At 47.4% G+C, this 283,023-nt stretch overlaps 10 protein-coding genes across 18 annotated transcripts; 4 read left to right on the top strand and 6 right to left on the bottom strand.

The window, feature by feature from the left end:
- Positions 1 to 58,171: 58,171 nt before the first annotated feature.
- Positions 58,172 to 66,702, bottom strand: LOC116667820 (basic salivary proline-rich protein 3-like). The gene is given in 5 exon segments (XM_032493863.1): positions 58,172 to 61,369; positions 62,258 to 62,272; positions 64,832 to 64,929; positions 64,932 to 65,417; positions 66,684 to 66,702. Coding segments are annotated over 5 exon segments (1,059 nt in total). The 3' UTR covers positions 58,172 to 60,928.
- Positions 64,172 to 150,373, top strand: TCF20 (transcription factor 20). 3 transcript variants are annotated; one of them, XM_032492341.1, is made up of 6 exons: positions 64,172 to 64,470; positions 101,573 to 107,302; positions 135,759 to 135,852; positions 143,125 to 143,174; positions 144,177 to 144,304; positions 150,205 to 150,373. In XM_032492341.1, exons 2-5 carry the CDS (start codon positions 101,609 to 101,611, stop codon positions 144,258 to 144,260), a joined length of 5,922 nt encoding a protein of 1,973 aa, XP_032348232.1. In that variant the 5' UTR covers positions 64,172 to 64,470; positions 101,573 to 101,608; the 3' UTR covers positions 144,261 to 144,304; positions 150,205 to 150,373. The 3 variants fall into 3 exon arrangements, with proteins under 3 accessions (XP_032348232.1, XP_032348230.1, XP_032348231.1); XM_032492339.1 differs by lacking the exon at positions 64,172 to 64,470 and having other exon boundaries at positions 144,210 to 144,304; XM_032492340.1 differs by lacking the exons at positions 64,172 to 64,470; positions 144,177 to 144,304.
- Positions 150,374 to 156,678: 6,305 nt separating this feature from the next.
- LOC102510557 (cytochrome P450 2D14) lies at positions 156,679 to 161,180 on the top strand. Its single transcript, XM_006174686.3, has 9 exons — positions 156,679 to 156,970; positions 157,626 to 157,797; positions 158,438 to 158,590; positions 158,690 to 158,850; positions 159,273 to 159,449; positions 159,653 to 159,794; positions 160,027 to 160,214; positions 160,686 to 160,827; positions 160,928 to 161,180. Exons 1-9 carry the CDS (start codon positions 156,782 to 156,784, stop codon positions 161,104 to 161,106), a joined length of 1,503 nt encoding a protein of 500 aa, XP_006174748.1. The 5' UTR covers positions 156,679 to 156,781; the 3' UTR covers positions 161,107 to 161,180.
- LOC102520392 lies at positions 159,956 to 191,051 on the bottom strand. Of its 3 annotated transcripts, XM_032492346.1 has the most exons (11): positions 190,986 to 191,051; positions 189,097 to 189,209; positions 168,288 to 168,326; positions 167,512 to 167,555; positions 166,922 to 166,998; positions 163,600 to 163,665; positions 163,422 to 163,460; positions 162,989 to 163,165; positions 162,634 to 162,676; positions 162,134 to 162,293; positions 159,956 to 161,874 (listed from the first exon to the last, which is right to left on the bottom strand). In XM_032492346.1, the coding sequence occupies exons 1-10, from the start codon at positions 191,034 to 191,036 to the stop codon at positions 162,172 to 162,174; spliced, it is 771 nt and encodes a 256-aa protein (XP_032348237.1). In that variant the 5' UTR covers positions 191,037 to 191,051; the 3' UTR covers positions 159,956 to 161,874; positions 162,134 to 162,171. The 3 variants fall into 3 exon arrangements, with proteins under 3 accessions (XP_032348237.1, XP_032348238.1, XP_032348240.1); XM_032492347.1 differs by lacking the exons at positions 159,956 to 161,874; positions 189,097 to 189,209; positions 190,986 to 191,051 and adding an exon at positions 188,176 to 188,307 and having other exon boundaries at positions 162,139 to 162,293; XM_032492349.1 differs by lacking the exons at positions 159,956 to 161,874; positions 189,097 to 189,209; positions 190,986 to 191,051 and adding an exon at positions 170,044 to 170,232 and having other exon boundaries at positions 162,139 to 162,293.
- On the top strand, positions 188,764 to 195,219 carry NDUFA6 (NADH:ubiquinone oxidoreductase subunit A6). The gene is made up of 3 exons (XM_006174688.3): positions 188,764 to 188,935; positions 194,114 to 194,229; positions 194,979 to 195,219. The coding sequence occupies exons 1-3, from the start codon at positions 188,797 to 188,799 to the stop codon at positions 195,108 to 195,110; spliced, it is 387 nt and encodes a 128-aa protein (XP_006174750.1). The 5' UTR covers positions 188,764 to 188,796; the 3' UTR covers positions 195,111 to 195,219.
- Positions 195,220 to 196,273: 1,054 nt separating this feature from the next.
- On the bottom strand, positions 196,274 to 199,450 carry SMDT1 (single-pass membrane protein with aspartate rich tail 1). The gene is made up of 3 exons (XM_014568025.2): positions 199,184 to 199,450; positions 197,619 to 197,759; positions 196,274 to 196,501 (listed from the first exon to the last, which is right to left on the bottom strand). The coding sequence occupies exons 1-2, from the start codon at positions 199,367 to 199,369 to the stop codon at positions 197,622 to 197,624; spliced, it is 324 nt and encodes a 107-aa protein (XP_014423511.1). The 5' UTR covers positions 199,370 to 199,450; the 3' UTR covers positions 196,274 to 196,501; positions 197,619 to 197,621.
- Positions 199,451 to 199,933: 483 nt separating this feature from the next.
- Positions 199,934 to 203,547, bottom strand: PHETA2 (PH domain containing endocytic trafficking adaptor 2). The gene is made up of 3 exons (XM_032492345.1): positions 203,051 to 203,547; positions 201,928 to 202,011; positions 199,934 to 201,122 (listed from the first exon to the last, which is right to left on the bottom strand). Exon 3 carries the CDS (start codon positions 201,113 to 201,115, stop codon positions 200,333 to 200,335), a length of 783 nt encoding a protein of 260 aa, XP_032348236.1. The 5' UTR covers positions 201,116 to 201,122; positions 201,928 to 202,011; positions 203,051 to 203,547; the 3' UTR covers positions 199,934 to 200,332.
- Positions 203,548 to 203,571: 24 nt separating this feature from the next.
- NAGA (alpha-N-acetylgalactosaminidase) lies at positions 203,572 to 215,355 on the top strand. Of its 4 annotated transcripts, XM_006174691.3 has the most exons (11): positions 203,572 to 203,877; positions 205,493 to 205,573; positions 206,012 to 206,103; positions 206,926 to 207,061; positions 207,580 to 207,751; positions 208,206 to 208,383; positions 208,712 to 208,806; positions 209,508 to 209,669; positions 210,952 to 211,149; positions 212,226 to 212,369; positions 212,818 to 215,355. In XM_006174691.3, the coding sequence occupies exons 3-11, from the start codon at positions 206,088 to 206,090 to the stop codon at positions 212,950 to 212,952; spliced, it is 1,236 nt and encodes a 411-aa protein (XP_006174753.1). In that variant the 5' UTR covers positions 203,572 to 203,877; positions 205,493 to 205,573; positions 206,012 to 206,087; the 3' UTR covers positions 212,953 to 215,355. The 4 variants fall into 4 exon arrangements, with proteins under 4 accessions (XP_006174753.1, XP_032348234.1, XP_032348235.1 ...); XM_032492343.1 differs by lacking the exon at positions 206,012 to 206,103; XM_032492344.1 differs by lacking the exon at positions 212,818 to 215,355 and having other exon boundaries at positions 209,508 to 209,763.
- An 8,458-nt stretch (positions 215,356 to 223,813) lies between these two features.
- Positions 223,814 to 255,880, bottom strand: WBP2NL (WBP2 N-terminal like). The gene is made up of 8 exons (XM_006174726.2): positions 255,819 to 255,880; positions 254,993 to 255,022; positions 245,062 to 245,170; positions 244,660 to 244,801; positions 244,374 to 244,466; positions 240,118 to 240,228; positions 229,647 to 230,110; positions 223,814 to 223,878 (listed from the first exon to the last, which is right to left on the bottom strand). The coding sequence occupies exons 1-7, from the start codon at positions 255,878 to 255,880 to the stop codon at positions 229,809 to 229,811; spliced, it is 849 nt and encodes a 282-aa protein (XP_006174788.2). The 3' UTR covers positions 223,814 to 223,878; positions 229,647 to 229,808.
- A 1,865-nt stretch (positions 255,881 to 257,745) lies between these two features.
- SEPTIN3 (septin 3) lies at positions 257,746 to 276,698 on the bottom strand. 2 transcript variants are annotated; one of them, XM_006174693.2, is made up of 11 exons: positions 276,483 to 276,698; positions 271,927 to 272,118; positions 269,252 to 269,380; positions 268,724 to 268,805; positions 266,942 to 267,079; positions 265,515 to 265,632; positions 264,522 to 264,617; positions 262,837 to 262,933; positions 261,552 to 261,603; positions 261,203 to 261,296; positions 257,746 to 259,052 (listed from the first exon to the last, which is right to left on the bottom strand). In XM_006174693.2, the coding sequence occupies exons 1-11, from the start codon at positions 276,490 to 276,492 to the stop codon at positions 258,987 to 258,989; spliced, it is 1,074 nt and encodes a 357-aa protein (XP_006174755.1). In that variant the 5' UTR covers positions 276,493 to 276,698; the 3' UTR covers positions 257,746 to 258,986. The 2 variants fall into 2 exon arrangements, with proteins under 2 accessions (XP_006174755.1, XP_006174754.1); XM_006174692.3 differs by having other exon boundaries at positions 262,837 to 262,936; positions 276,483 to 276,697.
- Between the last annotated feature and the right edge of the window lie 6,325 nt (positions 276,699 to 283,023).

The raw sequence follows: 283,023 nt of genomic DNA, 5'->3' as shown, positions 1-283,023 counted from the left end.
GAGTCAGGAAACCCAGCTCTGAGTCTTTGCTCTGTAGCCAACCAGCTGTGTGGACTTGGGCACATCACTTAACCTCTCTGTGCCTTTGTTTTCTCATCTGGAGCTAAAATGAAATGTTGTAAACTGAAAACCACAGTGCAGATTGCACTGATCCTTAAGCGCCCACCTAGTGTGGAGGATGGAGCATTGGACCCAGAGTCAGCCCTGGATGCTGCTCTTGCCCCCTTGGCCTTGTGTTGTGACTTTGAGCAAGATTCTTTGGACACATGTGTTAAAGGAGGTCGTGGCGTCTGCCTGCCTCACGGAGCTCTTCTGAGAATGAAAAGATGTGTGTGGTGGGGGCAGGGGGCTGCTCATGGGAGGACTCCAGGGCTGGATGCTTTCTTGGAACAACCCTGTTTTCCCAGAGGTGGGTGATTTTCTAGGGCTTTTTTCCTGTCTGGAAAATGGGACCAGACACCCTGCTCACCCTGGTCCTTAGATCTCTCCGCATTTAATCAGAATTTTAGCCCTTCTGTTCATAATGCATGTGAATGGACTCCAGCCGGATTTAATATGAGATGTGTTAAAATATACTGTTATCCAGACTTCAGTGTATTAAGATTGCCCTTTGAAAGTCACGTGTTGAGAGGCAGATGATGAAGAGGTGCCTATTGTTGCCGCCTCGCGCCGTGCCCAGCCCGTCCCGCCTGGCAGACTCAGTCGCAGGAGCTGGCAACATGGCTGTCTGCCTCCGCCTTCCCGAGCAGGCAGGAATCACTAACACGTTAGCAGTTTCATTAAGCCTCTCGCCAGCCTCCCCGCCTCCCTCCCGGGCCTCCTCGGTAATTATTTTCCCAGCCCTTGCACTCGCAGCCCCTTAGCGAGCTCTTCGGGATTGGCCGAGTGGCCCCCGCAGGCCAGGCCGGGCTGCTGGGACTGGGCTCTGCAGGGCCCCCGGGACACCCCCCTTCAGACTTTCTCCATTGCCATTTAAGCTTTGTGTCCCCCTGAGGCCTCCGTGAAAATGCAGATCTGCTGCCTGCCAGGGGTGATGGTTAACCCGTTATTACACACCCAGCACGTGTAGTCTCTGCACAGCCGACCTTCATTCAATCAGGCAAAGTTTCTCAGGCTGCCTTCTGGGGCTTTCACCGAGTAGGCACCGGGAACCAGCTGTGAGGGAGATGGAATTCTTTGTCCTGTGAAGCTGGGAACATCCAGGGCCTCAGCAGGTTAGACAGAACCCACAGCATGAAGATGAGTGGGGATGAGGGGGAGGTGTGTTCAGAGTGGGACCAGGACCCGAGGGGGTTGTCTTCCTGGTACCCAGAGGTCCTAGGGGCCCACAGTCTTCCACTGCCCAGGCTGAGTCCAAACATCCCATCCTACTGGTCACAATGATTGGTTGAGAAATGGGCACATGGCCCATCTGAGCCTATCAGTGTGTTCCTTGAAACTTTGACTTCAAGCCTGTGGGGGAGACTGACTTGGCTGTTGCTAAGCCCAGAGGGTATGCATATGGGACTGCTGGCTGTCCTCTTTCATGACCATGCTTAGGGTGGGGAATCTCCAATAAGGTCATCACATGGAGGGAGGGAGAGCTGAAATGGAAGTATATATTACTTTATTTGGGCCTCTGGATCCAGCTATGCCTGAAACCACCCCTGGAGTTTTTAGTTACATAAACAAACATGTTCCAATTTTTTGCTTAAGCTGTCTTGAGTTGATTTCTTTCTCTTGCAACCAAGAGTCCTGATGGATGGGAAAAACCAGGTAGGGTTTTACGAGAAGTGACATTTTGAGTTGGGTCTTGAAAGATGAATAGGAGTTTGTGCAGTAGAGACAAGGAGGAAAAGCACTGAGGCAGAGGGAACAGCAGGGGTCAAAGGCATGGAGACGTGAAAGTGCAGGACATAGGGGGACAACAAGTACTGCCTGTGGCACCAGGGCTTGTCAGCACAAGTGACAGGAAAGGAGGTGGGGGATGGAAGCTGATGCCAGACTCTGAATGCCAGATTGAGCTGGGGTATAGACTGAAGGTGCTGAGGACTGTGGGAGAGACAGGCAGGAGCCGGAGGCATGGGCTTGGGCAGGTCAGAGAAGGTGTGGTGGAGAGGATAAGTAGGACTTTGCTGGCAAAGAAGGAACAGGGAGTGCATCCCAGCACAGTGTGAGTCTGGCAATCAGAGTGAGAAGAGGAGCCTCAGAGTCAAGTCTGGGGAAGTAGGCAAAGGCCAGATCACAGGGGCCTTGAATACAAGACTGCGGCATCCACAGGGTCCCAGGAGACTGGCAGTTCGTGCAGTCATTTATTGTCGAGATTTATGGAGCACCTACTATGTGCCAGGCTCTGAAGACACAGCAAGTGACCACTTACACATGGCCATGGAGTCAAGCAGCTCCCAGGCTGGTGGAGAGACATACAATGAGCAAGAAAGCAGATACATGAGAATGTGAAAGTCAAGTGATGGTGACTGGAGTCGGGTGGGCATGTGGGTACCACTAGGTGGGGGTGCTCTGGGGGAGGCCTCTCTAAGAAGAGACGTTTGAACTGAGACCTGAAGGATGAGGGCGAGCCATGGGAGGTCAGGGGGAGGAGCACCCCAGGCAGAGGCAGGTGCAAAGACCCTGTGGCAGGTCTGAGTTTGGCCTTTCAAGGGGCAGAAAGGAAGGGACTTGGGCTTTATTATCCCTGTGATGGGGAATCTTTAGAGGGTCTCAGTAGCAGATCTGGAGGCAGAAATCAGGGAAGGAGGGAGATGGCAGTGGGGCTGGAGCTGAGAAAGTCCGTGTACTCTGGGGAGGTGGGATAGAGGAGGCCAGGATTGGGTGCCAGTTTCTGGACTGAATGCCTTGGGAGATGGAATTGCCATTTGGGGAGGTGGGATGCCTGGAGCAGGCCTGAGCTGGGGGACATCTGGGTGAAGGGGTCCATGGGTCCAGCTGAAGTGGTTCAAGGGGAGGGGAAGCAGGAGCCAAGGCCTGGCCTGGGTCTGGAGAGAGGGAAGTTGTCTGGAGTGGTTTTTCCCACCTGACCACCCCAGCTGTGCCAGGGCGTACCAGGTGGTGCTGGTATGGGATGTGAGAGCTGTTTGCTGCCTTGAATACAGGCCAATTCCTGCCGCCAGCCACCACCTGCCCACCCCATGGCCGGGGCACATAAGTGACATAGCCTGCTATCCATGTCACCCTCTGCAGTGACAAGCTCATCCCAGCTGCTCTGTCCCTTGGAGCCAACTGGTTTGCTCTGCTGGAAGAGGCCGTGGTAATGGGGCCAAGGTCACAGGCTGTAGCCTGCATGGGTGGTGGGCTGGCTCCCTGGCCTGTGGGTGGGCACCCAAGATTGTGCTCCTGGTGCCTGTGGGCTGGGGTGTCAAGCTGATCCAGGCAGGGCTGGGAGGTGATCTGGATGCTGGGAGACCCCTGCCCCAGAGCTGGAGCCCCCTGTCCCCCTCTCTGGGGTTCTGCTGGCCTTCCTGTCTCACACTCTGGGTTCCTCTCATGCTCAGCAACTGCACTTACAGGTCCCCAGAGCCCAGGTCTTGCCACGAGGCCCTTGAGGCCCTTGCCTCTGTTGTGCCTTCTGCCTGGAACACTTCCTGCTTCCCCCCACTCAGATCAGGGGTAGCACATGTCCCTGCTGTGTTCTCACAACCCCTGGGCTTTTCCCTCTGCAGCATTTATTCAGCAGACTTATTCACTTAATAAGGATATTGAAGACCTACTACGCATCAGATATTGTGCTGGGGGTGATGGAGGAGTGAGGCAGTTGTGAATAAAACAGACCAGGTCCCAGCCCTCACAGTATGGCGGGAAAGACAGCCATGCAGTAAACAAGCAGAAACGTATCTAGTGCCAGACTGTGGACAGGGCTGTGTAGGAAAGCTGAAGGAGGCTGGTCAGAGGGTGTGGGGGCCACTAATGGAGGCAGAGTGATCAGGGAAGCTTTTATCTGAGACCCAAGGGAAGAGAAGTTGCCAGCCATGGAAAGCGTGGGGGAGAGCATTCCATGTGGTGCTGTCTGCTTTCTTGTGTGTCTCCCTTACTCCACGTGCTTCATGGGAGCCAGCACAGAGCCGGGGTCTTCACTGGGGCTGAGCTGATTTGAGTAGGGTCCTCAGGGGCAGGGATGGTGGCCCTGTGGAGCTCAGATCCCAGAAACATAGGCAGAGGCTAAAGTCAAGTTCAATTATGAGCCCGGGAGCATGCAGCTGGGGTCTGTACCCAGCCGGGGCCTGAGCCAGAGACATAGGATGAGTCCTGTGGGGTGATGCAGGTGAAGGGCTGACACCCACTCGGCAGATGGGAACGAGGAGCCTGCAAGCCTGGGGTGAGATCCTGCTCCCCTTAAAGGCTGTGAGCCCAGCCTCAGACGTTCACTGAATTTCAGCCTTTGTGCCCTCATCTGTAAAATGGGCATGGCAAGCCTCCTAATGAGGCTGCTCAGAGATTAAACTGGGTAATAGTGCAGCCCCTGGCACAGGAGTGGCACTGGGTGGGCTGTTGTTGGTTTGGAATCTGTGTCCCGGCAGCTTTGTTCAGTGTTCTACCTTCAGCTCCTAGAACAGTGCCTATGACATTTGGTGGGTGCTGTGTTGGTGTTTGTTGACTGACTCGCTGAGTGAGTGAACTGGCTGTGAATGAGCTGTCCCCCGGTGGTGGGGAAGACAGGAGACAAGCCACACTGGCTTCCCCCTCTGGGAGGTTAGGCTGTGCCTGGCGCAGTGACCATGGGGGTCCCAGCCATCCGGGGTACTCCTGGGATACGACATTTCTCCAAGCCCCAGTTTTCTCCTCTGTAAAATGGAGCCTGATGGTGATCCTGAACCCCAAGACCCATCCTCAGGTCATTGGCAGACTAATGAGAAAATGATATTAAAAAGGCCCTGAGGATAGCGGAGCCCAGAGGGAAGTTGGCAATGACACCATCTGATATCCCAACACTGCCCAAAGTCTCTAGGGGCTAGTGAGATGTTCAGGCCCCGGACAAGGAATCAGGCCTCTGCCTACCTCCAGTGTCCCCTGTGATGTCAAGGGTGATGTTACATTGTCCGCGGCTCATTCATGGCCTCACAGAACCTGTTCCCACAGGAATCTGTCCTAAGCTCCAGCTCCCCCGCCCCTCAGCCTGGGTTCCCACTGCCCCCGTCCTGGTTGTCCAGAATCCCGGTGGACCCTGGAGGAGCCATCATGGTGGGCTGGCATTCCTCCTAGAGGGGAGGCCCTGGGCTGGGCCTGGCACATAGTAGGTGTGCAGAAAGGGCCTACCACGTACCCACAAGGATGGGCACCTAGAGGCTTAGGCTTGTCCTTGGTCCTACTGACCCCTGTGTACGGCTTTGGGCACTGGGTGGCTGGTTCAGTACCTACTGTGTGCAGAGCTGGGAGAGGCACATGAGAACCATGGGGGCCACACTCTAATTATTCCCAAGTTTGTGGCTAGGAGCAGGGGCTTCACAGAGGCTTAGATAGGAGAGGTGTTACCTCTTTTTCTCTGCTGCCCCGAGCCAAGTGGAGACTACTGGCCCCTTGCAGATGAGGAAACTGAGGCCCACAGAGGGCTAAGGTGTGAGGGAGACCAGGTGCATTTCTGCTTTGGCGTGCCCTGCACTCTTGGTTCACTGGCTGTTGGCCAGGCTTGTGCACAGCCTGGGTACACACCATCCTCTTGAACCCTTTGCGCAGCAAGGCAAGTCCTGTCACTGCCCTTGTTTCGCAGAAGCAGAAGCAGACTGAGAGAGGCAGGGTGGCAGAGCTAGGATTTTGTAATTTAGTGTTTTTGGAGGTATAACTTAGTACAGAAAAGTGCACAAATCCTAGTGCACAGCTGCATAGATTTTCACATACATGTGTAGCCTTGTAACCCCCATCCACGTCCAGATCTAGAACTTTCCCAGCACCCCAGGAGGCTCCCTCACACCCCTTCTGGTTTTCACCCACCTGCTACTGACATCCGTCCACCTGGCATCTAACAGTGGAGGCTGGCTTTGTCCGTCTCTGCTCTTCATGTGAACGAAATTGCACAGTATGCCTGCTTTCACGTCTGCCGCTCTTGCTCAGCACGTCTGGGTGGGTTGTCTGTGCTGTTGATCTAGCAAAAGTTGGCAGAACTGGAATTTGAACCCTCCTGCTGAGTCTGCCCACAACCCTCCAGTGGCTCCCGTTGCATTTGGAAGAAATACTCAAATCCCCCCGGCAACCCAGGCCTTGCTGTGTTAGCTCCTGCCCGCCTCCCTGCCCTCCAGCCGCACAGATGAATGCGCCTTTCATCCTCAAGAGCCCTAATACTCCTCCCTATCTCAGGGCCTTTTCACATGCTGTTCCTTCCTCCTGTCTGCCTCCAGCTTCCTTTCAGTGCCCACCTGAAGTGTCACCTCCTTCAACCTGGCTGTCTGGACTTCCCCCGACCAGGCTGGGCCCCACTGCTGGATGTCATGAGGCTGGTTCATGCTTTTTCTTCTCTGCCCGTGTCATTTGTAATTAACTGTCTGTTAAGCATCTGCTTCTCCCACTAGACAGTAAACTCTGGGAGGCAGGGATGGTCTCTGCTGGCTTCATGGCTGTGTCCCCAGCGCGTTCATTGATTCACTCACCCATCCTTCTAGTCATCTGTTCATTCAGCAGATATGGAGTGCCTGCCATGCTGAATGAAGCCTCCTAGTATTTGTTGAATGAGTGAATGGATGGATGAATGAGTGAATGACTGTATGTCCATCTGCCTCTAAAGTTCATACTCTTTCCACTACATTCCATCATCTCTGTTATTACTTCTCTGGGCCTCGGTTTCCCCAGTTGTCAAACGAAGGCACCAGACCTACCTCTTCCAGCCAAGTTCTGATTTCGAGGCTGTGGGACAGATGGACTGGCTTTGGTCGGCAGATGCCTCGGGGCAGCCCAGCTGAGCAGGGAGGTAACCTCAGGCTACAGGAGAGATTCTGTCCCAGAAAGCAATGCCTGCTCGAGTGCTCGTCCCAGTGCTTGGCAGGGTGCTTTGCACACCTGCGTTACCAGAGCCCCTGATGTCCTTGTTGGGGCACAGGGCTCAAGGCCCAAGTCTATCAAAGGTCTTGGCAAGGCCACGCAGCGACCCAGCCTCTGAGCTCCAGGCTTGGCCTGCTAGGCTGGGAAGGAAAGGAAAAAGTAGGGTTGCCCTGGTGTGGAAGGCAGTGGGAACAAGAGTGGAGGGGCTTGGGTTTGAGCCTGGATTCATCCTCTTACACCTGTGTAGTCCTGGTCAAATCACTTCCCTGCAGCTGTAAAAAATATGAGTGACAGTCACAGTCATCCTACTCTGATGGGGCCTCTGAGGTTCACATGATCTTGGGCAGGGTAGGGTGGGTCTCTGTGAGCCCGCCTTCTCCAGGGCCCAGCTGGACCGGGCCTCTGCTGGCAGCCGTGCAGGAGATGTGCAGCGCTAGGTGGCTCAGCAGCTTAGTGGCTTGTCAGCCAGGCAGGCGGGTGTCCTGGGGCCGGGTTTGATTAGTTCAGGTTGACAGTTGCGCTCCGCGGCGCTGCCGGGAGGGGAGCCCGTGATTACCCTAATGAAGCTTGAATGCAGTTTGTCATCCAAACAGCTGGTTTGGAGCTGCGCTACTGCCAGCTGCCCAACTCAGCCGTGCAAGCGCATGCCCAGCACCACCAAGCCCCAAGTAGCCCTGCTACCAGGGTGGCCTGGAGAGGAGACCGCCCTGGGTGGGCTGTGGGGCAGTCCCAGGGGAGTGGGATGGCCACCCGGGGCTAAGGGACTGGCAGAACCTTGGACAGTGGAGCGGAGCAGCTTCTCAGGTTACTTATAGGGCAGCCCCCAACTCTAGACCTCAGCTTCCCCATCTGTAAAGTGAGTATTCTTTGTATCTTTAAGTCTCAGACTTCAGGCCAATGAGTCACCTTCTCTGGGAATCCTTCTTAGAGTCTGCAGGCTGAGTCAGAGGCCTCGACAGGCACCCACAGCCCTCAAGACAGGCCCCATCACCCAATGGCCCTGTGTTGTCACTGAAGGTCTGCATGATTGTCATTGTATCTCATTCATTCAGTAAATATTTATAAGAAGACACAGCAGTGGGCAAGCCAGTCACCATCCTGTCTTCATGAAGTTTGCATTATAGTGAGAGAGACTCATGGAACCTAGACCTCATCTGGGGAGCCAGGGAGGACTTCCTGGAGGAGGTGGCAACTGAGTCCAGAACAACCAGAGGAGAGAGAGACACAGGGAAGAGTGTTCCAGGCAGGAGGAACAGCATGTGCAAAGGCCCTGAGGTAGAAGGGAGAGTGTGGTGCTAGGGAGGAATGTGAGTCATCTGGTTACATGCTGAAGGTGTCAGTGCCTCCCGGGGGAGGGTCTTAGTTCATGCCCTGTGCTGGGCAAGTTCACTGTGTGACCTTTCATTTAACCTTTCTGACAACCTGGAAGAAAGGATCATTGCTCCATGCTGCAGATGGGGAAACTGAGGCCCACATCATGGGAAAGTGGTAACCTGTAGGCCTCAGGTCTACTTGTGGGCCCTCTGAGAGGCCTCAGGTCTACTTGTGGGCCCTCTGAGAGGCCCCGGACCAGGAGCTGTCAGCTCAGTGTGTTAGAGTCCACAGGGCACTCAGATGAGGAGGGGGCTGAGCTGGGGCCTGGGATGCTGTCCAGGGCTTAAGCCGTTACATAGTGGAGGAGGGTGGGGGAGGGGGGCCAGCAGGCAGCCTGGGGCCTCTAAACAGTGAGTAGGTCTCCTGTTACTCTGGGGCAGGACCTGTATAGAAGCTAGGAGCTCGTAGCTCCTGAGCCTACACTTTCTCTGCCACCCACTGAGACATTTCCAACCAGTTTGTGGCTACCCTTTTCTGAGGGCTGGGCTTGGATCAGGGAATGGTAGGGGGAGGTGAAGGGAGGGGACACAGGAGGGTGAGTGTGGGAGGGTACTGGCCTCCCCCATGGACAGCCCTTGGCTGCTTTCCAGTTTTCTCTGCCACCACCTAAAGCTGGGTCCCGTCTCTACCCCGTTGCATCCCTGCCCTGGCCTCCTGGGGAGCTTTCCCCGTGTATCTATTGTGGCCATCCTGTTCCCAGTTTTTGTCTCCATACTCCCTCCTCCCTATACCGTCCATGGCCCCCTGCTGCCACAGCACGAAGCCACATTCTGGCCCAGCATTCTGGCCCATCCCTCCCAGCCTCATCCCCCACTCCCCTCCTCACTTTGTCCCCCTTCTCTCCTTACTCTGCCCTGAATAACCACAGCTTCTTCGTCCTGGGGGGAGTGTGGGGCCCTGGGTCTTGCACGGCCATCTGTCCCGTGGCCACTCTGAAGCAGGTGTGTGCCAGACTCAACAGGCGCTCATCCCCGCTGCTGGGCAGACGGGAGCAGCCCTCGGCAGCCTGAGAGCTGGGATGAGGGACGGGTTTATGGCCTCACTGCAGGGAGGGAGGAATTCCCACTGCTCTGCTCCCTCCTTAGCACTGCTGCGTGGTGTGACTGCTGCTGTCGCTGTTGCCACTGCCGTCTGCCTGGGGAAGCAGTGGCTCTGGAAAAGAACTAGTTTATCAGATTCGCCTGCCTCTTGCCTGCCTCTGGGAGGCCCCACCAGATCTCTGCCCTGCTCAGAGTGAGATGGAGGGAGGTGAGGCTGCCAAAGGAGGGATGTGGAGTGAGCCCGAGGTTAGGGGGGTGTCTGGTGGGACGCAGGTGTGGGCAGAGTGGGCCCAGCTTGCCCCAGGCCGGCAGTCAAGTACTCCAGGCATCTCAGGCCCCACGAATGGTGGGCAGGGAGGCATGGGCTAGACTCCATCCTTGGTGAGGATGGGCAAAGAGCACTGGAAAACTCATGGTTCCTCCTCCCCCAGCCTGTGCTCATGTTCTTTCTCCCACCTGGTATGCCCTTCCCTGGCTGAGGCCTGCATCACAGGCCTCCTCTGGGCTCTGGAACAGGCCACAGTGAATGAATTCAGTGAGAGTGAACAGAGATGCTCCTGGAGGCATGTCAGACCTTTGCCACGTGCTGGGCCCAGGCTAAGCATTTCACATATATCATCACCTTGGCCCCAACCCACAACCCAACTATGGTCCCTCTCCCCATTTTATACATGAAGAAACTAAGACCCAGAAAGGTTAAGTGACTTGCCCAGGGTCACACAGCCAGGAAGTGAGTGAGCTGGGTTTGATCCTGGACAGTCTAAAGTTAAGGACTGGACTTGTAACCAAGAGACAGGAATTACGAAAGGGGGCCAGACAGGTGACCAGACCAGTTTCAGGGTGGGTTGTGGAGTGGCCTCAAGAATGTGGGTTGAGTGCTGCTGGTGTCCTGGGGCCGAGTTGCCTTAACACACACCCTTGGTGAGGACTGGACCTTAGGGCCATCAGGTACCTGGATCCTGAAGGCACCTGCCCTGTCCTGCCTTAAGGAAGCCCTCCCAGACACCCCTCAAGGAGGCCAGGGCTCTGGACCATCTGCCTTCCCAGGATACCCTGGTCATTTGCTGAGAAACAGCTTCTGGAGAGCTGGGCTCTGCAGGGGTGTTGTTCAGCCTGGCTGAAGGGAACATGTGGGCAGAGCAAGCAGAGAGGTGCAGAGGTGCAGGCTTTCTGCAGAGAGAGCAGCTCACAACCTCTCCAGGCCAGGCCTGGGAGTGTGAGTGGAAAAGATGCATTCGTTCACCTAAGAGAAGACAGGGCCTGCCCCAACAACAGTAATGGCAAATTAGATGCTCACAGATATTAAAATAACACTGCAGCAGAGACAAGGCTGCAAAGACTAGGGAGATCAGGGAGGTGTCCTAGAGGAGGAAGCCCAGAGTTATGATGGGAGAGAGAGGAATCAAATGGGTCGAAGCAGAGAACAGAGTGTCAAGCCTAGGGAAAGCGTGTGCAAAGGCCCTATGGTAGAGTGCCTATATCTGAGTAAGTGAAAGGTGGAATGTGTGGTTGGAGCAAGAAGATATGCAGGCAGAGATATGGTACCTGATGAGGCAGGACTTCCAGGGAGTTGGCTTAAGCTGGGGAGTGGTCACATCAGTTGTACTTCTGGATTCTGTGAATCTGGGAAGTCCTCATAGCCCCAAGCCTGGAAATCTCAGGGTTCATGGCCCTACCCCTTCCTCTGTGTGTTCTCTTGGGTAGGGAAGGTACCTCTGTTTCCCCATCTATAAAATGGGCTCACTCCCTGCATCAAAGCCTGAATATGTGGACTCAGTGTGAAAATGTGTGTGAAATGCCTGTGTGAGGTCCCCATCTCCCAGCCATGGCCCTGAAGGTCCCACTCAGGAAATTCGTGAGCCTTCCTCCCTCTCCCATTTCCCAGGATTCTCACTCACCCTCTGTAGGTGCGTGGGGAGGCCTGTGCCCCCCACCTTTGGCTTCCATCTGATTGACAGGTCAGGGAAAGGTGAATTCATAGCCAAGGAGAGAGGTGCCCTCAAGGTCTTCTGAGGGCCATGGCAGGTGCCCACCACTCCCTCTTCTGTTCCTTCAGCACAAGGCCTCTCCCCACCTGGAGACGTCAGGAGAGGTTGCATCCAGCAGCAGTGTTCTCAGACACTGTGCCTAGGACTTCCCTGCAGCCCCACCGCAGCGGCGCCGACCTCGGAGTCAGATGCAGAGTGAAGCCCAGCCTGGCTCTGTGACAGCTCTCTGCCTCCGCCCCTTCCCTCTAAGCTGAGATAGTGCCACTTGCCTCATGCGACTGTCAAGAGGGTTAGAGTCCCTTGGGGACATACCTGGCATATAGCAGGCATTTCATACACATTCATTCCTTTCTCTCTCCTCATCTGATGCCACAGGGATTCATTTCAGGCTGTGGAGAAAGGGCTGCACTTTCCTCACCAGGAAGGACACTTGGTAAGTGCTTGTTAAAGGACTGACTGAAGGGCTGAGTGGCTCTAGCACAGCAGGGCGGGCTGCTGCCCACAGTGGCAGTTCTGGGGTCACCCAGCTGTGTGACGTTGGGCAGATCATGTGCCTTCTCTGGGTTCCTCTGTGGAAGCTGAGCAGGCCACCTTGGAGAGTGAATGTGGTAGCTCTTTGCCAGCTTAAAAGCTTGGACCAACCCACAGCTGTGGTCTCATAGGTGAGGAAACTGAGGCCCAGAGGGGTGAAGTTCTGGCCTGGGGCAGCCCAGCTGGGGATGCTGCCATGAGGCTCTGAATCCAGTGCTCCTTCCCCGGATGGTGCTGGAGGTGCATTCGGTGATGTCCCCTGTCCTCGCCCTGAACCTGGCATCGGCCAGCAGGGCACCAGCACACACCTCAACTTAGAGCAGCGTGTTTGATGCACGTCACGATGTCTGCTGGAGGTGAGGCTGCAGAATCGCATAAGGCAAAGGTGAACGTTTCACATCTTCTGGGGATTTGCTACATGGCCTCGGGCCCCAGCTGAGATGGGAGGGTATGTTGTCATAGTTTGGCTTCACCAGAAACAGACTCTAAAGTGTCTGTGCGGGAAGCTTACTGGGGGAGCACTCTTGGAACAATGCTTGTCCAGGACACAGGATGAGATCAGGCTGCGATGCAGTCACAACCGAGGCCTTAGGACCCCGTGTGCACTCCAGAGCTGGGGTGGGCCTGCTGCTCAGCTGTCCCAGACTGAACCCTGCATTGACTGATCACTGGTACAGCTATCCTGTGGGAGGGCAGGCCTCGAAGCAGGGCTCCTTTCTGCCAAGGAACATGGCTGTGAGCCCCCAGCCACCATCACCCTGGCAGCTGGGGAACCTACATGGTGGCCCTGAAGGGAGTCTGGATGGTGCACCATGACAGGCATCTTAATGGCATCAAAAGTTAGGCGCCAAGGGCTTAATCTTATTAAGGATGGGAGGAACAGCGGCCTTGGCCCTTCTGTGCCTCTGACGCCCACAGCAACCCTGGTAGGACTCCCAGTCACCACTTTCAGCCTGAGAGATGGAGGCTCATGAGGTGCACAGGCCTGCAGGCGGTAAGTGGCAGAACTGGGGCTCTGAGCATGGCACCTTGCATACCACAGCCTCCATGCCCAAGCACCCCATGCATCTTCAGACCCCGGGCCTGCAGGCCCTTCTGCCGGGAGTGCCCTCTTCTCTGTTCAAGGCCATCTTGGCTCTACCACAGCTTCTCGAAGCCCTGGTGGGCGAATGTTCTCTGTCCTTCTAGCTTCAAGGCTCTTTCCTCAGGTGCAAGCCATTGCCGTGGTCACTGGTGCCCAGCTTTGACCCTGGTCTGGAGTGTGAGCTCCCTGAGGGCAAGGCCATGGTGTTCTGCCCACCTGAAACCTACACGACGCCTGAGCCTGTGACGCTGCACAGACACCAGCAGGACTGGATGAAATCTGCCCTTTTTGCCCCTCCTCGGCCCCAGCCAGTGTGACCCGCCACTGTGTACAGTTAGGGCTGGTGCCAGCCCCCGTCTCTCAGTGATGCCCATGGAGGGGAAATCAGAGTTTGCTGGACGAGAAACGGTGTTGCGGGGCCAGTCAGGTGGGCCTGGCCCCAGATGCCCCGCGTGGTGAGGTGAGGAGGAGGAGGCCGACAAGGGGACACCGTGGAGGTCCTTTTCCTGGAGGTTCTCCGTCTCAAGGCCGGCCTGGGGGTGGCTGCTGCTCTCCTGGGCTCCTGGGGGAGGAACATTCCTTTGCCTGGGGAGCCCGGAGACTGATAACTACTGTCCCTGGGATCTTCCAGTGGCTTCATTGAGTGTCCATGTGCCCAGTGGGGAGGAGAAGCAGGGGTGTGGTCAGGGAGGGCCGGCTGAGGGGCCTGAAAGCTGGGGGAAGTGCCTCAAACTGGGGCTGCCAGTGTGAGATCTGGCCCATGTTTGCTTGACATTTGCTCATTCATTCGTTTATTCAGCAGTTGTTCCTGAGCCCAGCCCTGTGCGGAGCACAGGACAAAGGACCAGGCTAGGGACCAGGAGAGGACCAGGCTAGGGACCAGGAAAGAACCAGGCTGGGGTTCTTCTGGTCTTTCTTCATCCGCAGGCACGTGGGGCCAATCTTGTGGCCCCTCTAGGCCTTGGTGTCCTCACCTGAAAAGTAGGGATAATAATACTGTCCAGGTGGCCCAGAGATCACCTGAGACAGTGGCTGTGGAAGGTCATTAGCAAACTGCACGATTCAGAACAAATGGTGATTATTTTCTCAATTGTAGGTTATTTGTGTTATCACTACTGTTTGTTTCCCAGCTTCAATTTCTCTCAACACCTTATCAGGCCTGGTGAAATTAATTAATGTTTACTTGTTATCGTTGCTGGCTAATTTGTCCTCCTCCCTCCCACGTCCTCGTTTCCCTTGGTCTCTGCCCCTTCCCATAATAATAATAACAGTAATAATAACAGTGCCCCCCCCCCGCACTGCCTTCTCCGGTGCACGTTGACTTGTTTACCCCCACATCAACCTCCTGAATTTGGTCCAGTTGTCTTCCCCATTTTACAGATGAGGAAACTGAGGCTCAGAGCTGGATTTAAGCCCGGATCTCTGGCTCTGGGGTCTGTGCTTTGAACCACGGTGCCCCCTGCTTCTCTGCTTTTCCCGTTTCTGCCTCAGTGAAGAAAACGTGGCTGCACGTGGCCCATCTGCCAGGGTCAGGAGACCTGGTTCTGGTCTTGCCCTGCTCACCTTGCTTGGTGCTCATCTCCCCTGTGTCTCCTGTTCCTCCATCAGGTCAGGTTTGTTCCTGCCTCCGAGCCTTTGCGTTTGCAGAATCCCCTGCCTGGAAGCCTCTCATTCCAGGGCTGTGCATGGTTCAGCTCCACTGTTACCTCCTCAGGGAGGTCACCCCTGACTGACCAAGGGTGACACCCCCACCTTTCTCACTGTCGTTCTGTCCCCTCACCTGAACACACACTCCCCCTGTGGTGCCAGTAGCTTGAGCTGGATGACCTCTGGCGACCTCTCAGCTCCAGCATCCTCAGAACACAGCTGCTCTTGTCTGAGTGGCCCCCCTGTGCTGGCTCTGTCCTCTTCTGGCTGTGAGAGAGGCTGCCGCCCAAGCCTTCATGAGGCTCCTGGACTTGGGTCCTGGAGCTCAGACGTCCTTGGTTGGGTTGTCCAGTAGGGGAATAAAACTGAGCAGGGTAAGTGATCTGAATCTGGATTCCAGAGTGCACCTGCATTCTCTCATTCATTCACCTCTTCATTTATTCACTCACTCACTCATTCACTCAACACTAACACGTGCTGCTTACATGCTCGGTGCTGAATGAATGCTTCCCCGGTGAAGGAATGAACGTCTGTCCTTACCTCTCCCCAGCCTGTCCCAGCCCAGTTCAGGCCCCGTCTCTCCCATGGGAAGTCCCTCCCTGCGTCCTCCCCAGAGAGCCCCTGGACCCTCCTTGCTGAGGTTTGATGTCATGATCAAGCAAAGGGCTGGCTGTTGCTCTGACATCTTCCAGCCAACCCCCACCCTCACCCCTGCGTGTGTGACGGCTGCTGGGACGCCCCAAGCCAGATTTGCAGCCAGCCTTTAAGAGGATCTTAGGGTGTGTATTGGGACTCACTTACCCCAGAGTCATCTTGTGTATCTTCTGAGTGTTCACAGCTGCCCCTCAGGGCCCAGAATGCGGCCTGACACACACTAAGCTCTCAAGCAGCCTTTACTAAGTGGATGAATGAATTCTTCACTCCACTTCCCTCACTTAAAGTGCCACAGTCTGTGTTTTGTGCTTCCTTGGATTCTTTTTGAATTGGAAGGAAAACTAACAATAGCAATAATAAATGCTTCTGTTTACCGAGCACTTGCTACATGCAGGCTTTGTCCTAAATATTTCACCTGTATGAACTCATCCAGGTGTCCCAGTCCTGTGAAGGACCAGTGCCCCCATGTGCTTGAGGAAACGGGCATATTGAGCCAGCCACTTGCCCAAGGTCTCAGTTCTCCTAGGGAGGGGGTTTGGATGTAAACCCAGCAGGGCCCCAGAGCCAGTTTTCTGGCATCAGTCATCATAGACAAGAATCTGTTTCACTGAAGAGGGGACAGGAGCCCTGGAAAGCTGCCCTATGGGACGTGCCTCTGCAGAGAGGACGGGGGTGTCACTGCATGTGAGTCCTGAGTCCTTAGAGGGAGCTGGCCTTAGAAGCTGGGGTGGGGGTGCGAGTGCACCCAGAGCTCGGGGAGACAGGGACCTAGCTCATAGTGCTGTGGGGCAGGGGTCCTCCTTTCAGCTCTGGCTGGTGCCTCCCTTATGTCCTCAAAGGGGCCGTATCCATGAGCCACGTGGCCTGAGTTGTGTGTCCCTGGTGCCCTGTGCTTCCTTGTGCTCCGAAGGAGTCTGTCTGAAGCCTCTGTCCATCACCGACAGGTCAGGGTGCCGCAGCCCCCAGGTCTGCGTCTGAACGAGAAGGCCTTAAATCCCATCCTAGCCCTCGCTCCTGAATTGCTTGTGCGGTTTTTACAGTTGCTTGGGGAACTGTAAGTCTGCGTTGCCTGACTCCTGTGTATTTAAATTCTCAGCCATAATGTTATATTAACTCATTTTTTGCAGTTTCCTGGGAGGCTGTGTGTACATTGCCGGGGCGGTGGGGGAGTAGGGATGGCCATGCACATGGACAGACACAGCTGTGAGTGTGCCTGGTCCTGGGGGCTGGCCGGGTCAGGGGGAGCCTCCGGTGAGCCCTTACAAGAGGCATTTTCTGCAAGCCAGGTGTTCACACTGCCAGAGTCACCCTGAAGCTGCAGATGCCACTGTGTGGCTGGTGAACTCAGGATCCAGGTTGGGGATGGCTCCAAGGGTCAGGTGTCCATTGTTCTTTATGTCCAGTTGTGTCCGCCACCTCATGCATCCACAGACACATGCTGAACACCTTCTGTGCACCCAGCCTGGAGACCCAGCAGGAGCACAACTGACTGTCCTGCCTTCTCGAGAGAGTGTGCTGTGGGGGACGGATGTTGACCTGACAGACAGGTGGTGGTGCCAGGGCCAGGGCGGCTTTGAGGGGAATGGAGAGCTGGGTAGGGGGATAGGAGTAGGGCCTTAGATGGGGGGTGGTCAGCCATGGGGGCTGGGGAAAAGGGCAGAGACCTGAAGGAGGTAGGGAGCCAGCTGCGTGGCTCTGTGATGGTCATGGTAGCACTAACTGACCATGACTGACCAAGGCCTTGATCTGCACATGTTAACTCATCTAACCTGCACAACAAGGCCATGCAATCATCATGCCCATTTTGCAGATGGTGTCCAAGGCCAACAGCTGCTAAGTGGCAAGGCTGGCATCAGACTTAGGCCTTCTGGCTCCATCATCCATATTCTCACCACTCTGTTCCATGGCTCTCTGAGGAAAAAAGGCATTTCAGATGGGTGACAGTGCATGCGAAGCCCCGAGGGCCAGAACGTGGTTGATGAGTCTGAGGAAAAGGCCAGTGTGGCTGGAACAGAGTGACTGGGGGTAAGAGTGGAAGAGAGGAGGGTGGAGAAGTTGAGGGGCTTGATCGTGAGGAATTGAGGGCTCACTGCTCACTGTGCCTTCGGGGGAGAGTGGGGGGTGGTAAGCAGGGGAGGGGAGAAACCTGCATTTGGGCAGGATCTAGGAGTTCCTGGCGTTGGGGCAGAATGAGCGGGAGGGAGAGTGAGGCTTCCCGGGAAGGGCCAGGCCAGGGGAGCCCAGTTGCTCAGCCTCACCCATGGCCCTCCTCTGGGGACCAGAAAACCAGGACTTGTCAGGTGGCTTCCTTGCCTGCCCACCAGGGAGCATTCGTCTAGGCCTCTGCCTGGTGTGAGGAAGGGGCTCAAAGCTCAGCCCTGATGCTTTATTCAGTTGTCCACTCCCTGCCTCAGTTTCTTCATCCAGACAGTGGGAATCCTGATACTTATAAGAATGAGATATAATGTCCTGGCACTGGCAGAAAGTTAAAACCTGCTTATTGACCACCTGTTCTCTCATTTGATTCTCTGGGCTCAAATAATATCCCCATTTTTTGTGTGTGTGAGTCTGTTTCTTTTTTGTTATACCCACTAGTTTATTTTTTAAATTCCTCACTTAAGTGATACCATACAGTATTTGTCTTTCTCTGACGAATACCCTCTAATACCCTCCAGGTCCATCCATGTTGTTGCAAATAGCAAAATTTCATCCTTTTTATGGCTGAGTAGTAGTCCCTCGTGTATGTATACATCTATAGATACACATACACAAATACATATACTCCACATCATCTTTATCAACTCGCCTGTCGATGAACACTTAGGTTACATCTTTATCTTGGCTGTTGGATATAATGCTGCTGCGAACATTGGGGTGCATGTAAATGTCCCCATTTTATGGGGAGGGAACTGAAGTTCAGAAAGGAAAGAGACTTGCTCATAGTCCATCTGGATCCCAATGTGGCCAGGCCCAGAGGGCTGTGGAGTGCAGGAGAGAGACAGACCTGGAATTAAATCCCTGTCCCCCTCCAGATGCTGCACAGTGAGGCCCCCATTGCCTTCTGTGGCTGCCCAGGCAGGAGCTGGCTGGGATCGCTGGAGCTTGGAGCACTGGCAGGTGGGCCTGAGCCCTCAGGTCTCCCTGCCTGTGGGGCACAAGGGTAGGGCCAGAGGAACACCCATGCTGGCCTTCATTTATGCTGTGCTAGCTCCCTGGAATGCCCTACCCCCTAGCCAAGTCCTCACCCTTTAAGTCTCAGCTCAGGCCAGCATCTCCTCCAGGAAGACTTCTCTGACTTTGTTCCTAAAGATCACACACCAGTTTGGTTCCCTCATAGCCTTTTGCTCATGTCACTCAGCGTGGACCTTGTTGGCGCCCTGATCTGTCCTCCTCCACCCAGCCCGGGGGTTCCCTGCTGGTGGGGCTGTGTTCCAGCCCTCCTGCACCCCCAGCGCCCCTCCCAGGGCATGATGTGAAGCTGGTGTCAGTGAATGCCTAGAACAGAGCTGGATCAGTCTCAGGCCAGGGGAATGTCAGGGCCTGAACCTTGTTGGGCAGGTGGCACCCCTGACTGACTGTATGGCCCCAGGTCCCAGCTGGCCATGCAGGGCATCAGGGGTATCCTTTACACACAGGCCTGGAGGTGGCCAGTGTCCCTTTCTTGGGGCAGCTTCTGAACTGGAGGTTCTGTGACATTTGCAATAGAGTGCCCTCCCAAGCCCTGGGGTCTCATAGAGTGAAGCTGGTCACCCGCAGCCTGGTGGCTCATCCTGGACTCATTCCTCAACTGAAGCCCTAGATGAAGGCTTGGCCAGGCAGTGCTGGGAGTCACTGGGCAGAGGGCCCTGTCCTGCCCCCTTCACCAGGCTTGAGCCCACTCTCTGGAGTCGTCCCCAAGTGCCAGCCTGTTTTTCCTGTTAATGAGGAGAGCTCTTCTCTTCTCCCCGCTGTCCCCCCTTCTTCCAAAACGGATTTACGATTCCACTGTACCACATTCCCCCGCTTCTCCCCTCTCCTCTCACAGGCTGAGGGAGGTGGAGGGTATTATTGTATATTTTAGCCAATTGTTCCCCATTCGCCCCAGTCTCTTTGGGGTGGGGCTGGGGGATGGGGGAGTAAGTAAATTATATATTGAACTCCTAACTGGAGCTGAGGCCTTGTGGTTTCCATGGCAACCAGGCTGGAAATAGCTCGGCGTGACATCAGCACGGTACAGGTATAGCCGGATCCAGCCGTTCCCCAAACAAGCTGGCAAGGGGAGCAAGGGATGTGCAGCTAATTAGCATATGCAAATCAGGCCTAGTGAGCAGGGTCTGGGATGCCCCAGCAGGGCCTGTGGCCATGGCCCCGGCCTCTGGCAGGTAAGCAGGCTGAGGGTGGTGGTGGGGTCAGGGCCCAAGCCTCCCGGCACATGCTCTGTGCTGGGGCTGGTAGGGGCCTCTACACTGGGGCCCAGGCTGCCCAGGCCTGTCTGCCCCATGGGGTTCTGGGAGCATGGCCAACAGGGCTGCCAAGGGATGGGAGGCATGCATGGCATGGAGCTGGGATGGTTCCCTGCCCGGTAGCTCGAGTGGGATCTGGCTCCTCTTGGCTTATGGATGCCTTTGAAGCTAGATACCTAATTGGGCCCTGCAGGCTTGCTGCCATTTTTCTCTTCAGGTCTGTGAAGGAGGGGTCACCCTGTGCCCACCTTGGCTCCTCCTTCCTCCTCTAGGCCTTAGGAATGGCCCACAGATCCCCCCCAACCAGATGCCCCACTGCTGCCCGGACCCAACAGGGAGGAAAGAGCAGAGCCCTTCATTTGTGGCTTGACAGTATCCACTGGTCTTTTGGCCTCTCTGAGCCTCAGTTTCCACCTCAGTGAAATGGGGGTGGTTTTTCCCTGCCTACCTACCTCGCAGGGTGGTGAGGTGCTAATGAGGTGACAGTCGGGAGGGGCCTGGGTGAGGCCTGATACATTTTGAGGAGATTTTCTGCCCTCTCTGTTTAAACTGAAGCTTTGTCACCCAGAACCACTCCCCCCCCCCACCGCCCCAACACAAACACACACACTCTGGTGAGACTTGAGAACTTGCAGTAAATTCCTGGGCGACGTGAAATACTGCCACCTTCATTGTGGTGATTTTCACATGAGGGCTCTTGGCTGAACTGCTGACATTCGAGCTGGGCGTGCTCTGTGGCTAAATGGGATAATTCATTCATTTCAGCAAAATGTTGAGGGTGGGTGGGGAAGGGTGGGTGAGTTGGGTAGGGCCGAGAATGATGAGCGCTCAGTGGGCTGGAGGAGCAAGGAGATGGTGCAGCCACTGCTCCTGGGGATTGGGGGTGTCTGGGAGGATTGTTCAGGGCGTGAGACCGTTGATGCCTTAAGGCTGGTTCACAGCCCACTTGGCAGGGAAGGGGGCAGGAAGGGACATTCCAGGGAGAGAAGAGGTTGGGCACAGGGACTCAGAAGTGGGAAGGGACACCTGTCCTTTGGGGGAAAGGTGATATTTGGCTATGCCTGGAGTAAAGTGATGGGGGTGATACCAGAAAGTTCCACAAGTGCCAGTCCCAGAGGGATTGGAAGCTAAGGAGTTTGGATGTGGTCCAGGAGGCAGTGGGAGCCATCGATGGCACTCTAGCAGGGGACTGATGTGATCAGATCCTGGTTTCAGAAAGAAAAGATGGGCTGGAGAGGGCTGGGTGTGAGGTGGAAATAATCAGAGATGGTTCCAGTCCCTCTGGGAGCCCCTCGTAGTCAAGAGTTGCTCTTCCCTTGGGCAGAGGATCAGGAAAGATGATGTCTTTGGGCCTTGCTTTCCTCATCTGCCAAATGGAGCAATTAATAATAGGTTGATGTGAGCATTTGTTCTCTTGGGCTCCAGGAGCAGTGGGGAGCTGTGGGAGGTAAAAGCTATTGCCTTACATATTTTGGAAGGAGGTGAGCAGGGGTGAGCAGGGGTGCTGATTTTTGGCTGGGACTGAGGTTTTCACTGGTTGTGTTCTGGCCTTGGCACAGGTGTGGCTTTGTGTATTCGGAGGGAGGGAGTTCTGCCTGGGCTGCCCCTGCGGCTCCTGGCAGCCAGCATGGAGGATTCCTGGCCAAGGGAGTCTGTGTTCTCATCACCTCTCCTTTCCTCTCCACAAACCGCATTTCTTCTTGGCCCATAGTTTTGGGGCCCCTGCTTGGTATCAGGGCTGGACAGGGCCCTCGGCACCTGTGATGGCCAGATGTGGCCCTGCCCTTGAGGGGCTCACCAGCAGCACGGGAGTGTATGTGTGAGTAATGTCCCCACCCAGGGGCTCAGTGCTGGGGTGGGTCAGTACCCAGCCCTGCGGTCAATGGAGGCTTCCTGGGAACGGGGCTGTTTGGGCTGTCTTGAGAGGAGAGTTGGCCAGACAGGAAGAGATGGCCTTTAGGTCAGAGGGCACCGTTCAGGATGGGCACCGAGGGGGAAGCAGGCGTGGTTTGGATGGGCCAGGGCACACACAGGTGGGGAGCCTCTGACCACCTCACCCTTCCAAGCTTTCCTGACCCTCCTGGCGCTGACAGGTTAATGTGTAGGTCACTCTGTATTTATTGAGTGGCTACAGTGTACCCTGGCTGGAAAGGGGCCCTGGGGGTGGGTGAAATGAAGGACCCAAGAACCCAGAGGTCAGAGCTGAGGTGAGACCCCCACACACAAGCACTATGGACATCACATTTTCACAGGGTCAGCGTTTGGAAACCTCCTCTGGGCATCTCCTCATCACTACCCTGACCCCAGAAGCCTGCATGGCACTTTGCAGCCCTGTCCTGTTGGTACTCGCTGACCTTCCTGGCATGCATATGTGGCCTGGTCACTCCTATTCCAGAACCTGCCCAGGGACACCTGATGTTCAGGACAAAGGTTCAGCCCCTCCCCTTGTGCGACATCTTGTCTTTGTATCTTTGCATGCTTCCCTCTGCCTGGACACCCTCTCTCCTCCACCTGGCTGCCTCTGGTGTGAGCTGGACTGTGCCAGGGGGTTCTGGTCCAGGGTGGGCCGTGATGGGGGTCTTATTCTGCCGTTTCCCACCCTCCCTCCCTCACTGGGTAGATACATGGGTGGGTGGGCACTGGGTGGGCGCTGGGTGGCCAGCTTCCCATGCCCTCTGTCCTTTTTGTCCACTCGGCAGATCCCTTCTCCAGATGCTGGTCTAGTATCCTCTGAAGCTTTCTAGAATTGTCATCTATTTGCTCATTAATTCCACATTCACTGGGTACTTATGCTGTGCCAGGCTCTGCACTGGGCTTGGATGTACAGAAAAGAGTAAGAAGGATACAGGAAGGAAGCCCCACTCTCATCTGGGGGGAGGCAGGGCTCCCTGCTGCCCCACCGCCCCTGGGTGCGGGCCTCCCGGGTTTGGGCCCTGCTGGCTCCTCTTCTCGCCTGAGGATTGCAGGCTCCTTGGCCCTGGGAAACAGCTGGGCCAGGTGCGGGCCGCCTGTCTGGCTGCCTGCCTGGCTGCCCGCCCACCCGCCCCAGGAGGCATCGCTGCCTGGGATTTGAGCTCCTCCGAGGGCTTGCGTTGGGCCATGGGGAAATCATTTTCTGACAACGGTCATCAATTTTGCTGAGAGCCCATCGGCGCTCCAGCAGCCTGTCCCTCAGCAGCAGCAGCTGGTCTGTGTCAAGCCCCTCCGTGTCCTGATGACAGAAACGATTCACATTAGGCGTCTGCCCCGGAGCACACATCCAGAAAAGATGGGTTCCCGGCCAGTTCCAGCTACGCACCACGTTGCCTCCGTGTCTGTCTTTAGGTCCTTGGGTTAGTGGAGATGTCTCCTGCCCATATTGGGGAGACCCTGCAGGACCCTTGGTGGGGCAGCCCCAGTAGGAACCTGGAGCCCCTCAGGAATGCGGCGACCCTGCTGCCCCGTATCCACTATATAGCGCTGAACACAACAGACAGAGCCCCTGCCATTCCCTGAGAGGGTGACATTTTAGCTGAGAGGGAGAAGTCAGGAAGGAGACTGCCATGCATAGGTCTTGGGGAAGAGCATTTTAGGAAGAAGGAACAGCACGTGAAGAGATCCTGATTTGAGACTAAGGTCGCTGTGTTCACAGAACAGAATGCTATATAGGCTGCTGTGAATCTCAGGTGCCCAGGAGTTATCCAAGGTTAAAGTCAGGGCCCTGACAGAGCCCTGGAGGGGTCCAGAGGAAGCAAGAAGAATTCCGACAAATGATCAAGGAAACCTCTAGAGGAGGTGGTGGTGTGTATAAGGCAAGAAGTGTAGCAGGATTTTGCCTGATGGAGTTAGATATGAGGGGGGACCTTCTAGGAGGCAGGAGCAGTGTGAATGAGGCCTAGAGGGGTGAGAAGGAGAGTGCATGCTGGGCAGGGCTCCATGTGCAGCTGTGACGTCCTCTCCAACAAGGGGAGAGAATGCCGTATTGCGCTGGGTGATTCCAGGCCACCTTGGGCTTTCGGAAGCCTTTGGTAACTTACCTGGTGTGCCATCGGCCCCAGGGAGTCAGCAGCATTGAGACTGAAGTCCTGCCGTGCACCTGGGGGTCACCTCATGCCCCAGGAGCCATCTCCACTCAGCATAGACCTGTTAAGCACGGTGCACCAAGGATGTGCTGGACACTACCCATAGGAGGGCATTGTCACCTGCACACCCAGGTGGGGAAGCCGAGGCTCAGAGATGCTAAGAGGCCTGTCCAGGGGCCTCTTATTTGGTGGTGGTGGTGTGAGTCAGGCAGGGAGGCCTGAGCTGGGAAGTTTGCAAGAACCTGGTTGTCTTGAACATTTGTGGACAGGGAATGATGATCCACCCCTGATACCCATCTCCACATCCAGCTGTCCTCTGGGCACCTTTCCTCTGAGCAATGTGGACTGGCATTAAGATGTCGGTGTGGGTAGGTTTGAGGCCAGGAGCTGGGCACCCCATGCCCTCACCAGCTGCTTAGACCCTGGGAGGAGAAGGAGGGACTCTATGAGCTTCCAGGGGTCTGTAGCCTCGTGGCTTTTCATGGCCTGGATGACCATTTATGCCTTTCAGATGAGGGGCTTGAGGCTCAGAGCAGGAGCGGGAGGAGTGGGACTTCACAGCAGTGATGGCTGAACCAGGGCGGCCATGGGCTGTCTGTCCCCATGGGCGTACCATACACCGGGGAATGGCAGTAAGGATGGTGGTGGCCGTGAATAAGACCGTCATCTTGGGCTTTGGTCCCGACAGTTGTTTTGCCAGGGCAGGGAGAGTGGATTCCAGAATTGAAGCACCCCCAAACCTTGGTCCCCTGTACTCACCTTCACAGTTTCTTTCATGGATTCTTCTAGGGCCTGGGACCCCACCTGGCCTGGCTTTGTCAGACCCCCATTAGGAAGGTCAAGTCCATCCAAGGAACCCATCTCTTCTGCTGTGCCATTAGGATGCCATTCCTAGCAGAGTCTGGCCAGACCAGGCAGGGCCATGGCTGTGTGTGCTGTCCTGGTACCAGGCAGGCAACCTACTGACCAGCAGGAGGCAGCCAGTGGTGGGGTCCTTGGTGCTTTAACCTCCAATCACTTGTTCATTTATTCATGATGGACACCTCCTAGGCATTGGAGAGTCTCCATTTTCTCTATGGCCCCAGTGCCTGGTATCTTGCCAGCCACATAGTACGTACCCTATAAATACTGCCCATCTCTGCAAGGTGACTTCAAAGTCCTAGGAAAGACCTTCCTCAACCCTCAGTGTCTTCCTTCCTTGTCTGTGCCTGTTGGCAGAAATTTTACCATTAAGGATACATTCCTTTGGTATAACCATTGCCCTGTCCAAGTTCCCCTTCTAAAACGCAAAGCCCTAGAGTCTCAGTACCCACTTCAGGAAGGAGAACCTTCTGAGTCCTAGTTTCTGGGTAACCATGTGCCTAGAAGGCTAGGTCTGTCTTGAATGTACAGGGTTGTGCCTTGGGGTTACAGGAGAAAGAGGGAAAAGAGGCAGAGTCAGGAGGACAAGTGGCAGGTTCTGTGCCCTGCAGGGTGCCTGGGATTACACATTCTTGCACTTGCCGGACGCCACAGCCCTGGGCTGAGGATGTTTTTATTCTCGTTTTGTGGGGGAGGAGACTGAGGCACCCAGCAGGTTCCTTAGCTGTACTCGGGTCTGGCTGAGCTTGCTGCACCCACGCCTGCCCAAGACGTGGTCGTGTGACACTGGGAGGGGCACCAAGGGCACCCCCTGGGCTCACAGCGGCTGAAGGAGAGCTCGATCTTCAGGGCCTTTTGAAAGGCAGTCACGCTAGAATCTGGTTTGAGCCTAGCAACCTCCCTCTGAGGCAGGATGTTCCCGTTTTTCTGATAAGGAAACAGGCATGGAGAGGCCAAGGGCCCCTCCCCATGGCCTTCCAGTGATGGGGTGTGAGCCAGTGCACCCATTCTTATGACACACCACCCAGTGCCTCCCCTCGCCCCTGCATGGGGGCATGAGGGTCTCGGGCCTTGTCTTGGTGCTAAGAGATGAAGCATTCAGGCAGTCCTCTCTGTTTCCCTGACTGCAGGTCAGTTGCTGGCCCTGCTGGGCCTCCTGCCTGGAGCCCACTGTGGTGAGCTGGCGTGCGGGTCCTGGACCAGCAGCCCAGTGACCTGGCCACCTCTCCCCGCTTCCCGCACTCACGTGTCCATGGACCCCGCTCTGGCCAGCCCTGGGTAGCTCCTAATTGGCCCACCCTCCAGGCTGTATTTTTCAAGTATTGATGAGCCACTGTCACCCAAGACGCAGCCAGAAGCTGAGCTAAACTCAAGACTGATCGAGTCTCTGCCTCATCAATCTGCCTGTGGCCGCTCTGCCGGGGAGGAGAGAGGGCGGGCGTGCGGGCTGGGCTGGGGCGGGGGTCCCGGCCTCTCCTGAGCTCTCAGTGTGGTCTTCCTAAACCACAAATCTACCTATTGGGGCTGATTCATTTCTCCCTGTCCAAGAATTTGCAGGGTGACCAGGACCTGGCAATCTTCCGTTCTCAGGCTCCTGGCGTGGCTGCCCGTTGCCTGGGAGATAAAACCCAAACTGCTCCCCTCAGCCCACAGGCCCTGCCGCTCTGGGTCCATTGCCACCTGGTGCTCCATCATCGTATTCCAGCCACACCGGCTGCCACTTCCTCCCACGGGCCACACTCCTTCTCACCTCAGGGGTGTTGCCTGTGCTACTCACACTGCCTGGAATGTTCTCTTCATGCTCTGTCCCCTCCTCTGTCTGCTAATGCCCTGTCGTTAAGGTCTGGCTGAAGCCCCACTTCCTCAGAGCTCCCACCCACACCAGGCTGAATTCCTGTCATTGTCAGTGGTCTCACAGCACCCCTTCTCCCCAGCTGAACCCTCTAGACAGCTGGAATCAATGAATTATTTATGAGATTCTCTGTTACTGTCTTGTCTTCCCCCGCTGGAACATCAGTTCTATGGCCCCAAGACCACAATCATCTTGTTTCAAAATGCATCCCCAGTACCTGGTACATAGTAGGCCCTCAGCAAATCTTTGGTGAATGAGTATCATGTGACTGTCATAGCCCTAATTTAAAAATTTGCTTCCCACTGCCCCTAGGATGAAGTCCACATTCAGTGTAGCATTCAAGGCCTGTTGGGTCTAAATGAAACAATTCTCTCTGCCTGGAGTTTCCTCCTTGTTGGTGCCCTTTACTTGGTGAACTCCTATGCTTCCTTCAAAACGTCAGTGGATACCACTTTTTCTACAAAGCCTTTCTGGCTGATCCAGGTGGAGTTGATTGTTCTGCCCTTTGATCCAGCAGCTGCTGGGCATCAGGCCCTGTTCAGGGCACTGGGGAGACAGGACTGGGAGGGATGGAGGCTAGGATCAGTGAGGAGTTAGCCCTATGGACAGCAACTTTAGAGCATCCTGATAGTGAAGATGGTGATAAAAGCCAGGCACTATTCCAAGCAATTTTCTTAAAATTTTCTTATTTCATCTGTATCACCACACTTTGAGGTGCCAGTATTACCCCATTTTACAGATAAGAACAACAAGGCTCAGAGAGGTGGCATAACTTACAACTAGTTCATGAAAAGTGAGACTTGAACTCAAAGCTGCATTCCTTGTCACTTGCTGCTCTGTTTCCATCGAGGGGAGTGTGAAGGAGAATGTAGAGGACCCACCCCCATGTTTGTGGCCCAGGGCTGGGGTCACACAGAAGGTTTCACAGAGGAAAAAACGTCTGAAGTGAGACTGGAAGGAGGGCAAAGAGGGAACCAGAAGGGCACTGCTGGCTCTGCGAGCTGTGCAGACAAAGGTCTGGAGGGGTAGAGGGTGGGGTCGGGGTGGGCAGGGCAGGTAGGGGTGGGAACTCCTGAACTGGGGAGTGGGGAGGCTCAGAAGCCTGGGAGCTGCCAGGGACAGGAGGGAAGGGAACGGTAAGGAAGGAGGCTGGGGAAGTGAGCCAGGACATGGGTGGCTGCGGAGGACCTGGGTGATGGATTGAAGCTCCTGGCATGTGGTCTGTTGCTGTGGTCCTGGCATGTGGCCACTGTGGGCTCTGGTTTCTGGCAGCTTCCAGGCTTCGCAGTCCCTTGTTTCTGTTCGTCCAGTCTCCACCCTGTTCCTTCCAGGCTGACAGGGCAGATGGGGGACCTGGGGATTGTTTGCTGTCTATATATCCTTGGGGAAGAACTGAGAAGGAGCCCAGTGACTGCTACGCAGCATTTGCTGGGTCCCTCTTTGGCGGTCTTCTCAGTTACAGAATGTGCTACCTGCCCCTCCCAGGCCAGCCTTGGCCACATCTCTGAGGCCCACGGTCCATGGTTCCTACATGGCCTCCCAAGCCAGCGGTCTGGGCCAGCTGGCCTCTCTGGTGTGCCCTGTCAGCCCTCTACACCAGGCTGCAAGCACCAGTGTCCACCCTGGGTGCACAGTGGGCTGTCCCAGCCTATTTCATCCTCACCTCTGCCTAGCAAGGCAGGTATTACTGCCCATTTTCAGAGGTTGAAACAGAGGCTCAGAGAGGTTAAGTCACAGTGTGTGATCTCCCAGCCAGTGAGGTGGAGCCAGGATTTGGACCCCGATCTGACTGGCTCCACAGTCTTGCTTCCACCCCAGCCGCCCTCCCTCAGCCCTGCCTCATCTCTGCTCACCAAAATCCAACCATCCTTCAAGGCCCTGCCTGAAAGTACCAAACTCAGTTCTGGCACATGGCTGAGGCTCAGTGTTCATTCCTCCATTCCCTCCTTCATTCATTCCCAGAGACTATATGCCTGCCCTCCACCTTCTAGGCACTGGAGATCCTACATAGAGGTCCAAGCCGACTCTGTGATTACATTTCATGGCTTTGCCCTTACCAGCTTTGGGACTTCTGATAAGTCACCTCTCTGAGCCTAAATTTCTTCATCAGTGAAATGGGGGTGACATTAGTGCCCACCCCATGTGTTGTTGGTAGGACTGAGTTCCTCTGTGTGAAGTGCTAAGAACAGTACTCTGCACATAGTAGGCTCTCTGTCCATGCCACATGTTACTATGTCCAATCCCAGTTTCATGGGCTCCCTCCTCCAGGAAGCACCCCCAGTCCTCCAGTCTGGTGAGCATCTCCCTCCTTTAAGCTCTGGTTCACTCATTTCATGCCCCACTGGTGAGATCTGAGGGTCAGGTGGGCCCCCTGCCTGACTGTAGGCACCTTGGGGGCTGGGGCTGCCCCCACCATAGCCCACTCACCCAACCCCAGCTACCAGATCAGGGCTCTGCACATAATAGACACTTAATACATGTTTATGGAATTGAATTAACGATAAAACGAGATAATGGCTTGGAAGGAGCCTGAGTTGTTAGGAGGGAATGCACAGCGTAAAAACCAGGCATATTTTTTTAAGCAGATTAATCTGGTCTTAACTCATTCTAATAGCCTGTGCCCCTATTGGCCAAGGCCATTATAATAATATACGACCAGGGCCGTGGAGCTGGGAGATAGCGGTGCCTCAGAGTTTGCCTTCCAAAGGGTACCATGGCAGACTGCCTCCCAGCTCTCCCAGCTGGAGCCCAGGGAGGCTGAGGGACTTGCCTGGGGTCACCCAGTTAGGAGGGGAGAGTGAGAGGAGACTGAGGCTCAGAGAGGTCATGAGGCTTACCCTAAGATGCACAGCCAAAGAGAATGAGCTGGCACAGGAGGCCTGGTCTTCCTCTGAGTTGGCTCCATTCTTTGGTGGTTGATGCTTGGTGCCAGGGCTGGAGCTTCCAGATGCTCATCCAAGGGGGTTCTTCACCCCTGTAAATCACCATCCTCACAGTTAGGAAGTCAAGTTTAGTGCCTCAGAATATGTAAATCCTAGCAGAGGGGAGATGAAGCTGGTGTCAGTCATTCACACCTTAGTCTGAATTCATATCCTGGTGAGGGCTGAAATCTGAGGGAGCTAGAGATCTGTGCGCTATTGGAAGGGAGAAATGGTCTGGCTCCTGTCAGATTAGATGGGGCAGTGGGACCCAGAGCAGTGGCTCTGGAGTTATCCTTCTGAGCTGTCTACTCCCCTAGCCCTGGATGTAGAAAGCAGGCCAGGAATCTGGGAACTTGGCTTGATTATGGAAGGAAAGGCTTGGGATGGTGACCAGGCCGGGAGGCTGTGATTTGACAGTTCCATGCCACTGGCCAGATGCAAGCTGTGGCTACTGCAGTGGATGTCCTGTCCAAGTGTCCTCCCTTGGCTCATCTCAGGGGCTGCCCTCTGCTGTCAACGGAGTCCTACTACTGCCACCAAATGGCTTGGGTTGGCCCCTGGCTCTCTCTCATCATCAGCTTTGGACAAGTGTTGCTCTCTGAGCCTCCATTTCCTGGTCTGTGAAATGGCTACAATGGCTCCATCCCAGTGGCATTGTAGACTCACTGGGTGAAGGTACCCAGCACAACCCCAGGCATGGGTGAAGCTCCACCAGTGCCATTTCCTTCATTTTCCCACTAACCTACAAGGAACCCAGCACCTGGGGGTGGTGGTGGGGTACTTTTAGTTCATGGGGCTCTGTGGCTCACAAGAGAAGCCCACTGACAGCCTGCTGATAGAAGGGGCACAGAAGTTTCAGCTGGAGGTTTCCCCAGTTTGGAGGTTCTGGTGGGGGCTGTCTAAGCCCAGGGTCCCCTAGTGGTCCCCCCACAGTTGCTTCCCACCTGTCTCCTAACAGGCAGACAAGGTTCTCAGCTGCTGGCCCAGCCTGGCAGGGCGGCTGCTGCTTTAATCAGCCATCGCACCACTTTCCTTGGAAGGAGAAATTGCAGGTGGCAACTCGTAATTTCCCAGGCTTCTCCCTTTCATTAATTTCTCGCTGCAAAATGGAGGCTTTCTGCTGAGCTGGGGAATTGGCAGCCGTGCGCGGCATCTCCTGGCCAGCCGCGCTGTCTGCTCAGGGTGGAGGGTGGCTGTGGGGGCTGCAGCAGCCACTGTGCTCACTCTGTTTGCCGTGCCCCCTCGCAGAGGCCAGAGGTTTATTCTATGTTCAAATTGGCTTGCTGAGCCCCACTAGGTCTGGAAAATTGCTTGGTTCGCCCTGTGCTTGCTGCTCCATCACCAGTGGGGAAGGGAAGTAAGGTAGGGATCTGCGAGGGTCAGCCTTCAGTGGACCATGAGGAGACAGAGGTCTCTGAGCCCCCAGGGGCACCCCGCCTCTGCATTTGATTCCTGATGGAATGAATGTGGGGCTACCAGTGCCTCAAACATCCCTCCTGAGAAGCTTTTCCTCCTTCCAGCACTTGAAGGCTAGGCCCCCTGTGGGGATGAACATAGGGAGGTAGATGGAGATCAGACACCATCCGGTCCTCACAGCTCCCAGCCATAGGGAAGCAGATGACACACCAGTGACGACGCCTGGCCAAGGGTCACCATCAGACAGGCCAAAGGGATGGAGACCAGAGAGTGGGCAGCCTGGGGAGGCCAGAGTCTGGAATGATAGCTGGGGAGATAGGACAGAGATTCCCGAATTCTGGAACAACTTGCCAAGGAACAGGACTTCACCCCTCCCTTCATCCGATAGATGTCAGTTAAGCAGCTGCTGGGGAAATAATTTGACATGGAGTTAAGGACAAACCGGGTGTCCATCCAGGGCAAGGAGTTTGGTGCCCCCTTCCCCACTGGGAGCTGAGAGAGGCTTGGTTTGACGTGCAATCTAAAGACTAATGGGGCAGCCAGTGTGGCGAGTGTTTGGGAGAAGGACATAGGAAGACCAAGAAGAACGCTGTGGGTGAGGAGGTGGGGTGGCCCCTGGTTTCTGGCCCCAGGTAGATGAAAATGCCATTTCTTGAGAAGAGGGCAGGGAGATACAGGATGATGGGCAGTTTGGGGGGAGGATGGATACAGTTCTCATCAAGAGGAAGAAGTCAGTCACTACCTAGTATGAATTAGGGAATTGGTCCAGCTCATTAATTAATTCTCACTTGCGGCCTTAGGGTCGAGAAGACAGTGCTGGGGAGCAGGGCTGACATTTGCTCCAGTCATGTTTTAGTGCTTGTGGGACTGCATTGGTGGGGGCGGGGAGGAGGGTATGCAGTTAAGTGACCAGGGAGACGGTTTATTGTATACCCAGAGCTCCCCATGGGCTGTGCATTTTCTATGGGTCTCTGAGCCTCTCTGAATTTATTTCCTTGGTTTGGAGGGGCATAAGCTATTGAGACAAACCCCAGGGCATGGTGCTGCTGGAAGAACCTAGGGCCAGGTAAGCTAGATACTCCAGGGACAAAAACCCTCAGTCTAAAAGAGGGTCCAGTGGTGCCCCCACTGCATAGGCTGTGGCTGTCAGCTTCCCTGGGTTCACATCCCACCACGGCCACCCTGATGTGACAGAGTTCCCCAGTGGAAGTTGTATCCTTCAATTTGGAGCAGTGGACATTGGGCAGCCCAAACCTTCAGCTGCTTGCCACCCTGGGCAAGTCACCTAAGTTCTGTGCCTCAGTTTCCCCAGCTATAAAAGGAGATGGATGATTCTGCCCACCTCACAGCATTGCTGTGAAACTTACATGTTCATCGGAGTGCCTACCTGGCACAGGCCTGGCCCAAAGCATGCCCACAGCATTGTGTGCGGATTCCAGTAGATACAGATAGACCTGTAGCTGTCACTCACCCCAAGGGCTTGCAGTGGGGCCAAGGAAGATCTCAAAGGGCATCACGGACGTAAAGGCAACAGGCTTTGTGAGCCAAGGGGACAGTGAGTTGGGAGGGCTTGGCGGGGCGGTGCCAGGCAGATGTGACGCCCACCCTAAGTCCCCACCAAGCTCCTAAGCCAGCCACCCCAGCACCCACCTAGAAGCCTGATCCCCACCCCCCACACCTGCCCAGCCTCCCTACTTTCTGGAGTCACCACTGCACTGGGCTCTACCTGCCTGTCCCCCAGTCTGTGTTCTGGTTTCGGAATTTCTGGGCGGGAATCTAGCACAGCTTTGATCTTTTCCCAGGGAGGGAGGAATGGGCAGCTGAGGCCGGCGGGAGCTGACTGTGTATTTTCTCCTGTAATGGGGTATTAAGTAGACAACCCAGATGGGGATCTCGGGCAGGAGCGGGTGGGTGCAGCCTGCTTTGTATCAGCCTGAAATATGGCCCCATCTCTGCCAGACCTCATTGGACGCTACCTAGGGACTGGCTGGGAACCAGCTTTGATGTTCCAGCAGGAGGGGGACCGGGCAGATATCCCCTGGCACAGAGGAGGCTGGGGCTTTGGCCCCAGCTGGACCGGAATGTGGCCTGCCAGGCTCTTGGGGGAGAGGAGCCCCCTCGTCACTTTCTTCTCCCTTCCCTCCCACCCCTTCTACTTCCACTTTGTCTTTTTCCCCTCCTCCGTCACCCGTCTTCCCTTCTCTTTCCTCTCCCTCTCTCCTTCCCCCTACTCCCCCCTTCCCCTCCTTTTCCTCTTTGACCTGAGTCCCTTCTGAGCTGTGCACACTTCCCATCTGTGGCCAACCCCTTGGCGTCCACGAGGGTCTCCTCAGTCAATGCGCGGAAAGAACACAGGGCATAGAGAACAGATGGGGCCCAAGCCCCGCTTCCTCCCTCACCAGGAGGCTGTTTAAAGGGATTGTAGGGGAAGGTGTTTAGAGGTGTGGCCTGGGTCCAGACAGCCTGGGACTGAATCCCAGTTCCTGTGATTATCGGGCAAGTTACCTAAATTCTCTGTGCATCCAGGTCCTTCTCTGGAAAATGGGGGCACAGTAATAGCTGCCTAAGAGCTTGTGGCAAAGGTGACATGAGTAAATACGCAGGGTGGTTGGATCTCTGCCCTCCAAGGAGCAAATGCCCTGTGAGTGTTTGCTGGAGTCCCCTGTTTCTCTGTGACTGAGGGGAGAGGCTGGAGCTCTCGTCTGAGCCTCAGTTTCCTCCTCTGTACAGTGGTATGAATAACACACTCCCCACTTACCCCCTCATAGGATGAGGTAGTGAGGATCAAACAGATCGTTATAGGACTTGGCACATGGTGGTTTCCATGAATAATTCACCCCAGTGTTTACTAACGCACTGCTGTGAGCAGGGCTGGAGGCTGGGGTTGAGCCAGGTGGCCCCCCCCCCACCTCCCCAGAGGAGCACCCAGTGAAGAAGTCTTTGCAAAGCTGCGGGGCAGGAGGGTGCTCTGTGCTCTGTGGGTTAAGGATGGTAGAAGTGTCCTGGGAGAGCCTGTCTGGGGCAGGGCCACCAGCAGTGCCAGTTTCTTTCCTTCCTTTTTCCTTTCCTGCTTCCCGCCCCCACCCCCGACGTGAGACATCCAGGAATCCCACTAATGCAGGACCAGGGAGCAGAGGGCTGGCGCCTGGCTCTGCCTCCCACTGGCTGGTGACCTCGGCAAGGCATCCTCTCCTAGCTTTGGTTTCTTAATCTGTAAAAGGAGGATTGTTGGCGGCTGGCAGATGTGGTGGGAGCTCTTTGAGGTTGATCTCCATGCCCCACCTCCCCTACACCTGCTCCAGGCTGGGTGCAGGATGGATGAATGGAGGTGCCAGCGAAGGAGGCAGGCTGCATGGGTGGTTTTCCCCTCTACACCCTCAGCCCCCTTAGCTGTCGGTGGACTGTCCAGGGTTGAGAGAGAAGGCTGTCCCTTCTTCGGACCCTCTGCCCAGAGATCTTAGGCTTTGTCCCAGAGCAGCCCCTCTGCTGGGGTCTGTCTGCCCTGTCCTTGTCCCTTTCAGAGACCCTGACTGGTCTCTGCCAGCCTCAGTGCCAGTCCTGACTCTGCTGTGGGAACCCCGCCTCAGTTTCCCCATTTGGAGAATGGAGCTCATAACACCTTGTAGTGTTGTTATTGGTGGCATCCAGTCTCCTGCTTAGTGAGGAGTACCCACCAATTCTCCCAAGCCTGGCCCCTTTCCCCATTGTCCCCTTAGCTGCCCTTCTGATGCTGGTTCCAGGGTGAGAGGTGAGGGGTCAGCAGCATGCTAGGTCCTTTGTAGGGGTTCCCTCAAGTCCTCACAGCTCCCCTCCAAGGGCGCTTCCTCCAGGGGGCCCAGGTTGAGGGACTTGCCGGGGGTCGTCCAGCAATCTGGGCCCGGCCTTCGGGCCTTCAGGTCCGAGTCTTGCCCACACCAGCCCCTGTGACTGCCCAGCCAAAGGGCTGTGTGCGCTGGGAAGTTCTTCCCTGACTGGAACTGAAGTCTGTCCACAGGAACTGCTGCCCATCTTCTCAGGTTCTGCAGATGGAAGGAGAGTCCTCCCTCCAATCCCATCGGAGAACCGAGGCATGCAGCCTGTCCCCCGCCCCGCAAACATCAGTTGTCATGTTCCCTCCCTCCCTGTCCCCGCTGCCCGTAGGATAAAGCCAGGAAGCTCTGTCACCTTTGGCCTGGCTCCTGCCCACACCTTGGCCTGCTGAGCCCCTTGTGCTAGTTAGAAGAGCCCCTCCTCTCCTCACCTCTGGGCTGTGCACCTGCTGCTCCCTCTGCCGCCCTCTGGTCCTACTTGGAGGGACCAGGCAGCTCAGTCTAAGTCACCTGCCCACCCAGTCTGGGCCCCATCACAGCCCCCTCACCCTGGAGCAGGGTCCGTGGTGTTCACGCCAGCCTCCCCCACCACCTGAGGGCTGCACCTGTCCACCTGCCTCACCTCTGTCTGCCAGCTCTGCATCCTGGGACCCCACAGCAAAGATCTGAGCAGACCTCTCCTGCTCAGACACCTTCAGGAGCTCCCCGGTGTCCTTAAGCTAGACCTCCCAAGCTTGTTTTTCTGGTTTTTCCGAGGCTCCCATGTCCTCCTCCCACCCAACCTTACCTCCAGCCACCAGTGGCCATTTGCATCTCCCCCACCCTCCCATGAACGCAGGTGCTGTGCCTTCTGCCTGGAATTCTCTGTCCCCTGCCCTGGGACCTTTGTTTGGGGAGACCACCCCTTCCCAGTAACCACTCTACAGAGTTAGCTGCTGCCTTCTTAGAGGCCCTGCTTCTCTGTCCCGACCGTAGTCCAGCCTGTGTCCCAGGCCCTGGCCTTATCTGTGGGTGGTGCCAGGGCAGGCCTGGTGGGAGTGGACAGCAGGGTCAACAGCAGAGTGAATTAGTAACAGTGCAGCTGAGGCTGGGGCCCTAGCGAGTGAAGGACTTGGCTGGATGGGTCAGGGTGGAACATGAGAAGTGAGCAGGGTGAGCCGGCTGAGTGAGGGTGGGGAGGTGGGTCTGGGTGAGAGAGTGTTGGGCACCTCCGCCCCAGGCTGAACGTGGTGGGGTCCTGACAACATACCCTGCCTAACCCTTTCCCCATCAGCCACAGTCCTGCCCACCCCTTGGGCTCTGGGACCCTCAGGCTGGCCTGTCTGCCTGACCTGAGGCTCCAGCCTGCAGGTCCTGAGGTCTCCAAGTTCTAGTCCTTGCCTCTGAATGGCCGCCTTGAGCAAGCCGCTTCCTCTCTGGGCCTCAGTTCCTCACCTGTGATACAAGTTGGTTGGAGCCCAGAAGACCCAGGCCCTAGGCCCAAGTCAGTGCGTGCAGTTTGGCCCACGTGGTGTTCTTTTTTTCTTTCTTCCTTCCTTCCTCTCTCCCTCTCCCTCTCCCTCTCCCCCTCCCTCTCTCTCTCTCTCTCTCTCTCTCTCTCTCTCTCTCTCTCTCTCTCTCTCTCTCTCTCTCTCTCTCTCTCTCTCTCTCGTATTAAAAAGAGGAAGCTTTCACATAAAAATCCAGATTTCCGGCTTCCCTTGATAACTGAGCTGGCCCTGCCACAAGCCTCCCACCAGCGGGCTCGGAGTAGCTGGGTGGTCCTCACTTTTGGCCACCTGCCCGGCAACTAGAGGCCTCTCTGCCCTGACATTCTCCTTGGAGGGAAAGGTTTCAAAACCTGGCTTGAGACAAAGCTTTCTAACTGCACCCCCCACCCCCCAATATTCCAGGCAATCTGCCTCGTTTTAAAATTCCTTCAGCAGCCCCGGGCCCAGCGGCTTCTCCTAGCAAAGGAACAAGAGGAACGAGGCCGCGCACGTGACTGAGCTCTGCGGCTGGGAAGGCTTTGATGTTGCGGGGATTTCAGAGCCCTCCCCTCCTCCTCTCCCCTCCCCCTCTAGTCTATCCTCCCCTCCCCCTCCACTTTTCCTTCCTACCCCTTTCTCTCCTCTCCCCTCCTTCCTCCTCCCCTACTTCCTCCTCCCCCTCCTACCTTCTCTCTCCTCCCCCTTCCCCTCCACTTCCTCTCCTCTGCTGTTCTCTCTTACCCCCTCCTCCTCCAGGTACCTGCTAATAGCCTTCCACTCCTGACAATACAGGCCTGGCCAAGTCACCCCAGGAAGTTGAAGTTTGGGGGAGGGGGCTGCCGAGGGGGGAGAGGTGCAAAAGTTGGCCAGTTGCTGGCTGCGGAGAGAGAGAAGAGTCGCTGACCAATGGGGGTTGTGTCCACTGTGGAGGAGTGACCCCCCTCCACTCCCTTCCCCAGTCCTACCTGTTCCTGAGTGACCCACTCTTGCCAGCATCTTGTATTCATGAGGTCTTGAGGCCAAGGCTGCCCTGTTCAGGGCTGCAGCCTTTTGGTCCTGGGGGGAAACTGGGGCCTTGGGCGTTGGAGGCTCACTGGCAGAAGGGGGGAAGGGAGAGAGTAGACTGGGAGGGAGGGATCTTGGGGGAGAATAAGAGCAGGAATGTAGGAGTGGGCAGTGCAGAGAGCAGAGGGGTTGCAGGGGAGAGACAATCAGGAAAGGAGGGGGCTGGACTGAGGGGGGAGAGGCTGGGAAGGACCCCTCTGTCACCTGCCTGCCCTCTCCTGCCCAGTAAATGTTCTCTAGGATCTCAAGTTGGTTGCCCTAGGGAGCCCTTGCCATCTGCCCACCACCCCTTCCCCCCAGCCTTCTAAAGCCTGTGCTCCCAGGGTCCATATCCAGATTTGTCTGGTGGCCTCACAGAGCCTACATTTTCCTCCCCATCCATAGAGGGCAGGGGGTGGGTGTGGAAATCTTAGTGTCTGTGATTTCCTGCCCCCACCCCCATAATTCACTGCCCAGTCACTGGTCCACAGTCACTAAGGCTGAGAACACACCAGTGCGGGACTCCTCTGGGCCAGCTGGCAACAGGGATGGAGTCTAAGGTGCTAGGTTGGCTGGTTCCAGACTGGCCTGAGGTGGGCAATCTGTGCTGTGGGGGAGGGACGTCCACCGGCCGGCCCCCAGGCTCTGGCCTGTCCCTGCTCTACTTTCTGTGGTTAAATTTGTCCTCCTGGCAGGCGTGCCCATGAAAGGCAAGTGCAGAAACTAAGCAATTAGGGCAAAACTGTAATTGTGCCAGCGGGCCAGTAGGCCTACTGTGTGCCCAGCCTTTCCCAGGGGCAGTGAGGGTGTCATCTGTCCTGCTCTATCACCATACAGATGAGAAGCCCAGGTTCAGAGAGGCGTCAAGACCCCCATGGTTACACAGCACAGCTGAAGCCCAGACCGTCCTCTGCCACCCCCATCCCCACCCAGGTCAGGGCGCCATCTGCTGCCCAGATGTCTGGCACCAGGGCACAGGGTGGACTTCTGTGATGCCACTGGGGCTTTGGCTGTTTCTCACCAGCCCTCCTATTGTGGAGTCACCAGGAGTGTTCCTGGCATCTGCCCGGTTTCCCTGCTCAAAGCCCTAGTCTTTGACGCTGGGGCTGGTTCCTGCCTCTGGCTGCCCACTGGGTTTCCCCAGCCACAGTCAGCCTGTTAAGGTAAACGCCAGTGTGCTGACCCTCACCTACCCTCTCTCCCGAAGACCTCTGCTCATCTAAACCTGTCACCTAGGCCCTTCCCCTGCTTCCCTCCGCCTCTAGGAGGAGTTGCTCTGGGAGCTGAGCAGTGGCTTTGAGCCCAAGGTCCTGGCCCTCCCTGGGTTAGGGCATCTGGTGACAGGTGTGCCAAGGGCCTCAGGATCCTGGTTTGCACCCTGATCAGCTGTGTGACCTTGGGTAAGGCATTGTCCCTCTCTGGGGATGTGGGAAATGGGGACAATGGCAATATCTTCTCCCATGGGCTTGTTTTGAACTGAATGAGAAGAGAGATGGTTGAAAAAAAAAAAAGCCTCCAGCACTTGTACAAATGTGAGCAGCTGGGCTGAGAGGTTGCCTTTGCACCCTCAGTGCCCAGCCCTGAACCTGGCACATGATGCTCACCAGTGCCTCCTCTATGCCCTTTCTCTGAGACCTTGAACCAGGACTGGTGGGCCCTGCCTGGTGGTTGCAGCTGCTGGCGGGGACAGAGAACCTGAGCTTTTCTCTGGGCCGGTAGGGAGAGGAAGGTATGAAGGGGCTGAGCTCAGGGCCCTCGCTTCGCAGGCTTTCAAGGTTTGCTCTGGGACTGTCCCTCTCCAATGCCCAACCCCTGTAGCCCCGCCCTGCCCATGGAGGGTGCCCAGGGGGCTGTGGGGGGATGGGGCAGGCTGGGGGAGACTCTGATGGGATAGGCCTCCTTATCTTGGGGCCCACTACTCGTTCCTGCAGTTCAATGCATGTGACTAGCCCCCTAGCCATATTTAGGGAACATGTCCTCTGCCCAGGCTTGAACTAAAGTGTGGTCCTCTCTGATGGTGCCCATTTTACAGATGAGTGGCTTCCTCCCCAGGGTCACCCAGATGGACTGTCCAGTGTGGGCACCTAGGCCTGCCTGAGCCAGTGGAGTGGAAAGGTTGGGGCACAGGTTCTGAAGCCTGGGTTTAAATTCTGAGTACTCCACCAGCTTGCTGTGTGGTTCTGAGTGAGTTGCTGCACCTCTCTGAGCTCAGCTGCCACATCTGTAGAGAGGGGATAATAATAGCATCTCCCTTCGGAGGAGTCAGTGCAGTCGCACATAAAACACCTGGCATGGAGTAAGCGCTTGCTAAATGTCAGCTGTAGTTGTTGCAGTTTTTATTATTATTTGACTTGAAAATTCCCTCTGCTCCACGTGCTGCTTCCACAATAGTGAAAAGCCGAGCTGAGTAAATGGGGATGAGTCCTCCTGGTTCCCCACTCAGTGCCCCCGAGCCCTGCTTGGGGCTGGCAGCCACAGAGCCCCCTTGTAACTGTGATGGTGAGAAGTTTGGCCCTGTCCCGGTAGCCAGGCCAGGGCCTCATTCAGGGGCGGGGGTCTTGGCCCTGCCTGGCCTGCTTCCCAACTGACAGCTCAGGCACTGTGAGCTGGCTGCCAGCCAAGCTGCCTCCTCTCCTGGCTGGCTGGCATCCCGGGCCCGATGCCAGAGGGCCGGCTGGTGGGCAGCAGCTCGAGCGCCGCAGGGCTGTGATCCCAGCCAGGAGGCTCCAGGCAGGGCTGGGTGTTGAGGCCTCCAGCCGCCCCGTGCAGCCCTCGGGAGGCAGGCACAGCTGTGCTGGCTCTCAGCACCGCCCCCCAAGTTGGTGCCTCCGAAGAGCTGGGAAGAGCAGATTCGCAGAAACAGTGGTGAAAAGAGCACAGCCGGGCAGTGGGTCCACAGAGCAGTGGTGAGCCTCTCGCAGCCTCCTCTATTTCCTCATCTAGAAAAAGGAGTCAGTTTTACCTCTGTGGCCTGTCTTGCAGGGTCAGACATTTAACCAGCGCTCACTGATGTCCACATGTCTAGGGCCTGTGCTGGGGCAGAAGAATGCAGCATCCAGTTAGCAGAGGCCTGGCCAGGGAGGGTAGGCTGATGGTGATGGTGATGGTGATTGAAGGCAGCACCAAGCACTCACCAGGCACTGTTCTAAGTCCTCTACAAATAAGAAACTTACCCTCCATTTTACAGATGAGCAAACAGATTCAGAGAAGTTCTTTCAGTTAGTAAATGGCTGAGGCAGGATTTGCACCCCACCAGGCAGGCTTCAGAGTCCACAGTTCAGTGATGCCCAGGCCCCGAGTGTTGAGGGAGGCCTGTACCACGTGCGGAGCCAGTCACTCTGCTGGGGGCACCGGCAAGCTGCCCAGAGGAGGGGTGGAAGTGGGGTTGGGGCTGGAGGCTGCACAGCATTTCTGCTGGCAGCTGCTCAGGACCTTTGACAGAGAAGGCTGAGGCAGGAAGTTCAAGGAAGCCTTATCTGAGGAGGTGCCGTTTGGGCTGTGACCTGAATGAGAAGAGCCAGTTGTGCAAAAATGTAATGGAAGAGTGTCTCAGAGAGAGGGAATGGCCAGGGCAAAGGTCCTGAGGCGGGACGGGCTCGGCAAGTAGGAAGGAGGAGAAGGAAGGCTCCTTGGCTTGGGGGAGTGGGGTGGGTGGGGTGATGGGGGCAGGGCTAGTCACAGAGGGCAGGGAGGAGTTTGGGGTTGTTCTGGGGGCAGAGGCAGCCATGCAGGTGCCTTCAGGCTTTATTAGCTTTTTTCCTCGGTCAGAGAGGAAGTGCTCAGGCCAGCAATACAAAGCTTGGCTGGGTCATGCCCTCTCCTGCAGTGCCTCCCCTCTCTCCAACATTTTCCTTGGCAGTGAGGGTTCATCCTGGGGGGATCTCTGAGCCCCCTTGCCCCATGACTGCTTGTGTTCTGCTCCTGCCTGTAGGTTCTGCACGGATCCCTTGGGCAGCCTCCAGCCAGCCAGCTCCTGGCTGTACTCTGGCCCAGCCCATCTTACTACACAGAAGACAATGCCCTCCACTAGACCTTTCCTGAGGCTCATCCCTGTGCCCTCAGAGCCACCATTCAACCACAGTCCTGGTCTGTGTTTCCTGCTGCAGGCAGCCAGGCACTCTGTCTGTCGCCAAGTATACCTGGACAATCCAGGCTTGGCTGTGTGACCACAGCACGCCACTGCCCACCTCTGAGCCTTGTTGTCCTTATCTGTACAGTGGAGACATCAGCGGCTATCTTGTGAGGCTTAAACGAGATAATCTTCGTCAAGTCCCTGCCAGGAAACTAGCCTTGCATCCATCAGTGGCCGCTGTTGCAAATATGAATCCTAAATCCTTGTGACCGCCGGGCCCAGCACCCTGGACAGCAGCGGGCTGGCCCTGCCCTCTCTCGGAGTTGGAACGGATGCTGCTTCCTTGCCTCTGCCTCTCCGACCTCCACCAGCCTCCCCGGCCTCCCTCCCGCTCCCGGAGTCTTTAGTCTTTGGCACAGTCTGGTAATTAAAAACCTTCAAGGGGGACTTTATTGAGTTAGCATTAGTTATTTTGTCAGGCTGGGAGAGCGAGAGAATTATCTGTCCTCCGGGAGAGGGGGCTGGGGCGGGGGCCGTGGGCTGAGATTGGCAGGTGCCTGCCGGTGCTGTGAGTGCAGCGTTTGTGCTCCGTTAATGCACCGCACTGCAGGCTCGGCGGGCAGGATGCTGGCGGGGGGTGATTCCCCACCAGGAGGCTCATCTTGCAGGGATGTTCCCGATTCCCAGCCCCTTCCTGGCTTCCGTCCTAGGGCTGATAGGCTCCTGGCTTTCAAAACAAGCCCCTGCCAGAGCACAAGATGGCTGCAGGCTTGGGGAGGCAGGGGGTGGGGAGTTCTTTTCTTTCTGAACTGGGGTTTGGGGTCTTTCTGAACTAAGCCTCTTGCCTCCCAAGCCTGGCCCTCAGGCTGGGGTTGGCCAATGGGCTGGTTTTGGTGCCCCAGGCCCCCCTGCCACTCTGCAAAGCCTGAAGGTGCCCACTTCGAGAGTCAGGCAAGGAACACCTGAGCCTTGGAGCTCTGTGACCTTGGGTAAGCCCTCACCTGCCGCCCTCAGATTCTTACCTGTAGAATCAGAACTGTAGGCCCTCCCTCTCCCGGCTCTCGTGAGCCATCAAGGAGGTAAGTGTGAATTCCCTTGTCCAGGAGAGGACCTGTTTTAATCTCCCTGGGTGTCTTTAAATGTCCAGCCCTAGGGAAGGAGCCGACATTTACCTCTTCTGTTTGTCACTCACTGTGAGACAACTCATCGTTCGAAATCTTCACAATAACCTTGCAAGGCAGATGTTCCCAGTTCATGTTTCAGATGAACAAAATGAGGCTCAGGTGGTTTGCTCAGAGTCTCAGTCAGGAGTGGGGAGGCTGGGCCCAGACCTGGGGCTTCTGGTTGGAGGAGCCAGGAACACTTGAAACTGTTGATTCTCTTGGGGGGAGGTGCCCAGGAAGGATACTTGTTAGCCTCCTGCAGGGGATTGGGCCGGACCAGGAGACCTCTGGTTGGGAGACTGGGCCCCTGGTTCATCCAGGCTTCATGCCCTGCCCTCTTCTAGGGCTGAGTCTAGAGAAAGCCCAGAGCCTGCCTCCCTGGTCCATCTGCCTACAAGAGCCCAGCACCCGAGACTCAGGCCTTGCTACTTCTGGTGGGCAGTGCCAAGTGGGAGGGGTGTGTGGGATCTGGAGCCCAGGGGCACACGAGTCATGTATCTGTGCCACCATGATCAGATTGGTCATTCAGTAGGGCTTTCCTGGGACTGGGCCTTCCTTCACTGGGACTGACCACAGGCATAGGTACCCTAGAGGCAAAAGATAGGGGTACAGAAGATGGGGAGGTCCTGGCAAAGGGTTGGTGGGGAGGCAGGGGCTGAGAGTTGAACCTGGGCCCAGTCTCCCTCAAAGTCATGGGCCCTGTGTCTCACGTGTGTTCAGCTTTGTAGCTCACCCAGGCCACCTTGATCTCTAGGTTGCTGCCAAATGCCCCCTTCTCCAAAAAGCCTTCTGGGATTTTCCCAGGGTGACATTGCCCACCCTCCTGGGGTCCCACAGTCCACCTTGGTTATAGTTAACCTGTTGGGATATTACCTCCTTGAGGGCAGGGCTGGACCTTGGCTTGTCCCTAAGTCTCAGAGTATCTTCTAGGTCCCAGCTGAGTCCCAGGCCTGCCTTGGATTTCTCAAAAGTTAGCCCAAGGCACAGGACTGGTGGCTTGGGGACTGTAAGGGCAGGAGCAGGGTGAGAAGGTGTCCTTTTACTGCATCCTGGCCTCTGTGTGCATGTTCTGATTGGGAGCAGCAGGGCCTGGGGGGCAGGGACACCCAGGCCTGGACCTGAGAGTCATAAAATGCTGCCTCCTGCTGCCTGTGGGACCTCGGTGAGCTCCCGCCTTGTAATCTCATCCTGTGAGATTATGGGCAGCGAGCCTGGCATGTAGGAGGGCCATGAGTGTTCGTTTCTGCCTGTTTTGTCTCTAAGCCTCATTTCCTTATCTGAGAAATGGGTGAAAGCCCCTTGGTTCTCTAGTGCTCGTGAGACTTACGTGAGGAGTAGAGTGTGAGAGGTGCCGGGCACCTGCCCGGGTCAGATGCCTCAGGTCCAGAGGGACATCGGGGCAGCTGGTGTCCCTCAGGCCGGACAGATGCTGCTGCTGGGATGGGCAGGGGCTTGAACTACACCCCTCACCTCTGTGGTTTAAGCCTTGATTCTCTTAATCTGTCTGTGCCAGAAAGGAATTGGGTTGAGCCCCAAACCCTCAGGCACATCGCTTTTGTTCACATTGTTAGGCTGGACCCACTTTTTTGGGTGTTCTTACAGCCCTGCCTCCCAGTCAGGTCACTGGACCAGGAGTCAGGAGACCTGAGTTCAAGAGGTCCCCTCCTCAGCAGGCCATGGCCCAGGGCCCTGCCCTTGCCTGGCCTGGGCTGGGCTGGACCACTGGCAGAGCTGGGGACTAGCTCAGCCCACCTGCATCCACACTGGGCCTGGGGCCCTGCTCCGTCCAGCACACCATCCCACTGTCAGCCCCACTTGTCCTGATCTCATCTGATTCCCCACAAGGAGTCTGCCTTCACTGCACCACACACAAACACCACTCTCAGCCCAACCTTTCCCCTCTGGTCCTGACTTCAGTGTAGGGATCCCCTCCTCAAACCCCTTTTTCCTCAGTGATTGCCTCCTCTGGGAAGCCTTCCCTAACCCAAGGCCATGGGGAAAGGCCCCTTCCTCTGTGGCTCAGGCTGGACAGTGGTCACTGGTTTACTTATCTTTCCTGCCATCAGACTGTGAGCTCCTTGAGCACACTTAAGCATTTGTGGATCCTTGGCCTGGCACACGTAGGCGCTCAATAAGTGTTTTTGTTTGTTGGACAGGATGTGGGAGCAGGAAGGCCCTTAAAGTTCATTTCAGAGAAAAGGAGATGGAGTCCCGGAGAGGGGAGGATGGGGGTGTGGGGCGAGGCTGTGCGGTGGGAGAGGAGAGGGCACTGGCTTTGAATCCTGACAGCCTGGGGGCTGATTTGGCTGAGCCATTGACTTCACCTCTCCGTTCCTCAGTTTCCTTATTTGTGAACTGGCATGTTAAAGCTGCTTCCCATGGTTGTACTGAGTTTGAACCAGGATAAGGTAAGAGGGGTCTTCACGAAGCCTCTAAAGATGTGACTTTTCCCAGCGCTGTTCTGGGGGCCTCTAGGTCAGGGTGGGCAGGAGGCTTGCTCCCGGGGCCTGTGCACAGGGAAGCTGTCATCTTCTTTGAACTGATGGCTTGCTGGGCCCTCCCTGAGGACAGACCGGTGTCTCACCCCCAGACCCAGTAGGAAATGCTTCAGCCAGAGCCAGTGGGCTCAGGACAGAGGTGTGTGCCCTCTCCTCGGGGACCCACTGGCCATCCTTGGGCTCCTCTTATTAGTGGCCACACTGTTGAGGGGGGAGTCCCCACCTTGTGCTAGGCAAGGGTCAGGTGTTGCCAGCAGCAGAGACCTGCCCCCTCCAGACCCTGGGACAGGCCCACAGCAGAGCCCAACCTTCCTTCACCTGAGTCCCTTCCACTGCCCACGTTTTTATATTTTGAGCAGATGAAAGATTTTCATTCCTTTTTGTATGTGTTCTTTTTTTTTTTTTTTTTGGCTGGGATTAGCTGGTCCCTAGCGGCCCGTTTCCTCAAAGCTCTGTTGTGTTGAGAGGACATCAGAGAACTGGTGCAGTGTGGCTTCTCAGGGGCCCTGGGCCTCCTGCAATTCCTGAGACAAGGGGCTCAGGGACAAAACTGGGAGAAGAGACCGGGTGAGCAGGGTGACCCTCACCACCAGCACGAGCCTCCTCCAGCCCTGCAGTGGCTCAGGTTAAAACATCAGCTAGGACTTGGGGCCAAGGCTTCCCACGGGGCAGCCCCCCCCCCCCCCCGCCCCGGGAGGTTTTCTGGCCTGGGCTCTGCCTCCTGCTGGCCCCCTGTTCCCCTGCCCGGCCCCCTGATCCCCAAACAGCAGCAGGCCGTGCAGGGGGCGCATGCGTGCAGTGGGAGGGAGCTGGCTGTGGAGAATTAATATTCCTGGAACATCGCCCCGGCCGCCTGCACACGCCGAGGAGAATATTACGGCGATTAGCGGTGGGAGTTCGGCCTGCACGCAATATCTGGATGGAGAATTCGGTGTGATTAATCTGGCGCTAAGTAGCAGCCTCCGGGGTCCACGGGGCTCTGGCATGTTTGGAATGGGAAAAAAGCTCGGGAGCGCAGTGATTCTTCGGGGGGCTCTTTGGGGGTCTGCCAGGGCAGCAGCTGTGCCCGGGGCAGGCTGCAGGCCCCTGATGGCCTCCCGGGCGGGCGGATCTCCCCTCATCTGTGGCTATCAGCAGACTGCCAGCAGATAAAATTGTGTTCGGTTCAGAATCTCAGTCCACCCGGCACCCACCCAAGACCTTTCTTTCCCCTCAGCCTCCTACATTAAGTGTCTCAGACCCATGTTCAAATTGTGGTTTCAGAGCTCTTAATACCGCTTTTCTGAGCCTCAGTTTCTTCATCTGCAAAATGGGATTCATGATTCTTGTCCTGCCATCTGAGGGAAGAATGACTATTATTCCCATTTTTAGAAGAGGAAACAGGCTGTGAGCATTTGCATAGCCAGGAAATGGCACGGTGCTATTATGCAGATACTGGGGACTATTATTAATAGTCCTACTAATAACCTGATTTCAGCAGCCACCCAGTTCCTCTTGCTTTGTCTCTGCTCTTTGGGCAATGGCAGATGATGTTCAGACCCTCTCAGTGTGTCGGTGGAGGCAGCGGCAGGGAGAGAGTACTTATCTTAGAGATTTGAACCTATAGCCCCATCTGTAGAATAGGTATAAAATACCTCACGTCCCCGAAGTGGATTTCTGTTTTAAGATCTGTTGCTCTGGGGCTGTTTACAGACTAACTCAGGGGACTGGTGGAGGTAAGATGAAGGTGGTGGTGGTGTGGGTTGGGGGAACTTCTGCCTGGCCCTCCTTCCTGCCCTTGGCCCCAGCTTGCAGCCTCATCAGATGGAAGCACTGAATGCCAGGACTGGAAGGGAGCTTCCTGGTCTTGTTCCTCAGCATCTTCACTTTAAGGAAGAGGAAACTAGAGGACCGGAGAAGATGCAAGGCTGGCCCGAGGCTGCACTGAAGTGGCAATGTTGAGGCTGGATGGAACCAGCCAGGCCTGTGTTGACTTGGGAGAGTCTTCTTCTTCTTCTTCTTTTTTCTGAGTCTGTTTGCTCTTCTGGGGAGTGGGACAGTCATGCCAGAACAGTGTAGTGGGCCTGGACAGAGCAGGCGCTCTGCTGTTAGCAGGAGAAGGGTCCTCTGGGAGCCCCGAAGGCTATCTGAAAAGGTGCCCAGTGCCTGCCACTGGCCTACCTCTTTGCCCAGGGGGCTGGACCTGTTGAAAGCTCTTGTGGTCACAGAACTCAACCATTGCACTTTTTTTTTTTTTGCTTGATTGCTTCAAGTCCCTTGGACTGCATATTTCCAACTCTGATTTTGCAGGATTTTTTTTTTTTTTTCTGCCAGTGAGGCCTTGGACCTCTATACAACTCACCATTCTACCCAGAAATTGATACTGGATCAGTCGTCTTCACTCCCTCTTTCCTAAGAGGCAACATAATGGCCTTTGAAAGGGGATTGGTCTGTGGTTTCCCAGCAGTAGAGCGGTCTGTGGTCTTGAGCAGCTAAATATGAGACCAGCTTTTCAGGAGGACAGATTTTAGTGAGCCCTGAAATGTCTGGGCACAGTGCAAGGCAGCAGGAAATACAGAGAGGCAGGCAGGGCTCCGTGGGGTTGGCTGTGCACTCACTGATGACTCCTTGAGTGCCTGAAACAGTAGGAGCTCAAATAAATAGTGCTTGAATGAATGACTGCATGCCTGACTGGGTGTGTGGTTGCATGCATGCGTGATGGGATGGACACAGGCTATGAGGAGAAGCAGTAAAAGTCTATTGGTTAGAAGTCTAGACTCTGGGGCTAGATAACATGGGGCTGAATACTGGCTCTGCTCTTTATTGTTGGTGTGACTTTGGGCAACTCAGCTGAGTTCCCTGGTCCTCAGTTGTCTCATCTGTAAAATGGATGTAATGGTATTCCCTCACCAGAGGGCAGTTGCGGGGTTCAAACGAGTTCATAAGAAGTTAAGACAGGGATGTACAGTAAGCGCTACGTTAGTACCATTAACTCATTATTGCCCTTATCATCAAAAGAATTCTGACCTTGCGGTTACAAGACTAAGTGTAGGATTTAGCTCTGCCACTGACCTACCATGTGACCTTGGACAAGTCCCATCCTCTTTCTGGGCCTCCATTTCCACATGTGTGGAATGGTTGGGCCAGATGATTCCAGCATCCCACCCAGCTCAGTTATTCTGGTCTCTGTCTTGTTGGCCTCTTCTCATGACAACATGCCTGGCACAGAGGCTTGGTCCTCATGGAACCCTCCAGCTCAGCCACCATGCTACCAAAAACCCACGTTACGAAACAGAGGCAACAGCGCCCCCTCCACTCAAGTGTGCCTCCTAGTTGCTGCTTTGAAGCGTGCTTTGCCTTTAGGGGTTTGGGTGCCCCGACTCTTCTGTCGTGCATTTACTCACTCTTCCTTTTTCCTGAACCTTCCTGACCCAGCTCACATAGCTCCTCCTCCAGGAAGCCTTCCCTAGTGCCTTCCCAAAGCTGCCCTCTCTTCTAAGCCTCTTTTCTGTTCCTGACTTGTGATCCCACCTCACCCACATTGAGACTTCTGTGAAAAGATACTGAATAGTTGTTCATGTGTGTTCATGGTTTGAGAAGACTGAAAGGAACCTGTATTTATTCCATATCTACTAAGTGCCTGGCTCTGTGTAGGCACATTTGTCTGCAAAGTTAGGAGCATTAATTACCCTGCTTCAAGTGTGGCAAATTGAGGTTCACTGAGATTATGTTGGAGCCCAGTCTGTGTTCCTCCAAATCCCACTTCCTTCCCACTGTTCCACCACATCTCTCTCAGATTTCCTTCCATCCTCTGTAGCACCTGGCAGGCCCAGATCAGAGAAAGTAATAATGATCGACGCTAACACGGGTCTGGCTCCTGCTAAGAGTCTGCACTGGTCTAAGCATTTTGCATCTCTTCTATCGTGTAATCTCACAACAACCTTATAAGGTAGGTTCTATTATACCCATTTTACACATGGAGCACATGAGGCTCAGAGAAGTTAAGTAACTTGCCCAATATCACACAGGAAGGAAGTGGTAGAGCCAAGATTTAAAACCAGACAGCCTGATGGAGGTGCCTGCCAAAAATTCTCCAGTCTACTGTGTCAACCAACCTTACCTGGTTTCCTTAGTACATATTTCTTGAGTGCCCACTGTGCTAGGGGTCAGAAGACAAAACAGACCCGGCTCCTTGGCTGATTTAGCAGCCTGGCTGGGGAGGCAGGCAGATGAACAGACAGATACAATTCTGCGGGGTCTGGGAAGGGGCTGTGCTGTGCTGAGACCCTCCCACTGCTGTGTTTCCCACCTCTTCCCAAAGGAAGAAACAGATGTAGAGAAGTTGTCCAGAGTCACAATGAGTGAGCTGGGGAGCTGGGATATGAACCTGGGCAGTCGGCCTTGGAGCCCCCATTCCTTTCCACTACTTCCTGCTGCCTCCCAGGACACTGAGTAGGAGCTGCAATGGGGAAAAAACATGGAAAGCTGCATCTCACTTGGACTTGGACATCAGGAAATGCTCCTCAGAGGAAGTGATGTCTCAGTAGTTCCAAGCAGAGGGAACAGCACATGTGAAGACCTGGAGGAAAGAGAGAGTGTGGTTGGTTTAGGAAACAGAATGAAAGTGTTCCTTCTGGGTTTCCTCACTAGTGTTTGTGCTCACGTGGGCATCTTCTGTGAGTACGGTCAATTTACTTCAAGGCTTCACTGAGTGCCTTGTGTGAACTCTGGTCAGGTCCTGGTAGGGGAAGGACCGGTGCAAAGTCTGGCTGGAGTCCTGAAAACTGAGATGGGGACATTAGCTCCAGGCTTTGGGGAAAGCCTGAGGGAAAGGGAAGTACTTTCCAGACACTGGGAGCAGCCCCGTGTCCTGGTCGCTAACCCTGACATCCTGGACATGGGGAGGATGAAATGAAGTAACTGGAGCCTGATGCTTAGTAGGCCCTCACCAAATGCTGGGCCCAGAAGCTCAGATGAAGCTGTGAGCCAAATTACGGGCAGCCAATGGTCAGCAGCCCAGATGCTTCAGGTGCCAGGGAAGACGGTACTGCCTCAGGATTGGCACATTAGTGCCTGGAGGGGCCTGGGCTGGGTTGGGGTCTTGAGCTAAAGGGAGCATAGCAGGGTGGGCTGTGTGGCCTCTCATCTGAGGGCAGAGGCCAGAGCACCTGAGGTTTACTCAGTGGAGGTGGTCATTGGACAGGGGAGACCCCATCAGGCTGGGGATGGTCTGTAGAGCGTCTGTAGAGCATCTGTAGAGTAGGAGGCTCAGGCCAAGGGCATTGCAGGGCCGAGGATCTGGCCATGGTCTGGAGTCCAGGCACTGGACACCTGGGTCCGTTTTGTCCCATGTCTTGGGCCTTGGTTTCCCCATCTTGACATGGGGCATTGGTGCCTACTTTCAGGCATTGCCATGGAGTAAGAGGGAGAGTGTGAATGCCTGGTGCTGGGACCACATGTAGTAGGTGCTCAGCCCATCAAACTAGTTCTGCTGACCACATGCTGAGGGCAGGCTGCCTGCTGCTGCTACCCCCTGAGATGGGAGTTTGGTTGATGGGGACTGCTCCACTCTGCCTGATCCTTCTGAAGTCCACCTTTGCTGGGTGGTGGCCTGGGCTGAGTAATTAGACCCAAGGCCTCAATCCAGCAGCTGGTGAAAGGCTTCAAAAAGCCCCAAAGCTGCCTGGCTGGCCCTTCAGGCCCTGGGCCTCTTTGCTGGCCCTGACTGGCTTTTTCCCACTCTCTTTGCTCCCTGCCCCAAGCCCTAGCTCATTTTCCTGCTGAGCCGCCTCGGGGGGGCCCTTCCCTCTCTGAGCCCCACGAGGTCTTTGCGATCACCTCCCACAGTGCCAGGTGTGAATTCCCGCACACAGTAGGTGCTTTGTGAACAGTCACGCTGGCCTTTACCCAGTGGGCTCTAAGAACAGCAGCGAGCTGTGATTCTTGCCTGCAGTGGGTGTTCGCCCATTTAAGCCATTCACTCTGGGGCCAATTATAAATAGACACATAATCACCCCTATCTATAGAGATAAAACATATTCTTCAGAGATGAGCCACCCGCCCCTCCTCTGCACCCCCCACCACGCTGGCACGCGCTCTCCGCAGTTGAGGGCGATGGAGGGATCGGTGCTCCCCTCCCTCCTCCATCCATCCCCTCCTCCTGCTGCTCCTCCATCTCCACCCTGCAGAGGTGAGATCTGGCAGGGGCTGTGATGTCAGAGGCTCGGCTGATGTCACCGCCCCGGCCCTGTGACTTCACTTGCCGGCTTGGGCAGGAGGAGCCGCGAAGAGGCTGACAGACTAGAAACTGCCCCCTTTCCTTTCCCTTCTCCTTTTTCCCTTCCCCTCCTCCCCAGCCTTGCTCGGGAGTTGTTTTCCTCTGGCCGGTCGCCGGGCTGTTGGAGGGTCTGGAGCAAGTGCCAGGAAGGATGCTGCTGCAAAGGTAACGCGGCGTGCGCGGTGCCTCTCCCTCCGGTCACGAAAGTTTGCTCTGGCGTGCGAGGCGTGCCCGCTGGGCGCTCCGCCGCGCCACGCTGCCTGGCATGAGGCTCCCGGGGGGGGGGGGCGGGGGCGGGCAGGGCCAGGCCGGGCCAGGGCAGGGCGGCCAGGGGCCTCCCAGGCGGCCTTCACTGCCTTGTCCCCATCAAAGGCCGCAGCTGCTCGAGTGGCGGCTGCAGCTTTGAAACTGCCATAAAGAGCGATGGAGGGAGGGGAGCGCGGGGGATGTTCAGAGCAGTGCCCGGGAGGGTGGCTGCAAGAGGAGGGGTGAGAGGGGGCTGCTCTGGGAGTGCAGCGGCCAGGGAGGCAGCGGCAGGGGCGTGAAGGGCAGGGCTCCGGGTCAGAGTCCCAGGGGCCGAGTCACCATAGCTGCCACTGTCCCCTCATGTCCAGCCAGCGTCCGGTCCGGGGCTGGGACTCCAGCAGGGAAGGTGCAGAGGCGGGGGGCGGGAGGCTGGCTTCCCCCCTCCCATTATTTCCAGGCATATTCTACCTCCAGCAGGCCATTTGTCAGCGGTGATTTGGGACAAAGGAGGGGGCAGTGGGTGGTCTGCTCCAAATTGGGCGAGGGGCATGGAGCACAGGGCCGGAGAGAAACGCCAACAATTAAGAGGCAGATCGAGGGCTTTGCTCATTCAGGCTGTCGAGGGAGCCGTCATTTTGTGTTAGCGTGTGTGTGTCTGAGGTGGGAGGAGGAAGAGAGGGGAGAATGACAGGAGAAGGATTATGACATTGTGTTGTCTCTGTTTGTGGTAAATGCAAATTTGGCACCAGCAGCTTCCCGGGAAAAGCAGCAGCAAGTAACCCAGGCCAAGGCCTTGGCCCAAACCCGCTGAGGGAGCCCGTGTGGGGCGGTTTGGGGTTTTTTTTTCCTCCTTTTTTTCTGTCTGGCATGTTCTTCTTCCATTTATTTTTACAGTGAAGTGCTGAAGACAGACAGGCCAGCATGGCGGGGAGGAGCTGGTCCTCCCTCCTCCCTAGCATGCCAGCCCCCTCCTCACTCTTGCAGGAGGCCCAGGCCACTCTCAGGACCCCTAGCCATCGCCCCATCTTGGCTGCTGCCCTGCTAGGTCTCTCTGTCCCAGCCAGGGTCATGGTCCATCATTCTCTTAGCCTGGGCAGCCTGAGGTCTCAGAAGGCTACTTCTGCCCACAACTGCCTCCCAAGGGTGACCAGAGAGAGAGCCGGGGACTGAGGCTGAGATGGGGCTTCAGAGATACAAGGCCAGGGCTGAGCATGCCCCCAGCTGCAGTGCCAGTCCAGCCTGCTCGGGAGGCTAGCAACGGGTTCTGCAGCCAGGCCTGTGTCGGCAGAGTGTCCCAGGACCTTGTCTCCTCCAAGGGGCTCATAAGGTCAGAGAGCTTGGGCCTGACCTGGACTGGGAAGCAACTGCAGTTCATGGCTGTGGGCTGCATCGAGGCTCAGGCCAGGGCAGTGGTATGCACGCAGGTGGTCAGTCTCTAAAGGATGTCTCCAGAGAACACAGAGAGTGGGGCTTTACCAGGGCCAGGCCATAGCTCAGGCCCCAGCAGGGATGGAAAAATCTGAGCTGAGAAGCCAAGGCAGGAGCCTTCCTCAGATGGAGGGTCAGGGGAAGACTATGGCCCTCTGGGTCCAGCCTGTCACACACTAGGCCTCAGGCTGTGGCCCTCATTCTAGCCCTCCTTCCCCAAGAGCTGGTTCCTCACCTGGACCTCACTCCCTCTTTTGCCTGGTCAAATCCTTCTGGACTCAGCCTCCTCCAGAAAGCCTCGCCAGCTCTCTACCTGGATGGCCTGGGGGCCTGCGCCATGCCCACTCCCATGCCTCCCCATCACAGTGCTGATTGCACTGTGGTCGCTGTCAGGTCCTTTGGTACAGGGCCATTTAAGGCATCCTCTCTGTGTTCCCAGTACCTGCCCACAGCTGGCACAGAGGTTTGTGCCTGGAGCAGATCCACACCTGCAGATACCCCAGGAAGGTGGGACACCGGGATGGAACAGTCGCCCTGCCTCACACCCTAGAAGGGGTGATGGGCTCACTTCCTTTGGGCAAACCCACCCAAAAGGGACTTTTCCCCATGGAGCCTGACATGTGGGGACAAGCAGCAGCCATGTCCATGAGGGGTGTCTGCCCTGAGCTGGAGAGCCTCCTGTGGCTAATGTCCCTTTGGAAACTGGCTGTTGGCTCATTCATCTACCCCAGTATTTCCCCCAGGTCCTGGGACCACAAGCCAACCTGCAGAGGGGAGCTTGGGGCTGTGGGTGAGGAGCAGTTGCCTGCCTGGCCTTCACCTGTGCAGCTCTGGTACCCAAGGAGCCTCCTTTGCCAGATGGAAAAGGAAGAAACAGTGGATAGACTCTCTCCAAGGCCAAGATGCTGGGTCCATTCCAGGCCAGGGCTCTAGACCCTGCTGGCCAGAGGTGCTGGGAACACCAGGCAAGGTTCCAACTGGCTGGTCAGCTCACTTCACCCAGCCGAGGTTCAGAGCCTGCCCACTTGGAACTGTATGCCCACCCTCCTGGCATACATAGTTGGAGACACACAGCCAAGCCCCTCCCAATGTCTGCCCCAATTTGATGGCACCCAGCAGCTCCGGAGTCAGAGAGTTCTGAGTTGCAGTCTTCCCTGGCTACTTTCCAGCTATGTGAACTTAGGGAAGTTTCTTATTCTCTCAGAGCTGCAGTTTTAAAAGGCAGTGACCTGGTGGTAGGAACCTCTACCTGCAGGCTTGTTGTGGGGATTAAGGAGACTGCAGGTGCAGTTCCTGCACACAGCAGATGCTCAATTAATGGCGGCTGTGGTTATGAGGGAGCTGGCTATGCCAGCAACCTAGAGGTACAACGAAAAAGGTTCTCCCTGGGGTACCCATGTGAATTCTTACAATCAAGGTCAATCAAGAGGGGCTTCAGAGAGGAGCTGGCATTTGAAGACCTTAGAGAAAGAGTAGGAATTTGTCAGGCTAAGGTAGGGGAGGTTGTGCAACCAGAAGGAAGAGCGAGAGCAGAGTTGCTGGTGTAAAAGGCCAGTCAGTCATCTTGAGTGGCTGGAGGCCAGGAAGGGGGAGAGGAAAGCCTGTTCCTCTCGGCAGTGGGAGCCGGGAAGGCAGAGCCTAACTGATGACAGAGAAGGCAGGTTTTACACAAAACTGGCTTGTTCTAGCTCCTCCCAAATCAGGCCTCTTGGGCTGGCCTTGTGGTGCTGGGATTCCTAGACAGCCTGGGAATTTAAGCACCAGCCTGGGTCTCCTTTTAATTTGGAGTCTCAGGACTCTTGGGTTCTAGGACCGGCCCAGGCCCACTAAGCCGGGGTAGCATTGCCAGGGAATCAGAGTAGACGTCTAGTCTTCAACTTGAGTGAGGGTTCCTGGAGTAGCTTCTCTAGCCTGGGACCCCACAGTGACTTGAAGCTCCTGAAAGAGGCCAGGGTCACTGATCCCCCCAGTTCATCCTCGACTGAGATGGCACTGCACTGGGAGCCGGGCTGCCTGGGTTCAATCCTGGCTTGGCCAGCTGTGTGGCCTTAGGCAAATCATCTGCCCTCTCTGATCCTCGGTTTCCAAGGGTAACAACTGTACCTAAGTCACAGGGCTATGTGTGGTGAAGATTAGGTGAGATTAACTCTTGCAAAGCAGTTAGCCCAGAGCCTGGCTCCCAGGGAGAGTTTAACAACTGTTAGCTTAAAGAAAAGTCAGCCCAGGAGATTGAAGGCTCTAGCATCTAGTATCTGTGGGCCAGTCACTCAATCCTGAGCCTCAGTTTCCCTAGCTGTAAAATGGGGATGATAATTGTGCCTGGTAATAATAGCTAATATTTATGAGCACTTCCCATGAGTCAGGCAGGCTCTGTTCTAATTGCATAACTATGTAGTAGTTTATTGAATCAATCTCCCCCAACTCTGCCTAACATGTGAGGGTGGGGGTGGGGTGGGCAGGGTAGCCCAGAAGCCAAAAGCATGCAGGGAAGAGCCCCGGAGATTTGGTGATTTCTAGGTGAGGCTAAACTGGCACACTTGGTAGTGTGGGCAAGACCAGAAGGAACTGGATGGTGGGGGTGTGAGGCATGAGGGCCAGCTGGGTCTGGATACCCCTCGCACATGGCAGAGCTGCCAAAACACTGTGGGACCCTGAGCTGGTCACAGCCCCACCTTGGGCCTTGGTTTTCCTATCTGTCTAATGAGGGCTTGGGCTCACTCACCTCTCAGGTCCCCAGCTGCTGTAAGGGGCGGCAGTTCTCTCGTCTCTTTGATTTTCTTGGATGGCTTCCATGTAGGTTGTGACTTGGTCAGTATCATCTGTCCATTGATTTTTTCCAGAAAGGATGCTTTCTTCCCTTCTGTTTTGTAACCAGCCCACAGGTGAACCTCGGTGCCTGGCCTTCCCACTGCTCCTCCTGCCCCCACCAGCACACCTCATCTGGACTCGGGTAGAGGGCCGAGAGGGTCCAGCAAGATAGTGGCCTCCAGGAGGCCGCTGGAGGACAGGGGGCTGCCCCAACACCATGCGATGTGCACCGTTTGGGGAGAGCGCTGGGAGTGGGTGTATATAGGGCTCGGGAGCCATGTCCAGCCCACACCTGGCAATGTGATGCTGACTTGCCGTGGAAGACCCACATGGTTTGTTTACTCTCTCTCCTCTCTCTGCTTAAGCTTCAGAGTCAGAAAGACCTCTCACCCCTTGTTCCACTGTGCCTGCGCTGGGTGACTGTGGGCATGCTTGCTCAAGGGATGAGTGATTCCCAAGGGGCACCTAAGGCCAGAATAAAGGAACCAGTGCTTAGATGCAAGGTCAGTGATTAAGCATTGGTGTGGATGCAGCCCTCCGTGGCATATTGTTAATGTCCCCATTGCAGATGAAAAAGCTGAGGCTCCAGAGCTTAGAGAGCTTTCTCAAGGCAGCATCACCCTCTGCCCTTCCTTTCTTTTGTACACCCACCTACTACCAAAAAGGAGCTGAGACGGATTATAATGCTGGGAGCCCATAGGTGGCAGGACAGGTAAAGGGAGCCCAGATGACCGGGGGAAGGAGGCTGGGGAGACACAAAATCTGCGATGAGGTAGCTACCATGCCAGCGTGTCAATGCTTGCCCACACAGGATATATCGGGAATGGGAATCAGGTGTGTGGGGGAGGTCATGGTTAAGGATGCACAGTTCCTTCTGCCAGGAGTGTCTGTGCCCACCTTCACTCAGCCAGGGCATAGGGCTACTTAAAGGGCTCTGTGTAGGTTCAAATCCCAGCTCTGCCACTACTGGCTGTGATCACATGCCAAGTAGTTATTGCTCTGAACCTCAGTTTCCACACCTGTAAATGGGGATAATTGTACTCACCTCATAGGTGTGTTCTGAGGATGACCTGAATGAATACAGGTAACTCACTTAGCATGGCTCCTGGCACGTGTGAGAGCTGTAGGAATGTTCTCTATTGTTATCCCCTTAAATCAGCTCACGTTTCCTGAGCACCTGCTGGGTGCCAGCATCAAGCCCAGGGAGCAAGGATTCATCACTCAGGTCCCTCCTGCACCCTGGGCTAAGCCGCCAGCCTCAGGGCCTAGGGCTGAGTGTGTGGATCTGACGTGTGGGGGGAACAGCCTGTGAGAATTGGTGTGCTGGCTCCCACTGCTGGCGTGACAGACATCCTGATGAAATATGTCACTTTAAAACGTTTTTAAAAGAAATTTCTGGAAAGCTTTCTTAACCCCACGGGGGCCATCAGTAGCCTGAACAATTGTCAGGTTCTAGTCTTGGCTTTGAGACAACTTGCCAGGGACCCTCCCTTGCCCGGGCCTCACCTTCCTCATCTATAAAACGGGGTAGTAACCGTATCCACCTGAGAGGGTTGACCCTAAGTGAGGCTGCTCATGTGAAATATGCTTTGTAAACTTGAAAGCAACTTAGAGCTGTTGGGATCTTTCGGTTCTGTTTCTGGTCATTCATGACACGGTCATGGGCAGACGCCTGCATGGTGTCATGCTGGATGCTGGCCCGGGCGCTGACATCAGTGAGATGCCCGCTCTACTCTCAAGGGCTCCCTGAGTTGTGATCTCACTAAAACCCCTGAATTTTGTGATTTCCAGAGAACATGGAAGGCCCCTCTGGCAGTCTGGCCCCTTCCGGGGGAAATGCTGGTAAGTGTCTTGTCTTATCCGTTCGTTCCACAAATGTTTTTGGAGCAGCTCCGTGTGGTGAGGATGATGCAGGAGAATCAGAGGTCAGCCCTGCCCTCGAGAGCAAAAACTCTACCCCTAAATGACCAGACGTCTAAGCTTCGGGGTGGCTGGACACAAAGCCTGGGCTTTTCAGAAGATGCTCAGCCATAGGGTAGTTGGCAGGATCGTTTCTAAATGAACATTGACTATTTCCTCTGCTCGGAATCCTTCAGCGGCTCCGTCTCTTGCCTTTGGGATAAAGTCCCCAAGCCTTTCATGGTCTGTGCTGTCCTGCTCCAGCTGCATCTCCAGCTTACCCATTTCTTTTGAATTGCACTGGCCTCCTTTTTCTTCCTGGAAATCTGCTTGCTCCCTCCTGCCTTAGGGCACTTGCCCATGCTGTGCCTGCTGCCTGGAGCTCTCTCCCAACCTCATCACATGGCTACTTCCTATCTGTCCTTAAGGTCTCAGCTCAAATGTCCTGGATCCCCAAGACCCGGGGTCCCATTATATACCCTCTGTGCTCCTGCCATGCTTACTAATGTGTATCATGGTTGTTACCAAATGATTATTTATGTGATGACTTGTTCTCCCTAATGGTCCCATGGGACTGAAAGCTCCATAACAACAGGGACCTTTGGTCTCAATGTTTGTTGAATGAATTTATGATGAGTATTAAGGTATGCTTTGTGGAGGTGGTGGCATTTGAGTTAAGACTTGAAAGAGGGTGTAACTTCATTCTGTAGGGGAGAGGGAAGGGATTCCTGCCTTGGGTAGCAGACAGGCACATGGTGGGAACACAACTCATTTGGTTTGGCAAACAGGCATAATGGGACATGTGAAGAAAGGCTGGAAGGGGCTGGAGCCAGACAAGGGCTTTGCGTTCCAGGTGGATGAGAATTGATTTGAATTCTGAAGCTACTTGGGACCGACAACCTTTGAGCCAGGGGGAGTAAGGTTGCTTCCGGTAACAGTAATGAGTTTGCTGCAGGGATGGGTGGGCCAGGAAAAGAGGCTGCAGTCAGGAGGACCAGTTGGGAGTTGGAGAATCCATTGACTCTGCTGCTTTCTGTTTCCCCGGAACCACAGATGTGTCTTGGAGTTATCCTGTGAGCTCCTGGGGAGATGCAGGGCAGACGCAGGGCAGTGGTGAGGAACCTCACAGGGCATGACTGCTTCCAGAAGACAATCACCTAGGTGGCAGGGCAGCCATTTCTGAGTCACTGGAGGGATAGATGGAGTGGAGGGAACATTTATGTCTGCATTTCTCACACCTGTGTCCTAGTGCCTTCCCTGTGGCCCAGGAATTGTGACGCTGAGGGACCAGCCTGAGGCAGAAGATGAGCAGAAGCATTTCCATCCAAGCCCTGCAAACAAGACCCATCTCTGCGCCCCCACGGGGGTGTAGCTGATGTGGTTAAGAGCCAGGATTCTCAAGAAGTACCTGGTGACGAGTCCCAGATCTACTACTTAGCAGCTGTGTGCCTTTAGGCATCTTGTTAGCAATTCTGGGCTTCAGCTTCTTCAGCTGGGAAGTGGGGGTTACTTACGTGTTGTGAAGGTTAAGTTTGAGGACACACATGGAGCCCCAAGCTCAAGGAACGCTGGAGGCTCAGGAAGTAGTGGCTGTATCATGGCCGCGTTTTTCTCCACGGTTTGAATTCTTTGCAGGAAGCTTGGGTTTCAGGCTTAAAATGACGAGCATGTCAACAAAACAGGATGGAACAAAGTCTTTTCCCAGCATGCCTCAGCATGCAGCACTGCCTTCCCGTGGAGCCCAACAGTGATGGGGCTAAAAGTCTTGAGCTTTCAAGCAGAAATAATCCCAATGGAGAGGAACCTCCCTACTGTTGTTTAATGATAAAGCGATGCAGGGGCTCTGCAGCCCGACCCACCTGGGTCCAGATTCCAACTCTGCCTAGCTGCTCTGTGGCTCAGTTTCCTCATCTGCAGAATGAGCTAAAAATAGTAGCCACCTCATAGGGCTGTTGTAAGGATTAAGCAAGTTAATGCAAGTGAAGTGCTTAGAACACGCCTTTGTCCCTACTATTGTTAGATCATTTCATCTTAGCTTTAACACTTTGTAGTGCTTTAAGTGACTCAGCGGGAGCTCCGGGGCCAGAAGGCTGAGTTCAGACCAGCTCTGCAGCTTGCTAGCTGTGTGACCTCTGGCAAGTTTCTTGGCCTCTCTTTGTCCATTTCTTTCTCTGTACAATGAAGATGACAATCCCCGCCTCAGAAGGTTATTGGGAGGAGTGAATGGTAAGGGACCTGATTTCCTGGAGGCTGGTGGACCACTCAGTCCCTCCTCTCACCCATTCCAATTTCCAGATGAAGAAATTGAGACTCAGAGCCATCGAGTGATTTGCTAAAGGACATACATCAGTGAGACTAGGCTGGGCCCCCAGCTCAGTGACCTCTGCTGGGCCTCCATGCCAGGGGCTGCCCAGGGAGACTCAAGCCACTAGTGGCAGGAGTGTTGAGGCCTGAAGGGTGATCTGTGTGGCCAGGGTGCAGGGGCCTGAAGTGGCTCAGCTGCGTCTCCTCTGGTGTTCTCTCTGCTCACCTGCGGGAAGACAAGTGCACAGGCGCACAGTCACTGCCGCTTGCTGGGCAGGCCAAGGTCTTCCAGGCATGGGGTCTGAGGGTCCAACACTTGCAAACTGCCCAGTGTCCAAGGCTTTAACATGCGACTTGTGGGGAGAGGCTGGTGCCAACCCTGCTGTCCCCTCACATTCCTTTCACTATTCTCCTGTAGACTTTGGGACCCACCACCTGTCTGTGTCCATCCATCTTTCCAGTGTTTACCAAGGGCTGGGAAACTTGCTGGTTAAGAGTACAACCCCTAAAGACCTGGGTTCAAATCCCAGCTTGGTCTTTTCTAAGCTGTGTGACTTGGGACAAATTCTTAAAACTCTCTGAGCCTTAGCGGCCCCATTTGTAAAGTGGGTACCAGTAACAGTACCAACCTCATCATGTTGTTGCAAACACATGGTGTCTGTTGCCAGTGAGCTTGGACTCCTCTGGGCTGTACTGTCATTATTAACATTACCATTTTTATGGTTATGGTGCCTCACCCTATGCAGGATGCTGAAGCAGAGGTGTCTGCCCTGCAAATGCTCAGAGTCCTGAGGGAAAGACAAATACAGTCACAAACAGCCCAGTGTGACCAGTGGGAGCTGAGGAGGGAGCCACAACTTGGATCCTGGAGGAGTGAGGTGGAGTGCAGGGTTGAAGGGCAAATCTCCTGAGCAGAGGTCACTGTGAGACCCTGTGAAACAAACTCATGCCAAGTATGGCACAGTTACAAGGCCCTGCAGGATCCCACCCCTGCCCACCTCCGCAGCCTCATCTCTCGTTCCTGGAGCCCTGTGCTGGGCACAGCCCTCCTGGGAACTGCAGGTGGCTGTCCCCACATGACTTAGCCATCATCAGGGCTTACAGCCTAGCACACAGCAGGTGCTCTGTGTGGAATGAAGGTATGCCCACAGAGGTTCTAGCCACCCCTGCTGTTGGTGCTCTGCATGGGGAAAGTGCCTGGCTTGGGATGGGCTCCGCAGTGGGGTTCCCTACTCTCTTAACCAGAGGCTGTTTTAAGCTGTCTCCTAGAGGACTGTGAGCAGGAATTCGAGGCCTCCTTTTTGGCGGGATAGAGTTAGCAGGAGGCCCCTCCCAAGAGGAAGGAGAGCTGGGGCCCATTGAAGGATAAAGGTGAGGGCTGTATGTGTACTGAAGAGAGCCAGTGAGTGAGAGGAAGGACATCTGCCTGCCGCTGAAGGCACCGACACCCCGGCTCACTTCACACAAGTCACTGATCTGCCGAGCAGGGCCAGTCCCCTCAATCAATCCGTGCTGACAGATGGTAGTGGAATCAGTGACCTAGAGGCAGAAGACTCCATTTGTAATCCTGGAGTGGCCTGGGTGCCTGGAGGAGGACAGAGGAGTTTGTAATAAAGGGAGTGACACAGGGTTTCCAAAAGCCATCTCTGAGCTGGGGGAGGAGGGGAAGGATTAATTTTGCTTCTGGAATTGAAACCACTGATTCAATTCAATAAGTATTTTTCGAGTGGACTGGGTAAGAAGAGAGAAAAACAAAACCCAACTAATCTACTGTCCTTTCCTTAAAGTGTGGTAGGAAAAACAGGATGGTCACAGATGAGACAATGAGAGAACAATGGAAGACACGAATGTGATCAAAGCAGAGGGGGCTCCCAGTTATTGTGCTTCAGCCACTACCGGATCTTGAGCATTTAACCTCTCTGAGCCTCAGTCTGCTTGTGTGTTCACATCATAGAACCCTTAGCTATTGTTCATATGTGCCTGGTACTGTACTGAATTCTTTACGCACATCTCTTTAGATTCCCATAACACCTAATGAATGTCATACTATCCCCATTTTACTGCTGAGGAAATCAGCATTCAGAGAGGTGAAGTGACTATTCCAAGGCCACACAGCCCAAGGTAACTCAAATCTGTCTGTAGGTCATGATGCCCACACATATTCTCTTTCTGAATGGAACTGAAAGGGAAAGTGATAGGCTGCCAGGGGTGAAGAGGTCCAGGCTGGCCTGGCCCTGGGACTGAGGAAGTTTCCGGGTGGAAGTCGGCTAGGCATTGTTCAGGCAGGGTCCTAGGGGTGGGGAGGGGCAAGTAGGCTCAGTCTCAGGACAGGAGGCAGGAACAAACAAGACCGTGGACTTCAGTTATCTGTCTGCATTCCTTCCCTTCTGAACGAGGCTCTGCATAGCTTGTCACTATCCATTTCACATTCTGGTCCCCATTCTGAGACCTAGGTGAGCTGAGGAAGAAGGGAAAGAAAGGAAAGAATGATCAGGCAGGAGACTGTAAGGAAAAGGACTTCCCTTTTCTTCATGAATTCTCTCAAGAAACTGAGGGTGCCCCCAACCCCAAGTGGAAGCTCCCATGCATCACCCTGCATTTGTCCAGAAAACATGAGTCTATGCTGAGAGTTTTCCTTTTTCCCTCTGTAGCTCTGACTCAAAGCAGAAGCCAGTGCTGGTCTTTTAAGTCTTGGTGCCAAAGAATTTGAAAATGAAACTCACAGAACAATGGGAACAGCCAGAGGGCAGGGCTTGGCGGCCTGTTCAGCTCTGCCCCGGAAGAGACCAGCACCCCGCCTGGCATGCAAGAGGTATTGGGGAATCAAGTCTCCAAGAATAGCCCTGACCCACATTGGAGCCAGCCCCCACTTTGTGTGATTGGACAGAAGCCAGAAGAAATCACTGCCTTCCCCAACCACATCCTCCTGGGGTGCCAGAACCAACTCGGGCCCTGCTTCAGATCTCTTTGCTGGGCACAGGTGTTGCCACAGCCAGGACCCTCCTTGGGTGGCCCAAGGCAGGGCAAAGAGTTAATGTCTCTGTTGAGGTGGGTGAAAGGGCAGAGCCAGGCCCCGGAGGATTAGTGCACCTCAAACATACTGAAACTGGGCCTCAGGCCACACTTGGTTCCTATCAGCCTCCACCTGCTGCCCAAAGCACTCTTCCACTTCCAATTTACTTTCAAGTTGGGTTGCTTCAGGAAAGTAAGCTACCTACTCCCTTAACATCTAGGGCCAATGGGGGCCTAATTTAGAATCAGCAGTTTTAGCCAACATTAGGGACATTGAGTCCGAGTCCGAACTCTCCTTCCCATATTGTACTAACGGGAAACTGAGGCCCAGAGTGGGGAGAGAATTTGGCCAAGTCTCTGGGTGAGTCAGAGGGAGGATCACAAACACTCTCAAAACATCCTACCCTCGCTGGCCTCCTCACTTTTGATAGCAGTGGGTCACGGGGCACAAACATCTCGGTGGTGGTTCTACAACTAAGATTTTTTCTTTTCTTTTCTTTAAGTCAGCCATTCCTTTGCTCCATAAAACATACATGAGATTTGCCAAAGAAGGCTGGGAACGTTCTGAGGCCTTGGCACCACAAATGCTCTACCATATCTCCAAATTAATTCTGGACCCTGGGTCCAGCCAGGCATAGCAGCTTTTCAATGCCGCCTCAGGCAAAGGCAACTGGTATTTGGTGAGCATCTGTTTTACCGGCAAGGCTAGTGGGCCTCCCTCCTCCTAGCTTTTATTGCAGTGTAAACTGAGGCTCGCTCGAGAGGGCCCAAGTCATTCATCCAAGGACACGCGGCAACAAGGGGTGGAGGCGGCAAGGCAACCAGGCCTGCGGCCGGGAGGGCACTGGACAGGCAGGAGTCGGCCTCACTAAGCAGGTTATTGGGAGCAGAGCAGGCCCTCGCCCGCGGGCTGCCCGAGGCGCGATTCTGGCGTTGGAGGCTTCAGGGAACTCCACAAATCCCAGGGAGAGATTCCGGGCCACCAACTCCCCAGAAAGTTGGCTTACGGCCACTCCCAGGACTGCCGGGAGCTGCTGGCCAAGATGGCACTGGGCGCGAGACGAGACACGCGCGCTGCGACCCGCAGCTGCCGAGAGGACCCCTGCACGACCCGGGCAGCAGGGCAGGGGTCTCCTCTGGCCCCACACGCGCAGGCCTCTGCAGCGCCGCACGCTGGTGGGCACGCGCGCGCCCGCCGGCCCCGCCCCCTGCCACCCCGCCCCCGCCGCGCGCACCGCCCCGCCGCGCGCCCTCCCGCCCGCCCGCGCGCCGCGGCCCGGGGCCTTCCGATTGGCCGCGCGCCGTCACCTGACGCTCTGTTATTTCCTGTGTGTTGGGAGAATGGAGAGAAAAAACCCCGAGCTGAGCGGCTTTCGGCCCCTGCTAGGCGGCCGCGGCCTCCGCCGGGGGAGCCCGCCCTGAGGCGCGCCCGACCGGGGAGCGAGCGCGCGGGCCGGAGCGAGCCTCCAGGGGCCGCGGCCCCGGCCCGCCCCGCCGCCGGCCCGGGCGCCGGAGCTGGAGGCGGCGGAGGCTCCCCCACCCCCACCCCGCGCAGCGCCGTCCGCCGCCTCTCCCTCCCCTCCCGCCCCCGGCCGAGGCCGAGGGACCGGGCGGGGGGGCTCCCGCAGGTAACCGCCGCCCAGGACTGAGGGGGAGGGGCAGGGAGTCGGGGCTGAGGGGATGGGGCTGGGCTGGGGTGTCTGGCCTCTGGGGGGTTGGGGGCAGAGGTCTATGCCCGGCCCGACCTGGGAGTGCTGAGCCCCCGTACACCGAGGCAGGACTCGGGGTGCTGAGGGGAATGTCCCTGCCCAGCCCGACCCAACCCGGGAGTGCAGAGGGGAGCGGCCTGCCCTGGCCTTGGGGCGCTGAGGGGAACGGACCCGGCCTGGCATCAGGGCGCTGAGGGGTCTCGTTCTGGCCTGGGAGTCCGGCAGGGCTTGGGCACCGGTCCTGGCTTGAGGGTGCCGGGGGAAGGTACCTGCTCATCGCGGCCTCTGGTGCAAACACGGCGGATGTTAGCGGGCGGCGCCCAGGGGTCGGCGGGGTCAGCGCCGCCCGCCCCGGGGCCCCTGGCAGCCCCGGGGGTCTGGCGGCACTCGCCGCTTCGCGGCGGGCTGGGGGCGAGGCCGTCGGGCGGAGGGCCGGCCTTGGGGAGGGGCCGGGCGGGCAGGAGGGCGGGAGCGGCGCTGAGGCGCCCGGTCGTCGGAGCGCGCCCCTGCCGCGGGAGGGCCGGGGGCCCGTTTATTGCCATGTGAACACCTGAAGCCATGTGGACGCGGCTGCTTCTTGCCTGTTGAGGGCGGAGGGCAGGTACCGGCTGGCCCGGCGCAAGGTCCCGGCGCTGGGGGCGGGGAGCGGAGCTCAGGACACGCTTCCTGCGTGGGGTTTTCTCCCCCTCCCCCGCCGCCGTGAGCGGGTCTGGGTGTTTGATCCCGAGGTCCCAGTGTGCGAGCGAAGGCTCGTTTTGGGGTCGGGGGCTCTAGGCTTCTCGTCCTTTTTAGGGGGAAAAGTGGTGGTTTAAGGAGAGTGGCCGATGCGGCCCAGCCCGCTCTGGCAGCAGCGGGAGGTGGAATGTCTCCCGTGCGCCGGGATGGGAGTGGAATTTAGTGAGTTGGGGGGGGGGGTGCGGTGCAGAGGAGCGGCCTCCTTCCTGGGCCTGTGGGTGGGGATTATTGTCTGTTTTTGTGGTTGTGGATACTAGCACTGTCTGCCTCTGTGTGCCACCCTTTAGTTTGCCCTTAGGGGACAGTTGAAAATTAGGATTCCACACTCCCCCCTTTCCTCTTTGCTTTTTTTTTCCGCCTCGAAGATTAGATGACTCTGGTAACTGCTGTAAAATGGATGGAATTTTCGAGCTATTATCTAACAGGCAGATCTTTGAATGATAATTGGACCCTTATGTTAACAGCCTCAGTGAAGAGTTTTATAAAACATCTTACATGGGGTGGCAGCTTGGTGAAGTGGGAAACTGCTGAATTCCGCCGAGGAAGACCAGGAATCTATTTCCCAGCTTTGTGACCAAATAAACTTATTCTGGCCATGTTACCTGTCTCCTCAAGGCTCCAATTTCTTCATCCGTTAAATGAGGACTCCCTTCCAGGTCAAACATTACAGGGGTTTGGGTAGTCCTCCCGACTCCCTCCAATCTTGTGTGTTTGTTTTAACCATAGATGACTTTCTGGGAAATGCAGGCTGTCCCTTACCTGGCTTTAAAAGCCTGTCTCAGTTTTCAGTTTTCAGCCTCCTCTCCAACAGAGCTTAAGACCTGGTCAGGGTACAGTTTTCCCTCAAATCCCAGATGCTCTTCTGTGCTTCTCAGAAAGTATATTCTAGTCTATGCTGAGTATACCTTGTATTTTTTTGTCTTTGCAAGAAGGAGTTAATCAGGAAAAAGATTTTTCAGAATACATCTGACTACCTGGAACTGTGGATAATGGAAGTGTGTTTGGGTGTGTGTGTGTTGGTTGGCTCCAAGGAGTTCCAAGCTCTTGTTCCACGCAGGAGGTTGTAGAGGGATCTTATTTAAAGTTCTTTCAAGGGGTATTTGAAACTTGAAATTTCCAGCTTTAGTATTCTCAGAGTAGGGATAAAGTGGAATTCCATAATATCTCCTGTGAAATGGTATGTTTCTGGAATTAACTATCACCTCAGGGTGCACTAATTACTTGCATCCCACGTTTATTTCTTAATGGTAGCCGAGTGCTTCCTTTCAGTTGCTGAAGAGCCCCAATTAGTTTCACTGATTTTATGGTGTGTGAGGGCCTTTGGCCACACTTTTGACTGGTTAGTCCTTTCAGGCGAGCCTCAGAAGTTGGTCTTGTTTGTCTTAAAGTTCTAGTACCGGGATGCTTGAAGAACATGTGCCTAATGTGGTGTGTCTTTCTTAGACCACTTTTTTGTTCATTCTGTACAGTTTCAAAAAGGGTCATAGTATTGGAAGGCGTGCTCATAATGCTGACTTTGGAGACAGATTGGTAGACTTTTTTTTGTATATTAGCATCTGGTGTGTCACATTATTTGCGTTTCCAAAAAATTAGCAGTTTATTCTGTGTTGGTATTTGAAATATGACCTTGTGTTTGGTGTGGGCTTTTAAAAACCTTATAGCTACTTAAATTGTAAGCAGTTACCACACTCACTTATATTTAGCTTTGTGTTACAACTTATGAGGAAAAAGTTATAAAACTCTTACAGAGGTTTAAGAGTTTGTGTATATGTGTGGGAGAAAAGGTTGTCACAGTGGTAAGGAGATATAGGTTTTAGGTTCTATAGCCTTTTAATTGTATACTCTTTTCTAACTTTCATAATATTGAATGTAAAACAAGAAACCAGAGTTGGATTTTTGGTGAGTTCAACCTTGTTTTATAGAGAGGAAAGGATGCTAACATTTGTTTAAAAAAAAAACCCAGTATGCTAGGTTCTGTCCAAGGTATTTTAACTTACAAAATCCGCTCAGCAGACCTGAGAGGTATGTATATATATCACCTCCTCTTTCCCTGAGAGATCATAGAACTAAACAAGGGTCAGGGTTTGATTGTGACTGTCCTCCCCTTGGCTCCAAAGCCTTTTCTAGATCTGTCATAACTCACTGCCTGCTCAAGACACAAATCAACTAGTGGTAGATTGGCCTTGGAAATCTAAATTTTCTGCTATCCCCCCCCCCCCCCCCGTTTTTAAGTTATAATGAACTTGAAATCTGGACTCAGGCAAAATACTGGAAATCATGGTTCTTGTGACTGTGCCATGTGGCTTAGTGTCCCCTGGAGTTTTCTGAAACTTTACTTTCCCCATTCCTGGCCAGTTTTGCCAGTGCACTTGAGATTTAATCTAAAAAATTTCTTTCGTACTCAATTCTCCCATTGTGTCTTAAGCTGTAAACTTGTTGTATCAACTCAAAAGAGTGATAGAATATGTAAGGGAATGTCTGTCTTCTCTCTGTCTTACTGGTTTACAGTGCACAGGAATCTGGTATCTGCTCAATTTGACCGGATGCGACTCAAAAGATGCATTTACAAAAGACAGCCCTTTCCCCAATATACCTTAAGCTCTCTTCCTCCTGGGGGTTTATGTTCAAGGCACCTTAGTGTTCATTAGATTTGTCTGGGGTTTCAGACTCTGCTACCTTTATTTACTTTTTTGTGGAGGTAAAAGTAACAAAGTAAAGCAATACAATAAAACCCTGTTTATATTGGAGCAAAACTGTACATTAAAGTTATACATTTGAAATACAATGAAATCAAGGCTTTCGTAGAGCATAATTTGGTCATACTGCACTGAGACTGAGTAGTTTTTATTATTAGACTTGGAAGTCCTCATAATACCTATGGTACATGCAGTATGGGTGGAAAGGTTCTCATGGTGACAAACACAATCAGTACTTTCTGCATTAGAGCTATGTTTGCTTGTAGGTAATGTGCACAACCCAGCAGGAAGATGAACTATAAAGTGACTTATTGGTATATCTGTGGCTTGTTATCTGATGCTTCATTGTGGGGAAGTTAAGAAAGAGAAAACATTAGCCACAGGAGAAAATATCCTTATTGCAATATGCAGTATATGTAAGCTGTTCTGTAGGAGAGAGTGGAAGTTCATTGGAACATTTGATTATCAGCCTGATTGGAAGATGGTTTCCATGCTTGAATAGCGCATCCCTAAATGTGGATTAAAGTGCTCTGTGTATGTGTTCTAATTTTTATTAACAAGCATTTGTAGGCATTGTTCTAAACATGGGAGATGCAGTGGTGGGCAAGATAGAGAAGGAGCTGCTCTGGAGACGGACTGTAGACAGTAAGTAAGTAAGAATGTCAGGTGGTGATGCTGGCTACGAAGCAAATAAAAGACAATATGATGGTGACTCAGGGGAGCTCCTCCAAAGTGGTCATTAAGATGATCCCTCTGCTGAAGCCTTTTCTGCTGGCAGGGCAGTCATACTTGATCTGTGGGAAGGATGCGCTAAGCAAAGTAAATAATTTGTTTTAGCCCTGAACATCTTGAGAAGTTAATCCAAAGAGTAGAATTGGGTTGGTTGACGTCTTCCCTCTGTTTTTATCAGTGCTTTGTGAACGGGGACCTGGCTCAAAAGAACTTAAGAGGGATCATTCATGGTACCTTGTAAAGGGTAAGAAAGGGGAATGTGTCTGCTTTTTAAAATCATTCTGGTAAAAAAAAAAAAAATAGAGATGTGGTATAATATTGGCGAGTGCATATTTCTTTGTTTGGGAGTTGGATTGGAGTATACTAAATCACCATACTTTGTTGAAGTATCAAATAAAGCCAGGAAAAATTAGTGACGTCTGTATGCAGGACACTCTGCTAAATGTTGCTTCAAATGGAGGACTCCAAGTGACCTAGTGGAATTGGGGCCAGGGTTGTTGAGGGAAGCAAGGGTAGCTGAGAGTGAGTGCTCTGGCAGGAGAGGAAATAGCACAGGTCAGACAGGCTTTGTTATCCGTGGCCAGGAGGGTTTTCCACTCTGCTTTTCCCAGCCAGCTGGTGGCATCCAGCATACCTTCACCCACCCTTTCTGTGCTTTCTGTGGTAAAATTTTATAGAGAGCTGAAAGAAACGTAAGAAATTGTCTAGTCTAGCACTTTGTCTTTACAACTCAGGAAAGATGCCAGGAAGGTGGTGACTTGCCCAAAGTTATGCATCTTTTCACTGACAGAGTCAAGGCTAGGGCCCCGTTCTCTGCCAGCTAGTGTTCTTTCAACCATAGCCCATGTCCCAATCCCATGTGGGATTGATAGTTAACAGTTGCTTCTGAGTAGAAAAAGAAAGGAAGGAAACCTCTGGGTGTTGATGTACTTACTGAGGGAAAAGCTTGCGTACTTCCAACCTTAAGTCAGGGAGAAGACAGCACATCAATCTTGAAAGCAGACTAAGTACAAAGAAGATTGTATTACTGTTACTTTTTTCACAAAGATATGTAGTGTTGGTTTCTTTGGCCCCATTGAGACATACTCGCACCCTAATTATGTCTTGGTCCAGAATGGTTGACATGGAGAAGCTCTTTGCTGCATTCAGTATTAGTTGTGAAGTTCAAATTAGGCCCTTTAGATATAGGGAGATATTTCTGGTTCTTATGGAAATTGAGTCCTGGAATTCAAAAGAGGTAAAGCCCTAGCAGTCCTCAGTTTTTCCACCTCTAGACCTGCTTCAGGGAGGATTTCACTTCCACATTTTGAAGCACCCTAAGTTGAAGCATTACTTTGGGAGCCTGGAGATTATTGTTCCTGACAAGAGTAGGGTTTCTTGGGGAGGGCTACTTCCTTGGACATAACCCTGACTTAGTTCTCTGGTGGGCCAGTTAACCTGGGAGCAGATTTTGTATCCTTTTTGCAGTTATGTGAAAAGACACTCTAAGTCCACGTGATGAGCAGTTTGTGGAAGGCAGCAGGGCACGTGAAGGAGGACGTGTGGCCTCGGTTTGGCTCCATCACTTACTAGCAGTGAGTGACCTTGAGCATTTTGCCTGAGCCACAGTTTCCTCATCTGTAAAAAGGAGATATATCTTCCTCAGGGCCCGTGGGAAAAGGAATTAAAATGGGAAAAGTGTATAGTGGAGTGCACCACCTATAAGTAACCCTCAGTGAATAGCAGTTGTCCATTAAACAAACATTCCACATTGTGCTGTGTCCCAAGACACTGGACTAGAGCAGGGCTGGTTGATTTTACATCCTCAGATATCTGCTCAGTAGAGAAAGATAGTTAAACAGGGCTATCAGAAATGCTCTGATGGAGGAGTACATGTGTATCAAGATGTATAATCCTGACTTGAGAGATCCCAGGAGGCTTCTCAAAGGGGGACCATTTGCTTCTCATCCAGGTGCCTGTCTTGTCTCTTAGCTATCTTTTCTTGCCTCTGTGGCTCATCCCTCTCCTTCTTCTGCTTGACCATAGACATTCTCTGGACCCTCTTTATTTCACTGCACTCTCCCTGAGTGCTCTCAGATATCCCTAGGCTTTTGTGATTGTTCATAGGCTGATGACCTCCACATTGATACCTTCAGGCAGACCTCTGCTAGCTCCACCATCATCGCCTACCTGGAATACTGTGATTGCCTCTTAGGATGACCCCCCCCCCCAATTTCTACCCATCTGCCTCTATTCCACTTTGCCCAGAGCAGCCAAGAGTCATCTGTCTTTCCTCCACTTAAAATTGTTAAGTGGTTTCTCACAGCACTTAGAAGAAAATCCAAACTCCTTCCCATTTCTCACAAGGTTCTGAGTGCCCTGGTCCCCTGCCCACCTCTCTGACTGGCTCTCTACTGCTTTTGCTTGCTGTCTTCAGCCGCATTCACTTTCTCTGACCCCTGAAGGCAGCAGGCTCTTTCCTACCTCAGGGACTTCTTTATAGGCTACTTCCTTTGCCCAGAACACTGTGGCCAACCTAGCCTTTTCTCATCCCTCAGAATATTTGTTGAATGAATAAACCGACAGTAAAGGGGATGGGATTAAGGAGGAAAAGTGTCCTTGGAGTGCATCTACAAAGGTCTGAAAAAGAAAATATAGAAAGAAACATTTGAAGTGCTGAAAAAATGAGTTTGGTTGTGGTATAGGTACAGTTACTCAAGCAAAACACCTAGGAGTCAGGCAGCCAGAGCTCAGATATACTGCTGATGAGAGTATAAAATGATGTGAACACTTTGGAAAACTCAAAGTTTTGTGAAAAGTTGAATATATGTCTGCCCTGTGACCCAGCAGTTCCATTTCTAGCTATTTATCCAAGAGAAATAAAAGTATATGTCCACAAGTAAGCCTTGAACAAGAATGTTTGTAGGAGCTTCATTCATGATAGCCAAAAACTGGAAACAGTCCAGATGTCCACCAGCAGGAGAATGGGTAAACAAACTGGTACATTCATACAGTGGAAGACCACTCAGCAATGAAGAGGAACAGACTGCTGGCAGATGTAATAAGGATAAATTCCACACATGTTAATGCTGAATGAAAAGCCAGACCCAAAACAGTACATAATGGATTATCCCATTCATAAGACATTCTAGAATAAGCAAAAGTAGTCTATGATACCGAAAATCAGATCAGTGGTTACTTCTTGGGTGGAAGGAGGTTCACTGGGAAGGGGACATGAGAGAACTTTCTAGAGTGATGGAAATATTCTGAATCTTGATAGACATTCACCAAATCTGATTGAATCATTTGCTATATGTAAATTATACCTAAAAACAACCTAGGAATTGCCCTAGATTTCTCCATGCCTGCCCCCCACCCCGGCCAACATTTAATCTCCCAACAAGTTCTGTTCATTTGATATCCAAAATAAATCCTGAATTTGTTCCCTCCCATCTCAAGCAACGTCCCCTCTTATCTGGACTACTGTATTATTAGCCTCCTGACTGGTTTTCGAACCCCCAATTTTTTTTTCCCTTCCCAGATCATTTTTTCCGCTTGTCAGCTAAAGTGATCTTTAAAAATTCAAATTGGATTACATCAGTTATTTTCCTACAGCCCTCCAGGAGCTTTCCATTGCTTTCAGGTGGCCAGAAGGGTCTGTCTGACCGCCACCTCCTCCTGAGCCCATTTGACTGGCCTCCTCCTTGCTCCCTAAGGTCCAGCCTCTTTAACCTTCCCTCAAGCTCATTTCTGCCTTAGGACCTTGACACCTGGCTCCTCCCTTGGCCTGGAGCACTCTGCCCCCCAAATCTGTGTGAGACTAGTTTCTGTTTGTCATTCAGGTTCAGTTTAAATATTTCCTTCTCTGTAAGGTTTTCTCTAGCCCTTACTGTCTAAAGTAGTGTTCCATCACATCACCCTGCTTTTATTCCTAACTTTTATCACCATTTGAAATTAGCTCATCCTTTTATTTATTTGTTTGCCTATCTCCTCCCTCTCGGATTAAGCTTGGCTTGTTCCCTGCTATCCACTCAACGTCTGCAGCAGTGTTTGGCACATAATGTATTGGCCATATGTATTGACTAAGTGAAGGTATTAAGGCTGGTGGTGATGGGATGAGAACAAGTCTACTAGGAGGTGGATTTGTGAGGGAGGAGGAGGAGGAGCCAAGGAGAGTCAAGACTTCTATCTAGCTTGGAAACTGGGTGGTGGGGTACCACTCATTGAAATAGAGAACAGTGGAGAATGAGAAGATTGGGATGGGGTATAAAGTGATGAATTTAATTGTGGACTTAAGTTTGAGATGCTTGTAAGGAAGGCATCGAGAGTTTGAGGCACAGAACTGACATTTAGAAGAAGGGAACTGAGCTGTAGACTAAGACTTAGAGGTTAGCATGTATATGTTCCAGCCTGGGTGTAGATGAGATTGCTCTCAGGGTAAACACGGAATGCCAATATGTGGAGAAGTGGTTCCTTCCCTTTTTCCTGCCCTAGTGATGGCTGTCTCCCACAGTAACAGAAACTTAACAGAACCCAGCCCCTAGAAGGTTTTGCAGTTCTGGACACTCCCCAGCCCCCAACCCCCATGTTCCAGTTATGTTATTGTTGCTAATAATAACAAGCACTCAGAGGGTCAGCATGAAAACTGTGAGGAGTGTGAACATTTAAGGGAGCTGGGGAGCATTTAAAGAGCAGTGAGGATGCAATCAGACAGGTTAGGAGGAAAACCCAGAGAGCATGGCATGAGGGAGGAAAGTGTTTCCAGTTAGAGGCGGTAGCAGAGATTGCAGAAGTGTCAGTTGGGTAGGGAGGGGCTGACTAAAGCAACGGTTGTATATTGGTGAGAAGGTGAGGTGAAGAAGTAGAGACAAGTAAGTTTGGAGTCAAACTTTCCTCAAGTTTGGCTGTTAAAGGAAAGGAAAATAGCTCTAGGGGTCAAGCGAAGACATTTTAAAAAAATATGAGAACCTTGAGCATGTGTAAATTGAGGTGGGAAGGAGCTAGCACAGGGCAGTGTTGAAAATGCAGGAGAGAATGTTGGATTGAGGACCTTCCTGGGGAACTTGGGGCCCAAACTGATCCCAGGCAATTGGCTTTGTTTTGTTTTGTGTTTTGTGTGTGTGTGTATTTATTGAAGTATAGTCAATTTACAACGTTGTGTCAATTTCTGGTGTACAGCATGATGCTTCAATCATACATGAACATACATTCATTTTCATATTCTTTTTCACCATAAGTTACTACAAGATATTGAATATAGTTCCCTGTTCTATACAGTATGAACTTGTTTTTTATCTGTTTTATATATATTAGTTGGTATCTGCAAATCTCGAACTCCCAATTTGTCCCTTCTCATCCCTTTCCCCTCAGGCAATTGGCTTTGGATAATGAGACTATCCCCTCCCTGGGGAAAGCAAGGTGTATGGGCAGGAAACAGATGGGCATGGGGGCAGGAAGGTAAGGAGTGCTTTTCTGTGTATTCTGTGAAGATCCTCTGCTGAGGGACAAGAGCAGGGTAGAGAGCTGGAAACTGGAAGAACACAGGAAAGACTTGAAGAAACTGCTGTGGCAAGCAGATAGAGCCGGCTAAGTAAACAAGAATTGCAGGGGGAAAGTGTAAAGTAGTTTAGATGAGCTTTCTGTCTCCTGGGATTTTAGAGAAACTGGTCAGACCTTTACAGTTGTTTGTCTAGTTTTGGATTCCAGTGGTTTGGACTCAGCTTTTCCTGTCTTGTGTCTGGTAACTCCCTTCGTTCCCCATATGTTTCTGCCATTCCCATTCATAAGACCAATGACTTGTAAATTATTCCAGAGCTCTCATGCTTTATTTAACCAGTACTTAACATAGCACTCCCTGTGTTAGGTGGCAGTGTTCTGAGTGTTATATCAAAACAGCACAGTTAAGGTGGGAGACACACTTAATCACTTTGGAGCTGGGCTACCCCAGGAGGGCCTGGCTGGAGCAGAAGTGAGCATCCTCTTCCTTCCAGCTTCACAACCAGAGCAACTCTTGTTATCTGTCTCTCGTCGTAGGTATCTGTGTAAGATTTTTGCTGGAAAAACTGCAAAAATATTTTCGAATATGACTGTACTGGGCTCTAAGGTCCTTGCAGTCAGGGCTGTGTTTTGCTTTATTTTACATCCCTGGCAGCTGGCACGCTGCCTGTCGGTGTGTTGCTAGTGCATTTTGGTGTGTTGTTAGTGAATGCACCGTTTTGCCTCTGAGCCTCTGCTGGAATGCCCTATCTTTCTCCTCTGTCTTTATCCATATATTACAGTGATGTATGTCATATTGTTACAGTTAATATGAAATGTGTCTATTTCACCACAAGATTGTATTCTTAGGTGGTAACATGCCTAGTTAATCTTTTATTTCTTTATGTCTCCTTTACATAGTAGGTATTAAAGTAATAGTAAATTTGGATTCATTGTAGAAAACTTGGAAAGTGTCTCTAAGAGTAACTAAAATAGTTGAAGAATGGGGGGAAAATTCAGCAAAAATATTAGCCAAAGAAGTGAGTAAATTTAGCCTGATAAAATATTCTAAGCAATGAATTAATGAGGATCTTAGGGCATGTTGAAGAGTGATGGCTTACTGTTCCTCAACTCTGACGAGAAAAGCAATAGCAGATGAAGTCAGAGGGAGTGTCAGTGGCTTAGGTGGACAAACCAAAGAATTCTGCCCTGTGGGGAACTCTGGGAATTTCTCCTGGAGAGTTTTAGACAGTAGCATACACTCATTTGTGTGCAGTAATTCCTACTTGATGGCAGAGGCATGGCGAACATGCCCTCAAGATTCTAGCCAAGTGGCATCTACAACCTCAACATACACAGTGTAAATGAACCTAAACAGATTTATAGGTACCTGTACATTAGTGAACAGACATAAATAAAAAGTACACATTGCATTTGAATTTAGTGCTACTGTTTTGTTTTGTTTTGTTTTTACCTAGTGGATATGTGAGTTTAAACATAACAGGAGTAGAATTTTCGTCTCCTTTTAGTTAAGTCTTTGTGGAAGCAGATTCAAGTTCTAACATACTGAATAAGAGAAATTTGAGTTGGAGTGAAGGACATTGCAGCCTGTCACTTGTTAAATGCCTCTTTTTAAGAAAAACTGAAATTTTGCTACATTGGCTGGAAATTGGCTATCCCTAAAGAGACACAGGCCAAATGAAGAAGCCTGTAGGGGTGAAACACCAGAGAAAATACAAGAAAAAGAGAATTTATATTTCAATTCGGCCAAGATGCTAAGTCTATATACCATGCAAAGCACAAGAAATGCAAAAGCAAGTAGAACAACTTCCCTTTCCCTGCAGTTCAGCGGCTGTGGGAGTCAAACATGGAAAATTAACATTCATATCTGTATAGGATCTACAAGAGTATAATAGTGGTGTGGCCAGAGTCCTGGGAGAGAACTAGGGAAGAGACTTTACCCCTGATTAAGAACTGGGAGGATATCAGAGAAGGCTGAGAGGAGGGGGCATGTGGGCAGGACCTGGAAGGATGGATAGGAGAGAGCATAACAAGGAAAGGTCCTTCAAGATCGAAGGCTTGGAAGGCTGTGGCGGATTACATAGCTAACTGCAGGCTCCCAGGGAGCCTGGAGGTTACAGGAAAGGGACGGTCAGAAGAAAGTGTGGGCCAAGAGTAAGGCAGGAATAGCTTGATAATGGGCCTTGAATTTGGGCCAGGGCATCAGCAAGTAGGTGATATGAGTTCCTAAGGAGGAGAGGCTAGTGTTTTCTCTCTGCTTTAGTTCATTCTAAATTCGATCATTTAGGAATAGGAAAATGGGAAATTGTCTTTCTATAAATGAATAAAGGCTTGGTTCCATAAGCCAATATATTGTTTCTCCTGTTGACCTGATTCAGCTTATTACCACTTTATTAAGATACATACTTTGTAATATTTTATTTTCCTTTAGAAATAAGATTTGACGCTACTAAATTAAAAATTCAAAAAAATGCCACTATAACAGTTTTTTTGTTCTACAGTTAAAATGGTCATATGAAAGTAGTTACTTTTGTTGAAATACTTAAACACGGAAATAATTATATATGTTAAGGAAAAAATGTCAAGAATGTTAGCATAGTGTTTTACTTGAAACAAGTTTTAGGTAGAACTTTTTATTTCCTTGAAATGTATCCTTTTATTGTAAAATTAGTGTGTGCTGATGGTATAAAATTCAGACAGCATATAGGAATGTAATCTTACTCTCTAGAGACAACTGTTGTTTACAATTTAGTGCATATTTTGTATTTTTTTTAAAAAGGCTTTATTTTTTTAGAGCAGTTTTAGATTCGCAGCAAAACTGAGAGGAAGGTACAGAGATTTCCCATTTACCCTCTGCCCCCTCACATGCACAGCCTCCCCGCTATCAACGTCTCCTACCAAAGTAATACATTTGTTACAGTTGATGAACCTAAACTGACACATCATTGTTACCGAAAGTCCATAGTTTACAGTGTATTCTTAGTGTTGTGTATTCTGTGGTTTTGGTGAAATTTATGAGACACGTATTTATCATTACAGTATCATACAGAGTAGTTTTGTTGCCCTAACAGTCCTCTGTGCTCCACTTACTCATCTCTCCCTCCCCCCAACCCCTGATCTTTTTCCTGTCTCCATAGTTTTGACTTTCAGAATATGATATAATTGGAATCATAGAGTATGTAGCTGTTTCAGATTGGCTTTTTCCACTTAGTAATATGCATTTAAGTTTCTTCCATGTCTTTTCATGGCTTGATAGCTCATTTCTTTTTAGCACTGAATAATAGAACTGTATTTTTATGTGTAGATGAAGGTGGTTCTTAATACTATTTTAGAAAATATTCCCAGGTTTCTGCTTGCAGGTAGTTCATCTCCCAAAGACTTCTTAAGTATATGTTTCAGACAGTTGATGCTAAATTATTATCTAGTTTTTAGATACAGCAGCACACAAAGTTTTTTCTTTGTATGTATACTACTGATCTAATGACTAACATTTATACATCCTTTACCAAGTGCCAGGCACAGTACACAGTACTTATTCATTATTTTAATTCTGGCAAAAACATAGCTGGAACTTAGCTATGTGTGGCTCCAAAACCTTTTTCTCCCTTTTAATATGAAATCTGTACCTCGTAAAAATGCATACTGCATTTCTGCTTCCTTCCCCACCCACCTGAGCTCAGAAGCCCCCACATGCACACGGGTTCTCTCTTCCCCACCCTTGAAGAGGTCTCTTGTCTTGATTGGACAAGCGTGGCCTGAACTGCTGTCAGAGACTCTTGAATAGCATCTCCTTCTCCCGGGGCCCCGGTCCAGTCTCTTCCTAACTACTGCCAGAAGATCTAAAATACCTCCCTTGTCATAGTGCTCTCAATTGTGCTCTGAAGTAGATGTGGACGCCTTGCCTCGTTATTCAGGGTTCCACAGTAGGACCATTTCCTGCCTTTCCAGCCCCATCGTTCAGTTTCCTGACAGATATTCTCTGGCAGCTTCTGCGTCCCCATTTCCGTGCACGTGTCTGTACCCTCTTTTCCCGTTCTCCATCATCTATTGGGATTGCTGTCTTAAAAGGCCTTTCTCAAATGAAACCTAACATTCCCTTAACTGGGGTTTTCTCTCATGGCGTTTCGTAATCTTCTTACGCACATTTTAATCCTTACTTTTTTATTATACCTTTCTAACAGAGTTCTTGCCTTCCTTTCCCAGTCCTCTTTGAGGGCAAGGATTGTGGTGTCAACACTCCTTATATTTTCTGCAGTGCATTGAATATGTGAGCAGACTGAATAGTTTTTGAAGTAGAGAAGAACAAAAGTAGACAAAGGACAGAATTAATGGTATAATTGTCCTCTGGTATCTGCAGGGGATTGGTTGTAGGAGACACCACCCACCCACCCCACCTTGGATACCAAAATTCATGGATGCTCAGGACCCTTACATAAAATGGCATAATTTTTGCATATAACCTATGCACATCACCCTATATAGTTTAAATCATCTCAGGATTACTTATAACACCTAATACAGTGTAAATGCTATGTAATAGTTGCCAGAATATGGCAAATTCAAGTTTTGCTCTTTGGAACTTTCTGGAATCATTTTCCCCCTAAATATTTTCAGCCTGCGGTTGGTTGAGTCCGCAGATGTAGAACCTGTAGATACGTAGGGTATTTATGTTGGGCACAAGGAAGATTTGTCTTTATTGAAGTATTGTTTTGGTGGGGAACAAAACATTCTCTTTTGAAAGAGAAGCCAGGATGGAGGTAGGTAAAGAATGAAGTGTAGGGTCCAGGACGCGGGAATAGAGGGCAGGAAGCCAGGTGGGGAAATGACCAGGTGAGGGGCAGCAGTTGTCCTTCAGGGTCCTGGGATGAGTCGTGGTACTTGTCCTCATGGTGTGCAGTGGTGTAGTGAGGGAAACAAACAGGTAGATCAACGATTATACATTATGAAAATTAGGCCATAGAGAAGGAAAAGTGCTAGAAAACATTTGATTCTAGAAAAGGGACAGCAGTTAAGAGTCAGTGATCTTAGCAAGATTAAAGTCCTGAACAAGTGGGCAGGAAGGTTGGCATCATGCAGCAGGAGGCAGTTGTAGGGTCAAGACATCCATTGTCCTGTCCCCCTTAAGTGAGCATTGCTGAAGGTATCCCATATATTTTAGGACAGAGATTGTGAAAGGCTAGCCTTCAGCATTTGAGCTCAGATCTTAAGGGAGAAGTAGGTCGGTATTAAAAGAAACAATGGTGAATTTAGTGTTTGAAACCCATATAGCAGCTTGTTTTTCAGTACTTCATGTGTTTGCAGGCCTGGAGATTGGAAGTCATGGGAATGAGCCAGGATTGAGGGAGATAACAGGTGAGGAGATCACATAATGAGATTCCTCTCTCTTGGTGTCCTAGGTTCTTTAAGATTAAGGTGCCTCCTTTGGGTCTGGTTTCATTTCCTTTTTTAAATTGATGTGAACGACTCACAATATAAAATTAACCATTTTTAATATAATACATTGTTATTAACTGTACTAACCTTGCTTTACATTAAATCTCCAGAACTTACCTTACAACTAAAAGTTTATACCCTTTAACCAAAATTAACCATTTTTAAGTGAACAATTCGACAATTCAGTGGTATTTAGTACATTCCCAACATTATACACCTATAACTTCTGTCTAGTTCCAAAACCCCCTTTCATCACCTCCAAAAGAAACTCCATATCCCTTAAGCAGTTGGTTCCCTTTCCCCCCTCGCCCCCAGCCCATAGTGACTACCAGACTGCTTTCTGTCTATGGATTTACCTATTTTGGTTATTTCATATGCATGAAATTATACAATATGTGACCTTCTGTGCCTGGCTTTTTTGCTTAGCATGTTCGTGAGGTTCATCCACATTGTAGCATGTATCAGTACTTCATCCCTTTTTGTGTCTGAATAATACTCCATTGTATGTGTATGCCACATTTTGTTTATCCATTGATTTGTTGATGGACACTTGGGTTGTTCCCATCTTTTGGCATTTTGATAGCGCTGCAAGGAATAGTGGCATACAAGTATCTGTTTTGTATCTCTGTTTTCAATTCTTTTGGGTATATACATGGAGTAGAATTGCTGGGTCATATAGTAACTCTATATAATCTTTTGAGGAACTGCTGGACTGTTTTCCAGAAGTGGCTGCCCCATTTCACATTCCCACCAGCATTGTATGAGAGTTCCAATTTCTCTACATCCTATCCAACACTTGTAATTTTCTCTTTTTTGATTATGGCCATCCAAGTGGGTGCAAGGTAGTATCTTATTGTTTTTTTGTTGTTGTTTGGTGGGGGAGAAATTAGGTTTGTTTGTTTGTTTATAAATGGAGGTACTGGGGATTGAACCCCGGACTTCATGCATGCTAAGCATGCACTCTACCACTCTGCCACTGAGCTGTACCCTCCCTGCCCCCTCCCCCCAATTTGTGGTTTTGATTTGCATTTCCCTAATGTTGAACATCTTTTCATGTGCTTATTTGCCATTTGTGTATCTTTGGAGAAATGTGTACTCACATACTTTGCTTGTTTTTTAATTGGGTTGTTGTCTCTTTACGGTTGAGTTGTATGAGTTCTATACTCTAGATACTAGACTTAGCAGGGATCAGATGTGTGATTTATGTTGGAATTTGGGGTTCTTTTTTGCTAGTATCATTTGAACAAGTTAGTTTAGACATTAGTTTAGATATGAATAAGCTAGTATACTGGTTTGAACAGTACTGGAATCCCAGAAATAGAAATTTTGAATGATTCTGAAATTTGTTTGATATCTGTGTATTTTTTCCTGATGTCTTTGAAGCCTGTACAGCTCACAAGACCCATGAGACCTGGAGAAACCAAGCTTTGAGCAGTCCCAGCATGGATGAAATATTGTAAGCCACTTTTTCCTAAGACAGAGACATTTACAGTTATGTATTGAATCATGTCTGTGTTTTAGTCGGAAGGTCATATTCCAAACACAGAATCACAGGAGCACTCCCAAGTGATGGATAGCCTATCCTGAAACTTCAGTAGCACTATGCTTCAGAAAGGGTTTGTTTTATTTCATCAACCATTGTTTGGTGTGATCACCTGCTTCTGACTTGGGAGCAGGGTTTATGCATTAATGTTTACCTTTCAGCCAGTTCCTCTCCTACTTGTTTCCATCTGCTGTAGGTGGTCTCTGTTCCCCAGTGGCTGCTGGTTTGCTAAGCCAGCTCCTGGTGGAACTCTCCTTCCTTTGCCTAATTTCAGGAGCCAGCTTCTCCACATTTGCCCAAATAATAGAGGAAAAGATGCTCATTAAAATTATTTATGTCACCATGAATAGAGCTAAGCAAGAATTGTCTTGAAAGTTATCATTAAAATTTTTTTCATTAGGTAAGTTTGGAGTGGGGTGCGAAGAAAAGATTCTTCCTTGAGTTTCTCATGCCAAGGACTTTGAGTTTAGATTGTGAGGTGAGTTAATGAGTACAGTGAAAGGAATGGAAATGTCTAGCGTCTAGGCCTGGACCTTGGTCAACATTGGAGTATCTTTACTGTTACTTTTGAAAGTGCCTTTTAGTTTATTACTTTTAAGTTTAACCCATTTTCCTTTAAAATACTTTTCTCTAGCATTTTTGCCCTTGCCTTTTTCTTTTTCTTCCTTTCTTTTCCTTCTTTTTGCTGCTGTATAGGTAGAGAGAGTATGAGATTATTGATTTTATGTCTCTTCTAAGTGCTTGACTTAGAGCTTTTCACATGGATGGGAGTGTTGTGTCTTTATACTCTCTTTGCCTGATCCCTAGTAGGACCGCAGTGGGTGCTTAATCAGCTGTGGCACTAAACTTACAGAACGGGTCATGTCATTTTTAGAAGACATTCTAGAACAATAAGGATCACGGCTTTTGTATTCCCCAGCCTCTTGAGGCTGCGGCTTGATTTCTCCCATCTGTTTTGGAGGATTCCCAGCAGCTCTCCTCACTGCTCTTTGTCCCCATTCGTTTCTCATTCTGAGACTCCAGTTACATGGATGTGATAGACCTTCTCACTGTTTCCTTTTGACCACGTTCTCCTGTGTTGTTTATCCTTCTCTATTTTTCTGGATAGTTTCTTTTGACCTGTCTTCCATGTAACCAGTTCTCTCTGACTAATCTGTGTTTAATTGAAATCAAGAACTCAATGGATGTGTTTATTGTAATTGAAATATACAGTAAAAACTGAAAAGTTTGGGACCTTTCAAACTTGCTCTGTTGCTTTTTATGGATTCTTGTTCCCTCCTAAATTTTTCCAAGCTTGGCTTTTATTTCCTAAAACAGTAAATATAGTTGTTTTATAATCTCCTTCTCTCAGTTCAATTATCCAGAGTCCCTTTGGGTCTTTGACTGTCTATGATAGTTCTTACTCATGGTGTTTTGTCTATTCATATGTTTGTGTGCTGAATGTAGTATTTGAAACATTATTTATAGAAATAATTAGAGGCCTTGGATGTCTTTCTCCAAGGAGGATTTCCATTTGCTTTTTCCAGGTATGTGTGGTGTGCACTAGCAAACCAGGATTACTTTAATCCAAGTTGAGAATTTGAGATTTTCTGACTATCCAGGTGATTTGAAGCTGAGCCCATAGGAAGGCTGATTTACTTCTAGTTCAGTATTACTCCTAGGATGCAGCCCTTTAGGGCCTCAGTCCCCTGGTTTGATGGTGGTTGTGGGCTTATGGAATATCTCCCTGTGCAGGACCCTGAGGGGCAGACATGCCGGTGGGGACCCTTGGCCACCTCTGGCAGATCAGCAGTTGCCCCTAGGTCTCAGTTTTTTGGGTTTCCATTATTTCCCGGATATTAACTTGATAATTCCTCACTATACTGTTAGCTTTTTGCTACTTTTAAAACGATGTGTATATACATTTTATCCAGTTTTTCCTAAATTATTTAATTCATCATTATGGAATGCAGAAAATGAGACCTTATTTTCATGGACTTGTGTATTTTAACATTCGCCTTGAAACAAGTGACCGTAAGGTGAGACACTACACCGTAGTCTTGGTTACATCTCCTTGCGACACTGAGTACAAATTGGCACAACTGGTCAGGAAAGCCATGCGACGTTGATGGCAGGATTCTTTAAGAATCAGTTTCTAGAGGTGGTCTCCAAAGCCAGTTTCCCAGTTTTTGAACCCCAGCTCTGCCACTTACTAGGAGTGTAGCAAATAACTATTCTGTGCCTCTGTTTTCTTGTCTAAAAAAATGAAAATATGAATAGTACTCACCTGTGTTTGCAGTGATTAAATTACTTGATAACTAAAGCTTTTAGAATATTGCCTGACTCACAGTAATCATTAGATAAATTTTAATTATTAAAAACCATCTAGAAAATTTGGAAATAGCTAATTTTTCAGAAGATGATTATATTGTTTTGGCTTTATTTTCAAAATTTGGAATTTCAGGTGGTGATGCCTTCTCATTTCTAAGCTAATTTCAGAATGACTGAAGTTGGTGTTTGCTAATTCCATGCCAATGGTCAAGGAAGGAAGAGACGCTCCCCTGCACGTCACAGATCAACTGTCTCCAGTTGGGTCTCCAGCAGTCAAGCCGCTGTCCCTCAGTGAGGAGGGTGGGAATTGGGCTTGTGGCTTGTGGCTCTTGCCTATAGAGTAAGAATGTGCTCGTTTGGCATTTTGATTGTGAATTACGAGGATTGATGAGGATTTAACCCTGCTGTGATTTTAATGAATGGACTATATAGATCGCAGGATATGGGAGCTTTCTTAATTAGAGAATGACAGAAATTAAATGTCGCAGAGTGGTTTTCTATCAGTCATTGTAATTGATCATTTTGTCTTTTAGGGTTTGTTTTGTTGTATTTTGTTTGAGCGAGTGATAGCTAACTCTCCGAGTTTTTTTTCCTTGTTACTTGTGTTTTGCCTATTTTGTCATTGGTTCAGACTTTTACCTGAGAAAGTGAGAGATGACAGTAATATTGATAACAATCACTTTAGTTTATATGGTACTTAAAAGTTGATAGATTTATTGTGGAACAGTCCTGTGAGGCAGCAAGGTAGTTAACTCCATTGTTGAAAATGAGGAAAGTGGGACTTCCAGTTTAAGAAACTTGCCCAAGTCACAGAACAAGTGGCAAAACTAGTATTTAAATATAGGTTTCCTGGTTCCAAATATAGTATTTTTTCCAATGCATCACCCAGGAGAATCCATTTGAAAATAGGTTTAATAGGGAAAGCAATTGCACCTTGCAAAAATAAAGTTGTATTTTCACTTATTTTGCTTGCTGAAATAAAATTCTATTTCCAGAAGCTTTTTTAAGCATGTTTTTCTTGGTCTCTTTCTTCAAGACATTTGGTTTGACTCTAGGTAAGGAAGCAACACTTGATGCTCTCGCTGCCCCATAAGGGGAGAGATGGTTGTGGTGATCTGGACCCCAGTCGAGAAGGGTTTTATGGTTATTGCTTTCCAAATCTCTTGGGAAAGACAGCAAACAGTAGTCAGGAGTAGTTTCTTCTGTCTCTCATGCCTATTGTTTGTCTACTTGGCACCCTCCTTGTTATGGTTATGGCTTGTCCCTCCCCTCACCTTTTTTTCCTTTCTGAAATGAGAACCACTTAAAATACGGTCTAGAGCTAAAGCCATTCACGAAGATCTTACACTACTGAAATGATCTGCCTTTTTATTTCTTTAAAATCTTCCAATCCCAAATTTGCTAATTCTTGACGCTCTTCTTAGAGACTTAGAGGTGACTCTTTCTCCTTATTTAGTTTGGAGTTGGAGTTTTGAAGTTTGTAATGTATTTGAAACAATCCTTTGGTCTAATTATAGAAATCTTTGTGGGTTTTTTGTTTCATTTTTTGTTTCTGTGTTTTTAACTGGGAAGCTCAGTAATGTCTAGAAGGATGCTTAACTTAACGGCTCAATTTATAGATGCATTTAACAAGAACTGACGCATTGTTTCCCAGTATTTTGAAGTTGTGAGTTTGAGGCAGTGTTGCAAGTTGTAGAGTGTGTCCACTCTGCTCACCTGATGAGCTCCTGACTCCTGACCTCTTTCATAGGAATTAATCACCCAGACTGTATTCCTCCCATGCCTGTATCCCCAGCCATATGGAGAGGACCCCATAAACTGTAAAAAGGTCCATTGGCTTTTATCTGGAGTGGACTACACCCATAGAGCTCAGTTATGCCTTTTGCTTCATTTGACAGGTTGACCTATGGTGTTGGAATCTCCAATAAAATCAAGCCTTAGTGCTTTGGTTGACTGCATTTCTCATCGCTTTGCCCAAGAAGGCCAAAGACACGTTAAAATCTGCTTGTCCCATCCTGTATTTCCTTTCTAAGATTGCTGGGGCAGTGCTTTTGTTTTACAATGTGTTATTTGTTTGAACTCAACTTCAGCTCATAAATTCAGGTGTGATCAGATGGTGTTAAAAGAGCTTTTTGCATTTTAAACATGTCTGATTCATCGACTCAGGTGTCTCCATGCTTATGTCTATGTAAAGTAACTTTCAATATTTTTACATTTCTTTGTGCTCAACTTAAAAAGTACTTTCTTTTGAAGTTCAGAGCCTTTGGGAAAAGGTAGCTAATTTTCGAAACTCTTTAAGATGCTTTTTAAAAAAACCTTTCAGCTTACAATATTTACATTGGAGTGGGGGCGGAATTAGGTTTATTTACTTATTTTTGATGGAGGTACTGGGGATTGAACCCAGGACCTTGTGCATGCTAGGCATGCACTCTACTACTAAGCTATACCCTCCCCCCAATATTTACATTTTTAAATAGTAAGTTGAGTGGCTTTACTCATCAGAAGTGGTGATCCATTATGTTCAGCTCCTTCGTGGAAGAGGTGCAGATCAACCTGCCTCTCCGTATGGTCCAGTGAGAGGTGAGGCTGAAAGCAGAGAATGAGGGGGAGGGATCATAGAAACTCGTTTTGGGGATTAACTTACTCACAGATGAAAACTTTTGGTTTCCATCTCTTACCTTTGCTTTTGTCAGAAGGAGAATTTATATTGTCAACTTAATTCAGCCAGCATTTGAATGCTTGCTACAGGCATGGCAGTAGGAGAGCCAAAGTCCCAGCTGTTGGGGAAATAGAGGGGTTAATAACTCAGGTTATGTGCTGACCATGGTAAGTGCTCTAGGAGGAGGAGTTAAGGGAAAAACAGAATTTGTACTAGGCTTTAAAGGTGAGGCAAAGCTAACATTATTCAGGCCGAAGAACCAGCTAGAACAATGGAAAGGAAAGGCTGCAGAGATACCTTCAGGAGTGCGTGCTGGGAAATACACAGAACGGGACTAAGGACAGGAGAGGTTAAGGGCACATTTTTATTAGACCTGGGTTTATTATTATTTTTTTAATTGAAATATCATCAATTACAATGTATCGATTTCTGGTGTACAGCCCAATGTCCCAGTGATGCACACACAAAAATATATTCATTTTCAATTTTTTTAGACCTGGGTTTAAATCCCAGCATTTTTTCACTGAGTAGCTGTGTAACCTTGTTAGAGTTACTTAAACTTTCTGAGCCTCAGTCCCTCCATCTGCAGAATGGCTAATAACGACATCCTAGACTTGTTAAGATTAAATGAGACTGTAATGTGTTGCCTGACACATAGTGTGAGCACTCAGTAAAAATAGTTGCAATCATTAAATTTCTTTTCATTTTAAATTTTATTTGTTTTAAAGTTAACGTGTTCATTAAACCAGTTCCTAAAAGGTGACTGTCCCCAAAGACAGCTGTTGTCAGCAGTTTGATGAATGTCTCCTTTTTAATTTCATCTCTGTGCATCTCTGATTTTTTGTATTTGTTTTGATTGCCATTGTTTCAGCTTTAGGGTGTCTGGGAGGCAGGGAAAGGGAGGGCTGTGTGGCATTCCTAGAAGACAGGACTGAGCTATCTGTGTTGTTTAAATGATTAGGAGCCAAGGAAAGTTTTAGAGGTCAGGGAGTGACTTGATCAGATCTGTTTCAGTAATAATGCTGAAACATGAGTTCGGTTGTAGTTTGGTTGTGGTGGGGGGGAAGGGAATATTTGCTTGGATTTAGGATGCCATGCAGGCATCAGACACATTTGTTACATGCTTTCAACTGTGTACTGCCTAGTTGGGGAAATGAGGTGCTCGCATGAAGCAGGGAAGTGAGGACAAGGCAGGGGCCAGGCACCTGATAGAGGTAGATGGACAAGAAATGCTGTATCTCTTTAGGGAAGGCAAGATCACTGAGTGTTTCCTGAAGGCTTCAGTGAGGAGGCCAGATGTGAGTCAGGTCTTGAAGAATGACTCAGATTTGGGAAACATTTTGGACAGCAGCAAAGCACCAGTCAAGAGGTACAAGCATTGATTGCTACACGGTCTGGATGGAGTGGTGTACTCGGGCTCCAGCAGTGAGGAGTGTGGTTGGAAAGGAGAATTGCCGGTGCTCTCGGCAGACCTGTTACCACCTGGCCTGTGACCCTGATCTTTCTGTATTGCAGTTGTCTCCTTTTCCAGAGTGTAAGCCTTTTCAAAAGGGCAGAATAGTCTTGGTCATCCCTGTGTTCTCGAGCCTGGTAAAGAGCCCAGCACATAGTATATGGTTAAAAAAAAAAAATTGAACAATTGAATATTTACTGTTTATGGAAATTATAGACTAGATAGCCTGCTGTTTCCTCAAACTCAAAAGAGTCTACAAATCCTAATCTCATCTCTCTCCCCTCCCTTTTTCATTCTGCCTTCAGCTACCAGGACTTACCCCAGCACTGTGTGCGTGCCTCCCATCCCATAATCATTTCTGTCCACCTGTCGGGGATGACTCTTTTTGACCCTCCCAGCACACCTGGTGTCTAGCATGTCACACTCTCTCAGCTCCGGGACCCCACCTGCCTTTCCTCCTTCCTCACTAGCTGTTCCTTCCCTTAACTCTCCTTTTCTAACTTCTTTTCCTCTTTCCCAGTTTCTGAATGTCAGAGTGATTCAGGGATCAATCCTGCACACAATCCCTAGACTAGTGGCTTTAAACCTTTTTTGACCAAAGCACTTGCCAGCCTGGTGTACGCACACTACGTTCACTTGTGCACATAGACACTTGTGCCTGAAACAAAAGTTTCACAAGAAAGTTCTCATAATTTCACCTTACTCTGAGCCATGGACTCTGTTATTTCCCATTCTGTTCTTTTTTAAAGTGCTGTTCATGACCCAGTAAGTTGATTTCACAACCTGCAGTTTGAAGAACTGCTCTCAGTGATCTCATTCACTCCTTTGACTCTAAATACTATCTCTGTGCTGATGACTTTCCCGTTTATATCTCCATCCCCACCTTTCCCCTGAGATCCCGACGTGCCAGCTGTCTACCTGACATCTCCACTTGGACATCCACTAGGAATCTCAAAGTTAACATGTCCAGCAAAGCCTCTTGATTCCCTTCAGCCTGTCCCCCTCTCTGCCTCATTGCTCTCCATGAATGATGCCGTGTTCACAGTTGCTCAGTAAGGGACAATTCTGGGATACAGGCTCCCAAGCCCATGTTCTGGTCCTGGCGCTGCCACCTGATGAGCTTTGAGACCTTGGGTAGTTACTGAACCTTGCTCTGCCTCATTGGCTTCATTTGAGAAAGGTGGGGTTTTCAGCTGTACATTTCTCCTGGGACTGTTGTGAAGACTGAATGGATTTTACCTGCAAAGGACAAAGAGCACATGGCTGCTGTTGTCTGTCATCGTTGTTGTGTCCCTCACATCCTCTTCTGATCCATTAGCAATTTCCGTTGGCTCTGACTTCAAAATGTGTCCTTTCTTTGACCACATATCACCACCTCCATCAACACCACATTCATCTCTGCATCCATAATCCCTTACCCAGATGACCAAAATAGCTTCTTAACTCCCTGCTTCTGCCCCGACCCCTCCCAGAGACTGTTTTCCACAGAACAGCCAGAGTGGCCATTTGAGAATTGAAACTAGAGAATGTTGCTCTCTAGCTCAAACCCTCCAAAGCCTTCTAATAAAATCCAGCATTCTTATGTGGCTTAACAGGCGCTTCATCTGTACTTCTCAGACTGTCGTGTGCATGCGACTCACTGGTAAGCTGTTAACTGTAGGTCCACAAGGCCTGAGACTGCACCTCCACCAGGAACCCAGATGGCAGTGCCGCTGGTCTGCGGACCCCGAGATAGGGAGGCCTGGGGCTCAGGGGCCCCTTTCTCTGGCTGTGCCTCCCTCTGCTCTCCCTGCTTTTGGCTTTTGCCATGTCGGCCACTTTGTTAATCCTCTCACCAAGCTCTTTCCTGCCTCTAGCCTTTGTGCTCACCTTTCCACAGGTCTTTGCACAGCCTATTCCCTCATCTCCTTCCAGCCACATGTCACCTCCTCAAGGAAGCTCGCCTTCCTGTTTAAACCACCCTGTTTAAATCCCAACCTTTCCCTACACCCGTTTCTCTGTCCCTGTAGCCTTCCTTACTTCTCCTGAGCATTTCCTAGTTCCTGGTATTTATCTATTTGTAATTATCTCTATCTGCTGTTTTCATGGAAAGTTGGGACTTTGTGAGTCTTCATTATAGCTGTATCCACAGAACCTAGAATAAGTGCTGGAATGTAATATTTGCTCAAATGTGTGTTAAATGATGAATATATACATGTATAAATGTTTCCGCATAGACATGGGCCCCTTGAAGGGAAGGGTCTTCCTTACTCCTCCTTTTTGCTTTTTAGGTGTTCAGCCTGAGTCCTCACTCTGGTCCTCTCCTGCCCCTCCTCTCCCTCATAGCGTCAGTACTGAGCGATTGTTAGCTATTGTTTGCCAGACTGTTCTGCTAGGGGCTTTCTGTAACCTTATTTGTCTTATAACCAAATTTGTCTTAAAATCTTTTATGTAAGTAACACATGACTATAGTCTTACTTAAAAAAAAAAGACAAGTGAAAAAGTCATCCCTCCCCTAGTTAATGTTTTGTTATATATCCTTTCCAGCCATTTTCCGAACTTACTTATTATTTTGAAATTTATCAGTAATAAAAGAGAAAACGGGGCTTTCCTCCAGTGTCAGGAGAAGTCTTGGCGGAGTCATGCACTGTGTCATTCACCTTATCAAGGGTAAACTGCAGGGCATTTCTGTTCTACAGTTGAGAAAAAGAAGTGAGTAATTTGCTCAAGATCTCACTAGCAGTAAGCTGCACAGCTCAACTCAAGAATCTGTGTCTGGGTTCAGAATCCACACGTGCTCTTTCTGCTGCTTCCTGCTGCCAGGAGCTGTGGGGAGAAAAACATGTGCTTGACTCACAGGAAGGAGGCTCCCAAAGAAGGGCCATTTGAGGGTCTTCTCAGAGGAGTCTGAGGTGATCAGATGGTGCAAGTGGGCAGGGAGCTAACGTTCCAGACATGCAATAGCTTGGGCAAAGACTTGGAGGTCTGAAGCACATTTGGGGAGTGGGGAGAAGTTCGGTGTCACTGGAGTGGGATTGAAGTGAGATCATGAGAGGTGGAGCTGAAAATTCTGTTGGTGTCGGAAGCTGAAGAATCTTGAATTCCGTACTATGAACTCTGGTACTTTTTCAGACTGGTTAAGTAGGGAACCAGAATTTTGTTTATTTGTAAAATATGTCAAACATACAGGAAAGCACAGAGACTAATGACACCTATGTACTCATCATCCAGATTTAACGGACATCACTGTTGGATCCTCCTAAGTGCCTCCCTCTCTCCACTTAGATCCGTGTTCCCATACACCATGCCTTTTTCTTGTATATTGTTTCTAAAATTTATCTGTGTTCATGCATACAGTGCTAGAGAGCTAATTTGGAGTTCTTCCATTGTTGATTCATCTAATATAGTAAAAGAAGTAAAAGCTTGGTCCTGTACAATCAGCAAGTACCCCTTTAGGCTGGTTTGACTGAAGCCAGCTGCATTTGGCTGAAAGTACCAGGTTTTCTGACACAGTTTACAGGCTTACACCTTGTACTTTGCCTGCCCCTTGGAAAAGCAGCCATTTCTCCAAGAAGCTCGAGTTCCGTTTAGTAAGGAATGGCATTTGTGAACTCAAAACTGAGTGTCACCTTGGTTTCCTAGGATTATCAGTGTTTTCTTCCAAAACTACTGTGCCTCTGTGTGTGAGAGAGAGAGAGAGAGAGAGAGAGATGTTTAGCTTATTATTATGGATATCACGAGATGAGGTCTAACACAGTTTTTCTCTTGGAAAAATACCAGAAAGGTAGCATGTTATCTCAATACCCTTTAATTTATTTTAATTATAATTTAGGGAAAGTTATGATACATAGTATGACAAATATCTTCTGACTTTTCATAGTTTCCTAAGTTTTCTTGCATTGGGAAACTATGAAAAGTTCTTCACACATTTTCTTTAATTGAATTTTAGAATTCATTTATCAAAGCCTCCCATAGAGAGTGGAGAGTCTATGGTTGAGGAGGTGAGGGTGAGGAGATATGAAGGATGAGGCTGCAGAACTTGGGAGATTAGTTTATATTGAGCAAAATAAATATATTGATTAAGCAAGTATGTAAGTACATATTGAGGATAACGGGAAGCAGGTTTCTCAACTGTCTGAGGAGGAGATTACAAACATGGAAAGATGGAAAGTTGGAAAGAGCCCTGAGGGTGTTGGTTTGGAATTGGAGGTATCAGGATGGACTCGTGGTTCTTTAACATATATATAGCTGTAGGTTTAGAAGTCGTTATAGGTGTGGGTGTTCATGTATGTGCATAGTATTTTCTAGCTAGAAGCAATGACATTCCAGTGGCAGTGAACAATCCTAGCACCCAGATCTTTATTTCTAAATATGATCCTCCTCTAAAATGAGTTAGGTGTCCTTGGAGAAATGGCTGGTTCCAGGGGCAGCAGCAGGGAAAGTACAAGATGAACCTGAAACATCTTGCGCCAGGAAGTAAGGGAATGCTCAAGGAATGGAACATGTCCGAAAGGTACGGGAGCCAGTTTGAAGAGGTTTCCGCTGATCAAGTGTGCAACAATTTGAGAATCAAATACATTAATGGATAAGTGGGTGAGGAGGGAAAGCTCTGCCTGCTAAGATAGAGGTTCACCATGTGGCAGCCATCATGGAGGTGGTTGATTCAAACGGGGATATTGGCATAATCTCGGAATTTGCTCCGCATCATGCTTAGTGGTTACAAAGGGTAAAGTTGTAACTTACAGTGGAGAAACCTGGAGGAGCTGGGCTTGACCAAGTGAATGTGGTTAACGTCCCCAGTGGAGGGACGGCTTGCCATCCATCTCTGACATGGTGCATTGGGAAGAGCAGAACATCATATCTCTGGTATTGCTGCCACAAAAGTTGGACCTGAGTCTGGACATGCAGGTTGAGGACCATCCTACAGAATGAAAGGGCTGTGCTCTGTTAAGTACACAAAAATCAGAATAACACTGGGGAACTGTTGACAAGACACTGGTGAGACGTGACAGATTGTGTTCCTGGATGGAATCCTGAACCAGAAAGGAAAAAGAGACATTATGGGACAGTTTACAGAATTTGCATGGAGTCTGTGGATTGGATTCCTGGTATAGTGTGAATGTTGATTTCCTGATACGGAGGGTTGTATGCTGGTTATGTAGAAGAATCTTCTTGTTTTTGGAAATATTCACTGGACTATTTAGGGATAATGGGGCTTCATGTCTTCAGCCTGCTTTCAAAGAGGTCAGGAAAAAGCCAATGGGTATTTATATAACGTATATATAGTCATCCCTTGGTATCTGCAGGGTAGTGGTTCCAGGACCCCCTCGGACACTAAAATCCTTGAGTGCTCAGGTTTTTTATATAAAATGGTGTTATATATGCACATCATCCCATACATCATCTCCAGATTACTTACAGTACCTAGTATAATGTAAATGCTGTGTAAATAATTTTAAGTGCAACATAAGTACTGTATAAATAGTTGCTGTACACATGGCAAATTCAGGCTTTGCTTTTTGTAACTTGTTCCCCCCGAATATATTTGATCTGCTGTTGGTTGAATCTGTGGGTGCAGAGCCCCTGGATTGGGAGGGTGGCTGTACAAGTAATGCATATATAGGTAATAGAGCTAATGATATAAAACATTGTCAGTTGGGGAGTCTTGTTGAAGGGGGTGTTAGCACTATTATTCTTGTGCTTTTATGTACATTTGAAATTATTTAAAAATAAATTAAGACCTTATTGAGATTTTGACTGGAACATTATTTTATAAACTTATCTGTGGTGACTTGACCTCTTTATGATACGGGTCTTTTCATCTAGATACATTATGTGTTTCTCTGCCTGGTTTGTTTTGTTTTTGAGCTCTTTGGGATCCTTTAGTAAAGTTTATTTCATCAGATAGCTTTTGCCCACTTCTACTTTGGATTAGTTCCCTGGTCTCTTTAATTTTGTTGCCATTATAAAATGAAACACAGTTTTGCCTGTAAGTGGCAACACTGCTTGCTTTCTGTGATCCTTTTTGTCTGTAAAGATTCAGAAATTATGTACCCATACAACCTTTCGGTGAAAAAAACCCCAAAACTAATAGCTCAAAAGCTTTCAGGCTTAACAGTTGGAAAAAACCCACAGGGAGCCCCAGCTAGCCCCAGAGATACCTCTGGCCCTACACCATTCTCCTGCCCCTTTTCCAAGAACTGTTGGCCATTCTGCCCACAGATGTGATCATCTAAATTGATCTTGTGACTATGAGACAGGTAGCCATCCAGTGGGAATGGGGTCGAGGCCCCTTCAGCCTGTGCAGGAGCAGATTTATGGCATTTCCGTGTAGTTACAAGAGCATGCAGTGATAGGATGCTTCAGTCTCTTAGCTGTTTGAGATTGTATCTAAAAATAGGACTCTACTGTGGGGTAGAATTCTGCTATTTTTAGGCCTAATCCTGAAAAATAGCTCAGAGCTGGTGTTTTCTGTGTGCACACTCACTTGGGCACCACAGTGCACGTGTGGTGGTGCCAGGTTTCTTGGAGGGGTCTGGCAGGTGACTGTCCCTCCCACCTGCCTCTGGACTTGTGGGGTCTCCTCTGCCTTCCTTTCCCCGCCTTGGTCAGGGAAATGTTTTGCTGTCAGTAGAGCAAAGATGTTTTTGAGACAGTGTGAGAGGTATATTTTAAAAATAAGTTTAATGAAATTGTAAAGTGATTGTTTTCTACACAAGTATAAATGTCAGTAGAAGTGAAAAGGAAGACAAGTACATCCACGATCCCAACACCCTGAATAGTTGAAAGGTTTTCATTTTTCTGTACTGTTCTCTTTTACCCTGGACTGAATGATTTCCAGATAGATGTAACCATAGCACAAGTATGGTAACTTTTCTTTATCTTATTATATAAAATAAGCACTTCCTATGATGCTAGAGTCTTCACAGTTGTTTTCAGTGAATATGTGCTATGAATATACCATAATGTGCTTACTCATTTTCAAATGATAACAAATTAGGTTCTTGTCTGTCTTTTCTTACAACTATCACTGGAACCAGTATGTTGGTACCTTGGGTTTTGTGTGGTTTTGAGATTTCCCTAGGATAATCTAGTAAATAGAGTTACTGGGTCAAAAGATATTGGTATTTTTATTACCAAATTGCTTTTCCAAAGAGTTGTAATAACTTAACGCTGCTTTTATTATTATTTGTACCAACTTTATCCCAAACTCACCAGATGTCATATCATCTCTTAAATTTTTTTTTGGAAAATTTTATAGCTATATATCTGTGCCTCCACTTTTTGCCAGCATGTGTTTGATTGTAGTTAAAGATGGATATTTTCTGCTTATGTGGCTAATATATAATACAGATTTTGACCCTCAGAGTGAACTTTTTAGATCTATAGCATTCTACTGGGTTTTTTTCCTCTAGGTGACTGATTTGCAAATTTTGACTGAGTTGGTTCCTTAAACTGCTTTCTGGGCTCCCAAGCCAGGGAGCAATCCAGCAACATCAGTACATCACCTTATTCTAAAGGCCTAATTATACTGAGACACCTGTCAGTCACTGAGCAAAACCTAGGCTCTGCTCATTCACAAACAGGATATAGAATTTAAAATACCAAATCAAGTCCTTGAGCAAATCTTTTTGCCTGATCTACTTAGGAAGATTCCACATTTGCACATACATAAAGCAGGTAACATAGACATATCCAAGTGTAGGCAGTCAATTCTAGAAGATTTCAAGCTTCTCTTCTAAAATGCTTCCCAGCCTGTGAAAGTCTTGCTTACTAATTCATGGAAGGCTTCCGCCAGTACAGACTGGGTTCTGGTTTGGGCATTCCATATCCCACCTGTCTGTTTACTATGAATGTTTTCCTTGTTTAACTTCTGAGCCTTACTTTACAAAAAGGAGCACTAATACTTATGAGGGCATGTGAGGATTAAATACATTAATATTTACCTAAAGTGCCTGATACAGTGTATTAGACATGCAGGAAGTAGGCAACATCTACAATTACTGTAGATCTGATGCAAGTGTTAAGAGTTTTTTAAAACCTAGATTTAAATGCTTCTTACTCAATTTGTGGTATAATGAAAGAAGGGAACGTGGGGTTTAGAGCCAAAAGAATTTTTTTGTTAATAGGCTATCAGCCCCAATTTACCCTGCAAGAGTGACTTTTGGCAAATTACATAATTTATCAGGGTTTTTTTTTCCTTATCCATAAATTGAAATACATGTAAAATCACCCAGTGCCTGACACATAGAATAAATGGTAATTATTATTATATCAACAGCACATACCTTTAGATAGTGGTTAAAGGTAAATGCACTTTACTAAGTTGTTTTTATTAACAGAGAAAAGCCAACAAATAATCTGCTTTAAGAAGACTTATGGAAAAGGTCACATTTCAGGAGCTCTTAGTAGCAGGTATGAGAGGGTGGAGAGGAGCAGAAATTGGGTTGGGAAGATGCCAGAGAGCTTCAAACCATGTGGGAGGCTATGCTGTCAAAATGGCAGGTGAAGAAGAGCTGTTTCAGGTGATTGGTTCTGGGAAAGAGAACTTCTGGAAATGTTGTTCTAGTCCAAGAAAGATGAAAATGGCAGTGACAGGGCTGGAGAGGTAAAGGGCAAATACAGAAAGTTGGAGAAGTTGCAGGATTGGGTACATCTTAAATACAAAGTTAAGGAAGAGATGAGTTTGGGGTTATTATGAAACTTCTTGCTGAGGGTATCCAAGAGATGATCGTGGTTCTCCTTGGGGTCAGATGGGGAGTTTGGTCAGTTGAAAACATTTTTGTCATTGAGAATGAGTTGGTTTCTGCCTAAAAACATATTTTGTCATCTTTATTGAAATTAATCCAGCCACAAGTGATACTGCCTAGAGTCTTGCAAAAGTGACTGTTCCGTCTCCCCAGTACCACCAAAAGAGGGCTGGAGGCCTTGTCTTCTGTCCCTGTGTGGTCATTAAAACCATTAAAGTGTGGTTAGTAAGTCCTGCAAACCCACCCACTCCATCACTGGTGGTCAGAGTCCCAACCAATTTTGAACCCTGGGCATTTCTTACTTTCTTGCAGCTTTGCTATGCATTTTGTCTGACATTTCTAGGTATTTTGTTGTGGGAGGATTTAGTCCCTCTGGTATATTGTACAAAATAGAGGTCTCTCACATCCCAAGTGACAATATTCTACTCTGAAATCCTAGGAATGAGAAAAGAATGGTATTAGTCAGGGTCCTGGTAGGAAACAGATGGCACTCTCAGACTGGGTAATTTAAGGAGCGTTTGTTTCATTCAGGCAAAGGGAAGCTTTCTGTTCCAGCTATGAAGAGTTTTGATGGAGGAGTTAAGGATTTACCCAACTGTTGGAAGAACTGGGATTGGGAAGGTCAGGGAAGCTGCTGCCAATCATCTCACCACAGTGAGTGATTTTCTCATGAAGTCCTGGGGAAGCCACCGTGAATCTGTGTCTGCTGCTACCTCTGGGAGCATTAACCTCCCTTTTTCTTCCATTTTTCAAATCTCTCTTGTGCTTCTCTGCAAACTCTAATCCAGACTATGCTGGAAAGTGGGTTCTGGAAAGGTAGTGCCCAGCTTCCAATCTGCAGAGGAGAACTTAGAAAGAGGGTAATCACAGTGCTGCTGAGTTGTCCACAGTGCAGAACGGGGACTGTTAACAAAGAGTGAGCAGAGTTTGGGGACAGAGTGGAGAGAGTGGCGTCTCCTAGGCTAGCAGTAGCAGGAGTTTGTTACTACCCCCGAGCCTGGAACGCAAGAGGAGGAAGCCATTCTTAAGAGCCTGTAGAAGGTGGCTGGTTAGGTTGCCAACCGGAGCCTGACCATTGGTGGACCATCTCAGTGACTGCAGGGTGGGAGCCAGGAGAGTAAATTCTTCCTTCTTAGCCTCCTCCTGCCTCTGCCAGCCAACTGGGCCAGAAGCCAGAGGGGCAGTGGCACCTCTTTGACAGTCCGTGTGGCGCCCTCTCCCAGGGTGTAGAGAGTATGGTGGAGATGGGTGAGGAGTAAGGTTGGAGGGCAAGCAGAATAATCCATCAAGGGCCATAACTAGAAGCATACATGTTGTTAATATTATGTGGGTTGAAGCATTTTTTTCAAGGCAAGGAAGGAGAATAAGCAGAAAATACAAATTTAAACCTGAAATGAAAGAGGAAGCAGGTGCTTGAAAAGATCTCTCAAGGAAACTGTCTTGAAGACAGTTTGGAGCTTTGTGGAGAAGGCAGTGGATTGGGGAGTGGGATGATGTTGGACATAAGAAGGAAGGAATAAGGACAAAGAAAGCTTACGTTGGCTTTCTATGAGAGGCAGGTTCTTGGCCCTGGGATAGGATGGAGAGCGCGGCTGCAGGCGGGAAAAAGTGGTTGTCGTGAGGTCGGTGTGTGGAGTCTGGACCGTAGAATATAAAGGTATTAAGTTCTGGACCTTGTCGTTGTGCCTCCACTGCCCTTCTGAAGCCACCAAGAAGGCTAGGAAAATGGGAGAAAACCAGGGAAGGGAGCATTGGAGAGGGATGTTCATTGGTAAACCTCTTTTTCGGAGTATGTATACAAATTCCTTATGGCTGACTGACTTCTTTTGGAGTGTCAGATTTTCTTTACTATATCTGTACTTATGCAAACAAGGAAATTCAGGCACTTGTCATTATTAATCACAATTCTTTAAAACTGATTACACTGATGCCTTGGTTTTTTTGAATGATGGGATAATATTAGAATGATTCCTATTAGTAGCTTATTTTGTACACTAATGCTAACATTAAAATACTCTGGGTTTGCATTTTCAATAGCTGGTATACTTGGTTTTCCTAATTGCTTTACCTGAGACTCCTAAAAGAGAAGAACTTGCTCCCACTTGCTGGTGAGCAGATACTTCATGTGTACTAAGAGTATTTAACCTCACTAGTACCCTGCCAAAGGCGTCTGGCTGTGAATTTTTTGCCGTCTAGTCCATAAACCAGAACTGTAACAGCAGGGAGGAGGGCATCACTTGGGACAGGAAGTCTCCAGAGCAGGGCTGAGGACAGACCTCTGAAGGAATTGAACCTAAATCCGTCTGCCTCTCTGGAGATGGGATTCTCTCAGGAACCAGGTAGCCTGAGGCCAAAAGTGCTGATGTTAAAGGGTTCTTTAGTTCTTGGCAGCTCCTGTTTAGGAAAATCTTGGAGCAAGTGGCAACATTGTACACTTGGATTTTTCAGAAGCCTGATTTTATTTACAGAAGCAAAATTTCTTAAGGAAGTCTTTCATTAAACTGCCAGGATTAGTCTTTGTTCAGTTTAACCATTGGCCGCCTTTTATGGTGTAGAGAAAGCCCTTGGTACTGAGAGCGAGGGTAGAAGCAAATCACAAACGGAAAATGCCCGTGTGGACAGAATCATTCTCCACAGTCTTTGTTACTGAGGTAGTTGCCAACTTACCCTAAGTGGCTTAGTGGGCAGGTCCTGGCGGGTGGTCCTTGTGAGAGGGAAGCAGAGAAGGCGCCTACTTCAAAGTATTGTTGGAGGGGCCACCCACTTTCAAGGCTGACCTCTGACAGGACAAGTGGCAGCTGTCACTGACCGCATCTTAGATCCTCTGGGTGGTGTAGTGTAAAAAGCACGGCCTGAAGGGGCAGGCCCTCAGCCCCACAGAGCCTTGTGACTCTGCTCCAGTTTCCATCTCTGGAAGATGAGGATACTGGTGTTGTGAGGACACAGTGAGTTAGTGGGTGTAAAGTACTGGGATCGGAGCAAGCGTTACAGTAACCGAGGCAGTGCCGTTACCCACTGCCCCGCAGATTCACTGCAACGCAGAAGGTAGCCGTCTGTGCAGAGGTGTTTTGAAGGGATGAGAAGCGGTTTCGTTTAGATTCTGAGATTATTTGTGCTTGAATGTTTAAAGGTGACTTTGGGTCATGTAATTATATAATCAAACTTAATTTCAAAGTAGTAGACTCTTGTCTAGCTGTTTTAGACTTCAGATATTTCAGGAAGAAGTAGATCAAGCTTTCAGAGTTTGGCGCTACTGACCATCTTCAGCTGTGATCCATGTTAACTTTCTGAAGTCTCCTCACAGCTCTCATGTGGACTTAAATTGGGTTTTTTGCCCCGGAACTGGAGAATTTTATAGGCAGAGTCTTGGGCATCATCTAGCTTTGCTTTCAGATCAGTCCTAGTCCGTTTTCTCTTCTTGCACTTCCCTCATCTCACCACCACACCACCACTTCTGAGTATGGAAGGTCTAGCCTGGTTCTCTGCAGCCTAGTTCTTGTGCATCTCATGCTTTACAGAGTGCTTGCTGTGTGCTCCTTCCTTTGTTAATGACATTAGGGTTACAGCAAGGCACAAGGAAGTTTACTTTCTTGTGGGCAAGGGGGAAGGACAGTACCTAAGTAGCATATCTTTGCCTGTTGGGAATAAATACTGGGGAGGAGATAAAGCAGGGAAGGGAGAGCGGGAAAGCCAGGGCGAGGGTGTAGATTTAGCTGTTTTTTAATAGGATGGCCAGGGGAAGGCCTTAATGATCAAGTGACATTTGCCCAGAGACTGGAAGGAAGTAAAGGGGCCAGCCAAGTGGCTATGGAGGAGGAGCATCACTGGCAAGAGCAAAGTTCCTGTGTAGAAATGCTGGTGGCCCATCCCAGAAGCAAAGAGACAACCGGACTAGAGCAGAGAGTGGTAGAGAAGGTCGGGGAGGTTATGAGTTGGGATGAGATGGGGAGCCACTGCAGGGCTTGGAGATAAGGAATCCTTTAAAAGGATCACTGACTTTCCTGCCCGCAACTCCTTTCTCAGCTTCCTCTGAGAGGGAATTAGGAAACTAGTTTCATAAGCCATTGTGGGAAAACTTTGTCATAACTTACCCTAGCCCATGTGTGTTTCATAACTTCTTTTTTGAAAGAATTACTTCAAAGTCATTTGGAGCAGTTTGGCCTTGCCTTTTTCATCTCTGACTCTGAGATGGGCTGAGGCAAAAGGCAACATAAAATCAGCTCTCGATTAATTGTTTGAGAGGAGCATTGCATTACACGCCAATTACATTAGCAAAAGTGTTGCAAGGTGTTGACCTAATCAGATGACTTTGGGAAAAGTCTGGGTCCTAGGCTTCATGAATCATTATTTTCCTCTATCTTTTGCTGTCCCCCTATGTGATGATTTCAGTTCCCTCTTTCATAGGCCAATTCAGTAATAACTTTGTAAATACTAGATTGGCAAGTCAAAAACTCTAATGAGGGTTAGAGGTGCTAAAACTCCTTGCAAACCTCTAGAAAGGATCTAGAAGAATAGTCACTGCTACTCTGGCTTATGCTGCCTAGCCCTTTGTACCTGGGAATGAGGATGCGGGGTTGCAGGGGGCCTTGCACATCATTATGTGTTAAGAGGTTAACCACTCAGATTGTGTGGCTGACTGCAGCAGTAAGGAGTCCATGCAGTGATAAAGAGTTGAGTTCCCGGGATCACCCATCGTCACAGGTATCTGTAGTACAGTAAACCTGTAGTACCATGCATTTGGGGATAAGGGGCTGACTTCTGTTCTCAGAGTCGGGGAGGGGTAGGCCAGTGGTGTGACTGCTTATCACTATGTGAGACTCTCAGTTCAATGATCAGTCCAATACAATAATACATGAAAGCAAATAAATGGAAGTGTTTTTTTTCTCGCCCCTCCCTCGCCATAACTGGAAGACTTATTTTGAAATTGCTGTTTTTTTATTGATAGTAATAATACAGCTCCACACTTTAACCCAGTTGAATTTTGAGGCTCATTTATCTAATGTGATGTTTTTATCGTATTGAATTTGTGTTTACACGGAGTGTTTCTTTTCATACTACCATAGACTCCTAACTCACTCTTTAGGCCATTTCTCTGCTTATTTACTTCTTCAGAAATGGATTAAAGGAGATGAAATTCAAACTAGTCAGATTCACCTGGGCATCTGAATTATTGTGTCCCCTCCATCTCTAGACTTAATTTTAGTTGTATTGAGGAGATTCATGTCTGATATTTTTCTTTCTCTTCTTCATTTCCAGGAGGGCTGTTGGCCTGCTGCTGTGCTGCTGAACAGTATGCAGTCCTTTCGGGAGCAAAGCAGTTACCACGGAAACCAGCAGAGCTACCCACAGGAGGTACACGGCTCATCCCGGATAGAAGAATTCAGCCCTCGTCAGGCCCAGATGTTCCAGAATTTTGGGGGTGCAGGTGGTGGCAGCAGCGGCAGCGGCGGCAGCAGTGGTGGTGGACGACGGGGAACAGCAGCGGCGGCTGCAGCAATGGCTAGTGAAACCTCTGGCCATCAAGGCTACCAGGGTTTCAGGAAAGAGACTGGAGACTTTTACTACATGGCAGGCAACAAAGACCCTGTGGCGACAGGAACTCCACAGCCTCCCCAGCGAAGGCCTTCTGGGCCTGTGCAGAGCTATGGACCCCCCCAGGGGAGCAGCTTCGGCAATCAGTATGGGAGTGAGGGTCATGTGGGCCAGTTTCCAGCACAGCACTCTGCCCTTGGTGGTGTGTCTCATTATCAGCAGGATTACACGGGGCCTTTCTCCCCAGGGAGTGCTCAGTACCAGCAGCCTTCCAGCCAGCAGCAGCAGCAGCAGCAGCAAGTGCAGCAGCTGAGACAACAGCTCTACCAGTCCCATCAGCCTCTGCCACAAGCCACCGGCCAGCCAGCATCTGGCTCGTCCCATCTGCAGCCAATGCAGCGGCCCTCAACTCTGCCAGCCTCCGCTGCTGGCTACCAGTTAAGAGTGGGCCAGTTTGGCCAACACTACCAGTCTTCTGCCGCCGCCTCCTCCTCTTCCTCCTTCCCTTCACCACAGCGTTTCAGCCAGTCTGGACAGAGCTATGATGGCAGTTACAGTGTGAATGCCGGATCCCAGTACGAGGGACATAATGTGGGTTCTAATGCACAGGCTTATGGAACACAGTCGAATTACAGCTATCAGCCTCAATCTATGAAGAACTTTGAACAGGCCAAGATTTCGCAAGGGACTCAGCAGGGGCAGCAGCAGGGGCAGCAGCAGCAGCAGCAGCAGCAGCAGCAGCCACAGCCGCAGCAGCAGCAGCAGCAGCACCCCCCTCAGCACGTGATGCAGTACACCAACAGTGCCGCCAAGATGCCCCTGCAAGGCCAGGTGGCGCAGTACAGCCAGCCTGAGGTTCCTGTGAGGTCCCCCATGCAGTTTCACCAGAACTTCAGCCCCATTTCTAACCCTTCCCCAGCTGCCTCCGTGGTTCAGTCTCCAAGCTGTAGCTCTACCCCATCTCCTCTTATGCAGAGTGGGGAGAATCTCCAGTGTGGGCAAGGCAATGTGCCCATGGGTTCGAGAAACAGAATTCTGCAGCTGATGCCTCAGCTCAGCCCAACCCCATCAATGATGCCCAGTCCTAATTCTCATGCTGCAGGCTTCAAAGGGTTTGGACTAGAAGGGGTGCCAGAAAAGCGGCTGACAGATCCTGGGTTGAGTAGTTTGAGTGCCCTGAGTACTCAAGTGGCCAATCTTCCTAATACTGTTCAGCACATGCTACTTTCTGATGCCCTGACACCTCAGAAGAAGACCTCCAAGAGGCCCTCCTCTTCTAAGAAAGCAGACAGCTGTACAAACTCCGAAGGCTCCTCACAGGCTGAAGAACAACTGAAGTCCCCTATGGCAGAGTCGTTGGATGGAGGCTGCTCCAGCAGTTCTGAGGATCAAGGTGAGAGGGTGAGGCAGCTAAGTGGCCAGAGCACCAGCTCTGACACCACCTACAAGGGTGGAGCCTCAGAGAAAGCGGGCTCCTCACCAGCACAGGGCACTCAGAACGAAGCCCCCAGACTCAGTGCCAGTCCTGCAGCCAGAGAAGAGACAGCCTCACCAGGTGCTAAGGACACACCATTGTCATCCGACGGCAACCCAAAAGTCAATGAGAAGACAGTTGGGGTGATTGTCTCCCGGGAAGCCATGACAAGTCGGGTAGAGAAGCCTGGTGGACAAGAAAAAGGCTCCCAAGAGGATGATCCTGCAGCCACTCAAAGGCCACCCAGCACTGGTGGGACAAAGGAAACCGGTCACACGTCACTTCCACAGCCAGAGCCTCCTGGAGGAGGGAGTAAAGGAAACAAGAATGGAGATAATAACTCCAACCACAACGGAGAGGGAAATGGCCAGACCGGGCACTCTGCCGCGGGCTCTGGTTTTATCAGCAGAACTGAGCCTAGCAAATCTCCTGGAAGCCTGCGCTATAGTTACAAAGATAGTTTTGGGTCAGCCGTGCCAAGAAATGTCAGTGGCTTTCCTCAGTATCCTACAGGACAAGATAAGGGGGACTTCACTGGCCATGGGGAGCGAAAGGGTAGAAATGAGAAGTTCCCCAGCCTCCTGCAGGAAGTGCTTCAGGGTTACCACCACCACCCTGACAGGAGATATTCCAGGAGTACTCAGGAGCACCAGGGCATGGCTGCTGGCCTAGAAGGAGCCACGAGGCCCAATGTCTTAGTTAGTCAAACCAATGAATTGGCTAGCAGGGGTCTTTTGAACAAAAGCATTGGATCCCTATTGGAAAACCCCCACTGGGGCCCCTGGGAAAGGAAATCAAGTGGCACAGCTCCTGAAATGAAACAGATCAATTTGGCTGACTATCCAATTCCCAGAAAATTTGAAATAGAGCCTCAGTCGTCAGCCCATGAGCCTGGGGGTTCCCTCTCTGAAAGAAGATCAGTGATCTGTGATATTTCTCCACTAAGACAGATTGTCAGGGACCCAGGGGCTCACTCACTGGGGCACATGGGTGCTGACACCAGACTTGGGAGGAATGAACGTCTCAATCCAAGTTTAAGTCAGTCGGTCATTCTTCCAGGTGGGTTGGTGTCCGTGGAAACAAAGCTGAAATCCCAGAGTGGGCAGATAAAAGAGGAAGACTTTGAACAATCCAAATCCCAAGCTAGTTTCAACAACAAGAAATCTGGAGACCACTGCCACCCTACTAGCATCAAGCATGAGTCTTACCGAGGCAACGCCAGCCCTGGAGCAGCAGCTCATGATTCCATCTCAGACTATGGCCCCCAGGACGGCAGACCCACGCCAATGCGGCGGGTCCCTGGCAGAGTTGGTGGTCGGGAGGGCATGAGAGGTCGGTCCCCTTCTCAGTATCATGACTTTTCAGAAAAGTTGAAGATGTCTCCTGGGAGGAGCAGAGGCCCAGGGGGAGACCCTCATCATATGAACCCACACGTGACCTTTTCAGAGAGGGCCAATAGGAGTTCTTTGCATGCTCCCTTTTCTCCCAACTCAGAAAGCCTGGCCTCTGCTTATCATGCAAACACTCGGGCTCATGCTTATGGAGACCCCAGTGCAGGCTTGAATTCTCAGCTCCATTATAAGAGACAGATGTACCAACAGCAACAAGAGGAATATAAAGACTGGAGCAGCAGTTCTGCTCAGGGAGTCATCGCTGCGGCACAGCACAGGCAGGAGGGACCCCGGAAGAGCCCAAGGCAGCAGCAGTTTCTTGACCGAGTGCGGAGCCCTCTGAAGAATGACAAAGATGGCATGATGTATGGCCCACCGATGGGGACTTACCATGACCCCAGCGGTCAGGAAGGTGGACGCTGCCTCATGTCTAGTGATGGTCTTTCTAACAAAGGCATTGAATTGAAGCATGGCTCCCAGAAATTACAACAAGAATCTTGTTGGGATCTTTCTCGGCAAACTTCTCCAGCCAAAAGCAGCGGTCCACCAGGAATGTCCAATCAGAAAAGGTATGGACCACCCCACGAGACTGACGGACATGGGCTAGCTGAGTCTACACAGTCATCCAAACCCAGTAATGTTATGCTAAGGCTTCCAGGGCAAGAGGATCATTCTTCTCAAAACCCCTTAATCATGAGGAGGCGTGTCCGTTCTTTTATCTCTCCCATTCCCAGTAAGAGACAGTCACAAGATGTGAAGAATAGCAACACTGAAGATAAAGGGCGCCTCCTTCATCCATCAAAAGAAGGCACTGATAAAGCGTTCAATTCCTATGCCCATCTCTCCCACAGTCAGGAGATCAAGTCCATCCCTAAGAGAGAATCCTCCAAGGAGCTTCCAAGTCCAGATAGTAGAAACTGCCCTGCTGTTACCCTCACAAGTCCTGCTAAGACCAAAATACTGCCCCCACGGAAAGGACGGGGATTGAAGTTGGAAGCTATCGTTCAGAAGATCACATCCCCAAACATTAGGAGGAGTGCATCCTCGAACAGTGCGGAGGCTGGGGGAGACACGGTCACTCTCGATGACATCCTGTCTTTGAAGAGCGGCCCTCCCGAAGGTGGGAGTGTTGCTGCTCAGGATGCTGAGATGGAGAAGAGAAAAGGTGAGGTGGTATCTGACCTTGTCTGTCCAGCAGACCAGGAGTTGAGCATAGAAAAGCCTGTCGCACGGTCTTCGGAGGAGTGGCGTGGCAGTGGGGACGACAAAGTGAAGACGGAGATGCACCCAGACGGGGTTACTGCTGGAAAGGAACCCCCTGGTGCCATGACATCTGCAACCTCACAGAAGCCTGGGAGTAACCAAGGGAGACCAGATGGTTCCCTGGGCGGGACAGCACCTTTAATCTATCCTGACTCAAAGAATGTACCTCCAGCAGGCATATTGGCCCCTGAGGCAAACCCCAAGGCTGAAGAGAAAGAGAATGATACAGTAACGATTTCCCCCAAACAGGAGAGTTTCCCCCCAAAGGGTTATTTCCCATCAGGAAAGAAGAAGGGGAGACCCATTGGTAGTGTGAATAAGCAGAAGAAACAACAGCAGCCACCGCCTCCCCCCCCACAGCCCCCTCAGATACCAGAAGGTTCTGCAGATGGAGAGCCAAAGCCAAAAAAGCAGAGGCAAAGGAGGGAGAGAAGGAAGCCTGGGGCGCAGCCAAGGAAGCGGAAAACCAAACAAGCCGTTCCCATCGTAGAACCCCAGGAACCTGAGATCAAACTGAAGTATGCCACCCAGCCACTGGATAAAACTGATGCCAAGAACAAGTCTTTTTTCCCTTATATCCATGTAGTAAATAAGTGTGAACTTGGAGCCGTTTGTACAATCATCAATGCTGAGGAAGAAGAACAGACCAAATTGGTGAGGGGTCGGAAGGGTCAGAGGTCCCTGACCCCTCCACCCAGCAGCACTGAAAGCAAGGCGCTCCCAGCTTCATCCTTCATGCTGCAGGGACCTGTTGTGACAGAGTCTTCTGTTATGGGGCACCTCGTTTGCTGTCTGTGTGGCAAGTGGGCCAGCTACCGGAACATGGGCGACCTCTTTGGACCCTTTTATCCCCAAGATTATGCAGCCACTCTCCCCAAAAATCCACCTCCTAAGAGGGCCACGGAAATGCAGAGCAAAGTTAAGGTACGGCACAAAAGCGCTTCGAATGGTTCCAAGACGGACACTGAGGAGGAGGAGGAGCAGCAGCAGCAAAAAGAGCAGAGGAGCCTGGCCACCCACCCCAGGTTTAAGCGGCGGCACCGCTCAGAAGACTGTGGCGGAGGCCCTCGGTCCCTGTCCAGGGGGCTCCCTTGTAAAAAAGCAACCACCGAGGGCAGCAGCGAAAAGACTGCTTTGGACTCAAAGCCCTCTGTGTCCACCACTTCGGAAGGTGGCCCCGAGTTGGAGTTACAAATCCCTGAACTACCTCTTGACAGCAATGAATTTTGGGTCCATGAGGGTTGTATTCTCTGGGCCAATGGAATCTACCTGGTCTGTGGCAGGCTCTACGGCCTGCAGGAAGCCCTGGAAATAGCCAGAGAGATGGTGAGTACGAGAAATCCCTTACCAGATGCACTTTTTGTTACTTCTTGGTTTTGTTTCTTCCACAAACTTTGTTTCAGCCTTACTTTTTATTCTTCTGTATCACATGGTAATTCCTCCAAATTAAAGCCCCTAGGCCCATGTACAACACAAGGGATACAGCCAACATTTTATAATAACTATAAGTGGACTATAATCTTTGAAAGTTGTGACTCACTATGTTATACACCTGTAATTTATAGTGTTATGCATCAAACCTGCTCCACCCCTCCTCAAACCCGATTCCTCTGCTGGTTTTCCTCTGTTTCTAAACAGTAAACTTTTACTGGCATCCATGTTATCTATTGATCTTTCTTTCCGTTTTTCAACATCTGGCTCTGTAATACTTACGAAGTATATATTATGGTTATAACACCCTTCTTAGAAACTTTTCATTCCTCTAGAATTATTAATACGTGTTTTTGTTTGCTTTTTATTTTCTTAGACCACGTCTTTCCAGTCTATATTTTCCAGTAGGGATATTTGTTCTCCAGGTCTGTTTCATAACTACTATCCTGCGGCAGTCATCATCGTCATCATTTACTTCTTCCCTCTGTTGAATGCTGTTTCTGAATCCCATGTCTTCACCTTTCTTAGTCTGGGCCCTCATTTAGTAGAGTGCTTCATTCTTTAGTAGTTTCCTAAGAAAGGGGTGCATGGGAGGTAAATACGTTGAGATCACACTTCTGTTCTTTCCTCATGTTTAATGGGGTGTTGGCTGGATATAGGGTCTAGATTTGCAAATGTTTTCTCTCACTGTCTTGGAGTCACGGTTCCTGGCCTGTTCTCTAGCTTCTAGTGTTGCGGGACTGGAGCCACTCTGATTTTCAGGCCTTCATATGTGTTGGGTCTTTCTCCACTAGAGGTTTAAAGATCTTCTCATGTCCCTGGTTCCGAAATCACAAATGATGGGCCTTGAGGTTGGCCTTTTCATTCATTGTGTGGCTGCTCTGTGAGATCTTGCCATCTGTAACTCATGACTTTGAGATCAGGAAGTTTGTCATGTGTCACTTCCCTCTGCTTTCTCTGTTCTTTCCTGGAATTCCTATTAACCAGGAATTGTACCTCCCAGGTTGATCTTCTGGCTTTCTCTTTTCTCTCCTGTTCTGTGTTCTTTTTCTGTCTGTTTGTTCTAACTTCTCCATGCTTTCTTCAACCATCTAACCAACCTTTTATTTATCTTCATTTCTGATGTTTTCAGCAACTTTTTCTTCTCTGAATATCCCTCTGAGGGGACAGTAACCTGGTCAGATTGGGTTGAGTTGGGGGCCTAACTCGTCATACAATCTTTGAGCCAATGTTCTGGTTTCCGGCCCCATCTTGTTTCCCAACTTTCTGAGACACCTGTGCCTCTAGGCTCTGTGCCACAAGGTGCACCCTTCTCTCTGCTTCCTTTCAGTCAGCTGAATCACCTGCTCTGTCTGTTCTATTTCTGGTTTCCAGAATTTGGACGTCTGTGTGTTAGTGTCCTTTCCCATTCTTTACATCCTCATGAATTTGTCTTATAAGTTTACCCCTTTTTTTTTATGGAAAGGAAGCAGATGTGTAAATGTGTATTGTCTGTGATGTTTAATCAGATGAGAGTTTTTTGTGTTAATTTATATTTAAAACTTACCATACTTGACAAATACAGATGACTTTCATTCACAGTTAAATAATGATTTTATAAGCCAGGATTATAGTGTTTTTGGACACTTGATACTGTCCTCTCCCTCCCTACCACATCTCACCACACAGCACTATATTTTATCATTGCACTATCCCCAGAATTGATAACAGTGTCTGATAAAAAAAGGAAGTGCTAGTAAAGTATAATCAAAATGTAATTAATGTGAAATTTGCATATATTTTAAATTAGAACATCCTAATTCATCCACACAAAGGAGCTTGCTTTCCCTCCAAGACCTTCCCCCCAACCCCCAACCCCACGCAGGATCTCTTTTCTCCCTCCTTCCCTTCTCCATCATCAGTGTCACTCCCAAACCCCAAGTTTAAAATAGATTTACTTCTTAGACACAGTGGCATTTTAAAATGCAAAAGTCCTAAAGGGACATAACGTTTAGGATCCTAAGGTACAACATTCTTTAGTCAGTTCTGCGCACTCAGTAATCCATTGATCATCATTGTGTCCTGGTTGTTGGCCTGCTTGCCAACTTTCCTCTGAAAGTTACAGTATTTGGTGGGTTGATCTGTTTTGTTTACTTGTTACTTCTTGGTATATGTCCCTGTCCATCTGCCAGTGTTTTCTTTATTTCAACATAGAATATTATTAACATCTCAGTAATTTTTATGTGTAAACTTTTGAACATTCTCTAGTAGTAGCTGGTAACCAGTAATCAGCAGGCTAAATCCTTCCCACCAAATCACTGGATCCTGTGTCTCAGTCCAAGTCTAGTTTATAGAAAGTAGAAGACACCTGATAGTAACGCAACCACCCAAATGACAGCCCCTCCATCCCCGAAAAAGCCAAACAACAGGCTCCCTTTTAAAATTTCTCATCAGGAATCATGTCTTCAGGAAGTGACAATTTAGTCTATTACTTGTCAGCTTTGATCCCAAAATAAAATCTGGAATGTCGTAATTGGAACAAATACACTGACTGTGATAAATCAGTCTCTTTCTCTAACTCATTCCTCACAGCTTTCATTAACTAAATGGTTAAAATAACATGAAGCACATTAGGCAGGGAAAAGTAGTAGTCTTTGAAAGTAGTTTCTGTTTTTTAAAATATTGATTGAAGCCTCATCTGTTTCAGAAGTGCTTCAAATTAATTATATGTTCTAGGTGATAAAAAGTTAGAATGCTTCCTTTTAAAGGTAAAAGGCATAAAAACGGGTACTTTTGTCCTTATACTTCTGTATTGTAGAGGCTCTCCACTTAGGTTTTGGGGTTCTGTGACGGCTTCATCGGGGCCACAGACTCCACCATCTCCTTTAATAACATTTCAGAACAGTTGACCGAACCTTTTTTTTAAAAATTGAGATGTAATTGACATATAACATTCTATTAGTTTTGTGACCAATCTTATGTAAATCTCAATACTGCAGCTTTAAGTTTATTTCCTTATATTGTGCTCACTCACTATATCAGTGCCCTTTAGAAATATTAACTTTCTCTTCCCTTGATCCCATTCTATTTATTTTATATCCCTTTTTTAGAATAGAATGCCAGCTTTGTATATTGAATTTAGTTTTTCAATATACTGCGCATCTGTTTTATTCTCACAAGCCACCCAGTGAGATAGGAAAGGGGAAGATAACCATTCCATTACCCTCAGAATAAAGGATGACTTGACTTTAGTGACGCATGGTCAGGTAGTATAGCCCCACGATGTGTTGATTTTTAAAATGGTTTAAAAAATTGTGCTTCTTGGCTCTTGGAGCTGATGTTCTGCTATGACTACAAGATCCTTTTCTGTTTTACTTGCCTAGGTTTTATTCTCTTTTTCTTAATGTATTTGAGAGCAAATTAAAATTACAGTAACTTGCCTTTTTAAATTTAATTTGATAGATGCTGTTTCAATTTGTCAAGGTCACTTTGAGTCTAGTTTTATCTTAGGTTTTAGCAGATGCCTTCAATTTTGGTCTGCTTAATAAGCACGCTCTCAATCCTATTATATTGATAAGGCCACATATATTTGATTAAACATCCATTTTGGCCTGTGTATTTATCAGGTGTTTTGACAAGCATGATATTATAACAAAATAATACAAAGTCCTCAAGAGACAATAGCCTTTCTCCCCATAAGCATCACACTACTCTGAAAATTGCTGAAAACCAGAACATTCCTGTACAAACAGCCGCCTTCACACTCTTTCCTTTTCTAAGTGTGGGACTGCACAGTCCTCTTTGGTTTTGTCTAACTTTAACCTCTGCTTATTTACCTTGGTGTGCTTGTGTGAATCCACAATGGCCCCTGACATGGATAGTGTGACAGAGGTAATTGCCTCTAAATGGGCATGCAGATAACTTGGTGTATAAAAACCTGTTTGATAGGTTTAGGGCTGTGAAGGCCTTCAGAGATCTCATTGAGGCTGCAGCTCTTAGCTTTGCTGGCCTGTGCTTGTTCCCTTCCCCACCTTCACTACCTGGGCTGGCGGCACCCCTCCCATCTTACATCCTTGAGTGTGTAGCCCAGCAGGGATGCTGCCACCAGCCCAGATCCTGCTGAAGCCTTCCTTAAACTCCTCATCTCTGCCCTTAACTCCGGTATCTTCCCCTCCGGTGATTGTCCCTCCCCTGTACCCCTCTGCTTTCCCCCCTCTACTTTCCTCTCCCCCTCCCTCTCTCACATTCCCACATCCTTTCTTCTCATTCCCCTCCCCCCTTCCTTACACTCCCTCCTTCCCCATCCCTAACCCCTCACTGGCAAGCACTTGATCTTTGTCATCACAGTGCTCACTTCTGTCACAGCCTGTCTGCGTGATGCAGTGAGGCACCATGGCCTGTTCGTCTCTCTAGTCCCATTAGTTTTAGCATACAGCAGAAAGTTGTGTGATTGTCTTATTACCATTTTTTCTTAACATTTAGCTGTGTGATATCTCTTTTTATATCACTGCGTGATGGCCTTGACACTGAACCTCTGGAGAAAGGGTTAATTTTCTTTCAGAATTTGGTTTTTCTAAATTCTGAGGAATCTCCTATGAAATATGCAGATTTGAATTTTATTACCTTACCGGATGAATCATGACAAATTGAAAGACTTTCAATTTCCTTAGACTGTTTAGTTCTTTTCGAGGTGGAGGGATGATGAGAGAAGCATTACACTTGTTTCTAAGTAAAACTTTTAAGGGAGTAGACCATTCTTTGAAAATACTAAAGGATCATAAATAAGAATATTGACAAATCCTACTTATTAAATCAAATAATTCATCCCTGAGATGTTAAACTAGTTATTGCTTATATGTTCAAAGAACTGAGATGATCAAATAGTGTGTGAAAGTAGATACTCATTTCAATTCAACAAACATCTGAGCCTTGTTAGAAAACCAGTAAAAGTCTGGTTAGTGCTGGGAGGGACCTTCACTCCACAGATGAGTGAGCCTCGACCCAGGTCCCCCAGCTGGTGTGAAGAGAATCACTGGGGCACACAGTTCCTGGGCTTTGTCAGGAAGGTTTGCGGGGTTCGTGCAGAAAGCAAAGCCTTGCCCCCACACAGTTCCTACACGAGGGCTTGAGCTTCCTTCATCCAGCACTTAGACAAGTGGAGCTCCTGCCCCCTCACCCCAAGCCAAGGCCAGTTTTGCAGGACCCTGAAGTCCACAGCTGCAGACCAGTTTCTTCCCATCTTCCTATGTATTGGTAAGAAGTCAGATAAGAGAAAATCCAGTCAGCTTAGTAGTTGCCCTCAAAGATCTCCTCACCTTTCTGCCTTAGGGAAACTGATGGCACCTGCTGTAAAGAAGGTTGTCTTGAGCATTAAATGAGTTATTCTTTGGAAAATACGTAGAGAAATACTTGGCATGTACTGTGGGCTGGTGTCTGCCCTAGAGTGGTGTCCTCACAGTTGTTTTGGTGAAGACGTGTTCCTGTTGTTAACCTCAGTCAGCTGCAAACTGTGTGTCCTTCCATCCCGGCACAGTTAGTGGTCTGTCTCAGAACATATCCTCCTGGATAGCTAAGTTGTCCTGTGTGTGAAACAGTTTCTCATTTTTGTTACTCTTGTGGGAAACTCAAGTTTGGGGGAAGCAGAGTGTGTGGTATTTAAGGTGCACTATTAATTACCACCTCATGAAATAGCATTAGTCCACATAAACACTCTCAGGAATTAGATTTCTCAAAGGAGAGGAGGCAAATGGAAGGGAATAAAATCTGCCCGCACATTAAGTAAAAAGCATTAATATTCTTGTGAGTTGGTAAATTTTTAATAGTGATTACCAAAGGCCACAGTAGAGTCTACCCAGTGATAAAGTTTTTTAAATAAGCATTTTTGACAGGTCAGCACTATAAGGGAGATCCAGAATAACTGAATTCATGGATTGATTCAGGGCACACACACTCCACCTCCCACCCCAAATAGTTAACCATGTGCAGTGTATGTGGACTACGGAAGACTACTGTCGTCTTAGAATTTAGCCTTTCATATATAGGCAATACAAAGCCACTGGCAATTTGTAAGCGTGTAAAATTACATGATCAGGTCTTTGTTTTATGAAGAAAGCTCAGGTAGGATGTGAGGAGAGGTGAAGTGAGCCAACCAGGTGAGAGGCTGTGGCGTTAATTTGTACAAGAGATGATAAGGGCTGAATGAACGGTAGTAAAGGGAATCAGAAGGGATGGGCAGATGTTAGAAACATTTTGGAATTTAAAGTTGATAGAATTTAGAAACTTGATTAGACCTGACAAGTAAAGGAAAGTGAGGGACGAAGCTGAGGTTTCTAGCCCAGCAAGCAACTCAGTGGGGGTGTGAGGGCGGGCGGGACACTAACAACAGAAGGGACTGAGGAAGAGGAGACATTTCGTTTTGTGGCTGATGTGTAGCAGACGGAAGGAAGTATCAGGTGTGAAAGCACTTTAGCTCAGTCAGCACTCTAGGTCTTCTTAGTAAGTACTTCCTGATTTGTATTTAGCTTTTTGAGTAGATGTAAGACTGGTAAATTCAAGCTGCAAACAAGTGGGGGAGAAGTAGGAAATCATGAAATCTGTGTCATTTAAAAAAAAATCCCGCATAGAACCCTTAAAAGGTGTCAGAGAAAGAAACTAAGCTTATCATTATAATTATTGCCTAAAATATGATGGGGGGAGCAGAATGGTAGTGTACTGGTTTTGGTTTTCTAGTAATTTTTCCAAGATATTGACTTTATTGACCGCACAGTGGAATTGCTGATTGCATTTGACTACAATGAGGAAGGGCTGATGTGTGGGCCTGAGAAAAGCTCTGTTGTGCACAGCAGCACCCTACATTCTCAGACTTCCAGACTGTGGCTTAAGGTCTTGTGTGTGGACTTGAGACCAGACAGAGTGGGCTCTGAGGTTAAGATTGTCACTGTGGATGGATACTTGTCTTTTGAGGACCTGAGGAAGGTCTACTTAGAGGAGATAACAGGAAACATAGGAAAGGGGAGGAGAGAAGGCCTGGCAGATGGGCCATGGGATCTGGGGGAGGCGCTTGGGCACTGTCTGTGGGGTTGAGGTTCCCAGTCTTACTCCCAAGTTGTGAAAAGATGAAATACCTTTTATAAAGGTATTGCTTATTTACATGAAGGTAATAACAACAGTGTTATTTGTATTGATGGACTAATACTTTAAGTAAAAGAAAGTCAGTCCCAATTCTGATAACCCAACAAATTGGCCTCTTTTCTAGATTTTGTCCATGGGCTTATTTTACTATATGTGATAATGATTGCTAATGTGTATTTCTAAGCACTGTACATGAACTGTCACATACAAACCTCAAAACAAACCTGAAATGGGTCTCATTATGCTTCTACCCTTACACTATGGGTACAGGTCTCCATGTTGCTTTTTTCACTTAATTTTGTAATTTTAATTTTCATATCAATCTATGTTTTTTTTAATATGTAATGGAATTTATCTAAATATTCCCACACTGCCAAACATTAAGGTTTCCAGTTAGTTATTCAGTGTAACATTTTTATTCATGGAGTTTTATTGGCGGGAAATTTTCCAGATGTTGAACTGCTAAATCAAAAAGTGTGACTATTTTATGGTTTTTGGTAGGCATTGTCTTGTGGTATAACTAGAAAGGATCGTATCGAACTAGGATCATCCACAAAAACATGTGAGTCCACGTTTTACTACAGTCTCAAAGGCACTGGATTCCTTTTTAAATTTTAGTTTCTTTTAGACTTCATTTTTGTATTAGTGATATTGCTGTTGTTTCCTATTTTAATGCTTTATGTCCGTTGATCATTAATTTGGAATTTCAGTGTTTCTCCTCAATTTGTTGTCTGTTTTCTATGCATATTTTTCCTGGTCTGAATAACTTCAGTTACCTGAAAAATTCAGATGTGTAGAAGTCATTTCTTCAGGAGGGCCACCTAAACGAGGCATTGGGAGAGCTCTTAGATAGTTTTCTCATCTATAAATAGGATGAAAACAGAGGACAGTTGGGGTAAAATTAACTTTGCTGGAGATCAGGTAGCTTCCTTGGTGGGCTCCAAACTATTCCTAGAGGCTTTTGTATTGAGGTGGTTTTTTTAAGTACTGTGGGCTGGTGTCAGTCCTGAAAAGTGTCCTCACATGTCACTTTAGTGAAGATGTGTTCCTGTCATTAAGCTAATGGAGTAGAAATTGAACCAAAGAGAAAATTCAGTTCTATGTGACCTGTCCCAGTAAGCCAGGTACAGTGGAGTAACTTTCGCTGTGTGTGCTTATGACTGACACTTGATTTGAGTATGTTGGTGGCATACTGCTGTCCAGAACAGAACTGCAACAGCTGCCACATAAGCAGACACACAAAACTGACGTCAACAAAATCATGAACTCCAAGTCTGAAGTGGTACTGGTCCCTTCTGCAGGAGTGCTGCCCAGCTGCAGTGACATCGGCTGTGGAGGCAATTTATTTCTTACCTGCTTCACTGAGCAGCTAGTGGAAGAGTTTCCAGTAAAATGTATGCTCATTTAACAACTCTCAGGCATATTCATTGTGACTGGCTCTGTGGAGATGCCAGGTGGTTCCGGAGTTTGAAAACAGTGTCTGTGAGGTTTAAATCTTGGTTCAGATGGATGTTAGATGTAGGTCCTTGGTTTGCTTGAAAGTTATTTTGTTTTTTTCGTTCAAAAATACTTAAAGCTGGTCAAGGTAAGCAATAGGATAATTGACAGGTGGTTCTCTTTGCTTGCTTCTAGGGAGAGTTCTCTCTGGAAGGAATCAAAATATATTAATGCTTTGAAAAGGCAGCCCCTCAAAATATGTTTATTTGCTGACACTAGACTTTGCACCTCCCAGCATGCCTGGACATTTTAATCCACCTATCATTCATGAAAAGCACATTGATTTAAAAAGCCATCTCACCTGTCACCTGGTTCCCCAAGCAGCAAGTTCCCAGTGTTGTGCCACTTAGAACTGTATTTTGTGACTGTCTTCCTCACCAGATCAGTTCTCTGGGTCAGCCCTGCAATCCTCTGTAGTGCCTGACTCAGGGCTGATCAGCACACGTGACCCTGTGACTTAAGAAGGAGATGTGTAACAAGCAACATAATGTCCAGTGGTAGAAGATGGGCCTTTAGGTGTTATTTAAAGTATTTTTAAAAGCATGTAGTAATTGGAAATCATCTGTGGAAATGCTGGTTAGGATTTTAATCTTTCTGTTAAAAAAATTGAAGAGAGATGTTGAAGTGTGTTTTGATAATGAGATGGAGTTTTTTCTATATGCTACTTTATAGTTTCAGCAAAAAAAAAATAATGGTTGAGAGATGGACAACCGTGGTAGTATTCATTGCTCATCCCATAATTCTCCGTGAGACACAGCATACAGGGAACCATCACCAGAGGTTTTGTTGTGAGTTTCAGTGTGTGTCCTTTGCGACAGAAATGTGAGATCCAGAGGTCTGTCACCTCAGAGTCCTAACACTGGTGATTATTATCCTAGACTGATCACCTAGAGGACAGCCTCCACTTTGACTCAGAAGGGAGAACAGTCCCTGTATGAGAGTATGAGCTAATGACACTCAGAATTCACATTCCAGACCTGTCTGTCCAGCTGCCTCACTGGCCTCACTCAGAACCAACATATGCAGACACCAGTGTCCCCTGCCTAGTTCTGTGCCCTCTTCTGCCCTAGCCAAAACCCTTGTAGCCATCACAGACTCCTCTCCCTCCTTCCTGTTTCCTATTCAGGCCGTCACTGTTCTTATTTCCTAAATAACTCAAATCTCGCATGTCTTCATTGTCAACCACCCCTGGGCCAAACCATCATCTTTTCCCATCACAGTAGCATCTTAATTGGTCTCCCTACCCTTTATTTTGACCCCCTTCTGTCCATCCTCTACTCTGAAGTGGTCCTTCTAATACCCAAATGTGGCTATGCCAATGCCAGCTTACAGCCCTGATTTACTTGCACCCTATACTAGTTGGCATCTGTTCTGTGGTGGGAACAAGTCAGTGCCTGTAATTAAAGTAAGACAATGTGATAGAAAGTAACCAGGTAGTTGCCTTAGATCAGGGGTCCAGGTAAAGTTCCCAGAGGACCTGAGGTGGGAATAATATGAGGTAGACTTTGAGATCAGAGAGTGTTTATAGAGGGTACGGGGCTGCAGGGAGGAACAGAGCTTGGTGGATCTGAGGAACAGAAAGAAAGCCAGTGTGGTGAGACGGTAGCAGATAAGAGGAGAGGGTAATGAGGTTGGGGAGGTCAGCAAGACTAACCCCTGTGGCCTGTGGGCAGGAGTGGAAATGGAACAACTGGGTGAATGTGGTGCCATTTGAAACAGGAGGGCCAGGAGGAGGAACAGGTTTGGTGGGGAAATCAGGAGGTGTATTATGTCCATGTTAAGTGTGAGATGGCTCCCTCTTAGACATGTAAGTGACCATTTCTGAATTAAGGAATTTCTGATGGGTAGTTTCTTACAGCTAAGCGCAGCTCCAGTTGAGCTTAGACCAGCACGTGTGTACATGCTGGGAGGGTGTGGGGTCTGTGTAAGCATCAAGATGCACCTAATTTGGGTGAGGGGAAAGGTGAGTCAGGAAGGCTTTGGAGGCCGGGCCCGTCCATTGTCATGGTGCCCTCGGACTTGCCAAAAGATCAGAATGATGGGGGATTTGATAAGTGAGGGGTGGGAGAAATGGGCACACGTCAGGATCCACACCTTCCTGCTTTCCCAAGCCCTCTATCATCTGGCCCTTTGAAACTCACAATCCGCCTGGAGCACACTTTTAATTCTACTCTGAGCAGCTCCTTCTTGGCTCTCTCAGTGTCACTGCCTGGGGCCCCTCATCCCTCACAGGTGGACAAAAACAGCCATTAGTATTTGCACACAATCATTTGGACCAGGTACTCTCCAAGAAAAGACTTGCTCCTCTGTCTGACACATCAGGCCAGGAGTGTAGGCTAAGCATCCACAGTGGAGACTGAGGAGCGTTGTGCAGGGCTGCCATGTGGGTGTGGGCAGCATCTTTACAAACTGCTGCTGCTGCCTCCTGGCAAGCGAGGCTTTGCGGTGCTGCAAGCTTTTTCCTCCTTAAAGCCATTTACCTCCAGGGTTGCTTCCTCTCCAGCAAGGGAATTCTGTTCTCCTGTAACTGTCCCAACTGTCCAATCCACCCCCACTTTGGAGAAATGAGTTCCGTTTAAGGTGAATTTGCCAACAAGATCTTGTTACTGAGATCTGGAAGACTCTCCCTTCAAAATCTTCCAAATCAACTCTCAGAAACCCAGGAAATAACACACACATACACACTCACTGCCCCCCCCCCCCCCCCAATCACCACCAGCAGCAGCAAACAACCAATTGTTGCCTTTAGTACCTTAATTGGACCTGGGGATCTGAAACCTCTTAGTCATCAGTTTATCTTCAGGAAATTTCTGTAATTTGGCTAATCCCATCCTCTGTTGCTTCGTAATCTCACTCATGAAAGCAAACCCTATGATGGAACCACCTTTCGTCACATAAACACTGTGCCCTAACCAGGCTGCCCAGAGAACAAGGAAACAAGGACCAGAAAGAGAGCAACAGAAGCTCTTGGATTTCCCCAACAGATGGTCTTTGAAGACACCAGAAGAGATTGTTGAGAAGGAGTAATGATTACAGAACCTTGTAGGTCTTGTTTTATTCTTCATCCAGATATTCACAGGGATTGACTTCTTGTAATGGTAGACAAGTCACTTTCCCCTCTCCCAGCATAATTTCTGGACTAACCCATCAGGTTGTTGTAAGGGGAAAAATGATACCTGTCATAATGTCAGTTGACTTTAAAAAATTGTAGGTGGGGAAGGTAGGAGTTGGATTTAATTCTTGGTCATATTACTTTCAAGTTCACATTTTCTTCATCTGTTGAAGTGAGGATTGGCTTCTTGCTGAGTATTTTCCTGCTCTGGAAGAAGGAAAATGTCCACATCCACGAAGGTGGATTGAGCCAACGCTTGTTAGAATTTCTTGTGGGTGAGAATCCCTCAGATGCTGCTCTTTTAGTCTTTCTAGGTGGTGGCCACAGACTTCAGGTGATGGCCAGGCAGGTGACAGACTGAAGTCAACTCTGAAAACTCAGTGTTTAGCTAGTCAACTAAAGCTAGATCATAAGCTATTCAACTAACTTTGGTACCAAAGTTTCCATTCTAGGTTTGGACCAAGTTTTTCCTTTCAGTGTAGAGTTTCTGGGAAGAAAAGGCTTGTGAGTGACCTGAAATGCCCTTTGAGGTGTCTCACACATTATCACCTCATTAAATGTCCCCATAAAGCATGCTGAGAGGGTTGGAGAGATCTGGCCAGCTGGCTTTAGGGTGTGGGGACCAGTGACCCTATGGGTAGTTGCATTGGCAGTAGCTTAAATATGCTAAGACATCCTCATTTTTAGGTTCCTTTCTGCTGGCACTCTGCCCCCATGTGAAAGTGCTTCTGCTGCCTGCCCCTTTTCAGGCTGCCCCTGCCCTTGAAGAACTTGCCACTTCAAGGAATAGGGTGGCCTTGGCTGAGAAGATCTTGATTGGGAAACTCAGTTGATCTGTTGGGAAGATGGGGATGGTTGAGGTGGAAGCAGATCTGGCTAAGAAGGAATAGGACAGATGCAAGTAGAAGGAGAGGCAGTGAAAAGAAGGGAAAAGATCTCCAAGAGTTTGGAACTTCTTTGGAGATTTAAGTCAGTGTAAGCTGCACAGATTTGAGATGTCATTAAAGGAGGCTGTTGGGGCAGCACAGTCATCATTTCTGCCACTAAAATTGTAAACAGGTAAATATGAGCTCCTCGTGGACGAGCAGCTTTCTGGATGCATAGACCCAGCTCCTGGGTGGGACGGGCGGTGGAGAGGAGCAGGGTTATTATACCAAGAGTCACTTTCCCGGTGGGAAAGATACGTTTCAAAAGATACCTTTATAGATTCAGAAAGCTCAAAAGGCAATCCACTGTTTGAGCAAAGAGTTAAAAAAAAATTAGTTTATAGTCTTGTGCAACTTAAATTTCAATGTTTTAAACTGTCTATAAAATAAAAGCGTTTGTCTCTACACTTGGAGAAGAGGCTGTTCTCTTTCTTACTGGGCTACCACGGGGCTCCTCCTCCTGCTGGGTTGGCCTTTCTCAGGTTCTCAGCTGCTACTTGGAGCAAACCTGCTAATTACTGCCTAAACTTCCTTTCTAACTTCTTAAAGGCACACATCCCTTTTCTTCCTAACATGTAGAAACTCCCCTTAGACAAAACATATAAGGTTCTCAACAGAGTTACAATTCTCTTCTCTGGCTGTAAAAGAAAGCCTCTGATTAGAACTATTTTAAACGGAGTATATGTACCTGTGGTGTGGGTAAGATAAAGTGCAAACTATGTTTCAGGAAAAAAACCAAGGTCTGTTTTAAGTCAAAGAAACATCATTAGTGAGGCCTGTGTTGACTTTCTCATAAATGAAGTTATGAAACATGTATATTAACATAGCAGTATACATTTCAAGAACAAGAGGGAAAAAAACAATTAAACCAAGCCTTCTTTTGTAACGCTTTATTTAATATTCTGGAAGGGGGGAGATGAAGACTGGTTTTAACTAAAATTGTGATAAGTGGATGCATTTTATTTGGGAAATTGCTTTGTTTTGCCTCTCTAAATTTGTTATTGCCAAACCTGAAGACTATAAACCCAGGAGAATTAAAGTTAGGGAATTACAGAGCTTTTAAAAGCTATAGTGAATGGCTAGTGTCTGTGCCCACCACATCCACGTTTGGAGTTCGTTACATATGTGATAATTAAAACTTTCAATTTTGTGGGCATCTTGATAGAAAATAATTACTAGTACCTGTACTGATACAAGTACATGTTTAGAGAACATTATCATCAATACAGTGTCCATACTAAAACAGACAATCGAGGGTGGGGGAAAAAGTGGTTAAATGCTGTGCCTGGCCTGTGAAAAATGCTGTATTAAAAACATAAATGTTCAAAACCAGTGCACATAAGTGGCAGCATTGCTGGGTGTAAGCACTAGCAGTGGATTGTTTTAAAAGCTGGCTTCTGGATGTCTGTGCTGCCCAGAGCCTTGCAGATAAGCCCAGAGGGCCTCTGTTCAGGGGGCCATCCTGGGGTGGCTGCTGGGACTTTTTTTCCTTCCATTTTTATGTAGGGTGTCTTAGGAATACTGTACATGTCATTTAAAAAATACTCTTTTTCTTCATTGTCAAGCACATTCAAGGTTGATTGGGGGAGGTTTTGGTTTGTTTTGTTAATTTTCTTAAAAGATTCTCCACCCTCCTCCTCTTTTCCCATCTGGGTATTACCCTTGCTTTACTGTTGAGAAAAATCAAGGCTTAAATTAATTAACTGTCCCAAGCCTGTCTAGCTGGTGGAGGCAGGGCCAGCACTGGTCTCCCATCTCCCTTCTCTGAGGAGCCTCTGCTGCGGTTCCACCCCCACCCAAGTGCCTGGACAGCTCGGCTCAGCGGGAAGAACTCAGGGCCTCCTCTCCAGCCTAGCTCTCTCCGTTTTTCTCTTTTTGTGTCTTTCTTTGTCTCTTTTTAGGCTGCCTATATTTGAGGCAGGAACTAGGAAAAAGATAACCCACTGAATATAAGGAAAGCAAATCCAGGAGATGTCAGCAACCAACTGGAACATATCTTTTTTTTTTTAATTATTTATTTATTTATTATGTATTATATTATTAATTTTGGTAGGGGGGAGGTAATTAGATTTGTTTACTTTTAGAGGAGGTACTGGGGATTGAACCCACCACCTCGTGCATACTAAGCATGTGCTCTACCACTTGAGCTATACCCTCCCCCCTTCTTTTTTTTTTAATTGAAATATGTCATTTTTAAAAATTGAAGTATAGTCAGTTTACAATGTGTCAATTTCTGGTGTATAACATACATAATGTTTTAGTCATACATATACATACATGAATTCATTTTCATATTCTTTTCGTTATAGGTTACTACAAGACACACATAGTTCTCTGTGCTATACAGAAGAAACTTGTTATCTGTTTTATACATAGTTAACATTTGTAAATCTTGAACTCCAAGTTTATCACTTCCTAACCCCTTTTCCCCCAGTAACCGTAAGATTGTTCACTATGTCTGTGAGTCTGTTTCTGTTTTGTAGGTAAGTTCATTAGTGTCTTCTTTTTTTCTTTTTTTAAATTTTTACCTATGAGTGATATCATATCATATTTTTCTTTCTCTTTCTGGCTTCCTTCACTTAGAATGACTGCCTCCAGGTCCATCCATGTTGCTGCAAATGGCATTATTTTATTCCTTTTTATAGCTGAGCAGTATTCCAGTAAAGAAGTAAATAAATATCTTCTTTATCCCCAGTCATCTGTTGATGGACATTTAGGTTGTTTCCATGTCTTGGCTATTGTATATAGTGCTGCTGTGAACATTGGGGTGCATGCGTCTTTTCAAGATAGAGTTCCCCCCAGATACATGCCCAGGAGTGGGATTGTTGGATCATGTGGTAAGTCTATTTTTAGTCTTTTGACGAATCTCCATAGTGTTCTGTAATGACTGCACCAAACTGCATTCCCACCAACAGTGTAGGAGGGTTCCCTGTTCTCCACACCCTCTCTAGCAATTATTGTTTGTGGACTTTTTAATGATGGCCATTCTGGCCGGTGTGAGGTAATACCTTACTGTAGTTTTGATTTGCATTTCTCTGGTAATTAGCGGTATTGAGCATTTTTTTCATGGGCCTATTGGCCATCTGTATTGTCCTCTGGAACGTGTCTTTAACTGTATTTTTTTTCCTCTCCACTTTAGGATAAACAAGGAAATGATAAGGAAAAAAGCTTGCTAGCAGAGATTTATTTTTAAAAGCAAGTTTTGTTATATCTTGGGGTCACTTTGATTAAAAAAAAAAAAGCCTAGTCTTTACCTAGTATCTTACAAGTGTAGTCCTAGTGATAGAATCATCACTCTGAGGCAACAGTAAATAATCATTTTAATTCAAAATAGTAGAGACTCAGGTATCCCAGAAGGAGTTTCTAGCTTTCACCCACAGTGAACCAGGAAGTATCGTTTGACATTAAACCCTTTCCTGATCATTCCAATTGAGATTTTGCTCTGTGTCCAAAACATTCTATTCTATAAATGGAATTTTTCTAAGAGTAAGTAGCTTTTAGAGCAGGGGCCATGTGTGCCCTCTCCTTGTCAGAATCCTGCTGCAACGATGCCCAAAGGGCCCCCCTTCCTCTGTGCCTGCCAAGTAAGGGCCCCCGCCATTGACACCACAGACACCCGGCTCAGAGGCGCATCTCAGACCCCCATGCCTGTAGCTTATCATCAAGTCCTGTTGGTTTTACCTCCATACCTTTAAATGCAGCCTCTCGTACCCCCATACCCAAACTCTTCCAGACCTCCCTAACTCACAACCCATTGTTGGCCCCACATTCATGCTCATCACCTCCCCGCCCTTCAGAATCCAGCTCCACTGTGTCAGCCCTCCACACCCTGAGTGCTTGTTTCTGTAAGGTAGTTTATCCCTTCTGTCCTGACTTCTGAATGCTTTCCTGACCTTCACTTGGTCAGGGACACTACCTCTAAGCTCTGAAGTATTATTTACATCATAACACATCACAGTTTTGGTTTCTTAACTACAGGCCATTCTATAAGCTCCCTGAGGGCAGACTTTTGCTCACATAGGCATATAATAAAAATTTGTTGAATGACTAAAAAGGAAAGATTATTACCTTTCTGAAGTTGATACCATTTAAGAAAACTTAAATAGTCAAAGCAGAAACCACAGAGAATCAAAAACACCTTGATCATACAGACTCTTGTGATCTTTAGAGAAACCAGAATTTAGAGGGAAAGATAAGAAATAGAGAAAACTTGAGCCGATAAAGACAAAACTGAGTTCTTAATTTTCTTCCAGCCCATGTTTCCACTTTCTTAACTTTGCAGTTTTATGCTGTAGACTCAAAATTGACATGTTAATAAGGCAAATTAAAAGTCCCAAGAACATATGAAAACGAGTGTATGTATGTATATCCAAGACTGGGACATTGTGCTGTACACCAGAAATTGATACATTGTAATTGACTGTACTTCAGTTAAAAAAAAAAACAGTCCCAAGAACAGCTTGTTAGGAAGTCAAAATCTTTCTTCATGTTAAATAGAATTACTTGATTACATGATTCTGTAAAGAAGCACCAGCCTGGCTTTTTAGTGGTAGCCAGTGGTTACTAACCGTCACATCTGATGGAGGTACACCAGATGTACCTTACTTCCAACACACCTAACATGTGAAAATCCAGATTTGTAAAAACAGCAACAACAGAAATAGAGATGCATGTGATAGAATCTTCTAGAGAAAAGACACCCTTCCCCAGCTGCATCTTAGTCCTAATAATTTTTATTGTTTGCTGAATGTTAAAGTGAACAAATCCATCATAGAAAGGCATGTGTACTCTGAATGTGTTTTCATGTGGTCAAGGTTGTGGCTAAATTCTGCCTCCTCTGTTTGGCAGACAAAGTGCAGAAAGATAAGAAAGGACTTTGTTAATGAAGGAAAAAAGTCCTTTAATCCCAGGCCTTCTAGCCTGATTCAAAGCATCATAACTTCAGTGTAAAGCCATCCGTGAGTACAAAGACAGTAGGAAGGGAATTCAGGGAACAGGCTTTCCTCGTGGAACAGAGGCCAGGGACAAAGCCAGAGTCATTTGAGCAGTTGCGCATAGGTTTGACCTTGCTCAGGCCGTTGTGCTTTTTGCTCTACTTCGGGGCCAGCCAACCCTCAACCCTGACTCAGCCACAGACTTTTTTTTTTTTTTTTTTTTGGTAGGTTTATAATGTGTTTGAAAAGGTTTCCAAAGAAACCAGTATTTTTCAGGGTCAGCAGCAGAGTCACTTTTTGATTGAGGGTTTTACGGGAGGAGAGTGGGGGTCTAAGTGGATAATTTTATTCCAGATTTTTGTATCTAAACAATGACCATCAGATTAAAGAAAGTTTCTGCATGTGTGTTTTCTCTCCTGGTTTTGAGGGGAAGCAGATGACTCTGTCCTGGGAACAGAGAAGATGAGCTGTTACTTTAGGCTCTGGGTGTGCTATGAGGAGCAGTACACCTGCTGGGCCTCAGCCCCTCACAGCAGCGGCGGGTCCTGAAGCAGTGGGAGAAATTATCCTCGGTTAGTCTACTGTGAGTGTGGGGCTTGCGTAGCAAGGGTGGGGACAGGCTGGGAGCATGTGGCTAGGAGCCCGTGGCAGGTGACACTGGTATAGGCAGCCTGAGTCTGCTCTGCCCGTACCAGGCAGGGGCAGTACCTGAAAGCACAACAGACCAGTGTGCGGGGCCCTTTTCCTCATTCTGGTTGTGCTCAGTTTTCCACACTTTTGACCTCCTGCTAGTGTTTAATTTGCGCTTGATTGTGTATAGTTTTATTCCTCGTTTATTTAGTACCTTTCCTTCCAATGCAGAAGTGTTTCACAAAACATTAAAAATAATTCGCATTAATCTGTATTGTTCAATAATAGAATTAGGAGGAGAAATAAATGAAAGTAATAGTGAATAGTAGCTAAGAGATGCAGTGTTCAGAGATCTGGCCAAGAGCTGACTATATACACACCCTCAGAGGTGGAATACTACTGAAATGTACACACAGCAACTCAAGTTACAGAAAACCTGACAGCAGATGCTCAGGCCCACCCAGGTCTGCTTGTTTCAGGCAGTATTCTAAAGGAAAAAGTTAGTTCCAAAAATGATTTTTTAACTTAGTTTGCCTTAATCTAATAGAACCCACTTGGTATGTTTTGTGTTTAATTTTGACAGCAGTAATTAAAGATGAAGATATGTTTTTATAATTCCTAACAGTTATAGAACTTTATAGTTTATTAAACACTCTCACAGTTATTTTGTGCAACAACTTTATGAGGAAGGTAAAACAAATAAGGTTGACCCTTGAACAACTCCGGCATTAATCCAAGTATAACTCATAGTCGCGCCCCTCCTCCCCCACTCTGGTATCCTCAGTTCCTCTGCTTCTGCAGACTCAGCCCACCATGGATTGTGTAGTCCTGCAGTATTTACTGCTGAAAAACATTCACAAAAGAGTGGACCCAGGCGGTTCAAACCCGAGTTGTTCAAGGGTCAGCTGTATTGTTGTCTTCATTTTTGCAGATGATAAAATTGACGTGGTGACTTTTTTTGGCTTTCACACAAAAGCTCAGGTTCTTTTTCCACTGGCCCTTGTGCTGCTTCACATATGGGTCATGTTCACATTGGACCATCCATGTTTGCTCTGAAAAGCCAGGCCAACCTGGAGCTTTCGTCTTAAGGGACACACAGTTAGCCTTCGCCAGTGAGTGCTGCAAGTGTGACTGGCGGCATCTACACTGGAATCATTATTTTTCAAGGTGTGAAATGGATTTGGTTTCTGGAATTGATGCTTTTGCTGGAACAGCTATGGGACATAATGCTGCTTACTAAAATACATACCTTGCGTAGTATTGAGTAAATGGACCTGGAAAGACTGGGCGTCTCCCTTCCGAGGTGAGCTTTGAAGCCTCGGTGATGCTCTCGGTTGTGGTGTGATGCCAGACCCTTCTTCCAAGTCTGTGGGAATGGCGAGCAGCAGCAGATCGTTCCAGCTAGTCTCATGAGCTTTCAGGGAACGTAACAAGATTACCTAGCTCTGCGGAAGCAAGACCTCAAAATATAGAGGGTTTTATATGTACTGCTTTGGCTGACACCGTGAAGTGCTCTTGGAGAAAATTGATAGGGTGCAGAGGTGCATCAAAGAAAGCTGCTCCTGGGCCTTAAAGGGTAGTTCCTTGCAGGTAGACCGTGTCACTGCTGTGTTGCTGGAGTAGACTGCTCAGGTGGCAGAGGCCTCTGTCCTGGGTATGGAAGGCATAATTAAAAGGAAAAAGAAGCTGCTGCTTGTGGCCAAAAGTTAACACATACCTTATTCCACATTCTCCAGGTTCTGTCAGCATCAGCTTTTTAACTCATGTTGAAGAGTAGCCTCGTTAGTTTTCTCCACACTCTCAAATGTGTCAGGCATTGCATTCATTCCATCAGCCCACATTTACGGCTCCTACAGGGTGCCAGACCCTGGGGATACAGGAATGAGTCTCGCAGTTTAGGGGAGGTGGACAAATGTGAAAAGTTAATGCTGTAAGCACAGGCAGAAGCATGTGCAGTGCTGGATAGAGGCTATCTCAGGCACAGTGGCAACGTGTGTGATCATGACGGCTGGAAGAGAACTGATCATCGTCAACACTAATAATACGCTGACCCAGGTGCTTCGGTGCACTGAGGCTGCTCCGAGATGCTCATTAAACAAAGTGATCATTCAGTTTGCTGTTACATCTCATAGGAAAGACCTTTCTGTGAATGAAGAGGCATGCAGAATTCTCCTTCAGTATCGGACTGAACTGCTTTTTGGTGATTGGGCTTCTGCCATTTGCCAGCTCTAGTCAACAATCCCTGTGACTCATTGCCTCTGAGGCAGTGACAAGGGCTGGTGAAAGGATCAGGGTGGGTGTTTGTCCACTTTATGTTGTTTAAACATGTCCAAAAGCTAAGAATGCATTTTATAATTTATTTCCCAAGATTTGCAGTATCAGGAAATGCAGAGTTGCCTAAAAATAACCATTGTACCCTCCCATAGTAAATGAAAGACTAGGCCATTGCTAGTTTGAAAAAGTACTGTGCTTTACAAACCATGATTGAGAAGTCCCACTCTGTGTCTCATTTGTACTAGGAACAGTATTGTGTGGACTTACCTCTCCTGGGAATGAATATCATTAAACTTGTAACAACAGTGGCATCAAAAACAAAGGACATTCAGCTGTACAGTGACTTTATTACTTACACTATGGGAGAATGGTAATGTAAATAGTTTCTTTAGGTAAAAAGTAAAGAATCAAAATCTAATTGGAAATGGTTCTGGCCTCGGTATTAATTTTAGGATAGAAGAGGAGGATAGAAACAGAAGGTTTTATAGAGATACATTTTTATATTCTGTCTGGCAACTGACACACAGGAAGTACTTTTCGAGTATTGGCTAGTTGAGTGAATGAAGAGGACTAGAAGGCAGCCTGGTATGGTATAAAGAATGTTGAACTTGGGTTTCAAAGAGAAAAGGGTCAAGTTCTAAGTTTTGGGATTTTTAGTTACGTGATCTTCAGCAAGTCACTTTGCTTCTAGTCTGTTTCTTGTACCAGAAAAAACAAAGGCATTGAAAACAGACCCAGTGTCCCTTCTAGTTCCTGTGTCACTGATCTGATGCCAGAATTTGCCTAATAAAAAGTGAGTGAAATGGTGGGTGTTTCCATGAGGGAGAAAATTGCTATGCTGAAGAATGTAAAAGGAAAATGAACAATTAGTTTTATTGTGAGAGTCTCAGAAAATCCCTGCTTAATGGTTTTCTATCACTACTGTAACATATTACCACAAGCAGTGGCTTAAAGCACAGACTTGTTATCTTAACAGTTCTATAGGTGACAGGTCCCACACAAGGTCCCACTAGGTTCAGATTAAGATGTCAGCAGGGCTGTGTTTCTCTCTGGAGGCTCTAAGGAAGAATTTCTCTTGTCCTTTCCAGCTTCTAAGACTGTCCACGTTCTTGGCTCATGGCCTCTTCCTCCATCTTCAAAACCAGCAGTGTTGCATCTCTTTGACCCTGCTTTCATCGTCACATCTCCCTAAAACCTGCAACTCTGATACCCCTGGGAGAGGTTCTTCACTTTTATAGACCCAGGTGACTAAAATGGGGCCACTTGGGTAATCCAGCATACTCTCCTCATCTCAAGGTGATTGAGACTTGATTTAATCATATCTGTGGAGCTGCATTGCCTTAAAGCAAAGATTCTGAGGCTGAAGTTGAACATCTTTGACATCTTTCAGGTTCGGTTCTGCCTGTCATGCCCTACGGTCTGCATTAGTCTGTAAGGGACAGAAGTATAGTGAAGAAAGCACTAAATGGCTCCCAGGAAACCTGAAATCCTAGCTCAGCCAGTCATTGCGTTTCTCTGGGTCTTTGTCTTCCTCGTCTAAAAAGTTGGGAAGTTGAAATTGGACCAATAGTTCTCAAACTGAATTTGGCATCAGAATTGCCTGGAGACTTGTTACAGATTGAGATGGGGTTTGAGAATTTGCTTCCTCCCTCTTTTTTTTAAACTGTGAAGTAGACTTAAATTTTACCATCTTAACTGTTCAGTGCATGGTTCAGTGGTATTAAACACATTCACATTGCTGTGCAACCATCATCACCATCCATCCCCATAACTCTTTTCATTTTATAAAATTGAGACTCTACACCCATTAAACTAAAGACTCCACACGTTCTCCTCCCCCCAGATCATGGCGGCCACTATTATACTTGAGGTAACTGTGATTTGATTACTCTAAATACCTCATGTAAGTTGGATCATACAGTATTTGTCTTTTACTGACCAATTTATTTCACTTAGCATAATGTCCTCAAGGTTCATCTGTGTTGTAGCATGCACCAAAATTTCTTTACTTTAAGACTGAATAATACTCCATTGTATGCATATACCACATTTTGCTTATTCCTTTATCCGTTGATGAACACTTGGGTTGTTTCCACATTTTAGCTGTTGTGAATAATGCTACTATAAACATGGGTATACAAATTTTTTCAGACTCTGCTTTCATTTTGGGGGAGTTTTTACTCAAAGATGGAATTTTCTGGATTGTATAATTCTATTTTTAATTTTTTTGAGGAACTGTCATACTGTTTTCCACAGTGATTTTACCCTTATGCATTCCCACCAACAGTGCCCAAGTGTTCCAGTTTCTCCACATCCTCAACAACACTTGTTTTCTCTTTGATAGTAGTTATTTTAATGTGTATGAAGTGGTATCTCATTGTGGGTTTGATTTGCATTTCCCTAATGATGAGTGATGTTGAGCATCTTTTCATGTGTTTATTGGCCATTTATTTATTTTCTCTGGAGAAATGTCTTATTCAAGTCCTTTGCTCATTTTTGAAATGAGTTGTTTGGTTTTTGTTTTGGAGGTTTTTTTGATGGAGTTTTAGGGGTTCTCTATATTCTGGATATTAATCCCTTGTCAGATACATGATTTGTAAATATTTCCACCCATTCTGTAAGTTGCCTTTTTACTCTGTTGATAGTGTGTTTTGATGCACAACATTTTAAAATTTTCATGAAGTTCAATTTATCTCTTTTTCTTATATTATGTGGTCCTTTGGTGTCATAACCAAAAAATCATTGCCAAATCCAATGTCATGAAGCTTTTGTCCTATGTTTTCTTTTAAGAATTTTATTGTTTTAGGTCTTACAATTAAGTCGTTGATCCATTTTGAGTTAATTTTTGTATATGCTATTAGATAAGGGTCCAACTTTATTCTTTTGCATGTGGATATCCAGTTTTCCCAGCACTGTTTGTTTAAAGACTGTCCTTTCCCCCATTGAACGGTCTTGGCTCCCTTGTCAAAAATCATTTGGCCATATATGGAAGGGTTTATTTCTGGGTTCTCTATTCTATTCCTTTGGTCTGTATCTCTGTTTTTATGCCAGTACCACCCTGTTAACTACTGTAGCTTTGTAGTAAGTTTTGAAATAAGAAGTATGAGTCCTCTAGTTTTGTTCTTTTTCAAGGTTGTTTTGGCTATTCGGGGTCCCTAGGACTCCATATGAATTTTAGGATAGGTTTTTCTATTTCTGCAAAAAAAAAAAAAAAAAAGTCATTGGGATTTTAATAGGGATTGCATTAACTCTGTAGATCACCCTGTAGACATTTTAATAATATCAAGTCTTCTAATCCATGAGCATGGGATGTGTTTCCATGTATTCATGTCTTCTTTAATTTCTTTCAGCAGTGTTTTGTATTTTTCATTGTACAAGTCTTCCACTTCCTTAGTTAATTCTTAAGGTGTTTTTTTTTATGGTATTGAAAATCAAATTGTTTTTATAATTTCCTTTTCAGATTGTTCATTGTTCATGTATAGAAATGCAGCTGATTTTTCTGTATTGACTTTGTATCCTGCTACTTTGCTAAATAAATTCATTTATCAGTCCTAACAGGTTTTTTGGTGAACTCTAGGGTTCTCTACATATAAGATAATATCTTCTTCAAATAGAGATCATTTTACTTCCTTTTTTCCAGTTTGGGTACCTTTTATTTCGTTTTCTTTCTTGATTGTTCTGGCTAGAACTTCCAGTACTGTGTTGAATAGATACGGTAAAAGCAAGCATCCTTGCTTTTATTCCTCATCTTAGGGGAAACGTCTCTGGTCTTTCACCATTGAATATGATATTCCCTGTTGGTTTTTCATATATGGCTTTTGTTTCCTTCTCTTCCTAGTTTGTTGTGTGTTTTTGTTTTTCTTTTTGTTTTTGTTTTACCATAAAAGGGTGTTGAATTTTGTCAGATGCTTTGCCTGCATCAGTTGAGATGGTTGTGTAGTTATTTCCTTCATGATGTTGATGTGACATATAACACTGATTGATTTCCATATGTTGAACCATCCTTGCATTCCAGGAATGAATCCCACTTGGTTATGGTGTATAGTTCTTTTAATATGCTGCTAGATTCTGTTTGCTAGTGTTTTGTTGAAGATTTTTTGCATCAGTGTTCATAAAGGATATTGATCTATAGGGTTTCTTTTCCCCGTATGTCTTTCTCAGACTCTGGTATCAGGTAATACTAGCCTTGTTTGAATGATATATATTTTTTTAATGTTCCCTTCTCTTAAATTATGGGGGAAGATTTCACAAGGATTGGTATTACTTCTTCCTTAAATGTTCGGTAGAATTTACCAGTGAAGCCGTCATCAGATCCAGAGCTTTTCTTTTTTGAGAGACTTTTGACTACTGATTCAGTCTCCTTACTAGTTGTGGGTCTATTCAGATCTTTATTTCTTTGTGATTTAAGTCTTGATAGGTTTTGTGTTTCTGGAAGTTTGCCCATTTCATCTAGATTATCCAGCTTGGTATACAGTTGCTCATAGTACTCTCTTATAATCCTTTTTATTTCTGTAGAATCAGTAGTAATGTCCCACTTTTATTTCTGATGTTAGTAATTTGAGTCCTCTCTTTTTTCTTAATCCATCTAGCTAAAGGTTGATTTTATTGATCTTTTTTGAAGAACCAACTTTTGGTATCATTGGTTTTTCTCTATAGTTTGTCTATTCTGTTTCATTTATCTCTGTTAGAATCCTTATTACTTCTTCCTTCTGCTAGCTTTGGGTTTAATTTGTTCTTCTTTTTGTTGTTCCTTAAGTTGTAAGGTTAGGTTGCCTCCCGCTTGGCTAGGAGTAGGAGATGGGTAGTGCTGCTGTGCTAAGAGCTGAAATTGACCAGAAACAACTGCAGTTTACCATCCAAGTCTTAACCCTGGAAGTTTCAGGCCCTGAACAGACTTCAGAGTTCCAGAACAGTTACATCAGACAGATTCTGCCAGTGCAATTGTTGTCCAGGTGGGGAAACAGATTCCTGGTGTTACCTACTCTGCAATCTTCCCAGAATCCCAAAATTTGCATTTCTAACAAGTTCCCAGGTGATGCTGATGCTGCTGATCCAAGGCACACTTTGAGAACCACTGGCCTAAACTCTTTAAGGCCCTTTCTCTAAGGCCTTAATATGCCTTTTTCCTCTAATGTAACATAGTAAATTAATTGTGCTTTTCAAATTGAAAGAAACAGTCATTATTTTATTGATGTGATTTCCTGGTAAGGGATGAATTTGCTTTCTTTATGAGAAAAATGTAGGCTGGTTCAGGGCAGGGAGCTTTGAGAAGCCCTGCCAGGGGCAGCAGGGCATGTGTTGAGGTAGGAAGGAAATGGACAGTGTTTGGATCTGAGCTTAATCGCCTCTCTTTGTCTGTAAACCCAGGTGATGACTCGGCCTGCTCTGCAGGTTGCTGTTTGTTCATGGTCCGTGTCATCTGTCTGGCTTGTGGTCGTCTTGGGTCACATTTACTGAGCACTTCTGTCCAGCCACTATTGTAAGCTTGGAGGAACACGTTTAACCCTCACAACATCTCTTGTGAAGTAGATCACATCATCAGGTCTATGTCTGCAGGCTAAAGAAACAAAGGTTAGGAATTTGGCCAAGAGTAACACAAAGATAGGAAGTGGTGGAATCCCTTACAGGGAGTTATTTAGGTTCCAGGGCCCCCGCACTTCACCTGAAACAGCAGAGAGCACCTCAGGTACTAGGTCCCTTTCTCATCAGTTAGGATATTTTGATTGCAAGTTACAAAATTAAACTAAAAATTGGTTTTTGTTTTTGGTTTTTTTTTAAAGAAGAGTATCCTCCCCCTTAACAAGTCTGGAGATGGGGTGGTCCTGGGGTAGGTTGCTTTAGGGCTTAACAATGTTACAGAAATCCGGGTTCACTCCATCCTGTTACTGTGCTGTCCTCAGTGGGTTGGGCTCTGTCTTCAGAGCTGTCCCCTTGTGGTGACAAGATGGTTGCAACAGACCTCACCATCCCATCCTCACAGAGGCCAAGTGAGAAGACGGCCGGTTCCTGCATCATGTCACTTGTTAAGAGGAGTAGAACTTTCCCAAAAGTTCCTTTCCCTGCAGACTTTCCTACCAGAAATGCTTGACACACCCATTCCTAAATGGCCACCATTGAGATTCATCCCCCAAGGTGGGGAGGGCCTGCAGTAGCTGAGCCCTCTGGATAACTGACCATTCAGGGCTCCTTTAGGAACAAGGGGTGTAGCAGGAATGGCTGTGGGTGACCACTGAGCAACCAGCCATGTTTGTTCCCCTGGTTGATGATGAGACCTTTGTTCTGAAGGTGCCCTGTGGCACTGACAAAAGCAGATAAAGCCACAGGCTGCCCAAGAAGCTGCCAACTGTCCTTGGTTCACTCCAGGCCAAGTAGTCTTTTATTTCTTGGCAGGGTGTGAGGGCACATGGTAAACATTTACTGGTTATCATCACACAGACGGATGGTCTTCTAGGGGAAGGCAGGGCTCCTGAAGGACTGTCTTAGAGCCCTGTCCCTGCCCCATTTACCTCCGGAGGATGCCAGGCCTGGTCTGCAGAGTTCAGCTCTGACCTGGAGCAGGTTACTTCACTTTCCGGTGCTTCAGACACCTCTCCTGTAGAGTGGCGATGTCACAAGGTAGTTAGAAGCGAGCTGGTCCACGTCAGTCGCATCAGGTGATGTCCGATACATGACGCAGGGCCAGCACGGGGGCTGCGTTGCTGCCGGTATTCCTGTGGTTTTCCAACAGCATCAGTGTTAGGGAAGCTTGGTCCAGCTCCCTGTCATCCTGCTCCTGCTGCTTTGGGTTAGAGTGCTTGTTTTATGGCAGCGTCCAGGTGGGCTTCACCCCAACTAGGTGAGGCTGACTGCTACAGGCCTGCGGCCACACATTCCCTAACAGGCTGCTATCAGAGGCAAAAGAGAAGAGACAGAGAAGCCCTTTAGTCAGTTTGTCCCAGGAAGGTTATGGCGAGGAGTGGGAAGGGGGGATTCTCCATAAGTGTAACTGCTTACGGGGCACTTTTATCTTTCCTAGAATCAGGAGCGAGGGTCTGTATCATCCAGGTAGCCTTCTCCAGGTGTCCTCTGCCACCACAAGAGTCCGCATCCATCTTTCGTAGGGCCAGTATGGTTGCATTTTAGAAATAGGAATATTGTGGTAGGACATGGGGTTGAGTGCTCACAGCAGCCACATCACAGGGACGATAGAGATGTGCTCCACTTTACGAAAACCTGACCAAATAAGGAGGAGCATCTCAATTACAGGATAACGTCTCAGCCAGAAATTCATGGCAGGTTTCCTAGTGCATTTAAAATAGGATTTGTGTATAAAAATACCGTTTGCCTACAGGAGCCCATATTTTCTGAAAAGGGAAATATGCTTGTATTGGGCATTTGGGATAAGTAGAATAAAAATAAAATCTTACAAATATAAGAACTAGAATCCTGATTCCACTTTTAATTCTAAAAGGTTTATATATAACTCTACTATCTTACCATCCCCTCCTACCCCAGACTTCCACAGCAGAAATAGGCAGGCAGGATCTGTAGGCAGTTCACCAGAGCGGTGAGGAGTAAGGAAAGGACAGGCAGGCATGTGAGCAGTTGGACAACAGGAACACCAGAGGCAGAGCTGGGTGCTTCACCCTCGCCCCACTGTGTTGCTCTGTTTAATTTATTTGTGAGGCCTGGCCTAAAACGTTACTGCTGGATCCCTTCCATGGTGTGGTCCATGAGTGGCGATTAGAAATTGACAGCCTGTCCTGCCGCACAGACTCCTGTAACCACAGAGACATGTGCCGAGGTCTGACTGGTGGGGTCCAGGGGAGGCCTGGAGGAGAGGGATGAGTCTGGGATGCTGACACACCTGATTTCTTCCTTCCTTTCAGAAATGTTCCCACTGCCAGGAGGCAGGCGCCACCTTGGGCTGCTACAACAAAGGCTGCTCCTTCCGATACCATTACCCGTGTGCCATTGACGCAGGTAAGATGGAACCACAGACCCTTGTTCAGAGCATCTGAAGGGTAGGATGTACACTTTGATTCTCTCCCTTCTTTATGGTTCCTTTTGTCTCTTCTGACTGTTCTGTTTGTAAATTCTGAAGGAATGCAGAAAAGATATAAAAAGGATTGAAATAGGGTGATATTTTTTATAAGTTTTATTGATATAATTCACAAAAGATTCATTAATTTAAGTGTACAATTCAGTAATTTTTTTGCCATTATATTCACGGAGTTGTACGACCATAATCACAAGCAATTTTAGAGCTTTGTCATCGCCTCATAAGCTCCTACACGTTGGTGGTCTCCCCCCCGCTGCCAGCCCCTGGCAGCCACTAACCTACTTCCTATGTCTGTAGACTTGCCTATTGGCCGTTTCCTATGAGTGGGTCACACGATGTGTGGTCCCCTTGACGGGCTTCTCTTTGACTTAGCGACCTGCTCCTCAGGTTTTCCGCATTCCAGCACATGTCAGTACTTTATTCGTTTTTATTTTCAAACAGTATTTTATTGTAAGGACATGCTGTGTTTTTTATTTATCATTCATCAGTTGATGCACATTTAGGTTGTTTTCCACTTTTTGATTGTGAATAATGCTGCTATGAACATTCACATACAAGTCTGTGTGTGGACTTAATGTTTTTATTTCTCTTGAATATAAACCTTGGAGTGGAATTACTGGGTCATATGTTTAACCCTGTGTTTAACCTTTTGAGGAGCTGTCAGACTGTTTTCCAAAGTGGCTAAATCATTTTACATCCCTCCAACAGTGTGTGAGGGTTCCAATTTCTCCACCTCATCACTAACAGTTGTTTTCATCTGTCTTTTTTATTATAGCCGTCCCAGTGGGCATGAGGTGATGTCTCACTGTGATTTGAGTTTGCACTTTCCTGATAGCTAATGATACTGAGCATCTTTGATGAAGTCCAGTTTATCCATTTTTCTTTTGGTGCTTATCTCTTTGTTGCTTATTGTTATTTTTACATTTAAAAATCACAAAGATATATGCCTATGTTTTCTCCTAAGAGTTTTATAGTTTTAGCTCTTACTCAGGTGTTTGATCCATTTTTAGTTAATTTTTTAAATGGTGTGAGGTAGGAGTCCAGTTCATTCTTTTGCATATGGACTCCAGTTGTCCCAGCACCGTTTGTGGTAAAGATTACTCTTTCTTCATTCCTTGGCACCTTTGTCAAAAACCAGTTGAGTGTACATGTGTGGGCTTATTTCTGGACTCTTTCCAGCACCGCATTGTCTTGATTACTGGAGGTTTTGAAATTGAGAAGTGTGAGTATTCCCGAATTTGTTCCTTTTTTTCAAGCTTATTTTCTCTATTTTGGATCTTTTGCTATACATATGAATTTTAGGATCAACTTGTCCATTTCTGTTTTAAAAAAAAAAGACATAGCCATTAAAACTTTGATAGGTATTGTGTTGAATCTGCAAAACAAGTTAGGGAGATTTGCCATATTAACAATAGTATGTTCTCTACCAGTGATCACAGGGTATCTGTCTTTCCATTATTTCAGTCTTTCATGTCTTCCAACAGTGTTTTGTAATTTTCAGAGTACACGTTTTGCACTTCTTTTGTTAAATTTATTCCTAAGTATTTTATTATTTTTGGTGTGATGATAAATGGAATTGTTTTCTTAATCTGACTTTTAGATTGTTTACTGTGAGTATATAGAAATAGAATTGATTTCGGTATATTGGTCTTGTATCCTGCAGCTTTACTCAAACCATTGATCAGTTCTGACGGTTGTTTCATGGATTTCTATATATGATATATCATCTGCGAATAGACAGTTTTACTTCTTTCTTCCCAATCAGATACCTTTTCTTTTACTCGCCTGATTGTCCTGGCTAGAACTTACAGTGTTGGACAAAATTGGCAGGAGCCAATGTCCTTGTCTTGTTTCCGACCCTTATGAGAGCTGTGGGCTTTTCATAGATGTTCTTGATGCAACTGAGGAAGTTCCCTTCTATTCCTAGTTTGTTGTGCATTATCAGGCAGAAGTGTTGAATTTTTGTCTTTTTTGGTCTCTTGAGATGATCACATCAGTACTTTGTGGTGTGATAACTGTTGAAAGAAGGGACACCTTTTGTCCAGGAAGTGCCATCAGTTAGCAATGCAGACTTGAGTTCTGACTCAGCTTCAGCAGCCTGGGAAAATCCTCTTTCTTCCACTGGACTCTTGGCTCTTCGGTGGGTGTTTTTACCAGTTATTTTTTGAACATTAGATGGGTCTAGGTTCACCTCACAGGCCCTCAGAATGCTTGCAGTCAGGGAAGTGGGAGGGAAAATGAGGAGATAAATGAGAGTTGCATGGTGCTTGCTCTCTCTAAGCACTTCCCAGGTTCCAGGGGGAAACGTGGCTTTCCCTGGGGCAGCCTCACTGTTTCCAGGAGGTGGAGGTGGATTTGGCAGGGGTGAGGGGAAAGGCTGTGGCTGACTGGGTGATGGGAGCAGGTACAGAGGGAGAAAGCACGTGGAGTGGAATCTGAGTTCGTCCCCACCTCCCTTCCTTCCGCTCCTGACATTTGCTTAAGCACATCCCCCTGCTTTTCACGTCCTTCTCGTCGTCCCTTCTTTTCTCCTCTTTTTTCCAGGTTTCTGCAGGAGCAGCAGCTAAAAAGAGCAAGAAACGTACAGAAAGATAATGCTTATACCAAAGTTAGAGTCTCATAAAAGTGTGTTTGCTTGTGCTGAGGGGCAGCTGGTGGCCAGGGTGCTATTTGACCAGAAGGATAAGTGGCGAGTAAGAAGACAGCCTTGAAGTGTCAGTTCAGGGAGTTTGGGGTTTTGCCTGTCCCTTACATTCTCTTTCTTCCCCTGAACGTTTCCAAGCTGAGTCTGAGCAGTAATTCACCCTGGGTCGTGGTCTAGCATATTCTACAGTACAGTCATTAAATCCTCCTCTCTTAAGAGCCAAGTGTTGCCTTTTCTCATTTTCATGATACTGCCCCAAGTTACACCAGAATGTTTTATTTCCTTTTCTATTTTAAGCTTCGTGGGTTTTAAATGAAGTTGTTTGTAATTTTTACATGGGGGAATACTGCAAACATTGGCTTTCCTGCCAGTGGCCAGGTGAAAGGTGGTCTCCTGCATGGAGGCTCTGCCCAGAAGCAGCAGGCAGGGAACTCCGTCCCCCTGGGAGTGTGTTCCCTCTCTGTACACGGGGCGCCCACCTCCAGCCACGGTTTCTCCAGGGGTTGAGCCGTGCTGCTTGGTAGAACTTGCCACAGTGATGGATGTGGTCTACATCTGCGCTCTCCAATACAGTAGCCACAGGCCATGTGTGACCACTGAGCGCTTGGAAGATGGCTGGTTAGAAGGAAGGACTGAGTTTTTTATTTTATTTTATTTTATTTTATTTATTTTATTTTATTTTATTTTATTTTAACCTAAACTCCCAGAGCCATGTGCAGCTGGTGGCTGGCAGCACAGGCTCGGTGCCGCCTTGGTCAAGCCGGGCAGTGGGGGTTTTTTGGGAAAGGCCCTCCTCCCTCCAGCAGAGGCTCGCCCGGCCCCCAACCAGCAGGGAAGCAGGGCCTGCTGTACCAGCTGAGGGTTAGGAAGTAAGTGATACTTGTCACTCTCCGTTTGATCCTGTCTTCCGTGGCCTGTCCAGGTAAGTTGGCCACATCTCTATTTGGCAGAAATTGGTTGCCGAGTATCCAGCAAGAGGGAGGCTGCCTAGGTCAGCGGGACCTTGGCCTCTGGCTTTGCTGTCCAGCTGCTGCATACTCTGCTCTTCCACGTGGAGCTGGGACCAAAAAAGCAGCTTCACAGGGTGACCGTGTCTGGGCATTTGTTGATCTCTTTGACGACCTGAGTCACAATGATCCAGAGTCTTCACTTCTGTGCGGATTGATGCTTGTATTTATCCCACATGGTCTTCTCAGGAATTCTGTTCTCCATCTGGTAGATCTTTGTATCCAGGAAAGGCGTTCATTGATTGACTTTTCTAGTTACAATAAAAATAAGCTCCTGAGTTTGTGAGTCCCCCATCTCTGTGTGGAGTAAGGAACAGTTTGACATTTTCTTCTGTGCCTTGCTGTCAGCTGCTCAAACCTTAGCGAGCTATTGATGTTTAAAGGAAAACTTTTATCACTAGGGACATCTCCATGGAAACAGAATCTTTGTTTCATGAGGAGCGGTGGCTCCTGCAGCTTTTCCTGTACCTGATACTGACACTACTTTTGTGACACTGTGGTTCACTGTGCTGTGCTCCTTGTATGTCACAGGCACCGGATTTGGCTCCAGGTGGCAGATGCAGTAATAAGAACATGAGTACCAGTTTTTAAAAAATTAATATATTTAATGCAATGAGCCATAGCAATTAAGACTAAAGGGGAAAAGAGCTGTGGTGGCTCATTAATAATTTCATTGTGTGTAAGGAATCTTGCCTAGAGAGGCTTTTTCTTTTACCCTCATGAAGAAACACAGCTGGGATTTTACTTCTACAGCCACCCTTCCACAGCATTTTCAAGCTGCTCTCTCTGCTTCTGACTTTGATCTTGTGGCCGAGGGTCCGGAGCCAGGATGGGTCGTTATGAAACGGCTGGTGGTCTTGCTTCTTCCCTCTTATGTCCCTCCTTTGGCCCCAGGAACCAGGCTTGCCTCTCCAGAGACTGCCCCTCAGCGAGGTGGGGGTGAGGCTGGCGAGTGCCCGAGTCCCAGCCTGGATTTTGCCAGTATGAGTCTTAAGTGTTATGTGTGAATGCATGTGGGTCTCTGAAGCTTCAGATAGCTTGTTATGAGGAGCCCAGCTAAGTCCTGTCTTTAAGCCTAAAGAGAGAAATGAAAGTGGGGTCCTTTTCTGGGTGTGATGTTTGTGTCTGGAAGCCACCAGGTTGACTTGATAACCTTGTGAGTCTCCTCCACCTTATGCAATGGTCCAGCAAGCTGTTTACTCTGACCTCACTGTGGGGAAGTGCTGACCAGGTCCTCTGCACCGTGCAGCATGTTGCCAGGGGCTTGGAGAAAACCAGTGAGGGTCCGGCTGGCCAGTGGTGTGGGGCCAGAGTCTGTTCAGAGACCTCAGAAGCGTTTATTACACTTGCCACCACTCTTCACTCTTTCCCCAGCAGAGTCTGGTTGGAGGCAGCCTAGTCTTCTCGCCATGCCGCCTCCAGGTGGCCAAGCTCTCCGGCTGTGGGTCTCAGCCCCGCCAGGAATGGGAAGTGCAGTTGCTGGTGTCCTGTGGGCACCACGAGGATGGAGGGGCACCTTCACAGTGTTCCTGCACGCAGGCCCTGCCAGAGGGTGCCCTGTCTCGTAGGTTTGTTTAGATTTCCCTCAGAAGTACCTGGCGTTCGCTCCAAGTTCCCTTTAGTGTGTACCTACATTGTTTTATCTCTTCTGCTTTCTAGCTTAGAGGGGATATGTTTGCTAACTTTAAAAGACAATTTTACTAATGGTGCATCAGAGCTGGTCATTGTTCTGTGGCTGTGAGCCACCTCTACCTTTCTAGTGGCATCTTTTCCAGCTGACATGGTCCCCCTCCTCATTTCTGTAAACCCCTGTGACATAAGGGTGGCCTTGCCCCACGTGGCCTGTGCTATTTCTCTTTGGCCCAAACTAGAGACTCTGCCAGCAAGCACTGCTGCCTCAGCCCAGGTAAGGAGAAGGCGCTTCCTCCGAGCTCCAGCTGTCTGTCTCCCGCTGTTCATAAGCTCTCTGGCAGATTGGAGCAGCAGGAGCCTTGGTCACGCCATGTACTTGTGGGTTTTAAATTAACACATTTCACTTACTGCCAGGCTATTTGCTTTTGGTGGGGAAGGACATAAAGGTTAGCAGGACTTGCTGAGTTTCCTGTGCCCGGAGGCTGGCCCAGAGCAGAGAAGGCTGAACCCACCCAATCTTAAGAGATTCCAGGGCTAGGGAGTTGGGGGAGCAGGTACAGCGGTGATGGTACAGACTTAGCCAGGTTATGGCAGGGTCTTTTTTCTTTTCTTTTCTTTTTCATGTATTTAAGATAGAGAGGACCTCAAAAGTTTCATTTGTGTCTTCCCTTGCTTATTACTATTTCACTTGAAATCTTTGGGTACACAGGCTGCTAATCTGGGCCTCACTTTAAACCTGAGTTAAATTATGAATTTAACAAGGCTAAGTACCAGGGCCACCTCCCGCCATAGTACCTGGGAGCTCTCTGAGAACGTGTGATCAATATTTATTAACATTCTGCCACTGCTTCTTGCACCAGCGACCCAGCTGTCCGTCTTTGGGAGCTGTGGTGTGCGGAGTGAACCCGTTAATTAGATTTCCTCGCCCTGCTCAATGCACCATGCTTGTGCCACGGAGCACGGCTCAGCTGGAGGCAGACGCGCGTCCTCGCTGTCACGGAGGATGTCTCCGAGTTAAAAGTTGGGACGCATCATTTTGCTCCAAGGATGAATAGCCTCCTAATGGGATTTCACTTTCCTCTGGAGCATTTAGCGTGGGTTACAGGGCTTCCGGGACTCCATGGGTTGTAGGACAACGTGGCAGCGGGGCCCCAGGCTTCCATTCTTTCTCTGACGTGTGGCTCTCCATGAGGAGAAAAGACGCCTGCAGATCTGAAGTGTTTTCATCAGGAGGCTTTGCTGTGGCCTGTGGAGTGAGCTTGGCCTAGGATACGGGGTGTTAAAAATAACATTTATTGGAGATTGTTTCTCATTATTAAAATAATAAAGATATCATCGTGGAAATAAAGATAAAAATAAAGAAAATTAAAATCACCTATAATCTTACTACCCAAGAGAACCACTGTCATATTTTGGTAGATTTCCTTTGTCTTTTTTTAATGCATAAAAAGCATTTTGAGGGGGGAAGGTATAGCTTAAATGGTAGAGTGCATGCTTATTAGCATGCATGAGGTCAATTCCCAGTACCTCCATTAAAAAAAATCTAATAATAAATAAATAAGTAGACCTAATGACCCCCCAAAAATAAATTTTAAAAAGCATTTTGACAAAAGTGAGATTGTACTTACACATTTATGTGTATTATGGCTTTTTGAACCGTTTGCATTGTGTTTCCCCCATAGCAGTAACTAGTCTGAAATGTTCATTGTTTAACATTGGACTGACACTCTATCGTGTTGAGGTACTTACTGTAGCTTATTGGGGGGTATCTCATGTTTTCCTATTAGAAGTCACAGTGCGGACCTCTTATCTCCATGTCTGGCCTCGTCAGTCCTGACCAGTGCGGCCCCGCGCCCCTCGGGCTGTGCCACACGCCAGCCCCCGCCTGACTGTCCCCTTCTGTCTTGCAGATTGTTTGCTCCATGAGGAGAACTTCTCGGTGAGGTGCCCCAAGCACAAGGTGAGTCAGAGCCCACACTCCCGGCAGGGCTGGGGGGGTCAGGGGGCTTCTCCTGAAAGACCTGAAGACCAGACATTGGGGGGCTGCCGCCCACTCCTGGCCTGGGGGGAGGAGAGGCACCTGGGGAGGGAGCCCTGTGGCGTGGGTATCGGTGCCCCCGTGGTGAGGGGGGACTAGGGGAAGTGTTTTGGAGAGGAAGGTGTTTTGTCTATTAAGGGAAATTGGAAGATCAAAGGCAGTAAAACTACCGGCTCCCCCTTAGCGTAATGGAATTCCAGTTCACAGGCTGACGGGACGTAAGACTGGTTGTCCGCCTTGAATGGGAGCAAAGGCATCTTCCCCTACTAGAAGTAGAGTTACTCCAGGCTTTTGGGGAAATGCAGTCTCTTCCAGGTTTTACTTCAGCAGAAGCAACTGGTAGTGTCTCTGTAGTTGATTCAGGAGGTGGTCTCTTTTTGCCTCTTAAATTTAGGAAAGGAAAGATAAGGGGGGGGTGTGAATGATCTGTTTCTGAGACACCTCATGTGTGTGGGGGAAGGGGAGGATGTAGAGAAGGACCACCTGGGATCTCTGCAGCGCCACTCTGCTCTGGCTGAGGTCACACTGACACCTGGTGGCCACTGGTGCTCACAGCCTTCAGTCTGCAAGTGGGGCCAGAAAGTACTAGAAAGAGGTCATCCTGTTGGGTCTGCTCTCAAATGCTTCTGAAATATGCTTACTTACGCTTTTCTTTAAAGATTATTTCCAGAGATGGATCATAGGATCTTACAGTTTTCTCTGTTTTAAATTTACATGTTTTTATTTTAAAAAGCTTCCCTTTTTTAACGGTCACATTTTGCCTCAGAAAACCCTGTCTGAGTATCTCCTGTTTGTCATTCAGTACTGACTCTCTGCTTTTTCTTTCCTTTTCCATGTGCGTTCCTCTCCTCACCTCTGCCCACCCTGACCCCACGCTCGTTCTTCGTCCCTCCTGTCTTGTCTCCTTGGCTTTGCCGGAGTCAGCCTCCCCTCCCATGCCCTCTCCCCCCCTTGCAGAACAAGACAGCGAAAGGCAGCCTGAGCACAGAGCAGTCGGAGCGGGGGTGAGGGGGGCAGTGTGCTCGTGGGAATGGAAAGTACAGCAAGCACAGGTGAGTCTGGGTCGCCGCCCCTGCCGGACTCCAGGGGGTGTCGTGGCCTGTGCCCCCGTGCGCAGCCCAGGCCAGGCTGCACTAGCAGCATTTAACCGCGTGGACTGCCGACACAGAGTGGGTAAAATGTTTTCCCATTTGTTGCTTAGCTCCCCAGAATATGTGTGGAAAGGTGGTGTGGCGCTGTGAAATGGTACCATCACCCATTGGGGTTCATGGTGACTTCCTGAAGCTGGGCCTTGTGTGTGGAGCTCCTGAGGGCAGGATGCAGCGCCTTCCGAGTCGGACCCTCGGGAGGGGGGCTTCTGCCAGCAGCCCTCGCTCTTTCCCAGGCTCAGATAGGCTTCTTGCCAGAGGGCTCTTCTTTTCAATTTACTCAATATCTCTAAAGCTTATGGTGGGTTTTCTCTGAAAGACAAAAAATTCCTCAAGTTTGGTGGTTTGAAATCTTTTTTCCCCCAGTACTGTGAAGGGTTCCTTTTCACAGAAGTACAAAGGAAAGGAAAATCCCCTCAAAGATGTAGTAGACTGTAGCATCCCATTTAATTTTACTTTCAAAAACCTTAAGAGATTGAGTTGTGCTTTTTGTGAGTGTGTCTGTGGGCTCGTGGTCAGGGCTGGCAGCCTGTGCTGAGAGCAGGACTGTAGGACTTAGGCCTCCTGTGCCCCCGCTGGCTCCCTCACTGCCCAGTCCTCACTGAGTCACTGAGGGAAAAGGGTAACAGGTTATAATGAGAAGAAAACCTGAAATGTAACTTGAGGCACTTGCTTCTACAGGATGGGGTGGGGGGCCGCTTGTCTCAAATGTTCCTTAAAGGATTAATTTCTCTTCAGATGAGGGCTTCTGGGTTTACTCCAGCCGTCTGAGACCCACACAGGTGTGTTCTGCCTGGCCCTTTGGGGCAGCACCACACGCCTGCGACTCTGTGGAAAGTTCCCTCCCTCCTATTACAGCTGGGGCGGGGGTGGGGGGTCTGCTTGGCTCTGGAATACCTAACAGTAATTTGAGGAATTCCTCTCAGAACGTGGCGGTTTTCCTCTGAGAAGTCATTTGTTTCTAGGTGGGTCCCAGGCCCGACCTCCAGGGAATTCCCCTCCGCTGTGTGATGAGTCTGTGGGGCCAGCAGGGGTTACTGCGCTTTCTTGAGGGGCTGTCCAGTGAGGACTTGGACTCGAGCTTTTCTGTCTTCCTCTTCCGGGGAGTGGGACTGGGAAGGGAGGGAGCAGAGCAGGATCGGTGGTTGGGTCACAGGAGTCAAACGATCACATGGAGCCCTGTGGACTTCTAGAACCTGCCAGGGGGCACTGACCCGCAGGCAAGACAGCAGTCTGCGTGGTTTTCCAGAATGTTTCTGTTGGCCTTTCTGCGTGACCCTGGCCTTGACTGTGTCACTGTTTCTAGGCGGCTCTGCCACCTTCCTGGCCCAGGTAGTTAGTGCCAAGTTATACAAGAGGCCACGCAGAATATTCCTGGCAGTGTCTGGGAAGAGCCGGGTAGGGAGAGAGCCGTTTGTTACTCAGCCTTTTGTCCTTGTCCTGAAGTCCCAGCCTGTGCTTGAGAAGAAGATGAAGTCTGGGCCCTTGGCCTGGTGGGCAGATTTCCTCTTGGAAATTTTAATTTTGTTCATCATCTCCATCCTCTCTGCCTCTTCCTGAGCTCTCGTGGAACAATAAGCTTCATCATTCTTTCCTCAGAAGGTCGATGTTACTGTTCCTGTTTATATAAAAGAAACTGAGGCGCTGAGTGATTAAGTGGCCTGACCCCCAGTTTGGGGTAATTTTGAGTCTGTTGAGGTCAGACACGTACCTCTTGTAGGGAAAAGGGCAGACATATGCATCCAGGCTTGTCCACCCGAAGTGCTTGTCATCCGTGCTTCCCCACGAGGCTGGACCTTTTGTCCTGGGTTCTCGGTTCAGCACTTGTCGGGGGGCAGTTGCCATCCTTCAGGCCCAGAGGTGCCATTGGTGGTGCGGGAGCCCCAGTGATCAGGGACAGGGACGCTGGGTCTCGGGGAAGGGGCACGGATCATACATTTGAGTCCCACTTCCTGGTGCCCCACTTTCTCACACAGAGTGGTGTGGAAAATGCTGTGTGACCAGAGTCAGGCCAGTTAACGTCTCTGCTTCACTTTCTCTTTCTGTAAAAAGGGGAGTAGCAATGGGCAACCTTGTGAGAACTCAGCTAAGGAATGTCTCCAGCACGCCCAGCACGGCCTGCCTTGGGGTGCAGTGTCAGCAAGTGCCGGGCGCGCTGCCCTCTCAGCCTGTCTGCCTCGCGCAGCAGGCGCTGGCGGGGTCAAGGCCGCGAACTGGGCACTGCAGCTGCCTTGCCTAGCAGAGAGCCCCAGGGCTGGGGGCGGGAGACATGAGTTCTTATCTCCTCCACCCTCCTGCCAGCATGTGAGGTGCCTGATACTTGTCCAGCACAGGGCAGCAGTGCCAGAGGGGAAAGGTCCTTGGGCAGCATCCAGTGGGCGGGTCTGAGGACGAGGGCAGGGTGCCCACCCTTGCCCTGTGCTGCCGGCGTCTTGCTGGCTCTGGGCAGCTCGTGGGCAGGGCTCTGACAGCGGAACCCCTAGACCTGTCTTCTGCTGCTGCCTTTAGTAAGCAAGGAGACCCCCCTCCCCTGCCAGCCCCCCGTAGCCCCCATCCAGCTGCTGCGTGGTCCTGGGTGCCAAGCAGTGCCACCTGCACACAGCAGCTTCCCTGCCTTGGAGCTGGGCCTCCCTGAGCAGCTTCTGTGGTCGGAATGTCACACTGGAGACGGTCACCCGGCCCGCCCATGTACAAGCAAGTGTCGTGTCCTGGATCCCCCTCCCCCAGGCAGGCTCGGGGGGCGTCCTGGGATTACACCCCCGGAGAGGGGCTTCCAGCGCCCGCTTCCCTCCCACCCGCAGCCCAGGTGGCCCCTCACTGCCTCCCATGCACTGCAGCTCAGCTCAGATTCCTGTCTCCTCTCAACTTCAGGGGTTCCCGTCACACTTAGAATTGCGTCCAGACTCCTCAGCCTCCAAAGGCCTGCAGGAGTCTCCGGCCAGGCTCCTTCGTCTCCTCAGAGGCCCGGCGTCTCCCTCTGGGCTTTTGCACGTGCACTTACTTCCCCAGACCTGAGCTCTGTGCCTCCTTGTCCTCTCTGGGTCTCAGCTTCAGTGTCACTTGCTCACAGTGGTCTTCCCTGCAAAGTCCGTCCCCACCGAAAGCACCCCTTGTTCACACGGCAGCCTTCCTGGTGTCACCACAGTTTTGAGTCATTTGTTCATTCACTTACTGTCTGCATCTCCACTAGACTGTCTGCCCCTGAGGACAGGGACCGCTGTCTTTGCCCCTTCGTGTGCTGGCCCAGAGAGGGCACAGGAAGGGGCACACGGGGAGGAGAGCCCAGATGGGTGCAGGTTCAGAAGGAGGCCCCTCCACACCCACGGCAGTGACAACCACAAGTCCCTCCTAGGATGAGGAGTCCTGGCCAGACTGGGTGTGGCTGAGGTGGCGGAGTCGCTGCAGGTGGAGAGGATGGGGAGTACAGCCAGGTTCAGGTGGCAGAGGCGAAGCAGGAGGGAGGCTGGGAGCACGACCAGGGTGGGGGCGGGTGGCGGAAGGCTCTAGCCCGAGATGAAATCCTGTTCCGAGGCAGCCAGACATGTGGATGCCTTTTCACAGAGAACCGTTAAAGTCCTCAGAGCTGTCCGCTTCCCCAGCTCCCGCTGGCTGCTCTGGGGCTCTGCTCAGGCCACTGCCTTCTCGGCCACGTCCTGTGCGTTTGGACAGGACTGAGACAATGGAGGCTCAAAGGCAGAGTTCCTGGGACTGAGTTGGAAGAGCTTTGTTGGATATGAGCCCAGTCCCAGCTCTAGCCAGCCACGTGGCTTCGGACCATGTGTGTCACCTCCCTCCACCTCCTCATCTCCAAGATGTGGGGGTCAGGCCTCTCAGTGTTACTTTGAAATAATGTGTATACTGCTCCTAGCATAGTGCCTGGCATCTAGTAGATGCTTAAAGAATTTTCTTCCCATTCTCCTCATTGAAGGAACAGTTTTTAGAAGTAACTGAGAAGTTAGGGTCTCATAACATTCAGCGTATCATGTGTTTGAGCCGGTCTAGTAGCAGAACCTGGGGGGAGGTACCCTTTGAGAAGGTGAGAAGACAGAGCCCCAGGCAGGAGGTGCGGAAGGGCCAGGGCTCCCCTGACCACCAGGCACCCCTGTGGCACCAAGGGAGGAGTCAGAGTCAGCAGCCTGCAAGAACCTACTGGCCAGGTGGACCCTGGGTGCCGAGACAGCCTTCATTCTGAGGATGGGGGCCTGCTGTTCTGAGAAATGAGCGGGATAGGGTGCAGACCCAAGACTGTGCCGGGCACTTGGGGGAGGGCAAACCCTGCCCTGTGCTGTCCCTCCCTGCAGAGTGTGCGTAGCACCTGTCCTCTGTTGATGCCAGTGGCCCACATCCCCAGCAAGATTTTGACCCTCTGGTCGTTGTTTGAGCTGCCTCATTAGCTCTCCCCTTGTCATTGCATTTACAAAAGGCCTTTGGTTCCTGGGGTGGCACCAGAGAAGGCTGCTGCTCTCCCCTTTCCTGGCAGCCGTGGCCTCAGGAAACCAGAATCAGGGGTGGAGAGTGTGTCAGAGCAGGAGGAGGCACGGATCATGTAGGCGACCTCCCGGGCCCAGAGGCAACTTCGGTACCAGGGGAGCCACGCTGTCACTGTGAATATCCTGAGAATGGCAGGATGGATGGCTCAGCCGCTGGCCCACATCCCCAGGCCCTGGCACCTGGAGTCCCAGGGTTGCTTTTGTCTGAGGGTGGCACCATTGTCCTACTGTCTCCACGAGTCTCTTTCTGTTTATTTGTGTTTTCTGCCAAGCAGTTAGGAATATCTTTCTGGCCCAGGCAGGTATGTCTGTTCTTAGCTCGTGCAGGCAGACCAACTTTCTTAACTATTTTGCATATTAGTAACTTTTACAGAAACAGAAAAAGGATAGTGATGCCTGGATTTTCCTGAGCTTTATTTGTTGAAGGAGGGCACCAAAGAGGGTTTGAGGAAGAAGCGAGGTGAGCCCCACACAGTTTCCAAGAGTTCTGTGACTGGCAGAAAACAAGTGAGGATGAGGCTGCCACCACTCTTGGCTTCTGGCTTAATTTTTCTGGACTGAATTCCTAAGAAACTGCTGTGTCTCTCTGAGACCTTTGCACATAAATGACCCATGAAGCATTCTGAGGAGGCCCTTGGTACAACCCCACGTACCAACAGTCACCACGATAGTCTTCCTCAGCCTGGAGCCTGGGCTGGAAGAGGAGACGTCTCGCCAGCAGCAAGGGCCTGGGGAGACTCAGAGGATGAGCAGAGACCAGCCCTCCCTGTCAGAGCCCCTGTGGGGAGTGTTCTCTGTTACGGTAAAGACTACCTGGACTGGAAGCAGCCGTGAAGTGGTCCTGAGCTGGTTCTTCTAGATGGGCTGGGTGCTCAGCCACCTCTGAGCACTGGCCCTGCCACCAAGTGCTGAGCCCAGCCTCAGGCCCCAGGAGGCATGGGCCAGAGCAGGGGTCACCCGAGAGCTGCCCCACTCCAGGGCCGCCTCACTGGGGAGTCAGGGAATTCTCTCCTGGTCTCGGTTCCTTTCATGCCTGGGGCGGTAGACATGCCGTGAGGGGCACTCAGGGTCCAGGGCCTGCACAGCTGGTCAGGTCATTGCTGCCTTTCCCTGTCCCAGGCCGAGAGCCACACAGTGACTCCACCATTGGCCTCGGGGATCTGCAGTGCCAGCACCATGTTCACAGGGGTCTGCGGCTGCTGGACCCTACAGAAAGCCTCTCCACCCCGACCTCAGGACCACCACAGAGCAAGGGCTGTTGGCTGCAGCACCGCGTGAAGGTCCCTAGCACCCAATGTCTGTTCTGTCTTGCAGGTGAGACTGTGGAGATGAGAAGGTGGTGGACACTCGTGATGGAATGGAAATGGTCCTCCTGTGCAGCCACACCCCACCCCACCCCACCCCGCGTGCCTGCCCGTGCCAGCACTTCCTTCCTAAGTTCTTACATCACTCAAACCGGTGACACCACAGGAAAGAAAGACCCAAGAAGTTGGAATGGCTGTTTCCATGGACACAATCTCCATAGTGACAATTTGGGGGGAGGGGGGAGGGCTGGGATGATGGGAAAGGGTGGGGGGAATTAAAAGGGAGGGATAAAAATATATATATATAAATCTATTTTTAGTCTGGAAAGACTTTGTTTAAATGAAAGGTGCGCTATCCCTTTTGATTCTATTTTAAAATTATCTAGTTAAAGAACTCCAAATTTGTTCCAATAAGTGAAATTGAAATGTGAAATTGAACTGAACAAACTCTCATCTCACAGGGACAGGGGTGGCTTGAATCCTTAGCCCAGCTCACACAATTCAGAGACTCTAGACCCAGGGTCGAAAGAACGGACAAACCACACCAAACCATTCTTTTGTCATTAATTTGTCTCAAAGTGAGAAGGTTGAGGGGGAGGGAAGTGGAGGTCTGTGTTTTCAGGAGTGGAAGAATGTTTAAAGACAAAAATAAATTTTTTTCATTTCCAGAAACACTATTTATTTATTATTTTTTAATTTTTTCTTTTTTGGGAGGTGAAATTGGCAGATGCCCCAAGGTCACAGCTATGCCCCTGGTCGCTGTGGCCAGGGAGAGCCCCAAGTATCCCACTAAGTGGCTCAGCCAGCAGGGTCAAGGGACGGCCTCCTCTGGGCACACTTCAAGCAGCTGTGCCCTGACCCCCAGGACGGACAGGACGGAAGCCTAAGCTGTAGGGGTGGACACGGGGAAGGGCAGTGTTGGGTGTGATCGTGTGGGGTAAGCTGACCAGGAACACCCACTCCACCCTTTTCTCTTTTGCTTTCATTTTTATAAAGGAAAAGGGGGTCTGTCAGTTGAGCAGCCCCATGCTACATGATTCTTTATGTTGTATTTTGTTTTGTTTTGTAAATTGTATAATTTCTAAATATCTGAGTTTTAAAAAAAGAAAAAAGTACAAAAAAAATCTTAAGGCCTTAAGAAGGGGTTAGTGCATCTTTCAGGGGTCACTCTGCCGTGGGGATAAAATAGCTGTTTCACAAACAGTTTTATTTAAAAAACAAAACAAAAAAATCAAAAAAATAATAAACTTCATTTTAACCTTGTTTTCTTTCTTTCTTTCTTCCTTTCTTTTAACTCTAAAGCGAATGTGTCTCTTTCTCTTCCCATCCCAGCCCCGGGGTGGCTCTGGTTCTGCCGCAGAGGTGGTTGCCCTCTGACTGGTGCGGCTGCCAGGCTCTGTGCGGGCCGCGCAGCCCTTGCAGCAGAACTTGGAATGAAGCAAACCAAGAGCTCCTGTCTGCCACTCAGCCTGGAGGGTGGAACTCAGTCAGTGTATGGGGATGGCCGGATTTACTTAAGTTGATACAAGGGCATATTTCCAATCAACATTAATTTCAAAAGTTATTAAAAAATAATGCAGTGTTAATGGACTTTATTTTAGAGAATAGAAATATTGGAAGGGATGTTGTGAAGTAGAAACAAGCAATTATAAATGAGTTCTTGTGTGCTCATCAATTTGAGCCTACAGAAATGGCAGATTAATTTCGTTATAATGGCTACATCAGGCAGAGCAGTCCATTTCTCATTTTGCTCTGCCAGGATGAAGACGTGGGTGGGTATGCCATGTGTGGGCCATGGGACCTGCATAGGAATGACGGCTTTTTGAGCTTCGTGGCTTCCGCTCTGTTCTTGACTTGGCACTAGCACAGTTCAAATGAAATTGATAGATTTCAGGTGTTAAGGGCTAAACCACAAAAGGAAAGATGTATCTCTCGACTTGCTGATGACACCTTGAGTGAGGCACTTGTGACTCTTCCAGGTCCTTCTTCAAACTGGGTACTAAAAAGACTGTTCACCGACGACTGGCCCTTTTCCATACCTCCCCCCAGACTCCAGCTTCCTGGCTTCTGCAGGAAGCCTCAACAGTTCATGAGCATTTTGAACTCCTGCCACTTTTGAGTTAACATGTATTTTTTTTAATAGACTTTATTTTTAGAGCAGTTTTAGGTTCATAGCAGTGTTGAGAAGTTAGAATTTGCCATGTATCCTCTGCCCCACCCCACATGCCCAGCCCAGCCTTCCCCAGTTACCAGCGTGGTGCTTTTTATGATTGGTGAACCTCCATTGGCACATCGTCACCCAGAGCCCATAGTTTACATTAGGGTTCTCTCTTGGTGGTGGACATTCTGTGTGTTTGGACAAATGTATGACATGTATCTGCCATGACAGTATCACACGGACTCTTCACTGCCCTAAAAATCCTCTGTGCTCTGCCTGTTCATCCCTCCCTCCCTCCCCTGACTCCTGACAACCACTGATCTTTTAGTTTTGCCTTTTCCAGAATGTCACAGAGTTGGAGTCAGACAGTATGTAGCCTTTTCAAATTGGCTTCTATTGTTTGGTAATTAAGTACTTACTTAAGTTTCCTCCATGTCTTTTCATGGCTTGAGAGCTCATATCTTTTTTAATGCTTTAGAATATTCCACAGCTTGGATAGTTTATCCATTCACCTACTGAAAGATCGTGGTTCAGATTTTGGCAATTATGAGTAAAACTGCTATAAACATCAATATGCAGGTTTTTGTGTAGGGAACTGCTAAACTGTCTTACGAAGTGGCTGTACCATTTGCATTCTCACCAGCAGTGAACGAGACTTCCTGCTGCTCCACGTCCAATGTTAAGCACATTCACATTGTTGTGCAGCCGAGCTCCAAAACTTTGGCATGTTGCCAAGGCAAAGCCCTGTGCCCATAAGACAACGAGAGGCGGCGCCCAGTTCGTGGCGCTCCTCGGCCGCGCCCTCCGGCGCCCTCCCGGGGAACTGCAGACGCAGCCGCCCAGCGGGGCCTCCACCTGGATCCCAGCGGGCGCGGAGCGAGTCGGTACCGCGAGTCAGGTGAGACCGCTGGGCCCGCGGCGCCCCGACTAGCTAGACGCAGCTTCCAGGGAGGAGCGGGAACTGGGGGGTTTGTGCCGCGGGGGGGGCAGGGTGGTGGAGAGCGAGCAAAACGCCGCCAACTCTCCCAGCGCCCTCGCTGGGGGCTGCGACTCCCTCCCGGCTCCCTGGGGCTCTGCGGAGGGGTTGCTCCGCATCCCGCGGGGTTCCCGGCCTGGGTCTCGGTGCTTGGGGGACCCAGGGCCCCGCGCTTTCTGATCCGCTATCTTGCTGACGTCACGCTGGAGTCTGAGCCTCAGGTCAGTGTCCAGATGAGCCTTCCCTGTGCGGGTGATTCCTGTGGCGCGGGGGCAGGGGCTCATCCCTCCAGCCCCAGTAGCTCCTCCGGGGCAGAAGCCCACCAGGGAAGGCGGTGTATGTTTCTAAAATAATAAATCTCAGTAACTTAAAAAATTTCCCTCATAGAAGTTTGTGTCCAGTGTAGAGCATAGATAAGAGCATGAGTTTTGAGACAGACCCTAGTGGTACTCTGTAACTTTGACCCCCCTAGCATGATCCCTGAGACACTGCCTTGGCGACCATAAAGCCACCTGCCTTACAGGGTGTGGGGAGGACCGGGGAGAGTGAGCAGCCGTGCCTGGCATGTGAGTGCCGCGTGAACAGAGGCAACGATTGCACAATGATTGCAAAAGGCCGTAGTCCTCATGATTGCAGGTTTTCCTCAAGGCCGCCTGTCCTGGACAACAGGTCCCTAGTATCAGAAGGGTACTGCTTCAGGCATGTCTGTCACTGCCCTTATGTCCATCAGAATGACTGCTTGGGGAGAGCATGACACATCCAATACAAAGCATAAATAAAGGCAGTTTATTGAGAGCCACTTTGAGGAACACTTGGACCATCCTGCCAGCCCCACTCACACCACCTGGTTCTCTGGCTGTCCTGGGTGGAAAGTTACTGCTGGGACAGGAACATTCAGCTGAGGCCAAATGAGAGACCACAGGCAGGATCTGAGAAATCCCCAGGGTGCCCAGGGGTCTCACCCTCTTGGTCTGTTGACTGGCCTCAAAACTGATCTCCCTGCCTCCTTGAGGCCCAGGGACCCCAGTTCCCCACAATCCAGTCCTCGGCCAGACTTGCAAAGCCCTAGCCTCAAGCTGCCTGCCTCCTGCTGTTTCCCAGTGGTGCTTTAGTCCTGCTCCAGGTCACCCTGTCTTGCAATACCAAGCCAGCTGAAGCCCTCTAGGAAGTCTTCCTAGAAAGTCCTGCTCCATCCTAGAGCAATGTCCCCATGACCCTCAAAGCAGTCCCAGCACTGCTGGCCTGGTATGTCAGCTCTCTGGCTCCCAATCCTCCACTTGGTCATGAGCACCTTGGAGCAGGGACCCACCATTGCCTTCCCACCATGTGGCCAGTGCCTGGCCCAGCAACCAGCACAGGGTACATCCAGACAGGGTGGCACAGAATCCAAACCTTGGCCAAAGCAAGATGCAGGGAAAGCAGGTAAACTGAGGAAGACCCATTTGGGCCCCAGCTAGCTACCCTCTGGTCCTGGGCCTGACAGGAGAGTGGAGATGTTGAAATTTGGAAGGGCAGAAGCAGCTTTCACAAACCAAGCAGTAATTGCAAATGTTGAAGCCAATACCTGGAAACCACAAGCACTCCATGTCCTGTCTGAAGGTGCCCTGGGAAGAACCTGGTTCTCTCACTGTTGGGGAGTAGTGGGGGAGGGAGGGAACCAGGGGGGACAGGGGTAGGGAGTGTAAGTTGGGGGAGAGCACCTCCAAGACCCTGGAATAGTCTAGCAGTTTTCAGAAAGAGAGGTTGCCTCACATACCCCTGGGATGGGTGAGGAGGCCTGACGTCACCTTCCCTCCCCTCCGAGCTCCTGTGCCTGTACACTTGAGGAGGTTTGGGCGTCAGAGTTCCCATCAGCTTTACTGATTTAAAAACTCCGCCTCAAATCTCACCCCTTTCATTGTTGGAGGAGGATACTGAGGCCAGCGGGCTCTGTCCTAGCATGATGTCGTCACCCCCCTGCTTTGGGAGGGGTGAGAGGCTGAGCACAAGGGAGGGCCTGGTAGCCACAATTCCAGCCTGGAGGTGGCATGCACTGGTGCAGGGTGGTACCAAGGTTTGCACCTTTCCTTGAGGGCTGGAGCCACTGAAAGAGACCAGAGTCAGGGTTGGAAGGAGTGGGGCTGGAGCCAGGGCAGACTTGGCCCAGAGGGAGGGAGAAGGCCAGCCTCTTGAGAATCCATTCCTTGTGGTCCTCAGCAAGAATCTGAGGGCATAAATTACTTTTCCACCTGGTTTCCAACCCTTTGTCTTCTAGAGTTTGAACAGCTGATGTTCAAGGACAGATAATGAGGAGGAAGAATCAGTCCCACTCCTCCGAGGACAGTCACATCCTATGCTAAGCTACCCTAGTGCCCTGAGCTTATTGGCAGCCTGGTCAACAAAGGAAAGCACCCACCCCACATTTCTTCGAGTCAGGAAATGGACACAGGCAAGAAGGAGATTCATCACCTGGATGGCCACAAGAGCTGGGAGGTCCTTGGACCAACTTGTAACAAACTTAGGAAGGCGTCTCTGGGCCATGGAACTGGCTAGTCAGGGAGACCAGGGAATCTGAAAACAATCCTGCTGCCTCCCCACCCCTAGCTTCAAACTCACCGCAGCCACAACCACAACTAGGCGAAAACCAGGCCAAGGAAAACAAACAAGGTGAAAACAAACCAAGGAAGCTGAGCCAGCAGCCAGCCAGGTGCGGGCCCCCAGCAGTACTGCCAGCAGCCTCAAGGTGGGAGGAGGGGGGTTGGGTCCAGGCAGGCCCTGAGAACTAGAGGGCTTGATGCTGGGTCTGTGTGTAAGTGGTACATGTGTTAATGTGTGTGGTTTCGTGGGTGTGTAAATATGTGCATGTGAGTAGTATGTGAGGGTGTGAATGGTTTAGGGGTGTGTGATTCTGTCTTTTGAGTGTACTCATGTGACGTGAGGGGACACCGAGAACTTCATCCCCCCTACAATGGTCTTTCTGATCACTGTGACCTCCTAGAGCACCAGTGAAGCCCAGTAACAAACCTGGGAAGTGAAGGCCACTCAGGAGGAGACAGGTGATAATGAGACTGTAGGGACATGTTCTGGGGATGAGACTGTGACCACATTAGGGAGTGTGAGCCTAAAGTGACCGGTGGATGGCAGGATCAAGTCCAAAGACCCCTGATTCTTCTTTGGAATCTTTACAGAGCTGGAGAGTCAGGCTTGGGGGAGGGGAGGACTTCTCAAATCCTAACCCCCACTCCCTTGGGATAAGCACCTGGAGCGAGCAGGAGGGACAGCGGCCACCCCTGCACCCTTTGACTACACAATCTCCCTGGCAGGTTGGTTCAGGGCTGAGGGCAAAGGCCAGTCTCACCTCCCTTGATAAAAGGGTCCAGGCTGGTCGAGCCCTCGGGATGTGGTGAGAGTGCCTGCCTCTCCTGGTCCTACGTGCCTGGTGTGGTGAGGAGCCCAGCCCACTCTGAGGCAACCATGGGGCTGCTGACTGGGGATACACTAGGGACCCTGGCCATGGCCATCGTCATCTTCCTGCTTTTGGTGGACCTGATGCACCGGCGCTCACGCTGGGTTGCACACTACCCACCAGGCCCCATGCCACTGCCTGTGCTGGGTAACCTGCTGCAGGTGAACTTCCAGGACCCAGTTCACAGCTTTAGCAAGGTGAGAAATGAAGGCAGGGTTGGAGGGTGGGCAGCAGAGGGGCTGGGGACCCCACCTAGCAGCAGTGGGTGGTGGATGAAGTCACAGGCTGGACAAGGAACTAGACTGATGAGGCTCCCTGACGGAGGGCATTCGTGCAGGGCCTGAGGACAGTTTGGATTTTCCAAACAAAATTCAGAGAAGGCAGAGGCACTGAGGGAAGGTGGGGACTTGGCAGCAGGTTGGGGATTCAGTTGGCCAGCACTTAAATTACGTGAGCCTGAGTCCTTTCTGAATACATCAGGAGGAAAGGTCTTGAGAATGGGGGAGAGGAGTCTGGTTATGAGTTGTATTTAAATCAGAAGTTGAGGCTTGAGAGAGGTACAGAGATCTGGTTCAAATCTTGCTGCTGTGAGACCTTGGGCCTCCTGTAAAATGGGACGCTAATTTGACAGTTTTGGTAACCTTTGCACAGTCATAGCTGGGTAGTCTGATCCAACATGGAGTCCTTGACCATAGCGGATGTGACCCTCCTCCCGGGCTTACAAGCTGGATAAAGTCCTTGCACTCACTCCCTACTGGTGGCCCAGAGGCCCCCCAAGACTAAGGCCATGATGCTGGGCCAGCACCCTCGCGGGTCGAGGCTTGACGATGCTCCTTGACCTTTGGCCTGCAGCTGCGGCGTCGCTTCGGGGACGTGTTCAGCCTGCAGCAGGTGTGGACGCCTGTGGTCGTACTCAACGGGCTGGCGGCTGTGCGCGAGGCGCTGGTGTACCACAGCCAGGACACCGCTGACCGCCCACCTGCGACTGTCTACGAGCACCTGGGTTTGGGGCCGCGCTCTGAAGGCAAGCGGAGGAAGGAAGAGACCGCATCCTGGCAGGGACAGGGCCAGCAGTGAGGCGATGCCGGCAGGGCCAAGCGGAGGCAGGGTCGTGAATGTTCGGTGCAGGAAAGAGCGAGCGAATCTGAAGGGGCGCACGGTGGAGAAAGAAGCCCGAGTCGCCCGAGTCAAGGGTGGAGGGGGAGGAACATGGGCGGGGAGAGGGCGGGACCTTGCTGAGAGGGAGGCCCTGGGTCACTGAGCACAAAGGGGACGTCAGTATGGTTAGGAATGAGGAGGACGATGTCAGAGTGGGCGGGGCAGGGGGCGGGCCAGGACCTTCCCCTAATGAGGAAGGGGCCACGGTGGGCAGAACAAAAAGTGGATCCGAGACCTGCCCCTAGCAGGGGAGAGTTGGCGAGCAATGCGGGAGGGCACAGTGAGACCTGTCCCCAACTGGAAGGGGGTGTCAAATGGGGAGGGACTTGGGAGAGGGAGGAGGGCGAGGTTAGCAGGGACGGAACAGGTGGCGCGACCTGCCCAGAAAGGGGGCGGGGCTGTGAGCAGAACAATGGGCAGGGCGGGGAACCCGCGGGCACAGTTTGCGGCAGAGGGCGGGGCCGCGGCTCATCCAAGCCCCGCCCACGTGCCCGCCCCGCCCCCAGGAGTCATCCTGGCGCGCTATGGGCGCGCGTGGCGCGAGCAGCGGCGCTTCTCCGTATCCACACTGCGCAACTTAGGCATGGGCAAGAAGTCTCTGGAACAATGGGTGACCGAAGAGGCCTCGTGCCTCTGTGCTGCCTTCGCCGACCAGGCTGGTGAGTACTGGGGCTAAGGGGCAGGAGAAGAGACAAGTTTGGAGAAGCTGGGGAAGAGGAGAGAGAGGCGACGCCCTGACCCGCATCGTCCCCTCCTAGGATGCCCTTTTAGCCCCAACGCCTTCCTGAATAAAGCGGTGAGCAACGTGATCTCCTCCCTCACCTTCGGGCGCCGCTTTGAGTATAACGATCCTTGCATCCTCAAGCTGCTGGAACTAATTGAGAAGGGACTGAAGGAGGACGTTGGCTTCTTGCGCCAGGTGAGGGGAGGTAGGCGCCGAGGAGCCCTGCAGGGCGAGTTCCGTTGAGGAGGCCTCAGCCCTGCAATGGGCCTTCCTGCAGGAGGATTAGTGTAGGGGGCCAGAGGAGAAAGGGCATTCCCAGAGAGGCAACTGCAAGGGAAAAGGCCCAGAACTGAGGAAAGGACAAACACTGAAGGGAGAGGCGGGGCCCGGGTCAGCGGGCTTAGGAGGGCTCCTTCACTGGCAGGCAGCTGCGCCCATGAGATGTAGACTTTAGGTTTATCCTGGGCCCAGGGTCAGGAGAGAGGGTGAAGGCCAGAACTTAGGGGGGTACAAGGTCAATAACGGGGACACCCTGGAGATAGCTGGGGCCTGACTGGTCAAGGTGAACACCTTGAGCACCAGGAGGCCGCAGGGCCCCATAGCTGTGACCTGCACAGGTGCTGGAAGCAGCCCCAGTTCTCCTGCGTATCCCGGGGCTGGCCGCCAAGGTCTTCTCGGGGCAGAGGGCTTTCGTGGCCATGATGGATGAACTGATCACCGAGCACAGGATGACTCGAGACCGGGCCCAGCCTCCCCGAGACCTGACTGACATCTTCATGGATGAGATCGAGGAGGTGAGCTGACAGGGACAAGGGTGTGCGTTGAGGACCCCAGGAGGCGAACCCAGGCAAGGTGGGGCCTGTGTATTACCCTGTGGTCATGAACCCGTCCGGGCTGACAGGAGCAGAGTGGGAAGCCATTTGGGTCTTCCTCCCTCTGCCCCTGAGCTCACCTTCCCTCCCTCTGCCCCTGAGCTTACCTTCCCTGCATGGCCCAGGCCAAGGGGAACCCCGAGAGCAGCTTCAATGACGACAACCTGCGCATAGTGGTGTTTGACCTGTTCTCTGCTGGGATGGTAACTACCTCAGCCACGCTGGCCTGGGCCCTCCTCCTCATGATCCTGCACCCAGACGTGCAACGTGAGCCTAGCCCAGGGGGGCCGGGTGGGATGGGTGAGGGAGGAAAGGGACAGTCTGAGGCCCCTGAGCTTGGCTGATTTGGCCACCAGCAGCAGCTCTGTGCTGAGGCTAAGCCCCAGCTCAGAGGTCACAGTGACCTCCTCCTCCATGCGGGCACAGCCCTATACAGGAGGCAGGAGGAGGTTGGGGCCCAGACCTTGGGTCTGACCACTGAGGATACTTACCTTTCCAGGACGTGTGCAACAGGAAATCGATGAGGTGATAGGGCCGGCACGGCGACCAGAGATGGGGGATCAGGCCCTCATGCCCTTCACCATGGCCGTGGTGCATGAGGTGCAGCGCTTTGGGGACATCGTCCCACTAGGCTTGCCCCACATGACATCCCGTGACATTGAAGTGCAGGGCTTCCTCATCCCAAAGGTAAGCCTACAGCCCTCCTCATCCCAGCTCAGCACCACCTGCCACCGGTAGCCCCAGTATGGCCATTGCTAGGTGGGGCCAGGATGGGAGCCGAAGGCACCCAATCCTCATTTCCACAGGCAACAAATGTCCCAGCCCGGGTGGGTGTGGGGATGAGCAGAGGCAGGGCCTGCCCTGTCCATTCAGAGCCCCAGTCAGGTGGGGAAGACAAACTAAAGTGTGCCACTGCAGTGTGTTGGAGGAGCCCATGCATGCAAGGACATGTGGCAGTCAGGACACCCATGGGAGGCAGGTCACTTGGCCCTGCCATGGGGACAGGGAGGGTGCCAAGAAGCTTCTTGGGCTGAGGGTCACTTGAAGAGTCCAGGTATGTGCCAGGCAGTGTGTGTGCTCCCCGGGTGTGTTTGGTGGCAGAGGTGCAGGCACCCCCCCCCCAGTCCACACCCACCCATGCCAGATATCTCCTGCCAGGGGACAACGCTCATCACCAACCTGTCATCGGTGCTGAAAGATGAGACCATATGGAAGATGCCCTTCCGCTTCCATCCGGAGCACTTCCTAGATGCCCAGGGCCACTTTGTCAAGCAGGAGGCCTTCATGCCTTTCTCAGCAGGTGCCTATGGGGTGCCTGGCTTGCCTCCCCCTCCCAAGGGAGTCTTGGTGGGGTGGAGCGAAGGCCCCCAGGCTCACAGAGCCCCCACACCTGCACATAGGCCGCCGCTTGTGCCTCGGGGAGCCGCTGGCCCGCATGGAGCTCTTCCTCTTCTTCACCTGCCTCCTGCAGCGCTTCAGCTTCTCGGTGCCCCCTGGGCAGCCCCGCCCAAGTGACCACGGTATCTTTGCCTTCCTGGTGACCCCAGCCCCCTACCAGCTCTGTGCTGTGCCTCGCTAGACGGGGACACCAAACCCTCCACCCACTCCTCAGGAGTAGCTCTGATGTACAATAAACCAGTCTGGTGGCTGCAACCTGGCTTGAGTCCCACCTGGGGCCCCTGACCAGCCCCTTGGCAGTGACGGGGCCTCAGCAGCCTCCCTGGGTCCAGCTTCTGCCCTAGCCTGATCCATCCTTACCTGTCATTTGACCCCATTTGAGAGAGGGGTATACTGAGGCTCAGAAAGTGAGAGATTATCCCCTAGTCACCTTTAGAAACCCAATGCTGATTACCTGGGTTAGTGACAAAGTCTATAAATAGATCCTGGTTTCTGCTGTGAGGAGCTCGAATAGGCTGGTGAGAGCTGTCAGGCCCCGATGGGGATGGGGAGGGCCCCACTCTGCCTAGAAACTCTGCCTAGATGCCCACATTTCAGGCCCAGCCACACCCAGCTTGTACCATGGGCCAGCAGCTCAGCCAGCACCACAAGCTGCTGCCCCAAAAGGTGGGGAACTCAGGGATGGCTGGGAGGCGACAGGCTGAGTTATTACCCAGGGCTCAGTCTTCAGATGCCAGTGCTCTCCCTGGGAGGCCTGACAGCAGCCCGGGAATGAGCTGCCCCAAGATCTGATGGGCTTCCTTTCCCAGCCCCTTAGGGATGCTCATCCAACCCCTGCCCAGTAGAAGTTGCCACTTACGGCCACACCAGAGCAGGAGGAGGACACTCATCTGGGCTCCAACTTGGGGCTCCATCCTGAGTGGCCAGGTCAGTCTGGGCTCTCGAGAGGCTTGGGCAGGACAGGGAATAATAAGCCCTGTGGGCCGTAGGGATGACCTAGGGACAGTGGTCAATCTTGAACCCATGTGACAATGAGGTGGCCAGAGCAGGAGAAGGCCATGTGGGGACCTTGGAGGAGACATCTTGGCCCTAGTCTTTGCTCTGCTATGACACTGTGTAACCTTGTACTGCTTGTTGGGGCAGGGAGCGTGGACAAAGCCACACTCAGTTTGTGGGAATTTGAGGCCCCTGAAAGGAGGCAGCCAGACCTGCAGAAGCAGCAGCTGTGGATTTACTGGACACTCTGTCATTCACGGTTCTGAGTCTTGGGGAAGTCAGAGGCTGGGAACCAGCCCAGCCAGAGCTTCCTCAGCAGCTGGGGGACCCAGCCCTCAGGCGTTTCTTCCTTGATGTCCACCTCAGAGGCCTCTAAAAAGCACAAACAGGCAAGCCCAGTGGGTCCACTTCTGGAAGGAACCTTTCCCCAGGGCCAGGGCACCCTCTGTACCAGGGGAGCAGGGCAGCATTGATAAAAGGCTAGGGTATTCCTCCAGCACAAGGGGAGTGGTCCCCGAGTCCTGCCAAACCAGGAAGGAGCCAAGGGGGCTCATTCAGGGAAGATAAGGCATCTGGCTACCTGGGTTTCTTCCCTCCCCTCCCTGGGGCAGGAGAGTCTGAGAGGAGCTGGGCTATCTGTGACCTCTGCAGGGTCACTGAGATTAGGGAGGAGGGCAGCCCTGCTACAGCAGGCTGCGGTCAGTTGTCTTACCAGAAGTATATACAGCAATCTCCTTTCGGGCCTTTTTAGTTTCCTGGGAAGGAAGAAGGGGCGTGGTGGGGGCAAGGTTCTACATTGTGCAGATGGGGAAACTGAAGCCGCACTTAACAAGAAGTCGGGGGAGGCCAGGATTCAGAGCCACTCCGCTTACACATGTCTGCTCCTCTCAGCTCCACACAGAGCTGTTCCTCCACTGGGATAGCAGTTTGGCCCAGTCATCTTGGGGGTGCCCCAGCACCCCCCACCACTGCCCTCCTTCCCCATGGCCTCTCCACCCTGCAGCGCCCTGGGGCTTCTCAGTAAGAGCCATGCTGGGATGTCCCAGTTGAGGCAGGGGCTTCCTTACCTCCCCTCCTGGAGGCACTGACACAGCCTCCTCCTCAGCCACCTCCTGCCCAGCTGGAATTGGGCTGGCCGCTTCCTCCCCTGGGGATCTCACTTCGCCCTCATCCTGAGACAAGACATCCGTCTCCTCCTTGGGGGCAGCATCATTTGGCCCTCCCGTTGTCTTGGGGGTCATGGCCTGCAGGGAGGGTCAGGAGGGCAGAAAAAGGCAGAAGGGCCCTCTGCTCACCTAACCCCTCCCCATCCTCCACACTTGGAGTGTGTATAGTTCTTTATTTTCAACAGATTTCCCTCCCTTCTCAGCTTGGGCCGTGGTAGGGCTGTGAGTTTCCTAGAGGGGCCCTGCCACTCTGCCGGGGACTCCTGGCTGTGAGCTCATGGAGCCAGCAGGAGAGAGCCCCAGCCCTGGGCCCTTCCGAGCAGGCCTCACTTACCTCGGAGTCTTGCTTCTTCCCATTCTTGACTCTGTGTCTCTGCGTAGGGAAATGGGACGTGACATACAGCTCTGAGTGTGTGGGAGTCGGGCCCATCTTCTTACTGTGTGTGCCTCCCAAGGGTGCCCAGGACAGCCACCCTACGCCAGGGGAAGAGAGGTCCCCAGCCCTTACCCACCTGGGTAGTCACAGGATAGCACTTATCCATCTGCCCCCACACTGGCCTTAAGGTCTCCCCTATGGGCTGCACAACAAAGAGAGAAAGGAGAGAGGGAAGGTGAAGTGACATCTTAAGTGCTCAGCGATGCACTAGTCTCCACAGTCAATGCCTGCTGCACAGAGACTCAAAGACTACAAACCAACAATAATTGATGTCTTCAGGAAGATAAAACTTTGCATTTATGAAACAAGAGTAGGCTCTGTTCAAAGAGCAATCTCTAAGTCTTTTGTGTGTTGGGGGGGCAGTAATTAGTTTTGTTTATGTTTTTATTTATTTTAATGGAGATACTGGGGATTGAACCCAGGACCTCATGCATGCTAAGCACAAGCTCTACCACTGAGCTATACCCTCCCCCCCTGAATTCTTTAAAAACAAAAATATGATCATGGGAATTAAAAATCCAATCAAAGTGTAGAAGATAAAGTTGAAAAAAGCATTCCCCAGAAAGAACAGAGAGAAGAGGTCAGGAGCTCCCACAGCGAAATCAGAAGGAAGAGAGTCAACACTTGAAGTGGCAGGGGGAGAGACCAAGTAAGTATGTGAGCTTTTTAAGACAGTTTCCCAAAGACGAGGGACATGAGTTTCCAGAAAAGAAGGAATCACCAAGTGTCCAGGACAACGGATGAAGGAGACCCACCCCAGATTATGTCATTAATAGATTTCAAAACACTGAGGATGAAGAGAAGAACCTAAAAACTTCCAGAAACACACAGAAAAAAGTCTGTTTTAGGAATTCGACTTTCATCAACACCAATCTTTGAGGTCAGAAAACAATGAGGATCTTCAAAATCTGTGAGAAAATTATTTCTAGTCTAGAATTCTAACCTAGCCAAACTCTTAGCTAAGTATGAAGTAGACCTTTTCAGACATACTACCTCAAGACAACCCCTCAGGAAGGAACCAGAGGTTATGCTCCACCGAAAGAGAGAGTAACACGGGCTCCCACACGTAACAAAAGTGAAGCGTCCTCCAGAATGACAGCGAAGGGAGGCCCCAGCTGCGCAGCAGGCCTCAAGGGCATCCTGTCCAGATGGAAACAGGATGGAGGGCTCCATGAGGTAATGTCTCCAGGAAAATGATCATATTGATAAACAGCCTAATTTGTCTAATTGTATTGCAAGGAAATTTTTTTTTTTTTGTTAGAGAGCTTGGGTGAATTAATTATAGGTACAGAGAAAACTAAAAACAATTTTAAAGAGGAAAAACCAAAATTATACACAACTATGGTATGCTACATGATTCAGCTAGGAATATTATTTATATAGTCTAAAAATTACAATATACACCTATTAGAATGGCTTTTTTTTTTAAGGCAAATACTGGAAATGATGTAGAACAAGTGGAACCTCTCATCCATTGCTGGTGAGAATGCAGAATGGGTACCAGACACTTTGGGAAAGCTTGACAGTTTCCTACAAAACCAAATATACACTTCCCACATGGCCCAACAACCCCACTGCGAGGAATTTGCCTAAGTGAAAGGAAAGCCTACTTTCACATAAAACTTGTACAGGAATATTTATAGTGGTTTTATCTGTAATTGTCAAAAACTGGAAACAATCTAAGTGTCTCAACTGGTGAATGGACAAACCATGGAACATCTACACAGTGGACAACTACTCAGCAATAAGAAGGAACAAACCACTGCTGCACACAGCTACTGGGTGGACCTCAAATGCACTGTGCTGAGTGAAAGAAACAAGACTCAAAAGACCACATATATTGGATGTTTCCATTTATATGACAGTTCTGCAAAGGCAAAACTACAGGAACAGAAAACTGTCCACTGGATGTCAGGGGCTGGGAGTGGGGGAAGAGTTGACTACAAGTGAGTATGGGGGAGTTTTTTGAAATGATGGAGCCGTTCTGCATCTTGGTTGTGGTGGCAGTTACACAACTGTATACTTTGTCAAAACTCATAGAACTGTACACTAAAAAAGGATGAATTTTAATCTATATAAATAATACCTTAATTTTTAAAAAAGTGAATAAAAAGAGACCACTCTAGGGGAGGGGCTTAAAAGCCAAAATGATATAAAAATCAGGAAAAAAGCAATATGATACTGTAAATTTTTTTCACAATTGAAAATGTCATTACTCAGATTAAAACATTTACAGTGCCAAAAATTAGGCTGTAACTATGCTGGAAGGCTGGAGAGAGATGAAATGTGTGTTGGCAATAAGTGTGCACTTGTTAGAAAGCTAAATCCTCATCTTCCATTGTAGGAATTCACTGGATAATGTTTAAATCTGAAAAATCAAGACAAATAAGGATAAGCTTTCTACTTAGAACCATAGGGGCAAAACCAAAGGCTATGACTAGAAAGGCTGGAAGCTGGAAAGGTGGTGAGAATCGTGGATGGAGATGGTTGGTGTAAAATGCATCTAGTTTTTTGTTTCAAGTCTTAAAACTTTGACTCATCAAACTATATGGATACCTTTGGAGACAATAAAACTTTTTAAGATGGAAATTTGGTGTATATATATATATACACATATATTTTAAAGGAATCAACATTGGACTCAGTGATCCCCAAGGCACCTGCCAACATGGGCCTCGTTAGGGGCTTTCCAATCTCTGAATACACTCCCTAAATGTGTAGTGCACACTTCTCAGTGTTGCTCAGTCACAGATAACCTTGTCCCCATGAAAATCCCCTCTTCCCAACAGCACTAGGCAGAGAGCAGAAGGCCTCCAGAGACCAGGTATGTAGTTCTGTCCTGTCACCTTGGGCATCCTGGGTCAAGTCACTGTCCGTCTGGGAGCCTAAGATTCCTCATCTACAAAGTGGGAGCTTCTGAGTTGCTGTGAGGTTTAAACGGCGTAATAGATGGGCAACACCTAATCTAGCACGTGGCCCTCAGTGAGCATCCAGCATCCATTTGTGTTTTCCTCACAGAGGGCTGGGAGTAGGGGCTTCTGCCACAGGTTCTCGAACCTGGCACATGAAAGAGGGTATGTAACCCCAGGCAAGTATCCTGCTCACCACCACCCCATTCACATATGAGTACAGAACCACATTTCAGGGCTACTCATACCCGTTAGGGGTTATATGTTCCTTAAGGTTTGTCTGGGTCACTGCCACAGAGCCCTGAAGTTACCATATAGCCAGCCTGTGAGGGGCAGGGCCTCCTTGACAGAACACACACACACACACACACACACACACACACACACACACACACGCAGTTGGTTGAACATTTGAGGTCAAATAACATGACCTCTATTTGGGCTACAGTGAGATAGTCCCAGCCTCCTGACCCTGACAGAGGTCCCTACCTGTGATGAGCCCCCAGCAATCTCATGGTCAGGGTCTGCTTTCCCCAGAGACCCCTGAAAATAGTAGTACACCACTCCTGCAAGTAGGTGAAAAAAGACTAGTTAAAACATTTAGAAGAGTGATGCAGTTATTTTTAAATGTCAGTATTTACAATATGCCAGAAATCATATCCTTTAAAACTATTTAAATGTGTGATGAAAGATACTAGGTATTAACTTAAAATGTGTGAGGGGGTAGTTTTTCAAAAGATATGCAAGCAAGTTGCAGATCATGCTGTGGGACATTATTAGGTTGTATGGGGTTTTCTGGTTTCTCTGTGGGTGTTTGGGGGAGGATGCAGGGGGTTTAGAGTGAGACATGAGTTCAAATCCCAGTTTCACTATGAAAGTGCAGAGGGAAGAAAGGGAGAAATAAGGCCAGCCGTGGCTCCGAGCAGCGTGGCCAGCCCTGGGCAGCCAGGTACATGGCAGTTTCAGGAGGCCTCTGGGAATCCTGGTGGGGAGCAGCAGACTGGGGTGGCTCTGAGAAGAGAACTTGTTCACTGAGTCCTGCCATCATCCCCAACTCACCCCAGCACCCAGGCCCTTACCTGCAAGGATGAAGATTTGTACTACATACAGGAACTTGTAGAGCCTGGAAGGAAAGCAGAGCTGAGTGTGAGGCTGGGGTCTCTTGTGCCCTCACCAGTGGGTGCTGGTTTTCTTCCCAGTCCAAGCCCCAAGACCTACTCTTCCAGGGAAGGTCCAATCAATACTTGTGGATGAATAAATCCATCAGCTGTAATGGGGCTCAGCCTGGGCTCCCTGCTGACTAGCCGGCATGACTCTGTGCCTCTGCCTACTTAGAAAGTCAGACGTGGAGCATGGAGCCACAAGAACCCCTGCTCCCCTCCTTTCTCCTCTCCTTCTTTACTTGTTTATATAGGTCCATCTTGCCTCTCCAGCCAGAAGGCAGGGACTCAGCCTTGGCTGGGCATTCACAGTTGTTTATTCAAGTGCTGGATTAGCTCTTCTCCCCACAGCCCTCCAAAGCCCTCTCTACTCTGGACTGACAGATCCCACAACCTGGATTAGAAATAATATTCCATTGTCCATCCTGTTCTTTTAGGACCCCTCCCTTGGGACAAACAGAGCATTTTTGCACTGCTAAGATGATGGCTCCCTGCCTACACACATACACACATACAAAAGCACATCCCACCTGTCAGAACCAGGCCCTCCACTCTGACCCTAAGTCCCAGAGACACTATAACACTCAGGGAAAGGGGAATATAGAATCCTATTTTCCCTTCCTCGTGAGACCAAGTTGGGGGGTTCCCTTTCCTGATCTTTCAGGGCATGGCAACAGGGCCCACCTAAACTTTACCTCTCTCTCTGGCAGCACATACCAAGCACCATTTTCAGTCTAAGAAGAAAAGATAGGCAGCAGTCAGTGCATCACACAGGCCCAGGATCCTGGTGTTCCTTTACCCTGTGGCTTGCAGGGAGACTGCAGTGGGCTAGAGGCAGTTAGGGGAACGGCAGGACCTCCACCAGCAAGGTTCATCCAGGGGAAAGCCTGCTGGTCACAGCAGGAGGCCAAACTCAGGATGGAGTGGGCTAGCACTAGGAGCTTAGAAAATGCTCGGGAATTTCTCCCAAGACCTCAGAGCCCCAGACAAAAGCTGTTTCAATGTCCTCAGAGTTGGAAAGGTAGGTCCTGGGGAATCAGGATGGAAAAGGGGGGGTGGGGTTGAGAGTGGATTAAGGAAAAAGGTAGAGTTCTATTGAATATTTGGTGCAAAATGACCCCAGGTGTAGGCGGCTAAGTATAATAGTAAATAAAAACAATTAAAAACTACCAACAATTTAAAGCATTTTCCAGGTTATGCAGCGTTTTTGGGATCATCTTGGGAGCACCGGGAGGAGACTCCCTGGCCTCCGCAAAAGGGCCCTGTCTAGAGGCCTGCCTTCAGTGTTGAGCTGCGTATGAACAGACACACTGTGAAGCCACGGTCCCGGGGGGAGATGGCCCTCAGTGTGGCCTCGTAAGGCTCCGTCTCCCAAGTGAGTTCCCTGTTCTCCACAGAGACGATTTCAGAATCTCTCTTTAAACCTCTAACCCCTCTTCTGCCTCCCTCACTTTTGGCAGGAACACAGGTACCATCAGATGCACGTTCCCTAGACTTTCTGCTACCAAACTCACCCATCCTCTGCTTCTCACAGGTCATTTCCTCTTCAGGGGAGGAGGCTGTGACCCTTCTCTGGGGCCATCCCCCTCCTGTGCCCCATCCACCCAGATTCTCCAACCGGGGTATCTGGGGGTCTCCTCCCTCACTTGTATATTCAGCCGTCCCTTCTCTTGTGGCTCCTCCTCATCAGCATTTGAACACATTACCCATGTCTTCCATTAAAAGAAAAAGGCTTCTCCCTTGAACTCATATCCCTTCTCCAGATACCATTCTAATGGTCCTCTACCCTGCACACCAGTCTCCTTGAGAGAGCTGTCCAGGGTATCTGTCTTCACTCCACTCCACCTCTCCGTCACTCCACAACCCACTTCAATCTGTTTCTGTCCCCCTCAAACTTGGAAATCTCTCTCACCAGGTCGCCAATATCCTCCCTGTCACCAAATCCAAGGGGCCTTTTTCAGGCCTCAGCTCACTGCATCTCTCTGCAGGACACCCTTCACATCGACTCACCTTCCCTGAGAATACTGCCAGCAACATGTTCAACAGTAAGCTTTTTAGTCACCTGTAACTGGGTGTGAGCGGAGTCATCAGGTTTTTTCTGAGAGAAGGTTTTGAGTGAGAGAAGAAGAGGAGGAAAGGGGAACACTAAGCAGGAGGGATACAGAAAAGGTGGCTAAGAGTCGCAAAGACAAATTTCACCTGCTTGGGTGGTTTACTGAGGGCAGCCTTTTGAAACTGCTTACCAAATCTGCCAACCTTGATGATCTGAGCAGTTTGCAGTACACAGGCAGTATTCACCTTCCCTCAGACTCCAGGACTGAGACTGAGAAGGGCACAGGAGCCCAGCTAAGTCTGGGAGTCCAATCACAGACCCTCCCTTCCACAAGCTGTGTGGTGTCTGTGTGTGACATCATGTCTTAGGGGGCTTTATGACAGGACAACCTCTCCTACCTTGACAGAGTAGTATGTCATTGCCACAGGGTGGTTTTAAATCCCCGTGTCAGAGGCAGCACCTTTGTAGTATCTCTTCAGTTCCATTCAATGCCATGAATTCTGCTTGAGCACCTACAATGTGCCAAAATCTACGCAAATTCCGGTAGGGACACAAAGACACAAAGGTGTGTAAGACTCAGTCTTGTCACATAACACAATACTCTTATTTTTCAAATCAAAAACAAGAACACAGCCTGACTATAAGTGTCATCCATTCGTCCATTCATTCAACCAGTGTCTGCTGAACTTATATTTCGGGCCAGGAATAATGCTGAGAGGATAGAAAGGTAAACAGGACGCAGAGATGGCCCTTAAGGAGCTTGAAGACATCAAATAGACAGCTTCTGATTCAAGACAATAACTTCTATACCCTCCCCAAAAAACTATGAATGTAACAAAATAATAATTACAAAACTATGGTGGTTAAAACTGAGGAATGCCTTAGTTTCACAAACACATAAAATATTTACCAAGATGGATCATATTCTCAACCATAAAACAAGCCTCAATAATTTAAAAGATTAAAGTCATTTAAAGTATGTTCTTTGACCACATGGAATCAAAATAGAAATCAGTAACAGAAAGATCCCTGAGAAATCTCCAAATATTTGGAAACTAAACAACACACCTTTACATAATATATGGGTGAAATAATCAAAAGGAAAGAAAGTATTTTGAACTAAATGAAAAGAAAAAAAATCTCAAAATTTGTGGGATGCAGCTAAAACAGTACATAGAAGGAAATTTACAAACTAAAACATCTATATGAGAAAATAAGAAATGTCTCAAATCAAGGACCTCAGTTTCTACTTTAAGAAACTAGAAATGGAGAAGCAAATAAAAGCCAAAGTAAGCACAAGAAGGGAAATTTTAAAATTCAAAGTGGAAAGAAATGAGGTAGGAAACAGAAAAATAGAAAAAATCAATAAAACGAAAAGAGCAACAGAATGTACAATCTTCTAGATAGAATAGATCAGGAAAAAATAAATAAAATGCCAATGTTCAACATCAAGAATGGTAAAGGTGATACTGATGCAGATTCTATAGATACTAAAATGATCATAAGAGAACATTATGAACAATGAGATGCCACTAACTTTGACAATGTAGATGAAACAGACAAAATCTTAAAAAAAAAAAAAAAAGCCCAGTACCAAAGCACATGCAAGAAGAAATATACAACCTGAATCATTCTGTATCTGTTAAAGACATTGAACTTATTTAACTTCCCCACAAAGAAAACTTCAGTTCCACATGGCTTCACTAATAAATTCTATCAAACTTTTAAGGAAGAAATAATATCAATTCTATATAAACTCTTCCAGAAAAATAGGAGGAAATATTTCCCATCTCATTCTATGAGGGCAGAATTATCTGATATCAAAACCAGACAAAGATGACATAAGAAAACTACAAAACAACTTCTTTCATAAATATAGATGCAAATATTATTAACAAAATCTTATTAAACTGAAACCAACAATACATAAAAAGGATAATACACCATTACCAAAGGAGTTTACTTTCAGGAATGTAAGGTTGGTTCAACATTCAAAAACCAACCATTATAACTCACCATACTAGTAGACTAAAAAAAAAATCATGTGGTTATCTCAACAGATACATAAATAACATTTAACAAAATCAACATTTGTTCCTGAAAACAACCTCCCAGAAATCTAGAAGTAGTTGGAACATCCTCAACCTGATGAAGGACATCTACGAAAAACTTAGAGCTAACAACATACCTGATGGTAAAATACTGAATGTTTTCCCCTTAAATTCAGGAATAAGGCAAGGATATCTGCCCCTGTTGCTTCTATACAACATTGTCCTGGAAGTTTTAGACAATGAACTAAGTTGAGAAATAGAAGTAACTGCCCCTTACTCTATCAGTAAACCTACAACACTCCTGAATATGGCAATGATGTCAGTGAAAAAGTGTAAGATCAGACTTCCCTTCCCATGCCTAATCTAGTCCAAAAATCAACCTAACATTTGAAAATCTGATTTATTATCACTTGTCAATTTTTCTCCTGAAGTCAAATTGTACCCTTTGAGTAACAGAGTTCTAGAATCAGAGCCTCATGACTGCAATGATTCAGCCCTTTACATATATCACTTATATTATTTGTGTTAATTTCTTAAGAGAGCTGTAACATTTTCCCCATCAATTTCAGCTGCAAACTGCAAATGAGACAAAACCCTTTCACTTGCATATATATCATAATGTTGCTCACTGATTATACTAATATTTTTCAAATTTGATAATCACAATTAGTCATTAAATGATGATCACTTTTTTCAATGAATTACAAAGATTAAAATTTTAAAAATAAAAGAGAGAAGTAAAAGGCAACCAGATTAGAAAGGAAGAAGTAAAACTGTCTTATTTTGAAGACAACATGATTGTGTGTAAAATCCTACAGGATCATCCAAAAAGCTACTAGATATATAGCAAGGTGAAGGATACAAGATCAATATATAAAAATCAATTATATTTTCTGTGAACCTAAAACTGCTCTAAAAATTGTATTAAAAAATCAATTGTATTTCTATAAAATAGCAGTGAACAATTCAGCATTGAAATTTTAAAAACACTACTTATAATAGCATCAAAAATATGAAATACTCTGACAAAATGTGTGTAAAATCTGTACACTAAAGAGATTTCTGGTCAAGACAGTGGAGTGGTAGGACCACGAGACTGCCTCTCTTCTTGAGTACAACAAAACCATAACTGAATGCTAAACAACCATTGAAAAAAGACTGGAACCTAGCAAAGATCTTCTGCAAATGGAGTCATAAGGAACCACAGCAGGACGGTAGGAGGGGCGTGCTTACGATATAATTGGGCCCCATATCTCTCGGGTGGGCGACCCGCAAGCTGGAGGTTTGTTAAGTCACAGAGGCCCTCACACAGGACTGAGAACTCTAAGCCCCACGTCAGTCTCCCCAGCTCGGTCTCAGCATTGGAAGAGAAGGAGACCCCAGGATACCTGGTTTTGAAGGACAGGGGAGCTTGGCTCTGGGACCCTCACAGGACTAGGGGAAATGGAGACTCCACTGGCTCGGGAAGCATACACGGAAACTCATGTGCACCAGGTCCAAGGGCAGAGGCAGTGATTTCATAGGAACCTGGGCCAGACCTGCCTGCTGGATTTGGAGAGTCTCCTGGGGACGTGGGGTAAGGCTTTGGCTCACTCAAGAGACATAAAAGCCGGTGGCAGACATTTAGGGAGTGCTAATCTACCTGAGCTTTCCTGGAGGCTGACATCTTGTTTGGATCATTAGCACCAAGACCTAGACCCACCCAACGGCCTGTAGGGAAGCCTCAGGCCAAACAACATACAGGGTGGGAACACAGCCTCACTCATCAGCAGACTTCCTAAGCCACAAAGACCTCTAGACACAGCCCTACCCACAAGAGGTTCAGGACCAAGCTTCAACCAGCAGTGGGCAGGCACTGTCTCCTCCTGCCAGGAAACCAGCATATGCCTCTAGTTCAGCTTCATCCACCAGGGGGCAGATACAAGAAATAAGAAAACAATAATCCCAAAGCCTGTGGAAGGAATCCACAAACACAGATAGACGATATGAGGCCAAGGCAGAAGATAAAATCCCAGAAGAAGAAATAAATGATGAGGAAATAGGCAATTTATCTGAGAAAGAGTTTAAAGTAATGATGGCCAAGATGTTCAGAGAACTCAAGAGAAGTACAGATGCACAGAGCGAAGTTTTTAGCAAAGAGCTGGAAAATATAAAGAATACCCAAACAGAGTTGAAGAATAAAATCACTGAAGTGAATAATACACCAGAGGAACCAAGAATAGACTAAATGAGGCAGAAGAAGGGATCAGTGAGCTAAAAGACAGATTAGTGGAAATCACTACTTCAGAACAGAAAAAAGAATGAAAAGAAATGAGGATAGGTTAAGAGAACTTTGGGACAGCATGAAGCGTGCTGATATTTGCATTACAGAGGTCCCAGGAAGAGAAGAGAGAGAGAAAAGACCTGAGAAAATTTTTGGAGAGATAATCACTGAAAACTTCCCCAACTTGGAAAACGGAACAGTCAAACAAGTCCAGGAAGCACAGAGAGGACCACACAGAATCAACACAAAGAGGAACACACCAAGGCACATCATCATCAAATTGACAACAAGAATAAGGAGAAAATATTAAAATCAGAGAGAGAAAAGCAATAAATAACATACAAGGGAACTCCCATATGGTTATCAGATGATTTTTCAGTAGAAACTCTACAGGCCAGAGGGAGTGGCACAATATACTTAAAGTGATGAAAGCGGAAAACTTACAACCAAGAATACTCTATCCAGCAAGGCTCTTGTTCAGAATTGACGGAGAAATCAAAAGCTTCACAGATAAACAAAAGCTAAAAGATTTCAGCACCATCAAACCAGCTTTACAACAAATGTTAAAGGACCTTCTCTAGTCATCAAACTATAAAAAAAGAGAACAAAAAGAAGAAAGAGAAAAGAAAAGAGAGACCTACAAAAGATTGCTTTGGCTGTTCAGGGTCTTTTGTGGTTCCTTATAAATTTTGGAGTTGTTTGTTCTAGTTCTGCGAGGAATGTCATGAGTATTTCGATGGGAGTTGCGTTGGATCTGTGGATTGCTTTGGGTAGTGTGGCCATTTTGATAGTGTTGATTCTTCCAATCCAGGAACACAACAAATCTTTCCATTTCTTTGTGACATTTTGGTTTTTGGAGTATAGGTAATCGCCTTTGTTAAGTTTATTTCTCGGTATTTTGTTGTTTTTGATGTAATGGAAATGTCTCTGCCAGTTATAAAATTCTGGTTTTTGAAGTGAATAAAAAAAAAAAAAGAATGAAGGGCTGCAAATGGCAAAATATCCTTCTTTATTATGGGTGAATTGTATTCATACACACACACACACACTGCATCTTCATTTTCTATTCAACTATTAATGTGCACTTAGGATGCGTCCATATCTTGGCAATTATAAATAATGTTGCTGTTAATAGCAGGCTGTATGTATCTTCTTGAATTCATTCTTATTTTGTGGTTGGCTTTATTCCTTTGACAACTATGTAAGTTTGAAAAGCTAAAGCTCTAAACATCCTTAGAAACAATGAATAGTACATATATGTAAATTTAAAAATATATATGCAGTAAAAAAAAAGATCTATCAAGCTATGAAAGACATGGAAGAAACTTAAAAAGACATATTACTAAATGAAAGAAGCCAGTCTGAAAAGGCTACAAACTGTACGATTCCAACCAAATGACATTCTGGAAAAGGCACACCTACAGAAACAATAAAAAGATCATGGTTTTTAGGGGTTTGGGGATAGGGAGGTAGGGAGGAATGAATAGATGGAGCACAAGGGATTTTTAGAGCAATGAAATTATTCTCTATGATACTATAGTGATGGCTACATGTCATTACGCATTTGTCAAAACCCATAGAATGTACAACATCAAGAGTGAACCCTAATGTAAACTATGGACTTTGGTTGATAATAACGTGCCCATGTTGGTTCATCGATTGTACCAGATATGCACACTGATGAGGGATGTTGAGGGTAGGGGAGTGTATATGTGTGGGTGGGGAGGGCTATGTGCAAACTCTCTGTATTTTCTGTTCAATTCTTCTGTGAACCTGAAACTGCTAAAGTCTATTTAAAAAAAATCTGTACACTAAAAACTACAAAACACTGTTGAGAGAAACTAAAGACCTAAATAAATGAAGAGATATACAATGGTCATGAATCAGAAGATTCAGAATTATTAAGATGTCAATTCCACCCTCAAATTGATCTACAGATTCAAAGAAATTGCATTTTAAAATTTCAGCAAAATTTTTTGGCTGTTGAAATTGATATGCTGTTTCTCAAGTTCATATGGAAGTGCAAAGCACCTACAATAGCCAAACAATTTTGAAAAAATAAAGTTGGACAGTAATCAAGACAGTATGAGATTGTTGATGTCAAGATAGATGGAACAGAATAGAGTCTAGACATATATTGTCAATTGATTTTAGACAAAGGTGCAAATGCAATTTAGTGGAGGAAATACAGTATTTTCAATAAATGGTCCTAGAACAATTGGGTATTCATATAAAAAATGAACCTTGATTCACATCTCACACTATATACAAAAATTGACTCAAAATTGATCACAGAACTAGATCTAAAACCTAAAATTCCAGAGAAAATCTAACTTGAAAAGATGCATGCATCTCAGTGTTCACAGCAGCACTATTTACAATAGCCAAGACCTGGGAGCAACCTAAATGTCCACTGACAGATCAATGGTAAAGAAGATGTCACACACACACACACACACACACACGAATATTACTCAGCCATAAAAAAGACTGAAATAGTGCCATTTGCAGCAACATGGCTGGAACTAGAGATTATCATTTTAAGTGAAATATGTCAGACAGAGAAAGACAATTATCATATAACACCTATACATGGAATCTAAAAAAAAATGACACAAATGAACTTATTTATACACCAGAAACAGAGTCACAGACATAGAAGACAAACTATAGTTACCAAAGGGGAAAGGAGACAAAGGGAGGGATATATTAAGAGTTTGGGATTAACATATACACACTACTATATGTAAAACAGATTATCAACAAAGACCTATTGTATAGCACAGGGAATTCAATATCTTGTCATTATCTATAACAGTAAAGAATCTGAAAAAGAATGTGTATATATATTCCTACACACATATATGTACAATTTTTAAATCCTAAAATTATTAAACTTCCAGAAGAAAACATAGAAAATCCATTGACTAGGCAAAGATTTCTCAATATACCACCCAAATCATGATCCATAACCAAAAAAACCTGATAAATTGGCCTTCATCAAAAGAAAAAAATCTGCTCCTCTGAACACTGTTCAGAGAATAGAAAGGGAAGCCACAGACTAGGAGAAAATATTTACAAATTGTATGTCTAATAAAGAACTTTTTGTCTAGAATTTTAAAGTACCTTCAAATTTCAAAATTAATTAAGTAAATAATTAATTATTTAATTGGACAAAAGATCTGAACAGATACTTCACAAAAGAAGATAGACAGCAAACAAGTATATGAAAAGACCTTCAACATTATTGGTCATTAGGGAAATGCAAATTAAAACCGTAGTAAGATAACACTACACACCTGTTAGACTATCTCAAATCAGGAAGACTAATCATACCAAATATTGACGAGAAATGGAATAACTGAAACTCTCAACCACTGCTGATGGGAATATAAAATGATACAAGTACTTTTTGGAGTTCAGAAGTTTCTTTAAAAATAAAAACATACACCTACGATATCACATAGCCATTTCACTCTAGATATTTACTCAAGAAAGAAAGCATATTCCATACAAAGACTTGCACACAAATATTCGTAACAACTTTATCTGTAACAGACCCAAACTGGAAACACTCCAAATGTCCATGAGCCAGTAAATAAATAAACAAGTTGTGGTATATCTACATAATGGAATATACTCAGCAGTAAAAGAAATGAACTATTGATATCTGTAACAGTAGGGATGAATCTGAATTTTTTTCTGAGTGAAAGAAGTCAAAGAAGAATACATACTATATGATAATATAAAACTTTACAAAATGTAAATAAATTTCAGTGACAGAAAGTGTATCAGTGGTTGCCTGGGAATGGGGGTGCAGACAGGGAGAGATGAGATGAAGAGATTACAAAAGTGTATGAGAAAGCTTTTGGGGTGATAGAGATGCTCATTCTCTTAACTGTGGTGATGGTTTCACAGGTGTATAATACGTTAAAATATCAAATTATACACATTAAACATGTGCAGTTCATTATAAGTCAATTATATACCAATGAAGTTCTTTTTAAAAAAGAGTGAAGTTATATGAACTATTCTATTCTCTTTCTCTAGACCTTCAACATTTTAAATATCTCTAAACATTTTAACAGGTACTCATATAATCTCCCAACATAGAACATAGATATTTCTTTATAAGGATAAGAAACAAAGTCCACGAAAAGAATGGCTGTCCAAAAGAAGGAATTCAGCATGATTCAGAGCAATGGTCCCCTATGTAACAGTTACCCAAAAAATAGGAGAAAACTAGAAACATTCTATTTTATATTCTCAACAATGTTCAAGAAGACGTATCTATGAAAGAGCAGACAGTAATAAAAATTTCATCTGATATAGGGCAACAGCTAAATTTTAAAATGTAATAGAAGCAGTGAATAGCAAGTTGGATACTACAAACAACTGAATTAGTGAATTAAAAGAGAAACCCAGGAAATTTTTCCAGACTGCAGAAGCAAAAAGTAAAGAATAGAAATATTGAGCGAAAAGGTGAGAGATATGGAGATTCAAATGACTGAATTGAACAGACATATAATAAGAATACCAGGAGGAAACAAGTCGAGGGAGAAGAAACAAAATAAATAAAAGAAAAATGTTCCTTGAAATGAAAGAAGCCTTGACTCTTAAATCACATGCTTTTTAATTAATGAGGCAAAGGTAACATACAGGGTTCCATACACACACATATCCTGGTAAGATTTTTGAATGTTAAGAACTAAGAAAACATTAAGGCAGGAGAAGGAAAAAAAATAGGTTCTTATTCAAAAAAGAATAAAGAATCAGAATGGCATCAGAATTACTACATGAAATACTAAGTGTTAGAGGACAGTGGAGTAATGCTGTACAGAATTTTGAGGGAAAATGATTGTGACTCAAGAATTCTATGCTGAGCCAAGTCAGCTTTCAGTGTCAGGTCAACAGTAAGGTTTTCAGGACCTGCTGAGTCCAGACATCAGACTGCCACTCATGTACACTGCCTCTCTCTTCTACCTAAGCAACAGAGGTAAAAGAAAGTAGATCTCAGAATAAATCCATAGTAGTGCTGGAAAGCAAACAGGGGTGCCCTGCTGAACCAGAAGCCATAAGGAATCTCTCAAAAATGGAAGACAGGCAGCATAAGGTTGGCAGAGAAAATGAAAGCACAAAATACACGCAGGAGAACATCACTGTGAAAGGTGGAAGGTCTCTGAAAGTCTCTGTGCATCAAAGTGACAGATCTGGGGAGCAGGAAAGAAACCTGTCAGGATGACTGGTTGGGGGGATTCATGTGAAGCAAAAATGTGAAGCAAAATTGACTTTCTTTCCCCACCTGTGGCAAGCAGACAAAAACAGATGCTTCAATCACCAGGTGAGAGCCATGAATGTGAGAATCCTTGGCCAGAGAAGCGCTAGATGGCTGCTAACACCCAGCAGGAATGGGGAGCCGCAGTTCTCCAAAGTCTAACCACAAAGTACCCTACCTAGCAATGTCATGCCTTGACTCCACAGAGACTAATGGCACTCCACAGTAAATAAAATCATTCAAGGAGAATCCATCAGAGAATTTCAAAGACAGACTTGAGCATTTAGCCAGAAGTTGCCAAACATTTGAAGAAAATCAACACTAGAAAGAGACACCAAGCTATATAAGTTAAAAAAACTAATGACTAAGGAAAAGAGTTAATAGAGAAAATCAAAGGAGACTTTAAAGTAAGTATTATTAAAATCTTCAAAAAAGATAAAAGAAGACACGGTACCCATCAAACGTGACTTGTCTGTTAGGGAAGAGAAACAGCTATAATGGAAATAAAAACCGAGCTGGTGAAACGTTGGCTTCCCATTACACTTAGGCTTTTCAAAGACTTTCAGCCACAAGGGAGTAGTTGATACTGGATTTACCTTCCCACAATGAACAAACATAAAAGGGGACAAAATACATCTAACTACTTATATGCATGGAAAGCAACCAATGCAGGGCTGTCTTACATCCACCCAGGTTTACTCCTGAAGATATTTTCCTAAGTATGACCTGAAGCGGTGGAGCCAAGACAGAGAACAGAATTCTTACTGGGTATAGAAGGCAGAGACTGAAGTTTAGGGCTGCTAGTGCTACAAAGATCTGAAGGTCAGGGAACTGAAGAGGAAGGAACCATAGACAAGGAGTCTAAAAGGTCTGCATATAGATGTTCCTCAAGTACTGACCAACTGCCAGGTTGAGCAGATAAGATACCCTCGCACACAGCTTCTGGGAGCTGAGAGCTGGTGGAGAAATTCAGAGTCACACAGAGCTGGAGTGACACTGGAGACTGGGCCTGGCCAGAGTGAAGAGATCTTGGTGCATACCTCAGGCACTCAGTTAAGGCTCCAGAAAAGCATCACCCTAGGAATTAGGACTACTAGAAGTATGGGCAAAACTAAAATAGTTCCTATCGATTGAAGCCTAAATTCAAGCCTCAAAGCCTACCAAAACAAAACCTGATATTCCTTTAGAGAAAGTTAACAGAATCTACAACATATCCACGATGTCCAGCTTAAAATAAAAAGTTACTAAGCTCACAAAGAAGCAGGACAAATTAACTGATAATTAAGAGATAGTCAAAGAAGTTGATACATGGATAATCTAGACATTGGAGTTAGCAGAGGACTTTTAAAAATAGCTGTAATTAGTACGTTAAAGAAAATAGACAAAAAGGTAGACAAAACAGATGAAGAACTACAGTAATTCAACAGAGAATTAGAATCTGTAAAAAATCAAATAGACACTGTGGTAGGGCAACCACTAAGACAGTCCCTAATAATCTCCGCTTCCTAGTAATCATTTGAGTGTGACTTGGATTTATAGAATAAATTTGGTAGAAGTGAGATGTCACTTCCAAAATAAGTTTACAAAAAAGACTATATAGCGGGGGAGAGGGTATAGCTCAGTGGTAAAGTGCGCACAAGGTCCTGGGTTCAATCCCCAGTGCTTATATGTGTATGTATAGATACACATGTATACATGTATATACATTTATTCATACACACACACACACACACATATGTATACATATACATATGTATGTATACCTAACTACCTCCCCGCCCCCCAAAAAAGTCTGTGGCTTCCATCTTGACTATTTACTCTCACCCTCTGAATGCTTGCCATGGGAGAAAACAGTTGCCATACAATGAGGCAGCCCTGTGAAGAGGCCCATGAGTGGATACCACCTCACACTCTCTTCCCCAGCCCAGCTGAGCCCTCAGTGAGACCACAGTGCCAGGTGGCTGACTGCCACCTCCTGAGGGATCTTGAACCAGAGGAACACAAATAAGCCTATACTGGACTCCTAACAGGGCCCACAGGAAACTGTGAGATAATAAATGTTTGTTGTTTTTAGCTGATAAATTTTGAGGTAATTTGTTCATAGCAATAGATAAAATAGACATTCTAAACACAAAATACAAAGCGTGACATCAAGAACTCACTGGACCAAATGGTTTAATAGCAGACACAGCAGAAAACAGAAGTAGTGTGGGGAACAGGTACAATATGCTTTATGGGTAATAAATGCTCTGTTCCCTGAACGCCATCCAGAGGTCTTGTATTTCTCTTAGGGTCTGAATATACATACACATACTATGTGTAAAAAATGCTATGTTCCTGTTAGGAAGACTCAGTGGTATAAAAATATCATTTCTATGTTCAATTACAATCTATATTCAGTGTACTCTCAATCAGAATCCTGATGAGATTATGTTATTACTTTGCTTACTTTTTTATTTGGTTTACAGTTTTACTGAGAAATAATTGACATGCGTCATTGTATAATTTTCACACATACAGCATTACGGTTTGATTTACATACACTGTGAAATGATTACCACAGTAGGTTCAGCTAACATCCATCTTCTCATATAGATACAATAAAAAGAAAAAAGAGAAAGTTTTCTTCTTGTAATAAGAACTCTTAGAATTTACTCTCATGGACTTTCCTATGTATCACACAGCAGTGTTAGTGATAGTCATCATGTTATACGTTACATCCCTAGAACTTACTTATCTTAAAACTAGAAGGAGTTTTGACCTCCTTTTCTCTAATTCTCCCTCTCTCCTCCCTCCGCCTCTGGTAACCCCAAGTCTGATTTCTTTTTCTATGAATTTGGTCTTGTTGTTGTCATTTATTAGATTCCACATATAAATGAGATCATACAGTATTTGTCTTTCTCTGTATGACTTATTTTACTTAGCAAGGTCCATCCATGCTGTCGCAAATGTTAGGATTTCCTCATTTGTTATGATCGAATAATATTCCATTGTATACTTATGCCACAACTTCTTTATTCATTCTTCCATCAACGGATATTTAAGTTACTTCCACGTCTTGGCTATTGTAAATAATGCTGCTATGAACATAGGGATGCAGATATCTTTTCAAGTTAGTGTTTTTGTTTCCTTTGGATATATTCCCAGAAGTGGATTATATGGTAATTCCAATTCTTAATTTTTTAAGGCTCCTCCATAGTGTTTTGCATACTGGCTGTCTATTTCCCCTGCTGAAATGGTGTCAAAGGAAGCTAGATAAAAGAGAATGTTTAAGTAAGATCCAGGGTCTCTTAACATAATAGCCAAAACATCCAGGTTTCAATTAAAAATCACTCATCATACCAAAAACAAGGAACATCTTAAACTGAATGAAAAAAGACCACTAGGTGCCAACAACAAGATGACAGAGATGGCAGAATTATCTGACAAAGATTTTAAAGCAGCCATCATATCTTTACACTAACAATGAAATATCAGTAAAGGAAAGTAAAGAAATAATCTCTTTTAAAATTGCATCCAAGAAAATAAAATAATTAGGAATAAATCTGACCAAGGAAGTGAAACACCTTCTCTGTGGAGAACTACAAAACATTGACTAAGGAAATTACAGATGACTTAAAGAAATGGAAAGATATTCCATATTCTCAGAATGGAAGAATTAATTAAAATGGCCATACCACCCAAAGCAATCTAGGTTTAATGTGATCCCTACCAAATTACCCAGGACGTTTTTCACAGAACTAGAACAAATAATCCTAAAATTTATATAAAATCACAAAAGACCCAGAATTGCCAAAGCAACACTGAAGAAAAAGAATGAAGCTGGAGAAATAACCCTCCCAGACTTCAGACAATACTACAGAGCTAGAGTAATCAAAACAGCTTGGTGTTGGAACAAAAACAGACATATGGATCAATGGAAAAGAATAGAGAGCCCAGAAATAAACCCACAAATTTTTGATCAATTAATCTTTGACAAAGGAGGTAAGAACGTACAATGAAGTAAAGACAGTCTCTTCAGCAAACGGTGTTGGGAAAACTGGACAGCTGCATGTAAATCAATGAAGTTAGACTACTCCCTCACATCATACACAAAAATAAACTCAAAATGGCTTAAAGACTTAAACTTAAGACAAGACATTATAAACCTCTTAGAAGAAAACATAGGCAAAACCTTATCCGACATAAATCTCGCAAAGTTCTCGTAGGGCAGTCTACGCAGGCAATACAAATAAAAACAAAAATAAACAAATGGGACCTAATTAAACTTACAAGCTTTTGTACAGCAAAGGAAAACAAAAAGACAACCTATGGAATGGGAGAAAATACTTGTAAAAGATGAGACTGACTGTTGTATAAATTCTTTACATATTTTAGATATTAAGCCCTTGTCAAATGTATGATTTGCAAATATCTTCTCCTATTCAGTAGGCTGGCTTTTCACTTTGATTATGGTTTCCACTGCTGTCCAAAAGGTTTTTTTTTTTTTTATTCTTTCTTTTTTTAATCGAAATACAGTTGATTTACAATATTGTGTTAGTTTCAGGTGTACAGCAAAGTGATTTGGTTATTCTTTTCCATTATAGTTTATTATAAGAAACTTTTTAGTTTGATGTAGTCCCATTTGTTTATTTTTGCTTTTGTTTTCCTTGCCTTTGGAGTTAGATCAATAAATATATAGCTAAGATTGATGTCCAGGAGTTAACCACTCTGTTTTCTTATGGAAATGTTATGATTTCAGGTCTTACGTTCAATTCTTTAATCCATTTTGAGTTAATTTTTGTGCATAGTGTAAGACTGTGATCTAATTTCATTCTTTTGCATGTGGCTGTCCAGTTTTCCCAACACCATTTATTGAAGAGACTGCACTTTCTCCACTGTATGTTCTTGGTTCTTTTGTTGTTAATTAATTGTTCATATTATACGTGGGTTTATTTCTGGGTACTTTCTCCACTGTATGTTCTTGGTTCTTTTGTTGTTAATTAATTGTTTATATTATACATGGGTTTATTTCTGGGCTCTCAATTCTGTTTCATTGATCTGTGTGTCTGTTTTTTGTGCCAATACCATACTGTTTTGATTATTACAGCTTTCAACTGAATTTTGATAAAGGTGCAAATGCAATTCAATGGAGAAAAGCTGGCGTTTCAACAAATGGTTCTACAGTAATCCACCCATAGGCAAAAACAAAACAAAACAAAACAAAATCTCCGTCTAAACCTAACACCTTATATGAAAATTAACTCAAAATGGACCATGTCTTAAATGTAAAACATAAAACTCTCAGGGAAAAAATCATAGATCTTCTCAACCTAGGGCTAGGATTCCTAAGTTTTACACCAAAAGCACAATCCATAAAAGGAAAATAAATTATAAACTGGCTTTCATCAAAATTAAATACTTTTCCTCTGTGAAAGACCCTGCTGAAAAGATGAAAAAACAAGCTACAGAATGGGAGAAAATATTTGCAAACCACATATCTGACAAAGGACTAGTATCTAGAATATATAAAGAACTCTCAAAACTCAACAGATAAACAATCTAATTAGAAAATGGGCAAAAGACACTAAAAGCCATTTCACTAGAGAGAACATAAGATGAGAAATAAGCATGAGAAGGGATGTTCAAAATCACTAGCCATAAGGGAAATGCAAACTAAAACAACAATGAGATATCCCTACACATCTATCAAATGGCTAAAATAAAAATGTGCTGCACTAAATGCAGATAAGGATTTGGAGAAACTGGATCACTCATATACTGCTGATTGGAATGTAAAATGGTACAGCTGCTCTGGAAAACAACTTAGTAGTTTCTTAAACAACCAAATATGCAACAAACACATTGCCCAGCAATTGCGCTCCTAGGCACTTATACTAGAGAAATAAAGACTTGTGTTAACATAAAAGCTGTACAGAAGTGTGTGCAGGTTTATTTATAACACCCCCGAATTGGAAACAACCCAGATGTCCTTTAAGGGGTGAATGGTTAAACCGTGGTACCTCCACACCATGGAATCCTACTCAGAAATAAAAAGGAATAAACTACTGATACACATAACAACCTGGATGAATCTCAAGAGAATCATGCTGACGGATGAAAAAAAATCTATGCAAAATGTTACATACTGTATGATTCCATTTATATAACATCCTTGAAATAACAAAATTACAGAAATGGAGTCCCCTTATCAGGGAGGGACTAAGGTAGGAGAAGGGCAACATGAGGGATCCTTGTGGCAACAGAAATATTTTGTATATTGATTATATCAATGCCAGTCTCCTTGCTGTGATATTATACTATCATCTTACAATATGTTCATTGAATTTTAGTATATTTACAAAGTTGTACACTATCACCATAAACGAATTTTAGAGCATTTCCATCAGCTGAAACAGGAATCTTATGCTACACTCACTCCTCATTTCCACTCAGCCCACTAATCTACTTCTTGTCTCTACAGATTTGCCTTTTCTGAACCCATCATAAATATGGTATCATACTATACATGTTTTGCATCTAGCTTCTCCCACTGAGCATGTTTTCAAGGTTCATCGTGGCTGTTGAGTATTCTGTTGTATGGATATACCACATTTTGTTTATCCACTTTTCTGGAGTGCAGTTCATCCAGTTGATGAACTTTGTGGTTGCTTCTACTTTTTAGTTATTGTGAATAGTACTGCTATAAACATTCACATACAAGTCTGTGTGGACAAATGTTCTCATTTCTCCTGGATAGATACCCAGGACTGAAACTGCTAGATCATATAACAAGTCCATGGTTACCTTTTTAAGAAACTGCCAGACTGTTTTCCAAAGTGGCTGCATCATTTTACATTCCCACCAGCAATGCATGAGGGTTCCAATTCCTCCACATCCTCACCAACACTGACTATTGTCTGTTTTTTATTCTAGTGGGTAAGAAATGGTACCTTGTTATGGTTTTGATTTGCATTTATCTAATGACTAATGATGTTGAGTGTCTTTTCATGTATTATTGGACAATTGTATATCTTCTTGGGAAAAACAGTTATTCAAATCCTTTGCCCATTAAAAAAAAAAAAGACTGTTTTTTTAGAGCAGTTTTAGGTTCATAGCAAAATTGAGTGGAAAGTACAAAAAGTTTCTATATAGCCCCTTGCCCTGCTGCCTTTCAGCCTCCTCCTCCAGAGAGGTACATTTGTTACAGTGGAAAAACCTATACTGACGTATCACTGCCATCCAAAGTCCACTGTTCACCTTAGGGTTCACTCTGTGGGTTTGGACAAATGTATAATGACATGTATCCACCATTATAGTATCATACAGAATGGCTTCAAGGCCTTAAAAACCGTGTGTGCTGCAACTGTTCCTCCTTCCCTCCACCCTAGTTTCTAACAACCAATGATCTTTTTTATTGTCTTCATAGTTTTGCCTTTTTCCAGGGTATCATATAGCTAGAATCATACACTATGGAGCCTTTTCAGACTGGCTTCTTTCACTTAGAAATATCCATTAGAGTTTCCTCCACGTCTTTTCATGCCTCATTTCTTTCTAATGCTCAAGAATATTCCATTGTCTGATTGTGCCACAGTTTATTCATTCACCTCCTGAAGGGCTTCTTGGTGGCTTCCAAGTTTAGGGAATTATAAATAAAGCTGCTATAAACATCTGTGTGCAGGTTTTTGTGTGGACATAAGTTTTCAACTTATTTGGGTAAATACCAAGGATTGTGATTACTGGATTCTATAGTACAAGTATGCTAGTTTTGTAAGAAACTGCCAAACTGTCTTCCAAACTAGGTGTATGATTTTATATTCTCACCAGCAATGAGAGGTCTTGCTGCTCCACATCCTCATCAGCATTTGGTGTTGTCACTTTTGCATATTTTTAATAGGGCTATTTGTTTTTTATTATTGAGTTATGAGCTTATATATTCTAGATACAAGTTCCTTATGAAACACGATTTGCAAATATTTTTTCCCAGTTTGTGAGTTGTCTTAGAGACTTTTTTTTTCAATGAATAAGGATATTAAACACTAAATTCATGATAGCGGTGACTCCTAGAGGAGGCAGGTGCATAGACCAGGTTAGAAATATGCAGGTAGCTATCAGAGGTAGAGCACAAACTCTTGGAGCCAGCTGAGTCTCAACCCAATATTGTCAAGTAACTTAGTCTCTGCGTCTCAGTTTTCTCATCTCTAAAAGGGGTATAACAGAGCTCATCTCATGTGTCATGAGGCTTACACAAGTTAATGCGCCTGAAGAATGTAAAACACTGGTAACCAGCAGCATGTTAACCAATGACATAAACCTTAACTGTATTACAACTACTTGAGGTGGGTACTGAAGTTCAAAAGTTTCCATTCTATTATGCTTTATAACTACGTATCTTACACGCTTTCTTTTAACGCATAACTCATTTAAATGTACAAATACATTAAAAATAATACAGGAAAAAATTCAATTTTTTACCCTTTAAAATGGGAAAGACTGGGCTAGATGCAGGTCCGTCTCCCATGCTGGCTGGGGTCCCTAAGCCCTGATCCCTGCTCTTTCCCCAACACTCACAAGGTGCCTGTCAACTGCACTTTCAGAAAAGACCAGTGGACTCCAGGCAGGAGTCAGAGGAGAAACCTAACATGGCAAGTGACCTAGACTGCACCACCTCAGTTTCCCCACCTGTAAAATGGGGGCACTAACCGTAGCCACCTGATCTAGGAGATTAACGATGACTAATCAGAATATCTATGCCCGGCCTAACATGTCGTTAGCTGTTATATTTCCCTTTACCCTTCCAGGCTCCCCTTGATGTTCAGAGAGAACCTCAGTAGGAAAATGTCAGGAGAGAGACCCAGAATATACGACCTAAGGTTCCTCCCAGCACCACAATTCTGTGCTGTTTTTTCATAGTCTGGCATAAAAACGTCCTTGTCTAAAATGAGCTGGTGATATAACCTACCTCCCTGGGCTGTGTTAGAAGCGTCGAGAAGCCAAAGGCCAGGAAAGCGCTTTCACATCTAGACCGCACTTCAAAAGAGTTGGTTAATGGAGAAAAAGAAAAAAGTTGTTGCAGAAAAGCCGCAGAGCTGCCAGGCCAGCGCCATGGCAGCCCAGGCGCCATTATCTGCGTCAGCGGCCCCTCGGGGCCCACGATGAGCGCCCAAAGAAGCCGACAGAGGAGAACCACGACCCGCGCGCCAAAGGAACTACCACACGAGCTGCCGGGGCAGTTCTCCCGCTGGGCGCTCGGGAGGCGGGGCAGCAGCCTGGCCGCCTCCTCGCTACGCAGCGGCCAGCCTGTGCCCGAGCGCCCCCTGGCGGCGCAGTATTACGACTGTTAGCACATCCAACGGCCAGGCTCACGATTCCGCACAGGAACGTGCGCAGCCTCCACCTGCCGTTCTCCCACCCAGAGAAAAAGGCTTCCCAGCCAATCAGAGAGCCCCACAGCAGATTTCCCGCCCACCAGTGGAATTTAGGGGCGTGGCGTTCAATTTTAGCCAATGAGAAAAAAAATGGTCCCTCAGCGGCACTTGAAGGTTGAAAAGGGGTGGACTTGGGGAGCGGTTTCTTTGGCAAGATGGCGGCGAGTGGCCTTAGCCGGGCTGCTGCTGCGGCCAGCACCTCGGTGAAGCCAATTTTCAGTCGGGACATGAATGAGGCCAAGCGGAGGGTGCGCGAGCTCTACCGCGCCTGGTATCGGGAGGTGCCGAACACTGGTGAGAGGCAGCGGCGCATGCGGGGCCCCGGAGGCAGCCGCCCAAGGTCGCAGCCGTCCTGGCCTCCCATTTCTGCCGGGCCGAGCTGAGATCACCAACTTGGGCAGCGGTGACTCCGAGTGCTTCGGGGGAAGAGGGTCAGGGAGGAGGGACACACGAACCTTGGTGGACCTGACCTGGCGGCGGCGTCGGCATCAGACCAGTCGTGCTCTGCGTCTGAACTGCCTTTCTTGGCGTCCTCGCTCTTTTGTCCCCCATAATTCTTACCGAACCCCTGGGAGGGAGAGTAGGGACTGTCAACGACATACTCATTTTATAAGTGAGGCAATTGAGGCACCTGGAAGCGAAGTGATGTGCCCAGAGCCAATCCGTGGTGGATCTGGAACCCAAAGCCCACTCTAGAGTTCCTGAATGCATTTACAGACGCCCATTAGGTTGTGTAAATAAAAGGGCTGTAGAATTTGAGCGATCATCTGGTTCTCACGTACCCCACAGAGAAAGAAACAGAACCAGAGAAGGGAAGCGACTTTCCCAAGGTCAACTAGTAAGTCAGTTGTACCTTTTCCAGGCCCTCCAGGTGAGGTGGCTTCTGCTTCAATCTCCCCAAGTCTTGCTTCCCAACTCTACTGGGCCCTAGTATTCCTTAGGAACCCCTTCCCCTGCCCTCTACTACCCCAGAACCTCTGCCTCCACTCAGATGTCAGAGAACCAATCTGTTCACCTGAAGGATTAAACTATAAGCTCCCTGGGTTCAGAGACTGTTTTCTTTTGGCATCTTCTTCAGCGCTGCCCAGTGAACCTGATGAAAGAAAAGTTGGGGAAAATCCCATCTAAACTGTCAAGGGCAGTACAAGTGTCAGGGACTGTTGACATTTCGTTATTTTGTTGATTTGATTCAGTGGGTTTTAATATGGACCATCACTAGTAGTCAGAGGGGAGGTGTTTCAAATCATTATGAACTATGACCTTGCTTAGGGTACAGCCTCCTTACGGCTGGAACACCATTCAGCTGCCACTTCCTTGCCTGTGTGTGAGAAGCTGTAGAATGTGGTTACATGGCCTTGCCTCCAGGCCCTGCCCCTTACTAGCTATGTGACTGTGAGCAAGTTATTTCATCTCACTATGCCTCAGTTTTTTCATTTGTAAAATGAAGTTAGTAAGAGTACCTTCAGTAAAGACTTGCTCTATTAAATAGGTTAATATATCTAAAGTGCTTAGGATAGCACCTGGTTCTTAATTAGGCACTCATTAAATGTTGACTGCTCCTGTTGTCTTATTACTGCTGTTATTTATAAGACTTACTGTCCCTGCAGAACCTAGTTCTTTGTCCTATGGGAGCTGTATCTGCTGCACAGTGTCCCTGTCCTCAAGCTGACTTTTTGAGAGATTGCTGATGACCAGAACTTAAACCCACAGGATACTATGGAGGGAGAAACCTGAGTGATCTGCTAGCAAATTCAAAATGCCTTCAGGGGACAGGTGGATACTAGGCATAGGGGAATGACAGTAGCTAGTGTGTTTGGGGGGGGGGGCAGTGTATTCAAATACAAATATTTAAAAACAGGTTTGCCTGGCAGAATACTTTGAGTGCCCAGAATGCTTTCTGCAGTGCAGAGGGAGAAGGGGGGAGGGTCAAGGGGGTGCTGCACCCTAAGGGAGGATCAGTGATCTGATCTGTAGCTGGTCATTTGCTCAGGCTTGTGTGTACACTGGTGTCATGACATTCATCATTGGGAATTCCAGCTGAGGAGCCAAACTGAGGATTGGAATGAAGTACTGATAATAACATTTATTGAAATGTATACATATGGCCCAGCACATGCTAAGTACTTTACAGTGCCTCATTTTAGGGTGGGCTGTCATTGTTTCCCTGTCTTACAGATGAGAAAACTGAGGCACATAAACTTGTCTCACATCACACCATTAGTAAGTAAAAGAGCCAGACCCTGACTGTCCACCTGTTACACCTGGCTCTTAGCTCCCGCTCTAGTTTTCCCTGAATGTCAACGGGACCCAGCCATGCTGCACGTGTGCAGCAGAGTGCCATTACCTGAGTGGTTGCTGCCTTGGCATGGGACACAGGACAAGACGGCCCTGTCATTCCCTCCTTTGGAAAAATATTACATGCTGCTTGCTGGTCACAGCATCACAGGAGACTTTCTGATGAAACTATTCGTTCATTTAATTTCCATTTCGTTGGGCACCTCTTGTACTACAGGGTAGGTACTAGATGCCTAGAGAGATACGAAAGTGAGTAGAACATAACCCTTCCTTCAGGAGTTTTATGGCCTAGTCAGGAAGACAGGCATATAACCAGACCATTGAAACCCAAAATAGAATAGAGGTAAGGGAAATGAGTGCTGACATTTTTAACAGTTAACATTTGTATCAATACTTACTGTTTATAAATGTTGTCACTTGATTTTCACCACATTCCTGTAAAGGAATTAGGTCAGAGGTTATTTTCTTTCCTATGTTTTAGATGAGGAAACAGGCTGGGGAAGCTGTACCCTCAGCAAGGTCATAGTTCATAATGATTGGAAGACCTTACCCAGCTTGTTTGACCCCAGATTCCACGCTCTTTTCCATTACACTATGCTGCCTTCCTGTTTAAGGATTGCGCAGCGTTTGGTATGGATGCTATCAAAATGAGTTGGAGCAAACAGCGGAGAACCATATCAACGTAGTCCTTCCTAATCTGTCAGAGCCTTCCTGACTCAGAAAAGCCTTAACAATAACTTGGGGAAAACATCCAGAGACTAGGGAAAAGTCACCTTCATCCAAAAGGGGCGCTTCCATATCTTCCTTTTGAGACTCAGATTTTTTTCAAATTGAAATTAAAATACGCAGGATTCAAAGACTAAGCCAGGACTCTGTGAATTGAGAAAGAACAGTTGTAACTGATAGACACCGGGGTTTCTCCAGTCCTGTGCATTGTCGGATGCTTGGCAACATCCCTGGCCTCCACCCAAGAGATGCCAGTAGTACTCTCCCTGCTAATTGTGACAATTAAAAATGCTTCCAGGCATTGCCACGGGTTCTGGTGGGCATAATCACCACTGGTTTGACAACCACCAGAGAACAGCTCAGCAGGTTGTAGCTAAGGCTGTTCCTGTTTGCCTCCTGCTACAGGCTTTCTCACTGGTGGAGGGATGTAGTGGGGGCCTTGAGATGGAAGGAGGGCGACCAGGACAAAGCTATGGAATTTGTCTCTAGAGACAAGGGTTCTTAACCTTGGAGGATGGGTACTCAGGGATCCGTGAACTGACAGTTGTAAGCAAAACTTTGCATTTGTGCCTGTGAACGTTTTCCGGAGAAGGTTCATAAACTCAGTGCGCTGGTGTGTGGTTCATGAGGAACGGGAGTGGGTGGACACCAGCTCCCCTAGTGTGCTTAGAGGCACCTTGTTTTTTTTCTCCCAAGGTTGGGCAGGAATCTAAAATGAAAATGCAGGAAAAGTAAGCATTGGCAGCAGGGGCAGATTCCTCATATTCTTTTCCTTAAAAAAGCACAAGACTTGTAAATTTAAAACACAGTAAATACCCTGGATTCTAGGCCCATGTTTGCCGAGGACCAGTAGTCTACTTGCGGCAAGTCCCCACAGTGCCTCTAGTGGTAAGGTTTCTAAATTCCAGGATCCCTGTTAGTTTGCATTTACTGTTGTGTCTCTTTGTCTTCTTATTGTCCTTTTGTTTGCTCTTTTCTAAAATTCCTCATGTGACACTGACTGTGGTGTTTAACAGCTAACTGACTGTTTTCAGTGGTGTAAATACTCCCAGTCATGGTTGATTTTAAGCTATAAAAGTGAAGTCGGTGAAGGTAGATTTGGGAAGAGATGTGTATAATTTGCTCACCATGGCTGCCTGCTCCAGCACATCACTGGATACTGAGTTCTTTCTCGTGTGAGTGATCCTCTATCCTGTCTGTTAACACCTTTCAAGCTGGGATGCGGTTTCTCCTTTTAGGTTTCTGCTATTGCTTGTTCTTTGGTTGGATCAGTCTGGCTTGGTCCTTCAGCAGCAGCTTTATTTTTCTTTTGCTGCCATGAAGTTATGAGTATAATTAAAGATTCATAGTTTACTGTTGATTGTCACTAAATAGCCCTCATGGTTTTCAGAGCAGGTTGTGATAGTTCTGTAGACAAGAGCGGACATGTCACAGGAATGGCCACACCACAAGATAAACCAGTGACCTTGCGCATGCTGTCCGCTGAGCCTAGTGTGCCCCTCTCCTCTATCCTTATTCCACCTGCCACACAAAGCCCTCTTCATGTCCTTGTTGTCATCAGCAAATCCACTGAAGGCTCACTGCCAGAGGATGAAACTACAAATGACTAAAACCTAATTTTCAAAGGACATTTATATGCCTTATCTGAAGTCACAGGTCACTGAGTCTGTGCCGCTATTTTAGCATTTACTGAATCAGGGATTGCTAAATTGCGTGATTTTATATTTACATTCATGGATGGTTGTCCCTCCAATTAGAATTTAAAACCTTGAGAGGAGGAGCTACATCTTAAACTTTTCTCTCCTTCCCCCAAGTAACCTGATACGGTGGTAGCTGCTTGCTGGGTCGACACCCTTCCCTCCCTGCACACTCAGCAGTCTCCCTCAGCTCTTGAGCTTGTGTGGTGCACAAACCTGTGCCACATGATCGGACATTAAGTTCAACCCTGTCATCTTTTGCCGGTTGTTCCATATAACAATAATGCTTACATTTATTGAGAGCTTATTTCATGCCAGGCAATGTTCTAAGCATCTGGCCTTCTCTCATACAGTCCGCACAACAGCTCTGCAGTTGTATGTGTGGTTATCATTCTCATTTTACTCACAAATACACTCAGGCAGAGAGAAGTTAATGTACACAGGATCATATAGCTGATAAGTGACAGAGCTGAGATTTGAACCCAGGTTATTCATACTCTTGAATTCTGCTATATTGCCTCTTCAGAAGCAGTGGGCTTGTCTCCAAAACACAAACAACAACAACAAAGCCTCTTTTAGAGGAAGTGTTGTATCTCACACTTCTTCACAACCTCAAGCACCTAGCTTAGGGTCAGGCTAATATTTGGAATGGAATGAATGGGCAACCTGTGTTTATTAATACTAGCCATTGACTCAATTTTTTAAAAAACATATTTTAACCATATAATCTCTACCCTGAATGTTTTCTCTTTAGTGCACTTATTCCAGCTAGACATCTCTGTGAAACAGGGACGGGATAAAGTCCGAGAAATGTTTATGAAGAATGCCCACGTCACAGACCCCAGGGTGGTTGATCTTCTGGTCATTAAGGTAACTGACTTCCTGACTAATTTCGAAGAGCAGCCAACTTGTACAGAGATTCTCAGATGGAAGTTTTGTCTGCAAGTTTTAGAGGCAACTACTGGATCAGCAACTGTTACTTAGTGTTTCAAAGGAACAGTTGAACTTGGAAGTTCTTACATGGCTAAATAGTGTGTAAGATTGTTCAAGGGGAAATCCACTGGGGCTTGCATTTTAAAACTAAAAACAGATAGGAGGAGGAATATCTGAACTTTTTCTTAAACCTTGTCCCTGGAAGTTACAGCTTCACTTGGTTGCGCATTTACAGCCAGAAGAGCAGGCCAGTTGGCCTGTGTAAACGGATACAAATCCTGCACCCGGTTCTTACTCTCCGGTCCATCACATTAGCATCAATGGGAACTTCAGCATGGACCAGCAAATAACATGAAAGGAGTATTAAGCAGAAATGTAAGTTAAGCCAGTCCTGTTAGGCAGTCATGGGGCAGGGGCTTGGTGACCTGAAGTCTCCTCTTGGAACCAGTTAGCCAGAGAGTTCTTTATTTGAAAGGCCTCAGAGATCATTTAGTCCAACCACTTCATTTTCCAGATGCAGAAACTATGGTCTCGACAGAGTATGTTACTTGCCCAAGGTCACTCAATAGGTCAGTGCCAGAGCAGAGAATAGAATCCTGGCCTTTGGTGTTATATTCCTTCCATTCAGGGTTGTATTCCTCCCACCCAGCTACTCTGACTGAAGACCTCTCCCCTCACTTGTGCAGGGAAAGATGGAACTGGAGGAAACAATTCACGTGTGGAAGCAGCGGACACATATTATGCGGTTTTTCCATGAAACAGAAGCACCAAGGCCAAAGGATTTCCTGTCCAAGTTCTACATTGGCCACGACCCATGAAGTCACCCAGTGGGAAGGTGCATGTTGATATTTAAATATTTTACAGCACAAATAAACTCTATATGATGGTCACTTCATGACAGAATTCCACTGGTGAACCAACAGGAAACTCCTTCTGCAGTCTCTCACTTTTTGTCTGTGCACGTTGGGTCCCGTATACACGCCACCTGTTCTTTCCCTTCTCCTGAAGTGTGGTGCTTCCAGTAAATTAGATTCTCTTTTCTCAGTCTTGCATGTTGGTAAACAGGAAGGATGAGGCCATCTGCTCAGAAACTGTCATTCTGGGTATGATGCTGGATGGCTTTGTTAACTTAGTGATGTTTCTGCAGCCGCCGGATTGGATAGCTTGGTGTCACTGTACAGATTACCCAGAATTAGCCAGCTCTTGGTACTGGAGAAGGATCAGAAAAGCACTGAGGCCCAGAAGCAGAGCTGACAGGCTGGGCTGTTTCTCCTGGGCTCTAAGAAAATGGCTGCTCAGAACCCTAGCCCTCTACTTGCAACAAGCCGTGGTCCTTAAAACGAGGTTAACTTCCTACACCATGAGGCAGTCTACTAGGGACACAGCTGTTCAGTGCACACACTGAACAGAAATATCTTCACTGTTTTTGCAAACGAATGTGGCTCTAGTGACGAGAGAATAAATCTTGACCCAGGTTAAAGAACTGATCTCTGCTTGCTTTGGACAGTAGTCTTCTCAGTTCCCTCCCCAGATAGTGTCAATGCTGGAGAAAGGGGTTCAGTGTCTATAGGTATAATCACCCTGAGGAGTCTCACATTTTTCAACACCAGCTCTTTTTATTATTTTTCCATCTAAGGAACCCAAGTTTTGAAAGAATTCTAAAAATTATATATTTCTTAAGGAGTTTTAATCAGTCAAGTTCCTTGTTATTACATGTGATAATGAGCCAGTGTTACTCAACACAAAAAAAGCTCGAGGCTTTAGTTAGCCTGTGCAGCTTTACTGAGGGAAAAGACCTTCTGTTGGACTTTTGTAAGTAATGAAAATTGGTGCCAGGTCCCCTTAATTACCTTGTGGATCCATTAGGGACTGGAGATTCTGGATTGTAAATCAAAGACCTCTATGGTCAGCTGATAGAGAAAGAACAAGGACAAGAAACTGCAACCGGAGCCTGCTTGTACTGAGACGCTCCAGCCATCACTCAGTCATACAGAGCTGATGTTTATTATGTTTATTCATAATTTGATTGTGCTCAGTGGACAGCACATCTCTGGGAGCCTCCGAGAGCCTGGGGATCTGAGCTGTGGTCACAGACCATGCATAAGGCTTCCCCTGCACCCATTTGCTGATAGGGAAGGAAGAGAGGCTGCAAGCATCATCGTTTCTTAATTAAGTTAGGGCTTTCTCCTTTCTGTACTTCCTCCATGCCCTGCAAGAAAGGAAAGCAGCAGTGAACTGGGTGACAGAACAGTCCTCTAACCATATACCAGAAGAGAATTCCAGAGTAGTTCTAACAAACATGGCAGGAGAAAGGCAGTTTTTAGTACATTTGATTATTCATACATATATTTACTGAACATTCACTAGAGACCAGGCACTGGGGGCCCAAAGGTATAAAAAACATGTTCTCTGCCAGCAAGATTAGAGTTTAGGGTACATCTGTGTACTTAAGCATATAATACTGAGTGTCACAAGAGAGGTACTGGTCACTTGGGGCGGAGTAGTCGCTTTCAAGTGGAAGAATGAGGAAAGACTTCATCAAAGACAATGAAGAATTGGTGGGAATAAGAGCAATGGGAAACAATCTTTCAACTGAGACGAATAATGAGTCACTGCTTGAGAGTGTGTAAGAGTGTGGGTCATTCAAGAAATCGTGAATACTGGGGATAGGTATGTGGTTGTGTAGGTAGATGAGTGAATGTGGAAGATAAGGCTGGAATAATAGGTGTGACCAGACTGTGGCAAGTCTTAAATGCCACATTAAGGAAGCAGGAGTGACCTTATTTACAACAGTAATGCAGCCCATCGGCACATACCAGAGCATGGAAGTCAACCCAAGAAAGCTGAATGGAACGGGGACAGGGTAAGGGTTTATGAACAGCATATGAACCAGGTTGCAGTGCCTGTGTTTTGCCTATACTGACACAGCTTGGTAAGCAGAGCTCACTGGTGAGGACCTGCAGTTTCTAAATTTCAATGTGGAGCTGCTGAGATGAAGCTATTTGTGGTGAGTGTGTAAGGTATATTAAATTGTCTAGAAAATTTGTGGGTTAAGAGAATGAGGGTACACAAAGGGCAAATGAAAAGGCTGGCTAGGATCCAATTTAAGAGACCCCAGTAAATTTGTGAGTCAATGATAGTTTCCTTCATCCAACATAGAGAAAAGGTGAAATAAAAATATAAGTCACCAAGTGAGTCAGTTCATTAAAGGTCTGTACTTCTGCTTTGAGTGTCCAGATGCTGCCACCAGGCCAAACAGCATCGCAGTTCAGATGCTCCACCCCCCTTACTGCTGCTGGTCTACATAGGGAAAAAACAAGTCTCACCTGTTAGTCATCATCATCATCATCCTCTGGAACAAAAATGTCATGCTCCTCAAGGAGAGCAGCAAAGTTCTTGCTAATGAGCGTTCCAACATAGAGAAAGGGGATCACAATGGAGAACACACGGAGAAGGCCAAAGGACATCTGCAGAGGGTCAGAGTAGTGGCTGTGAGCTCCAGAGCTCATTCTGGTAGGACCACAGAGGGCCTGACCCTCTGAGGGTCATTCCCTCCTGTGGACCTGAGACCCATCATAAGCAACTTGATTTTAAAGTCCTTGGAAAAATTCAGAGCAAGAAAAATAATTAGAAGAAATAGTGATTTTATGGCCATCAAACTATACCAGAAAGAAAAGTATAAGGCACTTTATAGACATCTAAAAATTGGGGCACAACCTATTAATTATTTGCAGGTACTTATAAAACAGCTGAGAAAGTACTGAATTGGACTAGGGAAATAGAGTTCAGCTTTATTTTAAGACACTACATGAAAATAGACTACAAAAGGATGTACAGTGAACTTCGACACAGTTCTTTAACTGGTTCACTGGTACCTGAGAAATTTGATTTCATCACATTAAATTTTAGGAACAGGTGTTTTGAAATTCGAGCATGTCTTTATATTAAAAGGTTAGCTATTTGGATGGACTGGCAGAGATTCCGTAAAATCTCAACATTTCCTCTCATATTTTACTACGGAATTAACAACAACAACAACAACAACAACAACAACAACAACAACAACAACAACAACAAAAAGTTTCATTTGTGTCTCTTGAAAAGCAGCTCTTCTGCAATATGACCCTGCTTCCTGCTGTAAAACAACCCTAAACGCACTTCTCTGTGTCAGTTTGCATTGGCCAGACTAGCTTTAAAAGAATTTGGTTTTGTTAAGTCCCACACAGCCCTGGAGTCAAAAGGCCAACTTGTTTGGTATAAGGGACTGTTACTGTTTTACTGAGAAAAGCCAAGGGTACTGAGGGCAGGAAACCTGGATTCCGGAACCTAACTCAGCTGCTAGCTTTGGACACTGGCTTTGCCACTCCCGCCCCTGATTCTTCATTTGTAAAAACACTGATTACAATACTTCCCTGCACACCTAATCACATGAACTAAATACTAAGTTAAAACTCACAAAAAGATATCTGTCCCACGTACCCTTCGTTTACAAAGTCCTTCCACAGTTCGCTATTTCATCCCATTCAACTCTAAGTTACATGGCTTGTCTACATTGGATATATAAAGCAGAGCCCTGTGGCTCCCGAGAGCTAGGACATCGCGCTCCTTACGATAAGCTAGTGCAAAGTGCCGTCTTTCTCAGCTCTACCCTCCTACCCCCTAACTTCTGCCTCCCTGCACCCAGCTCCACACCGGGATCCTACCCGACCATTTCCTCTCACTTGTCAAAATTAGCAGCATTATTAGCGCAAAACTTTGTCCTTGATCCGTCTTCCGGTCTAAGGAGGTCGTACGACTGGTCTCTGCGCCTATCAATCAGAGTCGACCCGCACACACTCCCCCACAACGATTGGCCTCGGCCCCTTCGCCCCGCCCCTTGGGAGACACTCACTTTCACCGGTTTGGGCAAAATGGCGCCGCTGCGAGTAACGATGACTGACCTCGACGGTACCAGGCTCCGACCTGAGCCGCCCCGTGCGGCGGGGACATCACCACCTTTCCTCAGGCTCAGCCCACTCCGGAAAGCCCCAGATCGGACGGGTGCTAATGCCAGCCAGCGAGCCGCTCCGGACGCCATCTCCCAGCTCCGCCCCTAGCCCGGGCACCTGGTCCCCACCGCCCGGCCCCGGTGACGCCCCCCGGAAGAACGTCGCCCCAAACCTCGCGAGGCTTTCGGGATTTGACGAGAGATCCAGTTTACAGACTCGCGCGGTGCGCTTAGTTCCTGTTGCGGAAGGAAAGAGGTATTTGTCACCGGCCCGACGTGGTGATGTCACGAGGATGTCGCCGATGCCCGGTACACCCCTCATATCTAGCCTGGTGGGCAGGACCATCAGATGGGGTTCGTCCGGCGTGAAGCCTTCTGATTTCTGTCATTGTTCCTGCACCAAGGACAGTCAGGGCTTGGCAGAGCAGGTAGTTGTTGAAATGAAAAAATCACTTTAATTGAACTTCAAGCTGTTGTATTTTTTTAAAAATACAATTCAGATTTACTATTCCTGCTACTTGGTTCTGGAATTTTATTTCATGTCAAGAAATATGTATAGCCAAATGAAAAATATATCTGAAAAGGAAGAATATGGGGGCTTTCACATAAATTGACTGTCTAGGTGATTACTGAAATAAACTTGAAGAACCAAAATGAGTAATTAAGAAAACATAATGTTTTAATAGTATATATAAAAAAAGGCCGTAACAATAGGAATGATAACAAAAGCCTGTAGTATCTGTGTATAAAACAAGGTACAGTGGGCTGTGGGGCTCCTATACAGGGCTGGGAAGGTGGGCTCTCTCCCTGGGAACCCGTCCTGGACCCTGGGTGGCATCTCAGCCTCCTGGGCTTAAAGAGGCTCTGAGCCCAAGCCTCTAGCACAGTCGGGCCCTCGTCAGGCTGCCCAAGGCCCCAATAAGGCAGAGAGTCTAGGAAGGGGGAGGTTGTTTCTGCTGGGGAGGAGTAAACATTAAACTCTTGAAAAAGCACTGGCCCTGGTGTCCTGACCAGCAGGACAAGGGCTGAACCAGAAGGCGGAAGGCTTAGGGCCTATCCTGTTCCTCGCAGTCTGGCTGGCTCCCCTGGGCCCTCTGCAGCCATACTCCGCCTCAGTTCCATAATCTCCTGGCCATACCAGTAGTGCAGGGTAGAGAAGCAGGAGGTCTCAGGGGACACAGGGCTCTGCCCCCTACCTAGGAGGAGGCTGGCAGGACTTTGCAACTCCCACTCAGACAAGCCCCGCCCTGCTGGCCTGCTGCCCGCTTCTTCCACCAAGCCCACAGAGCTACAGTCCGTGGAGAGGGAGTGGCCATTCTCCAGGCCAGAAGACCAGTGGTCAGTAGCCTGAGCCTTAGGGCGGCTGGGAATGGCCTTCCAGGATGAGCGACGATGCAAGTCCAGGCTGTGGCGGGCATCACGCAACTGGCTCTCCAGCTCACGCACTACCAGGCGCATGTAGCCGAAGCTTGCCCTAGATAGTGCCTTCACCCATGCCTCCTGGGCTGCCGGCCCATCTGCTGCAAGTAGGTGTGGACGCACGCCAGGGGCGTCGAAGCGGATGGCAAAGGCAAACTCTTCAGGCACGGGAGCCTCAGCCAGCTCCACTGTGCAGCCCTCCAGCACCACCAGGCTCAGCGGGGCCCGGCCTTCTCGATTCTCAAAGGCGAAAAGCAGGTTGCCCTTGAGGACAAACCAGCACCTTCGGCCAGCGCCACTGGGGGTTGGTGGGGTCCCTGCGCCCCCCCAAGTGCGCAGGAAGCCCGTGTGGTCTGCTGGGGAGTCACTCAATGCGTAGTGGGCCACACTCCTCTCGTTCAGCTTCATGGCTCCCATAAGAACACTGTGAGGGGAAAGAGGCAGCCGCAGATCAGAGAGGGAGCAGCCTCTGTGCCCCTGTGGGGAAAAGAACATGGGCTCTGGAGGAGACCTGGGCCCCAACACTGTTGCCTCTTCTCATTTGCTGTGCTCTGAGGCTCTCAGTGTCTTCATCTGTGAAATGGGCTCATCTCCCCTGCCTTTTCTCAAAGGGTTGTTGTGAGGATCATGGAAAAAACAACTTCAGAGAACTCAAGAAAAGGATAATGTGATTGTATCAGACCAGGAAATATGTCAGGGCTGTAACATTACTTTTTAAAACTCAAAGAAAAAAGGTATCAGCTGAGCTGAAATGGACCCCAATCCTATAGAAACCATTGTGCTTAAACTATCCCCTAATTTGAGGGCCCCTTACCTCCAACCCTGAGGCCAAGCCTCCAGGGTTTCCGTGACCCCTGTAGGCCCCTGCCGGCCTCGCATTTATTAATGGTACAGTTGTCCTTTAGTATCCTTGAGGGCTAGATGGGGCTGGGGTGGGGCAGGCCTGCCTCATTCCTCCATCAGTGGGGCTCGGATAGGAACCTGCTCATTAAAGAAGAGGGTAGTACAAATCAGGGCATGGTTGAGTAGAATCAACCTCAGCCACTGAATGTTGGTGCCCTACAGATCACAAGTGGCATCTAATCCAACTGTCCTCCTGAATCATGGGAAACTGAGGCCAGAACAATGAAGGTGAACTGCCTAAGGTCATATGGCAAGTGAGAAGCAGAGCTTCGTCTCCTGATCCCCTCACACCCTTTGGGGGCAAGTCTTGGCAGTGACCCACTTACCAGCAGAGCTCAGTGGGCAGGGGCAGGGGCCTCTCTTGTCTGGCCACACAGCTCAGCCCTTAGACCACGTGGTTTCCAGGGCACCTGCAAAAGAATTTTCAAACCCAGTCAAACCATCCTAAAGGATGAGTCTGCTACTCAGCCCCTGGGGTCAAATGAAACCACCACCTCCTCCAGGAAGCCTTCCCTGACCCCTGATAACCCCCCACCCACCCACCAGGCCACCCAGGCCCCTTATGAGCAATTTAAGGAGCTAAGTCCCATTGTCCTGATCATCACACTTCAGACCTCAGCTCCCTGCTCCCTAAGGCTAGAGTTAAGTGCCCTCATAGCTTTTCCCTTGTAGCATTTGTCACAGTTTATTTGTGGTCTTTAAGTAACCTAATCTGAGAGGCCTGCCCTGATCACTCTATCTAAGGTGGTCCTGATCACCAAGGTGGCCTGATCTAAAGTGACCCAACCAGCAGCCCCCTCACTTCTGTTTTCATTTCCTTCATTCTGCAATGATCTCTGTGTTTACAGCGCTGTCCCCAGCCCCATAATGCCTAGGGCAGGCCTGAGCTTGGCTCCTAGTGGAACCCCCAATATACAGTCCCTTCCAGAGGGAGGCCCTCTGGAAATATTTGTTTAAAAACTGGGAATACAACAGTGGACAAAATACAGTCCCTCCCTCCCTATATTTCAGGGGCAGAGACACTTTAATAATAATTAGTGCATTTTAAATTTTAATTAAATAATAAATAATTTAAGGACCAGTATGATAAAGGCTATGGAAAGAAACAAGCAAGGTCCTGGGATGGGGGAGGGACCATTCTGGATGACGAGGGGGAGATCACAGATGTTTGCCCGAGAAGTGGCTCATCTCCCTTCCATTGGGCGCAGGGAGAGAGGGCCAGGAGCTCACAGAACTGTCTCCCCTCCCCTGCCGCGTGCCTGGGAAAGGGCGCCCCACCCCCACCCCCGAACAGGGATGCGAGGCCCGGACCTCAACCCCCGGGTACACCGCGTCTTTATAGATTCTTTTGTTAGAGGTGCGGTGGGCTGGGGCGTGGGACCCGCCGGCCACTGGCCACCCGCGCTGGGCCCCTGACGCTCTGTCACCTTGAAACAAGGGTTTCCTCACCAGGAACTCCTGGGTGAGCGCCGCAGACTCGGGGTGCGGATGCCGCCTTGGTTTCCCCATCGCGCATGGGGCTGACCTGCCACGTCCCCGCGGGCCACGCCTTCCCGGCGGCCACCTCCTCCCGAGCCCGCCGGGCCTGCTCTCACCTCCGCGCTGCTGCAGCCCAGGAGCGCGGCCTGCGGGGTGGGCTGCGACCGCAGCCCGGGGGCGATCTTGGCTGGCTCCGGACCCCACGCCTCCGCCAGGGCCGCCAACGTGGCCGCGGGAGCCGGGAGACCCCGCCCGGGCGGCTGGAGTTACCGCCCCTGCCCTTCCCCGCCCACGACTCACTAGGCCTCGCGATCCGCGAAGCCGCCCCTTGATCCACGCGGGAGGGAAACTGAGGTCTATAGGCCGTGACCTGCCCGAGCCACACTGTTGGTCAGTGGCAGGAGGCCTCTAACTCAGAGTCCCACCTCAGGCGGTCCGGGGGCCTCGGCCCCAGCCCACCTCCCAGAGAACTCGGAGACCTTCTCTCCCCGCCTCCAATCCCCCTCTCCCCGCCCGGCCCAGTTCTCCCGCAGAGCCAAGCTTGGGAAGGCCTCAGCCCAGCCTGGGCGGGCCCTATCCAGTCTGCGAGGCTCAGCCCAGCTTCCCAGCCACCCAGCCTGGCCCCTGGAGTCGGTGGGATCTCTGCTTCTGGGGATTATCCGTTTCTGCTTCCGCCACTCCCGCCCACCTGCAACGCAGCTTCGGCGCCCAGTCTCTGAGGAGAGTCGGTCCGTAGTTATGCCTGCGGTGAAGGTTGCAGAAGGGCACAACCAGACGGAGGATAGCCCTGGAAGCGGGTGAGCTGAGACCGTTTGCCCATGAACTTGCCGTTTCCCACCTCAAAGTTTTGGCCTTTGCAGTTTCTGCAGCCTAGAATGCTCTTCCTCCTCAACTCTACTCCCTGGCTCTAACGCCTCAGGACTCCTTCACATCACTTAGATCTCAGCTCAGATGTCCCCTCCCTGACCATGAGATGTAAAGTAGCGTACCCAGAGGTCTCTATCACATCCCTGGGTTGTATTTTCATTATAGCACTAACCACTTATTTAAAAACTTTCCAACACTTATGTTTTTATTTCCTGTTTATTACGTGTCTTCTCCACTAAATTTTATTAAGTTAATAATAGAAACCATAATAAATGTGTTAGAAGGCAGTAAGTTCTGTGAAAAATATAGAGCAGGGACAAGGAGATTCGGAATTGGAGGAGTTGGGAGGTGGCAATTTTAAACAGAATGGTAAGGATAGGCCACACTGATAAGATGACATTTGAGAAATACTTGAAGCAAATGAGGGAACTAGTCTTGCCAAAATCTGGAGGAAGAGCATTCCAGGCAGAGGGAGCAGCTACTGCAATGGTCCTGAGGCTTGTTGTGTTTGAGGAACTGCAGGCAGACGAGTGTAGCACAGTGTAGCACAGAGGCGGTGAGCAGGGGAGAGCAGTAGGAATGGGGTCAGAATGTGTGGGGTGGGGCTTTGTAAATCTGTGAGGGCTGTTACTCCGGACTGAAATGAACAGCCATCACAGAATCTTTAGTGGAGGTTTTGACCTATGTAAAACATTCTTTAAAAAAGGATTACTCTGGCTGCTAAAAAGAGAAAAAAATGTAGGTGGAAGCCTAGTGAGGACCAATGAGGAGGCTGCTGGAGTAATCCAGGCAAGATGTGATGGGGGCTGGGAGAATAGAGAGAGGTGACCAAATTCAGGATGGGTTTTGAAGGCAGAGAAGGCAGGGTTTGCAGAGAGATTGGATGTAGGGAGTGAGGGAAGGAGAAGGAAAGGAGGACTCCAAGGTTTTGGCTTGAGCACCTGGAAGGAGATCTGCCATTACCTTATGGAAGTGGCAGGTGTTCGGGTTGGGGCCAGTAATGTTCGAGAGTGTCTAGCCAAGTGAAGGTGCCAGGAATAAAGTGTTTGGTATCTAATAGTTGCTTAATAAATATTTGATGAATGAAAGAGGAAGGAATATTAGAGCAGCTAGATAAGCATAATCGGTGCCCCAAGTGTCAGGCAGGAAAGGAGAGGCTCCCGGCTTTTCAACAGCTGTGTCCCCACCTGGTTTGCTTTCCCCACGCATCCTCCTCCTAGTGCCTATTCATCATACTGTTTCTGAGCCTCTTGCTAAGGGCCATGCTTCAGCACATTCTCTTATTTTTCTTAACAAAGCCTGCAGCAGGTATTCAGCGATTTATAGAGCATCTACAGTGCACTATCCTTGCCTTCAGGGGCCCCGCAGAGATGAAAGGACTAGCCTCAGAGGGAACCTGGCTCACGCCTGCCTTGGGAGAGCGCAGAGCTGATGCTCAAAGGAGGCGGGGCCTAGGGAGGTTCGGAGGGCTTACTGGGACCATAGAGGGCGAGGCACGACGTTGCTAGGGGATTCTGATAGGTTTCGCTGGTTTGCCGCCGTCAGGCCCCGCCCCTCTGGAACGCTGTAAGCAAATCAGGTGACTGCCGCCGTAGTCGCCTCTGGAGGCAGAAGCGGGCGGAAGGGGTAAGTGCCGTGGGTTGTGGCCTCTGCGAGGAACGGGGAGGGGGTCCCCACGCTAAAGCGCTGGGCCTGCGGTCCTTGGGGGCGGGGGACGACAACATAGACCGAGTGGGAGTCCGGAGCCTGGTCCCGGCCCGACGCCTCCGTTCTTCCCGGGTGTCCTCGAGCCTGTTGCGACCTTTCTCTGGCCCCGACCTGGCAGAGGGCCGCCCTTGGGCGCTTGGCGTTCCAATCACTGGAGAAGGGGTGAGGTCTAACGTCCAAGACATCTTGTTTAGTATTTATGAAGAAAGAAACCAGGCTAGCGGAAGTGATGGCCGGAGGAGGGGGTAGGGGCTGTGAGGGCGGCTTGAGAACCCAATGTGGGATCTACACCCAAGGTTAAGGGCGGCAGGGCTAGCCAGGCAGTAGTGACCTCAGTGCTTTTCTAATGTTTCTTAGCTTCCAAAGCCCGACATATAAAGCTGGTAAAAGCAGAGCAGATCTGGTCAGGTCCTGAGACGCTGAGTCCAGAGCAATGTTGCTGAAGACAGGTATCTACACTGGTGAGGATGTCTCTGGGTGGGTAGGTGACTAGTTGCAGATGGAGGCTACCTGGAGGAAGTTCCAGCCCAGTGGTGTCTGGGTCACCTTCCCTGATGTGGGTATGTGGGGAGACATGTTCCTCTCTTATTCTTGGAAGTAGGCCAGGAAAAGAGAAGGAGATGTTCCCCACCTAGGCATCAGTTCCCCTCCAAAGAGGCCTCTTCATTTCTCGCCCTCTGTCACCCAAAGCACAGAGGCCCTATCGCATGTAACATCAGCATGTACTGAGAACAGCCCTGTAAATTACAGCAGTTCTTTCCATCTTACAGTTAAGGAAACTGAGTCCTTTCCCTTTAGGGGAAGTGAGCTGCTGGGTGCAGATCCAACCTGGCTGACCTCTTAAGCCCTTCTGAAGCCTCTTGGGTGTCTGTGGAGAGCAAAGAGCCTTGGATGGGACTCAGGAGACCTGGAGTCTGGCTATAGTGTACTGTCAAGTTCTGCGTGAAAGGAGTGGGAGGAGCTGGTCAGGGTGTAAAAAGGATATGACCTTCAGGTGTTAAATTTTTGATAATTCCAGCACTACTTTGGCAACAACAAGTGGGGGCCCAGGCCTCAAACACACTGCCATACCCCAGGCACCATCCATCCATTCACTGTGCTGCAGGAGCCAGCAGTTGCAGGAAGTGCCCATTCCACCTTAAGCTCAGGAGTCTAGTTCGCCTAATGTGCCGGCCAGCAGCCTCTGCAGGGCTGGGCAGCATGTGGATGGGGCGGGGTGAGGGCTGGGGCTATAGGGGCCACTCATAGTCATCCTTCCAACCCCCCTGCAGTGCTCTTGCTGGCCTTGGTGGCCCAGGTGCTGGTGCTGGACAATGGGCTCCTGCGGACGCCACCCATGGGGTGGCTGGCCTGGGAACGCTTCCGCTGCAACATTGACTGTAAGGAGGACCCAAAGAACTGCATCAGGTGAGTAAGGCCTGCACCACCTGACAAACCTTGTCTAGAGGCCCCCCAGAGTGGTGACAGGGAGTGGAGGGTCAGCTAGAAAAGAGGGTAGGGTTACAGCCCCCGATCCCAGAGAGAAAGCAACCACAGGTGACTTGGGGGACATCTGACACTTGGCCTCGTGACCAGCTTGGGGCCCCTGTGGGGACCTCAGGCCTGGGGGCAGAGACCTTGCAGAAGACCTCTGAGATAATGGGAAGGAGATAACTGTTAAGGGCCACACGTGCTTCCCCTGGTTCTTGGCCCAGGGGCCAGACCACTCCTTTTTCTCCACCCTGCTTATGGCCGGGTATAATCCTTGGTGTCCTTTACACTTCTTATTTGGCTTAGTCTTCAGCTGACAGCTAGGCCATGGTACTCATAGCCTGATTCACACTCAGAGCATCTAAGAAGTCAGAAGAGCTCTGAGGAAGAGGGGCGGGGTTAGGGTTTGGCCCATGCTGGGCCACTGAGCTGCCCCATCCCCTGCCCCTTGCCAGTGAATGGCTCTTCATGGAGATGGCTGACCGGCTGGCACAGGATGGATGGCGGGACCTGGGCTACGTGTACCTTAACATCGATGACTGCTGGATTGGTGGACGTGATGCCAAAGGCAACCTAGTGCCTGATCCCAAGCGCTTCCCCAACGGCATTGCCTTCCTGGCTGACTATGTGAGCCCCACCCCAGCCCTCCCTTCTGGACTGAGGGCCAGACAACTCTTTCCACCCCACCCCATTTAGTTTCTAGAATCCTTGCTTGAGAACTCACTGTCTGGTGGAGGAAATAGCTAAATGAACAGCTAGTTTTGGTCCACTGTGGTGGGTGAGACAAAGAAGAACATCTTACTCAGTGTGCGATTTCAGGAAGGTTCTCTGGAGGAAACAATTTTTGAGCTGATACCAGAGGGATGGCATAAGCAAATGCCTAGAGGCCAGAAACAGCTCATGCAAGGTGTGTGTGTTGGAGGGAGGGGAAACACCATAGTTGGCAGAGGCCAGGTCAGCAAGCTAAGACCCTTTCCTTTGGGCTTTGGGGAGCCATTGAAGGTTTTAATGGTCAGATGTGCCTGTGAGGCGGTTCCCTGAGGGTTCTGCCTGAGCCCACTATGTTCTCAACCCTTCACAGGTTCACTCCCTGGGCCTGAAGCTGGGCATCTACGAGGACATGGGCAGCTTCACCTGCATGGGTTACCCAGGCACCACACTAGACAAGGTGATCCAGGATGCTCAAACCTTCGCTGAGTGGAAGGTGGACATGCTGAAGCTGGATGGCTGCTTCTCGACCCCTGAGGAACGGGCCAAGGGTGGGTCCCACAGCTGGCCGGGGGCCGTTGGGTAGACAGGGAAGGGTGGCCCCAGAAGGCCCACCAGTGCCCATGTGGCTGAGTGTGTCTGTCTGTATGGCCCCTAGGGGATAGCATTTCCCAATTTCCCTGGGATCTTGGCTCCCAGGCTCCCTAAAGATGGGTCGGCACCATGCATCACCTGGGAAGTGTTTGCAGCTCTGGGTACAGGGGAAGTACCTCCTCGTTTGAGCCTTAGTTTCTCATGTCTGGTAGGAGGTTTGGGTTGAGGCCCCAGATTTTGTCTTTTGTCTCTTTGTCCTAAAATGCGGGGGTTGGACTTCTCCAGGGTACCCCAAGATGGCTGCTGCCCTGAATGCCACAGGCCGCCCCATCGCCTTCTCTTGCAGTTGGCCAGCCTACGAAGGGGGCCTCCCCCCCAAGGTAAGCCATTGCACCCACCCAGCAGTGCTCCCGTACCCAGGCTTCCTTGCCTTCTGTGCATTCAGTGATGCTATCATCATAGTTGTCCACATGCTGATCTATAGGTCTAGGAGGGGGTCATAAGGACCCTAGAGGGGGCCTGAGCCAGCCCAGGGTCTTAGAGACACTTGTCGGGTGGGCTAAAGGGATGGGTTTCCAAGGTATGGGAAGCACATGTTGTGTGATGACATAGCATGCAGCAAGCAGTCAGAATCCTGGGTTGTACTGAGTGGGCTAGGAGATCCAGAAGGCTGGTGAGGCCAGGAAGGTGGGGCCTACCCTCTGAAAGGCTTTGTGGGCACTTCACCAGGGGCCTCTTAGCATGTAAGATGCTAGACAGGGTGGAATCAGACCTTCAGACCAGACGGAGAATGCTGGTAGAGGGTGGGACTCTCACTGAGAGAACACAAGGGTGGGTGTGTGGTGGGGAAAGTTATGGATATGCCAGCCTGGGTCCATACCCTGGGCTTGGCACCAGCACTCATGGAGGGGAGGCCTGGACAGCTCCTGAGCTGCTGCTCTCTCTGAACACGCCCAGGACCTGCTCTCTTCTCCCTTCCCCACCCTGTGTGTCTCCTGCTGAGGCTCCCCAGCCTGTGTGCAGGCCTCCAGGCAGTGGAGTGTGACTCCAGTGCTGGACTCTGCCTTCCCCTGACATGCAGGTGAACTACAGTCTGCTGGCAAACACCTGCAACCTCTGGCGCAACTATAACGACATCCAGGACTCCTGGAGGAGTGTGCTCTCCATCCTGGACTGGTTTGTGAAACACCAGGACATTCTGCAGCCAGTGGCAGGCCCTGGACACTGGAATGACCCAGACATGGTACCAGCATGGAGGAGGATGGCCCAAGGCCCCCTGCGTCCAGCCCACTCACTGCCCACTGCCCTGTGCTGTCTTCCTGAATGCTCTAAATCAGGTTCTAGATCAGTTTCTCTGAAATGTGTCCTTGAACCATCCATGTTTGACTTGCCTTGGGAGCTTGCTTACAATTCTGTTCCCAGGGCCCCACCCCCACCTTTTGGATCAGAATGTTCAGGGAGGGCCTGGGAATGCCCATTGTTAACAATCTTCCCAGGCAGTTCTGTTTCTTGAAGCTTGAGAACTCGATCTGTAGTGACTGTTGTGTGAGACATTATTCCTCTGCAGAGAGAAGGTTATGAACAGTCCACACTCTCTTGCCATTCCCTCCCGAGACTGTCTCTGCCAGGGCTGCCTCTGACCCCTCTTTCAATGCTCTGTGCTGTTACCCTCCCACAGAGCCTCCAGAACTGGTCCCTCATACCTACCTTACTCATGGCCCTGATGACTTACACTTCTTTACAATTTATCTTACAGTTTTATAGCTGTCTCTTCATTTAGTCGACAGGCATTTACTCTCAGTGATGATTATAATAATTACAAATACTAGGCCAGATGGAGAGGCGCTTGGAGAAACAGAAATTCACCTGCTTTTAAGTTCTAGTTCCAGCTCTGCCGCGTACCTTGGGCACTTAATTTTTTCGGTGCCTCAGCTTTGTCAATTGAAAAATGTATATAATATTATTTTAAATGTTAAAAGGATGACCCTTTAAATGTTTCGCACAGCTTGGCACATAGACAGTGCTTAAGTGGCGTCACTAAGTATGCAACCATGTTGTATTAGCAATAATCATTTGTGTCCTGTTGGTGGACTGGTTGCCCTGGGGTCAGGGGTGCACACTGGTCCAGCCAGCTGTGTGGTTAGGGCAGGTGGGTGGCTAGTGGTAGGAGCAGAGACTCTGTCCAGGTCTGGTTTCCTAACACCCTGGCTGTATTCTTGACTTGCATGTTCCAGTTTATAAATGCTTTTGGCAACAGGATCCATCAGATCCTCTGAACAACCTGTGATATGGTCAGAGCATAATATCTCCCCATATTCTTGGTGAAATATCAAGCTGAGGCTCAGATGAAAAGTGAGTTGACCCACCTCAAGGCCTCCCTGCTGGGGAATGGTGTTTGCAGAACCAGGTCTCGCACGTGGCTGTCTTCCCCTTCTCAGTCTTCTCCTGTGACAAGTTCAGAGTTGGTCCCCATGCCCACTGCCCTGAAGAGGGCAGAGCTGAACGCTCCTCTCTTCTGCCCCTAGTTGCTCATTGGGAACTTTGGCCTCAGCTTCGAGCAAGCCCGGGCCCAGATGGCCCTGTGGACGGTGCTGGCGGCCCCCCTCTTCATGTCCACAGACCTGCGTACCATCTCCGCCCAGAACATGGACATTCTGCAGAATCCACTCATGATCAAAATCAACCAGGATCCCTTAGGCATCCAGGGACGCAGGATTCTCAAGGTACTGGGGTATGGGGGGAGGGGAGGGCAGGCTGAGGGGCTAGGCACCCCTTAAAACAAGGCTGCAAGCCTGGAGGTTAAGAAGCAGGGGTCTGGGCCTCTGAAATCTGCTCAATCCCTCCTGGTTGCATTCAGTCAAAGACTCTACCAAGAGCTACTCCGACCGTCCCCCACTTGCTTGGGTAAGAGCAGGGCCAAAGCAGGAATGGGGTTTGGGGAAGGGAGATATCACCACAAGTGCACCCAGGAACAGTGAACAGTGTGGCCCTTAGGTTTAGAAGTACAAGACTTCTGCACAAGTCTGTAATGTCTGGCAAAGAACTAGGGCTTCCTTCCAGAGTTTAAGAGTTTACAACTATTACTAGTTCTAGTGTTTACTATTTACTGAATGCCTACTGTGTGCTGGGCATTCTAGATACATTTTCTCAGAAGGCAGATGCTCCTTCCCTATTTTACAAATGAGGAAACTTAGACTTGGAAGAGTCTCAGTAACTTTAGCCCAAGGCCACACAGCTGGTTAGTGGTACAACAGAACTAGATGCCAGCAGTGTCACCCCAAAGCTTGTGCTCTTTGCACAGATCCTTGCCTCTCTAGTAAAAAGCAATCAACACCACCATAGAAGGCCCCTGTTGAACTGGTGATGCCCAGAGGTGATAACTAACCTCTGCCAGAGGAGCTGAGGGTGGAGCCAGGCCCAGGGACCTTCCAGAGGATGGGGGTTCACCCTCCTGGATGCTCAGGGCAGAGCTCATCATTCTTGCTGGATGGTGCCCTCCACTCCAGTGCCAGCAGTTGTCCACATCAGTGAGCTCTCTGAGGCTGGACCTCATGCAGCATTTGTCTCTGTCCTAGCATGGGCCTGGCACAGAGTACATGTCAGGGAGCATCTGCTGAGTCAGGGAAGGAAGGTAGAGTTAGGTAAGTTGAGGCACTGGAGGGCTGTGGTATCCCCTCCAAGCTTCTGCATGACACAGAACTGTGGGCTGGGGGGACCCGGAGCTCTAGGAAGGGTTGGGAAGGGGGCTTCAGGGCCTGTTGAGCAGGGACCCCAGCCAGTAGCCATCTTCTGTGCCCAGGAGAAATCCCACATTGAAGTGTTCATGCGGCCTCTGGCCAACGAGGCCAGTGCCTTAGTCTTCTTCAGCCGCAGGACGGACATGCCTTATCACTACCACTCCTCCCTCGCCCGGCTGAACTTCACCAGCGCCAACACGTATGAGGTGAGTGCCCGGCTACTTGCAGAGCTGTGGGTTTCCCTGGAGGGTGTTGCTGGGTTCTCCCTCACACAGGGGCCTTGTACTCACACTTCCTCCCCTAAGTCGTGGGCCTTGGGTCCTCTGGCTGGTGCTGTTCTCTACACTGGTGTTTTCAAGCTACACAAATGAACTGCTGTGTGTAAATGAGCCCTGTCAGCTCCTGAGGCTGTGTGCTTCCCCTCTCAGTTCTTGCTGGCACATTTCTCAGGTTCTGGGTGGGCTGGGCCCTCACCACTGCCTGTGTTCGGGCATCTATTGGCTTTGCCAGAGGAGAAGTATGGGGATTCAGGCGCCTTCTTCTGTGGGGCATACTGCAGCCCATCACAGACAGGTCAGGCTTTTCCATCCTCTGCGGGGAGGTCTCTGCACAGCTATTCTTGGTGTAGCATTAGTGATGTCCTTCCCCCTGCAGGCCCAGAATGTCTACACGGGTGATGTCATCAGTGGCCTCCGGGACACAACCAACTTCACAGTGATCATCAACCCTTCGGGGGTGGTGATGTGGTACCTGTATCCTGTCAGGAAGCTTGGGATGCCCCAGCCATGAGGAGCTGGCACATATGATAGGCTGTGGCAGCACCACTGAGCCCAGACCATGGTGGTTCCACGTGCTGAGGGCCAGGAGGTGGGGTTCTCTGCTACCCAGGCCTGCTCGGTGACCTGACCCCATCAGACCCAAAGTGCAATCCCAGGGCTAGGTTCTGTGCCCTGCCCGTGCATGAACTCTCTTGGAAACTTGTCTTGGGTAAGTTTCCTGTAGCCTTTCTGACCCTCTACCTCACCCCAGATGCACAGCCCCAAATGTTGCTGAACAACTCAGCCAGCCTCCTGAGCCCCCACAGGCAGGGGCATTAATACCCATCAGGACTCTAGCCTCTGACCTTTTTTTGTTGACTTTGGAATCAGGATTGGGAATTTTTCTTATAATTAGGCGAGGAGCTCTGACCTTTTGTCAGGAACTCCTATGAATTGTGTGATTGACTTTCCTGCCCGGAGAAGGCCTTGCAGGCTGACACTGCCTGGGTGTGACCTTGGTCTCCTTGGGTCACCAATAAAGCTGTTCTTTGGTCTAGTAGTTGTAATATGGATCTGGGGCCATGGGCATCTTCAGGTAGGGACTCTGGGTGGCACTACATAAGGTGCTGGTTTCAAATTTCGCCTCACATGGAAGATGAGTGACATCTTCTGGCCCCTTATTCCACAGTGACCTACAGATTGTATGTCTAGCTATGCCAGACTTCCCTCACACCACAGTCATCTCTCTCTGCCCAGCACAGTGGTGGTGGTGACGACACAGTGAGTCAAAGCAGTGATGTTCCCAGGCCCTCTTCCCCACCTTCAGATGTTACAGGGTCTGCCAGCCACTAACCCCACTTACCAGCCCCTCTGCTTTACAGCGAAAGGCCCTCGTCTACTAAGGAACTTTGTCTTATTGTCTTTGGCACCTTTCAGCTCATCTCCGCATTTCCGTTGAGTGGCACTCAGGGTTGGGTGCAGGTGAGGGCAGTCAGCTCTGCCTTTCTCCTACAGGGCCTGTACAGCTTGTCCTCTGGCCACCAGGGCTCCCCAGGACCCCCCAGTTTCTCTTCTCCTAACCTGGCTGTAGAGGAGATTCAAATCGCTCAGCTGTGTCCAAAGAAAGGTCTAGGGGCTCTTTGTGTTTTTAAATATATTTCCTGCTCCTTCTCCTAGGGAAAGGGGTATCAAAGTAAAAAGGATGGCAGGTTCTTGACTGCCTTCCTTTGGTTCCTATTGTCCAATTCCTCTAAGGCCTCAGGGCCCCTGTCTTCCCTGGTGGCTCTCATTCCTCTTTGGAAAGCTGGCAGCAGAGCAGGACAGGTAGGTTCTCCTTGTGCTTTGAATGTGGGAGCACCCAGTGCCCCAGGCTTTGCACCATCCTGCCCTGTGGGAACTCTTCTGGGTGGATCTCCCATGTTCCCTCCTTTGGGATTTGAGGTCCTTAAATATTTAGAGTATAGTGTAAAGAACTCACAAGTGCACCTTTCATTTAAGGTTACTGGAGCTTCACTGATTGAGTCTAGGGTTATCAGAGAATGCTCCCTTTCCCCAGTTGATTTTTTTTTTTTTGGTGGGGGGAGGTAATTAGGTTTATTTATTTATTTCTAGAAGAGGTACTGGGGATTGAACCCAGGACCTCGTGCATGCTAAACATGTGCTCTACCCTTGAGCTATACCCTCCCCCTCCCAGTTGATCTCTTGAGCCTGGGAGTCACTCAGGAGGACAGAATCCTACCTCATCCCAAGCCTCTGCCCTTTGAGGCCTGTCACCCTGTGCACAGCTCCAGCTTTGGGTCTTGGTCATAGTGCTGTTCAAGCCAAATGGAATGGTCTCAGGTGGGAACACTTCTTTTGCCAGCCCCAGGAAAGAAATCTCCACCACCCTGAGATATGCTGGAGTACAGTGGTTGAGACCAATAGACTTAGGAGTTGGGGCCAAGGACCAGCTTGGATTTGACCAGTCAATTCCTTTCCTTTCCAGACCCAGAGACAGTTACATGTCTTTACTTGCTGTATAACTTGTCCTTCTATTCTGAGGGTACCTGATTTATTCTCTTTAACGTTTATTCTCTTAACACACACCCTACCTATCTTCCAAGACATTGTTTTACTCCCTATCGCCCAAGGTCAGTTAGGGACTCAGTTATTTTTTTCCCCCGTTTAAGGCAGCCTTGTTTGGACCCAAGGGTACACTTTCCCTTTTAAAAAACTTTTATCATAGAAATTTTCAAATACAAAAATAAAATGGTGAGTGAACCTCCATGTATCCATCACCCAGCTCTAACAACCATCAACATGTGCAAGTATTTGAAAGCAAATAAAAGACTACTCTAAACACCACTGTGTAGCTCTAACAGATAGGGTCTTTAAAAGTATGTATGACCTTAGTACAATTTTCCTATCCAACAAAATAAAAATTTTAATCTTATAACCAGTCTGTGTTCATTTTGCCCGTTGTTTCAAAACATTTTTTCCATAGTTTATTTGAATCAAAATCCAAGCAAAGGGTCAACAAAAATGGTCCAGTAAGAACTACCAAAAGTTTGCTGTCTCTATAAAACCGATGAAGATCCTACCATATATTATCAGAATCAACTTTCACAGAACTCTGGAAATTAACCAAAGGCTTGCAATAACCCAGAGAGTGTTCAGTCAAGGACAGTAGACTCTTGGTAAGAACAGCAAGCTTTGCACTATTTTTAACTTACCCTAGTACCAGATTTTAAATCGGCTATTTAGAATATGTTCAAAGAGCTAAAGGAAACCATGTGGAAAGAACTAGAGGAAAGAATAGAATGATAGATATATTCTCACCAAATAGAGAGTATCAGTAAAGAGAAAGAAATTACAGAAAGGAACCAAATAGAAATTCTAGAGTTGAAAAGTATAATAACAGATAAAATTTCACTAGAGGGGCTCAGCACACATGACCAGGCAGAAAAAATAAGCAAACCTGAAGACAGGTCTGTTGAAATTAACTATCTGAGGAATGTAAAGAAGAATGAAGAAAAATTAACAGAGGCTCAGAGACCTATGAGATACCACCATGCAATATACACAGAGAAGAGAAAGGGCAGAATATTTGAAAAAATAATGGCTCAAAACTTTCCATATTTGATGACATCAAAAAGCTCAACAGAATCCCAGTAGGATAAACTCAGAGATCCATACCTAGACACATAATCAAACTCTCAGAAGAAAAAGGGAGAATTTTGAAAGCAAGACAGAAGTGACTCATCACATATGAGGGAAAATACTTCGAGATGAATGAAAACGAACATACAACGTACCCCAAATACTAAAACACAACCTACCAAAACTTACGGAGTGAAAGTAGTGATCAGAGGGAAATTAATAGCTATAATTTGCCTATATTAAAAAGAGTGAAAAGATAACCCACACAATGGGAGAAAATATCTATAATTAAAATATCTTATAAGGGACTTGTATTTAAAATATTAAAGAACTCATAGCTCAATAAAAAGACAACCTAACTTTAAACTGGGCAAAGGATCTGAATAGACATTTTTCCAAGGAAGATAATGCAAATGGTTAATGCTCAACATCACTAACCATTAGGGAAATGCAAGTAGAAACAAGAGTGAGATACCACTTAACACCCAAAAGGGGGCTAGAATGAAAAAGTCAGATAATAATAAATGCTGGCAAGGATGTGGAGAAATTGGAACCCTCGTACGCTGCTGGTAGGAATGTAAAACTGGTACAGCTACTGTGGGAAATGGTCTGGCAATTCCTTGAATGATTAAACAGAGTTACCACATGACCCAGCAATTCCACATCTAGATGTGTACCCAAAAGAAGTGAAAACATATGTTTACACAAAACCGTGTACACAGATGTTTCTAAAAGCATTGTTCATAATAGCCAAAAAGTGGAAGCAAGTTACATGTCCTCCAGCTGATTAATGAATAAGCAAAATGTGGTTAACCATACAATGGAATATTATTCAGCCACAAAAGTAAAGTACTGACACATGCTACAACATGGATGAACCTTGGAAACAAGCTAAGGGAAAGAAGCCAGTCACAAAAGGACATATATGATTCCATTCACGTGAAAATCCAGGATAGGGAAACTGACAGAGTATATTTAGTGGCTGCTTAGGGCTGGGTGGGGAGGATGGGGGAATAGGGGATGACAGTTAAGAGGTACAAGGTTTCTTTTTGAAGTAATGAAAATGTTCTTAAATTGACTACAGTGATGGTTGCATATATTTGTGAATATACTAAAAACCATTGAATTGTACAAATTAAATGGGTGAACTGCATCTCAGTAAGGCTGCTTCAAAAAAAACCCACACCCATGTCCACTGCAGTTATTATTCACAATAGCTAGGATATGTAAGCAGCCCACTGATGGATGAATGGATGAAGAACATATGGTGTATACATACATACAACGGAATATTATTCAGCCTTGAAAAGGAAAGTAGTACTGTCGCATGCTACAACATTGATGAACCTTGAGGATATTGTGCTGAGTGAAATAAGCCAGTCACAAAAGACAAATACTGTATGACTCCATTTATATGAGGTATCTAAAGTTGTCAATTTTATAGAAACAGAAAGTAAAATGGTAGTTGCCAGGGATTTAGGCGAGGGGGGAAATGGGAAGTTGTTCAGTGGGTATAGAGTTTCAGTTTTGGGAAATGAAAACATTCTAGAGATCCACTAGATCTCACACAATGTGAGTATAGTTAACACTACTGCAGTGAACGCTTAAAAATGGTTAAGAAGATAAAGTCTGTTGTGTTTTTTACCACAATAAATAAGTAAGACTGAACCAGAAGATGCCCAGCATTTTAGGGATGATGGCCGTGGACAGGCCCAGGTCAGGAGTCCAACATGGCTAGAATGTAGTCACGGGCTCGTGGAGAATGCACTCTGGATCACAAAAGGACAGCAGCATTCCCCAGGAACGCAACAATACACACAAAGAAAAGGGAATCCAATCCAGGCATGCACATCTTCCAGCCCTGGGATGCCCAAGAGGAGGAATGAAGAAGGATGGAACTGGGTATCACTAGGAATAGACATCCTCTCTGCCACTACTGGTGATTGTGCTTATCAGAGTTAGATGTCAGCCTCCCATTAATGACCCTTGCTCTGTTTCCTTCTTTTTCCAGACTCCTGGTAAAATGCAAAATAATACTGTAATATTCCCTTTCTCCCATTCAATGTTATCCGAACTTTTCTGCCAGCCTTACCTAAACATCAGATGGCTCCAGGAAGAGAGCCAGCCTCACTCTTTTCCAGGTCATTCCCATACATGAAAGGGTGAACAAGAAGAGAGGAGAGAAGAATATCACCTGTCAGTTGGATATTCAAGGTAAAGGGTAAGAATTTTTAGAGTGGGGTGATGTCAGCAACATGGCCGAATAAGATAACCCTCACATATCCCTTCACTCAACAACAATTTGGCATCCATCCACAGATGAAGTGCCTTGTGGGATCTGTGGGATCTAGCACCATATGCCAAGGAGCCCAGGAAGAGTCCTTGCCCACCTATGCATCAGGTAATAGGCATACAGACTTTGGTCCTAGCTGTAGGCCCTGCAGTGGCCTGTGAACTGGCTCCAGCCCCTCTCAGCCACAGTCTGGGAAACCCTGGAGAGCACTGTTTTAGACAATCATCCATAGATGAGAGAACCTCTGTGGAGGTCCAGGTTTCCAGTGGAGAAGTTTCAGCACACTACTAGAGAAAGAAAACACACACACTGGAGAGGAGAAGAGGAAGAGTTCAACTTTACCCACATCACCCCTCCCCCAAGGCAGCACAGCTTAGTGCAGAGGGAGAAGCTCTTGGCCCTTGATTTCTCCCACAGAGGAAAGTGAAGGATGTGAATGAGCGCCTGGCTTCCCTAGCTGTGTGGGACATTGCCAAAGAGGCCCATTCCTATCTCTCTATCCAGAGTAGTAAGTCATGAGCTGCTTGATGCAGGAATGGGGAAAGGCTGGAAGAGCAGCAGATAGGACTCTTGGAGGGCATTAAAGGGATGTGGATCTTACTAACTGTGCTGCAGATGCCAAGAAGCCTGCCCATGAGCTGCTGGGACACTTTGCCTGCAGATTCTCCCACCCAGCCTGTAGGCACCCCCAGGGCTCCATGCATCTCACCCACTCACACCCCACCCTGTGTCCAGCTCTGTGCACACTCCTGATGGTGGTAAGAATGAGCTTTGGAAGATGGCTTGTGAGCACACATAGAAAGCCAGCATGAATCTGTAGGCCAGGGAGAAACCATAAATTTGAACTTTAGCTCAGTCCTTGGGAAAACAAAAGGGAGGCTGTCAGCACCTGGCTCGGAGTGTTGCAGGTTCAAGAGAAGGCATATAAGCTTAAGAATTCTGCCACCAGAGGGAGCAAGTATCGTGGAGGAATGTACCCATAGATGGATGGCTGAGAAGGCCTCAGAATCTCTGGCAGGACTGATGGAAGAGATTTCACTCCCCAAGTCACTCAGTAAAAATCAGAGGAGGTGACTGCTACTGCAGGTGTGAAGACAACAATGTGAGACTTCAAGGAACTGAAAAATCAAGGAAACATGACACTACCAGAGGATCACAGTAATCTTCTAGGAACTGACCTCAAAGATACGGAGGCCTGCACTTTACCTAATAGGGAATTCAAAATAGCTGTTTTAAGGAAGCTCATTGAGCTACAAGAAAACACGGAAGGCAATTCAAAAAAATCAGGAAAACAACACATTAATTAAATGAAAATATTACAGGGATATAGAAATCATTTTTTAAAAAGAGCCAAACAAACATTGGAGCTGAAGAATACAATGAATGAAATGAAAAATGCAATGGAGCATCAATAACAGAATGGACCAATCAGAAGAAAGAATCTGAATTCAAAGATAGGAAATTTAAAATTACCCAAAGGAGGACAAAGTTAAAAGAAAAAGAATGAACAAAGCCTATATGATCCATAGGATACTATCACGAGAAGCAATCAGCAAATTACTGAAGTCCCAGAAGGAGAAGAGTGGGAGAATTGGGGCAGAAAGCTTATTTAAAGAAATAATGGCTGAGAATTCCCAAATCTGGGGAGAGATATGGAAATCCAAGTTCATGAACCTCATAGGTCACTAAGCAAACCCAACATCAGGGGATCTTTTCTAAGATACATTATGATAAAAGTGTCAAAAGTCAAAAACAAAAAGACTTTAGAGGCAGCAAGAGAAAAGAAGCTAGTAATTTACAAAGGGAATCCCTATAAGGATATCAGTGAATTTCTCCTACAGGCCAGGAGAGAATGAGATGATATACTCAAAGTGCTGAAAGAATAAAATTGCCAACCAAGAATACTTGACATGGCAAAGCTGTCTTTCACAAATGAAGAAGAGAAAAGGATTACCCAAACAAAAGCTGAGGGAGTTCATCACCACCAGATGTGACTTACAAGAAATGCTGAAAGTTTTTCAAGCTGAAATGAAAGTACACTAATTAGTAACACAAAAACATATGAAAATACACAATACATTGCTAAGGTAAGTATATAGTCAAATTCAGAATATTCTGATACTGTAATATGGTGGTATGTTAACCACTTAGCTCTAGTATAAAAGCTAAAGGACAAAAGTATTAAAAATAATTATATCTATAATAACTTATTAATGAATCCACAATATAAAAAGAGGTAAATTTTGACATCAAAAACATACAAGGGGGGTGATGAGTAAAAGGGTAGCGTTTTCATATTTAATTGAAGTATAGTTGTTAGCAGTGTAAAATAAACTGTTGTATCTAGATGTTTTTAAGCCTCATGGTAACCACAAAGCAAAAGCCTACAGCAGATACACAAAAGATAAAGAGGAGAGAAACAAAGTACACCATTACAGAAAATCATCAATTCACAAAGGAAGGCAGCAAGGGAGGGAGAAAGGGACAAAGGCACTGTACAACCGCCAGAAAACAGTAAGATGGCATTAATAAATCTTTACCTATCAATAATTACTCTTGATATAAATGGATTAAATTCTTCAATCAAAGGGCAGAGAGAGTGGCTAGATGGATAAAAAAACCAAGAGCCAACCATATGCTGCCTATAAGAGACTCACTTCAGCTTTAAGAACACATATAAGCTCAGAATGAAGGAACAGAAAAAGATACTCCATGCAAGTGGAAACCAAAAAAGAGCAGGGATAGCCATACTTGTATCAGATAAAATAAACTTCAAGCTGAAAACTATAACAAGAGACAAAGAAGGTCATTATATAATGACAAAAGGATCAACCCAGAAAAGGGTATAATAATCACATATATATATGTGCACCCAACATCAGAGCACCTGAAGACTGAATCATGAAGAAAATGAAAATCTGAACAGACCAATAACCAATAAATAAGGAGATTGAATCAGTAATCAAAAATCTCCCAACGCAGAAAACCCAGGACCAGATAGTTTCCTCTGAATTCTACCAAATATTTAAAGAAAATTTAATACCCAATCATTCTCAAATTCTTCCCAAAAAATTGTAGAGGAAGGAGCACTCTCAAACTCATTTTATGAGACTAGCATTACCCTGAAACCAAAGCCAGATAGGAGCAGTTTAAGAAAACTACAGCCCCAAATTCTCAACAAAATATTAGCAAACTGAATTCAACAGCACATTAAAAGGATCATACCATGCTCAAGTGGGATTTATCCCTGGGATGCAAGGATGGCTCAACATATGTTAATTAATGTAATACACTACATTAATAGAATGAAAGATAAAAGTCATATTATCATCTCAATAGATGCAGAAAAATCTTTTGACAAAATATACCATCCAAACATTGCCGAAAGAAATTAAAGACCTAAATATGAGAAAACATCCCAGATTTAATATTGTTAAAAGGGGCCCCAAATTAATCTAAAGATTCAATACAACCCCTATCAAAATTCCAACGGCTTCTTTACAGAAATGGAGAGCTGATCTTGACATTTACATAGCAAAGGAACCAGAATAGCTAAAATAATCTTGAACAAAAAGGAACAAAGTTTGAAGCCTCACACTTCCAATTTCAAAACCTACTAAAAAGCTAGAATAATAAAGACAGTGTGATACTGGAATAAGGACAGACATATACATCAATGAAATACAATTAAGAGTCCAGAAATAAATCCATATATCCATAGTTAATTGATTTCTGACAAAGACACTAAGAACATTCAATGAGTAAATACTCTCTTTTCAATAAATTATGCTGGGACAACTGGATATTCACATGTGAAAGAATAAATGTGAACCCCTACTTTATACCACATACAAAATGAACTCAAAATGGATCAAAGACCTAAATGTAAGAGCTAAAACTATAAAACACTTAGAAGAAAACGTAAGTGTGAATCTTAGTGACTTTGGATTTGCAAATATATTTTCCCATTCTGTGAGACTTCAGCGCTATGAAGATCCATCTCTCTTGGAACCAGACAATAAACAGTTGAAGTAGGATTAAGTGCAGGGCCCAGCCCGAAGCTGAGAGCCTGGACACATCCAAGCTGCGCTACTGGGCGGCCCCAAGGGACCAGCACCAGGAAATGCGTATCATAGATACCCTCGGAAACAGAGAGCCCAAGGCCACTGCACAGGTATGCAACAGCAAGCAGACTTTAATGAAGGGTGTAAAACCAGGATGGCCCTAGCTTCTTTGGTTACATTGACTTCTCTTTCCCCCTCAGGACATAGATAGGAAAGAGGCCTGTTTTCTAACAAGAACTCAGAAATCAGTCTCCATCCCCAAACTGTTTCACGTGCTGGTTCAGATCTCTCTCACTCTTGTTGGCTTGCCTTCAGTTTTCAAGCATTTTCCTTCCTTGAGAACAGGAGTCTTCTCATATTCATCTATGACTTGAGGCACTGGGTATAAGGGAAGGGACCTTGGAATTAAGCTGCCTTTACACTAGCTGTTCCCTCTGCCTACAACACTCTTCCCTAGATATCTGCATGGCGAGCTCCCTCACCTCTTTAATCCTTCAAATCTTTACTCAAATATTACCTCCTCAACAAGGCTCTATTACAAGTTGCTCCCTCTGCCAACCTCCCTGCATTCCAATCTCCTTTACTTTGCTCTATATTTTTTCATAGCTCTTAACAATTTCTGTCTTTGCTTTTTCTTCAGTTTGAATATGACATGCCTAGTTATATCATATAACATATTAATATTGACTGTATTTTAGTATTACTAGAATGTAAGCTTCATAAGAGCAGGAATTTTTGTTCATTTTGGTGGCTGATAACCCAAGAACACAGAAATGGCATACAAGAGGAACTCAACAAATGAGAGGGTGAGTGAAAAGGGAAACCTAGGTTCAGATTCCACCCTGTCACCTACTAACCAGCTGTGTGCCTTAAGCAATTTGCTTCCCCCTCAGTCCCAGTTTCTTCATCTATGAGATTGTGGTCCAAGCACCCACTTCACTGGATTATGTATGTGAAGTGCCTGGCAGGGTGCTGGGCATGAACAGATAGTTAATAAATGGACTAGCCAATTGACATAATTAATGCCCCTCTCAAACTCTTCACTTCCACATGTTGTAAGCACCCCTTACTGAGGGGCATCACTAAGGCAATTAATGTGGCAGAGACTTCATGTCTGGTGCTGTGATGAGGGAATGAGGCCATGAGGTCATAAAAAACCCAAAGATCTGAGGATTCTCTTTCCTGTGCTACTTGTGCTGACTCAAGTGTTGCTAGTCTAAGGCTCTCAGCAACCCCCACACCCCAGTTACATGGCAACAGATCTGGAACAAATCTATGAGAAATCTGAGCCCTCCTTTGACCTACTAAACCATGTCTGACACAGTCGATTTTCTAAGCCCTCCGATCACCAGGGGTCAAGCCCACAACAGGAAAAGGGACTCAGAGCTCACCAGGATGTCACAGATGTGTGGAGAGGATCAGGCCACTACATGCACAGGAAACTCCTCCTACTGCTTGGCACCTGTGGGTACACATGCACACAGTACAAAATTCAAAAGGTCCAAAAGGGTCTGGAGTGAAAAAACTAAGCCTCGCTCCTAATCCTTTCCCCCAGCCATGCAGCTCCCCAACCCAGAAGCAACCCCTGTAGATCTCTCCAGAACCACAATCACTCTGCATATGCAAAGAATGGTGGCATAGTAAACGCACTGTTTTGTGGCTTTTTTTTTCCATTTATTAGCTTTTGGAGATTCCTTATTAGTACAGTTTCAGTTACCACATTCTTTTTTAACAACCCAGCAGTATTCCAATGAGAAACAGTTCGGTTGTTTTAGACTAGCATTTCAGAAGGGGTCTGTCCTCTGACTGGAGCCTGGAGAATGAAAGGGAGCTGCAGGTGGCACAGTCCACTGCCCTCCCCCATTTTCCTCCCTTGGATGTGGACATGATACCTGGAGGTGATTAGCCAACTTGACCATCAGGTGATAGGACAACATGCTAGGGATAGCAGGGGTGGCAGGCTGGAAGGTAAAAGGAGCTGAGCCCTGGATGATGTAATTGAGCTGTCACACCAATATGGGTCTGCCTTCCTCCTAGGGTTTTGTTATGTGAGGAAAATTAGCCCTTATTTATTTACAACAATATGGTTGCTTCTACCTGTAGTTGATCGCACTCCCAACTGAGAAAGGAGTTTCCCTCCGTCTTTCCTTTCCTTTTTTCATCCTGTTTTTTAGAGATCCCACCCAGCATTAGAGAACCCACTGAGGAAGGCCAGGGACCTGATTTCATAACCTTATTAATCATATCTTTTATTTTCTGTATTCTGATACTTTGACATCTGTGCCCTTGATAACCCTGGAGGGACTTCCCTCCCAAGGTTACCCAATTTCTAGAGATGGTAAACAACTCACCTGTGAGTGTGCCTCTCACATACAAGCAACCAATCCAGGGCCATTCCCCCAACTACCTCTTTTATCAGGCTCCACCTGCTCTAATCATCCCAGCGCCAGGTAGCAGGCAACCAGGGACAGCATCTATGCCCAGTCGTAAAACTGCTTACCCTGCCTCACCTGTGCCTTCCCAAGGAAACCACAATAAAGACTACGGCCCAAAGAAGATGTGGCATATATACACGATGGAATACTACTCGGCTGTAAAAAAGAATGAAATAATGCCATTTGTAGCAAGATGCATGGACCTAGACATTATCATATAAGTGAAAATGGTCAGAAAGAGAAAGACAAATACCATAGGATATCACTTATATGTAGAATCTAAAATATGACACAAATGAATTTATTTACAAAAACAGACTCACAATCATAGAAAACAAACTTATGGTTACCATGGGGAAAAGGGGGAGGGAGGAATAAATTGTGAGTCTGGGACTAGCAGATACAAACTACTATAAATAGAATAGATAAGCAAGGTCCTGTTGTATAACATAGGTTACTATATTCAATATCCTATAATGAACCATAATGGAAAAGAATATAAAAAAAGAATATGTGTATATGTGTGTGTATGTGTTTGTGTGTGTGTGTGTGTATAAACTGAATCACTTTGCTGTACACCAGAAACTAACACAATGCTGCAAATCAGCTATACTTCAATAAAGAAAAATAAAAAGACTATGGCCAAGTTTCCTCCAGTCCCTGGTACTTTGTTGTGTAGCTCCTGTAGCATGGCATGCCCCCACCTTGGGATCTGTAGATACAGATGACCCTTGAGCAACATGGGAGTTAGGGGCACCGACCCCCGTGCAGTCAAAATTCCACATGTAACTTTTGACTCCCCCAAAATTTGACCACAAATAGTCTTCTGTTGACCAGAAGCCTTATGGATGACAGAAAGTCAATTAACACATGTTTTGTATATGATATATATTATATAATGTATTCTTACAATAAAGCAAACTAGAGAAAAGAAAATGTTATTAAGAAAATCATAATGGAGAGTATACATATACAGTATATATATGTATTTACTGAAAAAAAACATATATAAGTGGACCTATGCAGCTCAAACCTATGTTGTTCAAGGGTCAACTGTATAACAAATGATTTTTTTCAATGGCAGTTGTCTCCTGATCTGTTGGCCTCATTATACCTAAATAATAAAATAATAAAATGTGAAATAAATAATGAAATATGTATTAAAATAACAACCAGAAATCTTTTTCTCTAGATCCTTCAGAAGAGCGGCAGAGCGAAGCAAATAATCACTAACCACAATTTCCCCTCTTGCCCTACGGCGCTGAACAGTAAATTCCTAGAAGACAGGGATGCAACTTTGAACAATTTTATCTCCCCTCCACAGCACTAGGAATAATGCCTTACACCAAATAATGGCCCAGTGGTCCTCAGAGAATTCACAGTTCAGGGCAGAAATAGACATGTAAACTAGCAATGACAGTTTACTGTGTAAATGCTCTTATGGAGGTGTGCACAGAATAGGGAGGGACAGAGGAAGAATTAACAGCTGAATTTGGGAAGCTGAGGCAGGTTTCACAGAGGGGTGGGTTGGGCCTTAACAGACGAATAGGACTCTGCCAAGCAGCCAAAGGGAGCGCAGCACAAGAGCAGGGAGAGGGGTGGGTAGAAAGCATTCTTCCACAGACATGGGGAAAGAGGAAAGCAAGGCCCATCTGGTAACTCCCTCTAAACCCAGGAGAAAATCATCACCTCTCTCTGAGGCTGAGGAGTAAATCATCCCTTCTTTTTTTTCACAACTCAAAAATCTATGCTTTCACTAGGGCACTCAAAGATTTGTTGAATGACTATTTAGACTTAAAGCACAATTTAACAACTGTGTTCAATATCAGTAGCTACTTATTAATACTCAATTCAATCAATATTCTATTTTGTTATTAATAATAAATGCTAATTACTAAACATTATACAAACTTTTAAAATATTGGCTACTAAATATGTATCTAGACTAACCAAACTGCTGATGAAATCTATACCCCCTTTTCCTTAGACAGAATCCCTTCTTCTTCAGCTATTTAGGAACCTTCCAAAAAAAGTTTGTTCTCCAGCATGGTTGACTGTAACCCACCATCTCCCCTCCACTAAGGGAAAAAACAAGCAAAAAAACCCCTTTTCACATAACACCCTTTAACATCCCTCTGACTTCCTTAGGAAAGGCTGTCCTTGAGAACACAGAAGCATCTGATTTCCTAAGTGTTACAATGAGAATCAATTAATAACTAATCTGCTTTAATCAAATAATCCAAAAAATTGTCTCATTTCAATGAAGTAAAGGAGACATTACAAAATATTTGTAAGCTCTATTTAACAGAGAAGTTAACAATGTTGTTAGTGATAGCAAAAGCCTGCAAACAACTCAAATATCTTAAATAGGGACTGAGAAAATATGTAATGGTGTGACCATGTCAGAATATTATATAGCCACTAACAATACTGATGAAGAATTCTTAAAAACCTATGAAACTCATCAAACTGTATACATTAAATATAAGCAGTTTTTAACATATCAATTATATCTTAATAAAGCTGTTTTTTAAAAAAAATAAAAATGTTTGTAAAATGTCAGCTGAAACACTACATATAGCATATTCTCAACTACATACAAATATGCATAGAAAAAAATGTTTTGATTTAAAGGTCTTCTGTGTCTGGCAATATTGTGGACTAGAGCTCCTGAAACTCTTCTGCTATAAAATATTAAAAAAGAATTGATACAATACTTTTTAAGGCCTCACTTTCATGTATCTTAATAAACCTGAAAGAAAGTAATGAAGGGCCAGTGAAATTAGGAACTTGGACAGACTGGGAGAACATGAGCTCTTAAGAGGCTGAAAAGCTTGGAGTACTCTAGAATACTCTAGAATGATGTTCTCAGCAGGGGTGGCATTACGCCCCCAAGGGCGATTAGGAAGTAAGTGGGGGCATTTCTGGTTATTGAAACTGGAGCCCAAGGTTGGCATTTAATGGGTAAGGGGTCAAGGATGCTAGATATCCTGAAAGGCAGAGGGCAGCTCCTCACAGCAAAGAACCATCCTACACGCCCCCTCCTCATGACTTTCAAATGAATGTCTGGCCACTGATGTAGGTGGAACACATGCTTATATTCATCTGAGTCTAGCCCCTAACTGTTTTACGTGATTTTAATACACACAGAACTTTTCAGGAATTCAACCACTGTGTAAATCAAGGGAAAAACCAAACTTTGCCTTACTGAGAAATTTGTCAAAGATTATATATCATTTGGAAAATGACACTGCTGATGGCAGTGCCACCGTGGTATTCAACTCACCAATACAACATACACGTACCAGGTAGCATTTTTAGTGTTTACAACTATAGTGAATCTATGTTGGGGTGAGCGCTTGATTACTTCATTCCAGTATGGTGGAATCTGAGCATTTATATGTATGTTAAAATACTTAAAACTTTACTACCAAGCTGCTTTTCTATTATTTCTTCTTTATATCACATTTATGGTGTTGTATCGATTCTGGTTGAAATGGTGCAGAATCACGTGCAATAGTTTACAGATTTCATTCCAACGAAGTAAAGGAGACATTACAAAATATTTGTTACAAAAGGGGGCATTCAGTCTGATGGAACTGAAAATCACTGTAGTATATACTACTTACAACTTACTTTTCTCACTTAACAATAAGACATAAAAATTTTTGTGTATGTAGCATGGATGCACCATAGTTTATTTAAATATTTACTATTAATGGACATCTAAGTTGCATCTAAATTTGGTGCTGTTAGAAACAATGGATGTGATGAAATCTTCCCATGTGCATCTTTGTGCACATGTACAAGTATTTCTCAGAGATAGATATTGAGAAGTGAAACTACTAAATCAATAGTAGACATATTTTAACTTTTAAAAGGTACTGCCAAACTTCTTTCTAAAAAGGCATCTCAACTTACACTCTCATCAAAATGCATAAAAATAATCTTTTCCCCACATCCTCCCAACAATTGAGTTTTCCAATCTTTTTACTATTTGTAAATCTTTACAGGTAAAAATTATTTCTCATTTCATGTTGCATTTCTCTAACACTAGTCAAGTTAAACAAACATCTTTTCAAATGTTTCTTGGCCTATTGCCTCAGGTAATTGGAAATTCATATCTTTTGTCCATTTTTTCTTTTGAGTTGATTTGTAGGAATTCTTCATATAGTCTGACTATAAATTATTTGTTTAACACATATGTTGGAAATTAGTTTCTCCTACTCTTTTGCCTATCTTTTAACTTTGGTCATACAGAAGGTTGATGTATTTTGATATAGTCAAGTTTATCACTGTTTTCCTTTATTGCTTCATTGTTTTTGGTCTTCTTAAATGAGGCTTTCCCTATCTCTACATATCATTTCAATGGCTGTATAATATTCCATTGTGTGGATGTACAGTTAATGAAATTCTCTCTCCCTATTGAAAACTTAAGTTGTTCCATCCCTTCACTATAAAGAATGCTATGAAAAACAACTAAGCATTCAACTTGATATTTTTAACACATATCTTAGTGCCTAGCAAAATGAGCATACTGTTTCTTGAATGGGGGAGGGGAAAATGCAGGACGCTTTTTTCACACTCACATTCAAGGTATGTTAAAAAAATGCAGCCCAATGTCAACCAAATGATTGAAGAATTAGGTCTACAATTCTACTTCTCCTTAGCACATCCAGTCAAAAGTTGACTCTGCCTCTAAAATGTAGGCATGGAAGTAAAGCTTCATCTTCCCTCTAAGATTGCCCTTCCAAAGAGTGGGACAATTACTTGAGACAGACCTTTAACCACATACCTGAGTCTACCTCCTTATCCTGACTTCAGTTTTGGGGTGCCCTTTGCTTGGTGAGTCTTCAAGATTTACTTCTTCGAAGGTGGTAAATGGGCCTGAGAAGAGGTAGAGGGAAGAGAAGCCTCAAGCTGAGCTGCCATAGATTTGTGAGAAGCTGCTCTATTTTCAGCGGATGGCAGTTTCATATGCTGGAAGTGTGGCTTCATTTCCAGCTGGGGGAGCTCCATATACTGCAGGTGAAGCTTCATATGTCACAGGTGGGGCTCCATATTCCACAGGTGGGGCTCCATATCCTGCAGGTGGGGCTCCATATCCTGCAGGTAGGGCTCCATATCCCACAGGTGGGGGTCTATATCCGCCTGGTGGGGGTCCATATCTGGCAGGTGGGGGTCCATATCTCACAGGTGGGGCTCCATGTCCCCCAGGCGGGGCTCCATATCCTGCTGGTGGGGGTCCATAGATCACAACTGGGTATGTTAAGAAGGAAAAAAAAAAAACAGTTACTCATTTTTTAGAGTGGAAAAGGAATAAGTAAGAAAGAGGTAGGAGATAAAAAACAATGCAGAAGCAAACTGACACAGGAAGAGAATTCAGGCAGAGCAATGCTAAAGCCAGATCCTTCAGCTATCAATAGTTGAAGGCTCAGCCCTCCCAAAATACAGCCCCACTCAAAAACACAGCACCCCCTCCAAAAATAATTGAAGGCTTTATCATTTCCTACTGTGGAGGGATTCAAATCAACAAGAAAACAATCCTATAGTTGTATCTCTACATTTCATGTAGTTGTGCACAGATATGTACTTAACTTAATAACGTTTGTTTTGATTATAAAAAAAGTAATACATACCCAATGAGGAATATGTATTTGGAAAATAGAGAAGAGATGAATTTTTTAAAGTCACCTATAATTTCATCATCAAAGACAAAAACAATATTTTGGTGTATTTCTCTGTCGGATCTCTGTTAATATTTTTTACACAATCATGATTATAAAACCACACAATTTTTTTTAAAAATCTGGCTCTTTCTTTTTGACATTATAAGAAATTTCTCCTTTTTTTCATTCTTTAAAAATTGAAGTGTAGTTGATCTACAATCTGTCAGGTATATAGCAAGGTGATTCAGTTAAACATATACATATAAATCTATTATTTTCAGATTCTTTTCCATTATAGGTTATTATAAGATATTGAATATTGTTCCCTGTGCTATACAGAAGGCCCTTGTTGACTATCTATTTTATAAGTTAATCCCAAACTCCTAATTTATCCCTCCCCCTCTTTCCCCTTTGGTAACCAGAAGTTTGTTTTCTGTGTTTGTGAGTCTATTTCTGTTTTGTACATAAGTTCATTTGTATCTTTTTTTTATTCCACATACACGTGATATTGTATAATATCTGTCTTTCTCTGTCTGACTTACTTCACTTAGTATGATAACAGAAATTTCTTTATATTATTAGTATATTTCATAAATTGAAAGCTGGACAATATATTTTTTAGATTTTTAAAATTTATTTGTGTTGAAGTACCGTCAATTTACAACATTGTGTCAACTTCTGGTGTACAGCACAGTGTAAAAGCTGGACAATGTTTTATCATATGCATAAGTGCCACTTAATTCCCTGATTGTAGGAGGGCATGTTGTTTCCAACTTTCCAAGTAATATTATAATAAACGGGTTTTATTTATTTCTGTGGCTATATTGCCAAAATGATTTAACTGTGTCAAGGTGAATTGACAATTGTCAAGCTATTTTTCTGTAATCCATATTTATGCTTAAGCTATCTAGAAAAAAAAATTAAAAGAATTGTCTTAAATATGCTCCAGGATCTAGAGGAAAATGTGGAGAAAGTCAAGAAAATGATATATAAACAAAATAGAAATAACAATAAAGGCATAGAATACCTAACAAAAAACCAAAAATAAAAATCTGGACCTGAAAAATACAATAACTGAAACAAAAAAATCACTAGAAGGATTCAAATTCAGATTTGAATAAGTAGAATAAAGAATCACCTAAACTTGGATACAGGACAATAGAAATTGTTGAGACTGAGGAATAGAAAGAAAAAAGATTGAAGAAAAGTGAACAGAGCATAAGAGACTAGTGGGACACTACCAAGCAGACCAACATACACATTGTGGAATTTTCAGAAAAAGAAGAAAGAGAGAAAGATGTAAAGAAAATATTTGAAGAAATAATGGCTGAAAACTCCCCAAATTTGATGAAATACATGATTATAAACATCCAAGAAGTTCAATAACCTCCAAGTAAGTTAACTCAAAAAGATCCCCACTGAGACACATTATGATCAAACTTTCAAAAGCCAAAGATAAAGACAGAACTTGAAAGCAGGAAGAGAGAAGTGAATCATCACATATAAGGGATTCTCAATAAGATAATCGCAGATTTCTCATCAAAAACATTGGAGACCAGAAACAAACTGTCAAATAAGAATCCTATATCTGGCTAAACTCTTTTTAGAGTGAGAAAGAAATTAAGATGTTCCCAGATAAACAAAAGCTGAGGGAGTTCATTATCACCAGACTTGCCCTGAAAGAAATCCTTAAGGGAGTCCTACAGGGTGAAAGGAAAGAACACTAGACATTAATTTGAAGCCATATAAAGAAATAAAGATCTCAATAAAGGTAAATCCTTGAACAATTATAAAAGCTAATATTATAACAATGGCTTGTAATTCCATGTTTTGCTTTCTACATAATTTAAGAGACTAAAGCATTTAAGAGAATTATTAGACTGGGGGCACATGATGTATAAAGATGTAATTTTGTGACATCAGCTGAAAGAGGTGAAGACGGAAGGGCTATAAAGGGCTATAAATACAACATATTTGTATGTTATTGAACTTAAGATGGTAAAAATTCAAATTACTGTTATGACTTTAGAATGTTAAGTGTAACCCTCATGATGACCACAAAGAAAATAGCTATAAAATATAAACAAAAGGAAATGAGAAAGGACTTTAAACTTTTCACTATTAAAAAATCAACTAAACACAGACAGTAAATGCACAAAATGTGGTACAAAAAAGCTATAAGGTGTATAGAAATTAAACAGCAAAATAACAGAAGTAAGGCCCCCATCATCAGTAATTACTTTAAATGTAAATGGATTAAATTCCCCAATCAAAACAGAGATTGGCAGAATAGACAGAAACTCATGAATTCAACTACATGCTGTGTATATAAAAGACTTATTCTAGATACAAAGACACAAATAAATTTAAAGTAAAAGGTCGGGAAGAGATATTTCATGTAAATAGTAACCAAACAAGAGCAAGAATGGATATGCTAATATCAGACAAATAGACTTTACATCAAAAAGATTATGAAACAAAGAAGGAAATTACATATTAATAAAATGTCCAATTCAGCAAAAGGATATAACAATTATAAAATTTACACACTTAATGACAGACTATCAAATATATGAAGCAAAAACTGACAGAATTGAAGGGAGAAATAGACAGTTCTATGATAACAGTTGGAGATATCAATATCCTATACTCACAATAATGGATAAAACCAAACATGAGATAAATAAGGAAGTAGAGGACTTAAAAAAAACACAACAAACCAACTGGATCTAACAGACATATATAGGACACTCTACCCAACAACAACAGAATACATGTTCCTCTCAAGTAAACATGGGACATTTTCCAGGACAGACCAGATATTAGGCAACAAATTAAGTCTGGATAGATTTTTAAAGATAGATACCATACAAAGTAGCTTCTGTGACCACAAAGGGATGAATTTCCAAGTCAACAACAGAAGTAAAACCAGAAAATTCACAAATTTGTGGAAATTAAACACCACATTCTTAAACCACCAATGGATCAAAGAAGAAATCATAAGGGAAATAAGAAAATACTTACAGACAAATGAAAGTGAGAACACAACATACCAAAACTTAAAGGATGCAGCAAAAGAGATGCTAGGGAGGTGGGGGATTTATAGCTAAAAACACACTAAAAAACAAGAATAATAAATCAACAACTTAACTTAAAAACTTAAAGAACTAAAAAAAGAAGAACAAACTAAACCTGAAGCCAGCAGAAGGAAGGAAATAATAAAGATTACAACATAGATAAATCAAAAAGATAACAGGAAAACAACAGAGAATATCAGTGAAACCAAAAACTGCTTCTTTGAAAAGATTAACAAAGTTGAGAAAACTTTTAGGCTGACCAAGGAAAAAAAACAGAAAACTCAAATTATTAAAATCAGAAATAGAAGTCGGTACATTACTACTGATTCTACAGAAATAAGGATTATAATAGGCAACTATGAACAATTGTATGTCAACAGATTGGATAACCTAGAAGAAATGGATAAATTCTTAGAAACACAAAACCTATAACCCCAAATTGTGAAGAAATGGAAAATCTGCATAAACTTAGTAAGAAGATTGAATCATTAGAAAAGGAAAAAGAAAAGAAAGTCTCCCAACAGAGAAAAGACCTGGACCTGATACTGTCAACGGTGAATTCTGCCAAACATTTAAAGAACTAGCACCAAGCCTTCTCAAAATTTTCCAAAAAACTAAAGATGAGGGAACACTTCCTAACACTTCATCCTATTGGCTACTGTGAATAATGCTGCTATGAACATGGTGTACAAACGTCTTTTAGACCCTGCTTTCAATTCTTTTGGTATACACCCAAAAGTGGAATTGCTGGGTCATTTAAAATTTTTTTAGGAACCTCCATACTGTTTCTCACAGTGGCTGTCCCGTCATACATTCCCACCAACAGTACACAAGCATTCCAATTTCTCCACATCCTTGCCAACATTTGTTGTTTTCTATTTTTTGATAGTAGCTATTCTAATGGGGGAGAAATGAAAACATATGTTCACATAAAAACCTTGTACATGAATTTTTACAGTAGCTTTATTCATAATAACCAAAACCTGGAACCAACTCAGATATACTGCACTGCTGAATGGTTCAATAAATTGTACATCCATAGCATGAAATATTACTCAACTATAAGAAGGAATAAATTATTGATACATGCAACAACCTGCATGAATCTTGAGAGAATTATGCCGAGTGAAAAGTCTATTCCAAAATCTTACATACTGTATGATTCCATTTATATAACATGCTTTAAATGGCAAAACTATAGAAATGGAGAACAGATTGGTGGTTGCCATGGGTTAAAGAGGAGGAGGATGTGGGAGGGAAGTAGGTGTATCAGTAAAACAACAACATGAAGGATCCTTATGGTGATGTAAATGTTCTGCGTTTTCATTGTATCCATGTCAATATCCTATCTGCAAAATGTTACCAGTGGGAGAACTAGGTTAAAAGGTATAAATAATATCTCAGTATTATTTCCTAGAACTGTATGTGAATCTACAATTATCTCAAAGTAAAAAGTTTAATTTTTAAAAAAGCTATAGTTACAGCAATAAACAATCCAAAAAGGATATTAAGAGAACAATTCCATTTACAATAGCATCCAAAAGAATTTTTAAAACTAGGAATAAATGTGAAGTGAAAGAATTGAAAGACTTGTGCACTGAAAACTACAAAACATTACTGAAATAAATTGAAGAAGACTTCAGTAAAGACTTCCTATGTTCATGGATTAGAACAGTTAAGATAGCAATTCCCCCTCAAAGTGATATACAAATTCAACGCAGTCCCTATCAAAATTCTAACAGTCTTTTTGCAGAAATGTAAAAGCTGATTCTCAAATTCATGTGGAACTACAAGGGACCATGGATAGCCAAAACAATATTGAAATCACAAAATAGGAAGACTTACACTTCCCTATTCTGAAACTTACTACAAAGTTACAGTAATCAAAACCATGTAGCACTGGCATAAGAATAGACTTATATACCAATGGGAATAGACCTGAGAGTCTAAAAGCAGAAATAAACCTAAACATCTATAACCAATTAATTTTCAACAAGGATGCCAAGGCTATTCAATGGGGAAATAATGTCTTCAACAAATGATGCTGGGACAACTGGATAACCACATGGAAAAGAATGAAGTTGGACCCAAACCTTACTCCATATTAAAAAATTAATTCATAATGAATGAATAACTGAAAGATAAGAGCCAAAATTATAAAACTCTTAGATGAGAACATGGGGTAGATCTTTATGACACTGGACTTGGCAATGGATTCTTAATTTGACACCAAAAGCATAAGTAACAAGAGAAAAAAATAGATAAATTCAACAAAATTAAAACTTTTATGCATCTAACAGTATTATCAAGAATATGAAAGAGGACCTACAGAATGGGAAACATACTTGCAAATCCCATATCTGATAAGGGTTTAATATCCAGGATACATACCAATATCACTGATGAACATAGATGCCAAAATCCTCACCAAAATATTAGCAAATAGAATCCAACAACACATAAAAAAGATCATGACCAAGTGGGGTTCACCCGAGGGACACAAGGGTGGTTCAACATACGCAAATCAATCAATGTAATACATCACATCAACAAGAGAAAGGACAAAAACCACATGATATCTCAATAGATGCAGAAAAAGCATTTGATAAAATTCAACACCCATTTATGATAAAAACTCTTGCCAAAGTGGGTATAGAGGGAATATATCTCAACATAATAAAAGCTATATGTGACAAACCTACAGCCAGCATAGTACTCAATGGTGAAAAACTCAAAAGCTTCCCACTAAAATCTGGGACAAGACAAGGATGCCCACTATCACCACTCCTATTCAACATAGTCCTGGAAGTCCTAGCCACAGCAATCAGGCAAGAGAGAGAAATAAAAGAGATCCAAATTGGAAAAGAAGAGGTAAAAGTGTCACTATATGCCGACGACATGTTACTATATATAGAAAATCCTAAAAGGTCCACACAAAAACTACTAGAGCTGATCGAAGAATTCAGCAAAGTAGCAGGTTACAAGATTAACATTCAAAAATCAGTTGCATTTCTTCACACTAACGATGAGTCAACAGAAAAAGAAAGTAAAAAAACAATTCCCTTTAAAATAGCACCCAAAGTAATAAAATACCTAGGAATAAATCTAACCAAGGAGGTGAAAGAATTATACACAGAAAACTATAAACCATTGATGAAGGAAATTAAAGAAGACTTTAAAAAATGGAAAGATATCCCATGCTCTTGGATTGGAAGAATCAATATTGTTAAAATGGTCACACTGCCCAAGGCAATCTATAGATTTAATGCAATCCCTATCAAATTACCGAGGACATATTTCACAGAACTAGAACAAATCATAATAAAATTTATATGGAACCATCAAAAACCTAGAATTGCTAAAGCATTACTAAAGAGAAAGAAAGAGGCTGGAGAAATAACTCTCCCAGACTTCAGACAATACTATAGAGCTACAGTCATCAAGACAGCATGGTATTGGTACAAAAACAGACATATAGACCAATGGAACAGAATAGAGAGCCCAGAAATGAACCCACAAACTTTTGGTCAACTAATCTTCGACAAAGGAGGCAAGAATATACAATGGAATAAAGACAGTCTCTTCAGCAAATGGTGTTGGGAAAACTGGACAGCAGCATGTAAAACAATGAAGCTAGAACACTCCCTTACACCATACACAAAAATCAACTCAAAATGGATCAAAGACTTAAACATAAGACAATAAACCTCCTAGAGGAAAATATAGGCAAAACAAAATATAGGCAAAAATTTCTCCTAGAAGAAATAAAAGCAAGAATAAACAAATGGGACCTAATGAAACTTACAAGCTTCTGCACAGCAAAGGAAACCATAACTAAAACAAAAAGACAACCTACGGAATGGGAGAAAATTTTTGCAAATGAAACCGACAAAGGCTTGATCTCCAGAATATATAAGCAGCTCATACGACTCGATAAGAATAAAATAAACAACCCAATCCAAAAATGGGCAGAAGACCTAAACAAGCAATTCTCCAAGGAAGACATACAAATGATCAATAGACACATGAAAAAATGCTCAATATCACTAATTATCAGAGAAATGCAAATCAAAACTACAATGAGGTATCACCTCACACCAGTCAGAATGGCCATCATTCAAAAATCCACAAATGACAAATGCTGGAGAGGCTGTGGTGAAAAGGAAACCCTCCTACACTGTTGGTGGGAATGCAGTTTGGTACAGCCACTGTGGAAAACAGTATGGAGATTCCTCAAAAGACTAGGAATAGACTTACCATATGACCTAGGAATCCCGCTCCTGGGCTTATATCCAGAAGGAACCCTACTTCAGGATGGCACCTGCACTCCAGTGTTCATAGCAGCATTATTTGCAATAGCCAAGACATGGAAACAGCCTAAATGTCCATCAACAGATGACTGGATAAAGAAGATGTGGTATATTTATACGATGGAATACTACTCAGCCATAAAAACTGACAACATAATGCCATTTGCAGCAACATGGATGCTCCTGGAGAATGTCATTCTAAGTGAAGTAAGCCAGAAAGAGAAAGAAAAATACCATATGAGATCGCTCATATGTGGAATCTAAAAAACAAACAAACAAACAAAGCATAAATACAGAATAGAAATAGACTCATAAACATAGAATACAGACTTGTGGTTGCCAAGGGGGTGGGGGGTGGGAAGAGATAGACTGGGATTTCAAAATTGTAGAATAGATAAACAAGATTATACTGTATAGCACAGGGAAATATATACAAGATCTTATGGTAGCTCACAGAGAAAGGAATGTGACAATGAATATATATATGTTCATGTATAACTGAAAAATTGTGCTCTACGCTGGAATTTGACACAACATTGTAAAATGATTATAAATCAATAAAAAATGTTTTAAAAAAAAGAACTCTTACAACTCAAACAACAAAAAGATAAAATACCAAAGTTAAAAATGGGCAAAGGATTTGAATAGATATATCTTCAAAGAAGATATACAAATGTCCAACAAGCACATGAAAAGTTGTTCAATATCACTAGTCATTAAGGAAATGCAAATTAAAACCACAATATCATCTCACACTCCCTAGGATGGCTTTAATATAAACGAGAATAAGCAAAAAGGGGGAAATACCAAGCATTGGCAAGGATGTGGAGAAGCAGGAACTTGGACATTGCTGGTGGGAATACAAAATAGTGAAGTTGCTGTGGAAAATAGTTGGCTAATTCCTCAAAAAGTTAAGCACTGAATTACCATATGACCCAATAATTCCAATCCTAGCTATATACTCAAGAGAAATGAAAACTTAAGTCCACACAGAAACCTATACACAAGTATTTATAGCAGCTATTATTCATAATAGCCAAAAGGTGGAAACAAGCCAAATGTTCAAAAATGGCTGGATGGATAAACAAACTGTGATATATATACAGTGGAATATTATTCAGCCACAAAAAAGAATAAAGTACTAATACATGCTACAGCTTGGACAAACCTTGAAAACATTATGCCAAGTGAGACAAGCCAAACACAAAAATTCACATGTTGTATGATTCCTTTTATGTGATATATACAGAATAGGCAAATCCATAAAGACAAAAAGCAGGTTAGAGGAAACTAAGAGATGAGGGGAGGGGACAATGGGGAATGCATACTTAGTGGATATAGGGTATTCCTATGGAGTGATGAAAAAATTTTGAAACTAGAGAGCTGATGGTTTTACAACATTGTGAATACACTAAATACCATTGAATTGTACATTTAAACATGGTTAATTGTATGTTATGTGAATTTCAACTCAAAAACTTTTTATAAAACTTTAGCAACACTTACTTTTAGATTTTGAATATTAGATTTTATTAACCCTTAAAAACTAAGGTAACCGTTAAGGTTATAAATAACTATCCTTCAGTTGTATACAAAACTAGAAGCTGACAGGCATGCATGTCATGTTTGAAGGAGAACCCCAAGAAATGGCCTGCATTTGGGGGTCTGTTGGCAACCTGTTAGGACACCCTTTGTGGCCCACAAACAGCCTGTGGACCACATTTGAGAATCACTGATCTAGCATCTCCCTGGAACATGACTCAGCAGCTATTGACAGGCACAACTGTTAAAGGAAAAAGTACAGGGCACACAGCCCAGGACTGGAGTCCTCAGTGAGGTTAAAGGGCATGGCACAAGTATGATGGCTATGCTTGTGTGAAAAGGGAAGGGGGATGTGGGCTAGAGCATATGTTCTCTGCTTAGGCTGTAAGCAGGAAGTGACTGTTCCCACTGATGAGAGTTGCCCAGGTATGCTCCATAATTGTACATTATAGCTAAAAGTCAGCCTGAAACAGAAGTCCAGTCACTTACTGACTTGCCACTGCATGTCAGTCTGGACATGAAGTCATGGACTCAACCAGTTTCCAACCCCCCCAAACTTCTGCTGCTTCTCCTGTAGCAGAGTTAGAGGCAAGCTAGCAGCAAATAGATCTTTGAGCCCCTGGCATACGTTTCCACTTCCCAGGAAGAACCTCCCTGCCAGACCTTACCTGGACAAGGCGTCTGTTGGGTATACATCATGCCCCCTGGCGCAGTAATAACATACAGTCCTGAAGGGCCGAACCAGTAATTTACATTTCCAAGTGGCATTCCTCTGGCAGCTTAGAAGACAAGTTTGGCAAAATAAGGACGCTTTAATTCTTTTAAGCTAGATGTACAGCAGCTATCAACCAAATAAACACAGTATCAACCATCACCTTACATGTGTGTCCAACAATGCTCCCAGGATACAAGACTGAAAACATACACTGCCCTTGTTCTGGACTGTATGCCTCCTGAAGGTGGTAATTGTGTGTATTTGCCTGTGCTTATTCAAGGCCTAGCACAGCACCTACCATAAAAGGTACTGAGAAAAAAAATTTCCAAGTGAGGATTCTATCAAGTTGGCAAGATATGTCCTTTAAAGTCCAATGTAATGGCAGTATAGAAGAAAGTACTTCGTGTGTGTGTGTGTGTGTGCGTGTATTTTTTTTAATTGAAGTATAGTCAGTCTACAGTGTTGTATCAATTTCTGGTGTACCGCACAGCACTTCAGTCACACATGAACATACATATATTTGTTTTCTTATCCTTTCTCACCATTCCAAGAAAGTCCTTCTGTTTATCTCCCTCTACATCTCTTTTATAAGGACACTGATGGTATTGGGGGCCCACTTGAATCCAGAGTAATGCCCTCATCTCAAGATCCTTAATTATATCTAAAAATACTTTTATTTTAACAAACAAGGGAACGTTCACAGATTCTGAGGATTAGGACATGGATGATACTTTCGGGAGCTATTATCGGCCTGCCACACTAATTGCTGCCTATGGCATAGGACCAGAGGTAATGTACACTGTTCCAGGCCGGGCCCACAAAAACTTCCCAGGTGAGATCTTTACTCTCTTCCCCTCTCTGCTGGCTACCCAAAGAGGCCGTGGAAGCCATGTGTTAACAATGGCAGAGACTCTATTACCCTGGGTCTTGGAAGGGCTATGTGGAACAGAGCCCCCTTTCACCTCTGCTCATTGGCCTTTATATAAGCAGTAATGTTCATTACCTTAAGCCATTGATAATTTGGGGTTTACTGTTTTAATAGCTAGCATTAACTTAATTCCCTATAAACCTGAAGTTGTCATCCTTCCCTGTTACCCTCCTTTTCAATATTCTATGAGTATCTTCTTTCAGAATAAGTATTTTATTCACTTACGTGTTTGCTTATTTCTTATATGACTCTCACTAGACTGCAGGTTTAACAAAGAAAGGGACTATGTACATATGTCTCATCTCATTCCCTGTTGTGTTCCCAATTGTCTCACCTAGTGTTTGGCACATGGTAAGTACTCAATATATATTTTGCTAAAAACATAAATCAAAGAGCCTTGACAAATCAGCTCTGCAGAGGGGAAGGAATCTTTCCTGGCCAAATAATCAGATCATGAATTATGATGAGAGGTTAGTTAATTCCAAAGGCCTCAAGGAAGCCCACCTCACAAGACCTGACTCTTGCCAGGGGAGCAGGCATAGGTTTCTGCACATAAACCATGATACAATCAGACCCAGAGAAGTTCCAGATATTGGGCCAAGTTCATATAAGTTGCTTAAATCCTTTCCAGGTGGCTGTGCAACCGCTGAGGCTCTGACCTACCTTTGTAGGCTAAGAAGCAGAACTTAGTGAGAGCACAAAAAGGATCCCCTAAAGTTGCCTGACCTTTATCCAATAATCCTAAAAATAAGCCCCTTCAGTACTGTGAGGTTAAAAATAAGAGTCAATTCAAGACCCAGAATGCAACTGTCCTGAGCTCCCCAGACATCCCTAGATTCTCCATAGCTACACTCCCTCTGTCTGCTAGATGCCCTGTTATCCAACATTAGGCTTCCAGACTCTGTCTGCCATCTGGACCATGAACTGCTGTCAGTTGGAAACAGCTTGTGAATTCCTTGGCATTTATATCTTTGCCCTGTATTATTAAAGGTGACTGTAAAAAGGCTTCTTACTCCTCAATTTTCTACAATATGTCTCTCCTGTCACCTTTCTTCTCAGCAATTCACTGAAATCTCTCTTGCTAAGACCACCAACACCCTCAAATTTCCACATGCAATGCACATTTTTCAGTTTTTATTTTACTAAACATCTCTCCAGGAGCTGACAGATGACCACCCAGTAATGCTTGAAGCTTAACTTCTGGAATAATAAACTCACTTGATTCTCCTCCTACCTCTCAGTTAGCCCCAGTATTCACTGAAGATCCTTTAAATGTTGAGGACCCTTGGAATACCATCCTTAATTCACTGAATGAGCCCATCATTCACATGGCTCCAGAGATGACCTGTGTGCTGAGGATTTTCAAATCAGGTTCTTGATGCAGTTCATCTTTGGAGGTCCGAGCTGTATGTTCACTGCCTCCAGAATCTCATGTACCTCACACTTAATATGGTGCAGGATTTAAGAGCGTAGGCTCAAAAAAGCACTACCCAAAGAAGCAGGGCAGCTTTCTTTGAATTCCAACATGAGCCAACTCTGAATCTTAAAAAAGTGTAGACAGTATTACTTATACAGTATTCTTGCCAAAATATATGACCTGAATATAAGCACGAGGAAACAGACTAACACAAATTAAGGGACATCCTACAAAACAATAAGGCTGTATTCTTTTTAAAATGTCAATGTCATGAAAGACAAAGAAAGGCTGAGCCCAGATTAAAAGAGACCAAAGAAATAGGACAACTGAATTCAATCTGTGATCTGGGATTAAATCCTAGATTGGAAAAAAAAATGGTATTAGAATTAGGAATAGTAATGGTCAATCATTTGAATCTGAATATCAACTATGTATTAAATAATCATTTTGTTTCAATGATAAATTCTGTGATGTGATAAGTACACTGAGGTTAGATAAGAGAATCCCCTTGTTCTTAGGAGATACACACTTGAATATTTAGGAATAAAAGAAATTTTCTTTGTGTGACTTACTCCTAAATAGTTAAACAAAAGAAAAAAAAAAAAAGAACAACATGAAACAAATGTGGGAAGATGTTAATAACAGGCGAATCTAGATGAAGGGTCCATGGGAATTTATTGTAATATTCTCACAATGTTTCTATAGATCTGATTTTTTTTCAAAACTAAAAGTTTAAAAAGAGAGAGAGTAGGTTTAAGGTTTAAATTCCAGCCCCATCATTCCAGCCTTGGGAAATTATATAACCACTGATTCAGTTTCTCCAGCTACACACTGGGGATAATGATAGGACCTACATCATAAGTTTTTGTGAATATAAATAAATTAATACGTGTAAAGTTCTTGAAACACTGCCCAGTATATGATTAGCATTCAATAAACGTTAGCTAGTATTACTATGTCTATAACTGAACTCATTTCCTCTCCAATTTAGACTATCTCTTATACTCGACCATGGTTTATAGCATCGTGATCCAATCAGTCTTCTAAGTCAGAAAATTTACTCCATCCTTCTGTGTGTTCCCAGGACTTTGTCGATGCCTCTGTTACTGCACATACCATAAGACAGGATAATGTATTTGCATATGTCTATCTCTACTAGGTTGTGTTAGTCTCAACAGATTGGAGGTGGGGATAGAAGGCAAGGGAGAAAAGGGAAGAGCATTCCAGACAGAGCAAATAGCACGAAGGCTTAGAGATGGGAGCACAAGACACAAAGAAGTCCATGGATTGGCATACAAAAACTGAGAGACTGAGGGGCATAAAGTGAGGCTAGATTGAATTAAAATATATCATAAAAAGATTATTTGCATTCCAAGTTTGAAAGAGTCCTCCAATACATCCATTATATCAGTGCTGCAGGGCTTGACAGTATCTCTTCCCATGCTTTAGTCCCATGGAAGACTTAAATTAAACCCACTAAGAGAAGCAAAGGCAAAGCCAGAGAAGAGAGAAGATAAAAAGGCATACCAGAGGCAACATGGCTGAAAGTGAGGCTGCTCAATGATATGTAAGACCAGCACTTAAGTGGACAAAAGACTATCAGGTATAATTAGTCATTCAGGTATCAGATGGTAACCTCCCAATAGACTGCAAACTACTTCAGGATAGGGACGGACTAAATCTTGTGTTCCCAGCACCTAGTATGGTACTTGGCACATAGTCGGTAGGCTCAGGAAATGTCTGCTGAATATATGTGCAATTACCAGCTGCCTGACCAGAGAGGCCAGACATCTTCACTAGCTAACTTCAATTACACAGGCTTCAAAAATCCAAAGCCCTTAGTATTTTTATCAGCATCGCTCACCAGCAGAGGCAGCTTTCGTCAGCAGCTGGGCAAATTCAATGGCACCTCCTTTTCTGAAGGCTAACTTAAAAACAGCCTGTCCTTCCCAGCCACCTGGGGAAAAAAATGGTACACACTCACTGAGAGGCTGGCACAGCTGGTAACAGGACTGCCACAAAAACTGAGAGAAGCACTACCCAAAGAAGCAGGGCAGCTTTCTTTGAATTCCAACATGAGCCAAGTCTGAATCTTAAACCTTCTGGAAACTTTTGGGGAACAAAGTACATTTCTGATGGGGAGCACTTACCATCCGGAGCTGCCTGAATGGTTCCTTTAATGTAGTTGGGGGCAAAGACTGGTTGTTCAACGGTACAGTTACTCATCAGATCAAATGGCATCATAAAAGAAAACATGGGGTCGTTGACTGAGTGTGAAGTCACAAAGATCACCTAAGAGAGGAAAGAAACTTAGGAAGAGGAAGGCCATTTGTCCATGGATTGAAACATGGAAGAGCTATTCTAAAGTCAAGGCTGCTTTGGCATCCTGGCCTAATTGAGAAACATCACCAATTTTTTTCCACCACTCCTCAACATGGAAAATCTCAAAGTGAGAATGTTTTAAAACACTTTGAAAGTCAATGTTTAACCTCTCTCCATTTTAAGGAAAACAAATGTAGAGTTAATCAGATCAAAGTAGTAGTAGAAATTACCCGGTATGAAGTGAGAAACAATGTTCCCCTCTTTGTACCACTAAAGAGATTGGATCCCACTGGTTGCTGTAGGAAGGAGAGGTCCACATCTGAACATTGCTTCAAGACACTGTGGAAAAGAAACAGCAGACAGTATACAATTTAGAAGTTATGCAGAATGATACAAATAAAGTTCTTAGCACAGTTTCTAGCCTGGAGGGAGATTTTAATGTTACTTGCTGATGATGCTGCTGCTATTTTATTAAAATAGAAAGTAATTTAAATGATCTTGTTCTCTGGCAATTCACACTTATTCTTCTCCCTCTTTATCAGTGGGTTTTTTTTTTCCCTTATCAGACCTACTTTTATTATTGTTTATTCATTAATTCGTATACTTCTTGTACAGTTGGTATAAAGCACTATGTTAATGGAAATGTTTCTTGGACTCTGGTAAAGAAGGCAAGGCATACACAGAGTGCTCCAGGATCCTCTGACATGTTGTTTCCTCTTCCTGCCATGTTCTACCCTGACTCCTAACCTGTAAAACTTGGATTCATCCTGTTCTCACTCATAGAATCCTACTGTTTTCTTTCCTTTCTTAGTAATTATTATAATACATATGTATGTATGTATGTATGTATGTATGTATGTATGTATGTATGTATGTATACACACACATATATGTGTATGTGTTTGTTTATTCAATGTCATCCCTAAAAATCATTAGGAACAATGTCTGTCTTCCTTGCCACTGTAGCCCTAGCAAATAATGGTGCTACAAAACATTTATTGAAAGAATGAGTGAATGAAAACATGAATACAGATAATAATGCAAGTAATATATGCAAGCATCACATAAATGGCACAAAAATATTACAGCAGTTTAGTGGAAGGAGAGATTAGCTTTCGGTTGAAGTAATTAGGAATGACTTTATGGAAAGTTGAAATTTGAGCTCATTCTTAAGAGATGAATAGTGTTTCAGTAGGCAGAAGTGAGGGTAGGGGACAATCTGATGGGGAGTAAACAGCATTAATGGAGGTGCAGGAGCAGCATTAACGGAGGTATGCAGTGGAAAGAAAGCTGCATACTTGGAAGCAGCCTACCTGTGTGGATTCATCAAAACAGCATGGAAGTAAGGTTGGGAGGAATAGTGAGATGAAGCCATGCTGAGACTAGAGCTTGGAGACATCATTTGATAGGCAAGAAGGAACTGTGAGCTGCAGCTGTCTCAGTAGGGAACTTACATGATCAAGGAGGTGGTGGTGTATCAGAGAGAACAATCAGTTCAAGCGTTCCTAAAATAGTCCTGATATGAGGTAATAAGAACTGCAACTAGGGTGGTGGTATATAGATAAAAGGGGCTTTTTAAGAGATTATGAAAATATAGGATGTCAGCAAATATGGTGGAACAGGGAACTCTAAAAATCAGCCCAGACAGAGGAAGCAAGATGGCGGAGTAGAAGGACGCTTGTAGCTCACCCTCTCCCACAAATACACCAAAACTGACATCTACGGACCCACTCAGCCAACCAGAACACCTGCCGAACTCCGACAGAACATCGCCCTCTTCGAAAGACTAAGACGCCAAGAATCTGGTAGGAAAAAAGGAAAAAAGAAAGAAGAAAAAGCAAAACAGTGCGGGACCAATCCCGCGGGGAGGGAGTGGCAAAGGAGGACGGACACTCGTTCGCTGGGTCTCCCCTCTCCAACAGAGAGGCCAGTGGGACAGAGGAGGAACCTCTGAGGCTCAGATCTGCCCCGAGCACCCCTTGACCGACAGAACTGAGTTAAACAGGCACAAAGGGTCCCCGCGACACCCAGCCTGAGACGCGAGCCGGCAGCGGGGGCCAGGGCAGGCATCCCGAGCTGGCCGGAGGACTGGGGCAGCTGCACTGAGGCAGCCCCAGGGGACCGCAGGGGGCTGCGCGCCGTGGCTGGGAGGGGATACGGAGCAGAACCTCGGTCCCCCATAAATTGCGAAAAAAGCAAAGCAACATGGCTGGTGTGCCCTGGGGGAAGGAGCGCCATAGCCTTGTCTCCTCAGACCTGCGCCGCTATTACTGGCACTTCTTGCGAGAAGAGAGGCGGGGCTCAGCCACAGCTGCCATATTCTTCTGTGCACAGTGCCCAGGTGGGGGCAGGGCCGAGACCTGAATCCGTGCCAGGGGGCTCCGCAACCTCCTAGGCAGGACTGAGACTTTACAGCTGGAGGCAGATAGGATCTTTCTGCCCTGGTACCTCAGAGAACTCACGCCACCAAGACAAACAAGGAGCTGAGATTTGGCACGGAGCAGAGGCAGGGCCGTTCCACGGTCTTCTCCGAGCCCGCCTTCGGAATGCCGACCCGAGGTAGAGCGGGCAGCTGCACAGAGCAGCGGAGCGACCGGCATCGGGAAAGGGAGGGCGGCAACCCGCTTTCCTGGCAGGAACGCAGCACCTGACTGTGGTGCTGGGAGGGGGCGCTATCTGCCCACCTGCCTCCCCTGAGTAGCAGCATCTGACTGCGGCATCGGGAAGGGGAGTGACCCGCCCGCCCACCAGATAAGAGCTCAGCACCTGACCCAGTGTTGGGAGGGGGCACGATCTGCTAGAACCAACAGCCACTGGGAGCAGCACAGAAGAGAGCGCCAACAGAGGGCCTCTGGAAACAGCAAGCTGAGTTCGTGAAACAGGGCGAAGACACAAAGACCTCTCAATAAAATCCTTAAGAGCACAGCATCGCCAGGAGAACTAGATAACTGATACTCCTTAAGCCACAGTGCCAGAGAGATATGAGCAATATGAAGAAGCAGAGGAACCACTCCCAATTAAAAGATCAAGAGAAATCCCCTGAAAGCACAATCAAGGAAATAGACATTGATGGCCTACTAGATCAAGATTTCAAAAAAGGAGTGATCAAAGTACTGAAGGAACTAAAAGAAATAGTTTTTAGAGATATAAAATATGTCAAAAATGAAATAGAAGCTATAAAGAAGAACCAAGTAGAATTAGTAAACTCATTTGCTAAGATGAGATCTAACCTAAAGGTTGTACAAAGCAGGCTAGATAATGCAGAGGAACGAATAAGTGACCTAGAAGACAGGACAACAGAAAGCACCCAATCAGAAAATCTGAAAGAAAAACAAATAAAAAACAATGAAAACAATATAAGGGACCTATGGGGTAATATAAAGTGTGCCAATCTATGCATAATAGGGGCTCCAGAAGGGGAAGAAAGAACAAAGGGGATTGAAAAGGTATTTGAAGAAATCATGACTGAAAACTTCCCAAACCTAAAGGAATCAGATATCAAAGTACAGGAGGCTCAGAGGGTCCCAAACAGGAAGAACCCAAACAGACTCACACCAAGACATATTATAATCAAGATGGCCAGCGTCAAGGATAAATGATCCTAAAGGCACCAAGAGAAAAACAAAGAGTGAGTTACAAGGGAACCCCCATAAGGCTCTCAGCTGATTTCTCTACACAAACACTACAGGCCAGAAGGGAGTGGCAAGATATACTCAAAGTCCTGAATGAAAAAAAAAATGCAGCCTAGGATACTCTATCCAGCAAGGCTATCCTTTAGAATAGAAGGAGAGATAAAGAACTTCACAGACAAGCAAAAACTAAAAGAGTTTAGCAACACTAAACCCATGCTAAAAGAAATATTCACAGGTCTACTCTAAATAGAAAAGAAGCAGGATGCTACAAAAATGAGAAACTCATAACTGGAAAGGAGATAATTGCCATGAATTACAAAAAGAATAAACAAAATTGTAAAAGAAGACATCTAAATCATTAAGAGTGGGAGAGGGAAGCAAGGAAAGCCATTGTGGAAAACAGTATGGAGATTCCTCAAAAGACTAGGAATAGACTTACCATACGAATCCCACTCCTGGGCATAAATCCAGAAGGAACCCTACTTCAAAATGACACCTGCACCCCAATGTTCATAGCAGCACTATTTACAATAGCCAAGACATGGAAACAGCTTAAATGCCCATCAACAGATGACTGAGTAAAGAAGATGTGGTATATTTATATGATGGAATGCTATTCAGCCATAAAAACTGACAACATAACGCCATTTGCAGCAACATGGATGTTCCTGGACAATGTCATTCTAAGTGAGGTAAGCCATAAAGAGAAAGAAAAATACCATATGAGATTGCTCATATGAGGAATCTAAAAACAAAACAAAACATAAATACAAAACAGAAACAGACTCATAGACATAGAATACAAACTTGTGGTTGCCAAGGGGGTGGGAGGTGGGAAGGGACAGACTGGGATTTTAAAATACAGAATAGATAAACAAGATTATACTATATAGCACAGGGAAATATAAACAAGATCTTGTGGTAGCTCATAGCGAAAAAAAAATGTGACAATGAATATATATATGTTCAGATATAACTGAAAAATTGTGCTCTACACTAGAATGTGACACAACATTGTAAAATGACTATTACTCAATAAAAAATAAGCCCAGAATTCTAAAATCTAATCAAAAGCTTACAGCAACTAGGGGGATGTTTAATCAAGAAAAAAACTAGTTGAATCTCAATAAGAGAGCTTTGTACACTTTAACCTACCCTGGTACTCTCCTCCACTCCCCAGCTTGGCAACAATCTTGAAAACAACAATCCACATTCTCAGTACTGGTACCAAGTACTGGAGGGAGGAGAACAGACCTCAGAGAACTGTGATTGTCTGTTTTGACCTGTCTGGTGGTTTCCTGAAGGACTGGCTCTCAGGGCATGTGCCTAATTCAGAACTCTCTCAGGACTTAGGCAGCCACCCAGGGTACATGTGTCAAAAACATTTCAAGCAAAATCTGTTAGAACTGCTATCTGGGGCAAAGGATGACATTTGGGGCAAACAATTAAAAAAAAACTGAAAAATCAGGAAGGAAAGACTGGGGAATGAGAGGCTTTGAGGAATAAAGGCTTTGAAAACCTCTGACACGTTCGTGGGAATCTAGAAAGCACAACACATATATTTTCAAGGCTGAGTTCATACTCAGAAGAAACCTGAGAAGTACCTAAACTCTTACCTCTGGCTGATAATGAGGCTCTGCCTAAGTAAAAAGTAAAAGATAAGACAGAGTTTTAAACTGCCTGGCTGAGTGATACAGGCTCCAAAACACACACACACACACACACACACACACCCTTCATCTGCAAAGACTGGGGTTGTTGTTGTTGTTGTTGTTGTTGTTGTTGTTGTTGTTGTTGCAGACATGTAAGCAAATTGTCAAATCACTAAATTAATAGAAGCAAGCCACTAAATTAATAGAAAAGAGTCCACATTTGTCAAGAGCCACACAAGACAAACAGAGTATAGACTTTAAAAAATTAGTTCAGAAAAACTACTACATAATACTACAAACAAAACCACTACAACAAGCAGCAACAACACCCAGAGGAAGAGGGAGAATCTGATTTCCAGAGTTGTCACATTATAATTCAAAATATGTCCAATTTTCAACAACAACAAAAAAATCATAAGGCATACAAAGACACAAGAAAGTATGTCCCATTCACAGGAGAAAAAGAAATTAATTGAAACTGCCCCTGAAGAAGCCCAGAAATTAGATTAACTAGACAAAGGCTTTAAATAAACTATTTTAAATATATTCCAAAAGTTAAAGGAAACAATGACTAAACAACTAATGGAAAAGGTTGAGAACAATGTCTCACCAAGTAGAGAATATCAATAAAAAGATAGAAATTATAAAAAAGAATCAAATAGAAATTCTGGAATTGAAGACTACAATAACTGAGATAAAAAAATTCAATATTGGGGGGCTTAATGGCAGATTTCAGCAGGAAGAATTATTGAATTTGAACATGGGTCGATCAAGGTTAACAGTTACTATCTGAGTAACAGAAAGTAAAAAGAGTGAAGAAAAAGGAACAGAGTCTAATAGACCTGTGGAACACAATTAAACATATCAACATATACATAATGGGACTAGCAGAAAAAGAGGACAGAAAAAAAGGGAGCATAAAGACTTTTTGAATAATGGCCAAAAATTTCCTAAATTTAATGAAAGACATGAATCTATACATCCAAGCTTAACAAATCTCAAGTAGAATAAACTCGAAGAGATCCACACCAAGACACATTATAATCAAACTGCTGAAAGCCAAATACAGAGAATCTTGAAAGCAGCAAGAGAAGTGAATCATCATGCACAAGGAATTCTCAATAAGACAAACAGCTGACTTATCATCAGAAACTATGGAGGTAGCAAGATGACATATTCAAAGTGCTAAAAGGAAAAAAAGTGATCAACCAAGAATTCTATATCTGGCCAAACTATCCTTCAAAAATTACAGGGAAATTAAAACTTTACCAAATAAACAAGAAATGCTAAAGGAAGTCCTTCAGCCTAAAATAAAAGACACTAGACAGTAAGTTAAAGAAGATACAAATAAATGGAAAGACATCCCATGCTCATGTATTAGAAAACTTAATACTGTTAAAGATGTCCATAGTAACTAAAGCAGTCTACAGATTCAATGCTGTCACTATCAAGAACCCAAAAGCATTTTTTTTCACACGCAAGTAAATTCATTCTAAAATTCATATGGCATCTCAAAGGACTCTGAGTAGCCAAGACAATTTTGAAAAGAACAAAGTTGGAGGACTCACACGTCCTGGTTTCTAAATGTATCACAAAGCTACAGTAATCAAAACAGTGTGGTACTGGCATAAAGACAGTGGAATAGACTATAGAGCTCAGAAATAAATCCTCAGGTACATGGTCAAATAATCTTCAAAATTCCACAAAGATGTCATAACCACTCAATGGGGAAAGGGCAATCTCTTGAACAACTGATGTTGGGAAAATAGATATCCACATGCAAAGGGATGAAGTTGGACCTTTTCTTACACCATATTAAAAAATCAATTCAAAATGGATCAAAGAACTAAACATAAGACCTAATACTACAGAACTCCTGGAAGAAAACATAGGCAGGAAATTTCATGCTGTTAGACTTGGCAAGTTTCTTGCATTTGACACCAAAAGCACAGGCAACAAAAGCAGAAATAGACAAATGGGACTATATCAAACTTGAAAACTTTGGTGCATCAAAGGACACAATCAAGAGAGTGAAAAGTCAACCTCCAGAATGAGGGGGAATATTTGCAAGTCATAAGGGGTTAATTGGATAAGGGGTTAAAATATCCAGAATATATAAAGAACTCCTTACAACTCAATAACAAAACATAACCTGTTTTTAAAATGAATAAAGGATTTAAATAAACGTTTCTCCAAATATGATATCTAAATGGCCAAAAAATATGAAAAGATGTTCACTATGACCAATCATCAGAGATATGCAAATCAAAACAACAAATGAGATATCACCTCACACCTATTAAGATGGCTATTATTTTAAAAAAGCACCAGAAAATAATAAGTGTTGCCTAGGATATGGAGAAACTGGAACACCTGTGCACTCTTGGTGGGACTGTAAAATGGTGCAACCACTGTGGAATAATATGGAGTCTCCTTAAAAATTAAAAATACTACTACTCTATTATCCAGCAATCCCACTCTGGGTATATATTGAAAAGAATTGAAAGCAGGGTCTCAAAGAGATATTTGCACACTCACATTCATAGCACCACTATTCACAATAATCAAGAGGTAGAAGAAACCTAAATGCAAATGCCATCAGTGATTGAATGGAGAAACAAAATGTGGTATATAAATACTATGGAATATTATTCAGCCTCAAAAAGGAAGGAAATCTTGTCACATGCTACAACATGGGTGAACTTTGAGGACATTATGCCAATTGAAATAACTCAGACAAAGACAAATACTATATGATCTTACCTACATGTGGAATCTTTAAAAACAAAAAGTCAAATTCACAGAAAGACAGTAGAACAACAGTTATTGGGGTTGAAGGGATGCCAGGAAAAGATACAAATTTACCATCATTTAGGATAAATAAGTCTAGAGATCCAATGTACAGACTTATTAATGCTGTACTGAACATTAGAAATATGCTAAGAGAATAGATTTCAAGTGCTGTCATCACACCAAAAAATGGTAATTATGTGAGATGATGACTAGTGATCATTTCACTATGTGTAGTATATCAAATTATCACATTGTATATCTTAAATATATACAATTTTTAATGGTTAAGATGATAAATTTTGTTGCTTTTACCACACACAAAAATGATGGACAACTTAGCAAAACAAAGAACATTTATGAACAACGAAAATTTACCAAAGACATAAATGGCTAATAACAATATGACAAAAATAATTTCACTAGTGATAAAACTTAAAAAAAATTTCATTATTTAGATTCCATTATCAGACTGAAAGAGCTATCAAAAATTAACACAGGGTGTTGGCAAAGGTATGGTGAAATTGGGTACTCAGTATTAAGAGAAATGTAGATGTAAATGTAATGTCACTTCTGTAGGGTGATTTTGCAATAAATATATTTCTATTTATAAATATATTAAAATATAAAATATATTTAATACTTTAAGATATTTTGACAAAGCTTTTCATATTTTTAAAATATATTTTAAATCTTTTTTAAAAAGTATGTCCTCCGATCCCACAATTCTACTTTCAGGAATATGTCTGAAAAAAACATTTTGACAGTTGGGTAGAAATAAGTCTTTAAAAAATTCACTGCAGCAACGTTTATAGCAATGAAAAATTAAAACCAGAATATCCCAGATAGGGGCTTGAGTAAAGATTTAAGCATACTGGAATACCAGATATTAAAAATAATGATACAGATACTAATACTGGTATGCATTCCCAATACATTGGTAAATGAGAAAAACAAGTTACAAAGCAGTCTGAGGTGAGGAAATGTGTGTTTTCAGAGAGGGAAGTGCAGAAGGCTATATACCAAAATGTAAAAAGTACTGGATGTTGGAATTTGGGGTAATTTTAAATGTTTCCCAATTTTTCTACAATGAACACACATGGCATTATCTGCACACGTTTCAGAATATGGATTTTTTAAAAAAAAACCCTCAATGTCTTCTCTTTTTACGAGTAGAGTCTGGCTCATACATTTATGAGTTTTCAGCTGGGATCAGAAAAAATCTCCACTAATCACAGTCAAGCTGTGATGAATTTCTCAACTGTGTATTGTGACTAGGCAGGAGAAGTCAAAATACAACCAATCTTCCCCCTCTCTCCAGCTATTTCTTTAAAGTAGTTTCAATCCAGGAAGCCAGTGCAACAACAGAGCTTTCTTTGATGAGGAGAAAGCAGAGAAGCAGTCCTTTTCCTTTTTGAGGGGCAGCTGGAGTAGAGAAGTTAATGCACAGTACCTAAGTTCAAAGGTCTCCCACATGCAATGGCTATATGATTTTAAGCAAATTATTTCCTCTTTGTTTCAGTTTTCCCACCTGTGAAATGAGGAAAACAGTACCGATCCTCATTCCAGACAGAGTAGATACATGTATACAGCCCTTAGAACAGTGCTTGGCTGTGATTAACCACTCAAGTGCACAGAAAGGACCCCACAAAGACAATTCAAAGGACCATAAAATCTGTATTTGTTATAATTTTTAAAAACCCTGCTTCATTCCCTGCCTCCAGCACACAAACAGAAAAGCAGAAAGACAAGCCCGTAGCCTGAATGAGAAGACACCCAAACGTCAGCTCAGAAGCGGCTTCAAGGCACAGAGCCACAGGCACACAGATCAAAGTTCTCTAGACCAGTGTGTACGGAGACACTGCAGTCAGAATGGCGAGCGATCATTTTCTACTACAATACTGCATAAAGCAGCAGAGGTCCTTCGGGAGCAAGGGAGGTCGTACAGCCTTGATGGTGCGTATAAATTCGTCAAGAAAATATTCTGGGGAAGGGAGTATAGAAAAAAAGATCTGGACATCAGCATTTGGTACTATCTTAACGGATCTTTCTGACAGATGAGTCACAGCGATCTAGCTTAGTCTCACCTGAGCACTGCACTGGGTTTCAGAGTCTCACTGTGGAGCAAGAGCAAAGGAAAATGAGGGCAAATCGAGACAGAGAGAGAAGCATAATTAAGAATTGCTGGAGGAGCCAAAAGGACTCTGGGAAATGGTGGCTGGGTTTTGAGGAGAGATGTGGAGCGGAGTCAAAGCATTAGGTGGGGAAGTGAAAACGGGCTGCTCTGGGCTGAGCCTGATGGAGGCGAGAGGAGGGCCGAGTGGCAGGCACCCAAACGCCACGCAAAACGACAGGTACAAACCCCAGGCCGCCATGGGAGGCCGAGAGCTCATCATTCTTCCTAGACGCGACGTCTTATGGTCTGGATATTTTCAATAAAGTAAGACCGGTCATCTCCTCGGTTAGGAGGAAGAAGAAAGAGGGCTGTTTGAAGTTCTGCGGGTGAGGCTCCTCCCCACACACAGTTCGGGATCTTTCCAGAAAGACCTACACTCAAGCCTCTTCTACCTTCAGAAGCCCAGGACTTTGTTCCTGTCAGCCTACAAAGGTGGCGGGCTCACAACGGCAGCCCCACGCGACCCGGAAGGGCAGTACGACTCTCCACTCCCACCAGTGCACCTCCACCTTTCTTCTGAAGCGACACACGCCTGAAGCCCCGTACGCCCGCCGCCACCTTCGCATCCGGCGCACCCGCGAGGTGGCGCGTGCGCCCTAACGTCAGGGCGGAGCTAAGCGTGCAGCGCCCAGAAAAGGCGGGAAAGTCTCTGATTCGCTGAGAGTTCGAGAGCCGCCGGCTGTTCCCCTTGCGTCTCCTCCCTCCTGTGACAGCGTCCGGAGCTTCCCATCAGGCACCTTTCGCCAAAAGGGATGATGGCGGCATGGCGGTTCTCGGTGTGGCTCTGGTTCACTGCCATCCGGATCCAGACCCTCTCCTGCCGCCCCTCAGATGGGAAGGGGCGGGGTCTGTGCCAAGCGTTGGGCGGGGCTCTGAAGGGGAGGGCGGAGATTATGGCGCAAGGGCAGGGAGTGGGTGGGCGAGGCGGCTGGTCACGTGAGGGGCCGTGGTCAGAGGAGGAGGCGCAGTCGGTGTTCAGACAGCCCTGATGGGGAAGGGGAGCGGGTCCAGGGAATTGAGTCCAGTCCCCGAGCGCAGAGAGGTGAGTGAGGCGTGAGCATCCTCCTTACAGCCACTGGCTGTCCTGGCAACTGCGTGGTTGCCCCCACCTTATTGCCCCGCTGCCCGCGGGTATGGACTTGAACTGGTCCTGCTTAAAACGGGATTTTCCTGCCCTCTCCCTGGCATGGGTCAGGAAGCTGTTGTCCTTTGGAGAAAGGGTCCGGAATGATTCCTCAACGCTCTTAAGGCAAGCAGAACTTTCTTCAACCAGAGAAAGCCTGGAATCAGAGCCGATTTCTTTTGAGGTAGCATCCAGGAAAGGGTGCGTGAGCTGGGGCAAGAAGTCAAAAGAAGAATTCCGATCCTGATGGAGAGAGACTTTTGTCTCTGTCACTCATCATAACTGCCCTGCCTCCTCCAAAGGGTGATTGTGAGGATCGGGTGGGATGTATTATACCAGAATTTCTTTTAAGACTTAAGTGCTGTAATTATCCTTATTTCCTTTAAACTTCACAAATAGCACCAGAGGGCTTCAAACAAAAGGATGTTAACATCTTCTGGACTACCTACCGTATTTCATCAAATTTAAGATGTTGTCAGTTATAAAATGCACCATTTTCAAATGTGCTTCTAAGGGGAGAAAGTTGTCAAATCAATGGGACATGTCATTAGTTTTAAGATGTATCCTAATTTCAGAAATATATGTATCTTTAAAGTATAAGACTGTCATCAGAATGATGTGAAGCAGTAGAACAAGCATTGACACCTAAGCCCTGTCCTGCACTGGTAACTAAGTGTGCAGACTTGAGCAAGATGATTAGCTTTCTAGACTTGTTTCCATGTCTGTTTGAAGGAAGGATTAGAAGAACTCTTAGGTTTCTTTCATCCATGATATTTTGTTTGCTAAACTGCTCAGTCACTCAAATCTCATTTCTCTCCATCATGGCGTTGCTGCTCTAATTCCAGCCCTTACTTGAATGATTCCAAGAGCCTACTGACTTGTCTTCCTCCAGTCTTGATCCCCCAACCATACATCTGTACCTTGTGCTCACCCTACAGAATGTTAAGACCCCAAGCACATTTGTGTACAGTTGTTACATTCAAATTCAGCGAAATAATATACAGGTGAGAGTTGTGGTATTTGCTGCTATAGAAGACTGTGAACCTCAAAGAGAGGAAGGATTGGTTTAAGTCTGGAAAAGGCAAGAGATACTCTAGTGCTTTAAATTTAAATTCTAAACTCTTAAAATGTCTTCACTGCAAAGCAGGCAGGTCTCTAGGCAAGATGGGTCCACTCCTTTCATAGATTTGGTTTTTATACCTCCTGGAAAAACAAGGGGAAAGGCTAGGAAATTAACTGAATGAAAAAAATTTGTTTCTGTTGGAGGAGACAGACTATGCAGAGCACAGCTTCCCTTAAGGTCAAGTATGACAGCTCCATCATCCACTTTGGATTCAAAACTCCAGGGAATCATGACTGGGGTCCAACTTCATGCCAACTGAAGATGAGCTGACCTCACAAAATGTTTTCCATCTCTAATTCCTGTGTCCACTTCTTACGAAGATGGTCCCTGCCTCAGCCTCCACACATGGGTGAAATAATGTAATAGCTGATTTAGTCAAGGAATGAGGAGCACAAATAAGACACAGGCCAGACAGTTATTGTTCAAACAGCAATGTTTAGTTGTACAACACATAAAGTCTAGCAACATTTACACAACCAGTTTGAGTGTCTGTTGGCTTAGTTTCAATTGGGAAATTTAATCATGTCACCAAAAGGTTGGCTGGGACTGGTAACATTTAATGGGTCGTTCTTGCATCCCCTAGGCTTGGGCCTCTTGCTCCATCAGGACTTGGTTGTAGAGGAATGGCCCACAAGTCACCAGCCTTTGAACAAGTTGTGTCTAGGTGGAAATGGTGGGGCAGTGGGTAGGGAGTATTCCATAAAGACAGCATGTGGGGCAGTGGCAGCCGACATTCGCAAACATTCATGCATCTGATAGGGGGCTTTGCCCTCCATTGGGGATTTTCCACTAGCCTACAGTGACCAACTGTGGCCAGGCTAATTCATTACTCACATTAATGGGGTTGGGTTGGGGAATAGGATAGTCAGGGTAGGTGGGAAGAGATCCTTTTTATTGCTAAGTGGACAGAAGGGTGCTTTTCTTCTTCCTAGAGTTTACATTTTGTGAGTTTCTGGAGTTTTGTATGTGTGTTTAGTTCTTATTTAAAGTTTGAGGATAAGGAAGTCAACTCCAGACATGACTCTTCAGGAAAGCCACTCTTCCTAAGTGGCTCCGTTACAGGGTAGGGAGGGTGTGTGACTGCACTCTGGGCCAGTCACAAGTGGTGATTTTTTAAAAAGTGATCCTAGCCCTTGCTCCTCCACATCTGTAGTGACCCATCCTTATAAATAAGCTTAAAGCAATGAAGGGGACACCCTTGTCCCACATCGGGGCTCACACAGCTGACGTCAACAAATCTGACAAGCAGAAAAGTTGCTTTCTTGACCCTTGAAGGAAGCCAAGAGAAGATCATGCAGATGAATGGACAGGGAGCAATGTCATTTTCCTTGGAGATGGTTACAAGTAGCTGGCATGGATTTGCAAGGGCAGAAGAAGCTCTTGGTGAGTTCTTTTCACCCTACAGATGGGCTAGGACCGGCTGACACAGACGATGGAGGAGGGCAGTGCTGGCGAGAACTCCATTCCACTGGGAGGAGAGGGGCGGTTTGGATAAATGGAGGAAGCCACTGTCCTAAAGAGGCAGCTGGCCCCTCCCACCTGCTGGGGGCTGAGAGGGGCTGTGGTGGTGGGCTGGACATGCGCCACACTAAAAGGGCGTGGCCCTGCAGCAATAACAGCTGAGAGGAATGGAGGGAGAAGCGGTGCTTGAAATGGCCTTCATTCAGCAGTGGGGCAGGGGGTGGCTGGCACAGGTGGAAGGACAGTGCCCAGGAGGCCTTCTCCCTGCAGGGGGTTGAGAACGGTTGAGGGTGTGGAGACCAGCAGCTGGCAGCAGACATATAAAACAGCTTCTCCAGGGAGGATGAGATCATGGTTTCGGGGCACCAAGCATCACTCTCCTTCTCAGCCTCTCCAATGCCCACCACCCCACTCCTAGACCTTCCCTGCTAGGCCAAGGTGTCTAGTCCCATGTCTCCGTAAAAGCCAGGGATCAGGCTTTTGCTGAAATGTTACAACCTCTGGGCTCTAGCCCTGCCTCTGTTTTATCCTGACAGGTGCCTACCCTGGAATAACTTTGTGAATGAGGGAAGATGTGGGTTGGATTGGTAAGGAGCTTTCAAGAAAGATTGTGACCATAAGTTTCGGGCCGCTGGCAATCTGATCACCCACCTCTTTCTCCTGGTCCACTGAATCTTGGTCTTAAGTCTATTTGTTTTCCTAGCACCTGAGTGATAAGGGACTATAAATGCTGGGATTTGTAGAGGAGCAGTACAACACCTAGGGCTGGACCAGGAGATGGAACAGGAGGCTGTAAGAGGTTATTGTAAACTGTATCATTTGTTATTCCCTTGCCTAAGGCTAAATTGTTTTCCCAGCCCCAAATTTCAGCCACCTTACAGACTAAAGGAGAAAGAGTAACTTGTTTGTAAAACAACAGGGGAGATATATGCATTAATAAATACAGGGCTGAAGGGAAAGGCAAGAAAAGGCTACATGTATGATTGTGGGTATCACTAGGAAGGGGGATTGGGAAAAGCAGAGGAGAACAGACAGACAGACAAAAATGCCATTAGCTGCAATACAAGAGAGAGGATAGAGGTAAAGAGAGGTCAAGTATATACAAGAAGTGAGAAACAGAGAAGCCAGCTTTAAGGAGGAAGAATCCTGCTGGAGAGAAGGGAAGTGTGGCTTAACACTGTCTCTGAAGCCAACTACCAAGAAAGACAAATACTGTGTATTGTTCTTAATACTTCTTTAGATTCAGTTCTTCTAGAACTTAATGCCTTAAAAAAGGTTGTCTCACTTGACCAGCACATGTGCGTCTTTAACCAGATGCTGGGAACCACATAACTCACTGTGTCCTCCTCTGCTGGGTGGCCCACAAGCTCAGGGCCAATTTCAGTGCTCGACTGCAGAAACTTTCTTCCCCAAGCCTCTCTATAGATCTGATTTCTCCTGTAATCTCAGTTTGTACCATCCCGTGATTTCAGCTGTGATTTTATGTGACCTAAGGTCATTTTTGGAAGTAGACTGGGCATAAACCCTAAATATAAGAAAATGAAGCTAAAGTGGAGTAGTCTAAAAGGAAGTGAGAGAAGTCAGAGAGGAGCAGGATGACAGAAGGAAGGAAGGGAAGGCGAGGGGAAGAGAGACACGGGGAGCAGAGAGGAGTAAGGTGAAGAGAGTCCAGAAAGCAGTCTGCGACAGGGACAGGTGGTGGCTCTTGGACAGTGAATGTGACACAGACGGAAGGGTGGAGCTCTCTTCCCCACTTCTCGGCACTAATTCTTTCCACAGGAGCCCAGCTCTGGCCTACTTCTCTCCTCTTCCCTGGCCTTCCTTTTCCCAGAAAGTCCTACCCTTACCTCAGGCCACCCCAGGCTTACAGGGAGGGTTAGGTCCTCAACTCCTGCCCCCTCCCAGATCTAGCTCCACAGACTGTCCTTGGAGAATCTCTTCAGGCCCTGTTTGCAGGTGGGTTCAGAGACAAGAAGAGTTACCAGTGGCTCACCTGCTCCCATCATTTGTAAATGAAACCTCCCCCAGACCTCTTGAGTGAGGCACATGGCTTTGCTCTGGGACACAAGGAAAGGAGACAGATAATGGACAGCCATGGAGGAACCAAACTTACAAGGGACTTTCCAGGGAGGGAAGTGAAAATACCTCACCCCTGCGCACGCACACGCAAGCACTCTCTCACACATACACACACGTGCGTATACACGTGCGCACGCACGCGCACACACACACATACACACTGTAGACAAGATGCTCCACAAATACCAGACAGGCCTGAGGGACAGAGCAGAAAGGAAGAAGGTGGTTGGTGGTGGTTTGGGATGTGTGTGTGTGGAGAAGTGGGTATGTGTGATGATACAGAGAAAAAGTCGTCATGGGTTACTGTCGTGGCTTTCCTCTGTGTCCACGCTCACCGGAGGGAGGCCGCCATTGTCATTGAGGCGCTTGGCCCTGTAGGTCTCATAGTGGATGTTGTGTGTCACTTCCTTGAGGTCCTGGAGGTGGGTCCTGAAGGACACAGGGTGAGAAGAGAGAGAGATGTGATTAAGGGCGGGAGGAGGAAGAAGGGACCCATGTCTGGGGCCAATACATCACTTGGACCCAATGATACCTCTTCAGACCCATTTGCTTCAAGATGGGAGCTGGGACTGGAACAGAAAGCTCTGTCAGAGAGACCTGGAGACTGAGGAAGGGGAGCTGAACAGATGGCCTCCAGACCTCAAATAATTAAACCTGCCGTCTGACGGGAGGGGTGCATCTTACCTGATGACAAAGTCTCGAAGCAGGGCAAACTCACAGTGGTTGAGGTTTTCCACTGTGAACAAAGCAAAACAGGAGGTCATTTTACTAACGCAGCAACACCAGGAAGTGAACTTCTGTTCAGGTCACGGAGGTGTTCAGGAGAGAGCCACGGGACAGTTACTGCCACCCCTGCAGAGGTGTGCTCACCCTGACCTCCAGTACGCTGGATGCCATTCACTGAACAAGTATTTATTGAGCAGCTATGATGGCACAATACTGTTCTGCACTCTGAGGACTAATAGCTAAGAGGGACTATTAATTATATTTCCCACTTTAAAGAAAGGAAACTAGTACACAGAGAGTCTAAGAAACTTGCCCAAGTTCTAAGACACCATTCCTGTCTTTAAGAAGTTTATAACCTGACTGGAAGACAGGAACACAAATAGAAGATCATCGAGCCATCTTAAAAAAGTCTTATGCTACATGATAAATCTAATTCAACATCAATTGAGTGCCTACTATTTGCAAATCACTTGCCAAGGACTGCAGGAGCAGAGGAAGATTAAGCCCCCGGTCTCACAGTCTAATGGGTGGGACACATATTCTCATAAATAATTCCATTCAAGGCAGATAATAAGAAGCATTATTTATTTATTTTTTTAATCCCATCAAAGGGTCATAGAAAAATGAGAGACAGCACAATACAAAGGGATTATCTTGGTTTGGGAATCAGAATATCTGGGTCTAAAAATCCAAGTTTCACCACTAACATGTCATGTGATCTTGGGCAGGACACTTAAGCTGTCTGAGACTCAAGTGCCTCAGCACTGGTGTTCTGGGAACAGTCACACCTCCCTGGCTCCCTTCAGAGCATTAGCATGTTAAATGTGCTCACTAAAGCAATTCTTTGAGAACTTTCAGAATCATTATGACCTTCTCAAGGTCACATCCATCCCCAATAAGATGAAAATGGCAAAATCTGAACAACACTTCAGCAGTTTGTCAGATCGTGTCCCCTTTCATGTGAAACCCTTTCTCTGGTTGTCCAGTCCCTCTTAATCTCTCCATGTTCTGAACCCCTTTGACCCTCGAGCTAGCGCCTCCCGGGCAGGTGCTAAATCTGTCTTTTATTGCTTCCTGCCTGTGAGTCTCATCTTCTCAATTAGACTGTAAGCCCCTTTCAGCAGGGTCTGGCTGGCATTCACTTTATATCTTACATCCGAGGACTGTGCCTTGACCCACAGATGCTTAATAAATAAGCATAATTGACCAGCAGCCAGTTCTTCAAGAAGATGCATTGCATTACCTTCAATGATCCCCCAGGGGGTTTTTCTGCCGAGGACCCGCTTGCCATTCACTTGGTACTCCTTGTCACTTCCCACCACAGCGAAAGGCATGCTCTCCTGCTGACAAACCAGACACACGTGCATGTTATCCTCCCATCATCTGGGCCTCCAAGGGCATACGGTCCTGGGCCTCTGGACTTGAACTGCACATCTGTGACACTCACAGTGATCCCACTGATGGCAAGGACAAGGCTCTTGTCTCCTAAGAGGAGCACTGGACTGGGAGTCCAAAGTCCTGGGCCCAACCCTGACGGCACCCCTGCCTCACTGGTTAACCTCAGTAAGTCAGCTTTCCTTCACCTGGAGAATGCTTCATACTTAATGCACATAGTGCTTTAACAGGTGTGGTTTGATTCGGAACAACTCTGAGCTAGCTAGGATAGACCTCTTAAGTGACACCCACCCATCTGAAAGCCAAAGTAACCGAAGCTTCACGCTATCTCCCGCCCTGGCAGAGGCCCACACCTGCTGACCCCACTGCCGGAGCTCGAAGGCCGCTTTCTGATGTGTGTAGGCCCCTCTGCTCCACCAGGTGTCTGTCCCAAATCTATGTGCCTGTTGTGTATCTGTTATTGCAGTTGGATAAATTAACTGTTACATAAGCTGAGGACATATGAGTGGGGAGAGCTGTTTTTCTGACTATTAAGTTGAATGTTTCAGAAAGACTTGATAGAGTTGCTTTTGCATTAAGAGTGGACTTATCTTCAAAGAAGAAGGCTTGTCTCTCTATGAAAAGAGTTTATTGAATGTGATGTGTTTTATATTTTAACTTATTTGAAAAGATTGAAGATTTGTATGCTTCATTTTTTCAATGACTTCTTCACTTTAATTGACTTTCTCAATCAACTGACCAACTACCTGCCTCAGTTACATCAGGTAAGGGGCTTCTAGTAGGTTACCACGCCTGATGGGAAGGGAGACTCAAGACCAAAGCCGGTGAGTGATTTGTCCCAGGTTCCAGTGGTTAGTAGAAAAGCTCAGACTAGAACTCAGGATTCTGATGCAAAATCACAGAAGAGTAGACGCTTAGAATTGAGAGGGATCTTAGAAATCAAATAGGCCGATGGTTTCTAAGCCAGGTCCCATGAAGCCTTAAGATTCCCAGGAGATTTCCCAGGGACTGCTGAGAAGGTAGGGCTCTGTGCCCATGTTACTTAACCAAAACAGCTCTATTTTTACATTTTATATATTGGAGTTCTATCTGACATTTAATTTTTTAAAGGGTTCTTCTAGGGAGAAAAAAAAGCCACTCATCTAGTCTGAGCTCTGAATTTTGCAGAAGGGGAAACTAAGACAGAGCACTGATAAAGCATAGATACCTTGGAACCCAGCATGAAGCTTTTCCTGCATGTGCCCTTCCATCACCCCACACCCTGGTGCTACCTGCCCCTGGGGAGGAACAAGAGGCTTTTGTGTGGTCTGGGCATGGACGGGAGCACTGGCTTTCTGAGTGCAAGGTTCATAGTCCTGGCCAAGGCCCCGAGGTCTCATTCTCTCCCATGTCACTTCTGGTCTGAGTCAGGCAAGGTGAAGCAGGGAGCATGGAAAGGGAAAAGCAGGTGGAAAGATAGAAGTGGTACATGATATGGATTCCAGGGAGACCAAGATGGGCACTCATGTGATGAACAGAGTCCCAGGCACCTACCCGGATTTTGTCATTCTCAGTCTTGTCCTCCAAATCCTCATCAAATTCCTTCTGGGGGTAGAATTCAATGCCATTTACTTCAAGCTCCTTTCGAACCTAGAGGCAGGGAGGAGAAGCAAGGAAGCCAAGTGTCAGGATAATGGAAGAGAGGGCTATGTGTGTGTGCACTTGCATGTGCGAGTGTGTGTGCTGAAGTCAGAGGGATGAATGCAGTCTTTGATAATCCACAGTAATCTCTGAACTCTGAGGCCTTGGGCAGCAGGAGAATCCTGAATAAACAGAGTCCTAGTCATACAATTACCAAAGCCCACCCCAGCCTGAGATGAGGAAGAGTCTGGGGGTCTAGTTTGTTTACCTTAGGGTGTGTAAGATTTGGATTTAGACAAATAGTATGTAGAACTGCTATGTGCAGAGCAGATTCCACATTGACAGTGCTCATGCTGTAATTGTTATATTCCTGTTTTCAAGGAAGACAGGTGCACCCCCACCCCACCCCAAGACTCTCTGTTTGTCCTCTTTCAAAGATCAGCTTAAGTCTCACTTCCAGGAAGCCATCCAGTATCTTCAGTAATCTACTTGATTCTAAGTTTCTTAAAGGCAACAACTGTCTTACATTTCTGCATCTCCCCAGACCCACCTGCTGTGTGTCCAGCACAGGACAGAGCTTATGGAAGATACCAATAAGGATTAGTTATTCTAGTCCTTCAAGCAACCTAACAGTGAGGAGTGGTTCTTATGTTCATGGTGATTCATGTATTCAGTGGTCTTCACAGGTAGGTTTGGAGGGTGGGAAGAAGCCTGGTGCTACACTAACTTCTCTTCACCATTGGTCCCCAGACACCACTAGTCCAGCCTCTCTAACGGCAGAGTAGGAGCTGGGTGGGAAGTGGCGGTGGGGGATGGGGTAGATATAATGAACAATAGGAGAGGGCTTGCACCAGAGGAGGGGATGGCAAGGATGGGGACAGGAAAAGGAGGAGGGGGCCTTCTCACCCTTTGCTTGAATTCAGACTTCTCTTCCAGGGTCATGGTGTCAGCCTTAGCAATGACAGGGATGATGTTCACAACTTTGCTGAGGTGTTTCATGAACTCCAGATCAAGAGGTCGCAAGCTGGGGCCCAGAGAAGGTGGGGTGTCAGAGCCACCCTGCCCTCCCCCCAGCTCAGCCACTGCCACCACTCCAGGGGTACCCTTGGGACAGGAGGACTGGCTGGTAACTGGCCGGGGCCAAGAGGCTGCTCCCTTTCTTCTCTGACACACACCCACCCTCTAAATCTGCAGAACAGTCTCCACCCACACAGGGTCAAACACCTCCCTCTCTCTTTCTTGGTTCCCATGCAGATCCTGGCTTTCTTTAAGCCCCACTCAAACCATTCCTTCACCACATCTTTTCTGACCTGGGATTTCCTTCTGGGAACAGCCGTGGACTGTCATCCTTACTCATATGGCCTTGTCTCACAGTTATGTGTGTGTCTTACTCTGCCTTCGGGACAGCACTTTTTGATAGGCCTCCTCCCAGCCCCCAGTTAGTCCTGCAGGGGTCCAGCTGGGGCTTGGCCCCTCCCCCGTCTGAGGGCCCAGCTTCCTCTGGACTCTGGGCCCCTGTCCGGCTCTCATTCACAGTCCAGTGGATTCACTAAGTCAGACTGTCTGCTGGCTTGCTCTGACCTTGGGTCCAGGTTCTAGGGATACATAAAGTTAACCTTTTTGTTGAGTTCCTAAACTCCACCATCAAAAGCTTGCTGAGTACCTGGTTCTTCCAAAATTTGGGGCCTGCCTTGCTTGTGCCATTCTCTCAAGAACTGAACTCCAGCTGAAGCGCCAGGCTTAGTAATAAGTTATGAGACCTCCACAGCAGGAAGGCTGCCAGCCTGCCCTCCTGGGTCACTCTGTTCCCTGCCAGCACTCCCTACCATGCAGCCCTGCCTGACACTCACAGCCAGAGTTCTCACCACACCCCGCTGGATGCCAGCCTTCATCTCTAGACACCTGGCTCCGCATGCTGGGCTTGCCACCCTCCAAATGCCTACAGCTGGGTCCCACACCCACCCAAAACACCAGCCCCAATCCAGCAGACCCGTCTCTCCCCATTTCACCCTTCTTGCTGCCCCCTACTCCAGGCTTGTGCAAAATAGTTATCTATTGAATAAATGAGGAGCCCTCTGCTTACATATTCCAGCCTCTCTCTGCCCATACAGTCGTGCTATGGTGCCAGAACACCAATGGGCAGCATAGGGGCTGATGCTGGTCAGCTTCACTCTCCTGGCAAGAAATCTAGGGAATCACAGGGCCATGACTACATGGGGGCCCGTCTGGCCCTCCCCAGCTGAGTCTAGGTATTGGTTATCCACTATAGACTGGGTAGAGGAGATGCAAACCAGAGCCAGGCCCAGCAATGGGGGGGGGGCACTGGTACATACGAGTGTCCTGTTGGGGAGATGAAGTAGAGGCAGCAGTGGACACGAGTGTCAGGGATGCGTTTCTTCCTGGCGATGTTCACCTCCTCCTTCAGGAACTTCTCGTACTGTTCATTGATGTATTTCTCAATGGGCTCCCAGCTGGAGGGTGGGAAGAATGCAGATGGATGTCCCAGAAGGACAGGATGTGGGAGCTCATCTTAGGCATAGTCAGGTAGCAGTCCCCCACATTCGTCTCATTCCTGCCTCTCCTGGTAGGTCTAGGTCACCAGCCGACTATTCTCCCTCGGCCCCGCATGGATGGTTTTCCCTGTTAGCAAGGGCAGAACTTCCCGGGAACCTAGCCCTCTGACAGCTCATAGGAACACCTTACTCCAAAAGCAACACTCACTTTCCCCACACCCACTACTTATTAGCTGGGAAGCCCTGGGAAAGTCTCTGCCCCTCTCTGAGGCAGTTTTCTCATAAATGGAAAAACTAAAACAAAATGAAACAAAACAAAACAAAAGAGTAACAATAGGTACCTGGAGGGATTCATATAAGATTTTAGAAAGAACAGATATAGTACTTAATGTAACAACGACACATAGAAAGCACTCAATCATGGCAACGATTCATTGTTACCATTACTATTATTGTAACAATAACCTTTCTCTGTCAAGGAGCATGCACACAACCAGAGAAGGCAACCAGCCACTTTTCTAAGATCAACACAGCCAATTCCCAATTGTGTTGTTTGGTGGCCCTGTCTGTCTGTGGCAGACCCCACCTCCCTAACAGAGGCACAACTGTCTCCATCCCTGTCTAGGAGCAAACTCCTGCCTGGAACCTTCTGTAAAGCGGGGAATATCGCTTGCCATCCTCTTCTACGAGGATTAAGTCATTAGCCTCTGCAGTCACTGACCTATGATCCACCCTGAAAGGAATTCAGGACAAAGAGTAGGATAAAACTGTCTACGCTTTGGGAAAACACAGAAAATGGGCCCTTAAATAGTTATATTTTAGGGGAAAAAATTTTATGGACCCAAATTCTTACATCTTCCCCTATTTAGAAAAGCACTAAAGTCATTAACTGAGATATCTGTTCCTCATGACTAGCAGGAGCCTCTTACTGCGATGGATGCCTGACTGCATGTACCCCCAAGCCAAACTCACACAGATACTGGCCTCTCCCCTGCAGAACTTCACAGTGGTTCCTCAGAGGTACCCGAGAGACTTGTCTCCAAGGCTACAGTCCTCAGTAAGACAGTGAATAAAAGCCAACTCACAGATCTTACATTGTGCTTTTTTTCCCACAGTCTACACTCCCATCTACGTCTGGGCTGCGTATTGCACCTCTTCGTGGCTGGACATTGACTGCAGCTTTGCTCTGTGAATTCTCAGAGGCTCTCTCCTCAAGGAAACTCCCCTCTCTCCTGTTTTCCACCCAGGGTTACAACATCTGGCCCACAGGCCAAGCTCTCTGCCACAGCCCTCAGGTCAGCCTGGATCTGCACCCTAGTTCCCTGCGCTCTGTCTCTCCTGCCTACTGTGATAGATCCACTCCCATCTCCTTGCAGTCCCTCGGCTGACACTCCCTCCACGCTGTTTCCCTCCATCCCCACGCCTGGGCCCCATCCGGGCCTCTTCCCTTGCTCCTTACAAATGCCCTCCCACCCTTCAACAAGTCTCCCCAGTTAACCCCTCAGCATGGAGGGCGCAGATGGTTCTCAGCGAGAATCTGCAGTGCACTCAGTATCTGCCTCGTGGAGACATCAGGAGTGGAAATCTCACCCACAGACATACCAGTTTTCATTGTTGATCTGGTCTCCAAAGCCCGGAGTGTCGATGACAGTCAGCTTCATTTTGACCCCGCCTTCCTCTATCACTGGAGTGGGGAGCAGAAAAGGCAAAGGCACCAGGGGGGTCACTCCTCTAGCTGATGCCAGGTGCCCTGCTACCTGCCAGCAAGGGAGACCCAGGCTCCTTCCTTCTGCAGGACCAATTATTGGGAAAGTCGAGTTCAGGGTCTTCCTCACCTCACCACCTCTGTTCATGTTGTTCCCTGCACCGGGAATGCCCCCCTTACTCCTTCTGCCTGTCTAAATCCACCCATCCATCCAGCTCAAACCGCACTTCATTCCTTTCTAATTCCCTTGCCCCTTTTTCTGGACTTACAGTCCAAGGAGTTGGCTCCACAGGGTTTAGGGCTTAATTCTAGTCTGCCTTGAGGTTGCCTTTCATTTTTCTTAGTCCCCAGTAAGCCCCATCCTTTCCCTTTTCTGGCAGAGGTCCCTCTGAACAACGCCCACAGGGGCCCTGCCTGGTCCTCACCGTGCCCGATAGCTTTGATCTCCACTGTCTTGGGAATCTTCTCCTCCCGGTTCCAGCTGGAGGCCTTGCGGCTCACTTGGGATTTGAACAGGGTGTTGACCAGCGTCGACTTGCCCAGACCACTCTGACCTGCAGCAAAACAGGAGAAGGATGAGAAGGCAGGGAAGCTCCATGCCTACCTCTCGAGCTTAATATCTCTCCACTTAAAGAATTTTACAGCTGTGATCCAAGCCCTTGTCTGATCCCTCACCGGGGAGGGGAGGGGCAAGCAGGGAGAGCAGAAGGGTGGGAACGGTTTCCTATTTACTGGTGAAGGACCCAGGGAAACGTCAGGTGGATTCCACATTCTCTTTCTGGAGCCCCTGGACCATTGGGGAAGGGACAGCCTCTGCTTTTGTCTTGTACAGTGGTTTTCTGTTTTATTTTTGGTGCTGGGTTTTTTGTTTTTTTGTTTTTTTTTTTTTTGGGTGGGGGGGCTTGACTTAAGCTTTTAGTCTTTAATAATACTAAAAGTAAAGACAAAATTACTTTGCATCCTGACACTGCAGTTCTGCAGAAGATTTCATTCCAAGGAAGAGTTCCACAACCAAAAGACATTTGAAAACCACTGGTCTAAGCAGTGCTTCTCAGACTTCAATGTGCACAAGAATCACACCAGCAAGCCTTGCAGCTACTGAGTGGCGTCAGCATCACCTGGATGCTGGTAGGAAACGTGGGCTCCCAGGCCCCACCCCGGCCCTGTGAATCAGAATGTGCATTTTAACAGGACTTCAGACGAAGCATATGGACAGTAAAGTCTGAGAAGAGCTGGTCTAGAGCCTTCCTGTGGTACATTAGGAAAAGGGCCAGGCGAGGGGCTAGAGTCTAAGGTTCTAGACTCGGCTGTGCTTTTTCCCTGAATGCCTTGACTAGCCATATTCGTCCCTCTGGGCCTTAGTTTCTGTCTACTGGTAGGATGGTGGGGAGGGAGAGAATTGGATGAGACCAGGGATGACAAATAAGGTACATTTCTCATTCCAGCTGATCAACTGGCAGTAGCCACTTGTCTAACGTTTAAAAGGCTGTATCAGGGCTCAGTACTGAATATGTGCCATGACCGACCAGCAACGTGTGCCATGAGCGCTGCTGGGGGGAGGCGGCCCACCTGTCTTGTACTTGCCATTCTTGGTCTAAATGTTTTTCAAGGCCATTAAGTTCGTAATTATTCTTGAATGTCAAGTGCTGTGCTAGATCTGGAAGCAGAGTGGAGGACTGTGTTCAAGTGGAGAACATCATCCTTACCCTCAAGGAGCCATCTGGTGTGAGGGAGACCGAAACACAAGCAGATAATGACTATATGTTGTAATAATCACTACAGGAGAGATGACCGCAGGGTATTACAACAGTGCACCAAAGGGAATCTAATCCAGACTCTCTGGGATCAAGGAGGACTTCAGGGAGAAGCAACAACGAAGCTAAAACCTAAGAATGACTTCAAATGACCCATGAGGAGCTGGAAGGGGAGTTCTAGAGAGAGGGAGCAGCATATGCAAAGGCTCAGAGGTAGGAAAGGGTATGACAAGTCCAGGAGAACTGTTCCTTATAAATGAGGAGTAGAATGCTACATGGGAAGTGGCAGGAGATGAGTGGAGAGCTGGTACCTGGCAAGGCTAGGAATTTAAACCCTTAAACTTATTGAAAGATTTGTAAGTAGGATGGGTGACTTCATGAGTTCTGTAGATTGGAAAAATTATTTGGTCACCAGAGGACAATGTATTGAAGGAGAAAGGAGACAGAGACCCAGGACGGTCAGTGCCACTTAGAGTGTGGCCCATGGCCCAGGTGCCAGGGTCCATGAACCATGTACTACTGGTTCTTGAGAAGATAAGAAATTTGCACCAGAAAGTACATCAACTTATGTCATCAAGCACGCTGTTTAGTTTAGACGATGTTTTTTAGAGCAAGACTTTCCAGATGATTTATACTCAGGCCCAGTTCCTTATCTTTGAGCAGCACTGAGTCAGGTGGCCGCAGCAATCCAGGTGAGACACCCAGCTCAGCCTCGGTTGGTAGCAGTGGAGATGGAGAGAAATGGATGGACTTGAGAGATATTTATGAGGTAAAATGGACAGGACTTGTTGATTGAGTGGATTGGGGATAAAGGAGGAGGGAAGAAGGGTGATGCCCCCAGATCCCTGCTTCAGCAACCGAGAGAATGTCTCACTGAGATCAGGCAAAGGTCCCTCTCTGCTCTCACATTCTGTGACCCAGTGACACTACTTAGTGACCAATGTCCTGGAAATTCTCTCTAGGCTTTAAAGCACTACAAAAGATCAGAAAGAAGACCACTCTTCATCCGATCCTCTCCCCAGCCCTTGAAGATGGAGAAGGACAAGGATGATGCCCCCAGGCCACACACCTGAAGGTGCTCAATCTTGAGCATGGCTATAAGGCTGCCTGTGTACAGCCAGGTGGTGACAAGGCCAGGCTGACCATCTACCCACAGCCCCTGCCCTTGGGTCAGCCAGCCTCAAGGGGAGAAAGGGGTCAGGCCTTTGAGACCAGCACAGTGAAATCTTCCCTCCTTGAAAGAGCTCATTCTAGAGAAGCCAGGGCTGAGGTCATCCTGGAGGAAGAGACGGGATCCTCAGTGCTGCCCACCACCAGGCCCTCCAGGGACCCCACGACCTCCATACCGACGACCATGATGTTGAAGTCGAAACCAGTCTTCATGGTCTTCTTACGCATCTGCTCGATGATGGTGTCGATGCCAATGTAGCCCAGCAGGTTGGAGTTGATGCTGACGGGCTTCATGGGCACTGCCGGCTTAGGCCTGGGCTCAGGCACCAGCTCTGACATGGCTGCGTCCGTCCTGGTCTCTGGGAGCCCTGCAAAGCCAAGGTGGGAGGGGTGGACTGGAGGAAAGCAGACGTCACATGGAAGCCACAGTATTACTCCCTGGATATAGAATCATACAGAATTGCACCTGAAAGGGACCTTAGATGTCATCCAGGACGGGTCCCTCATTCCACACATGATGAGACTGAGGCCTGGAGGGGAAAGAACTTGCCTAAGAACACAGAGCAAGTCAGATACAAAATACGGACCAGTGCCCAGAAACCTGGGGCACTTTCAAATGTACCTCGCTGCTCCAAAGCACCACACCTGTGTCTTGAACCCAGGGGCTTCTCCATTTTGGCACTATTGACATTTTAGGACAGATAATTATTGTGGCAGTGGCCAGGGTCAGGGGAGAGCTGTTCTGCTCACTGTGGAATGTTTAGTGACCTCCTTTGTCTCTACTAGATACCAGTAGCAGCCCCCAGTTTAACAACCAAAAATATCTCCAGACAATGCCAAATGTCTCCTGGGGGCAACACCATCCTAGTTGAGAACCACTGATCTAGGAGATTGAAGGGTTATTCTGACCTAAGCCTCTGCCTCCCCAAATAAAGGGCAAAGACCTTTTATGATACTAGACCTAACATTCTATTAACTGTCACTGACTCAGTTGCTTTATCTTTTAGAAGCACATGGGGTTGCCTGTCTCTGCAAGTGAGCATCACCCCTGTCTCCCAGCCTCAGTGTCCCCTCTGTTCCATGAGCACTGCTGCAAAGTAGGGGTGTCTGTGCCCTGAGGAGCCCCAGACACCCTGCAAGCCTTAGTTTGGAATCTGATGTGGGATAAGTCTCCCCTTTTGACCAGTGGGGAGAGGATGAGACCCAAGAAGGGGCAGTCACTGGTACAGATGATACAGCATGTTCTTGGGATGGTGGGTGGCAGCAGAAAGGGGAGGTTGAGGTCACAGCCCTTCTCCAGTGGAGAAAGGCAAACATCCCTCAGGGCCTGGCAGATCACAAGTATATGCACATACAAAAGAAATCTGTGCATTTCCTGATCAGACCCCTGCCTACCAGGGTGGGTTTCAAGATACAGCAACTCCATTTCCCTACCCATAAAATGGGCATGTGTGGAAAGAGCCTGGCTCTGCTACTTGCCAGCTTTGTGGACTTGGGCGAACCCCCTCCCACTATGCGCCTTCCTCCTCTGCAAACTGGTTAGGATCGTGATGAAGGTTGGGGTAAGCGCTGCACATGAGATGGTGCCCAGAAGCACTGGCACAGCACCTCACTGTTCCGGACCCTCTTGTTCCTGCCCCTTTCAAGTTCACAGTTTGTCAGGAGGGGAAATGAAGCGGTGCATGTGAAAGCACTTGTTAAAGGGAGGTGCCCCGATGCTAATTACACAGCATAGTTACTGGACTCCATGCTCTCTGGACACCCCCTTCCAGCTTTGCCATTCTAGAACACTATGGTTCATGGTTACCGCCCTGCAGAGTCTCAGGCTTACAGGGAGGACTGATGGAGCAGCAGATGGGAAGGAGGGAGAGGGGACAGGAGCACCTCCCTCCCCCACCCCCAAACCCAGCCAGGAGTCTGTTCTCCTACCCCCACCACCTGGTCCTTCCATTGCTCCTGGCAAGACTCTCTCCCCCAATTGGAAACTGTTCTTTCCTTGTCACTCCCAGTCACAGCCGAATCTGACAAAGTCTCGGGACTTCCCCAGGGCCTGGCGTGGCTCCCTCCTGCTTCCCAGGAAGCTGTTGCCAGCCAGGCAGCTCCAGAAGGCAGCAAGATTGGCTCAGCCCTGCAGCAGCTGATTCTCAGCAGTCTGGCCTGCTCCTCCACACTCTGCACGTGGCTCCTGGGCCCCACTCAGCACACCTGCATTCGGGGCCAATGCCCCATTTTCCCTGCCCAGCTGCTCACACGGCTGGCCCTATTGATTTCCCTCATGCCTCTGCAGCTAGCCCATTTGGTCTTCACAACCTGTGTTGTGAGACAGATCCATCTGTGTGTATGTGTGTGTGGAGGGTGGGGGGTGTCTTACTTCATTTTACAGACCTAGAAATTGAGTCTTGTATTTATTCATAGGAGTTTTTATAGTTTTATAAAATGTGTGTCCTCATCGGGGCCTGCTCAGCCCTGGACTGTCAACTGCAGCAACCTCAAAGATCATTCCCAAAAGACAGACCAAGGTTGAGAAAAGGGGCCGGCCTACCCGATTCCCAGGCATCTTCCAGGGTCTCCGACAGGCCTGCTGCAGGTCTCGCACAGAAGCAGATCTCACTTTCTTTCTACCAACAAGCACTATTAGCGCCCATGTGCACACTACAGAGGGCTCCCGCTGGCAGGGCGCCCCTCCCAACCACATGGCAATTACATGCCAGTCACATGCTAACAACCACCCGTTAGCCACAAGTACTGCAAACCTGTGGGGGGTCACCGTGTCACAGCCTTTGCCAGAAGGCCCTTTGCCCCTCCAGTCCCCGGCTAACTCCTCCTCTTCTTTCACCACTCAGCCCAAGTGCCACTCCCCAGGGAAGCCTCTGCATCCCAGCCTGATGTGGATGCTTCTCCTCTCAGCTGCCTCGGCCCCCTGAGTACCTTTGTACTCTGCACATTCATTTGTTCATTCATTCACTCACTCCATCCCAGCCAGGCCATTCCATATGCTGTCAAATGGGAGCCCACTCCAGCCAAATCCTAGACTAAATGCCAAGGATACTTTTGGGCCCCAGACAAGGTCCTTGTCCCTAAGGGCCCAGTCTGGCAAGGGTGCCTAACCAGCACACAAAGACCCTCAGGGCACAGAACGAATGCTGTTCTGGAGTTGAATTCTGTAGCTCCATCCTCCGCCCCTACAGCTCCCCTGGTCCCAGCAGCTGGGCCATCTTTGACTCCTGGCTGGGTGACCCCTGTAAGCCTCAGTGTTGTCCTCAGGAAAACAGGGATCATATGTACCTTTCCAGGATGCTATGAAGCTTATACAAAAAAAAAAAAAAAAAAAAAAAAGCATGGACACAAATTACCTGGCACTGAACATAGGCCAGTTGCCACCCTGCTTCAGGGCAGGGGCCATGTCTTACTGATTTCTGTGCCCCAATGCACCTAGTATAACGAGATACTCAGCAATGAATGAATGAATGAATGAATGAATGATGAATGAATGAATGCAAGCCTCACTTGGAGGCGCTGTTACTTCAGAACCAACACCTTTCTCCTCCCTCAGATGCTGTTCCCTTGGCAGAGCAGCTGACCTCCATCTGGCAAATGGCTCTTGTGTAGGCCACAGTCAAGGGAGTAGACTGTTATAAGACCTTCTCCTTCCCCTGCAACAGGGACTGGAGGGGAGTTCTCCAAGAGTGGGGAAGAACTCAGGATGGGGTCATAGCAGGATGTAACTTAAATATGCCATCCTGCCTAGATGGTTCTTGGGGCCCCTCCTAAGCTCCCAGCTCTTCCAGGGCCCCTGGAGAGGAAGAGATCTGTCTGCAGCACCTCCTGCCAGGAGCCACCTGCCCCATCAGTGCTCCAGGGAGAGGCACTGTCCACCTGACTCAGCTCTGGCTGAGCCCCCACAGAAACACCACCCCCATCCCCTTGCCAAGGAAGGACCCTGGTGCTTTCTTTTACAGGCAAATGAATGGCTTTGTCTTTGTCTGGCCCAGGGACCCCACCCCTCTGTTGGGAAGGTGGCAGAAGGGAGAAGGGATCTTTCCAGACTAGCACCTGCCTCCTCGGCTTAGTAGGGGTCCAGGGGGTGGGGAAGCTCCTCCTTCCGGAGCTGGAGCTGGAGATCTACCCCAGCCCCCAGTCCTCAGCAGCCTTCAAGACCCCACCCCCACCCACAGAGGCAATTCCCAGTCCACCCCAGCTCCAGCCACCCCCTCCTTGTCAGAAAAAGAATCACAAAAGATATCTTAGTACTTTCCCATTCAGAGGAGCAAAGGGCCTAGGATACCCGCTTCCTCCATCCCAGTTCTCTGGAGGCCAACAAGTTCCCTTGGAGACCACCAGCTGGTGCCTGTCTCAGTGTGCGCCTGTGTGTGGGGGAAGGGGTCTATATGTCAGCGCACAGGTCTCATCTGGCTGTAGGTGGCCCTGATACCTGTGCGTGGTGTGCATGTGTGTGCATGTCTTGGTGTGCTTCAGCGTGGGGCTTTCTGTGCGCATCTGGGTGCCTACTGTGTGTTCGTGGGTCTCAATCTCCCCGCGTTTCCGTACGTGCATTTCTCCCGGCATGTATATCTTGGGGTGTGTGCCACCGTGTGTGCGTGTGTCCGTGCATATGTCACCGCGCGTGGGCTCCTCGGCTCATCAACCCTCCCCCTGGTAGCATCTCCAGCCGGGTTTTAGGGGGCCGCAGCCTCCTCCCAGTGGGCGCGGGTGGTCGGGCTGGTCGCCTTACCTTTGGACATGAATCCTCCTTTGTCTCTTTTCCTCCGGGAAGATGCTCAGGACGCGGGGCTGCAAGGCTACGCGGGGCGCGGGCTCCTCCTGGGCCGAGCAGCCCCTGCAGCCGGGCCTCGCCCCTCCGCGCTCTCCGCCCACCCGCCCGGCCCGCGGCCCGGCCGCGCCGCCCCTGCGCCCCTGCCCCGCGCCGCCGTGCCCGCCCCGGACCTCGACTCGGCTTGCTCCGCGCAGCGCTGCCCCTGCCCGCACGCACCGATGCCGCCGCCGCCGCCGCCGCTGCCACCCGCACCACGTGACCCACCGCGGGCCCCTCCCCCTCCCACAGCGCCCGCGCCCGCATCCGCTCCCCGCCCGCCCGCACGCGGGAGCGGGCACCCGGCGCGGGCTGCGGGCCGTCGGGGAGGCGCGCGGGGGCGCTGTGCCTGCAGGCTCGAGATGCCGGGTCGGGGAAGGGGCCCGCATCCCAGCCCCGGTCCCTCCGCCTCGATCCTGCTCTCGGCCTTTTACCCTCTAGGCTGGGGCGGGTTTGGGCAGGGCAGGGGGCGCAGGGGACCGGTGGCAGCAGCGGGAGGCGGTTCGCGCGCGTGTCATGCGTTGGTTGGTATGTTGGGCTGGTTCGGTGCGGTTCTGCCCAGATGCGGGTGCCTGCAGAACCCTGATTCAAGAGCCTGGGTTACAGGCCTGGCTCTGGAATGATGAGCCCTATGACCTTGAGCTGGTCAGGAACTTTCCTGAGCCTCAGTTTACCCATCAGAAAAACATTAATAGATAGCATATTGACAGGCCTTGCGGGGACAAGAATGAGGATCATCGTCCCTGTTCTCAAAGAGCTCTGAGTCTGGTGGGGTAAGACAGAAATCTGGACTGTCCTGATGCCGGGGATGGGGTATGCACAGGATACTGTGGGTGCAGGGAGGTGGGCACCCTGGGGATGAGGGATTTTGGAGGATTTCTTGGAGAGGATGAGGGCCAAGATGGAAAGGCAAATGGAGGTGGGAGGGAGGAAGGAAAGGCATTCTATGGTGAGGAGGCAGTGGAGCTGAGGAGACCCAGAGGTAAGAGCTGCATACTTGCTGGGGACAAGCTCCTGGGTGCAACAAAGCAGGGAAAATTCCAGACAGGGATATAGAGCTAAGAGGCTGGAAAAGCCCAAAGCTTTGGAAGCCAGGCTAAGGATCTGACTTTAAAGGAAGATAACGGTGAGTCACCAACAGCTGTTAAACAGAAAGTGCTGCGGTGGACTACGTGAGTCTCTGTGGCAGCTGTGGGGACAAGAGGGGGGCCTCCCAGGTCAGAGTAATGGAGAAGAGGGGACAGGCAGCCAAGTTTTGAGGAGGTTGGTCAACAGAGTTGGAATCAGACTGAATGGGGTGAAGGAGAGAGGCAGATGAGGAAGAGGAATATAGCCAGGTTTCTAGTATGGCAGTGACTGCAGCTGAGGAAGTGAGATCAGGAAGGGCAGGAGTCAGGAAGAAAAGGGCTGCCTCTGGACATGCCCGGGAGCTGTGTGGTAGAGGGGTGCAGCAGGCCACTGGCTGCCCACATCTGCATTTCAGGAGAGAGGGCTGGGCTGACGATGCAAAGAGAGCTGAGGTTCCAGAGTGAGGAGCGAAGACCAGAGCCTGGGTGAGCTCCTCCAGACTGAGTGTGCAGAGTGCAGTGAGAAGGAGTCTTACAACCCCGAACCCCAATTAAGCCACTGGACTGGATGCTTTCCAAGCATCTGCCAGGCCTGGAATCTCTGAGCCTTTGAAATCTTGGGAATGAGACTGCCCAAAGGAAAATTCCATGATCTGGGTTCCCATTAGTTTCCTGTCACCAACCAGCTGTGTGACTTTAGGCACGTCACAGCCCCTCTAAGACCAAATGAACTTCTAGCTCTCGTGTTGACCTATTCATAGTTCCATGTAGGATAACTTCCATACATACAAGTCTCCAACTCACCTTCCAGGACTTAAGGGCTGGGGGTAGGGGACCAAGAAAGAATTCCAGGTGAGGTACCTTTTAAGCAACAAGTATCTTCCTGAAAGGCTGAATGTGAATGATTTAGAAGGTCTCAGGTGAGATCACTCTTCACATCTAGAGGACCCAGGCAGTGTCGACTGGTAGATAAACCACCACTTATCGAAGTGCTTGTCTGTATTTTCATATAGGTGGTTTGCTTTTAAAGCTGGGTTCACCTATAGATCACCCGATTATTTCAGCTCTTGGAATCATGGAAGATGCTAATGGACTGACTCAGCATAATTGCTCTCCCACAAGTGACCTCCCGAAACTTTCCTTCTGATGGCTTCCCTCAACCTGATCTCTGACTAGTACATTGGGACCCAGCTCTGTGCATCCTCTGTGTTTTGCCCCTCAACCCTGCTCCCTTTTCCCCCAGCTCATTCAACTCTGACCTAAAGTCCCCCTTCCCTTTCTGGATCTACTCAAGCATAATCCAACTCCAGGCCCACACACCCCTGCCCTCCTCAGCAGTGCGGTGTATCCCCAGCCCAGCTCTTTGCACTTACCTTTGGTTTCTCTGGCCAGGTCCAGAGTGGTGGGCTCTGTGCCCCCATCTGTGGCAGCATCAGCTGCAGCACGGTCCAGAGCTGGGTCTACACTTCTGTTTGGCCCTGATGGGTAGTTGGCAATGTCTGATGTAGTCATGTTAATGACACTGTCCAGTGTGGTCTCCCCAGGGGCTGGGTCTGGGGTGACTGGCACAACTGAACCCATGGCTGTGCCCAGCCTGCTTGTGTCCAAAGCAAGAGAATCCGTAGTTATGTCCAGCTTGACTGCATTTTCTCTAGCCAGTGCCATGGCTGTGTCCGGCCTCGCTGTGCCCAGCTTGACTGGGTCTGGTGCTACCCATTCCATGGCTGTGCACTCTGCAGTTGAATCTGGCTTGGCTGTGCCTGCTGTAGCCAAGTCCATGGCTGTGCCCAGTTTGGTATCCAGATCAGGGAGCTCGGTGCCTGTGTCCAGTTCGGATGTATTTGGTGTAGCCAAGTTGACAGCCAAGCCAGGTCTATTGGTGGCCATTGTGGCTGAATGTCTGACTGTGCCTGGCCTCATTGTGCCCAGAGTAGTCAAATCTATGGCCATCGCAGGCCCCACAATAGGGGTAGCCCTTTGGAGATGCAGCCGGGGTCTCGGAATACCCCTGGATCGGGGCTTGCCTCTTCCTGGAGAAGCTCTGGTGGGCACATGGGCAGACACTGGGACAGGTTGCCTCTGACCCACTGAGCCTGGCCCTGCAGGACCTGGTGGATTATGAGCTAACCGGGATTGGAAAGGTAGGGTCAGGTATGAACCCACCAGGGGCTTCTCCACTATGGGCATCCTGCTAGGTTTGGCCAGACCTGGGTTACCTGGGCCTTCAGAGTGGACCCTGCCCCCTGGCGCTAGGGTCACAGATGGTAAGCCTGGAGCAGGCAGCCTCCCTCCTCCATGGGTGCCAGCCTCCCTGCCTGGGGTGGACAGTTCTTTCCAGCAAGAAGGTAGGGGGCCCAGGGGCCATGCCTGGCTGTGCTGGTGGAGTGTTAAGGAGATGGAGCTGAGCTTTCTGGGCACAGGGCTCTTGCCTGTCTCCTGTGGGGGCACACTCCGGGCCCTGACTCCAAGAACCGGTCGGCTGGAAGCCTGTGGGATGTGGCTTTGGGGAAAGGCATCCAAATGGATGGTCTTCCTGAGAACAGGGATGAGAGGCGATACCCCTCCAGGGAGCTTTGAGGGGCGGGCAGGGCGCCCCAGGAGGTGGCTGTGGGAGGAGGAGGTTCCGGGGCCTGGGGCTCCATGAGGCTGCATCTCAAAGTCGTTGTCCATCCAGGTCTTCTGTTTTCCCCTGATCAACAGAGAAAAGGGGCCAAGCAAGGGTGAGGTGCTGGGTCCTGGAGGTGGCAGCCTTCCCCTCCTGACTAGCAGTTAGCCCCGCCTCTGAAGGGGCCTGGTTTGGGGGACTGCCACGTCCTCAGTGGAGGACACGTCCCTTCCTACAGCCCTCCTACGGCTCCTGCCTGCTCTGTGCTACACACCTCACACGCGTGGGCCTTCTCACACACACCCCTACCTAGACACCAGGTGAATGCAGGAGAATGTTCCCAAATTGGGTGGCATCCAATGAGCAGGCTGCCCCCAGCAAGAGGAAACTCGGGGGTGGGGCTACCTCTCCCTTTGCCTGGGCCTGAGTGTGGCCCCTCTCTCCATGGACAGCTCCGTGGGGGTCATCTATACATGTTCAGGGACCCCAGTGGAGGGCAGTGGTTATTGGAAGCCTGTCTGCCTCTTCCAGAAGGGGTCAGAGGTTCCCACCCACAGCAGCCAAAATAGGAGTTCAGGCATCCAGGTAGGAGGCCGGGAGACGACCAGTTTGACTTCAGAAGGGGTCTGCACCTGGGCCTCCTGCAGGGAACCAAGAAAAAGCCCTGGGCTGGCCTGCTGTTGGAGCCAAAATCAGCACCGAAGTTAGAAGTGAAGAGAGCCCTAGACAAGGGGAGGTTTGGGAACTGGAGAAGGAACGAGCACTTGCAGGAGGAGATTTGTCTAGTGAGTGAGCCACAATCCCTGCCCTGGAGGAACCTGCCACCCCAGGGTGCCAGGCAGTGAGCAGGCAGAGCTACAGGGGAGGTGAGTCTTGTGAGAGAAGCATTAGCTCAGTCTTGGGGTTAAAGTAGGGAGGCTAGGCCTGGGGCTGGGGAAATTCACACAGAAGGCCCGAAGGTGAGGAAGTGGGGCATCTTTCTGAAAATCCACTGTGGGGCTCCCAGGCTATATCTGGGGGGAGAGGGGACACAAGGCTACAGGTGCGCTGGGGCCCAGGCCAGGCCACAGCAATGCTCAGGCCCTGGAAGATGACCTGGTCAGATCTGCAGGTGGCCACTCAGGGCAGTGTGACAGAGAGATCAGAGGGGAACAGAAGTGGAGGCAAGGGGGGCTACTAGGACGCTGTTGAAACACTCTGTGGGCTGGGGGTGGGGCTGGAGAAGGACACATAGACAGCAGAGGGAGCAGTAGGACAGCCTGGACATGGGGATTCAGTGTTGGGGGCAGGGGTGTCAAGGACTCTGGCTGGTGGTCTGTAGAGATGAGGCTTTCCCCGATGGGGGCTCCAGAGCTCCCAGATGCCCAGGTGCACACTCTGGGCTCCGTATAATTCACCCTCTGGAACAAAGTTGTTTCTGCTGCTTTCAACACAGCAAGCCGGGACATGATGCTTGGGGAGGCCAGGCCAGGGCTGGCAGCAGGGGCTCATTCTAGGTCCCTAAAGTCTGGAGCAAGGATAGGGAAGGTGGGACACTGGAGGGGTCTTCATCATCCCTCCCAGTGCCCCAGCCCCTCATCCCTCTCCAGTCATGCATTTGTACGCAAGGCTGCCCTGGCCTCCATCATGTCCCCGTTTGGCATATCCCTGCAACCCTGCTTTCAGGCTCTTACTCACAACCACACATACCTGGGCACTCGTGTGTTTACCCTGCACTCAACCACTAACATCCACCCTCAGTGTACGCACACACAGAGCAGGCCAGAGACAGAATTTCTGAGATCTGTCTGTTCTAACACCACCAGATCCCCATCCCCTCACTGAGCCTCCAGCCCTATCAATCACTTGGTCCTGTCCTCCCCTCACCCGCAAATACCCACCTACCTTTATCAGAGAACAAGAAACGTCTGCTGGTCCTCAGTCTGGGAAGCTGACTCTAGTGCAGGGCCCTCACCTCCTCTGCATCCAGATTCTGGTCATAGTGACCAGCTCAGGAGCTTCACCCCTCTGGTCCCCTCAGGGGCTTTCACTCAGTCTCCAGGCTACAGTCCCAGGCCAAGGGCCCAGCAGTCTCCTGACTTGTCGCACCAGCTACATCCACAGCTGTGCTGGGCTGTAGGGTAGGGAGGGGCTGGTTTCTCAGCAGTGGGCGTCAGTGAATGGCTGCTGTGAGCCTCTGGAATCCCAAAGGGCCATGGGAGGCTCATGATGGCCAGGCTCAAGGCCACCTGGGAGGTGGTGCCCTGCTGCCTGCCCTCCTCACATCTGCTCTGTGTCCCACAGACTCTGACCGTGGAGAGATGTCTGCAGTAAGAATAGGGATACTGCAAATATGGCCACACTGCAGCGGTCCCAGAGCCAGCCTCACTTCTGCTCTTCCTCTGCATTGCCCCACACCCTGTTTTGTTCTGTGACCCTCAGACTGTTTTGCCCACCCGTGTAAGGTCTTTCCTCGAGCAAGCTGGGGTTCCTGCAGGCCAAGGCAGGGCTCTCCTGAGCCTGTGCTCACTCCACCTGGACTCAGTACCAAGGCCCTGAGCATGCAAAGATGACCCTCCCCTGGGCTTGAGGGCACCCACAAGACCACCCAGCCTGGCTCTGGCATTGCGGGCCATCAGCAGACCCTAGCCCTTGGGCTGGGCTGGGCACCCTCCTCTGCCTCTATCATAGCAATAGTAATAATGAAGATGGTATTAATAATAGCTACCATTTAGTGAGCACTTACTATGTGCCAGGCACTAGTTAGGGCTGGGAAGGAGCTCACAGTCTGCTCAGGAAGATGGGTATGTAA

Source organism: Camelus ferus, chromosome 12 (assembly GCF_009834535.1).
Source record: "Camelus ferus isolate YT-003-E chromosome 12, BCGSAC_Cfer_1.0, whole genome shotgun sequence".
NCBI classification, from domain to species: domain Eukaryota; kingdom Metazoa; phylum Chordata; class Mammalia; order Artiodactyla; family Camelidae; genus Camelus; species Camelus ferus.
This window is presented reverse-complemented; position numbering and strand designations above follow the sequence as displayed.

Bases quoted from the DNA above. Each gene is read 5' to 3' on its own strand.
- TCF20 (XM_032492341.1), top strand. From the start codon at position 101,609: ATGCAGTCCTTTCGGGAGCAAAGCAGTTACCACGGAAACCAGCAGAGC. The intron at 107,303-135,758 runs GTGAGTACGAGA...CCTTCCTTTCAG, and splicing joins TGGAAATAGCCAGAGAGATG to AAATGTTCCCACTGCCAGGA. The intron at 143,175-144,176 runs GTGAGTCAGAGC...TGCCGGAGTCAG, and splicing joins TGAGGTGCCCCAAGCACAAG to CCTCCCCTCCCATGCCCTCT.
- LOC102510557 (XM_006174686.3), top strand. From the start codon at position 156,782: ATGGGGCTGCTGACTGGGGATACACTAGGGACCCTGGCCATGGCCATC. The intron at 158,591-158,689 runs GTGAGTACTGGG...GTCCCCTCCTAG, and splicing joins TGCCTTCGCCGACCAGGCTG to GATGCCCTTTTAGCCCCAAC. The intron at 158,851-159,272 runs GTGAGGGGAGGT...TGACCTGCACAG, and splicing joins ACGTTGGCTTCTTGCGCCAG to GTGCTGGAAGCAGCCCCAGT.
- NDUFA6 (XM_006174688.3), top strand. From the start codon at position 188,797: ATGGCGGCGAGTGGCCTTAGCCGGGCTGCTGCTGCGGCCAGCACCTCG. The intron at 188,936-194,113 runs GTGAGAGGCAGC...TTTTCTCTTTAG, and splicing joins TCGGGAGGTGCCGAACACTG to TGCACTTATTCCAGCTAGAC. The intron at 194,230-194,978 runs GTAACTGACTTC...TCACTTGTGCAG, and splicing joins TTGATCTTCTGGTCATTAAG to GGAAAGATGGAACTGGAGGA.
- LOC102520392 (XM_032492346.1), bottom strand. From the start codon at position 191,036: ATGACAGGGCCGTCTTGTCCTGTGTCCCATGCCAAGGCAGCAACCACT. The intron at 189,210-190,985 runs GTAATGGCACTC...TCTCCCTCCCAG, and splicing joins CCAAGGCAGCAACCACTCAG to GGGTTCGGTAAGAATTATGG. The intron at 166,999-167,511 runs GTAAGGGCCTGG...ACCTACTTGCAG, and splicing joins ACAAATCTTCATCCTTGCAG to GAGTGGTGTACTACTATTTT.
- SMDT1 (XM_014568025.2), bottom strand. From the start codon at position 199,369: ATGGCGTCCGGAGCGGCTCGCTGGCTGGCATTAGCACCCGTCCGATCT. The intron at 197,760-199,183 runs GTGAGTGTCTCC...GACCCTCTGCAG, and splicing joins TTTTGCCCAAACCGGTGAAA to ATGTCCTTTGGCCTTCTCCG.
- PHETA2 (XM_032492345.1), bottom strand. From the start codon at position 201,115: ATGGGAGCCATGAAGCTGAACGAGAGGAGTGTGGCCCACTACGCATTG.
- NAGA (XM_006174691.3), top strand. The intron at 209,670-210,951 runs GTACCAGCATGG...TTCTGCCCCTAG, and splicing joins ACTGGAATGACCCAGACATG to TTGCTCATTGGGAACTTTGG. The intron at 212,370-212,817 runs GTGAGTGCCCGG...TTCCCCCTGCAG, and splicing joins CCAGCGCCAACACGTATGAG to GCCCAGAATGTCTACACGGG.
- WBP2NL (XM_006174726.2), bottom strand. From the start codon at position 255,880: ATGGCAGTGAACCAGAGCCACACCGAGAACCGCCATGCCGCCATCATC. The intron at 244,802-245,061 runs GTAATTTCTACT...TTCCTCTCTTAG, and splicing joins TGTTTCTCACTTCATACCGG to GTGATCTTTGTGACTTCACA. The intron at 244,467-244,659 runs GTAAGTGCTCCC...TTTTTTCCCCAG, and splicing joins CATTCAGGCAGCTCCGGATG to GTGGCTGGGAAGGACAGGCT.
- SEPTIN3 (XM_006174692.3), bottom strand. The intron at 265,633-266,941 runs GTATGTACCAGT...TCTGGGCCCCAG, and splicing joins ATCTCCCCAACAGGACACTC to CTTGCGACCTCTTGATCTGG. The intron at 262,937-264,521 runs GTAGGTGCCTGG...CTGGTTTGTCAG, and splicing joins CTGAGAATGACAAAATCCGG to CAGGAGAGCATGCCTTTCGC.